Genomic DNA, 275,635 nt, shown 5'->3' with positions numbered 1-275,635 from the left:
CGCTGCGGCTTCTACGTAAGCCGCAGCGGTGCCTCCTTTGACGATGCTTGAGAAGCCAAAGGTTACAGCTGTCAAACCAATGGTTACTCTCCAAAACTGTTTCTGTGACCTGATCTGATACTCGCAGGAGCGTATCTCGTGATTCTGTGCCTCATACCTCAGAGAGGGCGCTAGTTGCCACTGAATGGACAGGCTAAATAACTGTTACGCTCACAAAATGGCTGCTTCCACTGTAGGTGAGTGACTTACTGTATACAATATAAGCATGGAATAGTTTCTCATACATGATTAAATAGTATCCGGCGTTCCGATGAATGAGATTCCGACAGGGGTGAGTATGGGCTATTCTTCTCCTCCCTCCGATACAACCTAACCCTCCCTCCCCGCACCCTAACCTACCTTACCCCCGTGCAGCCTAACCCTAACCCCCCCTCCCCTAAACCTAACCCTCCGGCTATACTTATGGTCAGGATGCCGGCTATCAGGATACTAAAGGGTGTCGGCATTCCGGCGCCAGTATTTCAACTGCCAGGATCCTGACAGTCGGCATTGTGACGGCATCCCGTATCTCCATCTCCTTATCAAATAATAGGACGATGGAACCACAAATATCCATTGTACTTTCACTATGACCAGGAAGAGAATTATGAAACCTTGAAGAGAGATAGAGTGGAGAGAAATAAAGTACCAACTGATAAGCTCCTGTCATTTTTTTTCAAACACAGCCTGTGACATATTAGAAGCTGATTGACTGGCACTTTAGCGCTCTCCATGACTTGATACATCTCCCCCAAGTCTGTGAGAACCACCACAGGCCATAATTAAAGTATTCCTTTAATCTTGCACAGGTGAGTTATAGCGATTTAGGGCTCTATTTACTAAGCCTCTGATGGAGATAAGTCGCTGGGGATAAAGTGCCAGCCAATCAGCTCCTAATTGTCAATTTTCAAACACAGTCTGTGACATGGCAGTTAGGAGCCGATTGGCTGGTACTTTATCTCCAGCGACTTTCTCTCCATCCAAAGCTTAGTAAATAGACGCCTTAGTTTGGTCAGTTATTATCTTGCCAGTTCCCCCGCACACACCTCAAATCATCTTGATGAGCGGTGGGGGTTATCCGAGGATTGGCGTATGTAATGATCGATTCATTAAACCAGGCATGTCCAAACTGCGGCCCTCCAGCTGTTGAGAAACTACAAATCCCAGCAAGCCCTGACACAGTTTTGGCATTCTCTGACAGCAAAACTGTGTCAGGGCATGATGGGATATGTAGTTTCACAACAGCTGGACGGCTGCAGTTTGGACATACCTGCATTAAACTATAAACCTGCATGTAGAATGCCCGTCTTACTCTTCATGTCCATTATTGAGACCCAGAGAACTTTTCTGATCCATCGCCTTTCCATGCACTTACCTGAGCGTGACTAACAGCCCCGGTGCTGTCGCTGGGAGATGCCGGTCAGTCTATTCACAGCGCACGGAAATTCTTTTAAGAATTCTGATGAATGCATCTACGCGCGCCAAGTGTAATCTATTCTCCTTAAACCACATCTGCTGCTGACCGTCCCTGGGGGCCACTAGGGCTTATTGCTACCACAAAAGTTTGTTTGAAGAGGTGATGGATTATGCTGTTGATATTTACTATACCGTTATCCCAACCAATAGGAGCGCAGCAGTGGCAGATGCGGCTTTGCCTACAACAGACATAAGACATTGAAATGTCAATATCTGTTACAATACCCGTACTCAGGGGAGCGCAGCCAATAATGCTAGGGTTGCTGTAAGGCCGCAGATTGACAACACTTTTCCGGAGAGGTCTTATTTTTAGCAGCGCAAACAAAAAAGCCGACTCGCTACCAATTATACCCGAGTAATTGACTTCTATTTTAGCAGGTTCATTTAAAGAATGCCGTTAGCTCAGGCAGGTACAAATACGTCCGCGCAGGTAACGAGTCTTAGTTTAAAACCAATGTAACTTGGCTAATAATGGAATTTTTTTTAAGGAACCATTTTCCTTGCATAGAAATAAGCGTATATGCTGCAATTCCCTGTAGTCAAGAATTTTTTTTTTTTTTAAAAGCATTAAAAACCTTTATTTTTATTTTTTTTAGAATAAAGCATTTTTGTATGCATCAATGTTTAAAATGATGTATGGAATTATTAAAGCGGAGTTTCAATACTGTTTTTGTACTTAGTGGAACTGTAGACCCTAAGAGGAGTATTCAGCAAATCTTGTAGAGAGATAAAATGGTGAGAGATAAAGTACCAACCAATCAGCTCCTAGCTGCCATTTTTCAAACAATAGCGTGGCAGTTAGGAGCTGATTGGCTGGTACTTTAGGGGTTTATTCAGGAAGCCATGAAAAGAGTAGAGAATCAGCTGCTCCCTACAATTGTATAGTATGCAAATTATAAATGTTACTTCAGTGCCGATTGGTTTCTTTGGGTACTTCTCCACTAGCTCACTTCTCCACACTTTTCACTGCTTCATGAATAGACTCCATAATCTCTCACAATTTTCTCTCTCTCCGAGCTTCACTAAATAATAGGATTTTAATACCTATTGGTAAATCCTTTTCTCCTAGTCCGTAGAGGATGCTGGACTCCACTTCAGTACCATGGGGTATAGACGGTTCCGCAGGAGCCATGGGCACTTTAAGACTTTTCAAGGGTGTGAACTGGCTCCTCCCTCTATGCCCCTCCTCCAGACCTCAGTATAGGAACTGTGCCCAGGGAGACTGACATTTCGAGGAAAGGATTTACTTTTAATTTAATGGTGAGATTCATACTAGCTCACACCTTAACCATGCCGCACAACATGGCATTCAACATAACACACGCCAATGGGCATGATCAATTGCAGCAACATGCTGAAATAACCGTAACACAACATTAGTGTAACTACAAAATTAACAACTGCAGGTAAAGTACTCACTGGGTCGGGTGCCCAGCATCCTCTACGGACTAGGAGAAAAGATTTACTGGTAGGTATTAAAAATTAGATTTTAAACCTACCGGTAAATCTATTTCTCCTAGTCCGTAGAGGATGCTGGGGACTCCGTAAGGACCATGGGGTATAGACGGGCTCCGCAGGAGATAGGGCACCTAAAAAGAACTTTGACTATGGGTGTGCACTGGCTCCTCCCTCTATGCCCCTCCTCCAGACCTCAGTTAGAGAACTGTGCCCAGAGGAGATGGACAATACAAGGCAGGATTTAGCAATCCAAGGGCAAGATTCATACCAGCCCACACCAATCATACCATGTAACCTGGAACATACATAACCAATTAACCGTATGAACAACAACAGTAACGGTCCAAGACCGATTTCAACTGTAACATAACCCTTATGTAAGCAACAACTATATACAAGTCTTGCAGAGTTTCCGCACTGGGACGGGCGCCCAGCAACCTCTACGGACTAGGAGAAATAGATTTACCGGTAGGTTTAAAATCTTATTTTCTCTTACGTCCTAGAGGATGCTGGGGACTCCGTAAGGACCATGGGGTTTATACCAAAGCATCCAATCGGGCGGGAGAGTGTGTATGACTCTGCAGCACCGACTGAGCAAACGCTAGGTCCTCATCAGCCAGGGTATCAAACTTGTAGAATTTAGCAAAAGTGTTTGACCCTGACCAAGTCGCCGCTCGGCAAAGTTGTAATGCCGAGACGCCTCGGGCAGCCGCCCAAGAAGAGCCCACCTTCCTAGTGGAATGGGCCTTAACCGAATTTGGTACCGGCAATCCAGCTGTAGAGTGAGCCTGCTGAATCGTATTACAGATCCAGCGAGCAATAGTCTGCTTCGAAGCAGGTGCGCCAATCTTATTGGCCGCATACAGGACAAACAGAGCCTCTGTTTTCCTAAGTCTAGCCGTCCTGGCTACATAAATTTTTAAGGCCCTGACTACGTCCAGGGATCTGGAATCCTCCAGGTCACTTGTAGCCACAGGCACCACAATAGGTTGATTCATATGGAATGAAGAAACCACTTTAGGTAAAAATTGCGGACGTGTCCTCAATTTAGCTCGATCCACATGAAAAATCAAGTAGGGGCTCTTGTGTGACAAAGCCGCCAATTCTGACACTCGCCTTGCTGATGCTAAGGCCAACAACATGACCACCTTCCAGGTAAGAAATTTCAACTCAACCTTGTTAAGCGGTTCAAACCAGTGTGATTTTAGGAACTGCACCACTACGTTCAGGTCCCATGGTGCCACTGGAGGCACAAAAGGGGGCTGGATGTGCAGCACTCCCTTTGCAAACGTCTGGACTTCTGGAAGAGAAGCCAATTCCTTCTGAAAGAAAATCGAGAGGGACGAAATCTGTACCTTAACAGAGCCTAATTTCAGGCCCATATCCACTCCTGTCTGTAGGAAGTGGAGAAAACGACCCAGATGAAAATCTTCCGTAGGTGCATTCTTTGTCTCACACCAAGACACATACTTTCGCCAGATACGGTGATAATGTTTTACCGTCACCTCCTTCCTAGCCTTTATTAAAGTAGGGATGACCTCTCCTGGAATCCCCTTTTTCGCTAGGATTCGGCGTTCAACCGCCATGCCGTCAAACGTAACCGCGGTAAGTCTTGAAATACACAGGGCCCCTGTTGCAACAAGTCTTCCCTCAGAGGAAGAGGCCGGGGTCTCCTGTGAGCATCTCTTGTAGATTCGAGTACCAGGCCCTTCGAGGCCAGTCTGGGACAACGAGTATCGTCTGTACTCTTCTTCGTCTTATGATCCTCAACACTTTTGTGATGAGAGGAAGAGGAAACACGTAGACCGATTTGAACACCCACGGTGTTACCAGAGCGTCTACTGCTACTGCCTGAGGGTCCCGAGACCTGGCACAATACCTCCGAAGCTTTTTGTTGAGGCGTGACGCCATCATGTCTATTTGAGGAGTTCCCCAAAGACGCGTTACGTCTGCAAAGACTTCTTGATGAAGTCCCCACTCTCCTGGATGGAGATCGTGTCTGCTGCGGAAGTCTGCTTCCCAGTTGTGCACTCCCGGAATGAAGACAGCCAACAGAGCGCTTACATGATTTTCCGCCCAGCGAAGGATCCTTGTGGCTTCCGCCATCGCGACTCTGCTTCTTGTCCCGCCTTGGCGGTTCACATGAGCCACTGTTGTGACCTTGTCTGATTGAATCAGAACCGGTAGGTTTAGAAGAAGACTCTCCGCTTGTCGAAGGCCGTTGTAAATGGCCCTGAGTTCCAACACATTGATGTGTAGACAGGACTCCTGGTCTGACCAAAGACCCTGAAAATTCTTTCCCTGCGTGACCGCTCCCCATCCTCGGAGGCTCGCGTCCGTGGTAACCAGGATCCAATCCTGAATTCCGAACCTGCGACCCTCCAGGAGGTGAGCACTTTGCAACCACCACAGCAGGGACACTCTGGCCCCTGGGGACAGAGTTATTTTCCGATGTAAGTGCAGATGGGACCCGGACCACTTGTCCAGAAGATCCCATTGAAAAGTCCTTGCATGGAACCTTCCGAAGGGAATGTCCTCGTAGGCCACCACCATTTTCCCAAGAACTCGAGTGCATTGGTGAACTGACACCCTTTTCGGTTTTAGCAGGTCCCTGACCATGTCCTGGATGTCCTGGGCTTTCTCTATTGGGAGGAAGACCTTCATTTGTTCCGTATCCAGTATCATACCTAGGAACGGTAGTCTAGTTGTCGGAATCAACTGTGACTTCGGTAGATTTAAAATCCAACCGTGTTGCTGGAGCACTCTCAGAGAGAGCGCCACACTGCTCAGCAATTTCTCCCTTGATCTCGCTTTTATAAGGAGATCGTCCAAGTATGGGATAATTGTGACTCCATGCTTGCGCAGGACCACCATCATTTCCGCCATTATCTTGGTGAAAATCCTCGGGGCCGTGGAGAGTCCAAACGGCAACGTCTGAAATTGGTAATGACAATCCTGTACAGCGAATCTCAGGTATTCCTGATTGGGGGCATATATGGGGACATGAAGGTACGCATCCTTTATGTCCAGAGACACCACAAACTCCCCCTCCTCCATGTTGGCTATTATCGCTCTGAGAGATTCCATTTTGAATTTGAATCTTTTTATGTACAGGTTTAGGGATTTCAGATTCAAAATAGGTCTGACCGAACCGTCCGGTTTCGGGACCACAAATAGGGTTGAGTAATAACCTCTTCCCTGCTGGTGCAGGGGAACCTTGATTATCACTTGCTGTATACAGTGTTTGAATTGCAGCTAACACTACATCCCTGTCCGATGTGGAAGCTGGTAGGGCCGATTTGAAAAATCGGTGCGGGGGCACCTCTTTGAATTCCAATTTGTAACCCTGGGAAACTATTTCCAACACCCAGGGATTCAGGTCCGAACTGACCCAGGCCTGACTGAAAAGTCAAAGACGTGCCCCCACCGGTGCGGGCTCCCTCAGGGGAGCCCCAGCGTCATGCTGTGGGTTTTGGAGCAGCCGGGGAGGCCTTTTGTTCCTGGGCACCTGCCGAAGCAGGTGCTCTTTTGCCTCTGCCCTTACCCCAGGCGAGGAAAGAGGATCCCCGACCTCTTCTGGACTTGTGCGACCGAAAGGACTGCATCTGATAGGGTGTCACTTTCTTTTGCTGTTGGGGAATATATGGTAAAAAAATAAGATTTTACTCACCGGTAAATCTATTTCTCGTAGTCCGTAGTGGATGCTGGGAACTCCAAAAGGACCATGGGGAATAGCGGCTCCGCAGGAGTCTGGGCACAACTAAAAGAAAGCTTTTAGACTACCTGGTGTGCACTGGCTCCTCCCACTATGACCCTCCTCCAAGCCTCAGTTAGGATACTGTGCCCGGAAGAGCTGACACAATAAGGAAGGATTTTGAATCCCGGGTAAGACTCATACCAGCCACACCAATCACACCGTATAACACGTGATACCATATCCAGTTAACAGTATGAAACATAACTGAGCCTCTCAACAGACGGCTCATAACAATAACCCGTTAGTGAACAATAACTATGTACAATTATTGCAGACAATCCGCACTTGGGACGGGCGCCCTCATCCACTACGGACTACGAGAAATAGATTTACCGGTGAGTAAAATCTTATTTTCTCTAACGTCCTAGTGGATGCTGGGAACTCCGAAAGGACCATGGGGATTATACCAAAGCTCCCAAACGGGCGGGAGAGTGCGGATGACTCTGCAGCACCGAATGAGAGAACTCAAGGTCCTCCTCAGCCAGGGTATCAAATTTGTAGAATTTTGGAAACGTGTTTGCCCCTGACCAAGTAGCAGCTCGGCAAAGTTGTAAAGCCGAGACCCCTCGGGCAGCCGCCCAAGATGAGCCCACCTTCCTTGTAGAATGGGCTTTAACTGATTTAGGACGCGGCAGTCCAAGCGCAGAATGCGCCAGCTGAATTGTGCTACAAATCCAGCGAGCAATAGTCTGCTTAGAAGCAGGAGCACCCAGTTTGTTGGGTGCATACAGGATAAATAGCGAGTCAGTTTTCCTGACTCCAGCCGTCCTGGAAACATAAATTTTCAAGGCCCTGACTACGTCCAGCAACTTGGAATCCTCCAAGTCGCTAGTAGCCGCAGGTACTACAATAGGTTGGTTCAAGTGAAAAGCTGATACCACCTTAGGGAGAAACTGGGGACGAGTCCTCAATTCTGCCCTATCCATATGGAAAATCAGATAAGGGCTTTTAAATGACAAAGCCGCCAATTCTGATACCCGCCTGGCCGAAGCCAAGGCCAATAACATGACCACTTTCCACGTGAGATATTTTAGATCCACGGTCTTTAGTGGCTCAAACCAATGTGATTTTAGGAAATTCAACACCACGTTGAGATCCCAGGGTGCCACTGGAGGCACAAAAGGGGGCTGAATATGCAGCACCTTTTACAAATGTCTGAACTTCAGGTAGTGAAGCTAGTTCTTTTTGGAAGAAAATCGACAGAGCCGATATCTGCACCTTAATGGAGCCTAATTTTAGGCCCATAGACACTCCTGCCTGTAGGAAGTGCAGAAATCGACCAAGCTGAAATTCCTCTGTTGGGGCCTTATTGGCCTCACACCAAGCAACATATTTCCGCCATATGCGGTGATAATGTTTTACAGTTACATCTTTCCTGGCTTTAATCAGCGTAGGAATGACATCCTCCGGAATGCCCTTGTCCTTTAGGATCCGGTGTTCAACCGCCATGCCGTCAAACGCAGCCGCGGTAAGTCTTGGAACAGACAGGGCCCCTGCTGCAGCAGGTCCTGTCTGAGCGGCAGAGGCCATGGGTCCTCTGAGATCATCTCTTGAAGTTCCGGGTACCACGCTCTTCTTGGCCAATCCGGAACCACGAGTATTGTCCTTACTCCTCGTTTTCTTATTATTCTCAGTACCTTTGGTATGAGAGGCAGAGGAGGGAACACATAAACCGACTGGTACACCCACGGTGTCACTAGAGCGTCCACCGCTACCGCCTGAGGGTCCCTTGACCTGGCGCAATATCTCTCTAGTTTTTTGTTTAGGCGGGACGCCATCATGTCCACCTGTGGCCGTTCCCAACGATTTACAATCAGTGTGAAGACTTCTGGATGAAGTCCCCACTCTCCCGGATGGAGATCGTGCCTGCTGAGGAAGTCTGCTTCCCAGTTGTCCACTCCCGGAATGAACACTGCTGACAGTGCTAGCACGTGATTTTCCGCCCATCGGAGAATCCTTGTGGCTTCTGCCATTGCCGTCCTGCTTCTTGTGCCGCCCTGTCGGTTTACATGGGCGACCGCCGTGATGTTGTCTGACTGGATCAGTACCGGCTGGTGTAGAAGCAGGGGTTTTGCCTGACTTAGGGCATTGTAAATGGCCCTTAGTTCTTAGTTCTAGAATATTTATGTGTAGGGAAGTCTCCTGACTCGACCATAGTCCTTGGAAGTTTCTTCCCTGTGTGACTGCCCCCCAGCCTCGAAGGCTGGCATCCGTGGTCACCAGGACCCAGTCCTGTATGCCGAATCTGCGGCCCTCTAGAAGATGAGCACTCTGCAGCCACCACAGCAGAGACACCCTGGTTCTTGGAGACAGGGTTATTAGCCGATGCATCTGAAGATGCGATCCGGACCATTGGTCCAACAGGTCCCACTGAAAGATTCTGGCATGGAACCTGCCGAAAGGAATTGCTTCGTAAGAAGCCACCATCTTTCCCAGGACTCGCGTGCAGTGATGCACCGACACCTGTTTTGGTTTCAGGAGGTTTCTGACTAGAGATGACAGCTCCTTGGCTTTTTCCTCCGGGAGAAACGCTTTTTTCTGGACTGTGTCCAGAATCATTCCCAGGAACAGTAGACGTGTCGTCGGAACCAGCTGTGACTTTGGAATATTCAGAATCCAACCGTGCTGGTGTAGCACCTCCTGAGATAGTGCTACTCCTACCAACAACTGCTCCCTGGATCTCGCCTTTATTAGGAGATCGTCCAAGTACGGGATAATTAAAACACCCTTTTTTCGAAGGAGTATCATCATTTCCGCCATTACCTTGGTAAACACCCTCGGTGCCGTGGACAGACCAAACGGCAGCGTCTGGAATTGGTAATGGCAATTCTGTACCGCAAATCTGAGGTACTCCTGGTGAGGATGATAAATGGGGACATGCAGGTAAGCATCCTTGATGTCCAGGGATACCATGTAATCCCCCTCGTCTAGACTTGCAATAACCGCCCTGAGCGATTCCATCTTGAACTTGAATTTTTTTATGTATGTGTTCAAGGATTTAAAATTTAAAATGGGTCTCACCGAACCGTCCGGTTTCGGTACCACAAACAGTGTGGAATAGTAACCCCGTCCTTGTTGAAGTAGGGGCACCTTGACTATCACCTGCTGGGAATACAGCTTGTGAATTGCCTCTAGCACAGCCTCCCTGTCCGAGGGAGTTGTTGGCAAGGCAGATTTGAGGAAATGGCGGGGGGGAGACGCCTCGAATTCCAGCTTGTACCCCTGAGATACTACTTGAAAGATCCAGGGATCCACCTGTGAGCGAGCCCACTGATCGCTGAAATTTTTGAGGCGGCCCCCCACCGTACCTGGCTCCGCCTGTGGAGCCCCACCGTCATGCGGCGGACTTGGAAGAAGCGGGGGAGGACTTTTGCTCCTGGGAACCAGCTGTTTGTTGCAGCCTTTTTCCCCTACCTCTGCCTCTGGACAGAAAGGACCCGCCTTTCCCTCGCCTGTTTTTCTGGGTCCGAAAGGACTGTACCTGAGAAAACGGCGCTTTTTTAGGCTGTGAGGGAACATGGGGTAAAAATGCTGACTTCCCAGCTGTTGCTGTGGAAACGAGGTCCGAGAGACCATCCCCGAATAACTCCTCACCCTTATAAGGCAAAACTTCCATGTGCCTTTTGGAATCTGCATCCCCTGTCCACTGCCGAGTCCATAAGCCTCTCCTAGCAGAAATGGACAATGCACTTATTTTAGATGCCAGCCGGCAGATCTCCCTCTGTGCATCTCTCATGTATAAGACTGAGTCTTTTATATGCTCTATGGTTAGCAGAATAGTGTCCCTGTCTAGGGTGTCAATATTTTCTGACAGGGAATCTGACCATGCAGCGGCAGCACTGCACATCCATGCTGACGCAATAGCTGGTCTAAGTATAATGCCTGTGTGTGTATATATAGACTTCAGGATCGCCTCCTGCTTTCTATCCGCAGGCTCCTTCAGGGCGGCCGTATCCGGAGACGGAAGTGCCACCTTTTTAGACAAATGTGTGAGCGCTTTATCCACCCTAGGAGGTGTTTCCCAACGTGCCCTATCCTCTGGCGGGAAAGGGAACGCCATTAGTAATTTTTTTGAGATTATCAATCTTTTATCAGGGAAAGCCCACGCTTCTTCACACACTTCATTTAATTCTTCAGATGGGGGAAAAACTACGGGTAGTTTTTTCTCCCCAAACATAATACCCTTTTTAGTGGTACCTGGGTTTATATCTGAAATGTGTAACACCTCTTTCATTGCCTCAATCATGCAACGAATGGCCTTAGTGGACATTAGATTAGACTCATCGTCGTCGACACTGGTATCAGTATCCGTGTCGACATCTGCGTCTGACATCTGAGGTAGCGGGCGTTTTAGAGCCCCTGATGGCCTTTGAGACACCTGGGCAGGCACGAGCTGAGAAGCTGGCTGTCCCGCATTTGACGTGTCGACAAATTTTTTGTGTAAGGAGTCGACACTTGCACGTAATTCCTTCCATAAAACCATCCACTCAGGTGTCTGCCCCGCAGGGGGTGACATCACTTCTAAAGGCATCTGCTCCGCCTCCACATAATTTTCCTCCTCAAACATGTCGACACAGCCGTACCGACACACCGCACACACACCGGGAATGCTCTAACAGAGGACAGGACCCCACAGAAGCCCTTTGGGGAGACAGAGAGAGAGTATGCCAGCACACACCAGAGCGCTATATAATGCAGGGACTAACTGAATTATGTCCCCTATAGCTGCTATAATATTTACTGCGCCTAAATTTAGTGCCCCCCCTCTCTTTTTTACCCTTTTCTGTAGTGTAGACTGCAGGGGAGAGCCAGGGAGCTTCCTTCCAGCGGAACTGTGAGGGAAAAATGGCGCCAGTGTGCTGAGATAGATAGCTCCGCCCCTTTTTCGCGGACTATTCTCCCGCTTTTTTAAGGATTCTGGCAGGGGTAATTATCACATATATAGCCTCTGGGGCTATATATTGTGATTGTTTTGCCAGCCAAGGTGTTTTTACTGCTGCTCAGGGCGCCCCCCCCCCCCCCCCCAGCGCCCTGCACCCTCAGTGACCGGAGTGTGAAGTGTGTATGAGAAGCAATGGCGCACAGCTGCAGTGCTGTGCGCTACCTTGGTGAAGACAGAAGTCTTCATGCCGCCGATTTTCCGGACCTCTTCTTGCTTCTGGCTCTGTAAGGGGGACGGCGGCGCGGCTCCGGGACCGAACACCAAGGCCAGTTCCATGCGGTCGGTCCCTCTGGAGCTAATGGTGTCCAGTAGCCTAAGAAGCCCAAGCTAGCTGCAAGCAGGTAGGTTCGCTTCTTCTCCCCTTAGTCCCTCGTTGCAGTGAGCCTGTTGCCAGCAGGTCTCACTGTAAAATAAAAAACCTAAAATATACTTTCTTTCTAAGAGCTCAGGAGAGCCCCTAGTGTGCATCCAGCTCGGCCGGGCACAAAAATCTAACTGAGGCTTGGAGGAGGGTCATAGTGGGAGGAGCCAGTGCACACCAGGTAGTCTAAAAGCTTTCTTTTAGTTGTGCCCAGACTCCTGCGGAGCCGCTATTCCCCATGGTCCTTTCGGAGTTCCCAGCATCCACTAGGACGTTAGAGAAAATAAGAATTTACTTACCGATAATTCTATTTCTCGTAGTCCGTAGTGGATGCTGGGAACTCCGTAAGGACCATGGGGAATAGCGGCTCCGCAGGAGACTGGGCACAAAAGTAAAGCTTTAGGACTACCTGGTGTGCACTGGCTCCTCCCCCCATGACCCTCCTCCAAGCCTCAGTTAGGATACTGTGCCCGGACGAGCGTACACAATAAGGAAGGATTTTGAATCCAGGGTAAGACTCAGACCAGCCACACCAATCACACCGTACAACCTGTGATCTGAACCCAGTTAACAGCATGATAACAGAGGAGCCTCTGAAAAGATGGCTCACAACAATAATAACCCAATTTTTGTAACAATAACTATGTACAAGTATTGCAGACAATCCGCACTTGGGATGGGCGCCCAGCATCCACTACGGACTACGAGAAATAGAATTATCGGTAAGTAAATTCTTATTTTCTCTAACGTCCTAAGTGGATGCTGGGGACTCCGTAAGGACCATGGGGATTATACCAAAGCTCCCAAACGGGCGGGAGAGTGCGGATGACTCTGCAGCACCAAATGAGAGAACTCCAGGTCCTCCTCAGCCAGGGTATCAATTTTGTAGAATTTTACAAACGTATTTGCTCCTGACCAAGTAGCTGCTCGGCAAAGTTGTAAAGCCGAGACCCCTCGGGCAGCCGCCCAAGATGGGCCCCCTTCCTTGTGGAGTGGGCATTTACAGATTTTTGGCTGTGGCAGGCCTGCCACAGAATGTGCAAGCTGAATTGTACTACAAATCCAACGAGCAATAGTCTGCTTAGAAGCAGGAGCACCCAGCTTGTTGGGTGCATACAGGATAAACAGCGAGTCAGATTTCCTGACTCCAGCCGTCCTGGAAACATATATTTTCAAGGCCCTGACTACGTCCAACAACTTGGAGTCCTCCAAGTCACTAGTAGCCGCAGGTACCACAATAGGTTGGTTCAGATGAAACACTGAAACCACCTTAGGGAGAAAATGAGGACGAGTCCTCAATTCCGCCCTGTCTGAATGGAAGATCAGATAAGGGCTTTTACAGGATAAAGCCCGCCAATTCCGACACGTGCCTGGCCGAGGCCAGGGCCAACAACATGACCACTTTCCATGTGAGATATTTTAACTCCACAGATTCAAGTGGTTCAAACCAATGTGACTTTAGGAACCCCAAAACTACATTGAGATCCCAAGGTGCCACTGGAGGCACAAAAGGAGGCTGTATATGCAGTACCCCTTTTACAGACGTCTGAACTTCAGGTAGTGAAGCTAGTTCTTTCTGGAAGAAAATTGACAGGGCCGAAATTTGAACCTTAATGGACCCCAATTTTAGGCCCATAGACACTCCTGTTTACAGGAGATGCAGGAATCGACCTAGTTGAAATTCCTCCATCGGGCCTTACTGGCCTCGCACCACGCAACATATTTTCGCCAAATGCGGTGATAATGCTTTGCGGTTACATCCTTCCTGGCTTGACCAGGGTAGGGATGACTTCATCCGGAATGCCTTTTTCCTTCAGGATCCGGCGTTCAACCGCCCTGCCGTCAAACGCAGCCGTGGTAAGTCTTGGAATAGACAGGGTCCTTGCTGGAGCAGGTCCCTTCTTAGAGGTAGAGGCCACGGGTCCTCCGTGAGCATCTCTTGAAGTTCCGGGTACCAAGTCCTTCTTGGCCAATCCGGAGCCACGAGTATAGTTCTTACTCCCCTCCGTCTTATAATTCTCAGTACTTTTGGTATGAGAGGAAGAGGAGGGAACACATACACTGACTGGTACACCCACGGTGTTACCAGAGCGTCCACAGCTATTGCCTGAGGGTCCCTTGACCTGGCGCAATATCTGTCCAATTTTTTGTTTAGGCGGGACGCCATCATGTCCACCTTTGGTTTTTCCCAATGGTTTACAATCATGTGGAAGACTTCTGGGTGAAGTCCCCACTCTCCCGGGTGGAGGTCGTGCCTGCTGAGGAAGTCTGCTTCCCAGTTGTCCACTCCCGGAATGAACACTGCTGACAGTGCTATCACATGATTTTCCGCCCAGCGAAAAATCCTTGCAGCTTCTGCCATTGCCCTCCTGCTTCTTGTGCCGCCCTGTCTGTTTACGTGGGCGACTGCCGTGATGTTGTCCGACTGGATCAGCACCGGCTGACCTTGAAGCAGAGGTCTTGCTTGGCTTAGGGCATTGTAAATGGCCCTTAGCTCCAAAATATTTATGTGAAGTGATGTCTCCAGGCTTGACCACAAGCCCTGGAAATTTCTTCCCTGTGTGACTGCTCCCTAGCCTCGCAGGCTGGCATCCGTGGTCACCAGGACCCAGTCCTGAATGCCGAATCTGCGGCCCTCTAGAAGATGAGCACTCTGCAACCACCACAGGAGAGACACCCTTGTCTTTGGTGACAGGGTTATCCGCTGATGCATCTGAAGATGCGATCCGGACCATTTGTCCAGCAGGTCCCACTGGAAAGTTCTTGCGTGGAATCTGCCGAATGGAATTGCTTCGTAGGAAGCCACCATTTTTCCCAGGACCCTTGTGCACTGATGCACTGACACTTGGCCTGGTTTTAGGAGGTTTCTGACTAGTTCGGATAACTCCCTGGCTTTCTCCTCCGGGAGAAAACACCTTTTTCTGGACTGTGTCCAGGATCATCCCTAGGAATAGAAGGCGTGTCGACGGGATCAGCTGCGATTTTGGAATATTGAGAATCCAACCGTGCTGCCGCAGCACTATCTGAGATAGTGCTACCCCGACTTTCAACTGTTCCCTGGATCTTGCCCTTATCAGGAGATCGTCCAAGTAAGGGATAACTAAAACTCCCTTCTTTCGAAGGAGTATCATCATTTCGGCCATTACCTTGGTAAAGACCCGGGGTGCCGTGGACTATCCAAACGGCAGCGTCTGAAACTGATAGTGACAGTTCTGTACCACAAACCTGAGGTACCCTTGGAGAAGGGTAAATTGGGACATGTAGGTAAGCATCTTTGATGTCCAGAGAGACCATATAGTCCCCTTCTTCCAGGTTTGCAATCACTGCTCTGAGTGACTCCATCTTGAATTTGAACCTTTGTATGTAAGTGTTCAAGGATTTTAGGTTTAAAATTGGTCTCACCGAGCCGTCCGGCTTCGGTACCACAAATAGTGTGGAATAGTACCCCTTTCCCTGTTGCAGGAGGGGTACCTTGATTATCACCTGCTGGGAATACAGCCTGTGAATGGCTTGCAATACTGTCTCCCTGTCTGAGGGAGACGTCGGTAAAGCAGACTTTATGAAACGGCGAGGGGGAGACGTCTCGAATTTCTTGAGACGGGCCCCCACCGCGCCTGAGACCGCTTGTAAAGCCCCAGCGTCATGCTGAGGACTTTGCGGAGGCGGGAGAGGGCTTTTGTTCCTGGGAATTGGCTGTTTGCTGCAGCCTTTTTCCTCTCCCTCTGCCAGGGGGCAGAAATGAGGCGCCTTTTGCCCGCTTGCCCTTATGGGGCCGAAAGGACTGCGCCTGATAATACGGCGTCTTCTTAGGTTGAGAAGCTACCTGGGGTAAAAATGTGGATTTTCCAGCCGTTGCCGTGGCCACCAGGTCTGTTAGACCTACCCCAAATAACTCCTCCCTTTTATAAGGCGATACTTCCATATGCCTTTTGGAATCAGCATCACCTGACCACTGTCTTGTCCATAACCCTCTTCTGGCAGAAATGGACAGCGCACTTACTCTTGATGCCAGTCGGCAAATATCCCTCTGTGCATCACGCATATATAGAAATGCATCTTTCAAATGCTCTATAGTTAGTAATATACTGTCCCTATCTAGGGTATCAATATTGTCAGTCAGGGAATCCGACCAAGCCACCCCAGCACTGCACATCCAGGCTGAGGCGATTGCTGGTCGCAGTATCACACCCGTGTGAGTGTATATACATTTTAGGATATTTTACTGCTTTCTGTCAGCAGGTTCCTTAAGGGCGGCCGTATCCGGGGACGGTAGTGCCACCTGTTTAGACAAGCGTGTGAGCGCTTTATTCACCCTAAGGGGTGTTTCCCAACGTGCCCTATCCTCTGGCGGGAAGGGGTATGATGCTAATAACTTTTTAGGAATTAACAGTTTTTATCGGGGGAAACCCACGCATCATCACACACTTCATTTAATTCCTCAGATGCAGGAAAAACTACAGGCAGTTTTTTCTCACCCAACATAATACCCTTTTTAGTGGTACTGGTATTATCAGAAATGTGTAAAAACATTTTCCATAGCCTCAATCATGTAACGTGTGGCCCTACTGGAAGTCACATTCGTCTCTTAATCGTCGACACTGGAGTCAGTATCCGTGTCGGCGTCTGTATCTGCCATCTGCGGTAACGGGCGTTTTAGAGCCCCAGATGGCTTTTGAGACACCTGGACAGGCACAGGCTGAGTCGCCGGCTGTCTCATGTCATCAATCTTTTGTAAAGAGCTGACACTGTCACATAATTCCTTCCATAAGCTCATCCACTCAGGTGTCGACTCCCTAGGGGGTGACATCTCTGTTACAGGCAATTGCTCCGCCTCCACCTCATTTTCCTCCTCATACATGTCGACACAACGTACCGACACACAGCACACACACAGGGAATGCTCTGATAGAGGACAGGACCCCACTAGCCCTTTGGGGAGACAGAGGGAGAGTATGCCAGCACACACCAGAGCGCTATATATATATATATACAGGGATAACCTTATATAAGTGTTTTTCCCCTTATAGCTGCTGTATTGTTATACTGCGCCTAATTTGTGCCCCCCTCTCTTTTTTAACCCCTTTCTGTAGTGTAGTAACTGCAGGGGAGAGCCAGGGAGCTTCCCTCCAACGGAGCTGTGAGAGAAAATGGCGCCAGTGTGCGGAGGAGATAGGCTCCGCCCCCTTCTCGGCGGCCTTTTCTCCCGTTTTTCTGTGGAATCTGGCAGGGGTTAAAATTCATCCATATAGCCCTGGGGGCTATATGTGATGTATTTTCGCAAGCCAAGCTGTTTTTATTGCTGCTCAGGGCGCCCCCCCCTAGCGCCCTGCACCCTCAGTGACCGAAGTGTGCTGAGGAGCAATGGCGCACAGCTGCAGTGCTGTGCGCTACCTTGGTGAAGACAGGATGTCTTCTGCCGCCGATTTTTCCGGACCTCTTCTTGCTTCTGGCTCTGTAAGGGGGCCGGCGGCGCGGCTCTGGGACCGAGCTCCGAGGCTGGGCCTGTGTTCGGTCCCTCTGGAGCTAATGGTGTCCAGTAGCCTAAGAAGCCCAATCCACTCTGCACGCAGGTGAGTTCGCTTCTTCTCCCCTTAGTCCCTCGATGCAGTGAGCCTGTTGCCAGCAGGTCTCACTGAAAATAAAAAACCTAAAACTAAACTTTCACTAAGAAGCTCAGGAGAGCCCCTAGTGTGCACCCTTCCCGGCCGGGCACAAAAGTCTAACTGAGGCTTGGAGGAGGGTCATGGGGGGAGGAGCCAGTGCACACCAGGTAGTCCTAAAGCTTTACTTTTGTGCCCAGTCTCCTGCGGAGCCGCTATTCCCCATGGTCCTTACGGAGTTCCCAGCATCCACTAGGACGTCAGAGAAATTAGATTTACCTGCTGTAGCTGTGGAAACCAGGTCCATCAGCCCATCCCCAATCAAGACATCACCCTTATAGGGTAGTACTTCCATATGTTTTTTGGAATCCACATCACCCGTCCATTGGCGAGTCAATAAGGATCTTCTCGCTGAGATAGACATGGCATTGGCCCTAGAAGCTTGCAATCCAATGTCCCTTTGAGCATCCCTCATAAATAAGACTGCGTCTTTTATATGGGCTAGAGTTAAGAATATAGTATCTTATCCATATTATCAAATTGATCTGTCAGCTCATCTGTCCAAGCTGCAATTGTGCTACACACCCATGCCGCCGCAATTGTCGGTCTTAGCACAGCACCCGTATGAGAATAAATACACTTTAAGATAGTTTCTTGCCTGCGATCTGCAGGGTCCTTAAGGGCCGCTGTGTCAGGAGACGGTAGCGCCACTTTCTTGGACAAGCGCGTCAGGGCCTTGTCCACAGTGGGGGGTGATTCCCAAATCTCCCTGTCCTGCTTAGGGAAGGGGTATGCCATATAAATTATTTTGGGGATCTGCGGTCTCTTTTCCGGAGTCTCCCAAGCTTTTCCAAAGAAATCATTTAATTCATGAGATGTGGGAAAGTTAATAATCTGTTTCTTTTCCTTAAACATGTGTACCCTTGTGTCGGGGACCGAGGGTTCATCCTCAATATGCAACACATCCCTTATTGCCACAATCATACACTGAATGGTTTTAGTCCCCCTAGGGTGCAATTTTACTTTGTCGTAGTCGACACTGGAATCAGAATCCGTGTCGGTAGTAGTGTCTTGTGTTAAGGGACGCTTTTGAGACCCCGACGGGCCCTGTGAGTCGGTCCAATCCGAGAATTGACCCCCTGATGTCCCCCCTAATTCAGCCTTATCAAGCCTTTTATGTAAAGATGCCACACTTGCATTCAACATATGCCTCATGTCCATCCAATCCGGAGTCGGTACAACCGACGGGGACACACCACTCATTTGCTCCACCTCCTCCTTGGAGAAGCCTTCCGCCTCAGACATGTCGACACACACGTACCGACACCCCACACACACAGAGATTAACCTATAAGGGGACAAAACCCCAACCAGGCCCTAAGGAGGGACAGAGAGAGAGTATGCCAGCACACACAAGCGCTTAAAAACACTGGAAAAATTATGACCAGATAGCGCTTTTCTATATATAATATACCAATTCCCACTCACTGCGTCGCTAATGTGCCCCCCTCTCTTTTTTCCAGCCTGTGAAGTTCAGCAGGGGAGAGACCAGGGAGCCAGCGTTTTCCTCATGCAGCTTCTGTGGAGAAAATGGCGCTGGTTAGTGCTGAGGATCAAGTCCCGCCCACCCGACGGCGGGCTTCGTCCCCAGTGATTTTTCAATGAAAATGGCGGGGGATCTTAGATTTACTGCCTCCGCAGCCTAATCTATCTGCATTTGCCAAATGTGAGGTTTATTGCTGCCCAGGCCCCCCCCCCCCCTTCAGTGCTGATCTGTGTGTGTGTGACTGGGAGCAATGACCTCATGAAGATCTGATGTCTTCTGCCGCCTAAGATGTCTTCTGCCTTCTCATCCGGCTTCTTTCTCCGGCACCTGTGAGGAGGACGGCGGCGCGGCTCCGGGCCGAACCCCAGGTGAGACCTGTGTTCCGACTCCCTCTGGAGCTAATGGTGTCCAGTAGCCTTAGAAGCAATGCCCAACTTGACAAGCCAGCTCTGCTTCTCTCTCCTCAGTCCCACGATGCAGGGAGCCTGTTGCCAACAGGACTCCCTGAAAATAAAAAACCTAACAAAATTCTTCTTCAACAGAAAACTCTGGAGAGCTCTCTGCAGTGCACCCATTCTCCTCTGGGCACAAGATCTAACTGAGGTCTGGAGGAGGGGCATAGAGGGAGGAGCTAGTGCACACCCATAGTCAAAGTTCTTTTTAGGTGCCCTATCTCCTGCGGAGCCCGTCTATACCCCATGGTCCTTACGGAGTCCCCAGCATCCTCTAGGACGTAAGATAAATCCTATTTTCTCATACGTCCTAGAGGATGCTGGGGTCCACTTCAGTACCATGGGGTTATACCAAAGCTCTAGTACGGGCGGGAGAGTGCGGATGACCCTGCAGCACCGATTGACCAAACTGTAGGTCCTCATCGGCCAAAGTGTCAAATTTGTAAAACTTAGCAAACGTGTTTGACCCTGACCAAGTAGCTGCTCGGCAAAGTTGTAAAGCCGAGAGACCCCGGGCAGCCGCCCAGGATGAGCCCACCTTTCTAGTAGAATGGGCATTTATAGACTTCGGTGCCGGCAATCCTGCCGTGGAATGAGCGTGCTGAATCTTTCCACTGATCCAGCACGCAATAGTCTGATTAGAAGCAGGACACCCAATCTTGTTGGGAGCATACAGGACAAACAGAGCTTCCGTTTTCCTTATCCGAGCTGTTCTCGCGACATAAATCTTCAAAGCTCTAGCCACATCAAGAGACTTTGACTCAGTGAAAGTGTCAGTAGCTACTGGCACCACAGTAGGTTGGTTTATTTGGAAAGACGAAACCACCTTTGGAAGAAATTGTTGACGAGTTCTTAACTCTGCCCTATCTTCATGGAAGATCAGGTACGGGCTCTTGTGAGACAAGGCCCCCAACTCAGACACCCGCCTTGCTGATGCCAAGGCCAAAAGCATCACCACTTTCCAAGTGAGAAACTTCAACTCTACTTCCTGTAGAGGCTCAAACCAACTCGATTGAAGGAACTGCAACACCACATTAAGGTCCCATGGTGCCACAGGAGGCACAAATGGAGGCTGGATGTGCAGAACCCCTTTCACGAACGTCTGAACTTCTGGAAGGGAGGCCAATTGTTTTTGAAAGAAAACTGATAAGGCCGAAATCTGGACCTTGATTGATCCGGGTCTAAGGCCTGCATCCACACCAGCCTGCAGAAAATGGAGAAAACGTCCTAACTCAAACTCTTCCGTAGGAGCCTTCTTGGATTCACACCAAGACACATATTTTCTCCAAATACGGTGGTAATGTTTAGACTTTACTCCTTTCCTGGCCTGAATAAGGAGTAGGGATGACTTCCTTGGGAATACCCTTTCAGGCTAGGATCCGGCGCTCAACAGCCATGCCGTCAAACGTAGCCGCGGTAAGTCTTGATACACGCACGGCCCCTGCTGTAGTAGGTCCTCGCGAGGAGGAAGAGGCCGAAGATCTTCTATGAGCAACTCCTGAAGATCTGGATACCAAGCCCTCCTTGGCCAGTCTGGGGCAATGAGGATCGCTCGAACCCTTGTTCTCCGTATCAGTGGAAGAGGAGGGAAGACATATACGGACCGAAACACCCACTGGGTCACCAGTGCATCCACTGCCATTGCTTGAGGGTCTCTCGACCTGGAACAATATCTCTGAAGCTTCTTGTTGAGACAAGATGCCATCATGTCTATTTGAGGAACTCCCCAAAGACTTTTCACCTCTGCGAAGACTTCTTGGTGGAGGCCCCACTCTCCTGGATGGAGATCGTGTCTGCTGAGGAAGTCTGCTTCCCAGTTGTCCACTCCCGGAATGAAAAATGCTGACAGAGCTCTTACATGTCTTTCTGCCCAGAGGAGGATCTTTAACACCTCTGCCATTGCTGCTCTGCTTTTTGTTCCGCATTGACGGTTTATGTACGCGACTGCTGTTACATTGTCCGACTGGATCTGCACGGGTTGATCTTGAAGAAGATGTACCGCTTGTAGAAGGCCGTTGTAAATGGCTCTCAATTCCAGAACATTTATGTGAAGGCAGGTTTCCTGACTTGACCATTTTTCTTGGAAGCTTTTCTCCCTGTGTGACTGCTCCCCAGCCTCGGAGACTTGCATCCGTGGTTACCAGGACCCAGTCCTGAATCCCGAACCTGCGTCCCTCTAATAGGTGAGAACTGTGTAGCCACCACAGGAGCAAAATCCTGGCTTTGGAGGACAGGATTATCTTCCGGTGCATGTGTAGGTGGGATCCGGACCACTTGTCCAACAGGTCCCACTGGGATACTCCGGCATGGAATCGGCCAAACTGTATGGCCTCGTAGGCCGCTACCCTCTTCCCCAACAACCGAATGAATTGATGGATCGACACTCTTGTTGGTTTCAAAATTTGTTTGACCATTCTCTGGATTTCTAGAGCTTTTTCTACTGGAAGAAAAACCCTCTGTACTTCTGTGTCCAGTATCATCCCCAAAAAGGTCAATCTCGTCGTCTGTTCTAACTGCGACTTTCGAAAGTTCATGATCCAACCGTGTTGTTGGAGCACTGACAGCGAGAGAACAATGTTCTGCACCAATCGTTCCCTATATCTCGCTTTTATCAGGAGATCGTCTAGGTAAGGAATTATATTGACTCCTTGTTGTCGAAGGAGGACCATCATATCTGCCATCACCTTGGTGAATACCCTCGGTGCCGTGGAGAGTCCGAACGGAGTCTGGAACTGGTAATGGTAATCCTGTACTGCAAATCTCAGATAAGCTTGGTGAGGAGGATAAATGGGAACATGTAAGTAAGCATCTTTTAGGTCTACTGACACCATGAAGTCCCCTTCCTCCAGACTGGAAATCACTGCCCTCAGAGATTCCATCTTGAACTTGAACCTTTTCAAGTAGAGATTCAGATTTTTCAGGTTTAAAATTGGTCTGATCAAGCCGTCCGGCTTTGGAACTATGAAGAGGCTTGAATAAAAACCTTCTCCTTGCTGTGACAAGGGTACCAGCACAATGACTTGATCCTGACATAATGTTTGAATTACAGCTGTTACGACTTCTCTTTCTGGAAGAGAAGCTGGCAAGGTCGATTTGAAAAATCGGCATGGGGGAACGTCTTGAACTCCAGTTTGTATCCATGGGACACTATTTGTAAGACCCATGGGTCCAGGCCAGATTGAAGCCAGATCTGACTGGAAAGTTTCAGACGTGCTCCCACCCGAGCGGACTCCCACAAGGGAGCCCCAGCGTCATGCTGCAGATTTGTCAGAAGCAGAGGTTGATTTCTGCTCCTGCGATCCTGGAGGCGCTGCGGATTTTTTCCCTTTTCCCCTTCCTATACCTGCAAAGAAGGGGAAACCTTTGGCCTTTTTGTATTTGTTGGGCTGAAAAGGTCTGCATCTGAGAGTGATGTGTCTTTTTTGCCGGTGCAGGAGCATAAGGCAAGAATGTCGACTTACCTGCGGTAGCCGCAGAGACCAACGCATCCAGCCCATCTCCAAATAAGGCCTCACCTTTATACGGGAGAGCCTCCATATTCCTTTTGGAGTCTGTGTCAGCATTCCATTGGCTAATCCACAAGGCCCTCCGTGCTGAGATTGCCATGGTAGTGGTTCTTGATCCCAAGAGACCAATATCTTTCATGGTTTCTAGCACGTACACAGCAGCGTCTATGATATGACCTAACGTTAGGAGTATCTCATCTCCATCTATTGTGTCAATGTCTAATGACAACTTTTCTGACCACTTTTCAATAGCACTACTCACCCACGCACAGACAATGGTAGGCCTGAGTAGTGTCCCATTGGCCACATCAATAGATCACCTCACTAACTTGCGGTCTGTCGGATCCTTAAGTGAAGCCATTCCAGGTGCAGGGAGAAACACCTTTTCTCTTTTATGACAGGGCCCTGTCTAAACTGCGGGGTGACTCCCACCTTTTGGAAAAAGGTAAGCTGCCTGAATTCCTTTTGGGAATCTGAAATTTCTTTTCAGGTTAAATCAGACTCCCTCCAAGAGACTGTTCAACTCCTGAGGAGGAGGGAAAATTACATTACTTCTTTACTAAAGTAAACCCTCTCCTTGTAGTAAAAGAGGGGGCTTCGTAACTTCTAACACTTCCTTTATAGCTAAAACATGTTTTGAATGCTTTTCGCTAACTTAGGATCTATTCTCCTGAAATCACTAGTGTCGACACAGGAATCAGAGTCCATGTCGGTATCAGTTTGTACTACTTGTGCAAATTTGTATGTGACCCAGAGGGGTCCCTGTGGATGAAAGGCAGAACTATTAAAAATCACTTCTTCAACAGATTATTTTCAGTTTTCTGCATGAGATTTAGTCCAACCTCTTACTGATATGATTCACACTATCATGTAACCTTTCACCCAGTCAGGCCCTTGGTGTCATATTACAACTCTGTGTCCCTAACATGGCTCCCTCAGGGGAAGAGCTACCTGCCTCAGACATGTCACACACGTGCACAAAAACATAACAGACACTCCGGGACTTATAGGGGACAGACCCACAGTAAAATCTGTCAGAAGGACACAGATAGGATTTGCCAGTTCACAACCCAGCGCCAGTAACACAATGTCTGTGAACACAAAATGCCCACTGAAATGCAGCACTTTTATAATGTTAATCACACAATTATATAGCACCAAATTCACTTTGGTCCCCCCTGTTTTGCACGCTGATACTTTTTTTAGCAGTGGAGGAGTACCAGCGTTCTTCTCTGCAGCCTGGAAGGAGAGAAAATGTCGCTGAGCTTTGTGCTGGCTGGCTGACTGAGGAGGAAGCTCCGCTCCCTCAATGGCGTGTTTCACCTCAGCTTTTATGAGGTAATTTTTTATACGGGCGGGGGTAGGACTGTGCCTCAGCAACTTATGCCCCTTATTTATGCCAGTTTCAATAAGTTTCATGCTGCCCAGCACCCTGTGTATGTGTGGGCAACATGGCGTGCTGCGCTCCCGACCAGCCACGCGGTACCTTTAGCCGTCACTTTGATTGAAGATCCTTTCTTCCAACACTCACCTGTCTTCTGACTTCTGGCTCTGCAAGGGGGGTGACCGCGTGCTGTGGAAGTGAGTACATAGCCGCAGCCAGCGTTCACTACCCTTCAGGAGCTAATGGTGTCCTGTCAGCCAGAAGCAGAGCCATGAAACTATTCAGGAAGTTGGTTCCTACTTCTGTCCCCTAAGTCCCACGAAGCAGGGAGACTGTTGCCAGCAGTTCTCCCTGAAAATAAAAAACCTAACATAAGTCTTTTCAGAGAAACCCCATGGTACTGAAGTGGACCCCAGCATCCTCTAGGACGTATGAGAAAAGGGACCTACTTATCAAACATTTTCTATCCTTAAATTATGCAGAAGACTTCTTTCTGCAGGTATAAGGCAAAAGTGATGGTGACGGTACTATTCAACAATGCAGCGTACTTGCCTACATTTTGGTTCTCTCCTCTGGGCAAACCGGAATGGAGGCGCAAGTGACCGCTGATGGGGGCGGGGCACTACTCACCACTAGGCCTCATCACACTGCCACAAATCGCTGTTCTATCAAAAGGGAGTGGGGCCAAAATTGTGCAATTGTCATAGAACTAGGTGCTCATCGCGCCCTACGGGCGCTCTTCACACCGTCGCAAGGGGCTACGCCCCCTTAGGCCTTGCACGGCCTTTGGGCATGCAATATGTTGATTATATGGAGTATTACCTCCAAACATAATTGTGTGATTGGTTAAATATTGCGCGGACAAAGGGCATGTGATGATTAAGGGGCCTTAGCCCCTTGCGACTGTGTGAACAGCGTACGCAGGGCATGATGAACACCTAGTAGGTGCTGTGATTGGGGGTGTGGCAGGTGCAGGGGAGATACGGATGGTGGAGGGTGGCCAGGGGTGTTGCGGGTGGGGGAGGGGCGGTTGCGGGAGTGCTTGGAGTGGTGGAGGGGCGGTTGAGGAGGGGGGGACTGTGGATGGAGGAGGGTGTCTGTAGATGCTGCGGGTGAAGGGGGCGGCAGATGGGGGAGGAGACCGGAGAGATGTGGATGGGGGAGTGTCGGGTGCGGGATAGACGTGGATGGGGGAGGGGGTCCTGGGGTGCGGCGAGTGGGGGAGAGTCCTGAGCCACCGTGGTGTGGGGGGCAGCGGGGGTGCCGCAGGCGGGTTTGGGGTGGTTGAGAGGGTGCGGTGGGTGGGGGAGGGCCGAGTACGTGGGTTGCGTGGTTGGGTGTAGGGCGGATGCGGGGTTGCCATGGTGGGGGAGGTGGACCGGAGCCACCACGGGTGGGGGAGGGTGCGATGATGCTGCGGTTGTGGGATTGCATGAGGTGCATCCAGCTGGAGCACCGCAGAGCGCAGAGGTGACAGTATAGGGGACATAGGCACAGCATAGGTGACACCTGGTGCCGCAAGGTCATGACCGCCAGAGCCAGGATACAGCAGCAGAGCTCTCCCGAAGACAGGCACAGCTGAAAAGGGGAGAGCAGCAGCACACTGCCGGCCTCCTGCAGCCCTCCGCTGATGCAGCCGCGCTACTTACTGAAGTCCAGCCGGTAGTCTCCTGTGTGGACACGCCCCCTCTCCTGGGTGCTGTAACGCGGCATGCAGCCGAACCAGCCGTGGTGACAAGCTACGATGCTCCCTCCATGGCTTCCGGCCAGCGGCAGCAGAGGCTAAACGGCGGTCCAGTGCAAAACAGCACGTGCATATTACTCTGGTGGCGGGGGCGCGGGCCCTACACACAGCCGCAGCAGCACTATCCGACATTGCCACTAATACCAAGTTGTGAAGTGACCTCTGACATCACCACGGGGAGGAGCTACCCTGGTGCTAACCCAATGAGAGCTCCTAGCCACGCCCAGCGTTAGCCACACAGTCACTCTGGGCTATTATGTAGGAGATGGAGTATTACCTGCATTCCTAGTTATGTTAGTGGTTAAATATTGCATGGCGAAGAGGGTGTAGCCCCTTGCGACAGGGAGGGGGTGGGGGAGTGGGGGCTGCGGATGCTGGTAGGGGTCTGGGGGCGCTGCGGTTGGTGGAGGGGCGGGTGCGGGGGAGCCGCAGGCGGGGTAGCGGGTCCAGAGGTGGCGTGGGTGGGGGAGGGGTGTGTGTACGGGGGTACCGCGGATGGGGGTGGAGATATAATATATAAAATTGTACATACTATTAAGTAGAGAAAATCGTGGGTGGGGGAAGGGTTGGTGCGGGGGTGCTGCGGGTGGGGTAGGGAGTCCGGAGGTGGCGCGGGTGGGGGAGGTCAAGAGAGTTGTGTTAGTGGTTAAATATTGATGGAAGGGTGGGTGGAGGGGTGCCGCGGGTGGGGTAGGGGGTCCGTAGGTGGTGCGGGTGCGGTAGGGACGTGCGTGCGGCGGATGGGGGAGGAGATCTGGAGACGCTGCGGTTGGTGGAGGGTCCAGAGGTGGCTCAGGTGGGGGAGGGGTGGGTGCGGGGGTACCGCGGATGGGGGTGGAGATATAATATTGTACATACTATTAAGTAGAGAAATTCTAGATTGGACCACACAGAGTACTGCCCTACATACACATATGTAGCTGCAGACACACATGTACACGGCCATGTATGACCTCACATGTCACAATGTCCTCCTAGTTGCAGGATACATATAACGGCCATCCTCATCTAGTGCCAGGGTGTCAGCAGCAGGGAGATTGCAAGTGATTGGGCGATTGCAGTGACCGTGGTGCAGCTGGGACACTTCCCCGGCGCTGACACCAGGCAGAGAGAGAGGAGGCGGCTCATTGTGCGGGGCCGAAGCCAGACACAGGCTTTCCCCTCGCGCAGCTGCAGTGCCGGGAGGCAGGGCAGGGATGGCGATAAGCCGCTGTGTGCTCTGATCTCTGCGGTGGCTGCCGCCTCCTGCTGTACGGCGCCCATCGGACACACAGCAGCAGGCAGGCCAGGAGAGGGGAGGAAGGCCCGCCGCTGATCAACCCGCTCTTACCTGCTCCCGGCACCACGCGCCGCTGATCAACCCGCTCATGTGAGACGGACGGGTAAGGACAACGGGGCAGTGCAGTGGGGTCGGTCTCCTCTGTTGGAGTGAGGGTTTTTGGGGGGCGTTAATTGGAGGCGGGGTGATGGTGTCTCTAACCTATAGATTAGGCCAGATCTGTGACTCCGCCCAGTGTTAGCAAATGAGTCACAAAGTCACAGATCTGGGCTAATATATAGGCGATTGTCATATTAGTCAGGGCCTAGAACAGATTAAACAGGCAGGGCCCTCCCCGCCTCGTCAGTAGTTGAGCACTTATGGACAGCAAGTACAGCCCCCAGGAGGCTAGACAGCATAAGGCGGAGCAGCATCAAGACAACAAGCAGGCCCCTTGACCTGTTAGATTATGCAGCAGCAGGCCTTATTCCACTCCTGGGGCCAGAGTGCAGCACTTTGAATGTAATTAAAAATAAAATATCTGGGGGCGTGGCCACGGCAGCACAGGAGTAGGAAGCAGATCCCGGGAGCTCCCTGGATTAAACATCCTCCTGTAATATCCTGGCCCCTTTGGTGTGCCTGAATACCCTGCTTTTCTTCCCTACGCTGCAGGGCACCGGCAGGCGATTTCCCCGCTCTCCCCGGGGTCTGTACGGCCGAGGAGACATACTTCCGGATTTGCGGCCTATACCTCCTCCGGATCCCCGGCCTCAATTTTGGAGATTCCCGGCCCCACTGCTCTGGACTGCTGCTTCCAGTCATAGAGGGAACACTCTCACTTAAAGGCTGACTGATATGTAACTGGTGAGTGACTTCTACCTCCTGGGATCAAATTACACTTTGACTTCAGTTGCTGTCTTATTTTACATACTAAATAACTGCATCGCTCCTGCTCTCACCTATATTCTGGGACGCTGCCAGTACTTTCTTTTACATTTGCCTACTACTTTGGAGACCAGCTGCGGATGTGTTTCTGCTTATTACAACCCTAAAATTCACTCATTGCTGAAGTCTCCTTCTACGCTTTTGACCTGAGATTATACCGGAGTGTCTGTTACTACTGCCGAATACTGTGACTGAGGTAACCTGTAGATCAGTGGCGGATTTAGCGGGGGGCGATTAGGGCGAACGCCCCCCCTAGATATACCGCCACCGGGATGGAGGCCGGGTCCCGCCGCGGTATTGGGAACTGGTGGAGAGCAGACGAGGAGAGGAGAGAGCGTCCACTCCTCACGCGCGTACAGCAGCTTCTGTTCTGACCACGCCCCCTCCTCCCTGTACGCGCGTTAGGACGCTCTCTCTCTCCTCGTCCCCCGCCGCGCTGCACCGCTCTCCACCAGTTCCCAATAACGCGGCGGGACCCGGCCTCCAGTGTGTGCCATCTATGAGTAGGTGTCTCGTGTGTGTGTCTGTGTGGTGGTGGGGGGGGAAGGTGTCCCCTGTGTCCCATTTCTCCCCCCTCTTCTCCCTGCATTATGTCCCTGCATTATTTTGCCTAATTCAGTGTGCTATATTGTGAATTTTGGCTCATTCTGCTTGCTATATTGTGAATTTTGGCTCATTCAGCGTTCTATAATGTGAATTTTGGCTCATTTTGCTTGCTATATTGTGAATTTTGGCTCATTCAGCGTTCTATAATGTGAATTTTGGCTCATTCTGCTTGCTATATTGTGAATTTTGGCTCATTCAGCGTTCTATAATGTGAATTTTGGCTCATTCTGCTTGCTATAATGTGAATTTCGGCTCATTCAGCGTGCTATAATGTGAATTTTGGCTCATTCTGCTTGCTATATTGTGAATTTTGGCTCATTCAGCGTGCTATAATGTGAATTTTGGCTCATTCTGCGTGCTATGTGAATTTTGGCTCATTCAGTGTGCTATAATGTGAATTTCGGCTCATTCAGCGTGCTATAATGTGAATTTTGGCTCATTCTGCTTGCTATAATGTGAATTTTGGCTCATTCAGTGTGCTACGATGTGAATTTCGGCTCATTCAGTGTGCTACGATGTGAATTTCAGCTCATTCAGTGTGCTACAATGTGAATTTTAGCTCATTCAGTGTGCTACGATGTGAATTTCGGCTCATTCAGTGTGCTATGATGTGAATTTCGGCTCATTCACTGTGCTATAATGTGAATTTCGGCTCATTCACTGTGCTATAATGTGAATTACGGCTCATTCAGTGTGCTATAATGTGAATTACGGCTCATTCAGAGTGCTATAATGTGAATTACGGCTCATTCAGTGTGCTATAATGTGAATTTCGGCTCAATCTGTGTGCTGTTGAAACAGTATTTGTCGGCAGATAAGAACGACTTGGCCCATCTAGTCTGCCCCTTTTTTTTTTTTTTTTTACATTATTTTTATCTCTAACCTTATGTGATCCTTATTTCTTTGTAAGAATATCCTTATGTCTATCCCATGCATATTTAAATTGCCCTAGTGTCTTAGCCTCTACCACCTCTGATGGAAGGAATGGCGATTCGCCAGTCTGTATCACCAGTGCGCAGGGTTCTCTCAACTAACTGGCAACATTTTATTAGTAATGGCAACAATAGGAAATTTTAGAAGCGAACGGGAAGGGTATTACTAAGTGGGATGGGCTATGATTATGGGGAGGAGTTATAATTCTTAAACCGCCCCCCCTAAAAGTTAAGTCTAGATCCGCCACTGCTGTAGATAGAAAAGGTTGATTTAAGGGAATGTGAAAGAATTGTTACAATATACTAACCTAAGGTTTCTAGATGTGCTAGATATAATGAGTTAGGTATATATATAGTAATAATGGTTACATATGATGTTCATTAAAGTTTATGATGTAATATGTATTTTACTAGGAGTAGATTCAAAGGTTAAAAGAAGATATCATACATAACGGGGAATGGTAGTTGTCACCATGTCCTTAGGATATGATATATATAATCGGTAACCTATTAATTCTAAAGATGTTTGTTATTTAAGAAGATTGATTTAGCAATTTTATACAAAAACACATAACTTGAGAAAAGTTTTCTTGCAGGATGAACTATTCCTAAAAAGAGTAATTGACTCAGTAATCAGGAAACATGTTCCTGCCGCCAGAGTATCAATAAAACCTCGAAGTGGTAAAGGTGGCTAATAAGTTCTCCTATGGCTAATGAAGTCGTATGATTAATCAACTGGAAGTTGACGTTTTATTTCAATTAAATTATTGATAACATGATTGATCTTTATGATAGGATATTCCAGAACTGTGGACATTTATGATGATTCCAGGACATTGGACATGAACTATTACGATACCATATTGTTCTACATTTTTTTAATACCACAAATTTGAGGATATTGTTGATGTCCGGAAACAGCACTTTGAGCTCACTGCTGTGCTTATTTGACCAAAGACATTACGGATCCTGATACGTGTAATGCCAAGTATATAAAGGAGGTCCATGATATAAAAGAACTTTAACCAAGGCATTATGATATGGACTGGAAAAGATAAATGTTTAAATCCTAGTATTCAATTTTCAGGATTAGGAAAATGTTTTTTAAGTATATTGTATGTGATTGTATGTGATGATGTATTCTGTGATGGAGGTTTATTCTTTGGCGACCCCGATGTGATTATAACCATTCATCTGATGTTCACCGTCTACAGGTGCGGCCTATGTTGTATTTAGAAGACTACTGTCAGACGCAGAATAGCAATACTACATGAAATGATTATTAGCGAACTATACGTTCCCAGAAATTCTCCTGAGATGACAGGGCACATGGATAATGTCCCTGATCAAAGGGTGGAGCTGTGGAATACTGTGACTGAGGCAACCTGCTGAAGGCCTAACAGTTATGTGTGTGCACTACGGGATAGTACGTATATTATGTATACATCCAATAAGCAAAGGGTTCTCATATTCACTAGTAGAAGCATAACAGAATCCATTTTGATTCTAGCTAGATGATATAGCAAATTCATCTTGAACTTTATACACACCCTGAGAGAAAAACAACTTTGTTGGCTGAGTATTGTTTCCAACTACGCACTTTCTAAAAGCTCATAGAGTACAGATGTAATTCCTAATATGGACACAGTTGAAGCTCACGAGTATCTTTTTAGTATTCTTGACAATTGTCCCAATATTGCATAACTCTATTGCCTAACATTGTATTCCTGAGGTATGAAATCATATGGGAGGAATATACAAAAGGGGCGTAACTGTGTATTATATAAAACTCATTGTTGATACGTGTATGTTGTTGTTAAATGATTTGACACAGGACGAGAGAATGCTACCTCTCCCCTGTATACGGGCGTGGCCCTTTGAATAAATAATAATTGATTTTTATAAATCCATTTTCAATTCATTCTTTTACCTAACAACCCAAACAGCAACAAGATGGTTAATTTAGTTAATCCAAGAGAATTCAACACTACCTATTGTCCGTCATGGTTCGGGACGGCCAGCGCACGGCTGCGGCGAAGCTGGAGAAATTTGCCAGACAACCTAACCCACTAAACCAACGGGCCTCGCAGGCCGCTTCGCAGGGGGCCTCTCCGTCCCACTCCTACTCCCCATCTGCAACAGCTGCTGAATCCCCTAACACACCCGCAGCTCCATCTCTTCAACAAGTGCTGGAGGCAATAGCTGGATCGGAACAGCGTCTTTCAGATAAGATGGAGAAAGTGCAGTGTGATCTCTCACTGCTTCGGCAGGACGTCCAGCGCATACGAGAGAGAGTGGGAGAGGCAGAAACCCGTGTCTCGAATCTGGAGGATATGTGCTGTCCTATGAAACAATCTATTTCCACGGTAACCCAGCAAGTAACATCCCTTCAATCCAAATTACTAGACATGGAGGGTCGGCTGCGTAGAAATAATGTGCGATTTGTGGGCCTGCCGGAGAAGGAGGAGGGCTTCCAGCCTGAGGTCTTCCTGGAGTCATGGCTTAAGGAACTGTACGGCGCTGAATCCTTCACGGCACAGTTTACGGTGGAGCGTGCACACCGGATACCATCTCGTCCTCTACCTCCTGGCGCCCCTCCGCGCACCTTCATCGCCAAATTTCTGCATTATAAGGACCGTGACTCGGTCCTCCGGTTGGGACGCACAAAAGGCCCCCTTACCAGAAACGGGGTTACCGTGTCTGCTTTTCCTGATTTTGCCGCGGAAGTCCAGAAGGATCGAGCCCAGTTTATGCCTATCAAGAGGCGCCTCAGAGACCTGAACGTCTCCTACTCTATGCTATTCCCCTCCCGACTCCGGGTGGTAGCGGACGGGGAAACCAAATTCTTCAATTCCCCTAGAGAGGCGGCCCAATGGCTGGACAGATATGCTCCGGGAGCGCGCCAGATGGCCCCGGATTGAGGCCCTGCACTGTCTAATGATCGGTTGGGACCACCAGAGGCATCTACCCATTGTCCAGGGAGCCCCCCCTTGGCGTTGGTGGCTCAGGACTTTTCTTTTCTTTCTCTTGATCGCTTGACTTTGGTTAAGGGTTTTGTTTAGTATTTAGCCCTTGAGAGATAGAAACGATAGTTTGGGATTTAAGTATGCCGAAGTTAGGGGTGGTATACGGGGAGGGGGGGGAGAGTTCAGCGAACAGCTTGTTGCTGTGCCTTACACAAGTTTTTTTTCTTTCTATAGTTTGTTATTTTTCTCATGCTTAAATTTGTTTTGGAGTACATTCATTTTGATGTGGGAAGTATGTCTGATGCATTGGATACTGTCGATTAAGAATCAGGGATTGAGTAGTATAGCACTGTTATTACCCTCACTAACAATTTCCAGGAATATTCGCTGGACTGTATCTTTAGGTTACTACATAGAATATTACCAGATCTATGGCTAATTTGAAATTTCTGACATGGAATGTTCGAGGTTTAAATAATAAGATAAAGCGTTCCTTAGTATTAACTACACTTCGGAAATATGGCCCGGATGTTGCATGTCTCTGCGAGACTCACTTGGAGGGGAATAGGTTACTGTCACTTAGAAGGCCCTGGGTGGGCTGGGCCTATCACGCTTCTCACTCCTCTTCCTCCAGGGGTGTGTCAATCCTGATAAAGAAATCGGTCCAATTTGAGCTGGTATCGGTCAAGACTGACAAATACGGTCGATTTGTGTTCCTTGAATGTAGACTAAGTTCCCAACCCTACTACATACTGGCGGTTTATATCCCCCCCCATTCTCGTACGATGTACTACAGCAGGCCGCTTCATTCATAGCCTCCTCTCCGGACACCCCGGTAATCTGCTTGGGTGACTTTAACAATGTCATGAATTTAGCTTTAGACAGATGGCGCTCTCCGCAGGCTGCTGGGGTCCGCTCTAATCCTACTAAATTTGCTGATTTTCTGAATAATTTGCAGTGGGTGGATGTGTGGAGAGCTCGGCACCCTACGACTAGACAGTTTTCATGCTTCTCTGGCACGCATGGTTCGTTCTCCAGGATCGATCTGACCCTACTCTCCCCCGTTCTTCTCCCTAGGGTGGTTGACGTCCAATACGAGGCCCGGGGTATATCTGATCACTCCCCTATGGTGTTGACTCTCGCTATGGTGAGCCAGAGGGGTCAATCTTATTGGAAACTGCATCCTTCCTGGCTGCTGCAAATAGGTGACTGCTCTGACCAGGTGACTCAGTGGGAGGGATACTTTACTGACAATGTAGGCTCGGCCCCCGGAACAGTGGTTTGGGATTCATTTAAGGCATTCCTAAGGGGAACGTATATTAGACGTATTTCTGCCCTCAAAATGTCCTCCAGGGAGAGAGAGCGAGCCCTTGAGAGTGACGCCAGGGATTTGGAATCTAGATACTTGGTGGATGGCACCCCTGCGCTGAAGGTACGCTGGCTGGCGGCCCAGTCGGCATGGGTGGCTCATCTGTCTGATAAAAACTCGCGCTCGCTTCTATTTCAGGCTACTAATATTTACATGCAGGGCGATAGGCCAGGTGGCCTGTTGGCTCGATTGGTGCACAGTGACCGCCCAGGTTCTACAATTGCTCAGATGACCGGTAGCGATGGCGCCCTTGTGAACACCACGCCGGAAATTGCGCAGCTATTCCGCTCCTACTATGCTGAGGTCTACAGTTCACAACTGGTAGACTCGACATCAGACCTCTCCGCTTATATAAGTAATATTCCCCTACCCACACTCCCCCCGGAGGCCTCTGAGATGCTGGAGGCACCCTTAACTCTGGAAGAGGTAACGGCGGCTATTGGCTTGTCTCCCAGCGGCAAGGCACCGGGCTATGACGGCATCCCCTCAGAGGTATACAAGACCCACATTGATTTCTTCGGTCCTAGGCTTCACGCCCTGTATTCTGATATTTTTGTTAATGATCAACTTCCCCCCTCTATGGCGGAGGCGATTATTATAGTGATCCCGAAGCCCGGAAAAGACCCTAGATCCCCAGAATCCTATAGACCGATATCATTGATTCCCACTGACGCTAAGATCCTGGCAAAGATTTTAGCAGTTCGACTCAACACCGTAATTACTTCCATTATCCACTCCGACCAGACCTGCTTTATGCCAGGGATGTCCACTTCTATTAACCTACGTAGATTATATACCATTTTACAAATCCCATATGACTTCCCCTCTGACTCAGTAGTGGTCTCACTGGATGCCGCCAAGGCATTTGACAGTATCGAGTGGTCCTATCTATGGGAGGTCATGACAGCTATGGGTTTCGGGCCTAATTTTATAAAATGGATTAAATTGCTTTATCAGCACCCGACTGCCAGGATCTCAGTGAATGGCTATATCTCTCCCTCGTTCCGCCTGTTTCGCGGGACCAGGCAGGGATGTCCTCTGTCCCCAACCTTGTTTGCCCTGGCCATCAAACCCTTGGCCTGTCTAATAAGGTCCCACCCAGGCGTGGTGGGCATTCATACCGGCCCTCGTGAGGATAGGATTGCCCTTTACGCTGACGACATGCTGTTGTTTCTGCAGGATTACACCAGGTCTATGCCTACAGTGTTGCAATTGATTGAGGAGTTCGGTGTATATTCAGGCCTTCATATTAACTGGTCTAAGTCCTCTATTATGCCTGTGATTGCCCCCCCCCCCTGCTGCTCCTAAAATCTCCCTACCGCTATGTTGGACGGCGAAATTTAAATATCTTGGGATTCAGGTAACCAATGACCCCTCTGACTTTACACCTTTGAACCTTGATCCGATCATGCAACAAATTACTCGTAAATCCAAGACTTGGTGTAAGCTTCCATTGACTGTATCTGGCAGGGTCAGCCTCGTAAAAATTATAATACTACCTAAGATTCTATATGTGGTTCTGCAATCCCCTGTATATATTCATCCATCCTTCTTTAGAAAATTGAATAGTGTCCTGTCTTCTTTAATATGGGCTAGCAAACGTCCTAGAATACAACTGAACACTCTCACCAGGCTGCGCAGCGACGGAGGTCTGGCCTTGCCAAACTTTCAGATGTACTACTATGCCGCTCAGCTGTCTCATATTAGTGCATGGGTACAGGATACTGGCGTCTCTTCTCTACACTGGGTATTTGTCCAATGCTACTTCCCCGACTTATCCCCCCTGCAGGTGTTGCTGAGTGGGAGCTTGGCCCGGTTCCTCCCTCCTCTTATATACCAAGCCATGAAGGTGTGGCAGGCACTAAAAATTCTTTTGAAATTTGATGGATTGGACCCGGACACCCCCCTCTGGTATTCTAAATGGCTCCCTGAACTGTATGCGCTCGAGGGGAGGGAAGTTTGGGCCCCTAAATCAGTGATTTCCATAAATCACCTTTATACGGATAATACGCTCAAATCCTTCCAACAACTAAAAGATGAGTTTAATTTGCCTAACTCCTATTTTTTTTAGATACCTCCAGCTCAGACATGCCTTGCAGTCCCAATTCGCCAATTCCCCCCCTAAAATTATACCATTTCCCATTAAGACCTTTGTAAGTATGCTGGGTCGAGTTAAGATGATTTCCCATGCTTATGGTTATCTACTCGCCAAACTCCATATAGATCCTTTGACACGTCTCCGTGTCAAATGGGAGCAGGATCTGGGCCCCATAGATGAAGAGAACTGGGCCCTTGCTTTGGAAACTCCGTGCACGGTTACCAAATCCATCAGGTATCAACAGATACAATACTTCCTTTTGCATAGAATATATATGACCCCGGCCAGACTGGCCAAATTCGGGACGGGTCGTGTGGGTGACTGCCCTAAGTGTGGGATGACTGCAGGTACTTTTTGGCACCTCATTTGGGATTGTCCGGTGCTGCGGGCTTTCTGGGCGGGGGTCGGATCGATTCTGGGGAACACAGGGGTGGACGAGGCCATGCTTACTCCGCAATTTTGCATCCTGGGAATGGGTAGCTCTGACTTTGTGTCTGGTCCAGAGGGCCTATATGCTCGCAACATATGTGCAATGGCGAAGGTGAGCATTGCGAGGCTATGGATGGCCCCTAAGGGCCCTACACTCCCCGCTCTTAAGGCAGTAATAAACGACACTGTTTTTAAGGAACGATACATTTATATGAAACACAATGCCTCCGCTAAATTTGAAAGAATTTGGTCTCCATGGCTGGAATCCATATACTCCGTCCCAGACCCTACAACTTAATGGTGATAGGGTTACTAACAGGTCCTGGATTTGCCAAGTTATGATCTTCTAGGGCCATAGGCTTCCCTCTCACCCAATGGGTTGTGAATGAGAGAGTGGCTCTGTGCCCATCTGGACAGGGTAGGATTTAGAGTGCTAGTATCCCCCAATGCGTCCTCTTCCCCATAATGTTTTTTATCTCTTTGTTTTTTTTTGTTTTTTTATTTCTGGGGTTCTCTGTGTTTGGTTTCTGATTGTTTTCTTCTCTTTTAAAGGGTTTTACTCGGACGGATTGTCCGTAAGAGTTATATTTGAAGGGGGGGGGGGGGGGAAACAAAACAAAGTATAATGTGATTTCATGAATACTAGAGTGTACGGATAATGCAAAATAATGGTATATATAACTGTACATTCCTATGCGCCTATGAGCAAATGACATAGTTTGAAAATAAGTCGAAAGTGAATGCTGTTCCCCGATGAGGACATGTCATTACGTGTTTAATGTGTTCCTGTTATGCAATGTCTGTATGCAAACTACTCTCCTTCGAAATAAAAATACTTTATTTAAAAAAAAATAAAAAATATCTGATTTCGGTGGGCACGCTAAGCAGTCTGGACCCCTCATCGCTGTGCTCCCCTAACTCCCCAGATGGCGGCCCTTAGCATCTTTGAAAATAAAAATGACGGAGCAGATACCTGTACTTTAAGGGAACATAACCCAAGATCCAACTCACGGCTGCCTGGAGAAAAGAAACAGCTCTTGGCAAGGAAATAGAGGAATAAGAAACATTCACCTTACTACACCATGCAATATAATTGTTCAAGTTCCTATGATAATTGTCTGAAGGAGATCAGTATGATATACCAGCTGTTGGGATCCCGGTGGGCAGGAGGTGGGCACCCATCTCCACTGAATGACAGAAGATGGGTACCCACCATTCTAGGTGCATTCCCTTCCCGTCACGCTGACTTATCTTGGAGCCTAGGTACCCGTTTCCTTGACTGCTTCCTACTCATCCCAATTGGTCTTCCTCTACTTGCAAAACCTCCGAACAAGGGTCAGTCCACTCGAGCAAAAACATATGGATGACTGCCCCAGTTTGAAGGGAGAACAACAGGACCAAATCTTAGAAGATTTTCATACAGGTAAAAATTAATTTCTACCTCCCATGGCCTCAAAAATTATCGTATCTGGCTCTTGGCCAAACAGAAACTTTCCCTCAAAAGGTAAGCCCTCTAAAATTATCTTGGTTTCAAAATCCACATCCCATGATTCTGACCACAATAGCTAGACCAGAAATATCTGACTGTAATAAAGATGTATCTAAAGAGGCTTCACCCAGATAATCTGCTCCTATTTTGAGCTGATCTGCAATACATAATAATTGAGACTTAGGACTGTCGGACTGCATTCTCCCCATCAAAAGATCAGTCCAAATCTCCATCACCTTGGCTACCCAGTGACCAGCAATGTCTGCCTACTTCTGCCACCGTCACTGCCAGCTGAGCAGGATCACCGACAGCAGGCAGCATTGGAGCAGGTGCCGGTTCAGAGGCAGCTGCAGCAGTCTAACACTGCTGCCAGGCTGCCCCTGTAACCCCCTGGCTACAGAAGAGGATTTTAATACCTACCGGTAAATCCCTTTCTCGCAGTCCATAAGGGATACTGGGGTTTACTTAATATGAATGGGTATAGGAGGGGTCCAAAGGAGCCAGTGCACTTTAAATTTCTTCAACTGGGTGTGCTGGCTCCTCCCCTCTATGCCCCCTCCCACAGGCAGTTATAAGTAAAATACTGCCTGAAGGAAAAAGGACATACTTGAGAGAAGGAACATACCAACAATGACCCTCATTCCGAGTTGATCGCTAGCTGCCGTTGTTCGCTGCGTAGCGATGATTTAAAAAAAAAAAAAAAAGACAAAACTGAGCATGCGTATGCACCGCAATGTGCACGTGCGGCGTACGGGTACAAAGAGCATTGTTGTTTTGCACAGGTTCTATCGACGCTTTCAGTTGCACTGGCAGTCGCAAGGAGATTGACTGGAAGTGGGAGTTTCTGGGTGGCAACTGACCGTTTTCTGTGAGTGTTTGGTAAAACGCAGGCGTGGCCGGGCATTTGCTGGGTGGGTGTCTGACATCATTACGGTGTCATTCGTTGCAGCAATCATCGCACAGAATAAGTAACTACAGGGCTGGTCTTGTTCTGCACAAAATATGTTTGCAGTCGCTCTGCTGCACAGGGGTTCGCACTCCTGCAAAGCGAAAATACACTTCCCCGTGGGCGGCGACTATGCGTTTGCACGGCTGCTAAAAACAGCTAGCGAGCGATCAACTCGGAATGTAGGCCAATGAGTGGTGAGATTCACACACCAGCACACCATAACATAAAAAAACCAGCAACAGCTGAACAGGTAACTCTTGAAAAAGAAAAAAACCTTCAGAGAAGTCAACGCACTGAGGCGGGCGCCCAGTATCCCTTATGGACTACGAGAAAGGGATTTACCGGTAGGTATTAAAATCCCGTTTTCTCTGGCATCCATAAGGAATACTGAGGTTTACTTAATATGATGGGGACGTTGCAAAGCATCCAGAACGGGCGGGAACGTGCGGAGACGCCTGCAGTACCACCTGCCCAAACTGGGTATCCTCTTTGGCCAGGGTATCAAACTTGTAGAACCTCACAAAGGTGTTCTTCCCCTACCAGGTAGCAGCTTGGCATAGTTGCAAGGCCGAGACTCTACAGGCAGCCGTCCAGGTAGACCCCACTGATCTTGTAGAGTGGGCCTTCAGAGACTGTGGAACAGGTAAGGCTGACGACACATAGGCCTGTTGGATAGTTAACCTAACCCAATGAGCAATGGACTGCTTAGAAGCAGGGCAACCCTTTTTCTGCGCATCATATAGCACGAACAAGGAATCAGTCTTTCTGATCCGAGCCGTTCTCTTGACATATATCTTCAAGGCTCTCACAGCATCTAACGACTCCGGAGGAGTAGATGTACCAAAACTTGACGGGACTACAATCGGTTGATTCAAGTGGAATGCATACACAACCTTTGGCAGGAACTGCTGCCTAGTCCTGAGCTCAGCTCTGTCCTTGTAAAAGACCAAGTAGGGACTTTTACACGATAAGACCTTTAATTCTGAGACACGCCTAGCAGAAGCCAGGGCAAGCAACATCACCATGTTCCACGTGAGGTACAGCACGCGTGCAGTGTCTTGAATGTGTTTGATGAGGGTCAACGTAGTGACCAGGGGCATATCCCCCGCAAGGCCCTCCTGAATTTGAGTCCCCCAGGTAGGGATGGCATGAGACATCTAGCAACCCCCTATCACAGGTCTTTGTGATACGCCAGCCGCTGTGTAAGTAGACTTTAGTGTAGTTTCTATTTTCCTATCCCCAGGGTCCTTGAGCAGTACCACCTTCTTAGAGAGGCGGAAGACATCTACGGCTGGGGGTTCTTCCCAATGTTTCCTACCTTCCGGTGTAAATGGGAAAGAGCGTAAAAACTTCCTTGTAACCTATCTTTTATCAGGATTTTTCCAGGCTTGTTTAAAAACCTCATCTAGTTCCGGAGAATCAGGGAAGGTGATGCAGAGCCTTTTCTGCGCTGAGAAAATAACTGCAGTGCAGCACATCTTCCAAAGGTTTTTTTTTAATACATCCCTGATAGCACGAATGAGGGGCTCAATAACTTGTGTAGAAGTAGAATCTTCTATATTAGGTTCTAATTCCTCACCCTCCTCCTGAATATCTTCATCAGATTCTGAGAGTAGAGCAGGCAGCCCACGTTTAAGTGGCCCTGAACTAGTGAGGAGGGCTGTCTTTCATCAGCCTTAGCAGCCAGGTCTGCAACAGCCTGTTGCAGTTGTTGTGTGGTCCGTTTATTAGCATTGAGCGGAGATGACATGTCTGCAATCATAGTTTTTATGGCACAGAGCCAGGATGGCTCTCCCCAGTCTCCACACTAACTTGGGAAGACTGACTGCATTGGTCACACAATAGGGAACCAGAGGTAGAAGGGGAGACTCTGGTGTGACAAACCTTGCATAATGCGTGTTTGACCATAATTACAGTAACAACACGCACAGACCAGTACAATAACAAGCCTGCCCTTACTGCGTGTGAGATGGAGACAGAGTGAGAGGAGGACGACACACCCCAGCCTGTCAGACTCAGGAAATCAGCAGGCTGAATAGTTCTATCACAGTAAAAAACGGATTACTTGTCCTATTCAGGACACTAGATTGTGTACAATAGTGGCTCTCCCCCTGTTAGACACCCCTGTACCAGTTTCCTGTGTATCACGGAGTGCCTGGAGGAGCTGTGTGTCCTTGCTGCTGCTGTAGGCAGAGGAAGGCGCCAAAATGCTACTGGTGCCGCTCTGAGTAAGCTCCGCCCCCTGTAATGGCGCCGGAGCTAGATAGAATATTTATACTGGCAAAGTCTCCCTATCATGTGCAAACATCACAGAGGCTGTTAGTTTGCACCACCGCTGCCAGTATACACAGGGGGGCTATAGCGGGTCCACCCATGGAGGGTCCCGTTTGCTGCCCTCATGTTATGCCGCACAAAGAACCGGGAGACACTCACAACTGATGTCATCTCAGGCTATGTTAGGAAGGTGCGGCGTGCTGCAATTGCGACCGCAAAGGCGCAGTGCCCCGCGGAACTAACAACCTTTCAGGACGGTGGTCCTGCAGCGGGGAAGGGGCCTTGACACCTTACAGAGGCTTGTAACCATCCCCCCCCCCCTCACTCCCACGGTGCAGGTATGCTGTTGCCCAAACAGCATACCGAAAATAACAAACAGAAAAAATAAATTGAAGAAAACTCTCTGGAGCTCCCAGAGTGTGCATCCTCTCCTGAGGACACTTTTTTCTAAACTGCCTGTGGGAGGGGGCATAGAGGGGAGGAGCCAGCACACCCAGTGAGAATTTTTAAAGTGCACTGGCTCCTTTGGACCCCTTCTATACCCCATCGTATTAAGTAAACCCCAGTATCCCTTATGGATGCCAGAGAAAAGGGGAATGTTTGGTGCTGCTGCTGGAGAACGAGGGTTGCTGGAGAACGAGGGCTGCAGCAGCCCAAGCCTGCTCACCCCCTTCCCCCGCCACCACAAACTCTTCCCCCCATGGACTGTTGGGGCGATCGCCCCCTGCTGACAGTCCATGACTGCTGGGGCTCCACTGTTAGCCTGGGATCGTGGTGGCTGTGGTGGAGTGGGAGCCAGGAGGAGCAGCAGTTTGTGGCAGACCATCACTGCAGAATTTCCCCTCTCTCAGTAATACCCCATTCAGACCGCCGGCTATGAACACGGATTACTGGCACATGAGCGCGCATAACCCGTGTTCATGTGCGGTCTGAAAGGTGCCAGGTAAAAAATAAAGGGTTGACCAACCCGGTATTTCAACCCTGGTAGCGAGCAGGGTTGAACTCGTGTTCAAACCCGGCTCGCTGTGCGGTGTGAACGGGAGCCGGGTCGATGCGACCCGTTTCCTGTTCAGTGTGTGTGTGTACAGGCGGCACTTGGAGATCATGTGATCTCCAAGCGCCATCCACACTGACGTCACCAACCCGGCAATATGCCGGGTTGCAGACAGCGGCGGCGGGGCGCACCCTGGGAGCTTCCGTGTCAGGCTTCCGGGTGCGACCCGCCTCAGGTGGTGTGAAAGGGGTATTGGTGTCTGTCCACGGCTGTTGGGCACTGGGTAGGAGGGGAGATGGGAGCTGGGCATCAAAAGAGGGAGAGGAGCTGGGTGTCGGACGAAGTGAGATGGGAGCTGGGCATCATAAGAGGGAGAGGGGAGCTGGTCATCAGGACAGGGGAGCAGAGTGTTGGAGGAGAGATGGGAGCTGGGCATCAGGACAGGGGAGCTGGGTGTTGGAGGAGAGATGGGAGCTGGGCATCAGGACAGGGGAGCTGGGTGTTGGAGGAGAGAGATGGGAGCTGGGCATCAGGACAGGGGAGCTGGGTGTTGGAGAGATGGGAGCTGGGCATCAGGAGATGGGAGCTGGAGGAAAGAGATGGGAGCTGGGCATCAGGACAGGGGAGCTGGGTGTTGGAGGAGAGAGATGGGAGCTGGGCATCAGGAGATGGGAGCTGGGCATCAGGACAGGGGAGCTGGGTGTTGGAGGAGAGAGATGGGAGCTGGGCATCAGGACAGGAGAGCTGGGGGTTGGAGGAGAGATAGGAGCTGGGCATCAGGACAGGGAGGCTGGGTGTTGGAGGAGATAGGAGCTGGGCATCAGGAGATGGGAGCTGGGCATCAGGACAGGGGAGCTGGGTGTTGGAGGAGAGAGATGGGAGCTGGGCATCAGGACAGGAGAGCTGGGGGTTGGAGGAGAGATAGGAGCTGGGCATCAGGACAGGGAGGCTGGGTGTTGGAGGAGATAGGAGCTGGGCATCAGGAGATGGGAGCTGGGCATCAGGACAGGGGAGCTGGGCATCAAGACAGGGGAGCTGGGCGTTGGAGGAGAGATGGCAGCTGGCCATGAGGAGAGGAGCTGGGTGTCAGAGGGCAGAGATGGGAGCCTGCATCTTCTGTATCCTGTGACCAACACAATTGCGCAAAAATGCTATTCTTTTCTCCGGCTGTTCTGGATTGAGCCCAGTGTCTCCAAGCTCAAGCCCTCTGCTAGCTAGCGGTGGAAACTGGTCCAGAGTAAGGGACCAGTGGGAATTCTGTGAGGTTCAGGTGAGTGTGAGAAACAAGAATTATGTTGCAAAAGTACACGGCGAGTCACATTATTATGACCACCTCCTACATTTGACGTCGGCAGCATGTAGCCTATGAAGTACGTCACGCGTCGTGCGCTGACTTGGTGGGTATATAAGGTGTGCGATATGTACACATATCACTCGTTGCTGTCATGGGTAAAACGGGCGATATATCAGAGTTGCAAAAAGGGATAATTATCAGCTTTGGGGCTGAGGGTGGCAGTATCTCCGACACAGCGCAGTGTGACCTGTCCGCGTGCAGCTGCGGTGAAGGTGTATCGTGACTGGACAAATGGCACCATTGCGAATAACCAAAGTGGAAATTGCGGAGCACCACGTGCCACGGATACGAAGGTGCGTGAGGGCCGACCGACGCGCTACAGTGAAGCAGCTCACCGTCACTATGAACCTGGGGGCTACCAGACGTGTGTCTAACATGACAGATCAGCCCATCTAGCTGCTGTCCTACTGCACACGGCGGTTACTCTGGATATCAGCTGGTGGTCATAATAACGTGACTAGATATAGATATATATCTATATATATCCGATAGTGGTGACACACTCACATTCTCTTGCTCTCACACACACTCTCGCTCTCTCACACACACACACACACACACACTCCCTCTCTCAGGGGCTACCTGATGCAACTTATACGAGGGGCTACCTGGGGCAATGTACAGTATGAAACGGGCTACCTGGGGCAATGTATATGTAAGGGGCTACCTGGGGCAATGTATATGTAAGGGGCTACCTGGGGCAATGTATATGTAAGGGGCTACCTGGGGCAATGTATATGTAAGGGGCTACCTGGGGCAATGTATATGTAAGGGGCTACCTGCCGCCCCTAGCCCAACCATGGCACCACCGCACCCTCGGCGCCCCCCGGAACCCCTCCCTTATTAGCTGCACCCCTACACCAGCCCCTCTCCCCCCCCCCCCCCCTGGACCCCCCTACCCCACACCCCCTTCCACACCCGCAGCGCCACCGGAACCCCTCCCCCACCCACAGCACCCCCCCTCCCCGTACCCGCCCCCTCCACCCGCATCTACAGACAACCTCCCCCATCCGTTGCCCCCCCACACACACACCCCCACTACATTCTGTACATCGTGCCCTGCAGGCGCTGTTCACGCCATTGCAAGGGGCTACGCCCCCTTCACCATCGTACACCCTTTCGTCGTGCAATATTTAACCACTAACAAAACTAGGAATGCAGATAGTACTCCATATAATACGCGATGAAGCACCTAGGGAAATTTTTTATATATATATATATATATATATATATATATATATCTCTATCATACATACAAACACACACACACACACACACACACACACACACACACACACACACACAAATATACAGAAGATGAGAGAATACAACCAGACAGTTACTACAAAAATACCACAGACACATCTTTTCTTCTTTTGGAATGAGCACATTTATTTCAGAGTAAAACCTACAGCCTGACCAACTTCCCAAAAATCAGGAACTGACCAAGCCTATTTACAGCAATGATAGCATCGACCGACGTTTGGATTAATGAGCAGGGCGATGTACATTTAAAAAAACCACAGTGTAAAACCAAGCTGCGGGTCACATGGTACATGGTGGAGTCTCAGATCCGCTAAGCAGAAGAACTCAACTCCAAGAGGGAAGCGGATTGGAAATTAGTTTTGGTCCATTTCTTAAACTTTAAAAAAATAAAATAAATTGGCTTAATAGTTAAAAGAGGAGCAATCCAATAATTGCAGTGGGAGACAGCCGTTTTGTCAGAATTAGTGACATCACGTGGTACCTCATATGTGATGTCACCACTGAATCAATTCATGTAATCTGCAAAGCAGCTGCCTCAGTCTGCGTCAGGAACCCTTTAATTTCACCAAACTAATTTATATGTTGCAGAAGGTACTGAGGAGCAATATGTCTACGGGAAAACCCAGTGGTTAGGCTGGTAATGTCAATCACAGAGCACCATTTTTAAAGTCGTACTGTAAACTGGACCTGAAGTAAGACAAGTGCATAGTTTCATAAGGAAAGGAAGTCTGCGCTTCAAAGGGATGCAGTAAATTTATCTGCACGCTATCAAGTTAATTAATTAATTTAAGCCCGAACGTTCAAAAGAAAAAACAAGATTTATGGTAAGAACTTACCGTTGTTAAATATCTCTTTCTGCGAGGTACACTGGGCTCCACAAGGATTCACATCGGGGTGTAGAGTAGGATCTTGATCCGAGGCACCAACAGGCTCAAAGCTTTTGACTGTTCCCAAGATGCACAGCGCCGCCTCCTCTATAACCCGTCTCTGTTGGTTTCTCGGATCAAGATCCTACTCTGCACCCCGATGTGAATCCTTGTGGAGCCCAGTGGACCCCGCAGCAGAAAATGCTGGTTCTGACAAAATTCTGCCAAGGAGCATTATCTTTTTATACAGTAGATAAGGACGCAGAAAAAAAAAAAATGCTATAAAAAAACAATAATAATTATATACACACAAAAAATACTATACAAATGAATTAAACACAGTAAAAATAAAAAAAATCACCAAACTATGATGCAATCAAAGAAAATACAGTTGTACAATTTCATTTTGTAATTCTGATCTTTTGATTGCATCAGTGAAAGGAGAACCAGTTCCACTATGGCACAAAAGCAATTTTCCAAAAATGTATCATCGGAGCATGTGCACAAAAATGTACAATGGCCCTCATTCCGAGTTGTTCGCTCGCAAGGCGAATGTAGCAGAGTTACACACGCTAAGCCGCCGCCTACTGGGAGTGAATCTTAGCTTCTTAAAATTGCGACCGACGTACGCGCAATATTGCGATTACAAACGAGTTAGCAGTTTCAGAGTAGCTCCAGACTTACTCTGCCTGTGCGATCATTTCAGTGCTTGTCGTTCCTGGTTGACGTCACAAACACACCCAGCGTTCGCCCAGGCACTCCCACCGTTTCCCCGGCCACTCCTGCGTTTTTTCCGGAAACGGTAGCGTTTTCAGCCACACGCCCCTGAAACGCCGTGTATCCGCCCAGTAACACCCATTTCCTGTCAATCACATTACGATCGCCGGAGCGAAGAAAAAGCCGTGAGTAAAAATACTTTCTTCATAGTAAAGTTACTTGGCGCAGTCGCAGTGCGAACATTGCGCATGCGTACTAAGCGGATTTTCACTGCGATGCGATGAAAAATACCGAGCGAACAACTCGGAATGAGGGCCAATGTTAATTTAATGCTGGAATTTAGAAATCTTTGAATGAGGACAATAAGCACGGGAACATTTACTCCAATTTGTAGACACAAACCAAAGCACAGAGATGTACGTGTGAAAAGACAACGGGGAAATGTAATAGGGTGTGAGAATCAGAAAGTGAGAGATTTTGGGAGATTTCCCTTGTTTGTTTAAAAGTGGCAATCATTTGCACCGCAAAATCAACCTGGTTTTACCATGTAAATGATTGCCACTTTAAAAAAAACAGGCGAAATCTCCCATTTTCTGATTCTCACACCCCATTTACGTGTCAATGTTTCAAAAGTACAAAAATAATACAAAAATGCTTACAGAACTTGGAAAAACTTATCTGAAGTGAGAGGTGTAAACTTTTTTTCCCCAGAAGATAAAAGGCAATGTTTTGGCTTTAAATGTGAAACTTATTAAGGCATTATATAATTATGCACCTGTCACTTAATGATTGCAGTGTCCGGAGGAATTCTTCAGTGACTTAGGGGGAGATGAATCAAGGTTTGGAGAAAGATAAAAGTACAATCCAATCAGCTCCTAACTGCCATGTTACAGGCTGTGTTTCGAAAATGGCAGTTAGGAGCTGGTTGGTTGGTAGTTTATCGCTCTCCACGGTTGGATTCCTAGTAAACAGATTGGCTGTTTTCTCCGGAATACTGCTAAGCTGACAAAATGGCTGCTGTGACAGCAATATGTTGCAATAATGCACTACATGACACTAGCCAATTAACGATGCAATAATACATGATAATTTTACAAGAAAAACCGTATCAAAAGAGGATTCTACAAACCAATAAACAGTAAAAGAGGTAAAAAACAGAAAAGCCATTGCCAGCGATTAATGAAAGCAGACTTCCAACAAGTAGACTTTTTCCCTCAGCACCGATTTCCTGGGCTGCATAGACGAAGCATTTGGCAAATAATCCAGAACATCACTAAGCACGTCTAATTCAGCAGGATAATTATAGCTGTCTGTTCCGCTTCAGGGTTAACAATTGGATTTCTGGTGAACTTTCGTCAATATAGACGCTCGGTGACACGGAAATCCCGCTGTCAACTCGTGGTCAGAGGTGGAGTGAGATGTAAACAGATCAGAGAATTGATGGAATACATTTGAGGTGATATTGACCAAAAGACGAACTTGGGATTCACACATCAAGGCGCGTGTGACAGCGACTTCCTAAATATGGGGGGTGGGGGGGGGGATGTTGCCCAAAGACTAACATTCCTGAAGGGGATCCACACAGCTTCTCGGTTGCTGGATATACAAGCTGAGGTGCCCCCGAAACTTCTGACCATATTTATCAGATCACGTAACACCCCCAATTATTCATTTATACTTGTAAGTCTTAAATGCAGTCTGGCTGAGGTTCATTACGAGCTGTTTGTTATACGTGGCACCTTTTGTTTTAAGGCTAATGTATGAAGAGCACTTTTCTGCAAAAACGCAGCTGGAAACTATTCCCGGCACTGGAGAAAAGGGCCGTGCGCAGCAGGGAACCACCTAGTAAGCGGTTTCTTTACTAACCATTTTACTGAAATAATCTCAATCCCCCATAACTAAATCTTTTTTTTGCATGTTTGTGCAAATTTAGGCACATTCAGTTTGCACATTACGAGCACCACTGCAAGAAAGGTTCCCCAACCACACAACGGTGTACCTTTCGCCTTCATGTGCCATCTTGGCCCAAAAATCCATGTCTCCCTGTAAAAATGGAGCATTTTCACAAAAGAATGACACTGATGTCACAAGAGAATCTGCGCTGTGGGCTTGTACTTTTGCAAATTTGTAAATGAAAGGTCTACACTGCCCCCAAAGAATCCAGCTCCCCACAATAACATGTGGGTGTATTAGCCAACCATAACACGCATTCCCAGCTAGCAGAAGACCACATGTTGTGAAGTGCTAGGATTTTAATTCCATTTCCTGTACCAGCTTCCACAGCAGAGCAAATAATTATCAGGGTGTGCTATTTTATTCATACATCTTACCACTTTTTTCTCTCTTTACAATTCAATCATCAGTTTCTTAATTAAGAATTATCACAGGTGGTGGCCCATTCAGATGGTGTGTTTATTAGGAATAGCAGGTACCTCGGTTGTCCAGTTTAGTGGTCCTTAGCAATCCCAACACCACAAAGATGGGGACAGCAAGCCAATTCCATATCTGTCATGACTGGGTACACCAAAAGTTCTCTGCCGTAAGGGCTTGCAGAGCCAATGAAAAACCCCCCAGCAAAGTTAGGAGTTTGGGCAGGTGGTTACTCCCCATTATGGACAAGTTATGTGTTTGGTCGGGTTGGGGCCGGACCCGTCTGGTCAGGTGGTCACCCCTTGCTATGGGCAAGTTGTGTCTGGTCAGGTGGTCACTCTTCGGTATGGACAAGTTATTTACTAGTTATGTGTCTGGACAGGTGGTCACTCATCGCTATGGACCTTTTGTATATGGACATGACTGTGTATTCAGTATCCTCCTTTTACATTATGTTTTGGTGCAGATTAATTTTGGTTACATACCAATACATTTATGGAGCCTAGAAGGAGGAAGCCAACGTATAAGATGATAAACCTCTATATCTGACAAAGTGCCCTTCGTCTTCTAGACCTCCCATAGAGTACTCACCAACCCTGGTACCCCGACAGTTACCTGGTGCCAGCCACATCGCTCTGCGCCACCGATGATGTAATATTACTGCAAGTAATTGATATGGAGCCATGGTGGCAGTTTAGATCTCTTCCACTGCCCTTTCTGGTAGCGCCGGCTGCAATCGGGTAAGTGCCCAGGGTTGGAGTGGGCGACAACTCTCTTAAATAACACTCTGGCATACACACATTAGGAACCCCGGCCACAATTCTGTACATTGGCACTACATTCTTTTTTTTTTTTTTATTGTCATCACCGATACTTTAAGTATAAGACAATTTAGGAAATGAAAAGTAAACATATGAAACAAGCGCCACAAAAAGAAAGAAAAAAAAAAAAAAAACCATTCATGTATAAAAACATTTTGACTGTGGTGGGTAGCAAAAGGATTTCGGTGCCCGCCAACCAAACCGGCCAATATTAGGCTTTATTACGGTCCATGGATCTAGCCATTGCTAATGATATTAGGAATGCCTTTGGCTGGTCGTTCTACACGTGACTGGCGGAAGGTCAAACTAACATCTGACAATTAGCCTGAAGATAATGGATGGCCATAGTTCAGGAATCTGACCAAAGAGGTTGAGTCTGTGACAAAAACATGTTTATCATCTTATCCAGCCAGTCTACACACTGGAATGGCAACCATTTTAAGCGTGGACCCAATGTTTATGTGACCTCTCTCGGCATAGGGCAGCCATTTTGTGGACATAACCAACGTTGGTAAGAAATCTTTAAGAATCCGTGATATACCTAAAGCATGAGGAACTCTGTGCCATGTCACTGTTTCCCAGGCCCCGGAGAGGCTGCTTTCTTATAACCATTAGTTCAGCACACAAAATGGCTGCCTTTGATCAGTTACAGAATCAACACATTTTAATGCAGAGCCATTTTGAGCAGGACTTATGAAGTAGCTGACCAGTCAGAGATAGAAGGTTGGGTATTACTGAGACCTTGGAATGTACAGTAGTAATTAGCACTATGTGATACAGAGCAGCATATTCAGGTTATAAACAACAAACCCCCTACCCGCCCCGGAGACCTACATTGCATTAAAGGCTTGTTTAACCCTTTACCTGCTGTAGAAGAACCCGCCACAAATTTAGGCCTTGCCAGCAGCGCAAACGGCCACAGCCGTGCAGCAATAATTGCAAGACTAAAAGGTTTATGTTATTTCTTAATTATTTTTTTATTTTTAATACAAAAATCTATTATATAATTTCTATTTATATATTTATTTACAGAATTAGAAGTGTTTGGAACGGCAGTAAATGCGATTATATGCTGCTGTGTATCCTATAGATCTTTCTACAACAGTCTCCAAAGGCTTTTCCTAATGGGCAGCAGGTCTATGTGCAGATGGAGAGGATATATATATATATATATATATATATATATATATATATAATATCCAAACATCAAGCTACTGTATTCAAATAATAATGAGAAAAACAAAACCTAAATGGCTATCGGCACTATTCACTTTGCTACATATAAAATGTCCAGCTAATATAAAGCACATTGTACCAATCCTCTAAAACAGTTAAGATATATACACTGATCTAGATATATTAACAAATAGAATATTACAAAATATTAAAGGCCACAGTCGCATCCTCCCCTTGGTTTTATTTGAAGTTGGCATAATCCGAGAATGCGTCAATATATTCCTGCACCACTCTGTAGCAGAATTCGTACTGCTCCTGCGCAGGAGAAAAACAGGGGAAGAGGGGGCGTCAGTATTTGCCGGTTGTTCGGTTTGAGGAGAAGAATTACAGTTGCAGCCTCAATAAATACCATTGGTTTCTTTAGGACACCAGACTAGAATTTTGAGAATAGTGCAATAACAAAACAATGATATTTTCACTTACTTGCCCCCTTCCCTTGTATTTACATAACCATTGTGTTTTCTATTGTGTTTGGTGATCAGCAGACAAGCGACAGAAAGTGACACCCTAGTTTGATAGAAGGGTCTCCCATAATTAATATGCCCCAGTTGATTTTGGAGACCAGCAGTTGGCTGGTGAGCGCAGTTATATCTCCATTCATGTTGCACATGCTTCATGTGAATTGTGTGACTGAGCGGGAGATGGGAAAGCTTCTGGAGAAGTGGAGGAGTTGCCCATAGCAACTAATCAGCTTGCACCCATCATTTTATAGAACGTACTTGATAAAGGATAGCTAGCAGCCAACTGCTTGTCATAGGCACCTTCTCCAATCTAGAAACTGATCCATCTTCCACTTAAATATCTCATGAGGCTGCAGCAGGACACCACAACAACCCACAGATACTCACCCATAGCAGTTACGGAGGTCAATTCAATTACAGTAGTGGTGACTAGGTTGCACCAACGAGTAGCTACAGTATATGTTGCACTTATAGCACTGCCGGACTCATGGATTCTTGTTCGCAGTCCCATAAATGGCTGCGTACAAAATTACATGAATCTGGGAATAGATCAGGCTGTGCAGGGGTGGGGGAGGGGGAGAGTTCCAGGCCATTGCAACTCACCCCCTCTATCCTCACTGAACTCCAGGGTGTTGAACTGAACTCATTACGCAATCACGTTCCCAGGATTAATGGGGACAGACATTATAATTAGTATATAGGAGGTAAATGTGAGGCCGTAGCAATCATGTCACATAAGTGTCCCATATTTCCCGTTACACACTCTGCAAGGCTTAAACCTGAGGAGCAGGATTCCGCACGGGAGGAGGAGGAACGGTGTAAGGCTGAGCTGTAGCATTGTGGGATATGGTACATGATGGGTTTAATAACAGACACATGTGCAATACAGAGAATACAACTGCAAAGTGCCACGGAGAACGCTGGAGCTAGACATGGGGTGTACCTACCAGTGTCTGGACCATATGTGGCCTCTGTAACCTCAAGCTTTTCACTGTTTGAAAAACGTCTAGAATCCCCTCCGCTTTCACTCTCTCCAGCACTGTACTGAGAGCGCAGAACGTCCCCGTCCTCCCGGCGCCGGCACTGGGGGGGCGGAAAGCACAGTATGAGACGACAAATCAATAACCAAGCATCAATCACTGTGGACAGAGTGAATACGGACTCCCTTGGCTAATGGTGGGAGTGGATCTCAGCGGTGCCACCTAAATCAGCAATCGCACGTAGCACCTTCCCCTACATATGTAACGATGCATCTGTGTCTGTAGCGCCTACGGATCTTTATCTTGTTTTCACTGCACATAAAAACCCCACAAAACACTGCTCAACTTTATTTCCTTTAAAATAAAATACAAGGCCCATCTTCTCTCGCACGCACCTGTATATGGTGAGAGAATAGAACACCTACAGCAAACTCTGAAAAAGAACCTAGGTCCCCGTTCTCAGAGCCTGGAGTCCTGTTCATGGGAAGGTTTATGCAAATACAGAAAATGGTTTCACCACCGAACAAACTAGGGGACTAATTCTGCATGGATCGCAAAACCAAAATCTTCCTCTAATGGGTAAAACCATGTGCACTGCAGGGGTGGGCATATGTAACATGTGCAGAGAGAGTTAGATTTGGGTGTGGTGTGTTCAAACAAATCTAAATTGCAGTGTTGAAGTAAAGCAGCCAGTATTTACCCTTCACAGAAACAAAACAACCCACCCAAATCTAACTGTCTCTGCACATGTTACATTTACCCCACCTGCAGTGCACGTGGTTTTGCCCTTTAAAGAAACATTTTGCTTTTGTGATCAGGTCTGAATTAGGCCCTAGATACCATTCATTCGGCTCTGACAGGTTAAGGATACATAACCACACGTCTGATTATTATTAGCAGCTGTGACGTATCACTTGCAGTGTACCTATGGACATCCTCCAGTATACTAGGCGTGGCTGTTACCTGTACAGAGCATGGCTACTCACCTGCAGTGTACGGTGATTGGGTGATTCCCAGATTGTTGCTGCTGTTTCTGCACAGCTGCGATGATATTTATCATTCCCTTCCCATCGGTGGGAATCCCAACCTCCGGCCACCCGTGAAAGTGGAACTGTCTGATCTGACGGGCTTTGTTCTCCTGTTTGAAAGAAGCAGCAGGTTAAAGTGCGTTATAACACAAGACTAACAATGTGGTGACTTAGTGCCCTCTCCACATAGACAAATCAGAGACTTAAAATAATCCCCAAAATACCAGAAACAAGTGAATATTCACTGGGAAGTGGTGTCATACCTATTGAACAGAAAGTCACAGACAACCAGTTATTCCTTGCGGCAGCCACTGAAAGCCAACAACGTTGCTTGCGGCAGCCAATGAAAGTTACAGTCATTGCTTGCGGCAGCCAATGAAAGTTGCAGTCATTGCTTGCGGCAGCCAATGAAAGTTGCAGTCATTGCTTGCGGCAGCCAATGAAAGTTGCAGTCATTGCTTGCGGCAGCCAATGAAAGTTGCAGTCATTGCTTGCGGCAGCCAATGAAAGTTGCAGTCATTGCTTGCGGCAGCCAATGAAAGTTGCAGTCATTGCTTGCGGCAGCCAATGAAAGTTGCAGTCATTGCTTGCGGCAGCCAATGAAAGTTGCAGTCATTGCTTGCGGCAGCCAATGAAAGCCACCCACTCGTGAATGAACACCACCTCCATTGCTTTCAGTAGCCAATGAAAGTTGCAGTCATTGCTTGTGGCAGCCAATGAAAGTTGCAGTCATTGCTTGTGGCAGCCAATGAAAGTTGCAGTCATTGCTTGCGGCAGCCAATGAAAGTTGCAGTCATTGCTTGCGGCAGCCAATGAAAGCCACCCACTCGTGTTGGAAGCTCCCCACAGAACTATTAGAATGTACCCTTGTCCCCTACACACAGCAGGAGCAAATACAGCTGAGGGAACTAGTATCACCATGAAGGCCCTTTACAGCCAAGTGAAGTGCCGGTTCCTAGGGAACAAATTGGCGGCATACGTGCAGGTGACTGGTGTACAGGGATGGAAACAAGCGATTCTCATCTTCCATTACACATAACCAGGAATATTGGCGACATAGCAGGAAAACATGACACGAGGGAGACATCAAGAAGTTCTCACCCTGGTGTTGGTGACCAGAAGATCTCGCACCGTGTAGCTGTCACACTCCTCCTCTTTCTTCAGCTCTATGGTTATGTCGCCAAAGGACATGTTGCCGTCTGACGGCCAATACTGTGCGCACTTCTCCTGCAGGGATTACAGGAAACATTAGTGAAATAATAATAAAAAGAAGCACAGATAGAAGCAGCGTATACGGGTAGGGCACTCAGTCAGCGAAACGGGCAAGTCCGTTACAACGGGCTGCGCCATTTCATAGATGGGAGTCGGCATATTGTGGGGGTAACAGAGGATAGTTGACAACTGCGTAGCCATTTTGTAGGATCAGGCAACCAATTTACTAGGAACAAAGTGCCTCGTACCTCAGCAACGGCGCTAGTGTACCAAGCAGATAGCACGGTCATTAATACCGGCTCAAACGATAAAATGGCTGCCACCGAGGGAGAGAAAACACTTTATGGGCTATGAAGCAGCATGAATAATTATTCCGTCATAAAATATTTGTGAAGTAATTATGCAATTAAACTCGGAGAAATTATTGCGCCAAGATAACATACAATACTGAACCACCATGGAGCTGCTGTATAATTTTTCCATTATTCGGGGCAATTACTACATTTTGGCAGGAATTACTGTACCTGTCCCCTCTCCTCCAGCTCTGTTAACATGACAATAGAACAGGATTTCCACTCCCAAATCATTCTCCAGAAATCCTCTATGGTATGGCGCAATGGACCCTGACTTGCAATATACGAGTCCTTTTGTCTATACCCCTGCAAGACAAAGTAGCAATATATTTATCTGTATGAGAGGAAGGACAGAGCGCACCCTAGTGGCAGGACGGTGACATGGACACAGGCTGCTGTGAAAGCAGAATGTCAGTACATGCCGACATTTCAGGGTCTTACCTTTGGCAGTGGGTGTTTATGATATGCGATTTATTGTATACACACAGACAGTCACTTTATAGACTACTCTGCAGAACACTACTAACACTGCGGTATATAGACGTAGGAGAAACAGCGCAGCTTACCATAAGAACACAGGACGGCGGGGTAAGTCTGACAAGGTAAATGCTACCAGCCGCACTACGTAAATAATCTAGGACATTTAATATGGGACCTGATGTCAGCATGCTATAATTTCCCATGTGGAGTGACAGGAAGGTGCAAATGACATAAAAAGGGAATAAGAGAGAAAATAAGAATTTACTCACCGGTAATTCTATTTCTCGTAGTCCGTAGTGGATGCTGGGAACTCCGTAAGGACCATGGGGAATAGCGGCTCCGCAGGAGACTGGGCACAACTAAGAAAGATTTAGGACTACCTGGTGTGCACTGGCTCCTCCCTCTATGCCCCTCCTCCAGACCTCAGTTAGGAAACTGTGCCCGGAAGAGCTGACACAATAAGGAAAGGATTTGGAATCCCGGGTAAGACTCATACCAGCCACACCAATCACACCGTACAACTCGTGATACTATACCCAGTGAACAGTATGAATAACAACTGAGCCTCTCAAACAGATGGCTCCAAACAATAACCCTTTAGTTAGGCAATAACTATATACAAGTATTGCAGACAATCCGCACTTGGGATGGGCGCCTAGCATCCACTACGGACTACGAGAAATAGAATTACCGGTGAGTAAATTCTTATTTTCTCTGACGTCCTAGTGGATGCTGGGAACTCCGTAAGGACCATGGGGATTATACCAAAGCTCCCAAACGGGCGGGAGAGTGCGGATGACTCTGCAGCACCAAATGAGCAAAAGCAAGGTCCTCCTCAGCCAGGGTATCAAACTTGTAGAACTTAGCAAACGTGTTTGAACCCGACCAAGTAGCAGCTCGGCAAAGTTGTAAAGCCGAGACCCCTCGGGCAGCCGCCCAAGAAGAGCCCACTTTCCTTGTGGAATGGGCCTTTACAGATTTAGGATGCGGCAGTCCAGCCGCAGAATGTGCAAGTTGAATCGTACTACAGATCCAGCGAGCAATAGACTGCTTTGAAGCAGGAGCACTCAGCTTGTTGGGCGCATACAGGATAAATAGCGAGTCAGTTTTCCCGACTCCAGCCGTCCTGGAAACATAGATTTTCAGGGCCCTGACTACGTCCACCAACTTGGAATCCTCCAAGTCCTTAGTAGCCGCAGGCACCACAATAGGTTGGTTCAAATGAAAAGCTGATACCACCTTAGGAAGAAATTGGGGACGAGTCCTCAATTCCGCCCTATCCATATGGAAAATCAGATAAGGGCTTTTACATGACAAAGCCGCCAATTCTGACACACGCCTGGCCGAAGCCAAGGCCAACAGCATGACCACTTTTCACGTGAGATATTTTAGTTCCACGGTTTTAAGTGGCTCAAACCAATGTGACTTAAGGAAATCCAACACCACGTTGAGATCCCAAGGTGCCACTGGAGGCACAAAAGGGGGCTGAATATGCAGCACTCCTTTAACAAACGTCTGAACTTCAGGCAGTGAAGCCAGTTCTTTTTGGAAGAAAATCGACAGAGCCGAAATCTGGAACCTAATTTGAGGCCCATAGTCACCCCTGACTGTAGGAAGTGCAGAAATCGACCCAGCTGAAATTCCTCCGTTGGGGCCCTTCTGGCCTCACACCACGCAACATATTTTCGCCATATGCGGTGATAATGGTTTGCGGTCACCTCCTTCCTAGCTTTAATCAGCGTAGGGATGACTTCCTCCGGAATGCCCTTTTCCTTCAGGATCCGGCGTTCAACCGCCATGCCGTCAAACGCAGTCGTGGTAAGTCTTGGAACAGACAGGGTCCCTGCTGCAGCAGGTCCTGTCTGAGCGGCAGAGGCCATGGGTCCTCTGAGATCATTTCTTGAAGTTCTGGGTACCAAGCTCTTCTTGGCCAATCCGGAACCACAAGTATAGTTCTTACTCCTCTCCTTCTTATTATTCTCAGTACCTTGGGTATGAGAGGCAAAGGAGGGACTGGTACACCCACGGTGTCACTAGAGCGTCCACAGCTATCGCCTGAGGGTCCCTTGACCTGGCGCAATATCTTTTTAGCTTTTTGTTGAGGCGGGACACCATCATGTCCACCTGTGGCCTTTCCCAACGGTGTACAATCATTTGGAAGACTTCTGGATGAAGTCCCCACTCTCCCGGGTGGAGGTCGTGCCTGATGAGGAAGTCTACTTCCCAGTTGCCCACTCCCGGAATGAACATTGCTGACAGTGCTAACACATGATTTTCCGCCCATCGGAGAATCCTTGTGGCTTCTGCCATCGCCATGCTGCTTCTTGTGCCGCCCTGACGGTTTACATGGGCGACCGCCGTGATGTTGTCTGACTGGATCAGCACCGGCTGGTGTTGAAGCAGGGGTCTTGCCTGACTTAGGGCATTGTAAATGGCCCTTAGTTCCAAAATATTTATGTGTAGGGAAGTCTCCTGACTTGTCCATAGTCCTTGGAAGTTTCTTCCCTGTGTGACTGCCCCCCAACCTCGAAGGCTGGCATCCGTGGTCACCAGGATCCAGTCCTGTATCCCGAATCTGCGGCCCTCTAGAAGATGAGCACTCTGCAGCCACCACAGCAGCGACACCCTGGCCCTTGGAGACAGGGTTATCAGCCAATGCATCTGAAGATGCGACCCGGACCACTTGTCCAACAGATCCCACTGAAAGATCCTTGCATGGAACCTTCTGAATGGAATTGCTTCGTAAGAAGCCACCATCTTTCCCAGGACTCGCGTGCAGTGGTGCACCGACACCTGTTTTGGTTTTAGGAGGTCTCTGACCAGAGACGACAACTCCTTGGCCTTCTCCTCCGGGAGAAACACTTTTTTCTGTTCTGTATCCAGAACCATCCCCAGGAACAGTAGACGCGTTGTAGGAACCAGCTGCGACTTTGGAATATTCAGGATCCAGCCGTGCTGTTGTAGCACTTCCCGAGCTAGTGCTACTCCGATGAACAACTATTCCCTGGACCTCGCCTTTATAAGGAGATCGTCCAAGTACGGGATAATTAAAACTCTTTTTTTCCGAAGAAGTATCATCATTTCGGCCATTACCTTGGTAAATACCCTCGGTGCCGCGGACAGACCAAACGGCAACGTCTGGAATTGGTAATGACAGTCCTGTACCACAAATCTGAGGTACTCCTGGAGAGGAGGGTAAATGGGGACATGCAGGTAAGCATCCTTGATGTCCAGTGATTCCATGTAATCCCCCTCGTCCAGGCTTGCAATCACCGCTCTGAGCGATTCCATCTTGAACTTGAACCTTCTTATATAAGTGTTCAAAGATTTTAAATTTAAAATGGGTCTCACCGAACCGTCCGGTTTCGGTACCACAAACATTGTGGAATAGTAACCCCGTCCTTGTTGAAGGAGGGGTACCTTGACTATCACCTGCTGAGAATACAGCTTGTGAATCGCCTCCAGCACTGCCTCCCTGTCCGGGGGAGCTGTCGGCAAGGCAGATTTGAGGAAACGGCGAGTGGGAGACGTCTCGAATTCCAGCTTGTACCCCTGAGATACTACCTGTAGAATCCAGGGATCCACCCGTGAACGAGCCCACTGGTTGCTGAAGTTCTTGAGACGGCCCCCACCGTACCTGGGTCCGCCTGTGGAGCCCCAGCGTCATGCAGTGGACTTAGAGGAAGCGGGGGAGGACTTTTGTTCCTGGGAACTGGCTGTATGTTGCAGCTTTTTCCCTCTACCTCTGCCTCTGGGCAGAAAGGACGCGCCTCTAACCCGCTTGCCTTTCTGGGGCCGAAAGGACTGTACCTGATAATACGGTGCTTTCTTTGGCTGTGAGGGAACATGGGGTAAAAATGCTGACTTCCCAGCTGTCGCTGTGGAAACGAGGTCCGAGAGACCATCCCCAAACAACTCCTCACCCTTGTAAGGCAAAACTTCCATGTGCCTTTTAGAATCTGCATCTCCTGTCCACTGCCGAGTCCACAATCCTCTCCTGGCAGAAATGGACATTGCGTTTATTTTAAATGCCAGCCGGCAAATATCCCTCTGTGCATCTCTCATGTATAAGACTGCGTCTTTAATATGCTCTATGGTTAGCAATATAGTGTCCCTGTCTAAGGTATCAATATTTTCTGACAGGGAATCTGACCACACAGCTGCAGCACTGCACATCCATGCTGAAGCAATAGCTGGTCTCAGTATAATACCCGAGTGTGTATAAACAGACTTCAGGCTAGCCTCCTGCTTCCTATCAGCAGGTTCCTTTAGGGCGGCCGTGTCCGGAGACGGTAGTGCCACCTTCTTTGACAGGCGTGTGAGCGCTTTATCCACCCTAGGGGACGTCTCCCAACGTGACCTATCCTCTGGCGGGAAAGGGTACGCCATTAGTAACTTTTTAGAAATTACCAGTTTCTTATCGGGGGAAGCCCACGCTTCTTCACATACTTCATTTAATTCATCAGAAGGGGGAAAAACCACTGGTAGTTTTTTCTCCCCAAACATAATACCCTTTTTTGTGGTACCTGGGGTAATATCAGAAATGTGCAACACATTTTTCATTGCCGTAATCATGTAACGGGTGGCTCTATTGGAATGTACACTAGTCTCATCATCGTCGACACTGGAGTCAGTATCCGTGTCGACATCTGTGTCTGCCATCTGAGGTAGCGGGCGTTTTAGAGCCCCTGATGGCTTTTGAGACGCCTGGGCAGGCACGAGCTGAGAAGCCGGCTGTCCCACATCTGCTATGTCGTCACACCTTTTATGTAAGGAGTTGACACTGTCACGTAATTCCTTCCACATGTCTATCCATTCAGGTGTCGACCCCGCAGGGGGTGACATCACATTTATCGGCACCTGCTCCGCCTCCACATAAGCCTCCTCATCAAACATGTCGACACAGCCGTACCGACACACCGCACACACACAGGGAATGCTCTGACTGAGGACAGGACCCCACAAAGTCCTTTGGGGAGACAGAGAGAGAGTATGCCAGCACACACCAGAGCGCTATATAATGCAGGGATTCACACTACACACAGTGATTTTTCCCCTATAGCTGCTAATATTACATAGATTGCGCCTAAATTTAGTGCCGCCCTCTCTTTTTTACCCTATGGAGTCTGGAAACTGCAGGGGAGAGCCTGGGGAGCGTCCTTCCAGCGGAGCTGTGAGGGAAAATGGCGCCAGTGTGCTGAGGGAGATAGCTCCGCCCCTTTTTCGGCGGACTTCTCCCGCTTTTTTATGGAAAGTTATGGCAGGGGATTTTACACATATATAGTCTTAATGACTATATTATGTGGTAATTTGCCAAGTAAGGTACTCATTGCAGCCCAGGGCGCCCCCCCCCCCCAGCGCCCTGCACCCATCAGTGACCGGAGTGTGTGGTGTGCATGGGGAGCAATGGCGCACAGCTGCAGTGCTGTGCGCTACCTTAATGAAGACTGAAGTCTTCTGCCGCCGATTTCCAGGAACGTCTTCTTGCTTCTGGCTCTGCAAGGGGGGCGGCGGCGCGGCTCCGGGACCGGACGACCGAGGCTGGGCCTGTGTTCGATCCCTCTGGAGCTAATGGTGTCCAGTAGCCTTAGAAGCACAAGCTAGCTGCAAGCAGGTAGGTTCGCTTCTCTCCCCTCGGTCCCTCGTAGCAGTGAGTCTGTTGCCAGCAGATCTCACTGAAAATAAAAAACCTAATTTATACTTTCTTTTCTAGAAGCTCAGGAGAGCCCCTAGTGTGCATCCAGCTCGGCCGGGCACAAAATTCTAACTGAGGTCTGGAGGAGGGGCATAGAGGGAGGAGCCAGTGCACACCAGGTAGTCCTAAATCTTTCTTAGTTGTGCCCAGTCTCCTGCGGAGCCGCTATTCCCCATGGTCCTTACGGAGTTCCCAGCATCCACTAGGACGTCAGAGAAATAACAAGACCAAGGAACAGTCAGTGGATTACCCAACCACGGGCACGGCTGCTTCATGTTATTTTTTAAATTGACTTATTTCTACGGTGAATTATAAATTAAGCACACACTGCAGAATGAGAGCGGTGCTAAAGCAGGGTTATCCTTAGTGCCTGTCATGTAACGGACCTTTAGTGTGTGCAGTATGAGAGGTCCATACACAACGGCTAAGGAACACTAATTCTTAATAATTTATACAGACAATAACTGTGATAAAGTTACCGGAGCCAGCAAAACAGGGCCAGGAAATCTGCAGGCTGCCTCCTTAGTCTCTGACTACAACATCAGAAATGGCTTTACATACGCGCTGCCCTAAGAAGCAGTTTGTCGTGAAAAGCCGTTAAAAAGGCAAAATATTTAAGAATTCCACAGCTAATAAGTCGCTCTGCAAACAGAAGCGCGGTTACGTGCTGGTAAGTAGAACTCATGCTGCTCAATAAATCACATTTCTTATTTCGGCTTAGCAAACAACTTCCAAATGCCAGACTCCCTGTCCGCACACAACAACTGGCCGCTGCTGAATAAACAAGAGAGCAATTAGATTTTGGGTCCTTTTGGAAGTGGAGATTTTCCCAAATCAAACTGGCTGAATAAATCAGGAGCAGAACAAAGAGCGGAGCAACGCGGGGCCCAGTCATCCTGCTGAATAAAGCAATCAGCCCAGCGAGAGTAACGCAGACGTCTGCCTCCTGAGGGACCTGTGACGGGTAATCCTTTCTATGCAGGCACTTAATTTGATTTTAGATTGATGCTGGAAGAATCCTCTAGAGAAGGCTCTTATTGCCTGTACGCCTGCCATAGTAACAGCACAGACTGTACTCTCATGTGAGGTGCTTGTACCGCCGCACACACAGAAAGTGCTTGCATCAGACACACACACAGAAAGTGCTTGCATCAGACACACACACACAGAAAGTGCTTGCATCAGACACACACACACACACAGAAAGTGCTTGCATCAGACACACACACAGAAAGTGCTTGCATCAGACACACACACACACACACACACACACACACACACACAAAGTGCTTGCATCAGACACACACACACACACACAGAAAGTGCTTGCATCAGACACACACACAGAAAGTGCTTGCATCAGACACACACACACAGAAAGTGCTTGCATCAGACACAGAAAGTGCTTGCATCAGACACAGAAAGTGCTTGCACCACACACACACAGAAAGTGCTTGCACCACACACACACAGAAAGTGCTTGCACCACACACACACAGAAAGTGCTTGCACCACACACACAGAAAGTGCTTGCATCAGACACACACACACACACACACACACACACACAGAAAGTGCTTGCACCACACACACAGAAAGTGCTTGCATCAGACACACACACACACACACACACACACACACACAGAAAGTGCTTGCACCACACACACAGAAAGTGCTTGCATCAGACACACACACACACACAGAAAGTGCTTGCACCACACACACAGAAAGTGCTTGCACCACACACACAGAAAGTGCTTGCATCAGACACACACACACAGAAAGTGCTTGCACCACAAACACACAGAAAGTGCTTGCACCACACACACACAGAAAGTGCTTGCACCACACACACACACACACACAGAAAGTGCTTGCACCACACACACACACAGAAAGTGCTTGCACCACACACACACACACAGAAAGTGCTTGCACCACACACACACACACACACAGAAAGTGCTTGCACCACACACACAGAAAGTGCTTGCACCACACACACACACACACACACACAGAAAGTGCTTGCACCACACACACACAGAAAGTGCTTGCACCACACACACACACACACACACACACACACAGAAAGTGCTTGCATCAGACACACACACACAGAAAGTGCTTGCATCAGACACACACACACACAGAAAGTGCTTGCATCAGACACACACACACACACACAGAGAAAGTGCTTGCATCAGACACACACAGAAAGTGCTTGCACCACACACACACACACACACACACACACACACACACACACAGAAAGTGCTTGCACCACACACACACACACACACAGAAAGTGCTTGCACCACACACACACACACAGAAAGTGCTTGCACCACACACACACACACACACAGAAAGTGCTTGCACCACACACACACACACACGAAGTGCTTGCACCACACACACACACAGGAAGTGCTTGCACCACACACACAGGAAGTGCTTGCACCACACACACAGGAAGTGCTTGCACCACACACACAGGAAGTGCTTGCACCACACACACACACACACAGGAAGTGCTTGCACCACACACACACACAGGAAGTGCTTGCACCACACACAAAAAAAGTGCTTGCACCACACACACACACACACAAAGTGCTTGCACCACACACACACACACACACACACACAGAAAGTGCTTGCACCACACACACACACAGAAAGTGCTTGCACCACACACACACACACACACACACACACAGAAAGTGCTTGCACCACACACACACACACAGAAAGTGCTTGCACCACACACACACACACACACACACACACACACACACACACACAGAAAGTGCTTGCACCACACACACACACACACAGAAAGTGCTTGCACCACACACACACACAGAAAGTGCTTGCACCACACACACACAGGAAGTGCTTGCACCACACACACAGAAAGTGCTTGCACCACACACACAGAAAGTGCTTGCACCACACACACAGAAAGTGCTTGCACCACACACACACACACACAGAAAGTGCTTGCACCACACACACACACACACACACACACACACACACAGAAAGTGCTTGCACCACACACACACACACACACACACACACACACACAGAAAGTGCTTGCACCACACACACACACACACACACACACAGAAAGTGCTTGCACCACACACACACACAGAAAGTGCTTGCACCACACACACACACACACACAGGAAGTGCTTGCACCACACACACAGAAAGTGCTTGCATCAGACACACACACACACACACACACAGAAAGTGCTTGCACCACACACACACACACACACACACACACACACACACAGAAAGTGCTTGCACCACACACACACACACAGAAAGTGCTTGCACCACACACACACAGAAAGTGCTTGCACCACACACACACACACACACACACAGAAAGTGCTTGCACCACACACACACACAGAAAGTGCTTGCACCACACACACACAGAAAGTGCTTGCACCACACACACACACACACAGAAAGTGCTTGCACCACACACACACACACAGAAAGTGCTTGCACCACACACACACACACACACAGAAAGTGCTTGCACCACACACACAGGAAGTGCTTGCACCACACACACAGGAAGTGCTTGCACCACACACACACACACACAGAAAGTGCTTGCATCAGACACACACACAGAAAGTGCTTGCACCACACACACACACACACACAGAAAGTGCTTGCATCAGACACACACACACAGAAAGTGCTTGCATCAGACACACACAGAAAGTGCTTGCATCAGACACACACACACAGAAAGTGCTTGCATCAGACACAGAAAGTGCTTGCACCACACACACACAGAAAGTGCTTGCACCACACACACACAGAAAGTGCTTGCACCACACACAAAGTGCTTGCACCACACACACAGAAAGTGCTTGCACCACACACACAGAAAGTGCTTGCACCACACACACAGAAAGTGCTTGCACCACACACACAGAAAGTGCTTGCACCACACACACAGAAAGTGCTTGCACCACACACACAGAAAGTGCTTGCATCAGACACACAGAAAGTGCTTGCATCAGACACACAGAAAGTGCTTGCATCAGACACACACACACAGAAAGTGCTTGCACCACAAACACACAGAAAGTGCTTGCACCACACACACACAGAAAGTGCTTGCACCACACACACACAGAAAGTGCTTGCACCACACACACACACACACAGAAAGTGCTTGCACCACACACACACACACACACACACAGAAAGTGCTTGCACCACACACACACACACACACACACAGAAAGTGCTTGCACCACACACACACAAAGTGCTTGCACCACACACACACACAGAAAGTGCTTGCACCACACACACACACAGAAAGTGCTTGCACCACACACACACACACACACACACAGAAAGTGCTTGCACCACACACACACACACACACACACACAGAAAGTGCTTGCACCACACACACACACACACACACACAGAAAGTGCTTGCACCACACACACACACACACACACACAAAGTGCTTGCACCACACACACACACAGAAAGTGCTTGCACCACACACACAGAAAGTGCTTGCACCACACACACACACACACACAGAAAGTGCTTGCACCACACACACACACAGGAAGTGCTTGCACCACACACACACACAGGAAGTGCTTGCACCACACACACAGGAAGTGCTTGCACCACACACACAGGAAGTGCTTGCACCACACACACACACACAGAAAGTGCTTGCACCACACACACACACACACACACACACACACACAGAAAGTGCTTGCACCACACACACACACACAGAAAGTGCTTGCACCACACACACACACAGAAAGTGCTTGCACCACACACACACACACAGAAAGTGCTTGCACCACACACACACACAGAAAGTGCTTGCACCACACACACACACACACACACAGAAAGTGCTTGCACCACACACACACACACACAGAAAGTGCTTGCACCACACACACACACACACACACACACACAGGAAGTGCTTGTACCACACACACACAGGAAGTGCTTGTACCACACACACACAGGAAGTGCTTGTACCACACACACACAGGAAGTGCTTGTACCACACACACACACACACACAGGAAGTGCTTGTACCACACACACACACAGGAAGTGCTTGTACCACACACACACACACAGGAAGTGCTTGTACCACACACACACACACACACAGGAAGTGCTTGTACCACACACACACACAGGAAGTGCTTGTACCACACACACACACACAGGAAGTGCTTGTACCACACACACACACACACACACACACACACACACAGGAAGTGCTTGTACCACACACACACAGGAAGTGCTTGTACCACACACACACACACACAGGAAGTGCTTGTACCACACACACACACACACACACAGGAAGTGCTTGTACCACACACACACACAGGAAGTGCTTGTGCCACACACACACACACACACACACACACACACACACACACACACACACGACGTTTCATCCAGGCATCAATGTTTTCCTTCGCAAACACACTGTCGGCTGTACCACTTGCTACTAACAAATAATGGAGTATTTCTTCCATTGACTTATACCCCTTTCAGACATCAGACCTGGGAAATTGCCGGGTCTAGCACGGTGGAAAAGTCCCAGGGCTCAGCTCAGTGACCCTGGTCTGGAGCAGGGTCACGTCTGCATTCAGAACTACCTAAATCACAGGTTGATGCGCGTTCACACACAAAAACCCGGGATTTTTAAGTAGATCTGAAAGGAATATTACACACACACAATCTCTGTAGACTGGAGGCAAAATCTCTGAGTCTCGCTTGTATGAAAGATAGAGGCGCCACCCAGCACCTGTATCTCCACTCGGCCACACACTGTGGTATGAAGCGACCTATTAGGAAAATGCAGCTCAGCCAAACTAATTACAGAGCAGTACAGATGAGTCCTCACACAAAGGCAAGGGTCAGGCTGTTCAGCCACTGGACCTACCTATAGTCCCTCTTGCAGAAGCCTCTGCTGCTCTGAGCTGACAAGAAGGCTCACGCAGCACAGAAGCTACAGAACATCAATGACCGATGCACATGTTATGTCTCCACCTTCCACTGTTGTCACACAACCTGCCCGTCCCACCACTGGCAGCTACACAACAATGCCAGCTATACGATTGGTGGCCGATAACGCATCAGCCTTACAGTAACCGCCTACACTTTCCCACCACCAGCTGCCTTCTGCATATCCTTCCTCCCACACCTGTCTGATTGCAAGCTCACGTGGGCAGGGATGTCTTTACCTTATGTCACTGTACAGTTTGTTGGCATCATCGTCCCATTAATGTACAGCGCTGGGTAATATGCCAGCACTTTAGAAAATAGGATATTAATTACCTACCGGTAAATCCTTTTCTCGTAGTCCGTAGAGCAGGGGTGGGGAACCTCCGGCCCGCGGGCCGTATAAGGCCCGCGAAGCCGTTTGCTCCGGCCCACCCACTTCTTTCAGTGAGACACGCTGCCGCTCAGTCCGGCGGCAGCGTGTCTCAGCTGTCAGGACAGGGAGGAGAGCGGCGGCGGCGGCGTGTAGGACTTCAAACCAGCCGCCGGTTCGTGACCCCATCAGAGCTCGCGGACCGGCAGCCAATCAGGAGCAGCGGCTGCCGGTCCGCAAGCTCTGATTGGCTCTCGAACCGGCGGCTGGTTTGAAGTCCTACATGCCGCCGCCCGACAGCCGCACTCTCCTCACTGTTCTGACACACGAGAAAAGCCGCCGAATGCAGCAGCGGTAAGCAGCACAGGGGGAGGGGAGGATTTGTATACCTGGCACTGTGAGGGGCATTTGTATACCTGGCACTGTGGGGGGCATTTGTATACCTGGCACTGTGGGGGGCATTTATATACCTGGCACTGTGAGGGGCATTTATATACCTGGCACTGAGAGGGGCATTTGTATACCTGGCACTGTGAGGGGCATTTGTATACCTGGCACTGTGAGGGGCATTTGTATACCTGGCACTGTGAGGGGCATTTGTATACCTGGCACTGTGAGGGGCATTTGTATACCTGGCACTGTGAGGGGCATTTGTATACCTGGCACTGTGAGGGGCATTTGTATACCTGGCACTGTGAGGGGCATTTGTATACCTGGCACTGTGGGGGGCATTTGTATACCTGGCACTGTGGGGGGCATTTGTATACCTGGCACTGTGGGGGGCATTTGTATACCTGGCACTGTGGGGGGCATTTGTATACCTGGCACTGTGGGGGGCATTTGTATACCTGGCACTGTGGGGGGCATTTGTATACCTGGCACTGTGAGGGGCATTTGTATACCTGGCACTGTGAGGGGCATTTGTATACCTGGCACGGTGAGGGGCATTTGTATACCTGGCACGGTGAGGGGCATTTGTATACCTGGCACGGTGAGGGGCATTTGTATACCTGGCACTGTGGGGGCAATTGTGGATCTGGCACTGCACTATTTGGGGCATGTGTGTATCACGTCCCATTTTAACTCGCCACACCCATTTTTTTGGCGCAGTACCTCTAAGGGGCAGACCTACTGGGGGGTAGGGTAATTTTTTAAGTTGAGAATTTTTGTATGGCCCCCGAAGGATTTTATAAAAATCCAAATGGCCCTCTGTAAAAAAAAAAAGGTTCCCCACCCCTGCGTAGAGGATACTGGGGATCAATTTAGTACCATTGGGTATAGAGACGGGTCCACTAGGAGCCATGGGCACTTTAAGAATTTGATAGTGTGTGTTGGCTCCTCCCTCTATGACCCTCCTACCAGACTCAGTCTAGGAAACTGTGCCCGAGGAGACGGACATACTTTGAGAGAAGGATAAAAGGATAGTGGTGAGATTCCGAACCAGCACACACAGAACAAGAGGAAAGTCATGCTAACCAAACTTGAAACAGGAACAGCAACAGCTGAACCAACCAGAATACTTAACTATGTAACAGTGCAGGAAGAACGAAGTGCTGGGCGGGCGCCCAGTATCCTCTACGGACTACGAGAAAAGGATTTACCGGTAGGTAATTAAAATCCTATTTTCTCTTACGTCCTAGTGGATACTATGGATCCATTTATTACCATGGCGAAGTCCTGAAGTTCCCCAACCGAGTGGGAGAGTGCTGAGGTTCCTGCAGAACTGATTGACCAAACTGAAGGTCCTCAGAGGACAAAGTATCGAACTTGTAGAACTTTCAAACATGTTTGAACCCAACCAAGTAGCTGCTTGGCAGAGCTGTAAGGCCGTGTCACAGCATCCACCGTCACTGCCTGTGGGTCTCTCGACCTGGAACAATACCGCTTGAGCATCTTGTTGAGACAAGAGGCCATCATGTCGATTTGTGGACATCCCCATCGACGTGTCAAGCACCTGAACACCTCCGGGTAAAGGCCCCACTCCCCCGGGTGCAGGTAGTGTCTGCTGAGGAAATCTTCCCAGTTGTCTACTCCCGGGATGCAGACCGCCGACATCGCCACAGTGGGTTTTTCTGCCCAGAGGAGAATTCTTGATACCGCTGACATTGCTACTCTGCTTTTCATTCCGCCCTGTCGCGTCACTGCTGTCACATTGTCCGACTGAACCTGAATGGCCCGATCTTGAAGAAGATATGACGCCTGCAGAAGGGCATTGTATATAGCCCTGAGTTCCAGAAAGTTGATTGGAAGTACGACTTCCTGACTTGACCATCTTCCTTGAAACTGCACCACCTGGGTGACCACTCCCCAACCTCTGAGGCTTGCATCTGTCGTTAACAGAAACCAATTCTGAATCCCGAATCATCGGCCCTCAATTTCGTTAGAAGTCTGTAGCCACCACAGAAGGGAGATCCTGGCCTTTGGCGATAGACGGATCCTCTGGTGCATGTGAACATGCGATCCGGACCATTTGTCCAACAGATTGAGCTGGAAGGGTCTTGCATGAAACCTGCTGTACTGAATTAGTTCGTAAGACAGGCAAATGCATAGATGCACTAATATCCGGGTTGGTTTCAGGACATCCCAAACCATCGACTGGATTACCAATGCCTTTTCCAATGGAAGAAAAAAAAAAAAATAAGATTTTACTCACCGGTAAATCTATTTCTCGTAGTCCGTAGTGGATGCTGGGACTCCGTAAGGACCATGGGGAATAGCGGCTCCGCAGGAGACTGGGCACAACTAAAGAAAGCTTTAGGACTACCTGGTGTGCACTGGCTCCTCCCACTATGACCCTCCTCCAGACCTCAGTTAGGATACTGTGCCCGGAAGAACTGACACAATAAGGAAGGATTTTGAATCCCGGGTAAGACTCATACCAGCCACACCAATCACACCGTATAACTCGTGATACTATACCCAGTTAACAGTATGAAATATAACTGAGCCTCTCAACAGATGGCTCAACAATAACCCTTTAGTTAAGCAATAACTATAAACAAGTATTGCAGACAATCCGCACTTGGGATAGGCGCCCAGCATCCACTACGGACTACGAGAAATAGATTTACCGGTGAGTAAAATCTTATTTTCTCAAACGTCCTAAGTGGATGCTGGGACTCCGTAAGGACCATGGGGATTATACCAAAGCTCCCAAACGGGCGGGAGAGTGCGGATGACTCTGCAGCACCGAATGAGCAAACTCTAGGTCCTCCTCAGCCAGGGTATCAAACTTGTAGACTGTTGCAAAAATGTTTGAACCCGACCAAGTAACAGCTCGGCAAAGTTGTAAAGCCGAGACCCCTCGGGCAGCCGCCCAAGAAGAGCCCACTTTCCTCGTGGAATGGGCTTTTACAGATTTAGGGTGCGGCAGTCCAGCCGCAGAATGTGCAAGTTGAATCGTGCTACAGATCCAGCGAGCAATAGTCTGCTTAGAAGCAGGAGCACCCAGCTTGTTGGGTGCATACAGGATAAATAGCGAGTCAGTTTTCCTGACTCCAGCCTTCCTGGAGCATATACTTTTCAGGGCCCTGACTACGTCCAGTAACTTGGAATCCTCCAAGTCCCAAGTAGCCGCAGGCACCACAATAGGTTGGTTCACCTGAAAAACTGATACCACCTTAGGAAGGAATTGGGAACGAGTCCTCAATTCTGCCTTATCCATATAAAATACAGATAAGGGCTTTAGTATGACAAAGCCGCCAATTCTGATACACGCCTGGCCGACGCCAAGGCCCACAGCATGACCACTTTCCACGTGAGGTATTGTAGCTCCACGGATTTAAGTGGCTCAACCCAATGCGACTTCAGGAAATCCAACACCAAGTTGAGATCCCATGGTGCCACTTGAGGCACAAACGGGGGCTGACTATGCAGCACTCCCTTAACAAAAGTCTGAAGTTCAGGCAGTGAAGCCAGTTCTATTTTGGAAGAAAATAGATAGAGCCGAAATCTGGACCTTCATGGAACCCAATTTTAGGCCCATAGGCACCTCTGACTGTAGGAAGTGCAGAAATCGACCTAGCTGAAATTTCTCCTTTGGGGCCTTCCTGGCCTCACAGCACGCAACATATTTCCGCCATATGCGGTGATAATGGTTTGCGTTCACTTCTGTCCTAGCTTTAAATAGCGTAGGGATAACTTCCTCCGGAATGCCCATTTCCTTCAGGATCCGGCGTTCAACCGCCATGCCGTCAAACGCAGCCGCGGTACATCTTGGAACAGACAGGCCCCCTGCTGCAGCAGGTCCTGTCTGAGCGGCAGAGGCCATGGGTCCTCTGAGATCATTTCGGAGTTCTGGGTACCAAGCTCTTCTTGGCCAACCCGGAACAATGAGTATAGTTCTTACTCCTCTCCTTCTTATTATTCTCATTACCCTGGGTAAGAGAGGCAGAGAAGGGAACACATACACCGACGGGTGGTCTTCTGTTTGCCGGCGGTCGGGCTCCCGGCGCTCAGTATACCGGCGCCGGGAGCCCGACTGCCAGCATACCGACACTTATTCTCCCTCGTGGGGGTCCACGACCCCCATAGAGGGAGAATAAAATAGTGTGGCGCGCGTAGCGCGCCACCGTGCCCGTAGCGTGGCGAGCGCAGCGAGCCCGCAAGGGGCTCATTTGCACTCGCCAAGCTGTCGGTAAGCCGGCGGTCGGGCTCCCGGCGCCGGGATGCTGGTCGCCGGGAGCCCGACCGCCGGCCAGCCGTAGTGAACCCACACCGACTGGTACACCCACGGTGTTACCAGAGTGTCCACAGCTATCGCCTGAGGGTTCCTTGACCTGGCGCAATATCTTTGTAACTGTTTGTTGAGGCGGGACGCCATCATGTCCACCTGTGGCCTTTCCCAACGGTGTACAATCATTTGGAAGACTTCTGGATGAAGTCCCCACTCTCCCGGGTGGAGGTCGTGTCTTCTGAGAAAGTCTGCTTCTCAGTTGTCCCCGCCGGGAACGAACACTTCTGACAGTGCTAACACATGATTTTCCGCCCATCGGAGAATCCTTGTGACTTCTGCCATCGCCATCCTGCTTCTTGTGCCGCCCTGTCGGTTTACATGAGCGACCGCCGTGATGTTGTCTGACTGGATCAGCACCGGCCGGTGTTGAAGCAGGGTCTAGCCTGACTTAGGGCATTGTAAATGGCCCTTAGTTCCAGAATATTTATGTGTAGGGAAGTCTCCTGACTTTTCCATAGCCTTGGAAGTTTCTTCCCAGTGTGACTGCCCCCCCAGCCTCGAAGGCTGGCATCCGTGGTCACCAGGACCCAGTCCTGTATGCCGAATCTGCGGCCCCCTAGAAGATGAGCACTCTGCAGCCACCACAACAGCGACACCCTGGCCCTTGGAGATAGGGTTATCCGCCGATGCATCTGAAGATGCGACCCGGACCACTTGTCCCACAGATCCCACTGGAAGATTCTTGCATGGGACCTGGCGAATGGAATTTCTTCGTAAGAAGCTACCATCTTTCCCAGGGCTCGCGTGCACTGATGCACCGACACCTGTATTTGTATTAGGAGGTCTCTGTCTAGAGACAACTCCTCCTTGGACTTCTCCCCAGGGAGAAACACATTTTTATCCTGTTCTGTGTCCAGAACCATACCCAGGAACAGTAGACGCGTCGTAGGAACCAGCTGCGACTTAGGAATAATCAGAATCCAGCCGTGCTGGTGTAGCACTTCCCGAGATAGTGCTACTCCGACGAACAACTGCTCCCTGGACCTCGCCTTTATAAGGAGATCGTCCAAGTACGGGATAATTATTTCGGACATTACCTTGGTAAATACCTCGGTGCCGGGGACAGACCAACGGCAACGTCTGGAATTGGTAATGACAATCCTGTACCACAATTTTGAGGTACTCCTAGTTAAGAGGGTAAATAAGGACATGCAGGTAAGCATCCAGTGATACCATGAAATTCTCCAGGCTTGCAATAATCGCCCTGAGCGATTCCATTTTGAACTTGAACCTTCGCATATAAGTGTTCAAGGATTTCAATTTTAGAATGGGTCTCACCGAACCGTCTGGTTTCGGTACCACAACATTTTGGAATATTAACCCCGGCCTTGTTGAAGGAGGGGTACCTTGATTTCACCTGCTGGAAGTACAGCTTGTGAATTGCCGCCAGTACTACCTTTCTCCGAGGGCAGCAGGCAAGGCTGATGTGAGGTAAAGGCGAGGGGGAGTCGCCTCGAACTCCAGCCTGTATCCCTGTGATACTATTTGCAGAACCTAGGGATCCACCTGTGGGCAAGCCCACTGGTCCCTGAGGTTCCCGAGACGCGCCCCCACCGCACCTGTCTCCACCTGTGGAGCCCCAGCGTCATGCGGTGGACTCAGAGGAAGCGGGGGAAGATTTTTGATCCTGGGAACTGGCTGTCTGGTGCAGCATTTTCCTTCTTCCCTTGCCTCTGTGCAGAAAGGAAGCGCCTTTGACCCGCTTGCTTTTCTGAAGCCGAAAGGACTGTACCTGAAAATACGGTACTTTCTTAGGCTGTGAGGAACCTGAGGTAAAAAAATTTCTTCCCAGCTGTTGCTGTGGATACGAGGTCCCAGAGACCATCCCCAAACAATTCCTCACCCTTATAAGGCAGAATCTCCATGTGCCTTTTAAAGGCAGCATCACCTGTCCACTGCCGGCTTTCTAATACCTTCCTGGCAAAATGGACATTGCATTAATTCTGGATGCCAGCCGGCAAGTATCCCTCTGTGCATCCTTCATATATAAGACGATGTCTTTAATATGCTCTATGTTAGCAAAATATTATCCCTGTCTAGGGTATTAATATTATCTGACAGGGTATCAGACCACGCTGCAGTAGCACTATTTATGCTGAGGCAATTGCAGGTCTCAGTATAGAACCTGAGTGTGTATATACAGACTTCAGGATAGCCTCCTGCTTTTTATCAGCAGGCTCCTTCAAGGTGGCCGTATCCTAAGATGGCAGTGCCACCTTTTTTGACAAACGTGTGAGCGTCTTATCCACCCTAGGGGATATCTCCCAACGTGACCTATCCTCTGGCGGGAAAGGGTACGCCATCAGTAACTTTTTAGAAATTACCAGTTTCTTATTGGGGGAACCCACGCTTCTTCACACACTTCATTCACTCATCTGATGGGGGAACAAAACACTGGCTGCTTTTTCTCCCCAAAAATAAAACCCCTTTTATGTGGTACTTGGGTTCATATCAGAAATGTGTAACACATTTTTTATTGCCGAGATCATGTAACGGATGTTCCTAGTGGATTGTGTATATATCTCAACCTCGTCGACACTGGAGCCAGACTCCGTGTCGACATCTGTGTCTGCCATCTGAGGTAACGGGCGTTTTTTTTGAGCCCCTGATGGCCTTTGAGACGCCTGGGCAGGCGCGGGCTGAGAAGCCAGCTGTCCCACAGCTGTTTTACGTCATCCAGCCTTCTATGTAAGGAGTTGACATTGTCGGTTAATACCTTCCACCTATCCATCCACTCTGGTGTCGGCCCCACAGGGGGCGACATCCCATTTTCGGCCTCTGCTCCACCTCCACGTAACCTTCCTCATCCCACATGTCGACACAGTCGTACCGACACACAGCACACACACAGGGAATGCTCTGACTGAGGACAGGACCCCACAAAGTCCTTTGGGGAGACAGAGAGAGAGTATGCCAGCACACACCAGAGCGCTATATAATGCAGGGATTAACACTATAACTGAGTGATTTTTCCCCCAATAGCTGCTTGTATAAACAATATTGCGCCTAAATTTAGTGCCCCCCCCCTCTCTTTTTAACCCTTTGAGCCTGAAAACTACAGGGGAGAGCCTGGGGAGCTGTCTTCCAGCTGCACTGTGAAGAGAAAATGGCGCCAGTGTGCTGAGGGAGATAGCTCCGCCCCTTTTTCGCGGACTTTTCTCCCGCTTTTTAATGAATTCTGGCAGGGGTATTTATCACATATATAGCCTCTGGGGCTATATATTGTGATATTTTTGCCAGCCAAGGTGTTTTTATTGCTGCTCAGGGCACCCCCCCCCAGCGTCCTGCACCCTCAGTGACCGGAGTGTGAAGTGTGTATGAGGAGCAATGGCGCACAGCTGCAGTGCTGTGCGCTACCTTGGTGAAGACTGATGTCTCCTGCCGCCGATTTTCCGGACTCTTCTTGCTTCTGGCTCTGTAAGGGGGCCGGCGGCGCGGCTCCGGGACCGAACATCAATGGCCGGTTTCATGCGGTCGATCCCTCTGGAGCTAATGGTATCCAGTAGCCTAAGAAGCCCAAGCTACCACCAGTTAGGTAGGTTTGCTTCTTCTCCCCCTTAGTCCCTCGCTGCAGTGAGTCTGTTGCCAGCAGATCTCACTGTAAAATAAAAAACCTAAAATATACTTTCTTTCTAGGAGCTCAGGAGAGCCCCTAGTGTGCATCCAGCTCAGCCGGGCACAAGAATCTAACTGAGGTCTGGAGGAGGGTCATAGTGGGAGGAGCCAGTGCACACCAGGTAGTCCTAAAGCTTTCTTTAGTTGTGCCCAGTCTCCTGCGGAGCCGCTATTCCCCATGGTCCTTACGGAGTCCCAGCATCCACTTAGGACGTTAGAGAAAAAACTTTCTGCGACTCTGTGTCCAGTATCATTCCCAGAAAAGGGAGCCTCCGAGTTGGCTTTAAGTGAGATTTCGGAAGATTTAGAATCCACCCGTGATCCAGGAGTAGTTTGGTTGAGAGGCCAATGCTATCCAACAACCTTTCCCTGGACGGTGCCTTTATCAGAAGATCGTCCAGGTACAGAATTATGTTCACTTCCTGCTTGCGAAGGAGAAACATCATCTCTGCCATCACCTTGGTGTACACCCTCGGTGCTGTGGAGAGACCAAATGGCAGGGCCTGGAACTGGTAGTGACAGTCCTGCAGTGTAAATCGTAGATAAGCCTGGTGAGGCGGCAAGATCGGAATGTGAAGGTACGCATCCTTGATATCCAGAGACACTAGGTATTCCCCCTCCTCCAGCCCTGAGATCACCGCTCTTAGAGACTCCATCTTGAATTTGAACACTCGTAAGTATGGGTTCAATGATTTTAGATTTAAAATCAGCCTTACCGAACCGTCCGGTTTCAGTACTACAAACAAGTTGGAATAATATCCCTTGTTTTGGAGATGAGGTGGAACTGGAACAATGACCTGAGTCTGTACCAGTTTGTGAATGGCATCCTGTAAGGTTATTCTTGCTTCCTGTGAAACTGGTAAGCCTGATTTGAAGAATCTGTGAGGTGGGATCTCCTGAAACTCCAGTCTGTAGCCCTGGGAAATAAGATCTATGACCCAGGGATCCTGGCACGAACCTGTCCAGATGTGACTGAAAAACTTTAGTCGGGCTCCCACCTGCCAGTCTTCCAGGCATCGCAGTCCATTGTCATGCTGAAGGCTTTGAGGAAGCAGAGCTAGAGCTCTGTTCCGGAGAACTGGCAGTTGCTGGTTTGCGTGGTTTACCTGTAGCGCCTCTGGTGGCTGTAGAAGAACCTCTGGTTTTGCCCTTAAACTTGGCAGCCCGAAAGGACTGTAGATTAGGTCCTGAGTAAGCCTTCCTGGCTGGGGGAGCTGCAGAAGGAAGATACGTGGACTTACCCGCAGTAGCTTTGGAGATCTGTTTGTCTAGTCCATCTCCAAATAAGGCCTCTCCTGTGAAGGGTAGGCCTTCCACTCCTTTCCTGGAGTCTGTGTCTGCAGTCCACTGGCGTAGCCATAAGCCTCTGCGTGCTGACACTGCCATAGCCGTGGTGCGTGCATTAAGCAAACCTACTTCTTTTATGGCTTCCACCATAAAGTTCGCAGAGTCCTGTATATGTTGCAGGAGTAAAACAATCTCCTCCCTAGATAAGGAACCCAACCCCTCAATTAGGTTACCCAAGCATTTAGCAATGGCTTTAGTAATCAACGCACAAGCTATAGTGGGTCTCAACCCAGCAGCCGTATACAAGGATTTAAGTGTGGTCTCAATTCTACGATCCGACGTGTCTTTCAAGGAGGTGGCACCAGGGACAGGTAACACTATTTTCCGTGAAAGCCTGGATACTGATGCATCCACTATCGGTGGATTTTCCCATTTTTTCCTATCCCCAGGCAGAAAAGGAAAGGATGAGAGTAACCTTTTAGGGATCTGAAATTTCCTATCAGGATTAACCCACAGTACTTCAAACAGGGTAGTCCGTTCCTTTGATACAGGAAACGTGACGGAGGACTTATTTTTTTTACATTAAAAATAAGAATTTACTTACCGATAATTCTATTTCTCGGAGTCCGTAGTGGATGCTGGGGTTCCTGAAAGGACCATGGGGAATAGCGGCTCCGCAGGAGACAGGGCACAAAAAGTAAAGCTTTAGGATCAGGTGGTGTGCACTGGCTCCTCCCCCTATGACCCTCCTCCAAGCCTCAGTTAGGATACTGTGCCCGGACGAGCGTACACAATAAGGAAGGATTTATGAATCCCGGGTAAGACTCATACCAGCCACACCAATCACACCGTACAACCTGTGATCTGAACCCAGTTAACAGTATGATAACAGCGGAGCCTCTGAAAGATGGCTCACAACAATAATAACCCGATTTTTGTAACTATGTACAAGTATTGCAGATAATCCGCACTTGGGATGGGCGCCCAGCATCCACTACGGACTCCGAGAAATAGAATTATCGGTAAGTAAATTCTTATTTTCTCTATCGTCCTAGTGGATGCTGGGGTTCCTGAAAGGACCATGGGGATTATACCAAAGCTCCCAAACGGGCGGGAGAGTGCGGATGACTCTGCAGCACCAAATGAGAGAACTCCAGGTCCTCCTTAGCCAGGTTATCAAATTTGTAGGATTTTACAAACGTGTTTGCCCCTGACTAAATAGCCGCTCGGCAAAGTTGTAAAGCCGAGACCCCTCGGGCAGCCGCCCAAGATGAGCCCACCTTCCTTGTGGAATGGGCATTTACATATTTTGGCTGTGGCAGGCCTGCCACAGAATGTGCAAGCTGAATTGTATTACACATCCAACTAGCAAAAGTCTGCTTAGAAGCAAGAGCACCCAGTTTGTTGGGTGCATACAGGATAACAGCAAGTCAGTTTTCCTGACTCCAGCCGTCCTGGAACCTATATTTTCAGGGCCCTGACCACATCTAGCAACTTGGAGTCCTCCAAGTCCCTAGTAGGCGCAAGACACCACAATAAGCTGGTTCAGGTGAAACACTGACACCACCTTAGGGAGAGAACTGGGGACGAGTCCGCAGCTCTGCCCTGTCCGAATGGACAAACAGATATGGGCTTTTTTGAGAAAAAAACCACCAATTTGACACTCGCCTGGTCCAGGCCAGGTCCAAGAGCATGTTCACTTTTCATGTGAGATGCTTCAAATCCACAGATTTGACTGGTTTTAAACCAATGTGTTTTGAGGAATCCCAGAACTACGTTGAGATCCCACAGTGCCACTGGAGGCACAAAAGGGGGTTGTATATGCAATACTCCCTTGACAAACTTCTGGACTTCAGGAACTGAAGCCAATTCTTTCTGGAAGAAAAATCGACAGGGCCGAAATTTGAACCTTAATGGACCCCAATTTGAGGCCCATAGACACTCCTGTTTGCAGGAAATGCAGGAATCGACCGAGTTGAAATTTCTTCGTGGGGCCTTCCTGGCCTCACACCACGCAACATATTTTCGCCACATGTGGTGATAATGTTGTGCGGTCACCTCCTTTCTGGCTTTGACCAGGGTAGGAATGACCTCTTCCTGAATGCCTTTTCCCTTAGGATCTGGCGTTCCACCGCCATGCCGTCAAACGCAGCTGCGGTAAGTCTTGGAACAGACATGGTACTTGCTGAAACAAGTCCCTTCTTAGCGGCAGAGGCCATAAGTCCTCTGTGAGCATCTCTTGAAGTTCCGGGTACCAAGTCCTTCTTGGCCAATCCGGAGCCATGAGTATAGTTCTTACTCCTCTACGTCTTATAATTCTCAGTACCTTAGGTATGAAAAGCAGAGGATGGAACACATACACCGACTGGTACACCCACGGTGTTACCAGAACGTCCACAGCTATTGCCTGAGGGTCTCTTAACCTGGCGCAATACCTGTTCCGTTTTTTGTTCAGACGGGACGCCATCATGTCCACCTTTGGTAATTCCCAACGGTTTACAATCATGTGGAAAACTTCCCCATGAAGTTCCCACTCTGCCGGGTGGAGGTCGTGCCTACTGAGGAAGTCTGCTTCCCAGTTTCCATTCCCGGAATGAAACACTGCTGACAGTGCTATCACATGATTTTCCACCCAGCGAAAAGTCCTTGCAGTTTTTGCCACTGCCCTCCTGCTTCTTGTGCCGCCCTGTCTATTTACGTGGGCGACTGCCGTGATGTTTTATCCCACTGGATCAATACCGGCTGACCTTGAAGCAGAGGTCTTGCTAAGCTTAGAGCATTATAAATTTACCCTTAGCTATATTTATGTGGAGAAAAGTCTCCAGACTTGATCACACTCCCTGGAAATTTTTTCCTTGTGTGACTGCTCCCCAGCCTCTCGGGCTGGCCTCCGTGGTCACCAACATCCAAAACTGAATGCCGAATCTGCGGCCCTCTAGAAGATGAGCACTCTGTAACCACCACAGGAGAGACACCCTTGTCCTTGGATATAGGGTTATCCGCTGATGCATCTGAAGATGCGATCCGGACCATTTGTCCAGCAGATCCCACTGAAAAGTTCTTGCATGAAATCTGCCGACTGGAATTGCTTCGAAGGAAGTCACCATTTTTTTACCATGGCCCTTGTGCAATGATGCACTGATTTTAGGAGGTTCCTGACTAGCTCGGATAACTCCCTGGCTTTCTCTTCCGGGAGAAACACCTTTTTCTGGACTGTGTCCAGAATCATCCCTAAGCACAGGAGACTTGTTGTCGGGATCAGCTGCAATTTTGGAATATTTAGAATCCACCCCTGCTGTTGTAACAGTATCCGAGATAGTGCTACTCCGACCTCCAACTGTTCCCTGGACTTTGCCCTTATCAGGAGATCGTCCAAGTAAGGGATAATTAAGACGCCTTTTCTTCGAAGAAGAACCATCATTTCGGCCATTACCTTGGTAAAGACCCGGGGTGCCGTGGACAATCCAAACGGCAGCGTCTGAAACTGATAGTGACAGTTCTGTACCACGAACCTGAGGTACCCTTAGTGATAAGGGCAAATTTGGGACATGGAGGTAAGCATCCCTGATGTCTCGGGACACCATATAGTCCCCTTCTTCCCGGTTCGTTATCACTGCTCTGAGTGACTCCATCTTGATTTGAACCTTTGTAAGTGTTCAAATTTTTTTTTTTTTTTAGATTTAGAATAGGTCTCACCTAGCCTTCTGGCTTCAGTACCACAATATAGTGTGGAATAATACCCCTTTTCTTGTTGTAGGAGGGGTAATTTAATTATCACCTGCTGGAAATACAGCTCGTGAATTGTTTCCCATACTGCCTCCTTGTCGGAGGGAGACCTTGGTAAAGCAGACTTCAGGAGCCTGCGCAGGGGAAACGTCTCGACATTCCAAACTGTACCCCTGGGATACTACTTGTAGGATCCAGGGGTCCTGTACGGTCTCAGCGTCATGCTGAGAGCTTGTCAGAAGCGGTGGAACGCTTCTGTTCCTGGGAATGGGCTGCCTGCTGCAGTCTTCTTCCCTTTCCTCTATCCCTGGGCAGATATGACTCTTATAGGGACGAAAGGACTGAAGCTGAAAAGACGGTGTCTTTTTCTGCAGAGATGTGACTTAGGGTAAAAAACGGTGGATTTTCCAGCAGTTGCCGTGGCCACCAGGTCCGATGGACCGACCCCAAACAACTCCTCTTCCTTTATATGGCAATACACCTTTGTGCCGTTTGGAATCTGCATCACCTGACCACTGTCGTGTCCATAAACATCTTCTGGCAGATATGGACATCGCACTTACTCTTGATGCCAGAGTGCAAATATCCCTCTGTGCATCTCGCATATATAGAAATGCATCCTTTAAATGCTCTATAGTCAATAAAATACTGTCCCTGTCAAGGGTATCAATATTTTTAGTCAGGGAATCCGACCAAGCCACCCCAGCTCTGCACATCCAGGCTGAGGCGATCGCTGGTCGCAGTATAACACCAGTATGTGTGTATATACTTTTTATGATATTTTCCAGCCTCCTGTCAGCTGGCTCCTTGAGGACGGCCCTATCTATAGACGGTACCGCCACTTGTTCTGATAAGCGTGTGAGCGCCTTATCCACCCTAAGGGGTGTTTCCCAACGCGCCATAACTTCTGGCGGGAAAGGGTATACCGCCCATATTTTCTATCGGGGGGAACCCACGCATCATCACACACTTCATTTAATTTATCTGATTCAGGAAAAACTACGGTAGTTTTTTCACATCCCACATAATACCCTCTTTTGTGGTACTTGTAGTATCAGAAATATGTAACACCTCCTTCATTGCCCTTAACGTGTGGCCCTAATAAGGAATACGTTTGTTTATTCACCGTCGACACTGGATTTAGTGTCCCTGTCTGTGTCGACCGACTAAAGTAAACGGGCGTTTTAAAACCCCTGACGGTGTTTTTGAGACGTCTGGACCGGTACTAATTGTTTGTCGGCCGTCTCATGTCGTCAACCGACCTTGCCGCGTGTTGACATTATCACGTAATTCCCTAAATAAGCCATCCATTCCGGTGTCGACTCCCTAGAGAGTGACATCACCATTACAGGCAATTGCTCCGCCTCCTCACCAACATCGTCCTCATACATGTCGACACACACGTACCGACACACAGCACACACACAGGGAATGCTCTGATAGAGGACAGGACCTACTAGCCCTTTGGAGAGACAGAGGGAGAGTTTGCCAGCACACACCAAAAACGCTATAATTGTATAGGGACAACCTTATATAAGTGTTTTCCCTTATAGCATCTTTTTTATATATTTCTAACGCCAAATTAGTGCCCCCCCTCTCTGTTTTAACCCTGTTTCTGTAGTGCAGTGCAGGGGAGAGCCTGGGAGCCTTCCCTCCAGCCTTTCTGTGAGGGAAAATGGCGCTGTGTGCTGAGGAGATAGGCCCCGCCCCTTTTTCGGCGGCCTCGTCTCCCGCTCTTAACGGATTCTGGCAGGGGTTAAATATCTCCATATAGCCCCCGGAGGCTATATGTGAGGTATTTTTAGCCAAAAATAGGTTTTCATTGCCTCCCAGGGCGCCCCCCTTCCAGCGCCCTGCACCCTCAGTGACTGCCGTGTGAAGTGTGCTGAGAGGAAATGGCGCACAGCTGCAGTGCTGTGCGCTACCTTAAGAAGACTGAGGAGTCTTCATGCCGCCGATTCTGGACCTTCTTCTTGTTTCAGCATCTGCAAGGGGGCCGGCGGCGAGGCTCCGGTGACCATCCAGGCTGTACCTGTGATCGTCCCTCTGGAGCTAATGTCCAGTAGCCAAAGAAGCCAATCCATCCTGCACGCAGGTGAGTTCACTTCTTCTCCCCTAAGTCCCTCGTTGCAGTGATCCTGTTGCCAGCAGGACTCACTGTAAAATAAAAAACCTAAGCTAAACTTTTCTAAGCAGCTCTTTAGGAGAGCCACCTAGATTGCACCCTTCTCGGCCGGGCACAAAAATCTAACTGAGGCTTGGAGGAGGGTCATAGGGGGAGGAGCCAGTGCACACCACCTGATCCTAAAGCTTTACTTTTTGTGCCCTGTCTCCTGCGGAGCCGCTATTCCCCATGGTCCTTTCAGGAACCCCAGCATCCACTAGGACGATAGAGAAATAAGATTCCTCACACTCCTCTGTCACCTTATCAGGAATTTGCAAGACGTCTCCGATAGCTTCTATAAGAGCCTCTTTTCCCTGTGACAGAGCAGCATCCCACCCTTCTGAGTCCCCCTCTCCCTCCTCCATGTCTGACCCTTGATCATCTGAGTCAGACTGCAGGATATGGGACAGAGTACGTTTTTGCGGACAAATGGTAGGGTTCTGAGACGCTGGTTTGGGGAATGAGTCTCTGTTCATAAACTCATCCACAGAATGTCTTAAGTATTGAGTCTCTTTCTCATTGCGGGACAATTTAGTAGAAATATAGGAAATCATTCCTGTTAATAGAATCCAGTAATGCTGGTTCAGCCCTGCTAGCCTGGGAAGGTGCACCACATTGAGTACACAGTAGTGAGCCCCCTGGGGAAGAGGAACACTCTGTTGTACATGAATCACACTCTTTGCCTGACATATTGTAAATGTGACAACACAAAACACACACAGGAAAAGGTTAAGAGCACAATTAAACTACAAAGAGCCCTTCCAGGGAGACACAGAGATATTATGGAGCCAGCACACCGCGCAATTATCGCTAATGCCAAGCTTAGCCGGGTCGCAGACTAAGTACCCAGATTGGGGACTTAGTACACTAATAATAGCTCCCCCCCTGCTATGACCCCCTGGTACCGCTGAGGTAATCTGGAGTCACTCCGGAAGAGTGTCCACTGCAGAGTGAAAATGGCGCTGGTGAGCTGCTGTATCCGCTCATAGTGAAGTCCCGCCCCCTTAAAGGCGCACGGCCTTACCGCTTTTTTTATACTGGCTGAGGTAATTTAGTGCTTAAAATGAAGTCCTAACCGTTTTAAGTCTTTGTTTGCCAGTGTGGGTACTGTGTACAGTGTACCGAGACTCCGTTCGCACCCTCAGAAGCGCTGTGTCTGCACTGTGTAGTGAGTCTAGAGACGCAGTCCGCCCCGGTTAGAAGCCGTGCGTCTCCGTACCCTCATGCCGCCATAATGGCCGGCGACCTGCTAAACGGGACGCCGGCTTAGTACTCACCACTATTCTGGCTCTGTTAGGGGTGGAGGCGTGCTGCGGGAATGTACGCTCGCCGTGGTGGGGCTTGCGAATAGTTCGCTCAGGAGCTAGTGCCCTGTCAATGGGGAATGGGACCATTAGCCCTTCAAGAGGTTGGGCCGTCCCCCCCACCTAAGTCCCTCGAAGCAGGCAGGCTGGTGCTATCCAGTCCTGCCTGAAAATAACAAACAGAAAAATAAATGCAGAAAACTCTTCAGGAGCTTCCATAAGCGTGACCGGCTCTTCCGAGCACATTTTCTAAACGGAGTCTGGTAGGAAGGGCATAGAGGGAGGAGCCATCCCACACTTTCAAATTCTTAAAGTGCCCATGGCTCCTAGAGGACCCGTCTATACCCCATGGTACTAAATAGATCCCCAGTTTCCTCTAGGACGCAAGAGAAATAAAGGATAATAACAGTAACCATTCCCTTCACTGGGAATAACATTAAGGGCTGTTCTACTGAGAGAAAAACTTCCATTTGTAAGCATCCCTAAAATGTTATATAATATAGAATAGACTTACATCGATAAAGGAGGCATTTACATAGTCTGTGTTCTCTTCCCCTCTCTTCACGGGGATGATGACCCGGTTGAATTCATCTGCTCAACAACAAAAAAAATTGATAAAAAACAAAAAAAGAGAAGTGGTTGCCCACTTTAAAGATGGCCGCTGCCATGGTAATACATAATCACTGAACCTCAGTGAAACACTTACATGGGATTATCTGAAGGACGCGGTTTTTCTTCATGTTTGGCGGTAGATTCCCCGTCCGCATCTTGTCGTTCTGAATCTTAATGGACGTTAATTTCTGTAATTACACAAGGAGCAGATTCCACACAATCAGACTTTGATATAATCTATAATAGGGAACAATTTGAAATGCAAGAGCCTAAAATCCCCCCCCCCCTCCCCCCCATCTCCTCCTCATAAAGACCCTAGAGGGACTATGATGGAGTTTGCTGATTGGAAGTCATAATCTCGAGAATCATGTTTTCCTACAGAGCTGGAGTAACATCTATTAGGCAGCTCAGTAGCGACACCTAGTGGAAAACACTCCCCGCTTCAGCTACGAGAGGACGTTGTGTGCTGGCTGAAAAAATGCAGCAGTCTACAGCACCAGAGTACAGTATGTAGTGCATTTGGTTAACCCCTCCATGAAGCTTGGTATTGTGTAGGCAAATTTTATTTTCTTACTATTTCACCAACTTTTTTTGGTTAGATTTTTTGTTGTTTGTTTTTAAACAAGGGTGTGGTAAGTTCTTCCAAGAGCCCACCACATCCCTGCCCTGTAAAGTCATTCTGCATGTCAGCTACCAGCAGATCACTATTACGAGTACTCTCTCTTTGCTGGGGTGCAGATGAAACCTAGAGCACGTCCCAGCTTTATAGAGAAATTTCTCAGTGATGTCATTATGACATCGAGTTCCCATGGAAACCACAATGCTGAAACACAAATGAGCTGGAGACATTCCAATTCATAGACTCCTGGTCACACTAGCGGTACTGGATGCCGTTGGCCTGCTGGTCACTTGTCCCACTGCTGTCCCCTCCAAGATATCCTCCATGCTGCTGCTCCGCTCGTCTTCCTCTTGAAACATACTACATCTACCTACCTTCTCCTATAGGACCTACGCTGGCTCCCGTTCTTCTGCCTCCCCTCTCCCACAGGTCCTACAATGGTTCCCCTTCATCGCCCTCCCCTGTCCTACAGGTCCAACACTGGTTCCCCTGCATCTGCCTCTCCTACAGGTCCTGCACTGGTTTCCCTTAACCTGCCTCCCTTGTCCTACAGGTCCTTCACTGGATCCCCTTCCCCTGTCCTACACTGGTTCCCCTGCATCTACCTCCCCTCTCCTACAGGTCCTACACTTGTTCCCCTGCCTCCCCTGTCCTTCAGGTCCAACACTGGTTCCGCTTCCCCTGCATCTGCCTCCCCTCTCCTACAAGTCCTGCACTGGTTACCCTTCCCCTGCCTCCCCTGTCCTACAGGTCCTGCACTGGTTCCCCTTCCCCTGCCTCCCCTGTCCTACATTGGTTCCCCTTCCCCTGCCTCCCCTCTTCTACAGGTCCTACACTGGTTCCCCTGCATCTGCCACCGCTGTCCTACAGGTCCTACACTGGTTCCCCTGCATTTGCCTCCCCTCTCCTACAGGTCCTACACTGGTACCGCTTCCCCTGCATCTGCCTCCCCTCTCCTACAGTTCCTGCAATGGTTCCCTTGCATCTGCCTCCCCTCTCCTACAGGCCCTACACTGGTTCCCCTTCCTCTTCATCTGCCTCCCATCTCCCACAGGTCCTACACTGCCTCCCCTTCCCCTTCAGAATCCAATTCAAAACTTCTCAATCTCACTTACAAAGCCATTCCTTTCCCATTCACATCTCTGTTCTTATCTCCCTTCACACTCCCACCCGCCCTCTTTGCTCCACAAATACACGCCACCTCTCCTGCCAACTGATAACTTTCACCTGCTCCCAAGATTTTGCCTGTGCTACTCCCTACCACTGGAACGCTCTCCCTTTCAACACTCTCCACCTCTACAAAGCTTCAAATAGGCTCTAAAGACCCACTTCTTCATTAAACCCAGCCATCTGTCAATCTAACCCCCTGTTCCATGCTCACTGTCTACCCCATCTGTGTCACCCCTGTCTGACTGCCCCTCCCCTTCAGAATGAAAGCTCTCACGAGCAGGGCCCTCAATCCTTATGTGCTTTTCCTTCCTCACATCATCATCTCCTCCCCATTGCCTACAGCGACACCAGGCCTTTGGGCTCAGTCGGCACTGCGTGTGGTTATTACAACCACTGATGCATCCATGTCTTTAAATCTTGACCACGTCTTGCAATGTTCAGTAAGTCACTTTTTTCTTGGTTTGTTCATATTGTTGCTGTACTCTTCAAGGCACCACAGACCCCTTGTGGCACCATATAAGCAGAGGATAATAACAACATACATCTACCCACTGCCGCGGAAGGGAAGGACTGTTGGGTAAAAATCAGCTTCACATGTGCAAATAAAAAAAACCATATAAAACAAATTAAAGATAAATCTGACCTTGAACTCTTCCTCGAGACCATTGCTGCTGGCCCCAAGGATCTTATTGTACAACTTCTGGAGGTGTGTCTCTAGCGAGGTGACTTCCAGCTCCGTGTCCCCGTACAGATAGTGTTCCAGCAGTGCTTGGTAAATGAATACGTACTGCATCTATGGCACACAATCAGGAGGGGCAGTTACATCAGAGAAAGCAATAGTAGGTATTGTCACAATGGCAAACATAAATCCATAAAACATCCAGAACATTCCTATGCTTTGATATAAACTTTCATAACATGCTGCCACTTACCCCCCAACCGACTGATAGGGTTGACATCCCACGTCATTCACACCTCCACCTACCTGTCCCACGTCATTCACACCTCCAGGTGCCTGTCCCACATCATTCACACCTACACCTACCTGTCCCACATCATTCACACCTCCAGGTGCCTGTCCCACATCATTCACACCTACACTTACCTGTCCCACGTCATTCACACCTCCACCTACCTGTCCCACGTCATACATACCTCCACCTACCTGTCCCACATCATTCACACTTCCACCTACCTGTCACACATCATTTACAATCCATATGCCTGTCCCACATCATTTAACTTATTGTTGAGGATTTTAGAGAAAATCACCTGAAAACTGATGTGATTTTATTGTCCAAATTATGCGATTTAAACCCCTCCAAGTGTGTGATTATTCATTGGGAGGGGTGCACTAGAGGTTCTGCACTGTGACCCCACATTTGTACCTTAAAATAAAGATTTCCCCCTGCCTTTTTCCCTGTCCAGGGGAAGCGCACAAAGGAGGGGAATTTTATCTGGAAAAGCAATGTGAATTTGGAATTGGACTACAAATGTAATTCACAGTGAGCAGGACCCAGCTCACACCTAATTGGATTGACCCCCTATGACATTATACTGTGAATGATAGCAAATAATATAACAGGCTATAGACATGGTCCTTGTGCGGATTTTACAGGGGAATAGAACAAAATGACAGCCCAGCTCTACAGTGCTCACCCTCATTACTTACATCTGTCTGTACCATCTGACAGCGCTGAGCCCGGATCCGACTAACAAATCCGTAAACGTCCACCTTTTTCTCTGCATTCATCATATCCAACATGGCGTCTATGACTATGAACGTTCCGGTGCGGCCCACCCCGGCGCTAAGATCAAACACAGACAGGATCAGTAACACGCAGCCGGCGACCACAAACTGTCGCCATCTGATCCACCCTTCAGCAATACTACGGCACAACTTATTACACCAAAGATATAACAATAATGTATCATCGCATGTAAACAGACTACTTAAATGAAAAGAAAACATTGTCCTGGCCACTAGGGGAGGTAAAGAGCTCTTGCTGCGTGTGATCGCATACCGTACACGACTATACGTTCCCTTCCGAATGGCTATAATACAGACAATAGAAGCTACACGGTCGGATTTGATCGCCGGCGCACTCACCTGCAGTGTACTACTATGGCCCCAGCGTACTGCGGGTTGCAGGTCTTCACCTTCTTCAGGAATTTGAGCATCCCTATGGGAGTAAAAGGCACCCCGAAATCAGGCCAGCTGGTAAAGTGGAACTGTGTGACGAGGCGCTGCGGCTTCTTATTTGTGACATCCCCGACCTGAGAGAAGCGGAAAACAGACTCAGACATTTTCTGCCGCCGCTCCCCTCGTAAGCCAACCTTTACCTCAGAGAGGGCCTGCGGCATGATCTCAGGGTAAACCCATGTTCCATCTTGTACCTTTACATGGATGTAAGCGCTATCCCCATTGGCCCCATTTTAGGTTTACCCCTTGTACTGTGCAGGGGGCGGATCCACCATCAAGAAATCAAAAGCTGAATTGATTTATATTAGGAAGCAATTTGCAAATTGATATGATAACTACGCCATGTTGAAGGGATATTGAAAAATACGAAACATAATAACCCATAAAAAATGTAAAGCAGGGTTCCCAGCCGAAGTCCTCAAGGCACATCAACAATACAGGATTTAATCTGGATTTAATCTCCATACTTGAGCACAGGTGACAATTCGTATGGTGGAAAAAAGGGCTTCTTATCACGGATTTGGTTTCGCCTGCTCAGAAAACCCCCGATAAGTGCCGACAGCGGCTAATAGGATAGCCCAGGGCGAGGTAATTAGCCGTGGTAATTTACCACGGCTAATAGGATACCACCAATAGTGTGCTTTGAGGACAGAGGTGGGGAAACACTGCTACATATATAGGACAATTACTTCCTGTCACAATGTTTGCTGTACGTCCTGCCTTGTATCTTTGTACTGCGCAAAGATAGAGAAGCTGTTGCCATGGTAACGAGAACACATCAGATTAAAGGGGTGATCTATCAAACCATCCAAAGAGGACAAGACGAGAGGTTGCACCCAACGTCTGACACATTTAGACATAGGGTGAGACTTATCAAAGCTTGGAGAGAGAGATAAAGTGGAGAGATAAAGTACCAGCCAGTGAATAACTGCCGTGTTACAGGCGGTGTTTGAAAAAGGATAAATGATTGGCTTCATCTCTCTCCACGGCTTCTTTATCTCTCTCCAACATAAAGTTGGACTGGGCTTTCACGCTGTCCTGGTAACTTCTCAATGGGAGTGGAGAGGACGTGGGACTAAACAGACACGAGGGGAAGATGTACCAAGCCTTGGAGAGAGATCAGGCGGAGAACAGCTTCTGTCCTAGATAAATGACAGAAGCGGATTGGTTGCTATGGGCAACCCTTCCACTTCTCTCTCCAAGGCTTGATGCATCTCCCCCTCATCCTGATCACCAAGTGTAGACGAGTCTGTACAAACATTCTATACTGTAACAGCGACTCTTAATTTGCATACAACAGGTTATTTTATGAGTGAATATACGTATCATATTGTTGTAGTGATCTATGCGTGTCTCAGGAGCTAGTCTTGCGACATGACTGGATAATGATGGTGATAATCGGGTACGTTACCTGTTGGATGCAGAACTTGCGCACAGTGTAATCCACCAATACGGTCATATCTTCTACCGACACACGGATATTGCCGTACGTCCAGCACCCCTGGTCTGGCCAGTATTGTGCACATTTACACTGCGGGGACAGCGGTCACACGATGAGAACACAGGGACAGGCTTCATGCATCTGCAACCTAACTCTGCTCACAGGTAAACCCTAACAGACTGACGTAATGTTGCTATGAGCAACATCTCCACACTCCACTGCAGGTGGAGGATACATGACTAGGAAATCATATCCCTGACAGAGCAGAAGCCGCATATGACTGAGAAGGGCCTTAGCTTGATCCTGCAGCAGTGATCCGCAGTACACAGCAATTACCTGCATGTAAGCATTGGGGGAACACTATTAAGTGTGAACAAGTTGCCCGTAGCAACTTCGACTAACATTACAGAATGTACTTGGCAAATGCTAGCTATAAGCGGATTGGGTGATATGGGCAGAAGTCTGGATACCTTTCCCCAAATGTTAGAAATGGACCAATCCCTACAAACATAGGCCCTCATTCCGAGTTGATCGCTAGCTGCTTTCGGTCGCAGCGAATAGCCAAAAAACCAGCAATTCTGCGCATGCGTATGGGGCGCAGTGCGCACGCGCATCGTACTTTCACAAAAGCTATTGCAGTTTCACACAAGGTCTAGTGACGCTTTTCAATCGCACTGCTGGCCGCAGAGTGATTGACAGGTAGTAGGTGTTTCTGGGAGGTAACGGACCGTTTTCGGGGAGTGTGTGTGTAAAAACGCAGGCGTGCCAGATAAAAACGCAGGCGTGCCAGATAAAAACGCAGGTGTGCCTGAGGAAATGTAGGCGTGGCTGGCCGAACGCAGGGCGTGTTTGTGATGTCAAAAACAGGAACTAAACAGTCTGAAGTGATCGCAATCTAGGAGTAGGTCTGGAGCTACTCAGAAACTGCAGGAAAAGATTTTCGAGCAATTCTGCTAATCTTTCGTTCGCTATTCTGCTAAATTAAGATACACTCCCAGTAGGCGGCGGCCTAGGGTGTGCAATGCTGCTAAAAGCAGCTAGCGAGCGAACAACTCGGAATGAGGGCCCTATCCCACAAGTCCACATGTAAAACATGCTAATCCATTCTCAGATAAGCTGGTCTGGAACTACTGTATGACCTGTAGCAAGATGAAATCCTCTTATTTAGCTTTGTGGCCACTATCACAGAAGATAATCAGGAGGAAAACAGACGGCCATTACTGATGAGGTGAGAGGATCCATTATGGGTGTGCGGCAGCCATTGGCACAGGAAGGATTCTTCTAATGCCAGCTTAATAAGGATTTGGGGTAATCGTCACAATGCCAGGCTGATCTGTAAGGAGACGTCTCACCTGCACAGAGTATGGGGCCTGGAGAGTTGTGCAAGGTAAGACTGGAATACTTTCTACAGGAAGTGTGGGGAAGCAGTGATCTAGCCGCAGGGGCACTTATTAATAACTCACACCCCAATTCAGCAGCCATGGCACAGCTTTGCCCGTACCGCAGGTTTACACACACTCTGGCAATGAACTGTGCGACAATCTATGACCAAGCTGTCCCACAAAACCTAATTCCCCAGGCTATCCTATGAAATGCGACGCACCAGGCTGACCCACAAAACCCAACGCTCCAGGCTATCCTATGAAACGCGACACACCAGGCTGACCCACAAAACCCAACGCCCCAGGCTATCCTATGAAACGCGACGCACCAGGCTGACCCACAAAACCCAACGCCCCAGGCTATCCTATGAAACGCGACGCACCAGGCTGACCCACAAAACCCAACGCCCCAGGCTATCCTATGAAATGCGACGCACCAGGCTGACCCACAAAACGCGACGCACCAGGTTGCCCTACAAAACGCGTCACGCTAAGCTGTGCTTAATACTTGCCTCCTTCCTTTCTTTCAAATTTGTGACCATGACAATGGTTGCTGTATTCTGCTCCCAGATCATTCTCCAGAAATCATTTACAGTCTCCTCTTTCGGCCCTTTCAAATACAGACGGAGGTAAAAGAAAAAAATCTGTTGAGAGACCTCAGCCGTGAAACGCGCATTTCCATTTAGGCACAAGACGTAGAACACTGCTGAAAAGCCAATAAGAAACCTGAACGAATGACATCACTGAGGCGCGAGGCACTTTGGGCCTCAGCGATTTCAGCAGCTCCTAGCGAATGGCCAGGCTGCATTCAGGTGATCTTACAGATTGGCCAACACGGTAAAAAAAAATAGGTTGGTGCGATAAACACCACAATGACAACGCAATTCAGTCTTACCTTGTGCAGCTATAAACTTATTCTTCTCTTGGTAGCCCTGAAACACAGCAACGAGTCCGCGTGAAAACTTCCAGTTTAAAAAATTAAAACTAACATTTTGATTTCCAACTCAACAATAGCAATGCCCAAAGTGTCATAGAGGATTATGGGTAAGAGGGTGAAACGCGTGACAGAAACGGAACATATGTAATTGGGACGCACAGTAACCTATTTCCCTACCCATCATAATATACAGAATAACTTACTCCCTACTGTAAAGTACTTACAGCTAGAGGTGGGATATCCCTTATAATACACATGGTTTCCTAATGAACAATAGCAGGATTGAAGTGTCAGCGGTGAATGGTTAAGACAGTGAAACGCGTGACAGAAATGATATGTAATGGGGACTAAAAGTTATCCATTTTATCTAAGCATCATAATACACAGGAAAAATCACTCCCTACTGTAAAGTATGTATAGATAGAGGTGGGATATAACTTATAAGACTCAGGGTTTCCTAATGAACAACTGAAGTTATATCAGAATTCACCATTTATACAGATCTTATTCACAGTAGTCTACATGTATATTAGCACTAAGTGTTCGCAAGGAAATGCCGACACAACGACTGGGTAACACATTTGCAGCTGGCAGTCAAAACTTAGCAGTCAGGAGAGTAAACTTACATTTATAAAAGAGGCGTTAATGTAGTCGGAATCTGGGACGCCTTCAATAGGACTCAAGTGAAGCCTGGAATGGTCATCTACAACGAGCAGAAAGGTCAGAGGTTATAGATTTTAATGCATGGAACCGGTTTCCTACACATCTGTATAGTAGTGACACCGTATGTTTCCAGCACCCAAAATACCGTTTCTCATACTGCCACACAGTCTAACAGTATGTTGTAGGAAGTGCCCCGAGCCACTGAGCTTGCAATCTAAATGTGCATTACAGTCATGGCTTGGCACCAGGATTACGGTTCCCATTATAATGTGAAATAACACAGTAACCAAGGACACTCTGTACAGGGAGCCCAAATGTACAAATTGTTTCTTTTATATTCGAGGACGGAAGAGAATGAAACAGATGATATTTAGAACAAACAGCAGCATTATAAGGAGGAATGACTAATCGCCAGCTACGCAATGGGGGGAACGGAGATGCAGAACACAGCTTTGGATACAAATAGAGAAAAAGCTTTTAAACAAATATTAAAATGAAAATATTTCAGTGCAAAAGTACATTGTATAAGAGACCCATTGTCTCTTCATTAATGTGAATACCCTGATGCCCTATATACTGTAGATCAGGCTTTTTCAACCAGTGTGCCGTGGCACACTAGTGTGCCGCGACCAGTTGCAAGGTGTGCCGTGGAGCCAAAGCAGCTTCCTGCACCTTCAGAGTGAACTGTTGGCCCAGGCTCTTCTTAGAGGATCAGTCGTGCTCCGGCCGTGACCTATAACTTAAAGACGCGTCGGTGTGATATCATAGGTCACGGCCGCCGCGTCTCACCACCCAGAGAGCCCACCCGCCTTCATACACATCTTCTAGTTCCTGCCTGCACCCACAGATTTCCTTGCCCACCCACATCCACACCTGCCCGACCGCCCGCTGCTCAGTATTCGCAACACTCCACTTTGAACAACCCCCGCCACTGAGGGACAGGGAGGAGGACAGCTGACCGGTAGGGGCAAATATTTGTTAATTTGTTTCTCCTGTTGGGAACAATTGGATTTATGTCAGGGAGCAATGTGATTGATTTATGTGGGGAGCAATAGGATTTATGTAGGGAGCAACATGATTTATGTGGGGAGCAATGTGATTGTTTTTTCTGTGTAGGCCAGTGTATGTGTGGATTTTTTTTTTACTGTGAGGGCCAATGTGTTTTTTTTGTTTTTTTTTGTGGGGAACTGATGGTGTGCCTTGGCAATTTTAAAATATTGTTCAGTGTGCCGCGAGTAAAAAAAGGTTGAAAATCACTGCTGTAGATGTACATGTCTGATGAGCGTTTTCTAATAAAATGTCCAACTCAAAACAAAAATGAAAGCAGTAAAGAACAGCTCTTAGAACAGCAGGTTTCATCTGGACATGTGAAACGCGCTGGGATAGAAGCGCACATTCTTTATGTCTCTTTTCATCAGCTTTCTAAAACTAACTGCACACTACACCAACTTTTCTATGGCAATGACAGACGGATGGTTTTTGTTGCCAGTGGAAGATCCCGATATCGCCGCTACACACTGTTCTATCCAAATGACAAAGCTGCCGGTAATTTGCACATGTCCACCCACAATCATGACGAGGTAAACATAAAAGATTGTATTACATATGGCGGGGTTATTGTGAATGCCCCCACACTACAGGATATCTGGACTTAATGGCCGACATATTTTGGAAAGTCTGAACGATTGTATAATCGAAACCACCCATTCATGAGCATTTTATTGGACAAAACACTCAAGCCTACACACTACCACAAAACACAGGGCGATCACCTGATAGCTGGCAGATAGTCCAGAATGTACGGGATGGTGCACACATGTAATATTGACTGCGGCATCCTTGTGCGCCCTGCTAGGTGAGTACTCTAGCCCCTCCTAAGCCTCCCCCTGCAGCCTAACCCTAAGCTACCCCCGCAGCCTAACCCTAAGCCCCCCAGCAGCTTAACCCCAACCCCTCCCCACAGCTTAACCCTCTCCCCCACAGCCTTTCGCGCCCCCCCCCCCCCCCGCAGATTAACCCTAAATCTAACCCCCAGCCTAACCCTAACTCCCTCAACAGCTTAACCCTAAACCTCACCCTCCCCGTTTAATGCCCAACCCTAACCCTCCCCCACAGCCAAACCCTAACCTCCCATATCCTACCAAAACCTAACACCCCCTCCCTTCCACGGCCTAACGTTACCCAGCCCCGGCACACTTGTGTACTTACGTTCGGGATAAATATAGTCGGCACTCCGGCACCTGCATTGTGACAGATGTCGGGATCCAAGAGTCAGTCTTCTGACCACTGCTGGGATTCCGCCATCTGTATATTCCAAACGCTGGTATACTGCTCGGATCTCGTGCGTACCTAGAGTAGCTTTAGTCTTCCAATGTTTACAATAGACCCCGTATCTCCTATACAGTAATTCTCTGCTAGCCAAATTGTCATCCTCATTATACAGTCCAGAGAAGCTGCATATTTCCCCTGGGACAGCAGGAGGTGACTGCGGTGTGATGCCAGTGGTAGACATGTATGCTTTTAGGACTCCTACCTGGAAAGTTGTTGAAAGCTCATTTGTCAAAACTTCCTTCATACGAGTAACTTACTGCATACTGTATTTATACAACACTGTGAAATCCGCACCACGGGATAATTCTTTTTGGACTTTCCCAATGTTGCGTCTTTTCTGCACCGCAGCCACACGCAAACAGGACTGCAGCGCACGGAGGGCTTAGAATTGTACTCTCACACACAATAGTGCAGTACAAATCTGTGCGATGCTGTGTCGGCACACTCGGCGCAGTTCAGTCCTATCAGGCCTTGTCGCAATGCTTTAGCATGCAAATCCATTAAAATGTTACATCGTATAGGTAGCGCAGAATCAGCGAAACACCACGTGTAATGGACAAGTACAAATCCGCAGAATAAGCACTTAAAGGAACCATGCTACCCAGTATAAAACATATACGTTAAATATGACGACTCACAAGGTAATATATTGACGTATCTGTTCTTTTCCTTGTTCTCCTCCTTTGAGGCAGCCTCACATGTTGCTTGGATCGGACAGGCAGGAAGAGCCTTTAAATTCAGACAGACAGCATCAGAGAAAGGGTCAAGTCACTGGCACATTATGCTGTATTCATGGTACATTTGAAAGACAAAAGCTGCTGTTACTCAAGTAGCCACCGGGTGGCAGTTAAAGTCACTGAAACGCAGAACCAGGAAAATCTCACTCTAAATTGGACAGGAAACTAATTAAAGTTAAATGATGCAATGACTGACTAGCAAAAGACCCTGGCTGGTGACATGACCCATTAAGTGAAGTAAGAGGGGGAGTCAGCAGATGAGGAGTGATATTTGTACACGAGGAAGGCACTCTCCAATACCACGGAGATCCATTAAACCTTTCTGGGATACTACACCCATGTTATAAAATAGCACTCTCTAGTCTGTATTAGCGAATACTGCTATAGGATTTCTCAATGGCAACCAGGTCTGCAGCAGCTATGAGATTTCCACCAGGACCAAGAGATAACGTACCTGGGCATTGATCTAGGTTGCCTTGTAGATTGACACAGCTGAGAGAGGCACAGACTGGGCAGGCCTGGCTCACAATATACATCATGCTCACCCATTACTTACTGAAACTGCCCAAATCTCTGCTGGAACTGTACTGGCGCTGCCCAAACCAGTATCCCAGTAACTTGCTGGTACTCTAACCATGTGTGCTGGTCAGTGAAGAAAACTTATATTTGCAAGATGTGTTTTGTCTGCAATGACCGTCTTGCATTTGACGGTGGAACGCTTCTTAAGGAGTTGTCCATTGAAACACACACCGTCGTGGTCTCAGGTTCTGGTAGGTTCTGTCAACACTTAACTCTAAGCCTGAACCTAAGATTTGTAATGTCCACATTTTGACTGTGCCAATGTTTGGTGCCGACATTATAGTGTCGATCTTTAGACTTGGGGTATGTGTGTAAAAAGAGCTTTTTTGGTCACAACGCAGGATAGAAGAGCATGATTATCCAGGTATGGGGGCCAGGCGCAGTAAGCGGCTATTCTCGCCTATCCCAGGCACTCACGTTAAACTCCTCCCGGAACAGCTTATTGTCGTCGGCCATTCTGCGGTTAATCTCTTCCTCCAGCTTATCCACAGGCAGCGGCGGATACTTGCGGTTGGTGCTGGGCGATCTCGCCAGAAGCGGCATGCTCTGAGGTTCTGTAATAATATGAAGCATTTAATAGGCTCGTTTTCATAGTTCCCCGCAATTTAATTCCAACAAAGCTTAATAAATTGTGGTTATGGGTAGATTGGAGCGGCCTAAAATAATTCTAGCCAGAACCCTGATGAAGCTAACGTTCTGACCTGTAGATTCACCGTTGGTTCTAAATCGGATTGGGGTAAGGGACCTTTGATGTCACTAGGGGCTGAGCTACGTCACCAGGGGGAGAAGCCACGCCTGAACAGGGTACCCGAAAAGTTTGTTCGCCACCGGGTTACTAAAGGTAATATTTGGTGCCGTGGATAGTAGAACTATCCCACTGGCCTAGCTCCTCCCCCTGGTGACATGGCTCCTCCCCCTGACATCATAGGTCCCTTAGGACACTTGGATCTAGCATCTACCGTAGATTCACCCCACCTGCTATGGCTGACTTTATTCAGGGTTGTCGGAACCTCTCCAACATGGTCACAGGATAGGATGTTTTTAGGGGAGGAGCTCTGACAACCCAAACAAGACCCACCCAAGAACGACGCATATCAGAGGACCATCATAATTAAGGGGAACCAGTAAGCACAACACTATGGCGGCTTATGAGGTGTGTAAAATGTCCACAGTGGAGTTCTTGTGGTTTCTTTATATGGTGAAATCTGAGTGATTAATACGGAGAGGAGAAAGTGTGATAAAAGGAATACATTGTGGGGATCCTAAGTTGCCTGGTGGCGCTAAGACGCACCTTCACACAACTTAAGGACACGTCATCAAATCCTCTGACTGAATACGGCTTTGTCTAGAACGGGTAGACACTAATGGGAGCTGTAGACATGACACAACCGGCGTACCGTTGGTATGAAAATGAGCCGCGTGCTTTCGCACGAAGCCCATCCATTAAATAAATGCCTTTATTTCTGATCTGCGCATAGTCTTCCCAACCGCGGGTTCCCGTCTCCAACACACCCTAGATATAGCCGGGTATACACCAGCACCTAAGCGGATACTGATGTAAAGACGAAGCACTATTAAAATGCTTCCAGCCCATAAAAATTCTCCAAATCATAGTTTATTATAAAACGGTTAATTTGGTCGTCCCACATAATACGCAGCGCTGTACAGAGTACACTGAATCATTCCCATCAGTCCCGGCCCTAGCGGAACAGTTTATATTCTCTAAACCCCCGTGCTGCCCCAAATGACCCGCCGCACACAAGTTTTACAGCCCACAATGGTCACCTAAAACGTTTGTCACTCACCCATGTCATCAGCGCGGCCGTTCGACAACCTGAAGGAGTTGGAGTGACTCCCGGCCTGCTTATACTTCTTAAACCTACGGGACAAGGTTTAGAAACCAATAAATGAATACTTTTCTATGAAGACCGCTTTACAGTCAGTAACGTTAAGTAAGATGCTCAGAAACATTTCAAAAACATTTTCCGCAATGTACCGTGCGAGGCACGGGGGAGGGTACCGGAGCGCTAACCTTTGACCTTTCACCCAGACAAGTCGCACAGAGGAGGAAAGAACATGCCAGCGACAGCAGTCAGGGTTACTTGCATTGTACTTTTTTGCATTAGCGATGCAAATTTTCCGAAAAGGTCTGTGGCCAGACGTTTGGCGCAATGCGGCGCGCCAGGCGGGGGTTATTTGGCGCAATTTGAGGATAGGGGTATATACATCAGTAGAGAATAAGAATACAGAGTGGGGTAGGGGGCCTTGCTTGTAACCGTTACAATCCAAAAGCTTCTACCAATGCGTGCAGTGCGAGATTAACCGATAGGTTCCCATGCCGGTACACCAGTCAGCGTAAATGTGGCGTCACCGGGGACATAGTAGTTGGAGAGCAAAGCATAAGGCGGTAAGAGCGTACACACAAGAAACATTCGTATGCCGCTCAGATTCCCACGCTGACAGTGTTGACACGGGGACAGCGTTAGATCGAACCTGACGTGCAATCATGTAATGAACGCATTTTAGCAGCGTCGGCTGTACAGCTTCAAACATTTGATGCCTTGAGGAAGACACTGCTTGTGTCGAAACGCGTTGGCAGGAGGACTCTTTTATTGTGAGGGAGACGGTTGGGACATCATCTGTGGAGTGGAGCAGCCAGTTCCGGGGACGCCCGAATGTGAACACCTTTTAAAACCTGCTGTTTTTGTCTACTTTGTAGACCACTTCATATGGTGAGAGACCACCCTTATCCCTGTCTTATATGTTTAGCACAGCAAATAAAAGATATTGCACCATTGGAGGTTTTTTATCTTTCTTTTTTGGGGATACATCTGTGGAGAGGAGGATCAAAGCCACTCGGAATCCATACTGGTAGAACTCCAGCTCCCCCCAAAAAATGCGTGATTGTCTACTCCTAAAAAAGTAGACTCATCTTTAGGTACAAGGCTCATTTAAAGATTTCAATTGAATAGTTCTACACATATGTGTGATACACTATGAATGTTCATTTATGTTTTCTTTGAGCGCCTCTGGATTCTAATGGCATCTCTCTGACCATAACAGCTTCAAACATGACGTTTTACCGCTCGGCTTAAAGATGGAAACAACTACAGAGAGGTTTCATTAGGAGTTAGGGGAAACGGAGTGGTGGGGGAGGAAGACCGTATAAATAATACAGCAGGACTACACGGAACACATCGGGAATCCTGCTTCCCCCAACGCAGAACGGAATCTAGGAAAGTAATTAGTGCAAAGATGAAGTAAACCTGCGGAATTCATCGCCCAACGGAGCTGCTGCTATAAAGAGGATTTCTTCTCATTTGTAACGAGGACAAACACAAGGTTAGAGGAACCAGCCAGCTGGATAATGAATCGTTCTCACAGCCGTGTTTAAAATAATTGATTAATCATTGTTGTTTTCTTTAAAAAAAAAAAAAAAAGCGACGTGCAGACTAGATTTTATTCATAATCCTCTAATGCGGAGAAAGACATTGTCACTTATTACTGTGTAGCCTACCGCTTATAAATGACATTATCAGCAGTCAGCTCGCGCTAGGAGGGTAACGGTGTCGCAAAGTGATGGCTCTATGGCTGCAACAAAGATCTACTGTAGAGAATGGGGACGGGAGGAAGATGTGAGAATCCAGATTATTACATGTTCACATCGGAGTGATACAAGCACGCCGGACACAAAAGGATACTTAATATTTATTGTGGCGGAGGCCAGGGACGATGCTGTGTGCTTGGATGGAGAGAGCGCGTAGGGATAGGTGTGATCTGATCACGTGACACGCTCATCCAATCCTGGGATCCTTCTGCGGCCAAGCAATCACCACTGCCGCAGAGTTTCATCACCTCGACACATACTTTATTTCCACCATAATGCAGCAGAGACGTTGGGCAAAATGAATTTGATCAACGTCTTGTTTTTAACGGTGTGAAAGGAACAAATAAGGAAAAAAAATTACCCAGATTCAATCTTATGAATAAAATCCGCAAATAATAAGAATTTACTCACCGGTAATTCTATTTCTCGTAGTCCGTAGTGGATGCTGGGAACTCCGTAAGGACCATGGGGATAGCGGGCTCCGAAGGAGGCTGGGCACTCTAGAAAGATTTAGGACTACCTGGTGTGCACTGGCTCCTCCCACTATGACCCTCCTCCAAGCCTCAGTTAGGACACTGTGCCCGGACGAGCAGACATAATAAGGAAGGATTTAGAATCCCGGGTAAGACTCATACCAGCCACACCAATCACACCGTACAACTCGTGATACTATATCCAGTTTGACAGTATGAAAACAACTGAGCCTCTCAACAGATGGCTCAACAATAACCCTTTAGTTAACAATAACTATTTACAAGTATTGCAGACAATCCGCACTTGGGATGGGCGCCCAGCATCTACTACGGACTACGAGAAATAGAATTACAGGTGAGTAAATTCTTATTTTCTCTAACGTCCTAGTGGATGCTGGGAACTCCGTAAGGACCATGGGGATTATACCAAAGCTCCCAAACGGGCGGGAGAGTGCGGATGACTCTGTAGCACCGAATGAGAGAACTCCAGGTCCTCCTCAGCCAGGGTATCAAATTTGTAGAATTTTGCAAACGTGTTTGCCCCTGACCAAGTAGCTGCTCGGCAAAGTTGTAAAGCCGAGACCCCTCGGGCAGCCGCCCAAGATGAGCCCACCTTCCTTGTGGAATGGGCATTTACAGATTTTGGCTGTGGTATGCCTGCCACAGAATGTGCAAGCTGAATTGTACTACAAATCCAGCGAACAATAGACTGCTTAGAAGCAGGAGCACCCAGCTTGTTGGGTGCATACAGGATAAACAGCGAGTCAGAGTTTCTGACTCCAGCCGTCCTGGAAACATATATTTTCAGGGCCCTGACGTCTAGCAACTTGGAGTCCTCCAATTCACTAGTAGCCGCCGGCACCACAATAGGCTGGTTCAGGTGAAACGCTGACACCACCTTAGGAAGAAATTGGGGACGAGTCCTCAATTCTGCCCTATCCATATGGAAAATCAGATAAGGGCTTTTACATGATAAAGCCGCCAATTCTGACACTCGCCTGGCTGAAGCCAAGGCCAATAACATGACCACTTTCCACGTGAGATATTTTAGATCCACGGTTTTTAGTGGCTCAAACCAATGTGATTTTAAGAAAAACCAACACCACGTTGAGATCCCAAGGTGCCACAGGGGGCACAAACGGGGGCTGAATATGCAGCACTCCTTTCACAATGCCTGAACTTCAGGTACTGAAGCTAATTCTTTTTGAAAGAAAATCGACAGACCCGAGATCTGTACTTTAATGGAGCCTAGACTTAGGCCCATATTCACTCCTGCTTGCAGGAAATGTAGAAATCGACCTAGTGGAAATTCCTCTGTTGGGGCCTTTTTGGCCTCGCACCATGCAACATATTCCCGCCACATGCGGTGATAATGCTTTGCCGTAACATCTTTCCTGGCTTTAATAAGCGCAGGAATGACTTCTTCCGGAATAACCTTTTCCTTCAGGATCCGGCGCTCAATCGCCATGCCGTCAAACGCAGCCGCGGTAAGTCTTGGAACAGACAGGGCCCCTGCTGAAGCAGGTCCTGTCTGAGCGGCAGAGGCCATGGGTCCTCTGATATCATTTCCTGAAGTTCCGGGTACCAAGCCCTTCTTGGCCAATCCGGAACCACGAGTATCGTTCTTACTCCTCGCCATCTTATTATTCTCAGTACCTTTGGTATGAGAGGCAGAGTAGGGAACACATAAACCGACTGGTACACCCACGGTGTCACTAGAGCGTCCACAGCTATCGCCTGAGGGTCCCTTGACCTGGCGCAATATCTCTTTAGCTTTTTGTTGAGGCGGGACGCCATCATGTCCACCTGTGGCCTTTCCCAACGGTTTACCAACAGCAGGAAGACTTCTGGATGAAGTCCCCACTCTCCCGGGTGTAGGTCGTGTCTGCTGAGGAAGTCTGCTTCCCAGTTGTCCACTCCCGGAATGAACACTGCTGACAGTGCTAGTACGTGATTTTCCGCCCATCGGAGAATCCTTGTGGCTTCTGCCATTGCCATCCTGCTTCTTGTGCCGCCCTGTCGGGTCACATGGGCGACTGCCGTGATGTTGTCTGACTGTATCAGTACTGGCTGGTTTTGAAGCAGGGGTCTTGCCTGACTTAGGGCATTGTAAATGGCCCTCAGTTCCAGAATTTATATGTAGGGAAGTCTCCTGACTTGACCATAGGCCCTGGAAGTTTCTTCCCTGTGTGACTGCTCCCCAGCCTTGAAGGCTGGCATCCGTGGTCACCAGGACCCAGTCCTGTATGCCGAAACTGCGGCCCTCTAGAAGATGAGCACCCTGCATCCACCACAGTAGAGACACCCTGGTCCTTGGAGACAGGGTTATCATTTGATGCATTTGAAGATGCGATCCCGACCACTTATCTAAGAGGTCTCACGGGAAGGTCCTCGCATGGAACCTGCCGAATGGAATTGCTTCGTATGAAGCCACCATTTTTCCCAGGACTCGTGTGCAACGATGCACCGATACCCTTTTTGGTTTTAGGAGGTCTCTGACTAGAGATGACAGCTCCTTGGCTTTCTCCTGCGGGAGAAACACTTTATTCTGTTCTGTGTCCAAAATCATCCCCAGGAACAGTAAGCGAGTGGAAGGAACCAGCTGTGACTTTGGAATGTTCAGAATCCAGCCATGCTGTTATAGCACCTCCTGAGATAGTGCTACTCCGACCAGTAACTGCTCCCTGGACCTTGCCTTTATAAGGAGATCATCCAAGTATGGGATAAATAAAAACTCCCTTTTTTTTTTTTTTTGAAGGAGGATCATCATTTCTGCCATTACCTTGGTAAACACCCTCGGTGCACTGGACAGTCCAAACGGTAGTGTCTGGAATTGGTAATGGCAATCCTGTACCACAATCTGAGGTACTCCTGGTGAGGAAGGTAAATAGGGACATGCAGGTAAGCATCCTTGATGTCCAGGGGTACCATGTACTCCCCCTCGTCCAGGCTTGCAATAACTGCCCTGAGCGATTCCATCTTGAACTTTGTTATGTAAGTGTTCAAGGATTTCCATTTTAAAATGGGTCTCACCGAACCGGCTGGTTTCGGTACCACAAACCGTGTGGAATAGTAACCCCGTCCTTGTTGAAGTAGGGGCACCTTGACTATCACCTGCTGGGAATACAGCTTGTGAATTGCCTCTAGCACAGCCTCCCTGCCTGAGGGAGTTGTCGGCAAGGCAGATTTGAGTAAACGGCGGGGGGGAGACGCCTCGACTTCCAGCTTGTACCCCTGAGATACTACTTGAAGGATCCAGGGATCCACCTGTGAGCGAGCCCACTGATCGCTGAAATTTTTGAGGCGGCCCCCCACCGTACCTGGCTACGCCTGTGGAGCCCCCGCGTCATGCGGTGGACTCAGAGGAAGCAGGGGAAGAATTTTGATTCTGGGGACTGGCTGCTGGTGCAGCTTTTTCCCTCTTCCCTCGTTTGACCCGCCTGCTTTTTTGAAGTCGAAAGGACTGTACCTGATAATACAGTGCGTTTCTTAGGCTGTGAGGAAACCTGAGGTAAAATATTTTCATCCCAGCTGTTGCTGTGGATACGAGGTCCCAGAGACCATCCCCAACCAATTCCTCACCCTTATAAGGCTCTATGTGCCTTTTAAAGTCAGCATCACCTGTCCAGTGTCAGGTCTCCAATACCCTCCTGACAGAATGGACATTGCAATAATTCAGGATGCCAGCCGGCAAAATATTCCTCTGTGCATCCCTCATATATAAGACGACGTCTTATGTTCGCAAAATAGTATCCCTGTTTGAAAGGGGTACAGACCACGCTGCAGCAGTCTGCAGGTCTCAGTCTAGTACCTGAGTGTGTAATTACAGACTTCAGGATAGCCTCCTGCTATTTATCAGCAGGTACCTTCAAAGTGGCCGTATCCTAAGACGGCAGTGCCACCTTGACAAACGTGTGAGCGCCTTATCCACCCTAGGGGATATCTCCCAGCGTAACTTATCCTCTGGCGGGAAAGGGTACGCCATCAGTAACTTGTTAGAAATTACCAGTTTCTTATCGGGGAAACCCACGCTTTTTCACACTTCATTCACTCATTTGATGGGGTAACAAAACACTGCCTGCTTTTTCTCCCCACACATAAAACCCTTTGTTTTTAGTGGTACTTGGGTTAATGTCAGAAATGTGTAACACATTTTATATTGCCGGGATCATGTAACGGATGTTCCTAGTGGATTGTGTATATGTCTCAACCTCGTCGACACTGGAGTCAGACTCCGTGTCGACATCTGTGTCTGCCATCTGAGGGAGCGTTGATGGCCTTTGAGACGTCTGGGCAGGCGCGGGCTGAGAAGCCGGCTGTCCCATAGCTGTTACGTCATCCAGCCTTTTATGTAAGGAGTTGACACTGTCGGTTAATACCTTCCACCTATCCATCCACTCTGGTGTCGGCCCACAGGGGCGACATCTCATTTATCGGCATCTGCTCCGCCTCCACATAAGTCTCCTCATCAAACATGTCGACACAGCCATACCGACACACCGCACACACACAAGGAATGCTCCAATGAGGACAGGACCCACAAAAGCCCTTTGGGTGGACAGAGTGAGAGTATGCCAGCACACACCAGAGCGCTATATAATGCAGGGACTAACTGAGTTATGTCCCCTATAGCTGCTTTTATATAATTTATACTGCGCCTAAATTTAGTGCCCCCCCTCTCTGTTTTAACCCTGTTCTGTTAGACTGCAGGGGAGAGCCAGGAAGCTTCCCTCCAACGGAGCTGTGAGGGAAAAATGGCGCCAGTGTGCTGAGGAGATAGGCTCCGCCCCTTTTTCGCGGACTTTTCTCCCGCATTTTTATGGAATCTGGCAGGGGTTAATATACATCCATATAGCCCTGGGGGTTATATGTGATGTATTTTTGCCAGCCAAGGTGTTAATATTGCTGCTCAGGGCGCCCCCCCCCCAGCGCCCTGCACCCATCAGTGACCGGAGTGTGTGGTGTGCATGAGGAGCAATGGCGCACAGCTGCAGTGCTGTGCGCTACCTTGGTGAAGACTGATGTCTTCTGCCGCCGTTTTTCCGGACCTCTTCTTGCTTCTGGCTCTGTAAGGGGGACGGCGGCGCGGCTCCGGGACCGAACACCAAGGACTGGGCCTGCGGTCGATCCCTCTGGAGCTAATGGTGTCCAGTAGCCTAAGAAGCCCAATCCGGCTGCAAGCAGGCGAGTTCGCTTCTTCTCCCCTTAGTCCCTCGCTGCAGTGAGCCTGTTGCCAGCAGGTCTCACTGAAAATAAAAAACCTAAATCTATACTTTCTTTCTAAGGGCTCAGGAGAGCCCCTAGTGTGCATCCAACCTCGGCCGGGCACAAGATCTAACTGAGGCTTGGGGGAGGGTCATAGCGGGAGGAGCCAATGCACACCAGGTAGTCATAAATCTTTCTAGAGTGCCCAGCCTCCTTCGGAGCCCGCTATCCCCATGGTCCTTACGGAGTTCCCAGCATCCACTAGGACGTTAGAGAAAACAGGATTTCCAGGTATAATATCCTGATATCATATAACCAACAGACATGAAGATACAGCAGTGCAGACATATTCTGTTTAGAGTTCACTGAATAGCTCAAAATGCAGGCATAACAAATCATTACGGAGACAAGGGCAGGCGCAACAAATCGCTACGGAGAAGAGGGCAGGCATATCAGATCGCTACGGAGAAGAGGGCAGGCATAGCAAATCTCTAAAGAGAAGAGGGCAGGCAGAGCAAATCGCTACGGAGAAGAGGGCAGGCATATCAGATCGCTATGGAGAAGAGCGCAGGCATAACAAAACGCTACGCAGAAGAGCACAGGAATAACAACGCTACGGAGAAGAGCGCAGATATAACAAAACGCAACTGAGAATAGCGCAGATATAACAAAAAGCAACTGAGAATAGCGCAGGCATAACAAATCGTTACAGAGAAAAGCACAGGCATAACAAATCGTTACAGAGAAGAGGGCAGGCATAACAAATCGCTATGCAGAAGAGCGCAGGCTTAACAAAACACTATGCAGAAGATCGCAGGCACTTACCTCAGCATGTAAAGCACTATGATGATAAACACAATAATCAGCAGAGAGGAGAGCGCCACCATGACGGCAATAATGGGGGTTTCATCTGCAACAAAACAGGAGTGCAGATAAACGGAACAGTAAACTGCTCAGTCATCTCCAATATACAGAAATTGTATCTACCAGCAGAAGCAGTTGGAGAACCAACTGCTGAGAAGTCCCAAAACAAGGGGTCTATTTACCAAGCCTTGGAGAGTGATAAGTGGCCGGAGAGAAAGTACCAGCCAATCAGCTCCTGTCATGTGACAGGCTGTGTTTGAAAAATGACAGTTATGAGCTGATTGGTCAGTATTTTCTCTCTCTTCAAGGCTTTAGTAAATAGAACCCCTAGTATCTTACAATCAGCACACGTTCTAGACACCAAACTATACTGGCAGCGGGGGGGGTGTGAGGACTTATTACTTCAGACAAACTGCATATTGCCAATTGTTATAGACAGAGGTTTCCCATCAACAATACAACATACTGTAGGTTGTAAATTCAGCAACCAGAAAAGTAATTGATTATGTGTTATAAAGCACATTAGTTGCTAATACACAACTGCAGGACACATTAATAGGGATGTAGGGAAATTATCAGTGATTCCACAATAGTGATATTACGCCATTCACAGTAGGGGTATAATGTTGAGGCTTACCTTGACCTTTTTCTGTTCCCCCTGGAAATAAATATATAAAAAATGTCCGATTAGCAGGTTTGTCGTCCAGTTATGGCACCAACAGAGTCACCACACACAACAAAGCAACACATCGATGCTGTGCAAAACCTATTGCTGTGGCTAGTGTACAATATAGACCTCATAGTGTGATGCTGGTGTGCAATACAGAGCAAACTGCCTGACTGATAGTAATCCAGAGCCCCGCTGGTAAGGAAAACACACCAAGTCCATTGCGTGGTGGCTAGTAGATAATACAGAGCCCACTGCCTGGTAGCTAGTGTACAATTGGAGATATTGGTAGCTAGTATACAAAGTGAAGAGAGATAAAGTACCAGTCAATGAGCTCCTAACTGCCATGTTACAGGCTGGTTGTTGGTAGTTTATCTTTCTCCACTTTATTTCTCTATCACTAATGTGACATATCGGCCGTTCGAGTACACACGGCCGATATATCGCGAGCCTATCAACAGGTGTGTACACCCAATCTATGAATTACATATTTCACAGACATATTGCGTCGGCCGTGCAGTACAGCCAATGGCCAATATATGTACCTAGAGATAAATTGACGCATCTGTCTGTGTGTACTGGCGGTCCACCACCTGCCTTTCCGTACACTTTCTGCGGGGGCCGACATCCCAGCTGGGTTAGATAGGGGGAGAGACACACTGAGCGGCCGATGGGTAAATGTGTATACTTACCTTAATCATCCGCTTTGTTGCGCGATGGCGGGTACACAGACATGTCTGTCTGATGTGGACCCAGTTTTAGTCATCAGATGTCACAGAAGGCTGGGGATGTATCAACGCTTGGCGAGAGATAAAGTGGAGAGAAAATGTATCGACCAATCAGGAGAGGATTTGTTGGTATTTTATCTCCACTTTATCTCTTTCTGAGCTTTAAGAAATCCCTCTTATAGCACAGTGTGAAAATCAACAGCAAGTGTCAGCGATTTGTGAAGAGTTAGAAAGAACAATCGCCACAGAAACCGCCCTGAGCAGAGACACAGCGGAAACTACATGCACTGTGAGTCATCTGACCAGGCCGAACACAAGCCACATTACGCATATAGGGGGTCATTCAGAGTTGTTCGCTCGCTAGCAGTTTTAGCAGCCGTGCAAACGCTATGCCGCCGCCCACTGGGAGTGTATTTTAGCTTAGCAGAAGTGCGAACGTTTTTATCGCAGAGCGCCTGCAAACATATTTTGTGTAGTTTCAGAGTAGCTCAAAACCTACTCAGCGCTTGCGATCACTTCAGACTATTCCGTTCCGGATTTGACGTCACAAACCCGCCCAGCCATGCCTGCGTTTTGCCTGGCACTCCTTGCGTTTTTCCGAACACTCCCTGAAAACGGTCAATTGCCACCCAGAAACACCCCCTTCATGTCAATCACTCTGCGGCAACCAGTGCTACTGAAATGCATCGCTAGACCCTGTGCAAAACTGCATCGTTCGTTGTGCCCGTACGTCACGCGTACGCATTGCGCCGCATACGCAGAAGTGCAGTTTTTTAGCCTGATCGCTGCGCTGCGAACAAATGCAGCTAGTGATCAACTCGGAATGACCACCATAGACTACTGCGTTGCTGCTTAATTAAAGGCTCTACAAAATAATAAAACTATGTATGCGCCATAATTATTTGGTGATCTTACTGGGTGCAATGTTTAAAAAAAAATTGCATTCAAAATGATGTGGACAACACTCTTAGGTTAATTGGTCCCATAATAATTTGTTGATCGAAGCATCAATTCTATTGCAAACGTGTTGCACTACAAGTGCCAGCAAGATTGTACTTCTATCATTAATTAAGGTAGCCTCAGCATAAAAATATTTTCTTCAGAATTAAAAATGTTCTTTTTTTGTAAGATTATTACCTCAATAATAACTGAATAATTACGGGCCATCAAACTATTTATTATTTTTGGGCGGAACAAACAGAAGCAATGTCATACATATGTATAAAGCGGCTGTCCTGTTCTGGCTGGAACAGTGTGTAGACTGAGCGATCTCACCAGCCAGCGGCACCTCTACCATCCTGCGAGTTATTTCTGGCGACTGTCCGGTCAGTTCACGGGTCAAAGGCCATTACATCTGGCGAACGGTATGTGTGACCTCGCGGAAATCAGGACACGACTTGCGCTCAGTGTTTAGCGATACCAGCACGTCAAAAGGACAGAACAAAATAACTAATGTCGGTGCCAGCGGCTGTGCGTGCCCGAACGGAGTAAGAATTGAACTGCTCCGTCGAGCGCCATCTAGTGGTCACCGGCATGCAAAACACCTGAATTCCCACCATAAAGGTGAGGAGCAGCATTAACCTATTAATCTATATTTATTATATAGGATGAGTCCGCTGCAAAGACATAAAAGACTTTCACAGCCCTAGTTCCCGCAAGGGGAGATTTTTTTTATTTAATTTTTATCTTCCTGCTTTTCACTTTTAAGTTCTGAGGTAAAAATGTGTTTCAGTAGGTAAAATAATGGAAGGAGAAGAATACGGTCTTCTTCTGACAGGAAAGCAATGCTGTCAGGTACAAGATAACAGAGGCCAGTAGGAAAACTGAAGTACACAGGAACGCTGAAGAAAATCCACATAATAACGTATATCATTATGGTGTTGCTAGGGGTTTTGTACAGCAACTGAGCAGTTTCCATGTCTCCACAAGAAGAGAAGACAGGTCAAACAGAGAAGTACTTTGCAGACGAGTAATTAAGCCCTAGTATTCTGCGCATGCAGAAGCTGTCAGGCCGCAGCGCAGCGGGGAGGGAGATGCGTCCTTTCTGCAAACCTTTAGAGCCATAATTTATAGGGAAATTATTCAAATCAGCTGTGAACGCACAACGTTTCTGTCAGGATAAGGCGTTTCTATCTGAGTGCAAGCCTTCAGTAAATGCACAGAGACACAGGAAGACTGCGGGCACTCTCTACCATAAGGTGGTAACATTATTTTAAGAGAACAGGAAAACTATTACACCCCCTGATGCTACTAAATGACACCCTGCATTCACCAAACCAATTGTCCAGTGTCTGACAAGGTACTGACCCATCTCTGACCCTTCTCACTCCTTTAGATGATGCAAAATTCACGCTTCCATAACCAGAATGGTGACGGCAACCATCTTGTGGGATGGCCAAGGCTCAGGTGGATGTAGCCCATCAAAACTCTAGGCACTGATTAATCCACATCAGGACCCCAATGTTTCCATTTGCAGGTTAACCTTCAAACACCATAGCATGGATGAAGTTATTCTATTTGGTGCCTCTGTAGACAGACATGTTGGTTTACAGTTGACCTGTCACCAACACACAGCTGAGGCAGCCATTTTGGGAGCTGCACCAATCACCAGAACATAGCCATCAGTACCTCACAAGTATTAGTCTGACTGTATGATTTATAGGTGCGCCAAATGTAAGTTTCCCCTGTGGGTACACAGTAAGTAAACTGTAAGAAGCTAAGTAGTATATAGCATGCCAAGTTGTGCCATGTGGTCCATGTCGGTGTCTAATTACCAATACACGGCATAATTCTCTCCTTACTCCAGCTGCCTCGTCTTACATACATTATTCCCCAACTCTTGTATTCAGCTGTGTTATATCCACACCAGCTTTCTGTGACTGCTTATCTCTCTGCCACCGGCCTATACAGACTGGACCCAACTAGGATCTGGCATCCCTGTCAAATGCCTCTCTCCACTCTAATCTATCGTCAATGCTGCAGTCTGGCTCATTTTCCTCAACAAAACGTACCACATCCACCTCACCTCTCTTACAAGACCTTCACTGGCTCCCCTTCAGAATCCATGTCAAGCTTCTCACACTCACAAAGCACTCACCCATTCCTCTCCCATTTACATCTCTGACCTTATCTCCACTTACACTCCTACACGTGCTGCTCCCTTTCTCTGGAATTCTCTACCTCTTCCCCTTAGACTCTCCACAAAACTTCAAATGGGCTCTCAAGACACACTTCTGCACCAGACCCAGCCGTCTCCCATCCTAAGCACTCTGTGATCCACGCTCACTTTCTACCCCATCTGTGTCGCCCGTCTGTCTTTCCCTCCCCTTTAAAATCACTAGTTTTTTTGCCACCCCATATACTTATTTCGATGACGTCTACTGATGCAGATATGTTTATATACCCCTTACTTATTATATATTGTCTTGAATTGTAAGTCCTTTTTTTTTGTATTGCTTGTTTATGTACTCTGTAATTGGGCGCTGCGGCTCCACTGTGGCGCCATATAAAGGATAATAATAAAATATGGAAGGGCAGGCTGGCAAATACTGTAAAAGCATAGTTAAGAACATCTTTTTGTTATAACGTCATCCATCGCCTGCATGCTGAGAGGCAGCTACGTTCTATGCTGATCCAACACTCTAAGGGGGAGATGTACTAAGCAGTGATAAAAGTGGAGAAGTGAGCCAGTGGAGAAGTTGCCCATGGCAACAAATCAGCTTTGAAGTAACATTTATAATTTGCATACTATAAAAGTATACTGAGCAGCTGATTGGTTGCCATGGGCAACTTCTCCACTTTTATTACTGCTTAGTACATCTCCTCCAATATCCTGATCATGGCTGGCTGGGGAAGCAGAGAGAGTCGCGGAGGGCCCAGCTCCTTTGCCTGTAGAACCGTACATCGCACCCTTACCAACTGCTCCTCTATCCTCCAAGCTACCCCGCAGCCGCTATTAAACGCGGACCCTGTGGGAAACCCCTACTAGTCTCTGGCCGCTACCAGGTTCTCTGGTTATGGCTCAGCCGCCTCTCCCTTCTATGAACCGCAGCAGCGTTAGGTGCAACACAATGAAACTGGCCCAGATTTATCAAGCCTTGGAGAGTGATAAATTGCACGGTGATAAACTACCAACCAATCAGCTCCTAGCCGTCATCTTTCAAACCCAGACTGTAACATGGCAGTTAGGAGCTGGTTGGTTGGTACTTTATCACTGTGCAATTTATCACTCTCCAAGGCTTGATAAATCTGGACCTGAATTCTATAAGCAGTTATGTTACTAGCTAATATTTGTTCATTTCCGGTTGTGCGCTGAACTTCGATTGACTGCCAGGGTCACAGAGGGTGTGGATCATTGGGTCGAATTTTTATTATGTCATTTTGTATGTTAAACTACGTAAAAGCCAAATTAGTGGAAATGCGCACGCTCTCCGTGCTTTGGGCAAGATGTTACTATTCCCAATCGTGGTCTACGTGGATGATAAAGAATGAAACAGCTGAAAAACAACTTGTGTTGACAATTGTCATGGCAACCATTTCAACCCAACGTTTTGAACCTGTCGACCATATCAACCTTTTGTACCTGTCGACCATATGGTTTCGACACATCATTTAGATACCCAACGGAGAAAGGAAAAAGGAAAGGGAAAAGGGGAAAAAGGAAAAAAGAAAAAAGGAAAAAAGGAAAAAAGGAAAAAGGAAAAAAGAAAAAAGAAAAAAAAGGAAAAAGGAAAAAAGAAAAAAAAGGAAAAAGGAAAAAAGAAAAAAAAGGAAAAAGGAAAAAAGAAAAGACAAAAAAAAAAAAGACAAAAAAGAAGACAAAAAAGAAAAGACAAAAAAGAAAAGACAAAAAAAAAAAGACAAAAAAGAAAGGGGAGATACTGTCAGATATTCACTGCAAAGGCGGATGCGGCGCCTACGGATGGAGGAGCACAGTGGGTGGCGATTACATAATAGCCATAAAGGAACGACTGTATGGTTTGTTAGGCACCAGACTGATGGCATCTACAGCTGGCGGGGGCATAAAGGGAGCAGATCACATACTAGCCACACAGGAGTGGACAGGGTAGCTAAGTAAACATTACTAGATGCCAGGCTGATGGCACCTAGGGTGGCGATCAGGGGATGAGGAGTAGATCTGTATTTCTGACCAGGCAGATGGCTCTGTATGGTCAGGGAGTGCCTTATTGCTTCCTAGCAAACTGCGTCGAGGCATCCCATAAATAGTAACTCACAACCACTATACTTTTTCATATTTATGGGACTCCCACAGCCAAAGCATTTGTGGCACAGCCATACAGCAGGTGAGAGCGTACACAAGGAAGCTCAGGGCCGAAGCACTGCCAGACATGACACAACGTGACCCAACGTTCTCTGCGCACCTGTGGGAGTGACCATGTCGTCAGTCGAGACTTTCAAAGTGGTCGTCAGTTCCAGGAAATCGTCAGCTGTTGTCGTTATATCTGTAACGGGCACAACGGAGGCGCTTGTTCCTCCGGCAAAAAGAACGGTGGTTGCAGGTGCGGTGGTGTTGTTGGACAAGGTGTGATTGCTGGCGTCCGTGTCATTGCTGGCGGGGCTGAAGCCGGAGATGCTGTCTGTGACGTTCAGTGTAGGTGCGAGGATGACGGCAGCTGTGGTTGTGAGGGCAGACGTCAAATTCGTGTCTCCGGTGTCAGAGCCGACGTTGATGTCTGTGCTGGGCACTACACGGGGGATCTGGCGCGTGGGGCCGGATGTAATGTTCGGCGCTGCGGGGGCAACTGTGGAAACAGAACACCAAGAGGGAGACATTAAAAGAGGAAAAACTGCTCCAAAGATAAATGACGCAATAGACCAGTGATGGGGTACCTTTGGCATTCCAGCTGTTGTTGAACTACACATCCCAGCATGCCCTGCTAGCATGACCAAACAGCAATACTGTAGAAGGGCATGCTGGGATGTGTAGTTCAACAACAGCTGGAGTGCCAAAGTTTCCCCATCACTGGAATCAACTATACGATAAGGGGGGTAATTCAAAGTTGATCGCAGCAGGAATTTTGTTAGCAGTTGGGCAAAACCATGTGCACTGCAGGGGAGGGCAGAAGTAACATGTGCAGAGAGAGTTAGATTTGGGTGTGGTGTGTTCAATCTGCAATCTAATTTGCAGTGTAAAAATAAAGCAGACAGTATTTACCCTGCACAGAAACAAAATAACCCACCCAAATCTAACTCTCTCTGCACATGTTATATCTGCCTCCCCAACTGCAAACAAAATTCCTGCTGCGATCAACTTGGAATTACCCCCAATGTGCGCTGATCCATTAATGGCGCTGATTAGACGGAATGATTATCGGAAGGGTGCCCACCCGTACACACTGCGCAAACTTAAGCCGTTTTCTAGGAACGTCTTCCATTTTCTGCACTGCCCGAGGAAGCGGACGAGCCGCAACACTACAATAAGTGACTTATTTTGTTTTTATTATGTTATAAGATTTTACTCACCGGTAAATCTATTTCTCGTAGTCCGTAGTGGATGCTGGGGACTCCGTAAGGACCATGGGGAATAGCGGCTCTGCAGGAGACTGGGCACAGCTAAGAAAGAATTAGGACTACCTGGTGTGCACTGGCTCCTCCCACTATGACCCTCCTCCAGACTTCAGTAAGGATACTGTGCCCGGAAGAGCCGACACAATAAGGAAAGGATTTTGAATCCCGGGTAAGACTCACACCAGCCACACCAATCACACCGTATAACTCGTGATATTATACCCAGTTAACAGTATGAACATAACAGAGCCTCTCAACAGATGGCTCAACCATAACCCTTTTAGTTAACAATAACTATATACAAGTATTGCAGACAGTCCGCACTTGGGACGGGCGCCCAGCATCCACTACGGACTACGAGAAATAGATTTACCGGTGAGTAAAATCTTATTTTCTCTAACGTCCTAGTGGATGCTGGGGACTCCGTAAGGACCATGGGGATTATACCAAAGCTCCCAAACGGGCGGGAGAGTGCGGATGACTCTGCAGCACCGAATGAGAGAACTCAAGGTCCTCCTCAGCCAGGGTATCAAATTTGTAGAATTTTGCAAACGTGTTTGCCCCTGACCAAGTAACAGCTCGGCAAAGTTGTAAAGCCGAGACCCCTCGGGCAGCTGCCCAAGAAGAGCCCACTTTCCTCGTGGAATGGGCCTTTTACAGATTTAGGCTGCGGCAGGCCAGCCACAGAATGCGCAAGCTGAATTGTGCTACAAATCCAGCGAGCAATAGTCTGCTTGGAAGCAGGAGCACCCATCTTGTTTGGTGCATACAGGATAAACAGCGAGTCAGTCTTCCTGACTCCAGCCGTCCTGGAAACATAAATTTTCAAGGCCCTGACTACGTCCAGTAACTTGGAGTCCTCCAAGTCCCTAGTAGCCGCAGGCACCACGATAGGTTGGTTCAAGTGAAAAGCTGATACCACCTTAGGAAGAAACTGGGGACTAGTCCTCAATTCTGCCCTATCCATATGGAAAATCCAATAGGGGCTTTTGCATGACAAAGCCGCCAATTTTGCCACCCGCCTTGCCGAAGCCAAGGCCAAAAGCATGACCACTTTCCACGTGAGATATTTTAAATCCACGGTTTTGAGTGGCTCAAACCCATGTGACTTTAGGAAACCCAACACCACGTTGAGGTCCCCCGGTGCCACTGGAGGCACAAAAGGAGGCTGAATATGCAGCACTCCCTTGACAAATGTCTGAACTTCAGGCAGTGAAGCCAGTTCCATTTTGGAAGAAAATCGATAGAGCCGAAATCTGGACCTTAATGGAACCCAATTGATGGCCCATAGTCACCTCTGACTGTAGGAAGTGCAGAAATCGACCTAGCTGAAATTTCTCCTTTGGGGCCTTCCTGGCCTCACAGTACGCAACATATTTCCGCTATATGCGGTGATAATGGTTAGCGTTCACTTCTTTCCTAGCTTTAATAGCGTAGGGATAACTTCCTCCGGAATTCCCTTTTCCTTCAGGATCCGGCGTTCAACCGCCATGCCGTCAACGCAGCCGCGGTACGTCTTGAAACAGACAGGCCCCCTGCTGCAGCAGGTCCTGTCTGAGCGGCAGAGGCCATAGGTCCTCTGAGATCATTTCTTGGAGTTCTGGTTACCAAGCTCTTCTTGGCCAACCCGGAACAATGAGTATAGTTCTTACTCCTCTCCTTCTTATTTTTCTCATTACCCTGGGTAAGAGAGGCAGAGAAGGGAACACATACACCGACTGGTACACCCACGGTGTTACCAGAGCGTCCACAGCTATCGCCTGAGGGTCCTTGACCTGGCGCAATATCTTTGTAACTTTTAGTTGAGGCGGGACGCCATCATGTCCACCTGTGGCCTTTCCCAACGGTGTACAATCATTTGGAAGACTTCTGGATGAAGTCCCCACTCTCCCGGGTGGAGGTCGTGTCTTCTGAGAAAGTCTGCTTCTCAGTTGTCCACTCCGGGAATGAACACTGCTGACAGTGCTAACACATGATTTTCCGCCCATCGGAGAATCCTTGTGGCTTCTGCCATCGCCATCCTGCTTCTTGTGCCGCCCTGTCGTGTACATGAGCGACCGCCGTGATGTTGTCTGACTGGATCAGCACCGGCCGGTGTTGAAGCAGGGGTCTAGCCTGACTTAGGGCATTGTAAATGGCCCTTAGTTCCAGAATATTTATGTGTAGGGAAGTCTCCTGACTTTTCCATAGCCTTGGAAGTTTCTTCCCTGTGTGACTGCCCCCCAGCCTCGAAGGCTGGCATCCGTGGTCACCAGGACCCAGTCCTGTATGCCGAATCTGCGGCCCCCTAGAAGATGAGCACTCTGCAGCCACCACAACAACGACACCCTGGCCCTTGGAGACAGGGTTATCCGCCGATGCATCTGAAGATGCGACCCGGACCACATGTCCAACAGATCCCACCGGAAAATCCCTGAATGGGACCTGGCGAATGGAATTTCTCCGTAAGAAGCTACCATCCTTCCCAGGGCTTGCGTGCATTGATGCACCGACACCTGTATACGTATTAGGAGGTCTCTGTCTAGAGACGACAACTCCTTGGACTTCTCCTCCGGGAGAAACCCTTTTTATCCTGTTCTGTGTCCAGAACCATACTCAGGAACAGTAGACGCGTCGTAGGAACCAGCTGCGACTTAGGAATATTCAGAATTCAGCCGTGCTGTTGTAGCACTTCCCGAGATAGTGCTACTCCACCGAACAACTGCTCCCTGGACCTCGCCTTTATAAGGAGATCGTCCAAGTACGGGATAATTATTTCGGCCATTACCTTGGTAAATACCTCGGTGCCGGGGACAGACCAACGGCAACGTCTGGAATTGGTAATGACAATCCTGTACCACAATTTTGAGGTACTCCTGGTGAAAAGGGTAAATAGGGACATGCAGGTAAGCATCCTTGATGTCCAGTGATACCCTCCAGGCTTGCAATAATTGCCCTGAGCGATTCCATTTCGAACTTGAACCTTCGTATATAAGTGTTCAAGGCTTTCAATTTTAGAATGGGTCTCACCGAACCGTCTGGTTTCGGTACCACAACATTTTGGAATAGTAACCCCGGCCTTGTTGAAGGAGGGGTACCTAGATTTCACCTGCTGGAAGTGCAGCTTGTGAATTGCCGCCAGTACTACCTTTCTCAGAGGGCAGTAGGCAAGGCTGAGGTGAGGTAACGGCGAGGGGGAGTCGCCTCAAACTCCAGCCTGTATCCCTGTGATACTATTTGCAGAACCTAGGGATCCACCTGTGGGCAAACCCACTGGTCCCTGAAGTTCCCGAGACGCGTCCCTACCGCACCTGTCTCCATGTGCCTTTTATAGGCAGCATCACCTGTCCACTGCCAGGTTTCTAATACCCTCCTGGCAGAATGGACATTGCATTAATTCTGGATGCCAGCCGGCAAATATCCCTCTGTGCATCCTTTATATATAAGACAACGTCTTTAATATGCTCTATGTTAGCAAACTATTTTCCCTGTCTTAGAGTAATAATATTATCTGACAGGGTATCAGACCACGCTGCAGCAGCACTATTTATGCTGAGGCGATTGCAGGTCTCAGTATATAACCTGAGTGTGTATATACAGACTTCAGGATAGTCTCCTGCTTTTCATCAGCAGGCTCCTTCAAGGTGGCCGTACCCTAAGACGGCAGTGCCACCTTTTTTAATAAACGTGTGAGCGCCTTATCCACCCTAAGGGATATCTCCCAACGTGACCTATCCTCTGGCGGGAAAGGGTACGCCATCAGTAACTTTTTAGAAATTACCAGTTTCTTATTGGGAGAACCCACGCTACTTTACACACTTCATTCATTCATCTGATGGGGGAACAAAACACTGGCTGCTTTTTCTCCCCAAAAATAAAACCCCTTTTATGTGGTACTTGGGTTCATGTCAGAAATGCGTAACACATTTTTTATTGCCGAGATCATGTAACGGATGTTCCTAGTGGATTGTGTATATGTCTCAATCTCGTCGACCCTGGAGTCAGACTCCGTGTCGACATCTGTGTCTGCCATCTGAGGTAACGGGCGCTTTTTTGAGCCCCTGATGGCCTTTGAGACGCCTGGGCAGGCGCGGGCTGAGAAGCCGGCTGTTCCACAGCTGTTTTACGTCATCCAGCCTTGTAAGGAGTTGATATTGTCGTTTAATACCTTCCACCTATCCATCCACTCTGGTGTCGGCCCCACAGGGGACGACATCCCATTTATCGGCCTCTGCTCCACCTCCACGTAACCTTCCTCATCCCACATGTCGACACAGCCGTACCGACACACAGCACACACACAGGGAATGCTCTGACTGAGGACAGGAGCCCACAAAGTCCTTTGGGGAGACAGAGAGAGAGTACACACCAGAGCGCTATATAATGCAGGGATTAACACTATAACTGAGTGATTTTTCCCCCAATAGCTGCTTGTATAAACAATATTGCACCTAAATTTAGTGCCCCCCCCTCTCTTTTTAACCCTTTGAGCCTAAAAACTACAGGGGAGAGCCTGAGGAGCTGTCTTCCAGCTGCACTGTGAAGAGAAAATGGCGCCAGTGTGTTGAGGGAGATAGCTCCGCCCCTTTTTCGCGGACTTTTCTCCCGCTTTTTTATGGATTCTGGCAGGGGTATTTATCACATATATAGCCTCTGGGGCTATATATTGTGATATATTTGCCAGCCAAGGTGTATTTATTGCTTCTCAGGGCGCCCCCCCCCAGCGCCCTGCACCCTCAGTGACCGGAGTGTGAAGTGTGTATGAGGAGCAATGGCACACAGCTGCAGTGCTGTGCGCTACCTTGGTGAAGACTGATGTCTTCTGCCGCCGACTTTCCGGATTTCTTCTTGCTTCTGGCTCTGTAAGGGGGCCGGCGGCGCGGCTCCGGGACCGAACACCAATGGCCGGTTCCATGCGGTCGATCCCTCTGGAGCTAATGGTGTCCAGTAGCCTAAGAAGCCCAAGCTACCACCAGTTAGGTAGGTTCGCTTCTTCTCCCCTTAGTCCCTCGCTGCAGTGAGTCTGTTGCCAGCAGATCTCACTGTAAAATAAAAAACCTAACATATACTCTCTTTCTAGGAGCTCAGGAGAGCCCCTAGTGTGCATCCAGCTCGGCCGGGCACAGGATTCTAACTGAAGTCTGGAGGAGGGTCATAGTGGGAGGAGCCAGTGCACACCAGGTAGTCCTAATTCTTTCTTAGCTGTGCCCAGTCTCCTGCGGAGCCGCTATTCCCCATGGTCCTTACGGAGTCCCCAGCATCCACTAGGACGTTAGAGAAATTATGTTTATTTTATTCGCATCTTTATGTGTTTGTATTTATTACATAAATATATATTGCCCACAGACTAGTTAAATGTATTCTATTTTGTTTTATTAAATCAGTCACTGTGTACCGATGAGTCCCAGGACCATATTTGTACCTTATGTACTGTATCATTTAAAATACATTTCAGTAGCCTGTCATTCTCTTAGTCTCTGTCTCATAATCCCGTTTATCTCCTGACAATGTAAAATAGTCATCAGGACTCCACGTGTCATCTACGTCCACGGCACCAACACTAGATTGCACGCTCAGTGGGCTGCAAAGAGTACCTAAGATATACTGTGCCCTCCTCTCACCTGTGGTAGTGTTGTCAGCGACCAGGCATGACAAAGAACACACCCACACCAGGAGCACGTGCCAGGAATCCATGTCTCTGAAACACAGAAAAGACAGGAGTTAACATGGGATGTCCAGCACAGAGCGGTCAGGTAGGTTATACGGTTAGTTTCCAGAACCAAGCAGAATAGAACTTCCCAGGTGACGATCCAGAGTCTCAGGACTAAGGAGAGTGAGGGTTCAATAGTTTGAGCGCACAAGTCTAAAGTGAAGGCAGCAGGAAGCCACAGACCGGGAGTTATATAGTGGAAGGAGCAGGGTCCCAGCAACACAGAGTATATCAGGAGATGAGAGATGTGTCAGTGAGGACAGGGCTGCATGTGACAGGGGCAGTGACATGATGTGAGGAGGGGAATGGAGGTAGCAGGAAGCCACAGACAGAGTTATATAGTGGAAGGAGCAGGATCCCCAGCAGCACAGAGTATAACAGGAGATGAGTGATGTGTCAGTGAGGACAGGGATGTATGTGATAGGGGCAGTGACATGATGTGAGCAGGGGAATGGACTCTGCTTCCTTCTCTAAACACAATGCTGATGTTTCATAGGTCGTGCATCAATTGTTTCAGAGAATTTAGCTCCTGTGTAAAGTGGCTGAGAGCTATTCAATTGTTTGGCTCTGCGGCATTCCAACGTGTGAATGCACAGGATTAGGCAAATTAAGCAAATTTCCCCGTGCTAAGTGGCGGGTTGTGCTGCAGCTATGACACACCATTATGGCGACTAGCCCTGAACCCAATTTATCGGAGATGACTGATCACACCACAAGAGGGTACGAGCGGTAATCTGCAATAAGTACATCCTTAGGCTGGTCTCGTAATACAACTGAATAGCTTTAGAGGGCAGTTTAACTCCAGCAACTGAATCGCCACCTATCAAAATGTTTTTTTCACATACTGTAGTTTAGTAATTCCAGACCAAAAATCTAGCACATGGATACAGATAATATGTAATATGATCACAGGGTGGGGGGGATCACCTAAAAAAAAACCTGCATACTTTATACGAACTCGGTGCAAACAGCAATGAGGCAGGTACTTCATATTCGAAAACACGTTTATTTTTATGTAATTATTTGAAAAAATAGTGGAGAATCTGCTTACAAGCATGTCACAGGGGGTATGAAAATAGCTAACAAACTAAATACAAATCCCAAATTCATTCCACTTTCTGACTGTCCTACTTTTATGAAACTGTGACTTAAGGCCTTGAGACACTAGGCGATATAGTAAACTATATCATTCATTTTTACCCTCCTGAGAGTGATATTGCCTACGATAATCGCCCAGTGTGTATGCCGCTTACAACGGCCGATACGCAGCCCCTGCGAGTCGTTTACGACCTTCTGTGTCGGCCGTACATGCAGCTCAATTTGGACTCATCGCCCAAAGCTGCATGCACGGCCACGGCATGACGTTACTGAGCGATATCACACAAGCTGTATGCCCATGTCGGGCGGCCTGGGCCGGGAGGTGACACACTAGGCAATGTCGCTCACAGAACACATCGCCTAGTGTAAATGCACCTTTACTCCCCATGACAGGGAACCTGGATTGGGGGAATAAAAAATAATGAATACATATTTTATTGTTTAAACCACTTTTTTCCCATATTAATACTTTAAAGAAAACATTTTTTTTTAATCCTTCTTATATTAATATTGTGAAACACTGCTATCTATTAGAAGCCTTGATCAACCATGTTTTAATAAGGTTCTAACATCATGGGGTTAATCCAATTAGCCACGATGATCTCTCGGCTGCAATTTACAGCGGCACGAATTCGAACAAAAGTATTCGCCGCCCCATAGGAGGTCCGAGCAATTTTGTGCAAATTGGGTCCGATTTCAGCCCGCGATGGGTGAGAGATCAGGTGCTACTGTCGGCGCTAAAATACTGCGGCGACAGCACATCGCACCCTTTGCGGCTAATTGGATCGACCCCTAACAATCCAACTTTAGCAATATTCATGTAAGAAAGCATTAAACATTGTTGATAAGGTTAATATAAAAAGCAGGGTTCAATTTTACTGATTAAACTGTTTTTCTTTTGGTTTTAAGTTTTTGGTTTTCCCAACTCTGCAGGGACACATGGTATAATCATTGTAAATGGGCCATTTAATACAAAAAGGTTTTAGGCAGCTAGCAACGGGCACTCCAGTAACATGCAACAATGATTTGGGAACCGTTGTTTGTTGGAGTTCAGTATGATTTAGCGGTGGCCGAGATGCCGGGCGTCAACAGACCGCTGCATCCCAGCTGCCAGTACGTCGACAGCAGGGCAAGCGCAATGAGAACCCTTGCAGGCTCGGCGCGCTCCCCACTGAGGGCTCTGTGGCTCGCTGCGCTTGCCACAGGTTCCATTCACAGTCTATGGGTGTCGTGAACACCCCACAAGTGGGAACAGTCCTGCCATGCTATCGCCGCAATACTCCTGCAATCTACTTTCCCGATTGGTCTGTGCAATCCAACATGTTGGACATCCAGATTTAATGATTCCGATTACTTAATTGGTCGGAATGCGCATACACTGGGATTCATATCCATTCCTCAAAAAAATTAAGGGATCCCTGAACCACAAATTTGAAAATTTCATGTTTGAACCATGACGGAAAAATACGCTGTTCAGCGATACCTTGACTTTACATGGCAGCTCGGATTGAGAGTATATTCCCCAATCTACTACTGACAGCTGAAGCTCTGCCGCTTCCCCAGAACAGGAACGGGTCCTAATAGTATCTCAAACAAAACAAAAAGCATAAAACCAAGTTACTGTATAACCGGCATAAACTTTTAAAATCACATCTACGCGTCACTTTGCACATCTTGGTGACCTTTGCACCATAGTGGTCCCGGCGTAAGAGTTAGTGTGGAATACATTGCACATGATTACGCTGTATATATTACGTAGCTACAGAGTGTATACTGGAGAGTACAGCAGAGAAAACACTAGATAGCATGGCCTATGAGGGATGGGAGCAATCAGACACCACAGAAGCTCAGTAACACTATCGCTGGTCACCAACAAGGGAGCGGGATAGCAGAAGGCAGATAACAGCCAACGTACCAGAGAGGAAAAACAAAGTAACAGACAATGTTTTTAAAGGTGGAAAGGGAAGTTGTAAACCACAAAAACAGCAAACAGCCAGCACCACGATGGAAAGAAACGACGTGCATATGTATCCTTAATAAATAGGAAGCCCAATATGAATGTTATGTACATGTAGGTATATATTATATAGAATGCAAATGTAATATGTAAAAAGTGCAGTGGTTGTTATCTTTACAAAACTGAACGTAGGATTAATGCAGGGCGCGACAAATTCTTCTAATACTGTATCTAGCAGCCAGGTTAAAGGTTTAGAAGCCAGATAATCGTCACCAACTAAAATATAGGAAAACTTGTATAGACCACTCTACAAATCTCTTTACTGCCCCTCAGACCTGCCCACGTGCCATTAAACCACCACACATGCCTCTTCAAAGCCCATCAGACGCTGCCTCGTGCCTCTCTCTGGTGCCCAACATAGTTTATTAAACTGTACTGCCCCTAACATGACACACAGCAGGGCCCCCAATCCACGGCATGCCACACAGCAAGGCCCCCCAATCCACGGCATGCCACACAGCTGGGATCCCAAAATCCCCCCCCCCCTCCCAACCCACCAATGGCCTTGCATGATCAATAGAACTGCCCGGTTCATAAACCCAGGATCCCTCACAACGCAAAGGGCAGTTCTTATTGCAAGAGCCACTATGTGTAAACATCCGCAATTATTCATGCATGCAGTGTAAACGCTGCTACTGTATATATGCAGTAAGTGCCAGGATGCATCGTATATAATACAGGTGTATGTCATTTGCACTGTGAATGGTACGTAAGCGTACAGTGGCCTGAGGAAACATTTACAATACCGCAGCCCGGAGGGACATCAACGTTGACCTCTCAACAGTCCGAGTGTTCTGTAATCCTCCAATAAAGTGTCTTTGTGTTCCCTGCCCACAATTTGCTCATCCCTAGGCTTCAGAGAAATGGCCATAGTCTCCCACAGTCACGGTGAATGGAGACATAATTCCCACAATCACAAGCCATTATGGTAATATCCACCTCGTTTCTTCTAAGATGATTACTAAGCGGAGTCCAGAACGAAGAGGGGGAGGGGGGGGGGGGGGGGGTGAAAAACCTCCAACAAATTGCTGCCCTTCTGATAACACACGAGGCTTTTACATATGAATGCGAGATATGATGGCGGGAGGGGGGAACAGATCTTCAGTATGAATAGCGCAAAGCAAAATTATTTAAAGCCGTTTCATTTGCATAAATTAGGGTTTTTGTTTTTAAATCGTCTCACATCCCCCGGTAAAAAAAAAAAACCGCAACAATGTATCACAGTGCCATTACTGCAGAGATTAATTACACTGCTGCCAGGAAGAATATATTGTGATTTAAAGTAATGCAGATTTAAATACACCTCGAAAATGCTAATTCTCCCTTTAAAAACACAAAGTAGTGTAATTTATTCATAGGCGTGAGTGTGTGTAATCTGTAAGGTACACGGATATATAATTTTGCTGTCTTTTCTTTACTATGTGTCAAATTGATGTATATCCTATTAGACCGTGATCAGAGATCAATTGAAAACGTATGGTGCAGCGGATTCCGTGATCAATGGGTCACTATGGGAACGGGGCAGAGGATAGCACTGCTGTACTAGATATATGATAGAAGCTGATGGGGTGCTTTGGACACCTTGTCCACTTTATTTCTGTCCAAGGTTCGATGCATCTGCCCCATATTATGAAAGTCATCATGCACAGAAATTAATTAAAACCAGGGCGCTTTAAATACAGCTCCATGTATCCACAGTAAAAAGGGAAATCTGCACGGGCAAGACCAGTGGTCTCCAACCTGAACTGGGGTGTGAGCTACTTTCGGAAAATAAAACCTCTGAAGGAGCTACCCCCTCCTCCCAATGCGCGTGCATTCCTGCGAAAGTGGGTGTGTCCTCACAACTACAAGTAATGCCACCCCCCCCTCCCCCCGGGTAGTGACAGATACAAATAATGCCCCTCAGCAGTGCCAGATATTCAAATAATGCCCCCAGCAGTGCCAGATACAATGCCCCCCGCAGCGCCAGATAAAATGCCCCCCCCCCCCCCCCTTTCCTAAGTACAATCTGATTAACACGCATCTCTTTCACAAAATGTAAATATAACTCGAATTTCAATTGCAGCTTTCCTTATCTATATATCTAGACTAAAACCAGTTTGGCTTAATCAGAATCTTAACGCCTTAGGAATAACATGAAATTCTGCAACCCAACACACTGTCTTTTCACCTGTGTCTCTCGGTTTAACTTAGACACACAAGAATACTCCCATGGACTATAGCGCAAAGAAATGACTTGTCCTGAGACCCCCTTGCTGGTGCCGGGGTCATAAACTTATCAATTCCTAGATGAGTATGTCCCAAGGGAATTTGTTCCCAAATGTCAAATACCCTATACATTTGTTATAGGTGATGGTCTACACATTTTACACTTGCAATACTGTGCATAGAGCACTACATACATGTTAAAACACATTATTAACATACATTTACAGCACATGGTGCCAAGCGCCAATTGGTCCATTTACATAACGGCGAATGAGCCACAAGTTTATCATGTGCTACGGGTCTCCGGCCAAAATTACCTAGACCTGGTAATCTTCATTCTCCGCAACAAGACAGTTCTCTCAGTAGACCGATCGCTACCGATTTCTGGAAACATCGAATATCACTTATAGACCCGTCTGTTGCGCGAGTCAGACCAACAGGTGGCTACTACTGGCCAGGTGCACTCATGTGTAGTAGCTGGTACCATACGGAACCTCTGTTCACGGATTATCACAACCGTCACGGAGCGCTTTTATTTTTGTTTAGTTTGAATAAAAGAATATTTCCCCGTGCATTATCATATGCACTATTATTCATACGCTCAGTGAGGGTTGAATGATTTCAAAGTGCTTATTTTACACAGATTGGATTTGTTGATGGCTGGAAGCGTGTTAGCAAAAAAACAAACCAAACAGCCGCATATTCTCCAAGCACAGCCAAGATCAAGAGTTCAACTGGGACTACCAGGGCTGACCACTGGACCCCAGTACAACTGGGACAAGTGAAGTCTATCACAGGGACAAGAACAACCAACCACTGGGTCTTCAGGGCCTATATTCAGTTGGGATAAGCGTGGGTGACAATCGGGCCATAGTTCAGCTGGGACAAGGGTGGCTGTCCACTGGGCTGGGATCCGGTCTCTAGGTCGACAGGATTTCTAGATCGACATGTTCTAGGTCGACAGGTCGACATGAGTTTTTCACAATTTTTTTCTTTTTTTGAACCTTTTCATACTTAACGATCCACGTGGGCTACAATTAGGAATGGAAACCTGTGCCGAGCGCAGCAAGGCACCTTGCCTGAAGCATGGCGAGCGCAGCGAGGCACCTTGCCCGACGCATGGCGAGCCATGCAAGGTGCACTAATTGGGCTTCCCGGTCACTCTACGAAGAAACGTCACAAAAAAAAAAAAACTCATGTCAACCTTTTGAACTGTCGACCTAAAGACCCTGTCGACCTAGAGACCCTGTCGACCACTAGTGGTCGACATAGTTACTATCTACCTTCCATACCACACCCCACTGGGCCATAGTTCATCTGGGACAAGGGCATTGTAGCGTCTAGTTTCTCTTCGTGCTAAGGACCTTTCCCATAATCCCCTGGGTCCATGTCACAATCTATTTGGAATAGTAAAGTGTGGCGAGCGAAGCAGAGCAAGACACCGAGCCCGATGCGTGGCGAGCGTCCAATACTGCATAGAAAAAAAAAACCCAAACGAACGGAGAACGAAGCAGACATTTAGGAGCTGTAAGGGCGGAAATTCTCTCCTACCCTCTCGTTTTGTCACGTCCAGGTCCTTAGCACGAAGAGAACATAGACACAACCACAAGGGCAGCTGTCCACCGGGCCAGCCCAAAACTCACATTGGGTACTAGATTTTGTTGGATTTCTGCTCGCACCTCAGGAGGGTGCAAACAGAAACCAGTGGCTAATTGAATAGCTCAGGGCACTCATTCCTGGTGCTATTCAAGAGAGAGTTTCATTGAAATCCCCCCTTTAAGGCTAGCACAATGCATAAACATGGGTCTAAATATAGAGCTCACTGGGGTCAATTCAATTCGGCAACTTATGAATAGCGCCGGGAATTAGCTCCCGACGCTATTCAATTCAGCTCCAGTTAAGTCGGCGATGTCCCGTTCTCGCCGACTAAACAGGTTGAATTGTCGGGAGAACGGGCATTCTCCGACTTAACTCCCCGGCGCGAGGCTGATTCCCGACCGAATCAGCCTCGCGCCAGCCGCGAGGCAGCACTTTTGTCGGTTTCTTCTCTCATCCCCCAGGGATGAGAGAAGAATTCCCGACAATTGCGGGTAACTAGCAGCTGAATTGAATAGCGTCGGGAGCTAATTCCCGGCGCTATTCATAAGTTGCCGAATTGAATTGACCCCATTGTTTTAATGACCCACTTGCATTTTTAATAGAATTCAAGTGCAAAGAGTTTATCCAGAAGCATCTTTCCCGGACCCTTGACACTGCCAGGGAAGCATATGTGACATTTAGGTGTATTTACTAATCCTTGGAGAGAGATAAAGTACCAGCTAACCAGCTCTTAACGGTCATTTTTCAAACACAGCCTGTAACCTTGCAGTTATCTGATCGGAGATAAAGTAGCAGCCCATCAGCTAACTGCAAGGTTACAGGGTGTGTTTGAAAAATGAAAAAGTCCTAAGGGGAAGATGTATCAAAGGAGGAGGACAAATCAAAAAGATTATAGAGGGATAAAGCTGAGAAGTTGCCCATAGCAACCAATAAGCTTTTAACTGATCTATGGACTACACTATACAAATGATAGCTAGAGGCTGATGGGCAGCTTCTCCACTTTCTCAGTCTCCAAGACTTGATACGTCTCCTCTCTAAAGCATTTTAGAACTCTGTCCCCACACCGTAGCAAACAATTTGCGTGCGTTACAATCTCAGACAGACGTAACACGATTATGCTACTGAATCCTAATGAATGGGCCATTTCCACATCAGTGTGCAAAGAAACAGGAGGACGGATCACCACCATGTACGGTACAGGAAGCAGGGCTCTGCAGTGGGCGTCCAATCTCCAGTTACTACGGCAACCCTTCTCATAGGTAGACCAGATAGATATTTTTTTTCCTTAATGAAATATTGTGAGCCGTAATGTTTCTCCCTTTGCTGCGTTTCCACTCAGCCACAGAGGTAGCACTATCCGTGGTGATGGTCTCCCATTGTCCTAACCTACAGCCTGCTAACTCAGCCACAGAGACAGCACTATCCGTGGTGATGGTCTCCCATTCTCCTGGCCTACAGCCTGCTAGCTTAGCCACACAGGCAGCAACTTTCGTGGTGATGCTCTCCCATTCTCCTGGCCTACAGCCTGCTAACTCAGCCACAGAGACAGCACTATCCATGGTGATGGTCTCCCATTGTCCTAACCTACAGCCTGCTAGCTCAGCCACAGAGGCAGCACTATCCGTGGTGATGGTCTTCCATTGTCCTGGCCTACAGCCTGCTAGCTCCGCCACAGAGACTGCACTATCCATGGTGATGGTCTCCCATTGTCCTAACCTGCTAGCTCAACCACAGAGATCGCACTATTCGTGGTGATGGTCTCTTCTGCCCTGGCCTACAGCCTGCTAGCTACGCCACAGTGACAGCACTATCCGTGATGATGGTCTCCCATTGTCCTAACCTACAGCCTGCTAGCTCAGCCACAGAGGCAGCACTATCCGTGGTGATGGCCTCCCATTCTCCTGGCCTACAGCCTGCTAGCTTAGCCACACAGGCAGCAACTTTCGTGGTGATGCTCTCCCATTCTCCTGGCCTACAGCCTGCTAACTCAGCCACAGAGACAGCACTATCCATGGTGATGGTCTCCCATTGTCCTAACCTACAGCCTGCTAGCTCAGCCACAGAGGCAGCACTATCCGTGGTGATGGTCTTCCATTGTCCTGGCCTACAGCCTGCTAGCTCCGCCAGTGACAGCACTATCCGTGATGGTGTCCCATTGTCCTAACCTACAGCCTGCTAGCTACGCCACAGAGACAGCACTATCCATGGTGATGGTCTCCCATAGGGGGTCATTCAGAGTTGATCGCTAGCTGCAGTTGTTCGCTGCATAGCGATCACTGAAAAAAACGGCTACTCTGCGCATGCGTATGCACCGCAATGCACACGCGCGTCGTATGGGTATGAAGTCATTTGTGGTTTTGCACTGGTTCTAGCGACGATTACAATTGCACAGCCGAACGCAAGGAGATTGACAGGAAGTGGGATTTTTCTGGGTGGCAACTGACCGTTTTCTGGGAGTGTTTAGAAAAACGAAGGCGTGGCCGGGTGTTTGCTGGGTGGGTATCTGACGTCATTACCGTGTCACTCGTCGCAGCAATCATCGCACAGAATAAGTAACTACAGGTCTGGTCTTGTTCTGCACAAAATGTGTTTGTTGCCGCGTGGCTGCACAGGCGTTCGCACTTCTGTAAAGCGAAAATACACTCCCCCGTGGGCGGCGACTATGCGTTTGCACGGCTGCTAAAAGTAGCTAGCGAGCGATCAACTCGGAATGAGGGCCATTGTCCTAACCTACAGCCTGCTAGCCCAACCACAGAGGCTGTACTATCCGTGGTGATGTTGTCCCTCCGCCCTGGCCTACAGCCTGCTAGCTCCACCACAGAGACAGCACTATCCGTGGTGATGGTCTCCCATTGTCCTAACCTACAGCCTGCTAGCTCAGCCACAGAGGCAGCACCATCCATGGTGATGGTCTCCCTCTGCCCTGGCCTACAGCCTGCTAACTCCACCACAGAGGTAGCACTATCCGTGGTGATGGTCTCCCCTTTTTCCTGGCCTACAGCCTGCTAGCTCAGCCACAGAAGCGCAGTATCCGTGGTGATGGTCTCCCTCTGCCCTGGCCTACAGCCTGCTAGCCCAGCCACAGAGACTGCACTACCCGTGGTGATGGTCTCCCTCAGCCCTGGCATACAGGCGGCTAGCTCCACCACATGGGCAGCAAGTGACCCGTGAACATCACTGCAAACAGAATGCAAAGGCAGCAGCAAAAAGCATTGAGCGAAACAGAGAGCTGGAGCGGTGGTTGGGGGGGGGGATTCTCATTACCTTAAATGTGTGACTTGGTTGAACGCTCTCAGAATTATTCAACAGCCAGAAACGGTTCTAGTTATCGCCGGTACCGCTGTGTGTGTGGGGAAGAAGGACCTTTATGAAGAGAAGCAATGCCTATAGCACAGTCACAATGTGACAGAACGATAAATAAAACAACTGGAATACGGGTAAAGGACACTAATATAGTGCTATGAGCTATACACTGCATTAGGTACACCGTACCAGAACTGGATAGACGCCCCTGGCCCTTTTGCTGCACTTTGATCTCCGGTTCCACCACATCCCAAAGGAGGCTCAGTATAATATGCATGCAGTCACCATATCAACATCGCACGGTTAGCAACGATACTCGCCGTGCAGAAATAAATGTCACCTTTCAGTTTAAATTGATGTGGGAGCTCTGAGAGCACAAGGGCAGCGTCTATATAGGTCTTGCATGGCAATTACTTTGACCAACGAGCAACCAAATCTGTATCTTACCCTCTGAATTAAATGACCAAGCCAATTTAGCTCCAAATGGATTCTCATCTGACTGCGGATCCACATCTAAATTGTACCGTTCGCCCTCCAGGCTATTTCCCAAATTGGCCACTTACACCTCCCCCCACCACCCCAAGAGTACAAAAAGTGATCACTGGCCAAGTTAATTTATTTCCCCTGTTCAACCAAGTTCACCAGACATTGCCAAAACATCCCAGAGAATCCATCTCTCTATAGTGAAGCATCAGAGATAAGGCCCATACACACTTGCTGATAAAATGAGCGACGTCGCACATTTTCCCCCTTCCTGGGCGACGTGGCTCATTTCATTGGCAAGTGTGTCTGCTGCCAGCGACAAACGATGCGCGGGTCTGCAACCATCGTCGCGGTCGGCAGTGCATGCAAGCTCGATCTGGACTGTCGTCCAGGAGCTGCATGCACGGCCGGCGGTTGCGGCCACCAACCGCCCTGCCCGGGAGGTGAAACACTAGACGTTGATCATAGAGCGACGTCGTCAAGTGTGTATGGGCCCTAAGAAGTCATATGTGCCCTACACACGTGGAGATCCGGTCTCTAGGTCGACAGTAACTAGGTTGACAGTAACTAGGCCGACAGGGTCTATGTAGACATGTTCTTGGTCGACAGGTCAAAGGGTCGACATGAGTTTTTCAGGTTTTTTCTTTTTTTTTTGAACTTTTTCATACTTGACGATCAACGTGAACTACGATTAGGAATAGTAACCTGAAGCATGGCGAGCGGACACGGTGCACTAATTGGGGTTCCCAGTCACTGTACGGAGAAAACACAAAAAACCCTCATGTCGACCTTTTGACCTAGACCATGTTGACCTACAGACCCTGTCAACCTAGTTACCGTCGACCAATAGTAGTCGACCTAGACACAGTCGACCTTCCATACCACACCCCAAACGGGGGGGGGATTAAAGTTTCTTCACTCCCCCCGTCACCCGGCTCCATAGCAGTGCAGGCAAATATGGATGAGATTGTCCATAATAGCCTGCATGTTTAAAGGAGCCGGCACCAATGATGAACGAGCGCGGGGCCGCGCATTGTTCATCGCTGGTGCCTCCACACTGAAAGATATGAACAATATCTCGTTCATTAATGAACAAGACCGTTCATATCTTTCAGTGGTATCGGCCAGTGTGTAGGGCCTATAAGACAGTGGTTCCCAAACTTTCTTGCATCACGGCGCCCTATCACGATGTTTTTCACAGCAACCCCAGGCCAAAAGTCTCAAATTGAGAAACGAATAAAAAAATATAAGAATTTACTCACCGGTAATTCTATTTCTCGTAGTCCGTAGTGGATGCTGGGACTCCGTAAGGACCATGGAGAATAGCGGCTCCGCAGGAGACTGGGCACAACTATAAAGAAAGCTTTAGACTACTGGTGTGCACTGGCTCCTCCCACTATGACCCTCCTCCAGACTTCAGTTAGGATACTGTGCCCGGAAGAGCTGACACAAGAAGGAAGGATTTTGAATCCCAGGTAAGACTCATACCAGCCGCACCAAGGATACTGTGCCCGGAAGAGCTGACACAAGAAGGAAGGATTTTGAATCCCAGGTAAGACTCATACCAGCCGCACCAATCACACCGTATAACTCGTGATACAATACCCAGTTAACAGTATGATAACAACTGAGCCTCTCAACAGATGGCTCAACAATAACCCTGTAGGTAAGCAACAACTATATACAAGTATTGCAGACAATCCGCACTTGGGATGGGCGCCCAGCATCCACTACGGACTACGAGAAATAGAATTACCGGTGAGTAAATTCTTATTTTCTCTGACGTCCTAAATGGATGCTGGGACTCCGTAAGGACCATGGGGATTATACCAAAGCTCCCAAACGGGCGGGAGAGTGCGGATGACTCTGCAGCACCGAATGGGCAAACTCTAGGTCCTCCTCAGCCAGGGTGTCAAACTTGCAGAATTTTGCAAATGTGTTTGACCCCGACCAAGTAGCTGCTCGGCAAAGTTGTATAGCCGAGACCCCTCGGGCAGCCGCCCAAGAAGAGCCCACCTTCCTCGTGGAATGGGCTTTCACTGCTTTAGGATGCGGCAGTCCAGCCGCAGAATCTGCAAGCTGAATCGTACTACAGATCCAGCGAGCAATAGTCTGCTTTGAAGCAGGTGCACCCAACTTGTTGGGCGCATACAGGATAAATAGCGAGTCTGTCTTTCTGACTCCAGCTGTCCTGGAAATATATATTTTCAGGGCCCTGACTACGTCCAACAACTTGGAAGCCTCCAAGTCTTTTGTAGCCGCAGGCACCACGATAGGTTGGTTCAGATGAAACGCTGATACCACTTTAGGGAGAAACTGGGGACGAGTCCTCAATTCTGCCCTATCCATATGGAAAATCAGATAAGGGCTTTTACAGGACAAAGCCGCCAATTCTGATACACGCCTGGCTGAAGCCAAGGCCAACAACATGACCACTTTCCACGTGAGATATTTCAAATCCACGGTTTTAAGTGGGTCAAACCAATGTGACTTTAGGAAATCCAACACCACGTTGAGATCCCAAGGTGCCACTGGAGGCACAAAAGGGGGCTGAATATGCAGCACTCCCTTAACAAAAGTCTGAACTTCAGGTAGTGAAGCCAGTTCTCTCTGGAAGAAAATCAATAGAGCCGAAATCTGGACCTTAATGGAACCCAATTTAAGGCCCATAGTCACCCCTAACAGTAGGAAGTGCAGGAAACGGCCCAGCTGAAATTTCTCCGTTGGGGCCTTCCTAGCCTCACACCACACAACATATTTTCGCCATATGCGGTGATAATGGTTTGCGGTTACTTCTTTCCTAGCCTTAATCAGCGTAGGAATGACTTCCTCCGGAATGCCCTTTTCCTTCAGGATCCGGTGTTCAACCGCCATGCCGTCAAACGCAGCCGCAGTAAGTCTTGGAACAGACAGGGCCCCTGCAGCAGCAGGTCCTGTCTGAGCGGTAAAGGCCATGGGTCCTCTGAGATCATTTCTTGAAGTTCCGGGTACCAAGCCCTTCTTGGCCAATCCGGAACAATGAGTATAGTTCTTACGCCTCTTCTCCGTATTATCCTCAGTACCTTTGGTATGAGAGGAAGAGGAGGGAACACATAAACCGACCTGTACACCCACGGTGTCACTAGAGCGTCCACAGCTATCGCCTGCGGGTCTCTTGACCTGGCGCAATACTTTTCTAGCTTTTTGCTTAGGCGGGACGCCATCATGTCCACCTGTGGCCTTTCCCAACGGTTTACAATCATTTGGAAGACTTCTGGATGAAGTCCCCACTCTCCCGGGTGGAGGTCGTGCCTGCTGAGGAAGTCTGCTTCCCAGTTGTCCACTCCCGGAATGAACACTGCTGACAGTGTGAACACGTGATTTTCCGCCCATCGGAGAATCCTTGTGGCTTCTGCCATCGCCGTCCTGCTTCTCGTGCCGCCCTGTCGGTTTACATGGGCGACCGCCGTGATGTTGTCTGACTGGATCAGTACCGGCTGGTTTTGAAGCAGGGGTTTTGCCTGACTTAGGGCATTGTAAATGGCCCTTAGTTCCAGAAAAATGTATGTGCAGGGAAGTCTCCTGACTTGACCATAGTCCTTGGAAGTTTCTTCCCTGTGTGACTGCCCCCCAGCCTCGAAGGCTGGCATCCGTGGTCACCAGGACCCAGTCCTGTATGCCGAATCTGCGGCCCTCTTGAAGATGAGCACTCTGCAGCCACCACAGCAGAGACGTCCTTGGAGACAGGGTTATCAGACGATGCATCTGAAGATGCGATCCGGACCACTTGTCCAACAGGTCCCACTGAAAGGTTCTTGCATGAAACCTGCCGAATGGAATCGCTTCGTAGGAAGCTACCATTTTTCCCAGGATCCGCGTGCAGTGATGCACCGACACCTGTTTTGGTTTTAGGAGGCCTCTGACTAGAGATGACAGCTCCTTGGCCTTCTCCTCCGGGAGAAACACTTTTCTCTGTTCTGTGTCCAGAACCATCCCCAGGAACAATAGACGTGTCGTAGGGACCAGCTGTGACTTTGGAATGTTTAGAATCCAGCCATGCTGTTGTAGCACTTCCCGAGATAGTGCTACCCCGACCAACAACTGCTCTATGGACCTCGCCTTTATCAGGAAATCGGCCAAGTACGGGATAATTAAAACTCCCTTCTTTCGAAGGATTATCATCATTTCGGCCATTACCTTGGTAAAGACCCTCGGAGCCGTGGATAGACCGAACGGCAACGTCTGGAATTGGTAATGACAATCCTGTACCACAAATCTGATCGGATGGTAAATGGGGACATGCAGGTAAGCATCCTTGATGTCCAGTGATACCATGTAATCCCCCTCGTCCAGGCTTGCAATAACCGCCCTGAGCGATTCCATCTTGAACTTGAATTTTTTTATATATGTGTTCAGGATTTTAAATTTAAAATGGGTCTCACCGAACCGTCCGGTTTCGGTACCACAAACATTGTGGAATAGTAACCCCTTCCTTGTTGAAATAGGGGCACCTTTACTATCACTTGTTGTGAATACAGCTTGTGAATTGCCTGTAACACTGCCTCCCTGCCTGAGGGAGTGGTTGGCAAGGCAGATTTGAGGAAACGGCGGGGATGAGACGTCTCGAATTCCAGCTTGTACCCCTGAGATACTACTTGAAGGATCCAGGGATCCACCCGTGAGCGAGCCCACTGATTGCTGAAATATTTGAGACGGGCCCCCACCGTACCTGGCTCCGCCTGTGAAGCCCCAGCGTCATGCTGTGGACTTAGAGGAAGCGGGGGAGGACTTTTGCTCCTGGGAACTGGCTGTATGCTGCAGCTTCTTTCCCCTACCTCTGCCTCTGGGCAGAAAGGACGCGCCTTTAACCCGCTTGCCCCTATTGGGCCGAAAGGACTGTACCTGATAATACGGTGCTTTCTTTGGTTGTGAGGGAACATGGGGTAAAAATGTAGACTTCCCAGCTGTTGCTGTGGAAACGAGGTCCGAGAGACCATCCCCGAACAACTCCTCACCCTTATAAGGCAGAACTTCCATGTGTCGTTTGGAATCTGCATCTCCTGTCCACTGCCGAGTCCATAACCCTCTCCTGGCAGAAATGGACATTGCACTAATTTTGGATGCCAGCCGGCAAATATCCCTCTGTGCATCCCTCATGTATAAAAGTGCGTCTTTTATATGCTCTACGTTTAGCAATATAGTGTCCCTGTCTAGGGTATCTATATTTTCTGACAGGGAATCTGACCACGCAGCAGCAGCACTGCACATCCAGGCTGAAGCAATAGCCGGTCTCAGTATAACACCTGTGTGTGTGTGTGTGTGTATATATAGATTTCAGGATAGCCTCCTGCTTTCTATCAGCAGATTCCTTCAGGGCGGCCGTATCCGGAGACGGTAGTGCCACCTTCTTTGACAAGCGTGTGAGCGCTTTATCCACCCTAGGGGATGTTTCCCAGCGTGACCTATCCTCTGGCGGGAAAGGGTACGCCATTAGTAACCTCTTAGAAATTACCAGCTTTTTATCAGGAGAAGCGTGGGCACACACTTCATTTAACTCTTCAGATGGAGGAAAAGCTACTGGTAGTTTTTTCTCTCCAAACATAATACCCTTTTTTGTGGTACCGGGGGTAACATCAGAAATGTGCAACACATTTTTCATTGCCTCAATCATGTAACGTGTGGCCCTACTGGAAGTTACATTAGTCTCATCGTCGTCGACACTGGAGTCAGTATCCGTGTCGACATCTGTGTCTGTCATCTGAGGTAGCGGGCGTTTTAGAGCCCCTGATGACTTTTGAGACGCCTGGGCAGGCACAGGCTGAGAAGCCGGCTGTCCCACATTAGGTATGTCGTCAAACCTTTTATGCAAGGAGTCGACAATGTCGCGTAATTCCTTCCACAGCACCATCCACTCAGGTGTCGACCCCGCAGGGGGTGACATCACGTTTACAGGCATTTGCTCCGCCTCCACATAAGCCTCCTCATCAAACATGTCGACGCAGCCGTACCGACACACCGCAAACACACAGGGAATGCTCTGACCGAGGACAGGACCCCACAAAGCCCTTTGGGGAGACAGAGAGAGAGTATGCCAGCACACACCAGAGCGCTATATAACACAGGGATCCCACTATAAATGAGTGTTTTCCCTTATAGCTGCTTTTTTATATATCATATATATATATATATATCTATACTGCGCCTAAATTTAGTGCCCCCCCTCTCTTTTTTACCCTTCTGTAGTGTTCAGACTGCAGGGGAGAGCTTCATTCCAGCGGAGCTGTGAGGGAAAAATGGCGCCAGTGTGCTGAGGGAGATGGCCCCGCCCCTTTTTCGGCTGACTTTCTCCCGCTTTTTCTGGAATACTGGCAGGGGTAATTTTACATCTATATAGCCTCTAGGACTATATATGATGTAGATTTGCCAGCCAAGGTGTCATATATTGCCCTCAGGGCGCCCCCCCCCCCAGCGCCCTGCACCCATCAGTGACCGGAGTGTGAGGTGTACATGAGGAGCAATGGCGCACAGCTGCAGTGCTGTGCGCTACCTTGGTGAAGACCGAAGTCTTCTGCCGCCGATTTTCCGGACTCTTCATGCTTCTGGCTCTGTAAGGGGGACGGCGGCGCGGCTCCGGGAACGAACACCAAGGTTGGGTCCATGCGGTCGATCCCTGTGGAGCTAATGGTGTCCAGTAGCCTAAGAAGCCCAAACTACCACCTGTTAGGTAGGTTCGCTTCTTCTCCCCTTAGTCCCTCGCTGCAGTGAGTCTGTTGCCAGCAGATCTCACTGTAAAATAAAAAACCTAAATATACTTTCTTTCTAGGAGCTCAGGAGAGCCCCTAGTGTGCATCCAGCTCAGCCGGGCACAAGATTCTAACTGAGGTCTGGAGGAGGGTCATAGTGGGAGGAGCCAGTGCACACCAGTTAGACCTAAAGCTTTCTTTATAGTTGTGCCCAGTCTCCTGCGGAGCCGCTATTCCCCATGGTCCTTACGGAGTCCCAGCATCCACTTAGGACGTCAGAGAAAATTAGTTATTATCAGGGTGTGTGCTTCGGTTTGTCCAGATTTTATGCCACCATCATAGTGACCACAAATGACTTTGGGGCAGATGTATAAACCTGGAGAAGGCACAAGGAAGTGATAAACCAGTGATAAATGCAAGGTGATAAACGCACCAACCAATCAGCTCCCATATGTAAATTAACAGTTAGGATCTGATTGGCTGGTGCATTATCACCTTGCACTTAACACTGGTTTATCACTTCCTTATGCCTTCTACAGGTTAATACATCTACCCCATTCTTTGGGCCTGGGATACCAACTCGTGGCACCCAGTATGGGAGCCACCTGTCTAAGGAATTACTAGAGCCAAGATCTACCACTAAACAGAGCCTGACGGCTGTGCAGGATTCCTGGGCAGTATGCTTGCACAGGAAAACTTAGACATGTTGTAACACTGACTCAGAACAATGCACTGCAGTACAAAACATTATTTTTTTTCCACATTGTCCAAACAGCACTTTACCCGGGAACACAATGTAACACTGTCCTTCCTCTGCACAGCCTGTTTCTATTGGCATGAAAGGGGAGACAGTTTATGTGCTGGCACTGGGGAGATACGAGTAACTGCATTACGTCACAACGATTCCCAGTGCAGATTGCAATCGGTAGTGGACAAGTTGCTAATCCACACCCTGTCCACAGTTATCACGCCCTATAAACATCCCATGCAGCGGAGTCTGGGCAGGCTTTGCGGCACAGTCCTTAATTAATCACTAAAGCAACTCCCTTTGCTGTTCAATGCTATAAACCAGGGGTGGATAGAAGTATATAAAACTCAGGCAGTCGTACCTAGGACGCGACCTAAGGAGCATCATATTAGGAGCCGGTGCGGCTACGCATTCGTGGTCATGGGTATAATATTCACTGGCGTTTACTTTAGGGCCTTATATCTTCGTTAAAAATGTAAGCCCGTGGCCCTCATTCCGAGTTGATCGCTCGCTTTTAGCAGCATTGCACATGCTAGGCCGCCGCCCTCTGGAAGTGTATCTTAGCTTAGCAGAATAGCGAACGAAAGGTTAGCAGAACTGCTACTAAATAATTTGCTGCAGTTTCTGAGTAGCTCCAGACCTACTCCTAGACTGCGATCACCTCAATCTGTTTAGTTCCTGGTTTGACGTCCCAAACACGCCCTGCGTTCGGCCAACCACTCCCCCGTTTCTCCAGCCACTCCTGCGTTTTTATCTGGCACGCCTGCGTTTTTCAGCACACTCCCTGAAAACGGCCAGTTTCCGCCCAGAAACACCCACTTCCTGTCAATCACATTACGATCACTCGAGCGATGAAAAAACGTCGCTCGAGCTTGTGTAAAAGTACAAAGTTTTGTGTGAAAGTACTTAGCGCATGCGTGCTGCGTACCATGCGCATTTTTGCCATTTTTTCATCTGATCGCTGCGCTGCGAAAATCGACAGCGAGCGAACAACTCGGAATGACCACCAATATCAAGCTGGGAGCTCCAAAAGCTTTAGCCTCTGACACCACCTACAACCCAATGTATATCCTGTGGACCTACTGTGGACCCTGAAGGAGAAAATTTAGTCCTCGCTTGCAGAGCGAGCCAAGACCATTAGCGATTTGTAAGGGAAACTTCTACTTGAGAATTCTCTTCAAAAGCCAAGTTAAGTGGGGGGTTTTGTATTAAAACCTATGAGAAGGAGCTAGAATTTAACTTGTCAACATATGCTGAAACACATGGAAAGGCCCAAATTCGCATTTGCGCTATATATACAAAAGCTCGCAGTTTACCAAGGACAGATCCTTCAGACTCAGAAACGGCACCCCTACATCTCTATGCGCCATATGGGTTTTCCCTTGTAAATAAAATCAAGTTTAAATGCCAAAAATTACGTTTTCCTGCATTTTGTACCAATTTGTTTTTGGTCCAATGGGAGAAAAAAAAATTTTTGGATTCTCATCTATAACATAGAAATCAAGAACACAAATATCACAAAGAAACCACAGGTGGACCTAGCATTAAACACAAATAACAGCGTGACAAACCAGTCATCTCCAGAGAGAATAATGGGATTTACGCAGCAATTTTCCTTTGAGGCCCTTTAATATCAGGTAAGTCCACTTGCACTAATGCCCCTTGATCCGTCCCGACAAGTAACGAGATATAAGACGCGATTAAGTCTCTGTAGTAATGAGAATTATTCACATGGACACAAAGACCAGAAGATCGTCTCCATAATCGCTCCTCGCGATAACATAAAATTATCTACAGATCAAGGTCGGATTATCATCCATGAATGAGGACTCACCGTAGATTGAGGGGAGGGGATTTTGTAAGTCTCCTAAACAGACATCTGGGAATACATATAGATGTTTGATAAGGTCATCCATAAGCAGAGCTTATAGGCACATCTACGACCATACTTGTCCATTTATGGCTCCTTCCTAGGAACACATCAGCGTAGAACACGTAACACACTAACTTCCAATGTAATAGCATTGCATGGCCCAAGTTTTCGGCAAAACATTTACAAAAACTGAATTTGCAACCAACATCCTAATTTACCTTTTTACAGTATATAAAAAAAAAAAAAATGGCTAATAAATGTTTTTTAAGTACTCTATAAGTCACATTATGGAACCCCTCCATTTGAGCACATAGGCAGCCATTTTAAAGAGACAGACACCACCTCACAATCAACAGGCTCCACGCCAGTTGACTTAAAAAGTACCTCAGCCAATTTCATTTAGCAATCTGGGCCCAACCACAGATATCCTTAAAACCTGGACTGTGATTTGCAGAAAAACCATGTTATGCGCTAATGAATATTGCTCAGTGCCTACACAGCCATAGCAGATCAATACCAGTTACAGGATGACAAAGCCCCCCACTTTCTCTGCAACTGGGAGCACAAGTACCCTGGGACAGTGGCAGCACCGCCCCCCTCAGCCTTGCACCCTGGGTTGTGGCACCAGCCACACAATCTGTGCTACGGCCCTGAGCCCATAAAATGGCTGCCTTCACTGTATGCAGGCAACAAGTGCACAGCAATGAGAAAGCTATGACGACACCTTTTTTTTTTTGTGCTGAAACAAAGGCTTATATTCAACCTCAATGTCCTTGATAAGAGGTGAAACCCCGGGAACTCATCCAGACTAACCTTAATAAACTTCAAGTACAAGAAATTTAGTCTGATGATACATTGTCTCTCTAATTGCCATTATAAATTCTTGCCAGGCAGAAAGAATGAAGAGGTTTTCCAGGAAACCTGCTGCCCTAGTTTTTCTGGGTGTGGTATGGAAGGTAGATAGTAACTAGGTCGACAGTGTCTAGGTTGACCACTATTGGTCAACAGTAACTAGGTCGACAGGGTTTCTAGATCGACAGGTCAAAAGGGCGACATGAGATTTTTATGGGGGGGGGGTTTGTGTAGTTTTATTCGTATAGTGACCGGGAACCCCAATTAGTGCACCGTGTCCCCTCGCATGGCTCACGTTCGGGCAAGGTGCCTCACTCCACTATTGCTGCGCTCGGCACAGGTTACCGTTCCCAATTGTAGTCCACGTGTATCGTTAAGTATGAAAGGTTCAAAAAAAGTAAAAAAATTGTGAAAAACTCATGTCGACCTTTTGACCTGATGACCTAGAACATGTCAACCTAGTTACTGTCGACCAATAGTGGTCGACCTAATTACTGTCGACCAATAGTGGTCAACCTAGTTACTGTCGACCAATAGTGGTCAACCTAGTTACTGTCGACCAATAGTGGTCAACCTAGTTACTGTCGACCAATAGTGGTCAACCTAGTTACTGTCGACCAATAGTGGTCGACCTAGAGACCGGATCCCGTATTTCAGGAGGGCTTATTTTTCCCATGAACGCAAAATGTCCGCCCGGCAGCCATACAGATTTACGTCTGCGTGCGATTTCCGTTCAGTAACCTTCAATGAGTGTTGGCGCATACCGTGACGATGCGAAGGGGATAAAATAATAAAATAAAAATTATAGTGCACTTGACAAATAAATAATTTCCAAGCTTTGCCATATATTGCACGGTTCACGAACTCCTGAGCCTCTGATTAAGAATGACTAGCTAGGATACTTGAGTCAGCAGTATAAGCCTGAGCGCTCCGACCATATCATATTATTGTGCAGATATTTCCATAGAGATCAGCTTTGACAGATCGGCTTAAACTTACATGCTTAAAAAAAATGAAATTAATTTCCACAATCGGATCACAGAATGAGTTGGGTTTATCACAGGCGTTCAGTACATACATTGAAAAATGCTTTTTTTTTTTTTTTTTATTTCTGCAATCTTGAACGAGCTTAATGATTGTTGCAGGTTTTCATGCGAACCAGACAGGTCCATAAACCTATAACACCCTACACGTAATTTAGAATATATTCATTTCATACAGATTTCAGAGCGAGGGGCCCCCACTATACGGTGCCTTTGTTTCTACCCGGGACTGAAGACAAACACAGATCGTTGTCATGTCAGAACCTCTCAGTACTGCGAATGGAGCCAAATTGCTGCGTAGGACCGGTTGCCATGGCGACTCACAAAGCTGGACGCGAAACAAACCTCACAAAGACTCAGAGCTGCGAATTAACCTGCAGGGGAAAAAAAAAACGCAGTAAAACCATTAACCCCTCCACCGCCACACCGCTACATGAGGCACCGCAGGCAAGAGAACAGTTCTGGAATGCCTCAGAAAGTGTGGAAGGGGTGTTTCATGATTCTGTGAGGGAAAAGTGGATCCCTGAATCCGCTCTGTGACATTTCAACAGAGAAATGCCACACTTTGGGGGTGAACGCCAACATTTGTGCGATTGTCTTCAAACTGCGCAAGCGCCAGACGCACTGGGTGCGTGTGGCGACTGATTAGCTGCAGTGGTGCAGAGTGTGTTTATATGCATTTAGTGACAGGTAGTCACAGTTTGTGGGAGTTAATGGACGATGGCTACAAAAACGTAGGCATGTTGCAACCATTTTAGGGGCGAGTCTGAGCCTGCGGCCGCAAATTTATACGCAGTTGTAAGGGCTCAAGTGGCTTACTTGAAGTACTCAGTGGGCGTCTCTGTAAACAACTACATTTTTCACCTTTGTTCAAGCAAATTGGAGGTAAATAACCAGTTACTGAAATGCCATATTTAATAACACAACATTTCCAGACAATGTACATTTACGGAGTAAGGGAGGTTTTATATTCCGGAATTAATTTGTCAGCAACAGGAGGCTTTTAAAAGCTTTCATAAAACCATTGATATGTATTACCTTCTTCGCTGTTAGCAGATTACAGAAAGCTTACACATGGTCCTATAGACTAGCTTTATATTTATTAAATGAGAATAACATTAGAGCCGCTACAGGTAGCAACATTCACACAAATTGATCAAGAATCAAAATATTTGGGGATGCAGAGATCATGCGGGAGGGAGTTTCTCCTATGCACAGCAGACTTGTGTCGGTAACCCAACCAAAGGGACGCTGCTAATTTCCAACAAGTGGCAAACAAATCTGCAGACTGACTAGCCAAATCCATTGGCAGCCATTTTGTTTGACCTGATCACATTACTGAGTGATCGATACAGGCAAACCCCGACTGAAAACCTGATTTTGTGTGGAATATCAGACATTATACTCAGTCGTAGAAGTCTACTTATCAGTATTACTGAGACTTGCCAGCTCACACGACACTTGTGGAAAATATTTTAATACTGGGAATTGATATAAAAAATATTTTTAAAAATCCATTCTACATAAAAGGCGCCATTTGCACAAGGAGTAAATCCTTTCATGAGTTAATATGACCCAATTGTTGAAGAACAACAGAGACCTTGCACAGAATTATTCTAATTAAAAGCACGGGTAAGGATAATTAGTGGAAAGCCACAGAGGCTTAGCGGAATACAGGAAATTGTGAGAAATAAATGTGATTTCTTTTTTTTTGGAGACATTTCAAATAATATGCCAGAATATGCCAAGAAGTCTAGAGTCTCGCCAAAGTGCCTCACACCTCAGTAATATCACCGTCACCCAGATAATTGTCAGCGTGCATTCTAATATGGATTGGTTCAGGCTACAAAATGGCCGCCTCCCCCACAACCATTGCAAGTTTTATTAGCGGCTTTTAGGTAAAAGGGGTATGGGTCGTTGGATACACACAACTTAGGTCGACATGCATTAGGTCGACCACGGAAGGTCGACATGCATTAGGTCGACATGGTCATTAGGTCAACATGTACTATGTCAAAAGGTCGACATGAGGTTTTTGACAGTTTTTGGTGTCGTTTTCTCCGTAAAGTGATGGGGAACCCACATTAGCGCACCATGTCCCCTTCGGGCAAGGATTACCGTTCCAATCGTAGTCCACGTGGATCGTTAAGTATGAATCCAAAAAATTAACTCCCGTTGACTTTTTGACCTGTCGAACTAGTATATGTCGACCTAATGGCATTGTCGACCTTCAGTGGTTGACCTAATGCGTGTCGATCTAACGACCATAACCCGGTAAAAGAGGGATGAGGATGAAGCGTGCGAGTTGTTAACACACACACACACACACAAATAAGAGATACTCAAGTATAAAATAATCGCACAAAAACGAATAATCAAAACCAAGCCAAAATAAGAATTTACTTACCGATAATTCTATTTCTCGGAGTCCGTAGTGGATGCTGGGGTTCCTGAAAGGACCATGGGGAATAGCGGCTCCGCAGGAGACAGGGCACAAAAGTAAAGCTTTCCGATCAGGTGGTGTGCACTGGCTCCTCCCCCTATGACCCTCCTCCAAGCCAGTTAGGTACTGTGCCCGGACGAGCGTACACAATAAGGGAGGAATTTTGAATCCCGGGTAAGACTCATACCAGCCACACCAATCATACCGTACAACTTGTGATCTAAACCCCGTTAACAGTATGATAACAGCGGAGCCTCTGAAAAGATGGCTCACAACAATAATAACCCGATTTTTGTAACTATGTACAAGTATTGCAGATAATCCGCACTTGGGATGGGCGCCCAGCATCCACTACGGACTCCGAGAAATAGAATTATCGGTAAGTAAATTCTTATTTTCTCTATCGTCCTAGTGGATGCTGGGGTTCCTGAAAGGACCATGGGGATTATACCAAAGCTCCCAAACGGGCGGGAGAGTGCGGATGACTCTGCAGCACCGAATGAGAGAACTCCAGGTCCTCCTTAGCCAGGGTATCAAATTTGTAGAATTTAGCAAACGTGTTTGCCCCTGACCAAGTAGCTGCTCGGCAAAGTTGTAAAGCCGAGACCCCTCGGGCAGCCGCCCAAGATGAGCCCACCTTCCTTGTGGAATGGGCATTTACATATTTTGGCTGTGGCAGGCCTGCCACAGAATGTGCAAGCTGAATTGTATTACACATCCAACTAGCAATAGTCTGCTTAGAAGCAAGAGCACCCAGTTTGTTGGGTGCATACAGGATAACAGCAAGTCAGTTTTCCTGACTCCAGCCGTCCTGGAACATATTTTCAGGGCCCTGACAACATCTAGCAACTTGGAGTCCTCCAAGTCCCTAGTAGGTGCAAGGCACCACAATAAGCTGGTTCAGGTGAAACACTGACACCACCTTAGGGAGAGAACTGGGGACGAGTCCGCAGCTCTGCCCTGTCCGAATGGACAAACAGATATGGGCTTTTTTGAGAAAAAACCACCAATTTGACACTCGCCTGGTCCAGGCCAGGGCCAAGAGCATGGTCACTTTTCATGTGAGATGCTTCAAATCCACAGATTTGACTGGTTTTAAACCAATGTGATTTGAGGAATCCCAGAACTACGTTGAGATCCCACAGTGCCACTGGAGGCACAAAAGGGGGTTGTATATGCAATACTCCCTTGACAAAACTTCTGGACTTCAGGAACTGAAGCCAATTCTTTCTGGAAGAAAATCGACAGGGCCGAAATTTGAACCTTAATGGACCCCAATCTGAGGCCCATAGACACTCCTGTTTGCAGGAAATGCAGGAAACGACCGAGTTGAAATTTCTTTGTGGGGCCTTCCTGGCCTCACACCACGCAACATATTTTCGCCACATGTGGTGATAATGTTGTGCGGTCACCTCCTTTCTGGCTTTGACCAGGGTAGGAATGACCTCTTCCGGAATGCCTTTTTCCCTTAGGATCCGGCTTTCCACCGCCATGCCGACCAACGCAGCTGCGGTAAGTCTTGGAACAGACATGGTACTTGCTGAAGCAAGTCCCTTCTTAGCGGCAGAGGCCATAAGACCTCTGTAAGCATCTCTTGAAGTACCGGGTACCAAGTCCTTCTTGGCCAATCCGGAGCCATGAGTATAGTTCTTACTCCTCTACGTCTTATAATTCTCAGCACCTTAGGTATGAGAAGCAGAGGAGGGAACACATACACCGACTGGTACACCCACGGTGTTACCAGAACGTCCACAGCTATTGCCTGAGGGTCTCTTGACCTGGCGCAATACCTGTCCCGTTTTTTGTTCAGACGGGACGCCATCATGTCCACCTTTGGTATTTCCCAACGGTTTACAATCATGTGGAAAAAACTTCCTGATGAAGTTTCCACTCTCCCGGGTGGAGGTCGTGCCTGCTGAGGAAGTCTGCTTCCCAGTTTCCATTCCCGGGATGAAACACTGCTGACAGTGCTATCACATGATTTTCCGCCCAGCGAAAAGTCCTTGCAGTTTTTGCCATTGCCCTCCTGCTTCTTGTGTCGCCCTGTCTGTTTACGTGGGCGACTGCCGTGATGTTTTTCCCACTGGATCAATACCGGCTGACCTTGAAGCAGAGGTCTTGCTAAGCTTAGAGCATTATAAATTTACCCTTAGCTCCAGTATATTTATGTGGAGAAAAGTCTCCAGACTTGATCACACTCCCTGGAAATTTTTTCCTTGTGTGACTGCTCCCCAGCCTCTCGGGCTGGGCTCCGTGGTCACCAGCAACCAATCCTGAATGCCGAATCTGCGGCCCTCTAGAAGATGAGCACTCTATAACCACCACAGGAGAGACACCCTTGTCCTTGGATATAGGGTTATCCGCTGATGCATCTGAAGATGCGATCCGGACCATTTGTCCAGCAGATCCCACTGAAAAGTTCTTGCGTGAAATCTGCCGAATGGAATTGCTTCGTAGGAAGCCACCATTTTTACCAGGACCCTTGTGCAATGATGCACTGTTTTTAGGAGGTTCCTGACTAGCTCGGATAACTCCCTGGCTTTCTCTTCCGGGAGAAACACCTTTTTCTGGACTGTGTCCAGAATCATCCCTAGGCACAGCAGACGTGTCGTCGGGATCAGCTGCGATTTTGGAATATTTAGAATCCACCCGTGCTGTTGTAGCAGTATCCTAGATAGTGCTACTCCGACCTCCAACTGTTCCCTGGACTATGCCCTTATCAGGAGATCGTCCAAGTAAGGGATAATTAAGACGCCTTTTCTTCGAAGAAGAATCATCATTTCGGCCATTACCTTGGTAAAGACCCGGGGTGCCGTGGACAAACCAACGGCAGCGTCTGAAACTGATAGTGACAGTTCTGCACCACGAACCTGAGGTACCCTTAGTGAGAAGGGCAAATTTGGGACATAGAGGTAAGCATCCCTGATGTCCCGGGACACTATATAGTCCCCTTCTTCCTGGTTCGTTATCACTGCTCTGAGTGACTCCATCTTGATTTGAACCTTTGTTAGTGTTCAAAAAATTTTTTAGAATAAGTCTCACCTAGCCTTCTGGCTTCAGTACCACAATATAGTGTGGAATAATACCCCTTTTCTTGTAGTAGGAGGGGTAATTTAATTATCACCTGCTGGGAATACAGCTCGTGAATTTTTTTCCCATACTGCCTCCTTGTCGGAGGGAGACCTTGGTAAAGCAGACTTCAGGAGCCTGCGAAGGGGAAACGTCTCGACATTCCAATCTGTACCCCTGGGATACTACTTGTAGGATCCAGGGGTCCTGTACGGTCTCAGCGCCATGCTGAGAACTTGTCAGAAGCGGTGGAACGCTTCTGTTCCTGGGAATGGGCTGCCTGCTGCAGTCTTCTTCCCTTTCCTCTATCCCTGGGCAGATATGATCTTATAGGGACGAAAAGACTGAGGCTGAAAAGACGGTGTCTTTTTCTGCAGAGATGTGACTTAGGGTAAAAACGGTGGATTTTCCAGCAGTTGCCGTGGCCACCAGGTCCGATGGACCGACCCCAAATAACTCCTCTTCCTTTATACGGCAATACACCTTTGTGCCGTTTGGAATCTGCATCACCTGACCACTGTCGTGTCCATAACATCTTCTGGCAGTTATGGACATCGCATTTACTCTTGATGCCAGAGTGCAAATATCCCTCTGTGCATCTCGCATATATAGAAATGCATCCTTTAAATGCTCTATAGTCAATAAAATACTGTCCCTGTCAAGGGTATCAATATTTTTAGTCAGGGAATTCGACCAAGCCACCCCAGCTCTGCACATCCAGGCTGAGGCGATCGCTGGTCGCAGTATAACACCAGTATGTGTGTATATACTTTTTATGATATTTTCCAGCCTCCTGTCAGCTGGTCCTTGAGGACGGCCCTATCTATAGACGGTACCGCCACTTGTTTTGATAAGCGTGTGAGCGCCTTATCCACCCTAAGGGGTGTTTCCCAACGCGCCCTAACTTCTGGCGGGAAAGGGTATACCGCCCATAATTTTCTATCGGGGGGAACCCACGCATCATCACACACTTTATTTAATTTATCTGATTCAGGAAAAACTATGGTAGTTTTTTCACATCCCACATAATACCCTCTTTTGTGGTACTTGTAGTATCAGAAATATGTAACACCTCCTTCATTGCCTTTAACGTGTGGCCCTAATAAGGAATACGTTTGTTTATTCACCGTCGACACTGGATTCAGTGTCCCTGTCTGTGTCGACCGACTAAAGTAAACGGGCGTTTTAAAACCCCTGACGGTGTTTTTGAGACGTCTGGACCGGTACTAATTGTTTGTCGGCCGTCTCATGTCGTCAACCGACCTCGCAGCGTGTTGACATTATCACGTAATTCCCTAAATAAGCCATCCATTCCGGTGTCGACTCCCTAGAGAGTGACATCACCATTACAGGCAATTGCTCCGCCTCCTCACCAACATCGTCCTCCTACATGTCGACACACACGTACCGACACACAGCACACACACAGGGAATGCTCTGATAGAGGACAGGACCCACTAGCCCTTTGGAGAGACAGAGGGAGAGTTTGCCAGCACACACCAAAAACGCTATAATTATATAGGGACAACCTTATATAAGTGTTTTCCCTTATAGCATCTTTTTTATATATTTCTAACGCCAAATTAGTGCCCCCCCTCTCTGTTTTAACCCTGTTTCTGTAGTGCAGTGCAGGGGAGAGCCTGGGAGCCTTCCCTCCAGCCTTTCTGTGAGGGAAAATGGCGCTGTGTGCTGAGGAGATAGGCCCCGCCCCTTTTTCGGCGGCCTCGTCTCCCGCTCTTAACGGATTCTGGCAGGGGTTAAATATCTCCATATAGCCTCCGGAGGCTATATGTGAGGTATTTTTAGCCAAAATAGGTATTCATTTGCCTCCCAGGGCGCCCCCCTCCCAGCGCCCTGCACCCTCAGTGACTGCCGTGTGAAGTGTGCTGAGAGGAAAATGGCGCACAGCTGCAGTGCTGTGCGCTACCTTTAGAAGACTGCAGGAGTCTTCAGCCGCCGATTCTGGACCTCTTCTGACTTCAGCATCTGCAAGGGGGCCGGCGGCAAGGCTCCGGTGACCATCCAGGCTGTACCTGTGATCGTCCCTCTGGAGCTGATGTCCAGTAGCCAAGAAGCCAATCCATCCTGCACGCAGGTGAGTTCACTTCTTCTCCCCTAAGTCCCTCGTTGCAGTGATCCTGTTGCCAGCAGGACTCACTGTAAAATAAAAAACCTAAGCTAAACTTTTCTAAGCAGCTCTTTAGGAGAGCCACCTAGATTGCACCCTTCTCGGCCGGGCACAAAAATCTAACTGGCTTGGAGGAGGGTCATAGGGGGAGGAGCCAGTGCACACCACCTGATCGGAAAGCTTTACTTTTGTGCCCTGTCTCCTGCGGAGCCGCTATTCCCCATGGTCCTTTCAGGAACCCCAGCATCCACTAGGACGATAGAGAAAACTATTTTATCAGCCCTGCAGCAATACTATATAACTAAACAGATTGTAGAGATACAGTGCCAGGTCCACTTCCGGGTCCCTGACACATGCAATAATCAGAACACAGGATTTTGTCTTTTTAGAGGTCACCGGGAATAACGCTTAACAAGACCGTCTTCAAAAACACGTCTGGTCCCAGGACATCGCTAGAGTAACAGGATAACACAGAATGTAACGCGGTCCCAGGCTAGATGGACCAAACGCTTCAATACCATGATTTAAGGAGCTAGAACTGGAATGAGAGCAAACGAGGACACGCTAGAAGAAAATAATAAAAGGTGACATATACAGAGGTCAGTACAATGATAACTAATTAGAATAAAGTGGCTTGGGCCGAATGTGGCATGAGCCCCAGCAGTTTCAGGACTATAAGTCCCAGCATAGCTGGAGGAGAATTCTGGTACTTGTAGTTCCACATAGAGGATCATGGGGTGTGCAATATGCAGACCTCCAGCTTCTGTAGAACTGCACATCCCAGGAAACCCTGCCACATTTTAATATTTCTACATGATAAAACGGTTGCAGGGCATGCTGGGATGTGTAGTTCAAGGACCACTTATTGCCCACCCCTGCAGGAGTAAGTCTTATACAGAGCGTGCGTATCCATATGGCTCCCTCTAAAAATAGGTCATTATTATAAATGAGGCTGAAATGAGAGTGGGAGAATCGCTGACAAATAATACCAGAACACGTGTATATAGATACATGATGTATATTGTCCCTCAGAGACGAGCTGGTGCCTCACTAGGGCCGACAGTCACTATAGCTACTGGATTTTGTCTGGGCCTAGTCGAAACCACAGACTGCAGACCCAGCACCTTCATACGGGTTCCGTATAATTTGTCAAGCTAGTTGCATCGACATTCACTCAGCTAATGGTGACAATCAGCTCTGCAGTTGTACTGGAGGAAAGAACCCTAAACTTGACCCTACCTAACCCTGAGGCTATAGTTCCAGCGTTTGTGAATTTGGTCGCAGACTGTGTCTAACGACGGCAAACAGCAGTTGTCACAGCAAAGTGGTTTCATATCCCTGATATCGCATTCATGTCAACATTCTGAACATGTCGATATGTTAGCGGTTGAGATTCAAGAACGTCAATATTGTACTGTCGAAGTAATGGGGCGCTAATTAATGGGAGCCAATTTATTTGTTTTGGGCACCAGTTAATTATCGTGCTTGTTGCGACAAAATAGATTTTTAAAAAACCAAAACTGAACTCCCCATATGAATGTCGACATAGCAGCGCCTTCACACACGTCATGGATGTAGTCTTACAACTTTACAGTGTCTTATTCTAATAAAAATACTTGTTCTAATAGCACTACACATACTAGCAAGCCCTGCTACAATTTTGCTATTTGGCCATACTAAAACTGTTGCAGGGCATGCTGGGATGTGTAGTTCAACAACAACTGGGGGGGCAAAGGTTCCCTATCCCTGCACTAGGGGATATATTGGACGTTCGAGATATATCGCTAGAGGATCGCAGAGTGTATACATCCCGCCGAATAAGGTTGTGAATGACGTAGTTTGCAGCCATTTTGCGTTGACCTTGCAGTACAGCCGACGGCCAACACATCTTCAGATATATTGGTGCACCTAGTTGTGTGTACGGGCGGTCCGCCGACCACCCCCACACTTGCTGAAGGGACTGAAGTCAAAGCTGGGCGAGAAAATCCAAATACCCGCCCAGTTGTGACATCAGGACAACACATCGAGCGGTCCGATTGGTAAGTGTATATGCTTACCTTGATCGGCCGCTCTGTCGACGCAATAGTGGGTGCACCAACGTGTGTCCTAATGTGCACCCAGCTTTCGAATGCGGTAGCTCATTACAATATGTTATGTTGCCTCATCCTTAGATAATCACATTTTTGCTCGCCTTCGGGAATTAGAAATAAAATATTCTTACATATTTCAAAAATGAAAAAAAGTGGCATGGTGAAAATAATACTTTCAGGGTTTTTGTATTTTTTTTGTAACATTAAACAGCAAAAATTATAACGATACCGTACAACATAGTTCTCCGAATTATTCTCTATTTTACCAAGTGACTACAAGTTTCTTGCCTGAGTGCAGAACATGACGCTCCCCTAATCATTAAGCTTTCCTGACACTTCCCGAGCTCGGCAGATAAACACAAGTCATGCAACAATTTTAAACACGGATCCACGCCGAGGGAGAAAGGCTGGAAATTTAATCAGAATGAGCCAGGGCGGATCCGGGAACACGTTCCATGAACCAGATGGGGACTAGCAAGGCTCGGACACACTCCAGCAAACACATGAAACCTTAGGGGAGAGAAGAACATTCATCTGTTCCAGTCTTTGCTTATCGGACTGAAACCGCGGAAGAGAGAGATGATCAGCGAACACCGATACAGACGGCGTACAGCTGCAAGGAGAGATCAGCCCATACATTTACCAGATAGTTAACCCTCACGCAGGTGCACCATTTTTAATTATACTTATTAGCGCTGAGCGCCAATTTCGCTAGGAGCCGGGTGTTTAAAGATTAATTTTGCTCCTGTTTGGTGTGCCGCAGCTACGGACCCTCTCCGGCGGCTGCGCCAATTCAGTGTTTTATTTCAATATCTATATTTGCTTACTTATATTTATTATAATCTGCCACAATTGGGAACAAAAACAGTAATAAAATAAGACTGCGTTATAACAGACATATTGGGGTAAAATTACTAAAGGTGGGAGGTTTTTTGTTTTTTTTGAACGAATGTTGCTGCCCATAGCAACCAGATTCTATTATCTTCTAAATGTTAAGTAGAATCTGATTGGTTGCTATGAGCAACATCACCAGTTCTAAAAAAACTCCCACCTTAGTAAATTAACCTCATAAAGTAGTAAGGAGGCCCTGCTCGAAGGCTAACAATCTATAGGGAAGCAGGAATTTGATACATGAGGGTAAGTGCAACATTTGCACATAGGTTCATGGTTGGCTGTACGGTCTCACAATGTTGGCCTGGTGTCAATCATGTGAGTGCAGAAAAAGAACACATGTAAGTTTTGTGTGAGCTGTGTAGAGGGGGGGGGGGATAATGGGGCAAGAAAAGCTTATAGAGGTTACATGAGTAGTTCATACACGCACAGACCATTTACCACTATATGGCTTACATCACTATATACTGAGGTAAAATCTGCTAGCAAGTCTGTTGTTGCAATAAGATATATATGAAAACCCGGAGGGAAATGTCCTGGAGTCACATTTCTCTCTCAAAAACACACATTCCAGTCATGGTTAAAATATGTTGCCTGGAAGAGAGAGTTTGAGCCCTGTATGAAGGGTAAGGCTGTACAATGCTATAAAGCCTGTACTTCCTGGCTGCAGCAAGGGTCGTGTCTCATTAACATGCGCCCTCAGCCGACTACAAGCTGTGGGGCTGCAATAGGCTTATATCAACCCATGTAACGCGCTCACATTGCCCCCTCGTATCTTTTCTGCATTTATTCAATGCTTTTAGCGCTACTAAACTATACAATGCGATATGGTTTATTGACTACTGGGTGTCGTGGACCAGGCCAAACCGCTTTACTAGTATTTTGATGGAAGAAAAAGATAGAGTGTTTCGTGCCCCAGTGATGGTACAGTATCACTATATAACACAAAGATACGAAAATTGGGTGAGCACATAAACATCCACGACCCCTGCCTGTGGAGTCACTAGTACATCTTACTAATGTTTACATAAAACAAAAGCCAACGCGTACGAGACCCAGAATCGCAGTGCAAAGAAAAAATCTCTCAGTCGGTGATAACAAGTTGAAACTTGTATTATCAGAGATCTTCACTGAAATACCATTTATCTTACTTAATACCAGCATAAAATAATAAGATTTTACTTACCGATAAATCTATTTCTCGTAGTCCGTAGTGGATGCTGGGACTCCGTCAGGACCATGGGGAATAGCGGCTCCGCAGGAGACAGGGTACAAAATTTAAAAGTTTGACCACTAGGTGGTGTGTACTGGCTCCTCCCCCTATGACCCTCCTCCAAGCCTCAGTTTGGATACTGTGCCCGGATGAGCGTACACAATAAGGAAGGATTTTGAATCCCGGGTAAGACTCATACCAGCCACACCAATCACACCGTACAACTTGTGATCTGAACCCAGTTAACAGTATGACAAACGTAGGAGCCTCTGAACAGACGGCTCACAACAATAACAACCCGATTTTTTTGTAACAATAACTATGTACAAGTATTGCAGACAATCCGCACTTGGGATGGGCGCCCAGCATCCACTACGGACTACGAGAAATAGATTTATCGGTAAGTAAAATCTTATTTTCTCTGACGTCCTAGTGGATGCTGGGACTCCGTCAGGACCATGGGGATTATACCAAAGCTCCCAAACGGGCGGGAGAGTGCGGATGACTCTGCAGCACCGAATGAGAGAACTCCAGGTCCTCCTTAGCCAGGGTATCAAATTTGTAGAATTTTACAAACGTGTTCTCCCCTGACCATGTAGCTGCTCGGCAGAGTTGTAATGCAGAGACCCCTCGGGCAGCCGCCCAAGATGAGCCCACCTTCCTTGTGGAATGGGCCTCGACAGATTTAGGCTGTGGCAGGCCTGCCACAGAATGTGCAAGTTGAATTGTGCTACAAATCCAACGAGCAATCGTCTGCTTAGAAGCAGGAGCACCCAGCTTGTTGGGTGCATACAGTATAAACAGCGAGTCAGATTTTCTGACTCCAGCCGTCCTTGAAATATATATTTTCAATGCTCTGACAACGTCCAGCAACTTGGAATCCTCCAAATCGCTAGTAGCCGCAGGCACCACAATAGGCTGGTTCAGGTGAAACGCTGAAACCACCTTAGGCAGAAAGTGAGGACGCGTCAGCAGTTCTGCCCTGTCCGAATGGAAAATCAGATATGGGCTTTTATACGATAAAGCCGCCAATTCTGACACTCTCCTGGCTGAAGCCAGGGCCAGTAGCATGGTTACTTTCCATGTAAGATATTTCAAATCCACCGATTTGAGTGGCTCAAACCAATGGGATTTGAGAAAATCCAAAACTACATTAAGATCCCATGGTGCCACTGGGGGCACAACCGGGGGCTGTATATGTAGTACTCCTTTTACAAAAGTCTGGACTTCAGGAACTGAAGCCAATTCTTTCTGGAAGAAAATCGACAGGGCCGAAATTTGAACCTTAATGGACCCTAATTTGAGGCCCATAGACAATCCTGTTTGCAGGAAATGTAGGAATCGACCCAGTTGAAATTCCTCCGTCGGGGCCTTCCTGGCCTCACACCACGCAACATATTTTCTCCAAATGCGGCGATAATGTTGTGCAGTCACCTCCTTCCTGGCTTTTACCAGGGTAGGGATGACCTCTTCCGGAATGCCTTTTTCCCTTAGGATTCGGCGTTCAACCGCCATGCCGTCAAACGCAGCCGCGGTAAGTCTTGGAATAGACAGGGTCCCTGCTGAAGCAGGTCCCGTCTTAGAGGTAGAGGCCACGGATCTTCCGTGAGCATCTCCTGAAGTTCCGGGTACCAAGTCCTTCTTGGCCAATCCGGAGCCACGAGTATCGTTCTTACTCCCCTTTGCCGTATAATTCTCAGTACTTTTGGTATGAGAGGCAGAGGAGGAAACACATACACTGACTGGTACACCCATGGTGTTACCAGAGCGTCTACAGCTATTGCCTGAGGGTCTCTTGACCTGGCGCAATACCTGTCCAGTTTTTTGTTGAGGCGGGACGCCATCATGTCCACCATTGGTCTTTCCCAATGGACCACAATCATGTGGAAGACTTCTGGATGAAGTCCCCACTCTCCCGGGTGCAGATCGTGTCTGCTGAGGAAGTCTGCTTCCCAGTTGTCCACTCCCGGGATGTTTACGTGGGCGACTGCCGTGATGTTGTCCGACTGAATCAACACCGGCTGACCCTGAAGCAGAGGTTTTGCCAGGCTTAGAGCATTGTAGATTGCTCTTAGCTCCAGTATATTTATGTGAAGAGACGTCTCCAGGCTTGACCACACGCCCTGGAAGTTTCTTCCCTGTGTGACCGCTCCCCAGCCTCTCAGGCTGGCATCCGTGGTCACTAGGACCCAGTTCTGTATGCCGAATCTGCGGCCCTCTAACAGATGAGCACTCTGCAACCACCATAGCAGAGACACTCTTGTCCTTGTGGACAATTTTATCCGCTGATGCATCTGCAGATGCGATCCGGACCATTTGTCCAGCAGATCCCACTGAAAAGTTCGTGCATGGAATCTGCCGAATGGAATCGCTTCGTAAGAAGCTACCATTTTTCCCAGGACTCTTGTGCATTGATGCACAGATACTTTTCCTGGTTTTAGGAGGTTCCTGACTAGATCGGATAACTCCCTGGCTTTCTCCTCCGGAAGAAATACCTTTTTCTGAACAGTGTCCAGAATCATCCCTAGGAACAACAGACGTGTCGTCGGGATCAGTTGGGATTTTGGAAAATTCAGAATCCACCCGTGTTGTTGGAGCACTACTTGGGTTAGTGCTACTCCGACCTCCAGCTGTTCTCTGGATCTTGCCCTTATCAGGAGATCGTCCAAGTAAGGGATAATTAAGACGCCTTCTCTTCGAAGAAGGATCATCATTTCGGCCATTACCTTGGTAAAGACCCGGGGTGCCGTGAACAATCCAAACGGCAGCGTCTGAAACTGATAATGACAGTTTTGGACCACGAACCTGAGGTACCCTTGGTGTGAAGGACAAATTGGAACATGAAGGTAAGCATCCTTGATGTCCAAGGACACCATAAAATCCCCTTCTTCCAGATTCGCTATCACTGCTCTGAGTGACTCCATCTTGAACTTGAATTTTTGTATGTACAGGTTCAGAGATTTTAGATTTAGAATCGGTCTTACCGAGCCGTCCGGCTTCGGTACCACAAATAGCGTGGAGTAATACCCCTGTCCCTGTTGTAGGAGGGGTACCTTGACTATCACCTGCTGAGAATACAGCTTGTGAATGGCCTCCAATACCGTCGCCCTGTCGGAGGGAGACGTTGGCAAAGCAGACTTTAGGAAACGGCGAGGAGGGGACTTCTCGAATTCCAACCTGTAACCCTGAGATACTACCTGCAGGATCCAGGGGTCCACCTGCGAGTGAGCCCACTGTGCACTGAAATGTTTGAGGCGACCCCCCACCGCCCCTGAGTCTGCTTGTAAGGTCCCAGCGTCATGCTGACGCCTTTGTAGAAGCCGGGGAGGGCTTCTGCTCCTGGGAAGGAGCTGCTTGTTGCAGTCTCTTACCCTTTCCTTTGCCTCGGGGCAAATAGGAATGTCCTTTTGCTCGTTTGTTCTTATAGGAACGAAAGGACTGCGGCTGAAAAGCCTGCGGCTTTTTCTGCTGGGAGGTGACCTGGGGTAAAAAGGTGGATTTTCCGGCCGTTGCCGTGGCCACCAGATCCGATAGACCGACCCCAAATAATTCCTCCCCCTTATACGGCAATACTTCCATATGTCGTTTGGAATCCGCATCACCTGACCACTGGCGCGTCCATAAACTTCTTCTGGCAGATATGGACATCGCACTTACTCTTGATGCCAGAGTGCAAATATCTCTCTGTGCATCTCGCATATAAAGAAATGCATCCTTTAACTGCTCTATAGTCAGTAAAATACTGTCCCTATCCAGGGTATCAATATTTTCAGACAGTGACTCCGACCAAGCCACGCCAGCACTGCACATCCAGGCTGAGGCGATTGCTGGTCTCAGTATAACACCCGTATGTGTGTATATACTTTTTAATGTATTCTCCAGCCTCCTATCAGCTGGATCCTTGAGGGCGGCCGTATCAGGAGACGGTAACGCCACTTGCTTTGATAAGCGTGTGAGCGCCTTATCCACCCTAGGAGGTGTTTCCCAGCGCGCCCTAACCTCTGGCGGGAAAGGGTATAATGCCAATAACTTCTTTGAAATTAGCAGTTTTCTATCTGGGGTAACCCACGCTTCATCACACACTTCATTCAGTTCCTCTGATTCAGGAAAAACTATCGGTAGTTTTTTCACACCCCACATAATACCCCTTTTTGTGGTACTTGCAGTATCAGAGACATGCAAAGCCTCCTTCATTGCCGTGATCATATAACGTGTGGCCCTACTGGAAAATACGTTTGTTTCTTCACCGTCGACACTGGATTCAGTGTCAGTGTCTGGGTCTGTGTCGACCGACTGAGGTAAAGGGCGTTTTACAGCCCCTGACGGTGTCTGAGACGCCTGGACAGGTACTAACTGGTTTGCCGGCTGTCTCATGTCGTCAACCGACTTTTGTAGCGTGCTGACACTATCCCGTAATTCCATAAACAAAGCCATCCATTCTGGTGTCGACTCCCTAGGAGGTGACATCACCATTACAGGCAATTGCTCCGCCTCCACGCCAACATCGTCCTCATACATGTCGACACACACGTTCCGACACACAGCAGACACACAGGGAATGCTCTGATAGAAGACAGGACCCCACTAGCCCTTTGGGGAGACAGAGGGAGAGTTTGCCAGCACACACCCAAGCGCTATAAATATATATAGGGACAACCTTAATAAGTGTGTTCCCTTTATAGCAGCTCAAATATTATAAATATCGCCAATAAGTGCCCCCTCTCTCTGTTTTTACCCTGTTTCTGTAGTGCAGTGCAGGGGAGAGTCCTGGGAGCCTTCCTCGCAGCGGAGCTGGGCAGGAAAATGGCGCTGTGTGCTGAGAATAGGCCCCGCCCCCTTTTCGGCGGGCTTCTTCTCCCGGTTTTTTTGGAACCTGGCAGGGGTTAAATACATCCATATAGCCCCAGGGGCTATATGTGATATATTTTAGCCAGAATAGGTATATTACATTGCTGCCCAGGGCGCCCCCCCCAGCGCCCTGCACCCTCAGTGACCGCTGGTGTGAAGTGTGCGGAGAGCAATGGCGCACAGCTGCAGTGCTGTGCGCTACCTCATGAAGACTGAGACGTCTTCTGCCGCCGGTTTCTGGACCTCTTCTCTATTCGGCATCTGCAAGGGGGTCGGCGGCGCGGCTCCGGTGACCCATCCAGGCTGTACCTGTGATCGTCCCTCTGGAGCTAGTGTCCAGTAGCCTAAGAAGCAAATCCATCCTGCACGCAGGTGAGTTCACTTCTTCTCCCCTAAGTCCCTCGTTGCAGTGAGCCTGTTGCCAGCAGGACTCACTGAAAATAAAAAACCTAACAAACTTTTTCTAAGCAGCTCTTTAGGAGAGCCACCTAGATTGCACCCTGCTCGGACGGGCACAAAAACCTAACTGAGGCTTGGAGGAGGGTCATAGGGGGAGGAGCCAGTACACACCACCTAGTGGTCAAACTTTTAAATTTTGTGCCCTGTCTCCTGCGGAGCCGCTATTCCCCATGGTCCTGACGGAGTCCCAGCATCCACTAGGACGTCAGAGAAAAAAACAAAATGATGTTCTGCAGGGAACCACATTATTCACCTTACTGTATTTATTACAATGAGTGAGGGGCAGATAAACTAAGCTTTGGAGACAGATGAAGTGGACAGAGATAAAGTACTAGATAAAGAGATAAAGTATATTTTCCTGGGATTGCTAGATATGAGAGAGATGTGGGTGACTAAGAGGAGAAGGAAAAATAAAAAGGGTAATGAAAGAAGTGAACGGTATGGAAAGAAAGGAAGAGGAAAGCGGAAAAGAGAAGGTAAGAAGAAAAAGAAAAAAAGAGTAAAAGAAGGGAAGAGCAAAGTGGAAAAGAGAATGGAAGGAAGGAAGATGAGAGGTAAAAGAAAGAAGGAGCATTCAAGGAAGGGAACAAAGGCAAGAGATGTGAAGGAAAAAGAATGGAAGCGGAAGAAGGAAATAACAGATGGGGAAGGGGCTGAAGGAAAGAGTGAAAAAGTGGGAGAAAAAAAGAAAGGAAAAGAGAAGGAAAGAAAAGGAAAAAGGGAAAGAAAAGGAAAAGGGAAAGGGAAAGAAAAAGGGAAAGAAAAAATAGGGAAGCGGAAGAAGGAAATAATACACGGGAGGGGGCTGAAGGAAAGTGAAATAAAGTGGGAGTAGGTGAGAAGAACGAAAGAGGATAGAGAAGAAAAGCAGAAAGAGAAGGGAAGAGGATAGAGGAAAAGAGAAGGAAGGAAGGGAAAAGTGGAAAGGAAGTAAAAAAGATGAGAGCTAAAGGAAACAGAAGGGCATTAGGAGGAAGGGAACAAAGTCAAGAGACGTGAAAGAAAAATAAGAATTTACTCACCGGTAATTCTATTTCTCGTAGTCCGTAGTGGATGCTGGGGACTCCGTCAGGACCATGGGGAATAGCGGCTCCGCAGGAGACAGGGCACAAAATTTAAAAGTTTGACCACTAGGTGGTGTGTACTGGCTCCTCCCCCTATGACCCTCCTCCAAGCCTCAGTTTGGATACTGTGCCCGGACGAGCGTACACAATAAGGAAGGATTTTGAATCCCGGGTAAGACTCATACCAGCCACACCAATCACACCGTACAACTTGTGATCTGAACCCAGTTAACAGTATGATAACGTAGGAGCCTCTGAAAAGATGGCTCACAACAATAAACAACCCGATTTTTTTGTAACAATAACTATGTACAAGTATTGCAGACAATCCGCACTTGGGATGGGCGCCCAGCATCCACTACGGACTACGAGAAATAGAATTACCGGTGAGTAAATTCTTATTTTCTCTGACGTCCTAGTGGATGCTGGGGACTCCGTCAGGACCATGGGGATTATACCAAAGCTCCCAAACGGGCGGGAGAGTGCGGATGACTCTGCAGCACCGAATGAGAGAACTCCAGGTCCTTCTTAGCCAGGGTATCAAATTTGTAGAATTTTACAAACGTGTTCTCCCCTGACTACGTAGCTGCTCGGCAGAGTTGTAATGCCGAGACCCCTCGGGCAGCCGCCCAAGATGAGCCCACCTTCCTTGTGGAGTGGGCATTGACAGATTTAGGCTGTGGCAGGCCTGCCACAGAATGTGCAAGTTGAATTGTGCTACAAATCCAACGAGCAATCGTCTGCTTAGAAGCAGGAGCACCCAGCTTGTTGGGTGCATACAGTATAAACAGCGAGTCAGATTTTCTGACTCCAGCCGTCCTTGAAATATATATTTTCAATGCTCTGACAACGTCCAGCAACTTGGAATCCTCCAAATCGCTAGTAGCCGCAGGCACCACAATAGGCTGGTTCAGGTGAAACGCTGATACCACCTTAGGCAGAAAATGAGGACGCGTCCTCAATTCTGCCCTGTCCGAATGGAAAATCAGATATGGGCTTTTATACGATAAAGCCGCCAATACCGACACTCTCCTGGCTGAAGCCAGGGCCAGTAGCATGGTTACTTTCCATGTAAGATATTTCAAATCTACCGATTTGAGTGGCTCAAACCAATGGGATTTGAGAAAATCCAAAACTACATTGAGATCCCACGGTGCCACTGGGGGCACAACCGGGGGCTGTATATGTAGTACTCCTTTTACAAAAGTCTGGACTTCAGGAACTGAAGCCAATTCTTTCTGGAAGAAAATCAACAGGGCCGAAATTTGAACCTTAATGGACCCTAATTTGAGGCCCATAGATAATCCTGTTTGCAGGAAATGTAGGAATCGACCCAGTTGAAATTCCTCTGTCGGGGCCTTCCTGGCCTCACACCATGCAACATATTTTCTCCAAATGCGGTGATAATGTTGTGCAGTCACCTCCTTCCTGGCTTTGACCAGGGTAGGGATGACCTCTTCCGGAATGCCTTTTTCCCTTAGGATCCGGCGTTCAACCGCCATGCCGTCAAACGCAGCCGCGGTAAGTCTTGGAATAGACACGGTCTCTGCTGAAGCAGATCCCTTCTTAGAGGTAGAGGCCACGGATCTTCCGTGAGCATCTCCTGAAGTTCCGGGTACCAAGTCCTTCTTGGCCAGTCCGGAGCCACTAGTATCGTTCTTACTCCCCTTTGCCGTATAATTCTCAGTACCTTGGGTATGAGAGGCAGAGGAGGGAACACATACACTGACTGGTACACCCATGGTGTTACCAGAGCGTCCACAGCTATTGCCTGAGGGTCTCTTGACCTGGCGCAATACCTGTCCAGTTTTTTGTTGAGGCGGGACGCCATCATGTCCACCATTGGTCTTTCCCACTGGACTACAATCATGTGGTGAACACTGCTGACAGTGCTATCACATGATTTTCCGCCCAGCGAAGAATCCTTGCAGCTTCTGCCATTGCCCTCCTGCTTCTTGTGCCGCCCTGTCTGTTTACGTGGGCGACTGCCGTGATGTTGTCCGACTGGATCAACACCGGCTGACCCTGAAGCAGAGGTTTTGCCAGGCTTAGAGCATTGTAGATTGCTCTTAGTTCCAGTATATTTATGTGAAGAGACGTTTCCAGGCTTGACCACACGCCCTGGAAGTTTCTTCCTTGTGTGACCGCTCCCCAGCCTCTCAGGCTGGCATCCGTGGTCACTAGGACCCAGTTCTGTATGCCGAATCTGCGGCCCTCTAACCAGATGAGCACTCTGCAACCACCATAGCAGAGAGACCCTTGTCCTTGTCGACAATTTTATCCGCTGATGCATCTGCAGATGCGATCCGGACCATTTGTCTAGCAGATCCCACTGAAAAATTCGTGCATGGAATCTGCCGAATGGAATCGCTTCGTAAGAAGCCACCATTTTTCCCAGGACTCTTGTGCATTGATGCACAGACACTGTCCCTGGTTTTAGGAGGTTCCTGACGAGTTCGGATAACTCCCTGGCTTTCTCCTCCGGAAGAAATACCTTTTTCTGAACAGTGTCCAGAATCATCCCTAGGAACAGCAGACGTGTCGTCGGGATCAGTTGGGATTTTGGAAAATTCAGAATCCACCCGTGCTGTTGGAGCACTAATTGAGTTAGTGCTACTCCGACCTCCAGCTGTTCTCTGGATCTTGCCCTTATCAGGAGATCGTCCAAGTAAGGGATAATTAAGACGCCTTCTCTTCGAAGAAGGATCATCATTTCGGCCATTACCTTAGTAAAGACCCTGGGTGCCGTGGACAATCCAAACGGCAGCGTCTGAAACTGATGACGACAGTTTTGTACCACGAACCTGAGGTACCCTTGGTGTGAAGGGCAAATTGGGACATGAAGGTAAGCATCCTTGATGTCCAAGGACACCATAAAATCCCCTTCTTCCAGATTCGCTATCACTGCTCTGAGTGACTCCATCTTGAACTTGAATCTTTGTATGTACAGGTTCAGAGATTTCAGATTTAGAATAGGTCTTACCGAGCCGTCCGGCTTCGGTACCACAAATAGCGTGGAGTAATACCCCTTTCCCTGTTGTAGAAGGGGTACCTTGATTATCACCTGCTGAGAATACAGCTTGTGAAAGGCTTCCAATACCGTCGCCCTGTCTGAGGGAGACGTTGGCAAAGCAGATTTTAGGAACCGGCGAGGGGGAGACTTCTCGAATTCCAACCTGTAACCCTGAGATACTACCTGCAGGATCCAGGGGTCCACCTGCGAGTGAGCCCACTGTGCGCTGAAATTCTTGAGGCGACCCCCCACCGCCCCTGAGTCCGCTTGTAAGGTCCCAGCGTCATGCTGAGGCCTTTGCAGAAGCCGGGGAGGACTTCTGCTCCTGGGAAGGGGCTGCTTCCTGCAGTCTCTTACCCTTTCCTTTGCCTCGGGGCAAATATGAATGTCCTTTTGCTCGCTTGTTCTTATAGGAACGAAAGGACTGCGGCTGAAAAGACTGCGTCTTTTTCTGCTGGGAGGGGACTTGAGGTAAAAAGGTGGACTTCCCGGCTGTTGCCGTGGCTACCAAATCCGATAGACCGACCCCAAATAATTCCTCCCCTTTATACGGCAATACTTCCATATGCCGTTTGGAATCCGCATCGCCTGACCACTGTCGTGTCCATAGACTTCTTCTGGCAGATATGGACATCGCACTTACTCTTGATGCAAGAGTGCAGATATCCCTCTGTGCATCTCGCATATAAAGGAATGCATCCTTTAATTGCTCTATAGTCAATAAAATACTGTCCCTATCCAGGGTATCAATATTTTCAGTCAGGGAATCCGACCAAGCCACGCCAGCACTGCACATCCAGGCTGAGGCGATTGCTGGTCGCAGTATAACACCAGTATGTGTGTATATACTTTTTAGAGTATTTTCCAGCCTCCTATCAGCTGGATCCTTGAGGGCGGCCGTATCAGGAGACGGTAACGCCACTTGTTTGGATAAACGTGTGAGCGCCTTGTCCACCCTAGGGGGTGTTTCCCAGCGCGCCCTAACCTCTGGCGGGAAAGGGTATAACGCCAATAACTTCTTTGAAATTAGCAGTTTTTTATCAGGGGTAACCCACACTTCATCACACACGTCATTCAATTCCTCTGATTCAGGAAAAACTACAGGTAGTTTTTTCAGACCCCACATAATACCCCTTTTTGTGGTACTTGCAGTATCAGAGATATGCAAAGCCTCCTTCATTGCCGTGATCATATAACGTGTGGCCCTACTGGAAAATACGTTAGTTTCTTCACCGTCGACACTAGATTCGGTGTCCGTGTCTGGGTCTGTGTTGACCGACTGAGGCAAAGGGCGTTTTACAGCCCCTGACGGTGTTTGAGACGCCTGTACAGGTACTAACTGGTTTGCCGGTCGTCTCATGTCGTCAACCGACTTTTGCAGCGTGCTGACATTATCACGTAATTCCATAAACAAAGCCATCCATTCCGGTGTCGACTCCCTAGGGGGTGACATCACCATTACCGGCAATTGCTCCGCCTCCACACCAACATCGTCCTCATACATGTCGACACACACGTACCGACACACAGCAGACACACAGGGAATGCTCTGATAGAAGACAGGACCCCACTAGCCCTTTGGGGAGACAGAGGGAGAGTTTGCCAGCACACACCAAAGCGCTATAATTATATAGGAACAACCTTATATAAGTGTTGTTTCCTTATAGCTGCTTAAATATATATAATATCGCCAAAAAATGCCCCCCCTCTCTGTTTTTTTACCCTGTTTCTGTAGTGCAGTGCAGGGGAGAGCCTGGGAGCCTTCCTAGCAGCGGAGCTGTGTAGGAAAATGGCGCTGTGTGCTGAGGAGATAGGCCCCGCCCCCTATTCCGGCGGGCTCTTCTCCCGGTTTTTCTGAGACCTGGCAGGGGTGAAATACATCCATATAGCCTCATGGACTATATGTGATGTATTCTTTTTAGCCAGAAAGGTATTAACATTGCTGCCCAGGGCGCCCCCCCCAGCGCCCTGCACCCTCAGTGACCGCCGGTGTGAAGTGTGCCTGAGCGCAATGGCGCACAGCTGCAGTGCTGTGCGCTACCTCATGAAGACTGAAAAGCCTTCAGCCGCCGGTTTCTGGACCTCTTCTTACTTCGGCATCTGCAAGGGGGTCGGCGGCGCGGCTCCGGTGACCCATCCAGGCTGTACCTGTGATCGTCCCTCTGGAGCTAGTGTCCAGTAGCCTAAGAAGCAAATCCATCCTGCACGCAGGTGAGTTCACTTCTTCTCCCCTAGGTCCCTCGTTGCAGTGAGCCTGTTGCCAGCAGGACTCACTGAAAATAATAAAACTATCAAAGCTTTTACTCTAAGCAGCTCTTTATGAGAGCCACCTAGATTGCACCCTGCTCGGACGGGCACAAAAACCTAACTGAGGCTTGGAGGAGTGTCATAGGGGGAGGAGCCAGTACACACCACCTAGTGGTCAAACTTTTAAATTTTGTGCCCTGTCTCCTGCGGAGCCGCTATTCCCCATGGTCCTGACGGAGTCCCCAGCATCCACTAGGACGTCAGAGAAAAGAAGGGAAGTGGAAGAAGAAAACAATAGGATTTTAATACCTACCGGTAAATCCTTTTCTCTTACTCCGTAGAGGATGCTGGGGTCACATCAAGAACCAGGGGGTATAGACAAGATCCACAGGAGACGAGAGCACTTTAAGGCTTTCAAAGGGGTGTGAACTGGCTCCTCCCTCTATGCCCCTCCTCCAGACTCCAGTTATAGGAACTGTGCCCAGGGAGACGGACATTTCGAGGAAAAGGATTTATAGTTAAACTAAGGTGAGATACATACCAGCTCACACCTCAAGCACGCCGTACAACATGGCATTTAACACAACGCAAGTCAACGGCATGAACAACATCAGCAACAGGCTGACCATAAACGTAACACAACCTGTGTGTAACCACAACTAATAACTGCAGATACAGTACGCACTGGGACGGGCGCCCAGCAACCACTACGGACTAAGAGAAAGGATTTGCCGGTAGGTATTAAAATCTTATTTTCTCATACGGCCTAGAGGATGCTGGGGTCACATCAAGAACCATGGGGTTTATACCGAAGCTCTAAAACGGGCCGGAGAGTGCGGATGACTCTGCAGCACCATTGACCAAACATGAGGTCCTCATTAGCCAGGGTATCAAACTTGTAGAACTTCGCAAAGGTGTTCGACCCCGACCAAGTAGCTGCTCGGCAAAGTTGTAATGTTGAGACCCCCCGGGCAGCCGCCCAGGACGAGCCCACCTTCCTGGTAGAATGGGCCTTCACCGATTTCGGTAACGGCAATCCAGCCGTAGAATGAGCCTGCTGAATCGTAAGACAGATCCAGGGCGCAACAGTCTGCTTGGAAGTAGGAGCCCCAATTTTATTGTGAGCATACAAGACAAACAGAGCCTCTGTTTTCCTAAGGTGAGCCGTTCTGGCGACATAAATTTTCAAAGCTCTTACTACAATCGAGAAGCTTCGATTCCAGCAAGGCGTCAGTAGCCACTGGCACCACAATAGGATGGTTCAAATGGAACGATGACACCACTTTCGGCAGAAACTGTTGACGAGTCCTTAATTCTGCTCTATCTTCATGGAAGATCAAATAAGGGCTCTTGTGAGACAAGGCCGCCAATTCAGATACCCGCCTTGCGGAAGCCAAGGCCAACAGCATGACCACTTTCCAAGTAAGGAATTTCAACTCTACCTCCTGTAAAGGTTCAAACCAATGAGATTGAAGGAACTGCAACACCACGTTAAGATCCCATGGTGCCACAGGGGGCACAAAAGGAGGTTGGATGTGCAATACGCCTTTAACAAAGGTCTGAACTTCTGGAAGTGAGGCCAATTGTTTTTGGAAGAAAACAGAAAAAGCCAAAATTTTAACTTTAATTGAGCCCAACTTTAGACCCACATCCACACCAGCTTGTAGAAAATGGAGAAAACGTCCTAACTGAAATTCTTCCGTAGGAGCTTTCTTGGATTCACACCAAGACACGTATTTTCTCCAAATACGGTGGTAATGTTTAGACGTTACTCCTTTCCTGGCCTGAATAAGAGGAGACGGCGTTCAACCTCCAAGCCGTCAAACGAAGTTGCGGTAAGTCTTAGAACACACACGACCCCCACTGTAACAGATTCTCCCTCAGAGGAAGAGGCCAGGGATCTCCTATGAGTAATTCCTGAAGATCTGGATAAAAAACCCTCCTTGGCCAATCAGGAACAATGAGGATCGCTTGAACCTTTGTTCTTCTTAGGTTCTCTATTACTTTTGGAATGAGTGGAAGCGGAGGAAACACGCACACCGACTGAAACACCCACGGTGTCACTAGGGTGTCCGCTGCTATTGTTTGAGGGTCTCTCGACCTGGAACAATATCTCTGAAGTTTCTTGTTGAGGCGAGACGCCATCATGTCTATTTGAGGAATTCCCCAAAGACTTGTCACTTCTGCAAAGACCTCTTGATGAACACCCCACTCTCCTGGATGGAGATCGTGTCTGCTGAGGAAGTCTGCCTCCCAGTTGTCTACTCCTGGAATGAAGATCGCTGACAAAGCGCTTGCATGCCTTTCTGACCAATGAAGCACCTTTGTGGCCTCTGCCATTGCCGCTCTGCTCTTCGTTCCACTCAGGCGGTTTACGTACGCTACTGCTATGTTGTCCGACTGAATTAAGACGGGACGATTGCGAAGAACATGTTCCGCTTGCAGAAGGCCATTGTGAATGGCCCGTAACTCCAGCACGTTTATGTGTAGACACATTTCCTGGCTTGAACATTTTCCCTGGAAGCTTTCCCCCTGCGTGACTGCTCCCCAGCCTCGGAGACTCGCATCCGTGGTCCCTACTATCCAGTTCTGGATCCCGAACCGGTGTCCCTCTAGGAGGTGAGAGATGTGTAGCCACTACAGGAGTGAGATTCTGGTCTTGGAGGACAGGGTTATCCTTCAGTGCATGTGCAGATGGGACCCGGACCACTTGTCCAACAAATCCCACTAAAAACACTCTGGCATGGAATCTGCCAAACTGAATGGCCTCGTAGGCCGCTACCATCTTCCCCAGCAACCGAGTGCATTGATGGATCGATACTCTTGCTGGTTTCAGAATTTGTTTGACCAGGTTCTGAATTTCCAGAGCCTTTTCCACTGGAAGAAAAACGCTCTGTAATTCTGTGTCCAGAAACATTCCCAAAAACGACAGCCGTCTTGTCGGAACCAACTGCGATTTTGGCAAGTTTAGGAGCCAACCATGTTGCTGCAGAATTGTCAGGGAGAGCATACTGTTCTGCAGAAATTGGTCCCTGGATCTCACCTTTATCAGGAGATCGTCCAAGTACGGGATAATTGCGACTCCTTGTTTGCACAGGAGAACCATCATTTCGGCCATTACTTTGGTGAAAACCCTCGGAGCCGTGAACAGACCAAATGGCAACGTCTGAAATCGGTAATGACCATCCTGAACTGCAAACCTCAGGTAAGCCTGATGTGGGGGATAAATGGGAACATGTAAGTAGGCATCCTTTATGTCTACCGACACCATAAAATCCCATCCTCCAGACTGGATATCACAGCCCGGAGAGATTCCATCTTGAATTGAATTTTTTTTTTAGGTAGAAATTGAGGGATTAGAGGTTCAGGATTGGTCTGACTGAGCCATCTGGCTTCGGAACCACAAACAGGCTCGGATAAAAGCCTTCTCCCTGTTGTGACGGGGGAACCCTGACAATGACTTGATTGTGACACAATTTTTGTATTGCGGCGCATACCACTTCCCTGTCTGGAAAAGAAGCTGGTAAGGCTGATTTGAAAAATCGGTGATGGGGGACATCTTGAAACTCCAGTTTGCACCCTAGGGACACTATTTCTAAAACCCATGGGTCTAGGCCCGAACGAGCCCAGAACTGACTGAAGAGCCTGAGACGTGCCACCACCGGTGCGGACTCCCGCAGAGGAGCCCCAGCGTCATGCGGTGGACTTGGCAGAAGCTGGGGAGGACTTCTGCTCCTGGGAACCGGCCACGGCCGGTGATAGCTTACCCTTTCCCTTTCCTCTAGTACACAGGTTCTCAAACTCGGTCCTCAGGACCCCACACGGTGCATGTTTTACAGGTCTCCTCACAGAATCACAAGTGAAATAATTAGCTTCACCTATGGACCTTTTAAAATGTGTCAGTGATTAATTAATACACCTGTGCACCTGCTGGGTTACCTGCAAAACATGCACTGTGTGGGGTCCTGAAGACCGAGTTTGAGAACCACTGCTCTAGTAGCAAAGAAGGAAGACCCTCTGCCTTTTCTGTATTTTTAGGGCCAAAAGGACTGCATCGGATACTGGTGTGCTTTCTTTTGTGGTGCAGGCACATAAGGTAAAAATGACTTACCCGCAGAAGCCGTAGATACCAACTCAGAGAGGCCGTCACTAAACAATACACCACCTTTATACGGTAGAGACTCCATAGCTTTTTTGGAGTCAGCATTCCATTGATGAATCCACAATGCTCTCCTAGCCAAGACTGCCATGGCATTGGCCCGTGAACCCAAGAGGCCAATATCTCTCGCAGCTTCCTTTAGGTAGACTGCAGCGTCCCTGATATGACCTAGCATCAGGAGAATGTTATCCCTATCAAGGGTATCCAATTCCGATGACAAGTTATCTGCCCATTTTTCGATAGCACTACTCACCCACGCAGATGCAATGGCTGGTCTGAGTAGTGTACCCGTGGAGATATAAATGGATTTCAATGTATTTTCCTGCCTACGATCCGCAGGATCCTTTAGGGCTGCCGTGTCAGGGGACGGAAGAGCCACCTTTTTGGACAGCCGTGATAAAGCTTTGTCCACAATGGGGGGTAACTCCCATTTATCCCTATCCCCAGAGGGAAACTGATACGCCACTATAATCCTTTTGGGAATCTGAAAATTTGTGTCAGGATTTTCCCAAACCTTTTCGCAAAGAGCGTTCAGTTCATGAGAGGGAGGAAAAGTCACCTCAGGTTTCTTCCCCTTAAACATACAGACCCTAGTATCAGGAACAGCAGAGTCCTCAGTGATATGTAATACATCTTTTATAGCCACAATCATGTACTGAATGCTCTATGCCAGTTTTGGATCTAATCTGGCATCACTATAGTCGACACTTGAGTCAGTGTCCGTGTCTATATCCGTGTCTGCCAGCTGGGCAAATGAACGTTTTTGTGACCCCGAAGGGGTCTGGACTTGAAACAACACATCCTCTACGGATTTCTTCCAAGCCTGGTTCTGAGACTCCGATGTATCCAATCTTTTATTAATCAGAGTCACATTTGCATTCAAAGCACTCAAAACATTCACCCAATCCGGTGTTGGCGGTGCCGACAGGGTCACTCCCACAGCCTTTTGTGTCCCCAACACAGTCACGCACTCCGCCTCAGACATGTCGACACACGTGCACCTACCACACGCAGACACACTGGGCCTATAGGGGACAGACCTACAGCAAAGCCTGTCAGAGAGACACCGAGGGAGATATAGCCAGCCCACACCCCAGCGCCCAAAACCTGGTCTGAACACTACAGACAATGTCCCAGACCTGCAGTGCTTTTATAAACTAGTATAATGCACCAAAATCGCTGTGCCCCCCCCCCCCCCCCCCCGTTTTCCACCCTGTTACTTGTTACAGCAGTGTGAGGAAGGACCAGCGTCTCTGCAGCCATGTGAAGAGAAATGGCGCCGGGCTGTGTTCTGTGAGGGCTAAGCCCCGCCCCCTTACTGGCGCGCTTCAGACCCACTAATTTTTAAGCTTTTTGACACTGGAGGGGGTCCGGACAGTGCCCAGGCACCTTGTCTGCTGTTGCCAGATAAAATAAGATTTTAAACCTACCGGTAAATCTTTCTCTCCTAGTCCGTAGAGGATGCTGGGGACTCCGTAAGGACCATGGGGAATAGACGGCTCCGCAGGAGACATGGGCACTAAAAAGAACTTTAGGTATGAGTGTGCACTGGCTCCTCCCTCTATGCCCCTCCTCCAGACCTGTTAGAGAAACTGTGCCCAGAGGAGACTGACAGTACGAGGAAAGGATTTTTGTTAATCTAAGGGCAAGATTCACACCATCCACACCGTATAACATGGAATATACGAACCAGTTAACAGTATGAAACAAAACAGCATCAGCCCGAGACTGATCAAAACTGTAACATAACCGTTATGTAAGCCAACTATATACAAGTCTTGCAGAATTTAGTCCGCACTGGGACGGGCGGCACAAAAGGAGCCTGGATATGCAACACCCCTTTCACGAAAGTCTGGACTTCTGGAAGAGAAGCCAATTCCTTTTGAAAGAAAATGGATAGGGCCGAAATCTGAACCTTAATGGAGCCTAATTTTAGGCCCAAATTCACTCCAGTTTGTAAGAAGTGGAGAAAACGGCCCAGATGGAATTCTGCCGGAGTAGCAGTCTTGGCTTCGCACCAAGACACATACTTCCTCCAGATACGGTGATAATGTTTCGATGTCACCTCCTTCCTAGCCTTTATCAGAGTAGGAATGACCTCCTCCGGAATGCCCTTCTCCGCTAGGATCCTGCGTTCAACCGCCATGCCATCAAACGCAGTCGCGTTAAGTCCAGGAATAGACAGGGCCCTTGTTGTAACAGGTCTTCCCTGAGAGGAAGAGGCCACGGATCTTCGGTGAGCATCTCCTTCAGATCCGGATACCAGGCCCTTCGAGGCCAATCTGGAACAATGAGAATTGTCCGAATTCCTCTTCGCCTTATGATTCTCAGTATCTTTGAGATGAGAGGAAGAGGGAGGAACACATAGACCGACTGAAACACCCACGGTGTCACCAGTGCGTACACTGCAAACGCCTGAGGGTCCCTTGACCTGGCGCAATATCTCAGAAGTTTTTTGTTGAGGCGTGAAGCCATCATGTCTATTTGAGGCAGTCCCCACTGACTTACAATCTCTGCGAAGACTTCTTGATGAAGTCCCCACTCTCCTAGATGCAGATCGTGTCTGCTTAGGAAGTCTGCTTCCCAGTTGCCAACTCCCGGAATGAAGACTGCTGTCAGAGCGCTTACATGACTCTCTGCCCATCGAAGAATTCTTGAGACTTCTGCCATTGCCACTCTGCTCCTCGTGCCGCCTTGGCGGTTTACATGAGCCACTGCTGTGATGTTGTCTGACTGAATTAGCACCGGTAGACCTTGAAGTAAGGCCTCCGCCTGACGAAGGCCGTTGTATATGGCCCTTAATTCCAGAACGTTGATGTGTAGACAAGCTTCCTGGCTTGACCACAGACCCTGGAAGCTTCTTCCCTGTGTGACTGCTCCCCATCCTCGGAGGCTCGCGTCCGTGGTCATCAGAACCCAGTCCTGGATGCCGAACCTGCGACCCTCTAGAAGGTGAGAACTCTGCAGCCACCACAGGAGAGACACCCTTGCCCTGGGGGACAGGTGGATCATTTGATGAATCTGTAGATGTGACCCCGACCACTTGTCCAGAAGGTCCCACTGAAAAGTCTTTGCATGAAACCTGCCGAATGGAATGGCCTCGTAAGACGCCGCCATTTTTCCCAGCACTCGAGTGCAGTGATGTACCGACACCCTGTCCGGCCTCAACAGGTCCCTGACCAAACTCTGAAGTTCCTGGGCCTTTTCCATCGGGAGAAAGACCCTCATTTGTTCAGTGTCCAGAATCATGCCTAAGAAAGGCAATCGGGTCGTTGGAACTAACTGTGACTTTGGTAGATTTAGAATCCAACCGTGTTGTTTTAACACCCTCAGGAAGAGTGATACGCTGTCTAGCAATCGTTCTCTCGATCTCGCTTTTATCAGGAGATAGTCCAAGTACGGGATAATTGTGACACCCTGCTTGCGCAGGAGCACCATCATCGCTGCCATTAATTTGGTAAAAATCCTCGGGGCCGTGGAAAGCCCAAACGGCAACGTCTGAAATTGGTAATGACAATCCTGCACTACAAATATCAGGAACGCCTGATGAGGTTGATAAATGGGGACATGAAGGTATGCATCCTTTATGTCTAGGGACACCATATAATCTCCCTCTTCCAGACTTGCGATGACCGCCCTGAGCGATTCCATCTTGAACTTGAACCTCTTTAAGTATAGGTTTAAGGATTTTAAATTCAGAATTGGTCTGACCGAACCGTCCGGTTTCGGGACCACAAACAGGGTTGAGTAATAGCCCATCCCCTGCTGCTGCAGGGGAACTTTGACCACCACTTGTTGAAGGCACAACTTTTGAATTGCTGCCAAAACTACCTCCCTCTCTGGGGAAGAAGTCGGCAGTGCCGATTTGAAAAACCGTCGAGGAGGCACCTCTTCGAATTCCAGCTTGTACCCCTGGGAAACCATGTCTATTGCCCAGGGGTCCACCTGAGAATGTACCCAGACCTGGCTGAAAAGACGAAAACGTGCCCCCACAGGAGCGAACTCCACCCACGGAGCCCCAGCGTCATGCGGTGGATTTAGTAGAAGCCAGGGAGGACTTTTGTTCCTGGGAACTGGCTGTAGCTTTTTCCCCTTGCCCTTACCTCCGGCAAGAAAGGAAGATCCCCGAGCTCTCTTGGATTTATGCGGCCTAAAGGACTGCATCTGATAATGTGGCGCTTTCTTAGGCTGTGAGGAAACATAAGGTAAAAAAGTTCATTTACCAGCAGTAGCTGTGGAGACTAGGTCCACGAGACCTTCCCCAAACAACTCCTCACCCTTGTAAGGTAAAACCTCCATATGCCGTTTCGAGTCGGCATCACCCATCCACTGTCGGGTCCACAGTGCTCGCCTGGCAGAAATCGCCATAGCGTTCGCTCTGGACCCCAGTATGCCTATATCCCTCTGAGCCTCTCTCATATAAAGGACCGCATCCTTAATATGGCCCAGGGTCAATAAAATAGTTTCCTTATCCATCGTATCCATATCAGCAGATAAGGTATCGGTCCACGCTAGTACAGCACTACAAACCCAAGCCGACGCTATTGTACCGGTATGTGTGTAAATTGTACCGGTATATGTGTAATGTACCGGTATGTGTGTAAATTGCCTTCAAGGAGGTTTCCTGCTTGCGGTCAGCAGGATCCCTGAGGGCAGCGGTATCCTGAGACGGCAGCGACACATTTTTGGAAAGGCGCGTCAACGCCTTGTCCACCCGTGGGGAGGATTCCCACCGTATCCTGTCCTTGATCGGGAAAGGATACGCCATAAGAATCCTTATGGGAATCTGCAGATTCTTATCTGGAGTTTCCCAAGCACTTTCAAATAACTCATTTAATTCAAAGGAAGGTGGAAAGGTAACCTCAGGCTTCTTTTCTTTAAACATGTGGATCTTAGGATTAGGCACCGCGGGGTCATCTATAATATGCAGCACATCCTTTATAGCAATAATCATATAATGAATACTCTTTGCCAACTTTGGCTGCAACCTCGCATCATCATAATCGACACTAGAGTCAGAATCTGTGTCGGTATCTGTGTCAACTATCTGAGAAAGTGGGTGCGTTTGAGACCCCGAAGGCCCCTGTGACATAGGGAAAGGCAGGGCCTGACCCCCTGTACTGTCCCTGGACTCTGCTTTGTCCAAACGTTTGTGCAATAAATTCACATTTGCATTTAAAATATTCCACATATCCATCCAGTCATGTGTCGGCGTTGCCGACAGCGACACCATACTCATGCGCTCCACCTCATCCCTAGGAGAGTCTTCCGCTTCAGACATGCCGACACGCACGTACTGACACCACACACTCAGGGAAAGCTCTATCTAGAGACAGTTTCCCCACAAGACCCTTTGGAGAGACAGAGAGAGAGTATGCCAGCACACACCCAGCGCCAATAACCCTGGAAAAACAAAAATGTACCCAGATATAGCGCTTTTTATATATATATATATATATATATATATATATATTTTCAGTGCGCCAAATTATGTGCCCCCCTTCTTTAAAACCCTCTGTCACCGGTGATCAGCAGGGGAGAGTCCGGGGAGCCAGCTTCTCACAGCTTCTCAGCGTGTGCTGTGGAGAAAATGGCGCTGGTGAGTGCTGAGGAAGAAGCCCCGCCCCCTCAGTGGCGGGCTTCGGTCCCGCTTTTTTAAAACAAACTGGCGGGGATACTCTGAAATACCACTAAATAGTGTAAATCTAACCATAGCCAGTCCTAAAGGTATACATTGCTGCCCAGGGCGCCCCCCCCCCGTGCCCTGCACCCCACAGTGTGCGCTGTGTGTTCTGTGTGTGAGCAATGGCGCGCAGCGTTACCGCTGCGCATTACCTCATTGAAGATCTGAAGTCTTCTGCCGCCTCTAAAGTCTTCTATCTTCTTATACTCACCCGGCTTCTATCTTCCGGCTCTGCGAGGAGGACGGCGGCGCGGCTCCGGGACGAACCGCTAGGGGAGACCTGCGTTCTGACTCCATCTGGAGCTAATGGTGTCCAGTAGCCTAAGAAGCAGAGCCTATCATTTAAGTAGGTCTGCTTCTCTCTCCTCAGTCCCACGATGCAGGGAGCCTGTTGCCAGCAGTGCTCCCTGAAAATAAAAAACCTAACTTAAAGTCTTTTCAGAGAAACTCAGTAGAGCTCCTCAGCGTGCATCAAGTCTGTCTGGGCACAGATTTTAAACTGGAGTCTGGTGGAGGGGCATAGAGGGAGGAGCTAGTTCACACCCCTTTGAAAGTCTTAAAGTGCCCATGTCTCCTGTGGATCCCATCTATACCCCCTGGATCTTGATGTGACCCCAGCATCCTCTAGAACGTATGAGAAAATAGATGGGAGAGGGGGCTGAAGGAAAGAGTTAAAGAAAGTGGAAGGAGGCCTCAGTTGATGAGATGCAACATAATCAGAAACATATTTTTATGTTGGTCGAGGTATAGCACATTTCTCCATACACATATACATTTGTGAATGCTGCGCCTTTATGCTAAAACTATTTCTTTTTATAGAGCCAACACACTGCACAGTATTTTTAAAATTTATATTTTTAATGAAAAATGATAAACCCGAGTAAAGGCTCCCCATGGTAGGGGGGACTGGGGAACCAGCAATGTGAAGAATACACGGTCGTGTTTGTGGAAGCGAGGTCGCAGGTGCCATCCTGTGCTGTCATAGGAAATACTTAAGCAGCACTGACAGGTGCAGCAGCGTGAAAGGTGAAACAGGGCCGCGGGACTGAGCAGATTGCAGAAGGGCTCTGACATTTACTTGGAGAACAAAATTATTGTATATCATGTATTTGTTTTAATCACCATCATTCAAACAAAGCAGCGACTGCTACACCTAGAAATCAGTCATTTAACAAATGTGTTAGATAAGGAGCAGTTCTAATATCATTTCGGTATACCTAGCCGCAGAAGAGAATTCCTACATTGGCCCTCATTCCGAGTGGTTAGCTCGCTAGCTGCTTTTAGCAGCATTGCAAACGCTAGGCAGCCGCCCTCTGGGAGTGTATCTTAGCTTAGCAGAATAGCGAACGAAAGATTAGCAGAACTGCTACTTAATAATTCTTTGCAGTTTCTGAGTAGCTCCAGACCTACTCCTAGATTGCGATCAGCTCGGTCCGTTTAGTTCCTGCTTTGACGTCACAAACACGCCCTGCGTTCGGCCAGCCACTCCCCCGTTTCTACAGCCACTCCTGCGTTTTTACCTGGCACGCCTGCGTTTTTTAGCACACTCCCATAAAACGGCCAGTTTCCGCCCAGAAACACCCACTTCCTGTCAATCACACTACGATCACTCGAGCGAAGATAAAACGTAGCTCGAGCTTGTGTAAATCTACAAAGTTTTGTGTGAAAGTACTTAGCGCATGCGCGCTGCGTACCATGCGCATTTTTGCAGTATTTTTACTTAATCGCTGCACTGCGAAAATCGGCAGCGAGCGATCAACTCGGAATGACCCCCATTGTTCACTAGTATACAGGTATCTCAGGGAAAAACAAGCCACAGCTTCATATACATTTGACTAACACTGTGCAACTACAAATCCCAGCATATCTTGACCATTAAATTGGTAAGAAGCCTTCTAACGAATAAATGGGCCAATATAATATTTTTACATATTTTATTTTACAATACTACCGCCCCAGCCGTCGGTGTAGATTCACTACCTTAGAGGAAGAACCGCGTCAGCCGCCTGTCCTCAGAGCCACCAGTTTCCATAAAGAACCATCTGTCAGGCCCACGCTCTTCACACCTGTAACAAGCGGGAAAATGAGTGCTGTATGCCGCCATGCTCTGCGTCCGGAGAATATTACATTTGTCACACAGTACAGATTAATAAAAAGGAGAAACAAAAGTGTTAGATGATTTTAGTCCGAGGGGTCAATTCTAATAGCTGTGAGTTTCCTAGCGGCGCATGTAGGCGAGACCACTTACGGTACCTCTAGACCCACAGTGTTGCGTACAAAAATCTGCGAGTCCAGGGGAGATGGGCGAATTGCGCTGCGTTTAGCGCCATTTCTCCGCCAATGCAACTCGCAGCTAGTGGGATTGACCCCACAAAATGAACTCTCACTGCACGGAAAGCCAAATGGCTTCTTTCTACTATTTTCCCCTCAACATTGCAAAACATAAAAACGTGTATATTTACTAAAGCTTCTAAAAACAGACAAGAGGCGTCGTTGCTCATAGCGACCAATCAGATTATAGCTACTAGTGTATTTCTCTTTTGCATTCTATAAAATAGACAGATTACAATAGGCACTTCGACTACGTGTCTATTTTAGAAGCTTAAGGGGGACATGTACTAAGCAGTGAAAAGTGAAGTGAGCCAGTGGAGAAGTTGCCCATGGCAACCAATCAGCTGCTCTGTATACTTTTATAGTATGCAAATTATAAATGTTACGTTAATGCTGATTGGTTGCCATGGGCAACTTCTCCAGTGGCTCACATCTCCACGTTTATCACTGCTTAGTACATCTCCCCCTTAGTACTGTAAAGCTTCTTGAAAACATCAGCATATTGTCTAATAATTGGGATGATGTACAGACTTTCGGTCAGTGCCAAGTAAACTGGGGTTTACATCCCTGATGTACATGTACACCAACGATCCTAGCGGTGTTCTCCTCCAATCTCAAGTGTAAAAGTGGGATACAACAGACAGGGGGCAGCACTGTTCCCAGGGGCCAGCACAGACAGCAGCTTTCAGGTACCTTTTCCAGTGCGTTCTACTTAGAAGCATCCATCTGAACGCCCTTACAAAATATGGCCGCCAATATACACACACAGGTCAGCGATACACCATTTTGTGTGACAGGTACTGATTTCAGTAACGATGCAGTAGCTTGCTATGTGACCTTTCTAGAAGACCGTTATAAATCAGGGTACATAGGGAAAGCGGACTGTAACCAATAGCAACCAAGATTTCTCTCTCTCTCTCTATTTCTGATATATAGATATATATATATTTTTTTTCTTCATTTTTTTTTTTATCTGGGCTATTCATGCTTTCCCAAGCAATATTGCCCAAGGTGATGTCAGCCTGGACCTCCGGGGGGGAAAGAAAGATCAGCCACAATAGCAATAGAGGGCGGAAGAGCTTTGGACTGTGAGACATTTCCATTAATTGGAAACAGATGAGCAACTGCAATTAGATTCCTGAATACTCAATGATCAAGCAGTTCCATCAATCACAGCCTGGAGAGAACGCCAGGGAGCAGCATATTCTGGGTCGGGTTGGAGTCCACAGATCGTAACACCTGACAATGTATGTCTGCGAGGCCAGTGATGCAACGGGCACAGGTCATGAACTATGACAGTGTAGAATGGTCATCAGGGGAGACTGATCATCTTTTACCACATGATGTCAGACTACAGAACTCTACAGCATGGAGTGTTTGTACCCAACAGCGGGGGGTTCTGTAACACTGTGGGACACATTACCTGGGGATTTCCTTACATTTAGAATATAAGGTCACTGCTAAACTGGAGGTTGGATTTGGAGTGTTCTGCACCCCAAACTGCAATAACCGGATCCTGGCGAGAAGGGTAACTTCCAGGAGGACGACTGTCCCCATGCACAGGACGGCTTTTGCAGCCACCAGAATTTAAAACCCGTTATTTATGGGATATTTCACAAGGTGTCAGCTGTGCGACCCTCCATGTGGACGAATGGCACTGCACTCCCTCTTACACAATTCCAATAGCATATATACATACATACATACATACATACATACATACTAGCGACCCACCCCCGGGAGCAATTTTGAATATACGGCAATAGGCTTTTTTTTTTTTACCGAAATCTTAAGCGCTGCGTATATTCTCACACCGGCCGGCCACGCATGCGCCTCAGATCATCCCCTCCCCCACCCTCTGCCGGTTTGGATGTTCATTCCTATTAACTTTGGCTAAAACGGACAGAAAAACGTAAAATGGAGAAACTAGATAATACGTATCAATCTATACATAGCATAAAATAAAGTCCATTGTTGTGATATGGCACTCGGACAGCCATTTTTTTTTTCTTTGACTTGCTTCACTAAAATCGTCACTGCTCGGCTCCCTTTTGTCATAGGTTAATGTTTCATACACCTAAACCACCCTTGACAAATGTTCTATAGAATTGTGAAAACCTCATCAAAATCCATCCAGCGGTTCTCGAGATTAGCCCGAATAGACAGAAAGATGCCAGGGACTTCATTTTACGCTATGTAAAAGATTACATATTATAAAATAGCCCTGACATACATTGCACGCGTGTGCAATAATATACTAAGACGGGTTCAAATTTACGTATAAGGTTACTTTTCCCTTCTTCTCAGCCTCCTCATTATAGATCTTTCTTAGCGATTTGTGTATGCTTTAACTGAAACACCATGTTCAGTGTGTTAATAATATTTCCTGCAGTTTGGGATGATGAGGCGTATAATTCCACCCCTTACCAGGGATTAATTATATGCACACCTATAATCTATTTTTAATACTCAGACCTGGTGTCTTCTAGAGTTACCCAATACCTACACCATACCACAATTAAAAAAAGGACAGTCTGAATTTTAGTTTTGCATCCTGGGGGGGGGGGGGTTAACCGGTACCAGGGCGGCTTACAGTGCGCAGAACCCTAAGGGGTACATTTACTAAGTAGTGATAAGTGCAGAGTAGTGAGCCAGTGGAGAAGTTGCCCATGGCAACCAATCAGCACTGAAGTAACATCTATAATTTGCATATTATAAAATGATACACAGCTGCTGATTGGTTGATGGGGAAACTTCTGCACTGGCTCACTTCTCCGCTCTTATCACTGCTTAGTAAATGTACCCCTTAGTCCGGAGTTATAGATTGCCTACTTGGCTAAAACAATTGCGACCAATGTACTCAGCCAAACCAGGGACGGCAGCAGAAGCAACACACAGTGCCCCATCTCTCATCCCTTTCATGGCTGCATGGTCTACTGACAGTCAGAAGCCAGCCTGTCGTACAGACAATGCTCCATACAGCAGGGTAGGGTGTGACCGGGTTATTTTGCAGGGAAGACGGGAGCACAGATTGGTTGGTCAGGAAGTGGTAGCAAGTTATATATAGCCTGCAGAGTTTCTTCACAAGACAGCGGAATTCCTGCTGGGAAATCCAGGTTTACCCCTGACATGACACAGACCTCCAGCAATATCAGGGCTTCTGCTGGATCATGCACCACAGCTGCGGATTGCGGTGTATGATGGACCATGTAGATGCTATAAGTGGTCCATGGTCTCTGATTCTCTATGCAATGGGGGGGGGGGGGGGAGGGGGTGTTATATATTCCTTAGTGATGGATGGGCTTCCTACTCATGAGAATTTATACACAATATGGCTGGAGTGCAGTTATTGCATTTCAGAAGAGGCATCTGTGGGATTAACATTGTCAATGAGATGCCAGAACTTTACAGATGCCCCTGATACAAATGAGTTGCTCAGTCGTGTTTGCACTGTGGAGATTGCACTGTAGGGCCGCATGGCAGGATATGCCCCGAGTGTGCCGAAGCTTGCACTGTAGGGCCACATGGCAGGCTATGCCCTAAGTGTGCCAGAGCTTGCACTGTAGGGTCACATGGTACGCTATGCCCAGAGGGTGCCAGTCACATGGCAGGCTATGCCCTGAGTGTGCCGGAGCTTGCACTGTAGGGTCACGTGGAAGGCTATGCCCCGAGTATGCCAGAGCTTGCACTGTAGGGTCACATGGTACGCTATGCCCTGAGGGTGCCAGTCACATGGTAGGCTATGCCCTGAGTGTGCCGGAGCTTTCACTGTAGGGTCACATGGTAGGCTATGCCCCGAGAGTGCCAGAGCTTGCACTGTAGGGTCACATGGTAGGCTATGCCCTGAGTGTGTCAGAGTAAATGAAAAAGTAAAAATCGCAGTGATGTCACTGGTCTGCAGTGAACGGATAGCCTACGTTCTGATGAATATTAATACAGTGAAGGTGAAGTCAGACAGGGTGTAAGAGACTGGAGCGATTACACAAAATTATGGCAGTATGTAGGAGAGAACCATTGGTATGGAGGAATAAATGGGTTAAAATGAAAATTAGCAAGAGATTTTTTATTTTTTATTTTTTTTTTAGCTTCATTATTGCTCAATTTCCAAATAAAGCACCTTTTGTGTACAGCAAACCCATGTCCCTGGCAGGGGCGCAGAATATTTCAATGCTGGAAATCGTCCACGGAACAAGACAAGAAGCCGTACAGATTTTACGTCCTATAAATGAGAAATCTCATTCTGGGAGTTTAATTCTAAGAAAGGACCAACGTTTTCCCACTCAGGATTAGAGTCAGAGGAAAAAACAGTCGATGAAAGAATGTGGAGAGATTTGGTTGTAAAAGGAAAGTGTTTGTGTGAGGGGACGATCTTTCTGCAGGATTTACCTCACAACGGATTGATCCATGTCACAATATAATTGCTGGTTTATTGATACACACATTTATAGGGACTGCACAGAAAAATGGCATCTCTCCAAGTGGATTGGTCCCCTACTCGCACTGGGAGCCGCATTTCTGTCCCCCAGCAGAGGATCTGTCGATAAGATGTCCAGCTCAAACCACTTCCAATTTAACACATCCGTCACTGAAGACTCTAGCGACGTCCAGTGAGACGCTCACCATCTTAAAGGGGCAGACTAGATGGGCCAAGTGGTTCTTATCTGCCGTCACATTCTATGTTTCAAAGTCTATCTTCTGCGACACCATGATACACGGAAGCTCAACACGTGGTCCACAAGGTTATTTACCAAAACCCACATTGCACAGTATAGTGCAGGAACTTCAACTTGTACAACTTCATGGAGTAAAGTGTGGTCTGGCAATGCCAGATCCCATACCTCCAGGCAACGGTTCCTCCACCATAAACAGAAAATGGTCCAAACCCTACATAAAGTGACTACTCCCACTACATGACAACATGGCAACTCCTCTGGTGATGCAACACCGTAAAGGGAACCCTTCGGCCCCCATGCCGACTTTGTTAATGAGCAGAACTCCCTCTTTTCCTCTAGTGAGCGCTACTTTTCCATTTTTAACCAAGTTTTATTGTGGCCCCTCTTCATAAGGAGTAAAATATATCATGTGGCCCTCAGACCCTAAAGAGGCTGTCACACCTTTTATTATTCTACTGTGGCAGTGTGAGGGTAAACAGCATTACGGACACGTGGTGAGAGAGAGTGTGGAGGCATCCGCCCATTCAGTGAAGAAAAGCCAGGTGTGACTACACCTAAGGGCTGCAGTGGAAGGTCAGTGTGGAAAACCTCGCCGTGAGGAAAGTCCGAGTGGAAGCCAGTCAGAGCTCAGTGTGTGGGGAAGCTGCTGAAGGTCAGGAGGCCCGTGTCTAACCCTGGAGGAGACATCAAGCTCTGGGACTGAGGGGTCTATTTACTAAGCCTTGGGTGGAATAAAGTGGACGGAGATAAAGTACCAGCCTATCAGCTCCTGACTGCCATGTCACAGGCTGGGTTTGAAAAAATGACAGTTAGGAGCTGATTGGCTGGTGCTTTATCACCGTCCAACTTTATCTCCACCCAAAGCTTAGTAAATAGATGCCTCAATGAGACTCTGTGGGAGAAGCAAAAAGCCAAGACATGCCAGACTAACTAACTCTGAAACACATTGTGTATTTGCTGCGTTATACGCTTATTTACTATCAATCCTATCCGTCTCTGTGACCCGGCATCCTCACTGAGGTAACAGGGGTTGTGCGGCAGCGCGAGGTGCACATGCAATATTTTGGTGCCTGCCACGTTAATAACCTGCTTCTTAGCACATATGTATTACCAAGACAACACACACAAGGATGATCTCTGCACAGCTAGCACAGGCACTCATCCGAGGCAACCACAGCGTCAGACGTATTGATCCTATGCAGGACACGGGGGGGCTGCGGAGGACAGTGACCCGCATCTCTGTAAGCAGTGAGACACAACGTGAAAGCAGGAAATTGCAATTCATGTAATAACGGCGCTATTCCCATTGTTACAGATCTGGCTGCAGCTGGACAGACGCCACATGCGGCCTCGCTCGCCTATTCTGGGAACACGACTTAATAAATAGGTACAAAGACATCTTTCTCCGGAGCTACATACTGTCATTATTCTATTACGCGGCCACTATCCATATACAAAGCAGGTGAGGTGTCAGCACTAAAACGTCACACGGGAAACCATACAGGATCATGTACAATGTGTATAGCGCAAGAGACTGGTCAAAACCGTGCTGCGCTGCAGGTGGGGCAGAAGTAACATGTGCAGAGAGCGTTAGATTTGGGAGGGGTGTGTTCAAACTTAAATCTAAATTGCAGTGTAACAATAAAGCTAACATTTGTGGGCTACATGCAAAAGCAGCCAGTATTTACTCTGCACAGAAACAATATAAATATAATTGTTTCACTTGCACTGCAGTGTGGTTTGTTCCAGAAACAAAACTTGCGTGATTTTCTGCCTTGCTTCCGAATCGGTTACCGATCTATTCTGGCCTTATAAAAGCATTTTCCTAGGTGTAGAAGAGCCTGTAACCAACCACAAGGCCCAACTGGCAACATAGCTTATGGGCCGTTTGGATAAGTTTTTAAAGGTAAGTCCGATTCCATGAATAAAAGTGAATAACGAATCTAGAACTTACTTTCTTTTATCATACATCAGTTTAAGATTAAAAGTTAATTCTAGTAAAATAAAAGTTCTTTAAAAAAGTTAGTAATTGGTGTAAAACATAAATAAAAATGATGATGTACTTGTAACGGAACAGGACTCTGACAAAACACAAAATCCTTCTAAGGTAACATGACATTAAAGTTCTGAGAACATGTGATATTGCGTGCACACACTGTCTAATATCACACACGAACGACCGATATATAGTACTGTTTGGTCGTATACGATTTATCATTACTCTGCACACACTACAACAATCACGGGCTAATTTTAATAATGGCTGTGCTATAAAAAAGGGATGTATCGTCTGATTGGCCGCGCAGCCCAGCCAACCAAAGGATAACACATACGACCCGCGGGAGTGCGCAATTGTGCGTACACACTAGACAATTTGTATAGCAAATCGGACCATTTTTGCTCAGGTGTGTACCCAGCCTAAGCAGACACAATGGTTTAATTCCTCTTACTATTTTTGCATTTAAAAAAAATAACTAAAGTAATTGTTTAGGTGACAGAGTGGGACATCCAGTGTGTCGGAAGGGACTCGCGCAACAGTTATTATTGAAAAAATTTTTTTTATAGTATGTTAATTACTTTACATATATTAGTAGCAAATGCACTAAAGTATGGGTACAACACATTTATTGAGTCATAACAAACCTTTTACACTTCCTCTGCTATTCACGTCCTTTGTTTCCAATAGTAGCTAGCTTCCTTAAGCCGGGCACACACTAGAGCGACGGGAATTCGTTCCAACGTCGAAACGAATCCCCGTCAGCCCAGATCGTGTATACACACTGGGGCAATGTTAATGAAGGACGTGACAAACCTACTACAGTGCCAACGTCTCTCTAGTGTGTACCCCGCTTTAGGATTAGCACTTACAGAAATACTAGTGTTGTCACACCTCTCTTCACCAGTACAGGAAACACGGATTATTTTTTTACACCCAATTAACCTTGTAAAAGTAGAGTTTTTTAAAATGTATTTTTGTCACTTTCTATGGAATGGCCCTTACATGTCCCATGTTTATGCACATCACGTAAAACTCGCTGGCTGGGAGAGAGAGTAGCGGAGCGGTGACAAACACGTAGCGATAGAAAAATCAATGTGTCGCACGCTGGACGGGGTTTTACCAACCCATCGAAATAGGTCACCACAAAGCATTGTGCCGATAACCGCATTGGGCTTTGCCACGCCAATACAATTCATGTTTCTAAAGCTCCTGCGCCTGTGAGTTCTAAGGTAAGGTATACGCCACTGCCAGGGCTCCACCGCAAATGGGTGTGACATGGAAGGTCGACGACACTACGGTCGACAGTGTCTAGGTCAACATGGGTTTCTTGGTGTTGTTTTCGCCGTACAGTGACCGGGAACCCGAATTAGTGCACTGTGTCCCCTCGCTCAACATGCTTCGGGCAAGGTGCCTTGCTGCGCTTGGCACAGGTTACCGTTCCAAATCGTAGTCCACGTGGATCGTAATTTATGAAAAAAAGTGAGAAACCCACGTCGACCTTTTCACCTGTCGACCTAGAACATGTCGACCTAGAGACCCTGTCGACCAATAGTGGTCGACCTAGACACCGTCGACCTAGAGACCGGATACCACCACAAATATGGATCTTGACGAGAACCCACCCCCCCCACCACATAAAAAATTCCCGACTTTACCTATAATTCTCATATTATATATACAGCAACTTGTCTCTTTGCTGTGCCACAAGTCAGAATGTCTTACAGGTTGAGTATCCCTCATCCAAAATGCTTGGGACCAGAAGTATTTTGGATATGGGATTTTTCCGTATTTTGGAATAATTGCATACCATAATGAGATATCATGGTGATGGGACCTAAGTCTAAGTACAGGATGCATTTATGTTTCATATACACCTTATACACACAGCCTGAAGGTCATATAATACAATGGGGCAGATGTATTAACCTGGAGAAGGCATAAGGAAGTGATAAACCAGTGATATGTGCAAGGTGATAAAGGCACCAGCCAATCAGCTCCTAACTGTTAATTTACATATTGGAGTTGATTGGTTGGTGCCTTTGTCACCTTGCTCATATCACTGGTTTATCACTTCCTTATGCCTTCTCCAGGTTAATACATCTGCCCCAATATTTTTAATAACTTTGTGCATTAAACGAAGTTTGTATACATTGAGCCATCAAAAAACAAAAGTTTCACTATCTCACTCTCGCTCAAAAAATTCTGTGCTTCGGAATATTCCGTATTTCGGAATATTTGGATATGGGATACTCAACCTGTATATTCTGCTAACGCTCCATGCCACAGACCGGGACTTATTCACCAGAATAGCGTTCCTCCCATTTCCTCACTTACAACTCCCATAAACAATTCAACATATAAAAGGTAGATCCCAGTCAGAGGGTAAAAGGGGGACGCATCTATTTTCGGGAGCTGTTAATAATACATCTCAAGCAGCCGTTGTAGGAGAAACGGTAACTGACAGGAAATGTGCGGCTGCTGGTTAACACGCCGGAAACAGCCTTTATACTGCTCATTACACGGGACCCAGCAACAACAGGCATTAACCGTTACACTGCAAGGAGCCCGCGTCCACGCTTCCTTCCTAAGAGATGGGTTTATTCACAAATCCAGGCTAGGATCCCAGCTTTAGAGAGAGCGAGTACCTCGTGCCTCAGCGACGCTGCTACTGGCAAAACCGCAGACTCTCTTGCAGGTTAGGATTATGGCCTTTATACAGGGACCCCTTACATACACACGGCTGCAAACACAGCTGAACCAGCCTCCACAGGAATGCAGCCAGTCAGTGACATCACTTGGTGCCTCATACCTCATTAGAGCAGTAGTTAGACTTTAGGGTCATAAATACTGGCTCAATAGGCAAACCGGCTGCAGACACGTGGAAGCCATGTTTTGTTTTAAAGACCCTGCCACACAATGCCTCAAACAGTATTTTATGGAACTACCTATGTCATTCAGATCAAATAATACGAACGAACCCAACACACACAATGTTTTATTGCATAATAATAAAGCACCATCTATAAACATCTACTGAGGACGTGCCTGGCTCCAGCTAAGTATGTAACGCGCTCTACACACAATGCTAGAACGACGAGTGAAGAGTTTTGCAGGCACCCAATACATTCACTGCAAGCTAATGACACGCTGAGGCATAAGGCAATCTGTGAAGTACGGAAGAGGAATAAAATGTAATAAATCCACAATATAACCATAAATAGTACCACATGCAAATACGCTTGGATATGTATTTGAGATGGCTGGCAACACAGAGTGCACTCAGCCCAAATGTCTGTGGTAGGTGAAAGGCACAGAATGACCAACCCCGATGAGAGCGATCACCGCCTCAGAGCCACGCTGTACAGCCCACATGAGAGCGATCACCGCCTCAGAGCCACGCTGTACAGCCCCAATGAGAGCGATCACCGCCTCAGAGCCACGCTGTACAGCCCCAATGAGAGCGATCACCGCCTCAGAGCCACGCTGTACAGCCCCGATGAGAGCGATCACCGCCTCAGAGCCACGCTGTACAGCCCCGATGAGAACGATCACCGCCTCAGAGCCACGCTGTACAGCCCCAATGAGAACGATCACCGCCTCAGAGCCACGCTGTACAGCCCACATAAGAGCGATCACCGCCTCAGAGCCACGCTGTACAGCCCACATAAGAGCGATCACCGCCTCAGAGCCACGCTGTACAGCCCCGATGAGAACGATCACCGCCTCAGAGCCACGCTGTACAGCCCACATAAGAGCGATCACCGCCTCAGAGCCACGCTGTACAGCCCCGATGAGAACGATCACCGCCTCAGAGCCACGCTGTACAGCCCACATAAGAGCGATCACCACCTCAGAGCCACGCTGTACAGCCCACATAAGAGCGATCACCGCCTCAGAGCCACGCTGTACAGCCCACATAAGAGCGATCACCGCCTCAGAGCCACGCTGTACAGCCCACATAAGAGCGATCACCGCCTCAGAGCCACGCTGTACAGCCCCGATGAGAGCGATCACCGCCTCAGAGCCACGCTGTACAGCCCACATAAGAGCGATCACCACCTCAGAGCCACGCTGTACAGCCCACATAAGAGCGATCACCGCCTCAGAGCCACGCTGTACAGCCCCGATGAGAACGATCACCGCCTCAGAGCCACGCTGTACAGCCCACATAAGAGCGATCACCGCCTCAGAGCCACGCTGTACAGCCCACATAAGAGCGATCACCTCCTCAGAGCCACGCTGTACAGCCCACATAAGAGCGATCACCGCCTCAGAGCCACGCTGTACAGCCCCGATGAGAACGATCACCGCCTCAGAGCCACGCTGTACAGCCCCGATGAGAACGATCACCGCCTCAGAGCCACGCTGTACAGCCCCAATGAGAACGATCACCGCCTCAGAGCCACGCTGTACAGCCCACATAAGAGCGATCACCGCCTCAGAGCCACGCTGTACAGCCCACATAAGAGCGATCACCGCCTCAGAGCCACGCTGTACAGCCCCGATGAGAACGATCACCGCCTCAGAGCCACGCTGTACAGCCCACATAAGAGCGATCACCGCCTCAGAGCCACGCTGTACAGCCCCGATGAGAACGATCACCCTCTCAGAGCCACGCTGTACAGCCCACATAAGAGCGATCACCGCCTCAGAGCCACGCTGTACAGCCCACATAAGAGCGATCACCGCCTCAGAGCCACGCTGTACAGCGCCGATGAGAGCGATCACCGCCTCAGAGCCACGCTGTACAGCCCACATAAGAGCGATCACCACCTCAGAGCCACGCTGTACAGCCCCGATGAGAGCGATCACCGCCTCAGAGCCACGCTGTACAGCCCACATAAGAGCGATCACCGCCTCAGAGCCACGCTGTACAGCCCCGATGAGAACGATCACCGCCTCAGAGCCACGCTGTACAGCCCACATAAGAGCGATCACCGCCTCAGAGCCACGCTGTACAGCCCACATAAGAGCGATCACCTCCTCAGAGCCACGCTGTACAGCCCACATAAGAGCGATCACCGCCTCAGAGCCACGCTGTACAGCCCCGATGAGAACGATCACCGCCTCAGAGCCACGCTGTACAGCCCACATAAGAGCGATCACCGCCTCAGAGCCACGCTGTACAGCCCCGATGAGAGCGATCACCACCTCAGAGCCACGCTGTACAGCCCACATGAGAACGATCACCGCCTCAGAGCCACGCTGTACAGCCCACATAAGAGCGATCACCGCCTCATAGCCACGCTGTACAGCCCACATAAGAGCGATCACCTCCTCAGAGCCACGCTGTACAGCCCCGATGAGAGCGATCACCACCTCAGAGCCACGCTGTACAGCCCCGATGAGAACGATCACCACCTCAGAGCCACGCTGTACAGCCCACATAAGAGCGATCACCGCCTCATAGCCACGCTGTACAGCCCACATAAGAGCGATCACCGCCTCAGAGCCACGCTGTACAGCCCACATAAGAACGATCACCACCTCAGAGCCACGCTGTACAGCCCAGATGAGAGCGATCACCACCTCAGAGCCACGCTGTACAGCCCACATAAGAGCGATCACCGCCTCAGAGCCACGCTGTACAGCCCACATAAGAGCGATCACCACCTCAGAGCCACGCTGTACAGCCCAGATGAGAACGATCACCGCCTCAGAGCCACGCTGTACAGCCCACATAAGAGCGATCACCGCCTCAGAGCCACGCTGTACAGCCCACATGAGAACGATCACCGCCTCAGAGCCACGCTGTACAGCCCACATAAGAGCGATCACCGCCTCAGAGCCACGCTGTACAGCCCACATAAGAGCGATCACCGCCTCAGAGCCACGCTGTACAGCCCCGATGAGAACGATCACCGCCTCAGAGCCACGCTGTACAGCCCACATAAGAGCGATCACCTCCTCAGAGCCACGCTGTACAGCCCACATAAGAGCGATCACCGCCTCAGAGCCACGCTGTACAGCCCCGATGAGAACGATCACCGCCTCAGAGCCACGCTGTACAGCCCACATAAGAGCGATCACCGCCTCAGAGCCACGCTGTACAGCCCAGATGAGAGCGATCACCACCTCAGAGCCACGCTGTACAGCCCACATAAGAGCGATCACCGCCTCAGAGCCACGCTGTACAGCCCACATAAGAGCGATCACCACCTCAGAGCCACGCTGTACAGCCCAGATGAGAACGATCACCGCCTCAGAGCCACGCTGTACAGCCCAGATGAGAGCGATCACCACCTCAGAGCCACGCTGTACAGCCCACATAAGAGCGATCACCGCCTCAGAGCCACGCTGTACAGCCCACATAAGAGCGATCACCACCTCAGAGCCACGCTGTACAGCCCAGATGAGAACGATCACCGCCTCAGAGCCACGCTGTACAGCCCACATAAGAGCGATCACCGCCTCAGAGCCACGCTGTACAGCCCACATGAGAACGATCACCGCCTCAGAGCCACGCTGTACATCCCACATAAGAGCGATCACCGCCTCAGAGCCACGCTGTACAGCCCCGATGAGAACGATCACCGCCTCAGAGCCACGCTGTACAGCCCACATAAGAGCGATCACCTCCTCAGAGCCACGCTGTACAGCCCACATAAGAGCGATCACCGCCTCAGAGCCACGCTGTACAGCCCCGATGAGAACGATCACCGCCTCAGAGCCACGCTGTACATCCCACATAAGAGCGATCACCGCCTCAGAGCCACGCTGTACAGCCCACATAAGAGCGATCACCGCCTCAGAGCCACGCTGTACAGCCCCGATGAGAGCGATCACCACCTCAGAGCCACGCTGTACAGCCCACATGAGAACGATCACCGCCTCAGAGCCACGCTGTACAGCCCACATAAGAGCGATCACCGCCTCAGAGCCACGCTGTACAGCCCACATGAGAACGATCACCGCCTCAGAGCCACGCTGTACAGCCCACATAAGAGCGATCACCTCCTCAGAGCCACGCTGTACAGCCCCGATGAGAGCGATCACCACCTCAGAGCCACGCTGTACAGCCCACATAAGAGCGATCACCGCCTCAGAGCCACGCTGTACAGCCCACATAAGAGCGATCACCGCCTCAGAGCCACGCTGTACAGCCCACATAAGAGCGATCACCACCTCAGAGCCACGCTGTACAGCCCAGATGAGAACGATCACCGCCTCAGAGCCACGCTGTACAGCCCACATAAGAGCGATCACCGCCTCAGCCACGCTGTACAGCCCACATAAGAGCGATCACCACCTCAGAGCCACGCTGTACAGCCCAGATGAGAACGATCACCGCCTCAGAGCCACGCTGTACAGCCCACATAAGAGCGATCACCGCCTCAGAGCCACGCTGTACAGCCCACATAAGAGCGATCACCGCCTCAGAGCCACGCTGTACAGCCCACATAAGAACGATCACCACCTCAGAGCCACGCTGTACAGCCCAGATGAGAGCGATCACCACCTCAGAGCCACGCTGTACAGCCCACATAAGAGCGATCACCGCCTCAGAGCCACGCTATACAGCCCACATAAGAGCGATCACCACCTCAGAGCCACGCTGTACAGCCCAGATGAGAGCGATCACCGCCTCAGAGCCACGCTGTACAGCCCACATAAGAGCGATCACCGCCTCAGAGCCACGCTGTACAGCCCACATAAGAGCGATCACCACCTCAGAGCCACGCTGTACAGCCCAGATGAGAACGATCACCGCCTCAGAGCCACGCTGTACAGCCCACATAAGAGCGATCACCGCCTCAGAGCCACGCTGTACAGCCCACATAAGAGCGATCACCGCCTCAGAGCCACGCTGTACAGCCCACATAAGAACGATCACCACCTCAGAGCCACGCTGTACAGCCCAGATGAGAGCGATCACCACCTCAGAGCCACGCTGTACAGCCCACATAAGAGCGATCACCGCCTCAGAGCCACGCTGTACAGCCCACATAAGAGCGATCACCACCTCAGAGCCACGCTGTACAGCCCAGATGAGAGCGATCACCGCCTCAGAGCCACGCTGTACAGCCCACATAAGAGCGATCACCGCCTCAGAGCCACGCTGTACAGCCCACATAAGAGCGATCACCACCTCAGAGCCACGCTGTACAGCCCAGATGAGAGCGATCACCGCCTCAGAGCCACGCTGTACAGCCCACATAAGAGCGATCACCGCCTCAGAGCCACGCTGTACAGCCCACATAAGAACGATCACCACCTCAGAGCCACGCTGTACAGCCCAGATGAGAGCGATCACCACCTCAGAGCCACGCTGTACAGCCCACATAAGAGCGATCACCGCCTCAGAGCCACGCTGTACAGCCCACATAAGAGCGATCACCACCTCAGAGCCACGCTGTACAGCCCAGATGAGAGCGATCACCGCCTCAGAGCCACGCTGTACAGCCCACATAAGAGCGATCACCGCCTCAGAGCCACGCTGTACAGCCCACATAAGAGCGATCACCACCTCAGAGCCACGCTGTACAGCCCAGATGAGAGCGATCACCGCCTCAGAGCCACGCTGTACAGCCCACATAAGAGCGATCACCGCCTCAGAGCCACGCTGTACAGCCCACATAAGAGCGATCACCGCCTCAGAGCCACGCTGTACAGCCCCGATGAGAACGATCACCGCTCTGCACCACAATAATAACAGGTAGTGAAGGAGGGTACAGCGATTATTTGATGCCACATACAGATGGGTCCTCATGTACCTTGCCACAATACAACAAGCGTCTTAAGACTTGGTGCAAGTGAGCCGCACCGTGGGGGTAATTCAGAGTTGATCACAGCAGCAAAATTGTTAGCAGTTGGGCAAAACCATGTGCACTGCAGGGGGGGGGCAGATATAACATTTGCAGAGAGAGTTAGATTTGGGTGGGTTACTTTGTTTCTGTGCAGGGTAAATACTGGCTGCTTTATTATTACACTCCAATTTAGATGTCAGTTTGAACACACCCCACCCAAATCCAACTCTCTCTGCACATGTTACATCTGCCCCACCTGCAGTGCAACATGGTTTTGCCCAACTGCTAACAAATTTCCTGCTGCGATCAACTCTAAATTAGGCCCTGTGTCACATAGCAACTTTTTCTTTAAAAATGCGTCTCATTCGCACCAGACGCGATAAAACACCACCCAATCTGTACCAGGGGCCCGGGCTGCTACTTTAACTGCACAGGAAATACACAGTCCCAGATGAAACCCACAGCTGCTGCATCGTAGCACTTCATATACAGGTTCAGACTTATTGGCACGCAGATGTGCAAGTGTCACAACGCACTAAGACGCATATTCCGGTGAAAAAGACGCTCAGTGCTAGCCACTTTAATGTTCTAAAGAATTATTTTTAAACCTCATCCACTCATAACAGTGCAAAGAATCAGTAATTGTCTCTCAGAGCCTACCCTCTGTAGGAGGAGATGAAGTGGAGAGACAAAGTACTAACCAATCAGCTCCTTACTGCCATGGCTGACAGTTAGGAGCCGATTGGTTGGAGCACCATTTAGCATTTGTAACCAGTGTACACAAAAATATCACTCGTCGTTAAGTCTGCCCCTTTATCTCTCTCCAAGGCTTGATACACCTACCCCTGTGGCCCTAGTGAGAAGACGATACTGGTAAGTGCAGGAGAACTGGAAGAGACCATGGCTGCACCTACATCGCAGATGTGCGCCGGAAAATAGTCAATGCTGCGGTATAATAAGCGCCAATGTCTGCAGCCTTGCACCGCAACCGCACATCACTACTAATTGGATTACACCCAAAAAGAAGGCAGAAATGGAGGAGTCTGGACCAACCCAACATAAAGCAAACTGTTTTCTCTCACAACCAACAACAGAATGCTTGTAAGAGCCACTCTCTCTACTCTGCACATAGGAATCTCTCTCGGGACAAGGACTACAATGCATGCAATAGTCATGCACTCTCCCCTTTACGCATCAAGTTCAAGAGCACTCCAGGCCCACATAACAATCTCCTCATTGTCTCAGCCCAGGGCCCGGCTGCAATACAGAGCAGCTCAGACACAGGAAGGAGAAGTGCGTAGGTGTGGAAACCATAACAGTGTCCAGATCCTCAGCTGTATTCCAAGACTAAAAGGGGCTCGCTTATTAAAATGGTGCAAATACAGGTCATAAACGAAAGTAACCAATCAGATTGATGCTGTCATTTTCTAAACCGTGCTGCTAAAAATAATAGCTCTGATCCGATAGGTCAAGGGACCTGTGTGATCATTGGACCATTTTTTTTATCAAGACCCTCCCCCTTTCCATCAATATTGTGTCCCGTGAATGAATTGTAGGAGCCTCTTATTGTGACGGTTCCTGCTTAGTCACAGATGAGTCAGTAGGAAAGAGATGGGGCACGCAGTGGGCGGACGGGGGAAATCTTCATCGGCATTCACGTAGGAGTAGTCTTCTTTTTACTCAATCAAGTCACGACATCCTCTTCTGTGGCTGGCTACTGCACAGATGCGACATTCATTAGTAATTATATTCACTACTATAAAAAAAAAAAAAAAGTGGGACTAGCTATTCTGGAACTACAAGTCCCAGAGGCAACATCTTGAATTACAAAATAATCTATCATAGTGAAAGCTTGATTAGCCGAGGTGTTTAGCGCCCGGAGCTATTCAATTACCAAGTTATTTTCCCACGCGGCTAACCCGTAGATCCTGGGCACAGGGCCCAGAGCATATGGATTACCTGGCGCGTTAAGACCAAGAGGGTGCATTTAATAGAGACATTTTTAGCAGCTCCTGAGGTAACAAGGAAAAATCTGCGCTAAGTGCACCCTCTAGGGCTTAATGCAGGGGGTGGGACACCTGATTGAATAGCTGAGGGCTTATTGAACCTGCCCTATAATAACGCTTTATTTTAACTTTATTTGTGCTTCTTCTTACAGGGACTTGATCACAAATAAAACAGCTCTACGAAGAGCAGGTCACCGTTCGGGAAAAAACATATTTGTGCATGTTTTTACAGGACATCAGCATGCAAATGAATTAGAAAAAAAAAAAAAAAAGATATTTTCCTATCTGTCCCCTTATAACACTCTGTAAACAGATGGGGACATTAGAGGGAGGTGTATATTCATGGTAAGGGGAAGCTACGCTGTAATCTATGGCTGCACAATGATCTATACGTCCGATATCTCCTCAGACACGTGTAGCAGCCATACACTACATGCTCCGTAGCTAGATTTATCAACAAACTTTTTTTTTTTTTTTTTTTTGGTTTCTGTAGGAACAGAGAAGAAATGTATTCCAGGTATGAAGCGCGTACCGAGACCTGTGCTCAGTCATGTGGCACCTGCTGTATATTTATACATAAAGTAACATACACAACAAAATGGCAGCAAAGTTTTCCAAAATGTAAAACAGAATAAATTCAGCATGTAAGAAACGTCAAGTGGATTGTAACCCGTGAGCCATTACTGCTCATGCCAAAGGGTCACCGTCACAGGCGCCAATAAGATCTCCTGCTTCAAGATTCGTCCAGACATTTCCTGAATGAGGCATTATTTGGCCCAGCTATGGGGCGAAGTGATGCGAGAGGGTGGCCTTATCCTTCTGCCCGTACAGGGAGGTTACTCTTCCTCAACGGGCTTACCTGGCATTCCTATAACCACCTGTTACTGACTGCTCCCACTGCATCATGGGCAGGTAACAAGTTGCCATCGCCAGGCTCCTAGAGTCACCTGCAGCCACTTATTCCACCAGTCTCCGACCACCTGTTACCACTTTCTTCTTAGTATGTGTGTGCGTGGCCACGCTGCTGCTGCAGCACCTCCCAAATGGTGTCTGCTACTTATCCACACGCCACTTCCCATAGGCCAGTGCTGCACTTGGCAGCGGCCTGAAGGGTTGTCTTGGAGACACTGGCCACAGCCAGATAACAACACAGCACTTGACGCCTGAGGTTAACCTACTGAATGCAGCAGTCGCCAGAGTTAGCCCTGGGTCAAAATGTAATCAAATGTATTTAAAAAAATATAAAGTACATGGCGTACAGCTCAAACAATCCTATAGAATGGTGCAGCATCATGGGGAATTAACCCCCTCAGCTCTGCTGCCGCCATCTTGGCCACCTGACCCGAGTCCCCAGGCCGTGGAGGACTAAAAGCAATAAAACCAGCAACAGCGTGCCTCAGTTTTAATCCAATGAACAGCAGCGACGGCCATTTTGTGTGCTGAGAGGCTAGTTACTGGAACTGTATGCCTAGTCCCAAGGGAATTAATATATTGGACATCACCGCAGCTCAATATAGAACTGTACAGATGCCGCCCAGAGAATTTACCCAAATGTAACAATCGCATAAATATCCAACAAAACGGTATCTCATAAATAAAATTTTATATTATATATATATATATATATATTATATATATATTATATATATATATATATATATATATATATATATATATATATATATATAAAATAATAAAAGTTTTTAACTACAACATTAAAAAAAAAAAAAAAAAAGTGGAACCAGAGGCCATGATCGGCACTAGGATGTCACATCGGCAGAGCTCATTCGGCATGCGTCACATTCGAGGCCCCCAGTACCATAGCCCCAAACACCCATCCAGGAGACCAAACAGTTAACAGGAAAACGTTGACTGAAGAATCTGAGAGCAACAGAGAATGAAACGTGTTCCAGGAATATTGGCAGTCGCTGCAGCGCAAGAATCGCATGGAACAGCTGCCGTCCTCCTACAGACCACCTGTATGTAACAGGACCACCAGCACAGAGCGCTGGGGGACGATTAATGCACGGAATATGAGGAGGTCTCCTGAAGTTCTTGCATTCAGAGTACCTGTCGGGGCAGGACAACAACGCACCTCTATCGCCATGACGACACTTTCTGGGATTGCAGAATTAGAGTTAAAACAAACTAAGTAGTTTTTTTTCTTCTTAAACACTCTGAGGTTTCGATTGCTGTTGATGTCCCGCCATGCATCACTGGGATGTCCGGCTAAGCACCTATCAGCCGTTTCACTGCGTATCTCTATGAGGAAAAGCAAAATGCGTGAGGTGTACGGAACAATTGATTTGCCCCTTCTACTGAACAGGCATTGGTGGAAAACAATTTGCAGCGTAATCACATTTGATAACAGTCTTGCTTAGTTATCCCTAATGCTTTCATTAAAGCAATCGTCACTGTTTTGGAGTGTACACCTGTGTACAGTTCCACCTGCAGTGGTAGGAAACCCCTACCCAACACTGATGAGCTTCAGCAAAGGTGGCATCATGTCCAAGCACAGATTCATCGCTCTAGTCCCAACGGGCAATGCAGGGACTCCAAACACCGGCATCAATGAGAAGTAGGGGACCCCCAAAAACACTGGTCACTGAATGTTCTACCGAGAGATGGAAGTAAAATTATTTTAGTGGCTAGTACTTGAAAACCTAGTTATCGGCTGATTTTTCTTTCCCCATAATTTCACAGTTCTAACTTTAATTCTCCTACACCTCAGCTGTCATAACTTCTGTAGGCAATATCTCTCAGCTATGGGAATACGCACATTTTCCTCAGCAGGAATGCCATCCACTCTACATGATTATGACAATAAGTAACGATTCGGTAATATCCTCCCCTTAATAGACGTAGCATGAAACTGGAATCTACAAGCTCATGGATACGGAGATATGAGTCATTATACAGCCCAGCTCCGGCCTCCTACAGGGTGCGGAGAAGGTCAAGGCCAGAGCTAGGCAGCCCACGCAGTGCAGTAAGTGCTCCACTGGGTGAGTAATCCCACGGTCCGGAGTGAGCTGGTCGCTGGGGGGTTAATATCAGATAGTAATCCACATTACAGCATCATAATTCCACTTTCGCATCTATTTTTTTTTTTTTTAATTTGCAGCGCCAACATTTTTTAATTGGGTTATCTAAGCAGAACATACAACACCGTGTCCATATTCCCATAATACCAGGTGCCCAACACTTTGGGTAACATCCATTTATAGCCACCAGAGCTAGGCTGGGGGCATTGATTTAGTCCATACTGGTATCTAATCTAGCTATGCAATAGGACCCTCTCCATGGGTTACATACACCCATCACCACTGAAAGGTGCCATAAATTACATTGATTATCTCATTGCAATGCCACCTGACAATGCTGGGATATATTAGGCAGCAAGTGAACAGTCAGTTCGTGGAATTTTTGTGTTGGAAGCAGGAAAAATGGGCAAGTGTAAGGACCTCAACCTTGACGAGGGCCAAATTGTGAGGACTTGGCCAAAGCATCCCCAATGGCAGGTCTTGGGGAGTGTTCCCGGTATGCAGTGGTTAGTACCTGCAAAAAGTGGTCCAAGGGAAAACAACAGGTGACAGGGTCATGAGCGCCCAGGCTAGCCCGACCAATTCTACCACACAGAAGACCTACTGTACCAAGGTAATGCTGGCTATGACAGAAAATGGTCAGAACACACAGAGTGCTGCGACCCCTGTCCACCGCCGGAAGTGCCTACAACGGGAACATGAGAATCAGAACTGTAAACCATGGAGCAATAGAAGAAAGTGGCCTGGTCTAATGAACCACGTTTTCTGTTAAATCATGCAGACATCCGGGTGAGTGACTTCATTTACCTGGAGATGGCCCCCGAATGCACTATGGGACGTACGTAAGCCGGTGGAGGACTGTGATGTTCTGGACATTGTTCTGTTGGGAAAAACCTTGGAACATGCCATTCATACGGATGTTACTTTGACATTTAACACCTATCCAAACACTGTTGCAAACCCTTCATGGCAACGGTACTCCCTCATGGCAGTGGCCTCTTTCAGCAGGATAATGCACCTGGCCACACTGCAAACATTGTTCAGTAATGATTTGAGGTTCATGACAGAGTCCAAGGTCTCCAAATTCCCTAGATCTCAATACGATCAAGCATCTGTGGGATGTGCTGGGATAGCATGTCTGAGCCATTGAACCTCGCAAACTTACAGGACTTAGAGGATCTGCCAACGTCTTTGTGCCAGAAACCACAGGACACCTTCTGAAGGTCTTGTGGAGTCCATGCTTAGACAGGTCAGAACTGTTTTGATGGCATGAAAAGGGACCTACACCAATGTTAGGCATGTGGTTTTACGGTTATGGCTGGTTTATGGTTTATATACCCGTGCATCACTACTGCGACCTACGTACACATATCAGATGATGCACCAAAGCCACATCCTCAGTACAAAGTAAAAGGTTCACTCCCTGAAGTTAGAGGTTGTGTAGCTAAAAACAATATTACACATTACTAACACCATAGTAAGGTAGCCACCAATTGCCTGGCTGTTTACCAAAACCTTGATGCAATATTCTCTTGACAAAGAGAGGTGAGAATGCGACACCGGAACCGGAGAGCAACAGGGCTGAATGAACAGGTCTATAGTGCCCTCTGTACAGCTGCCTGGCAAGATGACTCCTGCCAATGGTGGCAGCAGAAGCATTTTGCCAAAATGAACCAGTGCCACCAATGAATTACATGCCAAGGTGACCACTGTCCAGCGTAGGAGCCCAGGTTGGTATCATCCCACCAGTCAACTAATTGGTGGCAGTGTAATTTCAAACTCCTGAGACCCAGCAAGAAGATATCAGAGCAGGGTAGGTCGCTACTAACCGTTTTGGACCCAACTTTTTGCAACGGACAAGTACTTTTCCCCCCCTTTTTTCTCACTTATTAGAAGACCACAGTTTTTGCATGTGCTAAAAAAAACACAAATCAAAAACAGAACCTCTCTAGTGCGTTACTCGTGGGATTCCACCTATACAGGATTACATTTCATTTTACCTCACAAAAAAAAAAAAAATTGCATCCTCCCCCTTTATTCTGAAAACATTTTGCATGTCAAATTATGACATCTGCAGCCCCAAACGTTGCTGACAGCCAACTTCTCCTACAGCGAGCTCAATTAAGGTCATTCACCCCGATTACCTCTGGTGAGCCGTGTGCTGTCACTTCCTGCAATCAGCACAAATACAGACTTCGGCCCATCCCACAAACACTAATTACAGCAACGCTGGTTGTCTTTTATCTCAATGAACATTCGCTTTCAAATAAATCTTTTCCTTGGGATGTACGTCTGTCCCTGGCGTCTCTGCGTCTCTACGAAGGTATCCATATATACTGTAAATGGGACTGGAATCATCTGTATTCGTAACGATCGGAGTTGAGGAATGCCCACTCAGCCTGGCAGAGGAGCGGATGGACGGAAGGGAATAATATTGTACAGTGAGTGTACTGCAGAGTCAAATCTCAAAGGGGAAATGATTCATTAATGTAAAGGGTCTAATAGTAACCTGACTGTAATGCACGACGCAAGATACGTCTTCTCAGCCAATTATTCCCTAACCTCCCAGATGGAATGACATTGCGCAACTACTGCAATCTGACAGAGCAGAAATAGATCCACACTAATTATTAAAAAGAACAAAAACATGGTCATACATATATACACACACACATAGTGAGAGAAAGGGCGCAAGCAACCGATACTTTCACATTAATCAGCATCTACTGTGACATCCTGCATTAATGCACTGGAAACCACTGCCTGAATATCATACAACCAAAGTCACTCTGTCACGAGATGAACGTGGCAGCCAATCAGTGGGGAGGGTTGAAAACGAAGACAATAAATCTTATCGATTCATGAGAACTAGCAACCTCACAGCGAAACATCAGGTACTCTTCGCCTCATGCCTCGACGAATGGATAGGATGAATATCCACTCGGGCCCCAATATGGTTGCCTCCACCGTACGTGTCTGCTGGACCACATCTATTGACCGTAATGGTACTCGACGTTGATGAAGGGTTAACGCATCTGGCAGTAAGGGATCCTGCAAACCCTCTGCGGGGAAGCTCACAGGCCGTGCACGCTTATAAATATGAATAGAGCTAATCTAATTTACATGGTAAAGGAATATTGATTGGGAACAGCGAGGCTTCCTGTGTGAGGGCTGAGGGGAAGGGGGGGGCGCCTTCAGGGAACACGTGAAAACCAGTGGATGCAAAATGAGGAAATGGCTTCAGTAAAGACCCAACTGTTCCAGACAGGGGGGCTTATCAGCGCAGACAAAACAGGACCACGTAGCAGCAACGCTGTCCTGCTTAGAATAGAATATAGGTAGGAGGGCAGACGGGTCCCAATGTGGCATGTATTCACCAAAATTAAAAGCACATTCCCTTCAAAGGCTACGCGTGTTCTGCAAGACATATGGACAGTTTACGGCTCTGCGTGAAAAGCCCCATAAAGAGCCTGTCAGGAGTAAAACCACTGTGCGCTGTCCTTCAGGCGGAACTAAAAGGAATAAAATTAAAAAAATAAAAAAACTTTAAAAAAATAAATATAAGATTCACCACTTTCTATCATGTCTGTACCCAACTTACTATTCATATAGATAACAAACTATCGGAATACAGGGAACGTTGTACTTTGTGGACCACCAGCATCCACCGCCTGCAATCTGTGAATCCACAGCCACAAAACACTGGTCCTCGAGGGAATATGATGAGAGACTCATACCACCGGCCCTGGTTCATAACTGTAAATTATATTCCTAATTACAGTCGTTGGGCACCTGTCCCCGCCTCACCCAAAAGACACAATTACATTTTCCTAACTTACAAAATAAGGGATCGCTTCATAAAAATTTACATTTTGCGTTACACCCTAAGGCAAACAAATGTTAAGGCCAATTTCAAAAGCCACATCAAGCTCAAAGCCATTGTTAAAACAGTCTGTATTTCTTAGGGAGTGACCTGCGGGCGCTGGATGCCGCTTTCCCTTTGGTGGCAAATAATGGGGCTCATTCATCAAATGAAGATCAGGGCAAACCGCTTCCAACTGTCACATGACAGGAGCTGACCACATGACAGTGAGGAGCTAATTGGCTGGAGCAACAATTATCATACGCAATGACGTATCACTCGTTGATAAATGAGCCCCATTATTTGCCACCCAAAAGGGCTGCAGCATCCACACACAGATGGATGCTGGGAACTCCGTAAGGACCATGGGGAATAGCGGCTCCGCAGGAGACTGGGCACAAAAAGTAAAAGCTTTAGACTAGCTGGTGTGCACTGGCTCCTCCCCCTATGACCCTCCTCCAAGCCTCAGTTAAGATACTGTGCCCGGACGAGCGTACATAATAAGGAAGGATCTTGAATCCCGGGTAAGACTCATACCAGCCACACCAATCACACCGTACAACTCGTGATCTGAACCCAGTTAACAGTATGATAACCGTAGGAGCCTCTGACAAGATGGCTTCCAACAATAAACAACCCGATTTGTTTGTAACAATAACTATATACAAGTATTGCAGACAATCCGCACTTGGGATGGGCGCCCAGCATCCACTACGGACTATGAGAAATAGAATTATCGGTAAGTAAATTCTTATTTTCTCTGACGTCCTAGTGGATGCTGGGAACTCCGTAAGGACCATGGGGATTATACCAAAGCTCCCAAACGGGCGGGAGAGTGCGGATGACTCTGCAGCACCGAATGAGAGAACTCCAGGTCCTCCTCAGCCAGGGTATCAAATTTGTAGAATTTAGCAAACGTGTTTGCCCCTGACCAAGTAGCTGCTCGGCAAAGTTGTAAAGCCGAGACCCCTCGGGCAGCCGCCAAAGATGAGCCCACCTTCCTTGTGGAATGGGCTTTTACAGATTTTGGCTGTGGCAGGCCTGCCACAGAATGTGCAAGTTGAATTGTACTACAAATCCAACGAGCAATCGTCTGCTTAAAAGCAGGAGCACCAAGCTTGTTGGGTGCATACAGTATAAACAGCGAGTCAGATTTTCTGACTCCAGCCGTCCTGGAAACATATATTTTCAGGGCCCTGACTACGTCCAGCAACTTGGAGTCCTCCAAGTCCCTAGTAGCCACAGGTACCACAATAGGTTGATTCATGTGAAACGCTGAAACCACCTTAGGGAGAAATTGAGGACGAGTCCTCAATTCCGTCCTATCCGAATGAAATATCAGGTAAGGGCTTTTATAGGATAAAGCCGCCAATTCTGATACGCGCCTGGCTGAAGCAAGGGCCAACAGCATTACCACTTTCCATGTGAGATATTTCAAATCCACTGTGGCAAGTGGTTCAAACCAATGTGATTTTAGGAACCCTAAAACTACATTGAGATCCCAAGGTGCCACTGGAGGCACAAAAGGAGGCTGTATATGCAGTACCCCTTTGACAAACATCTGAACTTCAGGCACTGAAGCCAGTTCTTTCTGGAAGAAGATCGACGGGGCCGAAATTTGAACCTTAATGGATCCTAATTTTAGGCCCATAGACAATCCTGCTTGCAGGAAATGTAGGAAACGACCCAGTTGAAATTCCTCCGTAGGGGCCTTCTTGGCCTCACACCACGCAACATATTTTCGCCAAATGCGATGATAATGTTTTGCAGTTACATCCTTCCTGGCCTTGATCAGGGTAGGGATGACTTCATCTGGAATGCCTTTTTCCTTCAGGATCCGGCGTTCAACCGCCATGCCGTCAAACGCAGCCGCGGTAAGTCTTGGAACAGACAAGGTCCCTGCTGGAGCAGGTCCTTCCTTAGAGGTAGAGGCCACGGGTCCTCCGTGAGCATCTCTTGCAGCTCCGGGTACCAAGTTCTTCTTGGCCAATCCGGAGCCACGAGTATCGTTCTTACTCCTCTCCTTCTTATGATTCTCAGTACTTTTGGTATGAGAGGAAGAGGAGGGAACACATATACCGACTGGAACACCCACGGAGTTACCAGAGTGTCCACCGCTATTGCCTGAGGGTCCCTTGACCTGGCGCAATATCTGTCCAGTTTCTTGTTGAGACGGGACGCCATCATGTCCACCTTTGGTTTTTCCCAACGGTTTACAATCACTTGGAAGACTTCTGGATGAAGTCCCCACTCCCCCGGGTGGAGGTCGTGTCTGCTGAGGAAGTCTGCTTCCCAGTTGTCCACTCCCGGAATGAACACTGCTGACAGTGCTATCACATGATTTTCCGCCCATCGGAGAATCCTTGCAGCTTCTGCCATTGCCCTCCTGCTTCTTGTGCCGCCCTGTCTGTTTACGTGGGCGACAGCCGTGATGTTGTCCGACTGGATCAATACCGGTTGACCCTGAAGCAGAGGCCTTGCTTGACTTAGGGCATTGTAAATGGCCCTTAGCTCTAGGATATTTATGTGAAGAGACGTTTCCATGCTTGACCACAAGCCCTGGAAATTTCTTCCCTGTGTGACTGCTCCCCAGCCTCTCAGGCTGGCATCCGTGGTTACCAGCATCCAATCCTGAATGCCGAATCTGCGGCCCTCTAGAAGATGAGCCTTCTGTAACCACCACAGGAGAGATACCCTTGTCCTTGGAGATAGGGTTATCCGCTGATGCATCTGAAGATGCGATCCGGACCATTTGTCCAGCAGATCCCACTGAAAAGTTCTTGCATGGAATCTTCCGAATGGAATCGCTTCGTAAGAAGCCACCATTTTTCCCAGGACTCTCGTGCACTGATGCACTGACACTTGTCCTGGTTTTAGGAGGTTCCTGACTAGCTCGGATAACTCCCTGGCCTTCTCCTCCGGGAGAAACACCTTTTTCTGGACTGTGTCCAGAATCATCCCTAGGAACAGTAGACGTGTTGTTGGAATCAGCTGTGATTTTGGAATATTTAGAATCCACCCGTGCTGACGTAGCACTACCTGAGATAGTGCTACTCCGACCTCTAACTGTTCCCTGGACCTTGCCCTTATCAGGAGATCGTCCAAGTAAGGGATAATTAATACGCCTTTTCTTCGAAGAAGAATCATCATTTCGGCCATTACCTTGGTAAAGACCCGTGGTGCCGTGGACAATCCAAACGGCAGCGTCTGAAACTGATAATGACAGTTTTGTATCACAAACCTGAGGTACCCTTGGTGAGAAGGGTAGATTGGGACATGGAGATAAGCATCCTTGATGTCTAGAGATACCATATAGTCCCCTTTTTCCAGGTTCGCTATCACTGCTCTGAGTGACTCCATCTTGAATTTGAACCTTTTTATGTAAGTGTTCAAAGATTTTAGATTTAAAATTGGTCTCACCGAGCCGTCCGGCTTCGGTACCACAAACAGCGTGGAATAATACCCCTTTCCCTGTTGTAGGAGGGGTACCTTGATTATCACCTGCTGGGAATACAGCTTGTGAATAGCTTCCAATACTGCCTCCCTGTCGGAGGGAGACGTTGGTAGAGCAGACTTCAGGAACCGGCGAGGGGGAGACGTCTCGAATTCCAATTTGTACCCCTGTGATACTACCTGCAGGATCCAGGGGTCCACTTGCGAGTGAGCCCACTGCGCGCTGAAATTCTTGAGACGGCCCCCCACCGTGCCCGAGTCTGCTTGCAGAGCCCCAGCGTCATGCTGAGGACTTGGCAGAAGCGGGGGAGGGCTTCTGCTCCTGGGAAGAGGCTGCATGGTGAAGTCTTTTTCCCCTTCCTCTGCCCCGGGGCAGGAACGAGCGGCCTTTTTCCCTCTTGCCCTTATAGGGACGAAAGGACTGGGTTTGAAAAGACGGTGTCTTTTTCTGCTGAGAGGTGACCTGGGGTAAAAAGGTGGATTTTCCAGCCGTTGCTGTGGCCACCAGGTCCGATAGACCGACCCCAAATAACTCCTCCCCTTTATACGGCAATACTTCCATATGTCGTTTGGAATCCGCATCACCTGACCACTGTCGCGTCCATAACGTTCTTCTGGCAGAAATGGACATCGCACTTACTCTAGATGCCAGGGTGCAAATATCCCTCTGTGCATCTCGCATATATAGTAATGCATCCTTTAAATGCTCTATAGTTAATAATATACTGTCCCTATCCAGGGTATCAATATTTTCAGTCAGGGAATCCGACCAAGCCACTCCAGCGCTGCACATCCAGGCTGAGGCGATCGCTGGTCGCAGTATAACACCGGTATGTGTGTATATACCTTTTAAGATATTTTCCAGCCTTCTATCAGCTGGTTCCTTGAGAGCGGCCGTATCAGGAGACGGTAACGCCACTTGTTTTGATAAGCGTGTGAGCGCCTTATCTACCCTAGGGGGTGTTTCCCAACGTGCCCTAACCTCTGGCGGGAAAGGGTATAGTGCCAATAATTTATTAGAAATCAGCAGTTTTTTATCGGGGGAAACCCACGCTTTATCACACACCTCATTTAATTCATCTGACTCAGGAAAAACCACTGGTAGTTTTTTCACACCCCACATAATACCCTTTTTTGTGGTACTTGTAGTGTCAGAAATGTTCAATGCCTCCTTCATTGCCGTGATCATGTAGCGTGTGGCCCTACTGGACATTACGTTTGTCTCGTCACCGTCGACACTGGATTCAGTATCCGTGTCAGGGTCTGTGTCGACCATCTGAGGTAACGGGCGTTTTAGCGCCCCTGACGGTGTCTGAGACGCCTGAACAGGCACTAATTGATTTGTCGGCTGTCTCATGTCGTCAACAGTTTTTTGCAAAGTGCTGACATTGTCACGTAATTCTTTAATTACTACCATCCAGTCAGGTGTCGACTCCCTAGGGGGTGACATCACTAACACAGGCAATTGCTCTGCTTCCACATCATTTTCCTCCTCATACATGTCGACACAATCGTACCGACACCCAGCACACACACAGGGTATGCTCTGATAGAGGACAGGACCCCACTAGCCCTTTGGGGAGACAGAGGGAGAGTTTGCCAGCACACACCAGAGCGCTATATATATACAGGGATAACCTTATATAAGTGTTACTCCCTGTTATAGCTGCTGTATTTATATATTAGCTGCCAATAGTGCCCCCCTCTCTGTTTTACCCTGTTTCTGTAGTGCAGGACTGCAGGGGAGAGTCAGGGAGCCGTCCTTCCAGCGGAGCTGTGAAAGAAAATGGCGCTTGTGTGCTGAGGAGAAAGGCTCCGCCCCCTTCACGGCGGCCTTTTCTCCCACTTTTTTCAGGAAACTGGCAGGGGATAAATGCATCCATATAGCCCAGGAGCTATATGTGATGCATTTTTTTTAGCCATATAAGGTTTTTATATCGTTTTTATTGCGTCTCAGGGCGCTCCCCCCCAGCGCCCTGCACCCTCAGTGACCGGAGTGTGAAGTGTGCTGAGAGCAATGGCGCACAGCTGCAGTGCTGTGCGCTACCTTATTTGAAGACAGGAACGTCTTCTGCCGCCGCTTTCTCCGGACCTCTTCGCTCTTCTGGCTCTGTAAGGGGGCCGGCGGCGCGGCTCTGGGACCCATCCATGGCTGGGCCTGTGATCGTCCCTCTGGAGCTAATGTCCAGTAGCCTAAGAAGCCCAATCCACTCTGCACGCAGGTGAGTTCGCTTCTTCTCCCCTTAGTCCCTCGGTGCAGTGAACCTGTTGCCAGCAGGATTCACTGAAAATAAAAAAACCTATACTTAAACTTTTTCACTAAGCAGCTCAGGAGAGCCACCTAGTGTGCACCCTTCTCGTTCGGGCACAAAAATCTAACTGAGGCTTGGAGGAGGGTCATAGGGGGAGGAGCCAGTGCACACCAGGTAGTCCTAAAGCTTTTACTTTTGTGCCCAGTCTCCTGCGGAGCCGCTATTCCCCATGGTCCTTTCGGAGTTCCCAGCATCCACTAGGACGTCAGAGAAAAAAAAATATATATATATATATTTTTTACTGTAAAATGAATAAATAAACAAGGTCCACGTGCCATGAGGAGTGTACGGAAACCAGTTCGGGGAGAGCCCGCTGCCAGAAGCCTTTGCAGCAAGCAATGATCACAAACCAGTGAGGAGAACACACAGTCCTCTGTTTCCTCTACAAGTCCTGAGGAAGAACATGTATGCATCTGTGTGTCAGCTGCCCTGCAGACACACACACACACACACACACACACACACACACACACACGGTCCTCACTGACTCAGCCAGGCATCTGCTCCGCTGCGCTGGACAAGTGTTGTGAAATGAAATATTTCCTATCCTGCCTTAAACATTTTTTCCACAGTCGACTTCAGATAAAGTAAGAAAAAGAAAAAAAAAGAAAAAAAAAAAAAAAAGTCCATTAAGCTAAATATAATTACCAAAGGTTTGGCTCCACTTTTGCTGGAGTGGTATTCCGATACTAACACGCACCCGCCCTGATCCCGCTAGGTCACACTGTAATTCATAACACAGGCAAGCACGTGAAGCCGCACACACACACACACACACACACCCACAGATAGTGACCCCATACCGGATTATCTTGGATGCAGAAATGGTAACGCACATCCAGTCCTCCCTGGGATATTTTTGGGGTGCACAAATACCACTCCGGTACCAAAAATAAATCCACTTAATTAAACCGTATACTAGGGGGACTTGTCTTGTAAATTAGTAGTAAAACTTAATTTTTGCAGTATTCTGGAAGGCGACAAGAGGAATCCTAAAGGCAGCAGCGGCCATTTTACTTTTCATACAACTAGATCGCTGTACTCACCCCTCCCCCTCCTGACATGCCATAATATATCATGCACCCCTATATAGGCTGTGCTACGGAAGATCACATGCAGCAAGTATTTTAATTGTAGCTGGATATCAAGCACTTATTTATGCTGGATCCTGGTTGTATTTATTACAATAGTTAAACAAATGCGTTATTTAAAAAAAAAATAATGGGTATGAATAATGTTTTTCATGTTTGTCAGCAGATGCCTCATAAAACCAAAATAGCTAGTAACTCCTGGCACCACAGACCGGAGAGGATTACTATTGTATTACAGAACTTTTGTTTCATGGTAACACGTAAACATGAAAGTGTACTGCAGACAGCTGTGGGTAAGGATTGGGTGGCATAGTATAAACACCACGGCGGAGTATTGTTCATTTAAGCTACCTACAAATCGCAGTGGGCTCCATATCAGTGTTTGGCCAGATTACCGTCAAAGGGGGTGCAAACCGCCATAGCCACTGTGTTTAAACGCCAGCAACCAGTCATGTACAAAAGGGATTCCCTGGCAACTGAAATCCCCCCCTAAGTGCTTCACCCTTCACTCTTACCCAGTTTGCCCATGTGACTACTGTATCTTTTGGGTGCATTATTTCAGCAATGACAGGACCTCTCCAGCGAGTACCACACAGCTCCGCTATGACAAGACTGTCCCTTTCAGCATGTTTCTATGCTTAACAGCAGTGATGGGGTAAAGACAGGATCATCACAGTACAAGCGCCAAGTACATCACCACAGTGCAAATCCCTGGCAGCGGCGGCACGCTGGGTTTGTGTGGTCAGCCGCCTGGCGTGCAGCCCGAGAACATATATTTGGAAAACAGGTAAGGAAGTGAAGAAATTCCGATATGGTCAGAGCACAGCTCGGATGTGAGGTAATTACTGGGTGAAGACATCTTGCAGTAAAAGGTCTGGCCGCTGTCCTCCCGGTAATCAGCCAGAAGTAACACTTTCAGGCCCCGCACGTGGTATAAGCAGCCTGCGGGTCTTCGGCAAGGGTGAAACTACAAGTCCCAGCATGCATTGTCATTCTTACATACACACCACTCGCTCTCATTAAATACACAGAGCTCACAGTATTCTAAACAAGGGGAAGCAAATCGCTTTCTCTACAAAGATTAAAGCTATGTGCACCCCTGGACTCCAGTATAACACTCACGATCCCATCGGATCTGGATGTAGCCATGTATCAGAATTTGTTAAGTAGCAGAATTTGCAATCCTTTGGATTGCACGCCATCAGCCGCCCCCCCCCCCCTTTCCCTTGACCACGTTGAAATTGCGGTGCGACTGCAATTTCAGTGTGATCACTAAAAATGAGGTAGCCTCCTGCCGGCGCAGCCTGGCTGTGCTCGCAGAAGGCCCACCCCCATTTTTCAGATCGCAACCGCTGCGTGTGACATCACGCAGCTGCCAGTGACTAGCCCAGAGGCATTTATTATGGATTTCAGAACACACCCTCCTGAGGTGAAAACAGAAGTCAGTGTTTCGTAAGGGCTGTTCACGAGAGTCCGGCGTACCGTAACTGCATTGTGCAAGGCACTTTGCACGGGAGAAGCGGCTAATCCTGGGTATTCCCGTATAAAATAGTGGCCAGCGCAGGAATTAAACTGAACGGCTCCCAGGCAGTTACTGAGGGAACTAACTTCCCGCGCAAGAACTGAATCGCCCCCAACGAGACTTTACCAAGGTTACAAAAAGCGAGCGACAGCGTTAAACAGGAGCCTACCATAAACCTCCCAGCGTAGTCACTTAAGTGTGACACACTTAAAAAGCCGGATTCATTTAGCCACGAGCTAACCTATTTTCCAGCCAGTGACTGTAGCCCGATTCGGCTCGCACCTCCGTAGGCTGCGAGCAGAATCCTCCTTCTAAGACTTAACGCGCAAGCCACTGAGGTCCGGCCCAAAGAGTCTTTGCAAGCCATTTCAATGAATGAATGATCAATGTTTCTACATATATTGACACGTCTTATGAATTACAGTCATACATAAGGAAATACTAAACCTATAGCAACGTGTCCAATCCACAGAACGCAAGGCAAACTAAACACATAGAAAGACGTATAGATCTGTAGTTCTGGGTGGTGTTTTAGCTGTTGCTACTAGTAACTACAGTATATACAGGTACTGACTCCAGAACCATTTGATGACAGAAGCTTGAGTAGGTGAAGAGTTTGTGGGTTTATTCTGCTTCAATAGAAGTAACACATTTAAAGTATCATTACATAATCCTCACCCATATAAATCGCTGTGCAACTGGAGACAGACTAAGTGAGAGTGCGGCGGACGAGAGTGTCTCCCGGAATGGTCGGCAAACCCATTCTGCAAACCACATAAGCTAATTGTCCCTCACACAACTATGCAGGTAATTGACCAAATGTTTGGCTAATGTAAGACACAAAAGAACATTGCGTATAGTAACGAGAATCAAATCACCCCTAAACGAAAAAAAAAAAGGCTTTACTTATGTAAAATAGAAAATGGTTCCACTAAAGGGGGACATATCCCATAGAGCAGTGGTTCCCAAACTTTTTTGAATCACGGCGCCCTAGAGTATCAGAATTTTTTTCACGGCACCCCTAGGCCAATAATTTCTTATTGAGAAATTTAGAAAGAAATATTAAATTAAGTAGATTGTGTTTATAGGTCATCCTTAGAAGCAAATCTTGTCCCTCACCACAAAATTGAGCCTGTTTGTCCCCATATTTTATGACTGACAGCCACCAGCACTAGTTTTGCCTTTTATATTGACCATAAATAATTTGAATTGGTCCTGGACCACCAACCCAGGGCACCCCTGCAAGTGTCCCGAGGCACCCCAGGGAGCCACGGCACACAGTTTGGGAACCACTGCCATAGAGACAACGGTAGCCTGACATAGTTACATAGTTCCCCCTCGGGGCTCCGCTCACACTAACCAGCAACACATGATGTAAGCCATACGACCCACATGTTACAGCACACAAGCAGGAAGCAGCTATAATATCCCGGGTCCATCTATCCTCCCTGTAGTCATGTTCTCATTCTGTAGGTTCTTCCATTGGCCCTTTAAAAAAGTAATAAATCATTTGTAGGTTTAAAATTCCCTAAAAAAAAAAAAAAAAAAAAAAAGATTTTTCAATTTTTTTTTTCTTTTTAAAGTAAAAAAAAAAGTCAGGATACCAAGTGTTCTCATAAAACCCAACCTCCGTCAACGGAAACCAGGGTGACTGGAGGTTCTAACAATTTTAATTTGGGTAATAAAATGAATTATTGTCCAGTGACTGCTTCAAAATTAGTTGTAGTTAAGACTTTGGGGCCTATGTACGGGTATGGGTCATTAGGTCGACCACTATTGGTCGACATGCATTAGGTCGACGTGGTCACTAGGTCGACATGGAAAAAGGTCGACGTGAGTTTAACTTTTTTTGATGTCGTTTTCTTTGTAAAGTGACCGGGAACCCCTATTAGTGCACCGTGTCCCCTCGCATGGGGCAAGGATTACTATTCCCAATAGTAGTCCACGTGGATCGTAAAGAAAGAAAAAGTCCAAAAAATTCAGAAAAAAAATAAGAATTTACTTACCGATAATTCTATTTCTCGGAGTCCGTAGTGGATGCTGGGGTTCCTGAAAGGACCATGGGGAATAGCGGCTCCGCAGGAGACAGGGCACAAAAGTAAAGCTTTCCGATCAGGTGGTGTGCACTGGCTCCTCCCCCTATGACCCTCCTCCAAGCCAGTTAGGTACTGTGCCCGGACGAGCGTACACAATAAGGGAGGAATTTTGAATCCCGGGTAAGACTCATACCAGCCACACCAATCACACTGTACAACTTGTGATCTAAACCCAGTTAACAGTATGATAACAGCGGAGCCTCTGAAAAGATGGCTCACAACAATAATAACCCGATTTTTGTAACTATGTACAAGTATTGCAGATAATCCGCACTTGGGATGGGCGCCCAGCATCCACTACGGACTCCGAGAAATAGAATTATCGGTAAGTAAATTCTTATTTTCTCTATCGTCCTAGTGGATGCTGGGGTTCCTGAAAGGACCATGGGGATTATACCAAAGCTCCCAAACGGGCGGGAGAGTGCGGATGACTCTGCAGCACCGAATGAGAGAACTCCAGGTCCTCCTTAGCCAGGGTATCAAATTTGTAGAATTTAGCAAACGTGTTTGCCCCTGACCAAGTAGCTGCTCGGCAAAGTTGTAAAGCCGAGACCCCTCGGGCAGCCGCCCAAGATGAGCCCACCTTCCTTGTGGAATGGGCATTTACATATTTTGGCTGTGGCAGGCCTGCCACAGAATGTGCAAGCTGAATTGTATTACACATCCAACTAGCAATAGTCTGCTTAGAAGCAAGAGCACCCAGTTTGTTGGGTGCATACAGGATAACAGCAAGTCAGTTTTCCTGACTCCAGCCGTCCTGGAACATATTTTCAGGGCCCTGACAACATCTAGCAACTTGGAGTCCTCCAAGTCCCTAGTAGGTGCAAGGCACCACAATAAGCTGGTTCAGGTGAAACACTGACACCACCTTAGGGAGAGAACTGGGGACGAGTCCGCAGCTCTGCCCTGTCCGAATGGACAAACAGATATGGGCTTTTTTGAGAAAAAACCACCAATTTGACACTCGCCTGGTCCAGGCCAGGGCCAAGAGCATGGTCACTTTTCATGTGAGATGCTTCAAATCCACAGATTTGACTGGTTTTAAACCAATGTGATTTGAGGAATCCCAGAACTACATTGAGATCCCACAGTGCCACTGGAGGCACAAAAGGGGGTTGTATATGCAATACTCCCTTGACAAACTTCTGGACTTCAGGAACTGAAGCCAATTCTTTCTGGAAGAAAATCGACAGGGCCGAAATTTGAACCTTAATGGACCCCAATTTGAGGCCCATAGACACTCCTGTTTGCAGGAAATGCAGGAAACGACCGAGTTGAAATTTCTTTGTGGGGCCTTCCTGGCCTCACACCACGCAACATATTTTCGCCACATGTGGTGATAATGTTGTGCGGTCACCTCCTTTCTGGCTTTGACCAGGGTAGGAATGACCTCTTCCGGAATGCCTTTTTCCCTTAGGATCCGGCTTTCCACCGCCATGCCGACAAACGCAGCTGCGGTAAGTCTTGGAACAGACATGGTACTTGCTGAAGCAAGTCCCTTCTTAGCGGCAGAGGCCATAAGACCTCTGTAAGTATCTCTTGAAGTTCCGGGTACCAAGTCCTTCTTGGCCAATCCGGAGCCATGAGTATAGTTCTTACTCCTCTACGTCTTATAATTCTCAGCACCTTAGGTATGAGAAGCAGAGGAGGGAACACATACACCGACTGGTACACCCACGGTGTTACCAGAACGTCCACAGCTATTGCCTGAGGGTCTCTTGACCTGGCGCAATACCTGTCCCGTTTTTTGTTCAGACGGGACGCCATCATGTCCACCTTTGGTATTTCCCAACGGTTTACAATCATGTGGAAAAAACTTCCCGATGAAGTTTCCACTCTCCCGGGTGGAGGTCGTGCCTGCTGAGGAAGTCTGCTTCCCAGTTTCCATTCCCGGGATGAAACACTGCTGACAGTGCTATCACATGATTTTCCGCCCAGCGAAAAGTCCTTGCAGTTTTTGCCATTGCCCTCCTGCTTCTTGTGTCGCCCTGTCTGTTTACGTGGGCGACTGCCGTGATGTTTTTCCCACTGGATCAATACCGGCTGACCTTGAAGCAGAGGTCTTGCTAAGCTTAGAGCATTATAAATTTACCCTTAGCTCCAGTATATTTATGTGGAGAAAAGTCTCCAGACTTGATCACACTCCCTGGAAATTTTTTCCTTGTGTGACTGCTCCCCAGCCTCTCGGGCTGGGCTCCGTGGTCACCAGCATCCAATCCTGAATGCCGAATCTGCGGCCCTCTAGAAGATGAGCACTCTATAACCACCACAGGAGCGACACCCTTGTCCTTGGATCTGAAGATGCATCTGAAGATGCGATCCGGACCATTTGTCCAGCAGATCCCACTGAAAAGTTCTTGCGTGAAATCTGCCGAATGGAATTGCTTCGTAGGAAGCCACCATTTTTACCAGGACCCTTGTGCAATGATGCACTGTTTTTAGGAGGTTCCTGACTAGCTCGGATAACTCCCTGGCTTTCTCTTCCGGGAGAAACACCTTTTTCTGGACTGTGTCCAGAATCATCCCTAGGCACAGCAGACGTGTTGTCGGGATCAGCTGCGATTTTGGAATATTTAGAATCCACCCGTGCTGTTGTAGCAGTATCCGAGATAGTGCTACTCCGACCTCCAACTGTTCCCTGGACTATGCCCTTATCAGGAGATCGTCCAAGTAAGGGATAATTAAGACGCCTTTTCTTCGAAGAAGAATCATCATTTCGGCCATTACCTTGGTAAAGACCCGGGGTGCCGTGGACAATCCAAACGGCAGCGTCTGAAACTGATAGTGACAGTTCTGCACCACGAACCTGAGGTACCCTTAGTGAGAAGGGCAAATTTGGGACATAGAGGTAAGCATCCCTGATGTCCCGGGACACTATATAGTCCCCTCCTTCCTGGTTCGTTATCACTGCTCTGAGTGACTCCATCTTGATTTGAACCTTTGTTAAGTGTTCAAAAAAAATTTTAGAATAAGTCTCACCTAGCCTTCTGGCTTCAGTACCACAATATAGTGTGGAATAATACCCCTTTTCTTGTAGTAGGAGGGGTAATTTAATTATCACCTGCTGGGAATACAGCTTGTGAATTTTTTCCCATACTGCCTCCTTGTCGGAGGGAGACCTTGGTAAAGCAGACTTCAGGAGCCTGCGAAGGGGAAACGTCTCGACATTCCAATCTGTACCCCTGGGATACTACTTGTAGGATCCAGGGGTCCTGTACGGTCTCAGCGCCATGCTGAGAACTTGTCAGAAGCGGTGGAACGCTTCTGTTCCTGGGAATGGGCTGCCTGCTGCAGTCTTCTTCCCTTTCCTCTATCCCTGGGCAGATATGATCTTATAGGGACGAAAGGACTGAGGCTGAAAAGACGGTGTCTTTTTCTGCAGAGATGTGACTTAGGGTAAAAACGGCGGATTTTCCAGCAGTTGCCGTGGCCACCAGGTCCGATGGACCGACCCCAAATAACTCCTCTTCCTTTATACGGCAATACACCTTTGTGCCGTTTGGAATCTGCATCACCTGACCACTGTCGTGTCCATAACATCTTCTGGCAGATATGGACATCGCATTTACTCTTGATGCCAGAGTGCAAATATCCCTCTGTGCATCTCGCATATATAGAACTGCATCCTTTAATGCTCTATAGTCAATAAAATACTGTCCCTGTCAAGGGTATCAATATTTTTAGTCAGGGAATCCGACCAAGCCACCCCAGCTCTGCACATCCAGGCTGAGGCGATCGCTGGTCGCAGTATAACACCAGTATGTGTGTATATACTTTTTATGATATTTTCCAGCCTCCTGTCAGCTGGTCCTTGAGGACGGCCCTATCTATAGACGGTACCGCCACTTGTTTTGATAAGCGTGTGAGCGCCTTATCCACCCTAAGGGGTGTTTCCCAACGCGCCCTAACTTCTGGCGGGAAAGGGTATACCGCCCATAATTTTCTATCGGGGGGAACCCACGCATCATCACACACTTTATTTAATTTATCTGATTCAGGAAAAACTATGGTAGTTTTTTCACATCCCACATAATACCCTCTTTTGTGGTACTTGTAGTATCAGAAATATGTAACACCTCCTTCATTGCCTTTAACGTGTGGCCCTAATAAGGAATACGTTTGTTTATTCACCGTCGACACTGGGTTCAGTGTCCCTGTCTGTGTCTGTGTCGACCGACTAAAGTAAACGGGCGTTTTAAAACCCCTGACGGTGTTTTTGAGACGTCTGGACCGGTACTAATTGTTTGTCGGCCGTCTCATGTCGTCAACCGACCTTGCAGCGTGTTGACATTATCACGTAATTCCCTAAATAAGCCATCCATTCCGGTGTCGACTCCCTAGAGAGTGACATCACCATTACAGGCAATTGCTCCGCCTCCTCACCAACATCGTCCTCATACATGTCGACACACACGTACCGACACACAGCACACACACAGGGAATGCTCTGATAGAGGACAGGACCTACTAGCCCTTTGGAGAGACAGAGGGAGAGTTTACCAGCACACACCAAAAACGCTATAATTATATAGGGACAACCTTATATAAGTGTTTTCCCTTATAGCATCTTTTTTATATATTTCTAACGCCAAATTAGTGCCCCCCCTCTCTGTTTTAACCCTGTTTCTGTAGTGCAGTGCAGGGGAGAGCCTGGGAGCCTTCCCTCCAGCCTTTCTGTGAGGGAAAATGGCGCTGTGTGCTGAGGAGATAGGCCCCGCCCCTTTTTCGGCGGCCTCGTCTCCCGCTCTTAACGGATTCTGGCAGGGGTTAAATATCTCCATATAGCCTCCGGAGGCTATATGTGAGGTATTTTTAGCCAAAATAGGTATTCATTTGCCTCCCAGGGCGCCCCCCTCCCAGCGCCCTGCACCCTCAGTGACTGCCGTGTGAAGTGTGCGGAGAGGAAAATGGCGCACAGCTGCAGTGCTGTGCGCTACCTTTAGAAGACTGAGGAGTCTTCTGCCGCCGATTCTGGACCTCTTCTTACTTCAGCATCTGCAAGGGGGCCGGCGGCAAGGCTCCGGTGACCATCCAGGCTGTACCTGTGATCGTCCCTCTGGAGCTGATGTCCAGTAGCCAAGAAGCCAATCCATCCTGCACGCAGGTGAGTTCACTTCTTCTCCCCTAAGTCCCTCGTTGCAGTGATCCTGTTGCCAGCAGGACTCACTGTAAAATAAAAAACCTAAGCTAAACTTTTCTAAGCAGCTCTTTAGGAGAGCCACCTAGATTGCACCCTTCTCGGCCGGGCACAAAAATCTAACTGGCTTGGAGGAGGGTCATAGGGGGAGGAGCCAGTGCACACCACCTGATCGGAAAGCTTTACTTTTGTGCCCTGTCTCCTGCGGAGCCGCTATTCCCCATGGTCCTTTCAGGAACCCCAGCATCCACTAGGACGATAGAGAAATAAAAATAAGATTTTACTTACCGATAAATCTATTTCTCGGAGTCCGTAGTGGATGCTGGGGTTCCTGAAAGGACCATGGGGAATAGCGGCTCCGCAGGAGACAGGGCACAAAAAGTAAAGCTTTTCCAGATCAGGTGGTGTGCACTGGCTCCTCCCCCTATGACCCTCCTCCAGACTCCAGTTAGGTACTGTGCCCGGACGAGCGTACACAATAAGGGAGGATTTTGAATCCCGGGTAAGACTCATACCAGCCACACCAATCACACCGTACAACTTGTGATCTAAACCCAGTTAACAGTATGATAACAGCGGAGCCTCTGAAAGATGGCTTCCTTCAACAATAACCCGAATTTGTTAACAATAACTATGTACAATTATTGCAGATAATCCGCACTTGGGATGGGCGCCCAGCATCCACTACGGACTCCGAGAAATAGATTTATCGGTAAGTAAAATCTTATTTTCTCTATCGTCCTAGTGGATGCTGGGGTTCCTGAAAGGACCATGGGGATTATACCAAAGCTCCCAAACGGGCGGGAGAGTGCGGATGACTCTGCAGCACCGAATGAGAGAACTCCAGGTCCTCCTTAGCCAGAGTATCAAATTTGTAAAATTTTACAAACGTGTTCTCCCCTGACCACGTAGCTGCTCGGCAAAGTTGTAATGCCGAGACCCCTCGGGCAGCCGCCCAAGATGAGCCCACCTTCCTTGTGGAGTGGGCCTTTACAGATTTAGGCTGTGGCAGGCCTGCCACAGAATGTGCAAGTTGGATTGTGCTACAGATCCAACGAGCAATCGTCTGCTTAGACGCAGGAGCACCCATCTTGTTGGGTGCATACAATATAAACAACGAGTCAGATTTTCTGACTCCAGCTGTCCTTGCAATATATATTTTTAACGCTCTGACAACGTCCAGTAACTTGGAGTCCTCCAAGTCACTTGTAGCCGCAGGCACTACAATAGGCTGGTTCAGATGAAATGCTGACACCACCTTAGGGAGAAAATGCGGACGAGTCCGCAGTTCTGCCCTGTCCGAATGGAAAATCAGATATGGGCTTTTGTAAGATAAAGCTGCCAGTTCTGACACTCTCCTGGCCGAAGCCAGGGCTAGAAGCATGGTCACTTTCCATGTGAGATATTTCAAATCCACCTTTTTTAGTGGTTCAAACCAATGAGATTTTAGAAAGTCCAAAACCACATTGAGATCCCACGGTGCCACTGGAGGTACCACAGGAGGCTGTATATGCAGCACTCCCTTAACAAAGGTCTGGACTTCAGGGACTGAAGCCAATTCTTTTTGAAAGAAAATCGACAGGGCCGAAATTTGAACCTTAATAGATCCCAATTTGAGACCCATAGACAATCCTGATTGCAGGAAATGTAGGAATCGACCCAGTTGAAATTCCTCCGTCGGAGCACTCCGATCTTCGCACCACGCAACATATTTTCGCCAAATTCGGTGATAATGTTGCACGGTTACTTCCTTCCTTGCTTTAATCAAAGTAGGAATGACTTCTTCCGGCATGCCTTTTTCCTTTAGGATCCGGCGTTCAACCGCCATGCCGTCAAACGCAGCCGCGGTAAGTCTTGAAACAGACAGGGACCCTGCTGAAGCAAGTCCCTCCTTAGAGGTAGAGGCCACGGATCTTCCGTGATCATCTCTTGAAGTTCCGGGTACCAAGTCCTTCTTGGCCAATCCGGAACCACTAGTATCGTTCTTACGCCTCTTTGCCGTATAATTCTCAATACTCTTGGTATGAGAGGCAGAGGAGGAAACACATACACCGACTGGTACACCCAAGGCGTTACCAGCGCGTCCACAGCTATTGCCTGCGGATCTCTTGACCTGGCGCAATACCTGTCCAGTTTTTTGTTGAGGCGAGATGCCATCATGTCCACCATTGGTCTTTCCCAACGGGTTACCAGCATGTGGAAGACTTCTGGATGAAGTCCCCACTCTCCCGGGTGAAGATCGTGTCTGCTGAGGAAGTCTGCTTCCCAGTTGTCCACTCCCGGGATGAACACTGCTGACAGTGCTATCACATGATTCTCTGCCCAGCGAAGAATCCTTGCAGCTTCTGCCATTGCACTCCTGCTTCTTGTGCCGCCCTGTCTGTTCACATGGGCGACTGCCGTGATGTTGTCCGACTGGATCAACACCGGTTTTCCCTGAAGCAGAGGGTCTGCCTGGCTTAGAGCATTGTAGATTGCTCTTAGTTCCAGAATGTTTATGTGAAGAGACGTTTCCAGGCTCGTCCATACTCCCTGGAAGTTTCTTCCTTGTGTGACTGCTCCCCAGCCTCTCAGGCTGGCGTCCGTGGTCACCAGGATCCAATCCTGTATGCCGAATCTGCGGCCCTCCAATAGATGAGCACTCTGCAACCACCACAGAAGAGACACCCTTGTCCTTGGAGACAGGGTTATCCGCAGGTGCATCTGAAGATGCGACCCTGACCATTTGTCCAACAGATCCCTTTGGAAAATTCTTGCGTGGAATCTGCCGAATGGAATTGCTTCGTAAGAAGCCACCATTTTTCCCAGGACTCTTGTGCATTGATGTACAGACACCTTTCCTGGTTTTAGGAGGTTCCTGACAAGCTCGGATAACTCCTTGGCTTTTTCCTCCGGGAGAAAAACCTTTTTCTGAACCGTGTCCAGAATCATCCCTAGGAACAGCAGACGAGTTGTCGGCATTAACTGGGATTTTGGAATATTCAGAATCCACCCGTGCTGTTTTAGCACTTCTTGAGACAGTGCTAATCCCATCTCTAGCTGTTCTCTGGACCTTGCTCTTATTAGGAGATCGTCCAAGTATGGGATAATTAATATGCCTTTTCTTCGAAGAAGAATCATCATCTCGGCCATTACCTTTGTAAAGACCCGAGGTGCCGTGGACAATCCGAACGGCAGCGTCTGAAACGGATAGTGACAGTTTTGTACAACGAACCTGAGGTACCCCTGGTGTGAGGGGTAAATTGGAACGTGGAGATACGCATCCTTGATGTCCAAGGATACCATAAAATCCCCCTCTTCCAGGTTCGCTATCACTGCTCTGAGTGACTCCATTTTGAACTTGAACTTCTTTATGTACAGGTTCAAGGACTTCAGATTTAGAATAGGCCTTACCGAGCCATCCGGCTTCGGTACCACAAAAAGAGTGGAATAATACCCCTTCCCTTGTTGTAGAAGAGGTACCTTGACTATCACCTGCTGAGAGTACAGCTTGTGAATGGCTTCCAAAACCGTCTCCCTTTCGGAGGGGGACGTTGGTAAAGCAGACTTCAGGAAACGGCGAGGTGGATCTGTCTCTAATTGCAACCTGTACCCCTGAGATACTATCTGCAGGATCCAGGGATCTACTTGCGAGTGAGCCCACTGCGCGCTGTAATTTTTGAGACGACCGCCCACCGTCCCCGAGTCCGCTTGAGAAGCCCCAGCGTCATGCTGAGGCTTTTGTAGAAGCCGGGGAGGGCTTCTGTTCCTGGGAAGGAGCTGCCTGTTGCTGTCTCTTCCCTCGACCTCTGCCTCGTGGCAGATATGAATAGCCCTTTGCTCTCTTATTTTTAAAGGAACGAAAGGGCTGCGGTTGAAAAGTCGGTGCCTTTTTCTGTTGGGGAGTGACTTGAGGTAGAAAGGTGGATTTCCCGGCTGTAGCCGTGGCCACCAAATCTGATAGACCGACTCCAAATAACTCCTCCCCTTTATACGGCAAAACTTCCATATGCCGTTTTGAATCCGCATCGCCTGTCCACTGTCGCGTCCATAAAGCTCTTCTGGCCGAAATGGACATAGCACTTACCCGTGATGCCAGTGTGCAGATATCCCTCTGTGCATCACGCATATAAAGAAATGCATCCTTTATTTGTTCTAACGACAGTAAAATATTGTCCCTTTCCAGGGTATCAATATTTTCAATCAGGGACTCTGACCAAACTACCCCAGCACTGCACATCCAGGCAGTCGCTATAGCTGGTCGTAGTATAACACCTGCATGTGTGTATATACTTTTTTGGATATTTTCCATCCTCCTATCTGATGGATCTTTAAGTGCGGCCGTCTCAGGAGAGGGTAACGCCACTTGTTTAGATAAGCGTGTTAGCGCCTTGTCCACCCTAGGAGATGTTTCCCAGCGCTCCCTAACCTCTGGCGGGAAAGGGTATAATGCCAATAATTTCTTTGAAATTATCAGCTTTTTATCAGGAGCAACCCACGCTTCATTACACACGTCATTTAATTCTTCTGATTCAGGAAAAACTATAGGTAGTTTTTTCACACCCCACATAATACCCTGTTTAGTGGTACCTGTAGTATCAGCTAAATGTAACGCCTCCTTCATTGCCAAAATCATATAACGTGTGGCCCTACTGGAAAATACGGTTGATTCGTCACCGTCACCACTGGAGTCAGTGCCTGTGTCTGGGTCTGTGTCGACCGACTGAGGCAAAGGGCGTTTTACAGCCCCTGACGGTGTTTGAGTCGCCTGGACAGGCACTAATTGATTGTCCGGCCGTCTCATGTCGTCAAACGACTGCTTTAGCGTGTTGACACTATCCCGTAGTTCCATAAATAAAGGCATCCATTCTGGTGTCGACTCCCTAGGGGGTGACATCCTCATATTTGGCAATTGCTCCGCCTCCACACCAATATCGTCCTCATACATGTCGACACACACGTACCGACACACAGCAGACACACAGGGAATGCTCCTAACGAAGACAGGACCCACTAGCCCTTTGGGGAGACAGAGGGAGAGTTTGCCAGCACACACCAAAAGCGCTATATATATATATAACAGGGATAGCCTTATAATAAGTGCTCCCTTATAGCTGCTTTATATATATATATAAAAATATCGCCATAAATTTGCCCCCCCTCTCTGTTTTACCCTGTTTCTGTAGTGCAGTGCAGGGGAGAGACCTGGGAGCCGTCCTGACCAGCGGAGCTGTGAGAGGAAATGGCGCCGTGTGCTGAGGAGATAGGCCCCGCCCCTTTTTTGGCGGGCTCGTCTCCCGCTATTTAGTGAATCCAGGCAGGGGTTAAATATCTCCATATAGCCTCTGGGGGCTATATGTGAGGTATTTTTAGCCTTTATATAGGTTACATTTGCCTCCCAGGGCGCCCCCCCCCCAGCGCCCTGCACCCTCAGTGACTGCGTGTGAAGTGTGCTGAGAGGAAAATGGCGCACAGCTGCAGTGCTGTGCGCTACCTTTAGAAGACTGCAGGAGTCTTCAGCCGCCGATTTTGGACCTCTTCTTACTTCAGCATCTGCAAGGGGGCCGGCGGCGCGGCTCCGGTGACCATCCAGGCTGTACCTGTGATCGTCCCTCTGGAGCTGATGTCCAGTAGCCAAGAAGCCAATCCATCCTGCACGCAGGTGAGTTCACTTCTTCTCCCCTCAGTCCCTCGTTGCAGTGATCCTGTTGCCAGCAGGACTCACTGTAAAATAAAAAACCTAAGCTAAACTTTTTCTAAGCAGCTCTTTAGGAGAGCCACCTAGATTGCACCCTTCTCGGCCGGGCACAAAAATCTAACTGGAGTCTGGAGGAGGGTCATAGGGGGAGGAGCCAGTGCACACCACCTGATCTGGAAAAGCTTTACTTTTTGTGCCCTGTCTCCTGCGGAGCCGCTATTCCCCATGGTCCTTTCAGGAACCCCAGCATCCACTAGGACGATAGAGAAAATTATATATGTGTATGCATGTATGTATGTATGTATGTATGTATGTATGTATGTATGTATGTATGTATGTATGTATGTATGTAGAAAACTCATGTCGGCCTTTTTCCATGTCGACCAACAGTGGTCAACCTAATGACCGTATCCCATACGTACTAAGACGAGAGAGATAAAGTGGCTGGGACTAAAGTACCAAACAATCAGCTCCTAACTGTCATGTTACCAGCAATGTTTGGAAAAGGTCAGTTAGGAGCGGATTGGTTGGTAGTTTCTCTCTCTCTCTCTACGACATAGTGAATAGACCCCTTAGTGTTTTAACTCCTCTACATCTGATCAGGCAAACGTTAGCTTTATCAACTTCCCCAAAGTTCTACTCTAAGCCCACGCCGGTGACACACCATGTAGTTATACATCAGGAGGGAACACGGACTACAAGGCTGAACTCTATATGCCAGGGTTCAACTTCCCAAGACACCCAGGAACGCCACTCCGGCACTGCAGACCACTAGACGCCCCACCACACTGTCACAGATTAGAACCAAACGCCCTTCCGACTACTAACGGACAGGGGCTCAGCACCAATTTCAGGGTCTCAAGTTAAAGTGTTCAGAACACACGAAACCAACAAACCCCAGACAGGAGTTTCAGTAATAGAGCAATTGTCACAATCTCCAACTGAAGGTGGTGCGCTACAGTTGTTGCCGGTGCACACACATGTAGAGCATGCGCTACAGTTGTCTCTGGTACACTATAGAACAGTTATAGGGCTGCGAAACAAAAAAAAAAAACATATTAGGGGGCGTGGCCTGGATGTCCTGGAGAGTGGATGTGAATTCCACAGCTCCTGCTTTCCCGACCCTCATATTGGTCCCCATCCTCTACCGACCACCGCCAGACTGCCCCAGCTCCCTCACGGGGACCCTCTGTACCCACCTGCACCTGCTGTGGGGGACCCGCGGAGTCGGGGAGTGCTTTTAAGCACTCCTGCGGATTGCGGCCTTCCCCCCGGCCTAAAGCCTGGGGCTCGAGTTTGGAGCTGGGCCGGATCGACGAGCCGGGACGGACGTCTCGCAGAAGCTCGTCGCCTCTCTCCCTTCTCCCCCGTGCCCTCCATCAACCCTGAAGTGGATCCGGAGGGCGATCTGACCAGCTGAGGCCTCCTGCGTCCCTGCACGGAAGACGGCGCTAGCTCCGGCGGAGGCGCCCGGAGCTCGGACTGCGGACCCGCTGGCCGGAGGGAGCCGGGATCGAGGTCGGGCGACGGGGTAAGTCGAGAGTATAACTCCCCCTGCGCCCCTTGCCCTGCGACCCGATCCCTGGTGCTGCGGCGAGCTGCGGCCTACTCTGTGAGCCGGAGCCTCAAGTTTGACGCCGGCCCGCCCGCGAGCCTCAGACCCGACCTACCCACGTTGGGATCCCCCACAGGCACCGGAAAGGCCCTTCCCTCCTGCTCTCCACACAACATACCACCCCCAAGCTAGCTCTGCCATTGCTGGTTGCTGGGGACTCTCCAGAGAAGCACTGCAGCTACCCTCCGTCCCCTCTCAGCTACCATCCCCATAGGGGTCAGACGTGCTGCTGGCCTCCGGCCCTGCAAAAGACCCGGCCTACCTCTGCATTGGGGCTCATCACAGCTATTCCGGATCTGGCCGGTGGACTCCCCTTCCGCTACTGGCTGCAGACCTCCCTCCCCGCTGAGTGGTGCTGCCCCGGTCACTGGCTGGTCCGTGCCCGGAGCGCGCCTCCGCGATTCCTGCTCGGTGGAGACCCTACGTGAGTCCCCCTCTCAACCCCGGATATCTACCCTCCGGGCCCTCCACGGGTCACCCCCATGGACCGGACACGGATAACTACAATATAATGCACCCGTAATGCTCTCGGCCTGCCTTCCCCGGTCCTGAGTCTCACCGCTGGAGCGCCGCCCCCAGCATCTCCCCTGCTGTCTATCCCCCCCTCCCTACTCCCACGATGACCAGAGGTAATAAAAAATCCCAGGGGTCCGATCTTACACCATTCCTAACCAAAAAAAACACCCCGGCCATGAACAAGTCTGATACTCCCGGGCCCTCCCAGGCCCCTCCCGAATCGGAAGCCGAGGAAGACGATCTTACGCCCCTTACCCGCAGAGACTTCCTCTCCCTCCTTAAGGAGATGCGGGATATCAAATCCTCAGTCCAAGCTCTACACTCCCTCAAATCAGATATCGCTGACATCGGCTCCAGAACTGACCAACTCGAAAGAAGGGTCGAGGAGGTGGTAACGTTCCAGCAAACGGTTGAAACCGATCTTCACCAAATCCGCCAAGATGTCGCCCACCTTAAGGAGGAGCATGAAGATCAAGACAACAGAGCAAGGAGAAATAATTTGCGGATCCGGGGTATCCCCGAGGAGGTCGAGCCTACTCACCTTGAGCTCTACCTCAAACGCCTCTTTGCACACCTATCGCCTGACACCCCTGAGGAACATCTCCTCCTGGACCGGGCCCACAGGGCCCTGCGGCCCCGCTCCCAGGACTCCTCCCAGCCCAGAGATGTCATCCTCCGACTACATTACTTCACGGCAAAGGAAGCCGTCATGAGGGAGGCCCGACGATTAGGATCTGTGACTTTCCAAAACACCCCGCTTCAAATTTTTCAGGACTTATCCCCGCTCACTCTAGCTAAACGTAGGGACTTTAAACCCATTACCTCCCTACTCTCCCGCCACAACGTGAAGTACCGCTGGGGTTTCCCTTTCCGGATCCTCGTATGGCACCAAGGGAAACTTCTCACAGCCAAAGATCAATCAGAGGCCCAAATGCTCCTCTCCAGGCTGGGCATCTCCACCCCTGACCAAGATGCTCACCCGCCGCGCTTCCCGCCACGGTCACAACGGGACACACCCCAATCTCCTCGCTCAGAATGGATCACGGTCCCATCTTCCGCCACCTCCCAAGCTCCACCTCCAGTTACCTGAGAACTTTTATCCCTCTACACAACCGCTTTTCACACAAAAATGGGGCGACCACCCCTGGTCGCACTCTCCCAATAGAAATGTTACGTTATTTCAGGTTCTCCGTAACCTGATCTCGTTTCCTCAGTTGTTGTTTTACAAATGCTTTATTGTTGCCCCCTGTTGAAACGTTTCAATGTTGCGAATCTTAATGCCTAACTGCCTAAAATTACAAATGTCTCTGTCCTGAAGTGATTCCATCCTATCCTCTGAGTTAAGTCCTTCCATCCTCCCCCCCCCCCCCCCCTCTCCTCTTCTTAGCCCCTTGGGGCTGGCGCTCCAGCTGTCTTCTCTTCCTGTCCTCTCTCTAGCTTTCTCCCTCAGGCTCCCCCCGGGGGAGGCTTGCCTACGATTATTTCCCGAGCGGCTCGTGATCCACGAACTGGGCCCCATGCCGCGCCCCCACAGGGCCACGCGCCCTACCGCTGACCTAGGTGCTCACCCGACGCCTAGTACTCCCTCCCATTGTCAGCTCTACCGGTCCTGGCCCCCAATGCCAGATGACCAACTACCTTCCCACCCCTTCCGGTCTCCTCTCCCCCCCCTCCCTCCGTGGACCACACTCTTTCCCACCTCATATACCTCCAATCTATCTCCCCCTCCCCTTCCTACATCTCTAAACATTTCCGCTCTTTTTAATCTGCCTACTTCGCTGTTGTTTCCCCATGGGTCTCCGGGTACTTTCTCATAATGTGAAGGGTCTGAATAGCCCTCAAAAGAGAGGTAAACTGTTTGCCTCCCTTAAACACCACAGAGGCGACCTGATCTTCCTACAGGAAACTCACTTTCTACACGACTCCCATCCTACCCTCCATTGCAAACCATTCCCTGTCTCCTTTCACGCCTGCGATCACTCAGCCAAAAAACGTGGAGTAGCGATCCTATTTGCCCGTCACCTCACCTTTGAACTCCTAGACTCCCATACCGACAAAGACGGTCGATTCCTTGTCTTGGTGGGGAAACTTAATAATAAATTATGCACCCTGGTCAACGTCTACGCCCCCAACCAACGACAGGAACGATTCTTCACAAGACTGGATACTCTCCTCACGCGAGTCCGACGGGGCGACCTCATACTTGCAGGGGACTTTAACTCCGTCCTCAACCCACAGCTAGATCGTTCTACCGCCTCCGCTGCCCCGTCCCCGTCGGACTCTCTCCGCTCTAGATCCCTCCTCCGTCTCATGCGCTCTCAACTCCTCTATGACTCTTGGAGGATAAAAGATCCCTCTGCCCGCGATTACACCTTCTACTCCGCCCCACATAACTCCTACTCCCGAATTGATATGATCCTGCTCAGCCATGATCTGGCCTTGAATCTCCGGGATGCCCATATTCACCCACTAATTTGGTCCGACCACGCCCCCATATCCTGCGACCTGACAGGCTTGGTTTCTCGTCCTCGCTCTATGACATGGCGTCTCAACGATTCCCTCCTACACAACCCTGAGATAAACTCTCACCTCCAAAACATGATCTCTGATTACTTCGCCTTAAATGACCATCCCGATACCTCTAGGTCCACCCTCTGGCTGGCACACAAGGCTGTCCTTCGGGGGCACCTCATTAGCCTTGCCTCAAAAGCCAAAAAGCAAACCCTCTCCCAATACAATAGACTCTCCATTAAACTCCACGCACTCGAGACCCTACACAAGGCGTCTTCCGACCCGACGGTCTTGTCCGAACTTCGCACCATTAAGGCGGAACTTGATCTCCTTCTCACTACACGGGTGGCCAAGCGTCTTAAGTGGCTTCGCCAGACCTTTTATGAGAAGGGCGACAAGGCGGACAAGATTCTGGCGGCACGACTCCGCTCTACGAGAGCCACAACCAACATTGTCACTATCAGGAACTCTCTCAACCAACTTGTTCAAGACCCCATAGCCATTAGAGCCGCTTTTCAATCCTACTATACTGATTTATACAACCTCCCGCCCCCCCCCCCACCGGGTGCTCCCTCCCAACCCCACGCTGACCTCATTTCCCACTTTCTCTCTGCTTCCAAACTACCCAGACTGCCCCAGGACGCATTGGACTCCCTCAACAGGGAGATCACGGTGGAGGAGATCGCCCAGACTATCCTCATGCAAAAAACTGGCAAATCCCCGGGCCCGGACGGATTTACGGCTCTATACTACAAAAAATTCTCTGCCCTTCTCTCCCCACACCTGCACTCTCTCTTCAATGGGGTTGTCCAGGGCGACCTCTTTCCCCCTGAGATGCTAGAGGCCAGAATCGTGGTGATTCCCAAAGAAGGCAAAGATCCCCTTAACTGCGCCAGCTACCGCCCCATATCCCTCCTGAACCTAGACCTTAAAATTTTTGCCAAGATCCTGGCCACCCGTCTTAACCCATACCTCCCTTCCCTAGTTCACTACGATCAAGTAGGATTTATCCCGGGCCGCCAGGCAAGGGATAACACCAGGCGTGCTATTGACCTCATACATATCTCGAATTCCAGGAGAGCCCCCACTATCATACTCTCCTTAGACGCCGAAAAAGCATTCGACCGAATCTCCTGGGATTTCTTGAGACCCGCCCTAGAGGCCTATGGCCTATCTGGCGGCTTTCTCACAAGCATCCTAGCATTATACTCCACCCCCACCGTCCTTATCAATGGTATCCCATCCGCCCCACTTAGTATTGCCAACGGCACACGTCAGGGCTGCCCTCTCTCCCCTCTAATATTTGCCCTCATTATAGAGCCACTTGCTTCTCAAATTAGAGCACATCCGGACATACACGGTATACAGGTGGGCCCCACAAATCCCAAAATTTCTCTCTTTGCAGACGACATCCTACTCTCCCTGTCCCAGCCCCTCATCTCACTCCCAAATCTATTCTCGCTTCTACAAGCCTACAGTCTTATATCAGGATATAAAATCAACTATTCCAAATCTGAGGCCATGATGCTTCATACCCCCCAGCGTGAGGCCGAGTCCCTCCGTACCAACTTCAATTTTAAATGGCAACCCACGAAGATCAAATACTTAGGGATATACCTAACCCCTCGATACGACTGCCTCTTCCGAGAAAACTTCCCACCCCTTCTTACCAAAACACTAGCTGACTTGACCTCTTGGAACAGTCTTTTCATCTCGTGGCTGGGCAGGATCATAGCGGTTAAAATGACCATTCTCCCCAAATGGCTCTACCTTTTCCAGACCCTTCCCGTGGCAGTCCCGACCACCTTCCTCCGCACTATCCAACGAGCCCTCACACGCTTTATTTGGAACCACAGACCTCCCCGCATAGCCGCCAATACTCTGAAAAGACCAACCTCCGCGGGTGGCAGAGGCCTGCCCGACGTCAAACTATACTACCTTGCTTCCCACCTATCCCACATTGTCACCTCATACGCTCCTCCAGGATCGGTGTCCTGGCTGGACATCGAAGCAGCCTTCATGGGCATGCCAGACCTGTCCCCCCTATGGGGCCTCTCCCCCACCTCTCGATCTTCAGCCTCTAAGCATCTCCCTACCATCAAATTCAATCTCAAAACATGGGATGCTCTCTCTCTGAATTGGGGTCTCACTACCACACCCTCACCCTTGACCCCCATCTGGCAAAACCCCAAGTTTCCCTCCGGACTCTCAGTTACGAGATCCCGAATGTGGATAACACTGGGCCTTAAATTTCCAACGGACTTTGCCGATCGAGGCCAATGGTTGTCCCTGCCCGACCTCCAGCGGAAAACTCCCTCACAACCACTTAACCCCTTCCAATACCTACAAATACGCCACTTTCTGGCCTCCTTCCCCTCTACCGCCTTACTCCGCGCCCTTACTCCCTTTGAATCCCTATGCGTCAACTCCCATTCCTCCAAAGGTATAATCTCCCAACTCTACTCTCTCCTACTAGACTCCTCCCTCCCTTCTTCCCGGCCCCATGAACTCGCATGGGAACAAGACCTCGGGCCTCCTCCAGAAACAGAGGACTGGGAGGACATGAGGCTGGGGATCGCTAAAAGCTCCATTGCCACTGCCTTTAAGGAAACGGCCTACAAAATCTACTACCGCTGGTACTACACCCCCGACCGACTTAACAAAATTTTCCCGTCCTCCTCCCCGTCCTGTTGGAGAAACTGCGGAGCTAGAGGCACTATGCTCCACATATGGTGGACCTGCCCAGTAATTGTGCCCTTCTGGGACTTGGTCTACTCCCTCCTTAACTCACTTATAGACCCTCCTGTCCGGAAAGACCCCTGGACCTCCCTGCTATGTTATCCCCCCCCACTCCTCAATAAATTCTCCCAAAAGCTAACCTCACATATTTTAGCAGCAGCAAAATCATTGATTGCCCTCAGCTGGAAGAACCCCTCCCCACCTTCCCTGCTCTCCCTTAAAGCTAAAATTTGGCACATCGCTTCAATGGAAAAGATCACATACTATCTCCACGACCGGGGCCACGTCTTCGAGCAGGTTTGGGCTCCTTGGCTCGCCGCCGAACGCAGAAACTAGTCTCCCCTCCTTTAGAACATCCCCCTCCCCCCCAGGGACCCATGGGCCCCTACCGCTCCCTCCCTCCGACAATTCTCTCTAACCCACCCCCCGCCCTAACTTCCCTTCCTCTCTGCTGCTCTCTCCGTCCACACCCCCTTTCTGAATTCCCTCCCCCCTCTTAATCTGACTTTACTTGTTCTCATGGTATACATCATGTATAGACACAAATGTGGTCCTCCCCCCTCCCCTCCCAAACCCCATGTTTGAACTTGATTGTCTCTCCCTCACTGATTAATCTTCTTATATGCTTGAAAAATGTGGTCTACCCCGGACACTGGCTATGTTGGCCGCCTGTCCCATGTATTTTCAGTATGCTTTCTGTATCTACCTGACCACGCATAAATAAAGTATTTCAAAAAAAAAAAAAAAAACATATTAATCCAACATATTTAAAGTAATCGAATCACGTATACAGTTGTATGCAACGTCACAGGCACATTCTGGCCAAACAGCAAGTTCTAGATCTGTAAAGGGGAGATGATCTGCAGGGTACTAACTAAGGGCCCAATTCAGACCTGGTCGCTGCAACGGCAGCGATCGCAGGCTGAAGCCCTATATGGTGTGCGCACGCGCAGCTTTCACATCTCACTGGTGCGATCGCCTCTGTCTGATTAACAGGCAGAGGCGGTCGTGGGGCAAGAGGTGGGCGTGCCGGCAGCATTCGAACAGCGTTGGGCTGGGGGGGGGCGGTTTCTGTGTCACTGTTGTTGGGGCGGGTCGCGGTGGCTGCGTTCTGTCACACGCAGCCGCTGCAACCAAAAACATGGCAGGGGTAGGGCCTGGCATGTGGGGCGTACTACCCCTGAGCTGGGTGCCCCCCCCCCCCCTCCCATGTCAGAGTTTTTGATCGCAGATGTGCGGGTTTTACGATCAGGTCTGATTCGGGCCCCAAAGCAGCACAAGATGTGACAAAGTGTGGACAACCATTCCCGTTACTTTACTAAGAACCCACAACATGACAGACTCGTTAGGCCTTAGATGAAGACAGGGGGAAGACTGTTCTAAAGTGGAATTAATAATCGCACCTTCCAACTTTTCAGCTTGTTGTTCTTAGTGTTCACTCTAGGCTGTTTTAGCAGGGCGCCGCGCCCTGCCCGTTTTTTTTAAAAGGCAAAACCCGCCCTGCTAGAACAGCTGCCCGCTTCCTGCCCTCCCAGCGTGTAAAGATGCTGTGCGCATGCGCGCGGTATCCATTCACGCATTGGGAGAGAGCTGGGGGAAGCCCAGCACCGACGGAGGTGCTGGGCACGCCCCCAACAGGGACGTTGACGACCACAGACGCCCTCTATAGCAGCGTCTGTGGGCAGCACCACCCACTAAAATTAGGGGGGGTGGCCACACCCCTAATTTGCATGGTCACACCCCTGTTTCAGGCACACGCGCGGCTTCGCGCCAATGTGCCCCCGAACTCCGGGACCCTTCCCCTTCATCCTTCTAGATGGAACACTAGTTCCTATTCTCGTCCATCATCGGATCCTCTAACCATCTGATGGAAGGCTTGGCTATATAGGGGAGTGTTACAGAGCTGGAGGTTATAGTAGATATTTAATTGCTCACAGCTTGGAACTTTCATGTCTTTTTTTTTTTTTTTAAATAAAGGAGAAAACATTTTTTTTTTTTTTTATACATTAAAGAGAGCTCGCTATCGATGGTACAGCAAAGTGCACACATACATGACCTGCATGTCAGAAGACCAACAACGGCATCCCAACGTTCAAGATCCTGACACTGTAATGGGCCCTACACACTTCCCAATAACGATGATCGATATTAACGTTATCGTTCAAAAACGAACAATAAATCGTTCAAAAATTAACGATAAATCGTTCAAATCACTCATACCCCTTTTCCACTAGCGTAGCACGGGTCGCAGCCGTGTCGCCTGACACGGCTGCGACCCGTGCTACAGCCAGCGCTCACCAACCCAGCAATTGCCGGGTTGGTGACGCGCTAATGACGCGGCAGGGGCGGCACTGGGAGATCACATGATCTCCCAGCGCCGCCCTCCCTATGCACTGTGAACTGGAGCCGTGTCACCTCGACACGGCTCCTGCTCACACTAGACAGCTAGCCGGGTTGAACAAGTGTTCAACCCGGCTAGCTACCAGGGTAGGATTCCTGGATCACTTGATCCGGGAATTTGCCGGGGGACCCGTTTCCACTAGGGAAAAACATGGGTAAATGCGCGCCCCCGCGCATTTACCAGTGTTTAAAGAAGCTAGTGGAAAAGGGGTATCAGTGTGTATGCATCAACGATGAACGATGCACGGCCCCCGTGATCGCTCATCGCTGATCAATCCTCGTTTATACATGCAAGTCAATTTGGTCGATATAGATAGATGTATATACTGTCATATCATCCAAATTAGCCATCGATATCGTCCAGTGTGTAGGCAAAAATCATTGGAGAAAAAAAATCGATAATATCGTTAGTCAATAAAATCGCTAACATCGCCCACTGTGTAGGGTCCATGAGGGTAAGTACTCTAACCGTACCCCTTCCCTCCGCGCAGCCTAACCCCAACCCTCCCTTCCCGCAGTTTGGAATTTAGGAGGAAACGGAGGGGGGGGGGGGGGGGGGGGGTTGGAGAGACAGCTGGACCCCACCGGGGCATGACGGCCAAACCTCTTCATGTTCACACAACTGGACTTCCATCGTGTCTGCAGGGTGGGGAGGACCGAGCTATGTGTGGGAGAGGGGAGACCAGTGATGACCGTCACGGTTCTGAGGTAAAGGAGACGGTCTAAAGTCAAATCATATTGGAATTTCTATGCAAATTCTAGGTTTTAACGGGGATGATGGTTATAGGATGAGGGGAGACCGGTGGCTACATGGGTAACAGACAAAAAAAAAAATACATTTACAGAGGAGCAGGAGCAAATTTTAATTCCTAATCAGGCCTGATAAGTCATTCATATATTTCTAGTAAAATAAGATATAACCCCAAATTTAAGAGACTACGAACTGAGGAAAGTTCCGCAGGCTCCAGGTGAAATCTGTGAATTATACTTTTGTAAGACACACACCACTTCACCGCTGGAGGAAGGAGAGATCAGCTAGCACGCTGCAACGCTGGATGTGTAGGGAGCCCAGGCTGCCATGAATGTGCTGAGGAATGTAAACACACATCAAAGGGAGGATGGTGACATCATGCACGGAGCCCGTCTCCTGCCAACCCATTCACAGGAAGGACACACAGGGACCCCACAGAGCACATGACAAAAGCCTTACTCATACCCTGCAGCCACTGCAGCCCACAGGAGGGGGGAGGGGCTTACCTATACGTCACCTGTACACAATGCAGCCAGCACACGCTATAGCAACCGTGGAACTACAACTCCTAGCATGCCCTGACTGTTCCCACAGAGAATCAAGGGAAATAAATTAATTTGGGATAATTATAAAATCTGGCGCACACCCTACAGAGATAATGCAGTTATGATTATGACACAGTATTTAGGAAGGTCTCAGTGTGCTATGGGTTCTACTGCACAACGGGCGTGGATCATTAGATCGACAGTGTCTAGGTCTACAGTCACTAGGTCGACAGTGTTTGAAGGTAGACAGGGTTTCTAAGTCGACAGGTCAAAAAGTCGACATGAGTTTTTCATGTTTTTTTGGTGTCTTTTTCTCTGTACAGTGACTGGGAAGCCCAATTAGTGCACATTGTCCCCTCGCATGGCTAGCTATGCTTCGGGCAAGGTGCCTCGCTGCACTCAGCACAGGTTACTATTCCCAATTGTAGTCCGCGTGGATCGTTAAGTATGAAAAAGTTAAAAAAAAAAAAAAAAAAAAAGGACAAAAAAAAAAAATAAGAATTTACTCACCGGTAATTCTATTTCTCGTAGTCCGTAGTGGATGCTGGGGACTCCGTAAGGACCATGGGGAATAGACTGCTCCGCAGGAGACTGGGCACATCTAAAGAAAGATTTAGGACTATCTGGTGTGCACTGGCTCCTCCCCCTATGACCCTCCTCCAAGCCTCAGTGAGGAACTGTGCCCAGAAGAGCTGACACAATAAGGAAGGATTTTTGAATCCCGGGTAAGACTCATACCAGCCACACCAATCACACCATATAACACGTGATAGGAACCCCGGTTAACAGTATGATAACAAATGGAGCCTCTGAAGAGATGGCTCACAACAAAACCCGATTTTTGTAACAATAACTATGTACAGGTATTGCAGACAATCCGCACTTGGGATGGGCGCCCAGCATCCACTACGGACTACGAGAAATAGAATTACCGGTGAGTAAATTCTTATTTTCTCTGACGTCCTAGTGGATGCTGGGGACTCCGTAAGGACCATGGGGATTATACCAAAGCTCCCAAACGGGCGGGAGAGTGCGGATGACTCTGCAGCACCGAATGAGAGAATTCCAGGTCCTCCTCAGCCAGGGTATCAAATTTGTAGAATTTTGCAAACGTGTTTGCCCCCGACCAAGTAGCTGCTCGGCAAAGTCGTAAAGCAGAGACCCCTCGGGCAGCCGCCCAAGATGAGCCCACCTTCCGCGTGGAATGGGCTTTTACAGATTTAGGCTGCGGTAAGCCTACCGCAGAATGTGCCAGCTGAATAGTGCTACAAATCCAGCGCGCAATAGACTGCTTAGAAGCAGGAGCACCCAGCTTGGTGGGTGCATACAGGATAAACAGCGAGTCAGTCTTTCTGACTCCAGCCGTCCTGGAAATATAAATTTTTAGGGCCCTGACTACGTCCAGCAACTTGGAATCCTCCAAGTCCCTAGTAGCCGCAGGCACCACAATAGGTTGGTTCAAGTGAAAAGCGGAGACCACCTTTGGGAGAAACGGAGGACGAGTCCTCAATTCTGCCCTATCCATATGGAAAATCAGATAAGGGCTTTTACAAGACAAAGCCGCCAATTCTGAAACCCGCCTGGCCGACGCCAAGGCCAACAGCATGACCACTTTCCACGTGAGATATTTTAAATCCACAGTCTTAAGTGGTTCGAACCAATGTGATTTCAGGAATGCCAAAACCACATTGAGATCCCAAGGTGCCACTGGGGGCACAAAAGGAGGCTGAATATGCAGTACTCCTTAGACAAAAGTCTGAACTTCGGGCAGTGAAGCCAGTTCTTTTTGGAAGAAAATCGACAGAGCCGAAATCTGGACCTTTATGGACCCCAATTTGAGGCCCAACGACACCCCTGCTTGCAGGAAGTGCAGGAATCGACCCAGTTGAAATTCCTCCGTCGGGGCCTTCATGGCCTCACACCAAGCAACATATTTTCGCCAAATGCGGTGATAATGTCTTGCGGTGACATCCTTCCTGGCTTTGATCAGGGTAGGGATGACTTCCTCCGGAATACCCTTTTCCTTCAGGATCCGGTGTTCAACCGCCATGCCGTCAAACGCAGCCGCGGTAAGTCTTGGAACAGACAGGGTCCCTGCTGCAGCAGGTCTTGTCTGAGCGGCAGAGGCCAAGGGTCCTCTGTAAGCATCTCTTGAAGTTCCGGGTACCAAGCCCTTCTTGGCCAATCCGGAACCACGAGTATGGTTTTCACTCCTCGCCTTCTTATTATTCTCAGTACCTTGGGTATGAGAGGTAGAGGAGGAAACACATAAACCGACTGGTACACCCATGGTGTCACTAGAGCGTCCACCGCTATCGCCTGAGGGTCTCTTGACCGGGCGCAATATCTTTTCAACTTCTTGTTGAGGCGGGACGCCATCCTGTCTACCTGTGGTTTTTCCCACCGGTTGACCAGCATTTGGAAGACTTCTGGATGAAGTCCCCATTCTCCCGGGTGGAGGTCGTGCCTGCTGAGGAAGTCTGCTTCCCAGTTGTCCACTCCCGGAATGAACACTGCCGTCAGTGCTAACACATGATTCTCTGCCCCTCTGAGAATCCTTGTGGCTTCTGCCACCGCCATCCTGCTTCTCGTGCCGCCCTGTCTGTTTACATGGGCGACCGCCGTGATGTTGTCTGACTGGATCAGTACCGGCTGGTTTTGAAGCAGGGGTCTTGCCTGGCTTAGGGCATTGTAAATGGCCCTTAGCTCCAGGATATTTATGTGAAGAGAAATCTCCTGATTTGACCACAGTCCTTGGAAATTTCTTTCCTTTGTGACTGCCCCCCAGCCCCGAAGGCTGGCATCTGTGGTCACCAGGACCCAGTCCTGTATTCCGAATCTGCGGCCCTCTAGTAGATGAGCCCTCTGCAGCCACCACAGCAGCGACACCCTGGTTCTGGCCGATAGGGTTATCCGCTGTTGCATCTGGAGATGGGACCCGGACCATTTGTCCAACAGGTCCCACTGGAACATCCTTGCGTGGAACCTTCCGAATGGAATTGCTTCGTACGAAGCTACCATTTTTCCCAGGACTCGTGTGCATTGATGTACCGACACTTTTCCTGGTTTTAGGATGTCTCTGACCAGAGATGACAATTCCTCGGCTTTTTCCAGTGGAAGAAACACTCTTTTCTGGTCTGTGTCCAGAATCATTCCCAGGAACAGAAGACGTGTCGGCGGGACCAGCTGTGACTTTGGAATGTTTAGAATCCAGCCGTGCTGTTGTAGCACTTCCTGAGAAAGTGCCACCCCCACTATCAACTGTTCTTTGGACCTCGCCTTTATCAGGAGATCGTCCAAGTACGGGATAATTAAAACTCCCTTCTTGCGAAGGAGTATCATCATTTCGGCCATTACCTTGGTAAAGACCCTCGGTGCTTTGGATAACCCAAACGGCAGCGTCTGGAACCGATAGTGACAGTCCTGTACCACAAATCTGAGGTACTCCTGGTGCGGAGGGTAAATGGGGACATGCAGGTACGCATCCTTGATGTCCAGGGATACTATGTAATCCCCCTCCTCCAGGCTCGCAATACCCGCCCTGAGCGATTCCATCTTGAACTTGAACCTTTTGATATAAGTGTTCAAGGCTTTTAAATTTAAGATGGGTCTCACCGAACCGTCCGGTTTCGGTACCACAAACATTGTGGAGTAGTAACCCTTTCCTTGCTGAAGGAGGAGTACCTTGACGATCACTTTCTGTGAATACAGTTTTTGAATAGCCACCAACACTGCCTCCCTGGCAGAGGGAGTTGCCGGCAAGGCAGATTTTAGGAAACGGCGGGGGGGAGACGTCTCTAATTCCAGCCTGTACCCCTGAGACACTACTTGAAGGACCCAGGGATCCACCTGTGAGAGAGCCCACTGTGTGCTGAAAAACCTGAGACGTGCCCCCACCGTTCCCGATTCCGCCTGAGCAGGCCCAGCGTCATGCTGTGGACTTACCGGACGCAGGGGAGGACTTCTGCTCCTGGGAACTAGCTGTGTGCTGCAGCTTTTTCCCCCTTCCTCTGCCCCTCGGCAGAAAGGATGAGCCTCTAGCCCGCTTATTTTTCTGGGGCCGAAAGGACTGTACCTGATAATACGGTGCTTTCTTTTGCTGTGGGGTAGCCTGTGGCAAAAAGGTCGATTTCCCAGCAGTAGCTGTGGAAACGAGGTCTGAAAGACCTTCCCCAAAAAGTTCCACCCCTTTATAGGGTAAAACTTCCATGTGCCGCTTGGAGTCGGCATCACCTGACCATTGCCTAGTCCATAACCCCCGTCTGGCGGCAATGGACATAGCGCTTATTTTTGATGCCAGCCGGCAAATATCCCTCTGTGCATCACGCATGTATAAGACCGCGTCTTTTATATGGTCAATCGTTAGCAAAATATTGTCCCTATCCATGGTATCAATGTTTTCCGACAGGGAGTCGGACCACGCCGCAGCAGCACTGCACATCCAAGCTGATGCAATAGCGGGTCTCAATATAATGCCAGTGTGTGTGTATATAGCTTTTAGGGTACTTTCCAGCTTTCTATCAGCAGGTTCTTTTAGGGCGGCCGTATCCGGAGACGGTAGTGCCACCTTCTTTGATAAGCGTGTCAGCGCTTTATCTACCCTAGGGGGTGTTTCCCAGCGTGACCTATCCTCTGGCGGGAAAGGGTACGCAGCCATTAACCGTTTAGAAATGATCAATTTCTTATCTGGGGAAGTCCACGCTTCCTCACACACCTCATTTAATTCGTCAGATGCAGGAAAAACTACTGGTAGTTTCTCACCAAACATAATACCCTTTTTTGTGGTACCTGGGGTATCATCAGAAATGTGTAATACATTTTTCATAGCCTCAATCATATAAAGGGTGGATCTATTGGAGGGTACACTCGTCTCATCATCGTCGACACTGGAGTCGGTATCCGTGTCGACATCTGTATCTGTCATCTGAGGTAGCGGGCGTTTTATAGCCCCTGATGACATTTGAGACGCTTGGACAGGCACAAGCTGAGTAGCCGGCTGTCCTATGTCGTCAAACCTTTTATGTAAGGAGCTGACACTGTCACGTAATTCCTTCCATAAGTCCATCCACACTGGTGTCGACCCCGCAGGGGGTGACATCACATTCACAGGCATTTGCTCCGCCTCCACATCATTATCCTCATCATACATGTCGACACAGCAGTACCGACACACAGCAGACACACAGGGAATGCTCTTACAGAGGACAGGACCCCACAAAGCCCTTTGGGGAGACAGAGGGAGAGTATGCCAGCACACACCAGGGCGCTATATAACACAGGGATATCACTATACAGAGTGTTTTCCCCTATAGCTGCCTATAATATATATATATATTGCGCCTAAATTGTGCCCCCCCTCTCTTTTTTACCCTTTCTGTAGTGCAGGACTGCAGGGGAGAGCCAGGGAGCTTCCTTCCAGCGAAGCTGTGAGGGAATAATGGCGCCAGTGTGCTGAGGGAGTTGGCTCCGCCCCTTTTTCGGCGGGCTTTCTCCCGCTATTTTATCGTTTCTGGCAGGGGTTAATATACACCTATATAGCCTCTGGGGCTATATATGGTGTTAGTTTTGCCAGCCAAGGTGTTATTATTGCTGCTCAGGGCGCCCCCCCCCCCCCCCCCCCAGCGCCCTGCACCCATCAGTGACCGCAGTGTGTGGTGTGCATGAGGAGCAATGGCGCACAGCTGCAGTGCGGTGCGCTACCTTGGAGAAGACAGAAGTCTTCAGCCGCCGATTTTCCGGACCACCTTCTAGTTTCTGGCTCTGTAAGGGGGACGGCGGCGCGGCTCCGGGAACGGACGACGAGGTCGGGTCCTGTGTTCGATCCCTCTGGAGCTAATGGTGTCCAGTAGCCTAAGAAGCCCAAGCTACCACCACTTAGGTAGGTTCGCTTCTTCTCCCCTTAGTCCCTCGTTGCAGTGAGCCTGTTGCCAGCAGGTCTCCCTGAAAATAAAAAACCTAAACTATACTTTCTTCTAGGAGCTCAGGAGAGCCCCTAGTGTGCATCCAGCTCAGCCGGGCACAGAAATCTAACTGAGGCTTGGAGGAGGGTCATAGGGGGAGGAGCCAGTGCACACCAGATAGTCCTAAATCTTTCTTTAGATGTGCCCAGTCTCCTGCGGAGCCGTCTATTCCCCATGGTCCTTACGGAGTCCCCAGCATCCACTAGGACGTCAGAGAAAAAGTGACACTCGTGTCGGCATTTTGGCCTGTCGACCTAGAACATGTCGACCTGGAAACCGTCTGCATAAACATTGTCGATTGAGACACTGTCGATTTTCAGACCGGATCCCCTGCACAACAGTCCCCCTCACTCAATAAACAGGCAGCCAGGAGATGTAATAGCAGACATTATACAGGCTTTTTCTTTGATTTTTCTGTGCATAAATGAAGCAGTTTTAGGTAAACAGGAAATAAAGCCTTGTACTAATGGGATTTATTATTGCTATGTCCCCATGCCAGGCCACGATACATTACACAGTGGCAGCCACTGCATCACAGGTCTGAGGTAAACTTGATGTGCCAAGCGGCAGCCATCTTTGATTTTCTACACAGATGAACATTGTCCTAGTAAAGGATGCAAAAGTCTACAGTTATTTCTGTATAAGGGTTGGAGGACCCTGTTGAGGCTCAAGGTATGGTAGGCCACAATACAGTGACATAACTGCTGTAAATAACAGCCAGCCATTTTGTATTCTCTCAGCTCAGCCTGGACAAATGAAAAGTCACTGAGGACACCGTAAACGGGACCCTGATACACCCCACACACAACCAGATTGCTGGGAGCGCTTCTGGGGGAAGTGCCAGACTGAAGCAATGTTATATGGGAGCGTTACAGCACAAGACGCAGATACAGACGCCAGTCCGTGGTCTTATCTAGCTAGTGTGTGCCAGAGATCAAGATGGCATGGGCAAGGACATTAAAGTACCAACCAATCAGCCGGTGTTTGAAAAATGGCCGTTAGGAGCCGATTGGTTGGTAATTCATCTCTCTGTGGTTTAGTCTATCTATGCTATGCTCATATTTATGTCAAGTTTTCATGGCCTGCTATAAGCTCCTGATCACTGGGCTATGCCTCTATAAATAAGCATTTACTATAATCCACATATCATGTATTTTAGTTACATATATAGTACATATAAAGTAGCACTTTACAGAGCATACGTCAGATATTCACCTCAGTCCCTGCCCCAGTGGAGCTATCAATAGGCCCGGTTCAGATTTGGAAGTAAAGCAAAGAAAAGCAAGTAAACTACACACCTACAAATACCATGCTGGACTGCAGATGGGGCAGAGGTAACATGTGCAGAGTTAGATTTTGGAGGGGTGTCTCCAAACAGAAATCTAAACATCAGTGTAAAAACAAAGCAGTCTAACATTTCTGGGCTATATAGATAGAAAAAACACCAGAAAAGCAGTTGCGCACACACAATTACAATGCAGCCTGAGTGACTCAAATGGCTCACCCAAAAAACCATGAAACATAGACAAAAGTACAAAAAGAGAGAAACCCAGTGGCGCAAATGTAAATCAAACAGAAAAACAAAGGTCTTTCCTGTATAAAGTCCTCGTTGAAGTTCTTCAAAGTTCTGTAGTTTTCTATTATAAAGATCCACTCCGATGAAGTTGTACCTCAGATAAAAGTAATAATATCCTTAGTGCAACAATGTTTTTACATCCAGAGATGGCACACCTTTATGTGTATGATAATGCACTCACATTTAATAATTGATATATTAGCCCATCATTCTTCTGTGGTTTTCTATTATAAAGATCCACTGTGATGGAATTGTACCTCAGAGTCAGACAAAGAAGTAATAATATCCTTAGTGCAACAATGTTTCATATCCAAAATTGGCACACCTTTAAGTGTATGATAATGCACTCACATATAATATATGATATGTTAAAGTCGAAAAATATTGTAATGCATATGCCTTGTACTAACCCCATGCACATGCCCGCTGCTCGTGCACTCAGTCCTCCGTGCGTGCACATATCCGCAATTTGCGTAGGATCGCTCCGGCGATCATGCGCGTGATATGGGTATTTACGGCGGAGTTTGTGAGCGCGTAGAGGGTTATTAGAACATTACATATTTAACCCAAATAGTGTACATTTTAGATATAACTCCCCTACACCACATCAGCGAGTATTAATAGTTTAAACAGTTTCTGGACTAAGAGATTCGCCTTTGCATGATAGGAAGGGTCAGATAAAGGTTAGAAGGTGATGTCTAGTATCCAGCTGTAGGGTATTTTGAGGGTAACATTCCGGTGTTGGTTAGAGAAAGATTGCATGTTCCTGCGTATAGTTATGTGCAAAAGTAGAATATGAACATTAACTGTATTTACTTATGTATTTATTTATGTATGCGGCGGGAATCCAGAGGATACCACCCACAAGAGCAGTTGGGGAAAGACATCGCCCATCTATTCAAATCCACCTATGACCTCTTCTGTAATGTAAAGACACATCCCTGTGTCCAATGGACAATGAGATTACAGTGACCATTGTATTGTGTATGCATGTTGTGTATAAAAAGCCAATTGTTGCCTGGCCGGTCAGAAGACTCTGAACGCTTTCTATCTGACTAGCGGAGGACCGGCCGGGTTGCGGTTGCGAACATTCTCACGTATGTACATTCTCTGTAGCCATTATTCTGTTTAGATTTATCTTGTTAGCCTGTAGTGTATGATTTGTATTGTTTTACCTTTTGGAATAATCCACTGTGGCCTTAGAACCCTGTGGTTGCAACTACAAATCGGTGTTGTGTCTTCACTTTCCTGCAAGGGTTTTAAAGTGTATTTATCTGTATAAGGTGTATAAGTCTTGATAAGGTGTACGCACTGCGGGTACTTAATACCGTCTGCGCTACTTAAGGTTTAAGGTATAACATCGTTGCAGTACTTTGCTGCTAAGGGTTTAAAGTGTAATCATATCATTGCATTGTATCATTAACAAGGTTTAAAGGTTATCAATTGTGTGTGCGTGCGCTGTGTGTACTTTGTACACTCAGCGCGGCGTGTGTACGCCAAGTACGTACCACGTGCAGGACTCTGTATGCAAATAGCGTACAAAGTGCGTAGCACGTGTATTAAGTCTAGCGGCCATAGCGGCTCCACGGTAATAGTGTATCTAGAGGTATAGCTTTTCGGTCTAAGGTAATATCGACATTATCAGATATGATAGCTCACCATTCTTCTGTGGCTTTCTATTATGATCCACTCCAATGGAGTTGTACCTCAAATAAAGAAGTAGAAATATCCTTAGTGCAACACTAATTTTACATCCAAAAATGGCACACCTTTAAGCGCATGATAATGCACTCACATGAATTCAATTATATAAAAGCTCATCATCCTCTCGTTACCCTAAGGTCGCCTTCTCCCGAAGAAAATGGATTCCGCCTTCGTTTTACCATCAGAACGAAGGGAGTTGCTATATGCTTTTGTGGATTTTTAACATTGTGAGTGTAACGATTAAATAAATCTTTTGTTTTTAAAAAACGGTGTTGCACTAAATCCCTTTCCCTCCTTGTCTTTTGAGTCACACTTTGGATGGAGGAAGCTTAAAAGGAATATTATCTATTTGTGGAGGATGACGAGCTTTTATACCCCTTTTCCACTAGCTCAAAAAACACGGGTAAATGGACGGGGGCGCGCATTTACCCGTGTTTTTTGCAAGTGGAAAAGGGTAAACCCGGATCAAGTGACCCGTGAATCCTACCCGGCTATTTACCGGGGTAGGACACGGGACTGATCCGGGTAGGGTTGTAGTGTAAACGGGAGCCGTGTCGATGCGACACGGCTCCCATTTACACTGTATGTAGTGTTCACTCTAGGTGTCTTTCACAGGGCGCTGCGCCCTGCCCCTTTTTTAGACACCTGAATGCCGCCCTGCCCGTTTGTGTGCGCCCTCCCGCCCCGCACTTTGCTGCCCGCCGACACATTAAGCACATTGCAGTGATCGCAAAGAGGGACTCGGATTTTAAAAGTGAGCGGGTCCCGCAGGACGCGCTGTTTTTTGCTGACCGCCGCCTCACAGCCAATAGAAATCCCCAAGCCCTGCCTCACCAGCCAATAGCCGCCGGCAGCTTCTCAACATCCAATCGCTGCCGGCAGCGTCTCCCAATCCAAGCGCCACCTGAGACGTCGGTCCCTCCTCCCTGCGCTGATCTCCAACCCACTGAATGTGCTGGTGGCAACCGGGTGCGGACATCACGATGAGAGGAGAATGGAAGATGCAGGAGGGAGCCGAGGAGAAGGAGAGGAGCGTCTTCACTACGGGCAGCCCAGTGGGTCTGCTGCAGAGAACATGAGCTGGGGCCGAGCGGGACATGTCAGTGCGGTCAGGCACCACGACCGCAAGTACCAAGAGGTCAGAGCGCTGCGACCTGGGGGAATGGTGATAAATCTTTAGTTTCACAAACATGCGGGTGGGCCTTTCCTATATTTATTAAATAACATGGCCATACCTGCACATTATACCTGTGAGGGCGCTTCCTGTTACGCTGCATCTTATTCCCCCAGCGTCCCAACTACTAGTGCACACATCCTGCCCTCTGCTACCACTACTGCACCCATCCTGCCCCCTGCTATCACCACTACTGCACCCATCCTGCCTCCTACCACTGCTGCACCTATCTTACCCCCTGCTACCACTGCTGCACCTATCTTACCCCCTGCTACCACTGCTGCACCTATCCTACCCCCTACCACTACTGCACCCATCCTGCCTCCTACCACTGCTGCACCTATCTTACCCCCTGCTACCACTGCTGCACCTATCCTACCCCCTACCACTACTGCACCCATCCTGCCTCCTACCACTGCTGCACCTATCTTACCCCCTGCTACCACTGCTGCACCTATCCTACCCCCTACCACTACTGCACCCATCCTGCCTCCTACCACTGCTGCACCTATCTTACCCCCTGCTACCACTGCTGCACCTATCCTACCCCCTACCACTACTGCACCCATCCTGCCTCCTACCACTGCTGCACCTATCTTACCCCCTGCTACCACTGCTGCACCTATCCTACCCCCTACCACTACTGCACCCATCCTGCCTCCTACCACTGCTGCACCTATCTTACATCCTGCTACCACTACTGCACCTATCCTACCCCCTACCACTACTGCACCTATCCTACCCCCTGCTACCACTACTGCTCCCATCCTGCCTCCTACCACTCCTGTACCTATCCTACCCCCTACCACTACTGCACCCATCCTGCCTCCTACCACTACTGCACCTATCTTACCCCCTGCTACCACTACTGCACCTATCCTACTCCCTACCACTACTGCACCTATCCTACCCCCTACCACTGCTGCACCTATCTTACCCCCTGCTACCACTACTGCACCTATCCTACCCCCTACCACTACAGCACCCATCCTGCCTCCTACCACTGCTGCACCTATATTACCCCCTGCTACCACTACTGCACCTATCCTACCCCCTACCACTACTGCACCCATCCTGCCTCCTACCACTGCTGCACCTATCTTACCCCCTGCTACCACTACTGCACCTATCCTACCCCCTACCACTACTGCACCCATCCTGCCTCCTACCACTGCTGCACCTATATTACCCCCTGCTACCACTACTGCACCTATCCTACCCCCTACCACTACTGCACCTATCCTACCCCCTGCTACCACTACTGCTCCCATCCTGCCTCCTACCACTGCTGCACCTATATTACCCCCTGCTACCACTACTGCACCTATCCTACCCCCTACCACTACTGCACCTATCCTGCCCCCTGATACCACCACTACTACACCCATCCTGCCCCCTGATACCACCACTACTGCACCTATCCTGTCCCCTGCTACCACCACTGCACCCATTACACCCCACATACCCACACAGTGCCCATTATAAACACCCCCATACCCACACAGTGCTCAGTATTCACACCCCCACAGTGCCCATCATACACACACCCCATGCCCACACAGTGCTCATTATACACCCGCCAGAGCTCATAAAACCCTCTAAAGTCTAAACCCACACAATGTCCTGTATGCACACCCCCATAGTGACAATCATACGCACACCCATACCACACAGCGCCCATCATATGCACACCCCTATACCACACAGTGCCCATTATACACCCCCCACAGCTCTCATAATGCTCTATACCCACACAGTGCTCATTATACACACTTACAATGCTCATAGTACCCTCTATGCCCACACACCCGCACAGTGGCCATCATAAGCACAACCCATAACCACACATTGCTCATTTCCCCCCCCCCCCCCCTTCCCAAAGCGCCTAGCATACGGGTACTCCATACCCACAGTGCCCAGGATACATCCCCCTATACACAGTGACCAGCATACATAAACTCCCATATCCACACACAGTGCTCAGCATAGACACAACTGCCACACCCACACATTGCTCAGCATACACACAAACAATCCCCAAACCAAAGCAGTGCCCAGCATACGCACACACCTCGTCTTATAGCGGTAGGGCTTCAATAAGGACACAGAGAAGCTGATCTTAAAAGTTGACGGGGAGCAGGAAGCACCGAATCCTGGGTACTGATGCCTCCCTACCCCTAACACTGCCTACAGCACTACCTGCACCTAAACCTCTATTTGCCCCCCAATACTGCCATAACTGCCATCTACCATGTGGGGTGGTCTAATGCTATGTGGGGAGGCATAAGGGGAGCTCAAAAGCATATGTTGCTATGGACCTAGAAACTGAAGTAGGACCCACATTTTTAAAACTGAGGGGTCCCTGGGACCCACTTTTTTTTTGGCTCAGCGCGATCACTGTGTCTCCCTGCCTGAGAGACAGAGATCTCCGCGTCCCGCCCGTCCTTAGCTGTCAGCCGTCGCAGCTCCCCTCCTCTGTGAGCAGACTATAGGTCTGCTCATGATCTGATGAGACAGGGGGGCTGGGTTTGCCTCTCCCGCCGAGACAAACCCAGCCCTCCCTCCTCTGTGTACATGGATCAGTGTGGTGGCCATTTTCAACCAGCTCCGCGGTGTGTGAGGGGGGACCCGCAGCATCAGCCCCCAGTATGTAAGATTGGCACACAAAAAGCGGAGATCAAAAATGTGCTCTACCTGGTGCAGTGTGTCTCAGTGCTCTCTACCTGGTGCAGTGTGTCTCAGTGCTCTCTACCTGGTGCAGTGTGTCTCAGTCCTCTCTACCTGGTGCAGTGTGTCTCAGTCCTCTCTACCTGGTGCAATGTGTCTCAGTGCTCTCTACCTGGTGCAATGTGTCTCAGTGCTCTCTACCTGGTGCAATGTGTCTCAGTGCTCTCTACCTGGTGCAATGTGTCTCAGTGCTCTCTACCTGGTGCAATGTGTCTCAGTGCTCTCTACCTGGTGCAATGTGTCTCAGTGCTCTCTACCTGGTGCAATGTGTCTCAGTGCTCTCTACCTGGTGCAATGTGTCTCAGTGCTCTCTACCTGGTGCAATGTGTCTCAGTGCTCTCTACCTGGTGCAATGTGTCTCAGTGCTCTCTACCTGGTGCAATGTGTCTCAGTGCTCTCTACCTGGTGCAATGTGTCTCAGTGCTCTCTACCTGGTGCAATGTGTCTCAGTGCTCTCTACCTGGTGCAATGTGTCTCAGTGCTCTCTACCTGGTGCAATGTGTCTCAGTGCTCTCTACCTGGTGCAATGTGTCTCAGTGCTCTCTACCTGGTGCAATGTGTCTCAGTGCTCTCTACCTGGTGCAATGTGTCTCAGTGCTCTCTACCTGGTGCAATGCGTCTCAGTGCTCTCTACCTGGTGCAATGCGTCTCAGTGCTCTCTACCTGGTGCAATGCGTCTCAGTGCTCTCTACCTGGTGCAATGCGTCTCAGTGCTCTCTACCTGGTGCAATGCGTCTCAGTGCTCTCTACCTGGTGCAATGCGTCTCAGTGCTCTCTACCTGGTGCAATGCGTCTCAGTGCTCTCTACCTGGTGCAGTGCTTCTCAGTGCTCTCTACCTGGTGCAGTGCTTCTCAGTGCTCTCTACCTGGTGCAGTGTTTCTCAGTGCTCTCTACCTGGTGCAGTGTTTCTCAGTGCTCTCTACCTGGTGCAGTGTTTCTCAGTGCTCTCTACCTGGTGCAGTGTTTCTCAGTGCTCTCTACCTGGTGCAATGTGTCTCAGTGCTCTCTACCTGGTGCAATGTGTCTCAGTGCTCTCTACCTGGTGCAATGTGTCTCAGTGCTCTCTACCTGGTGCAATGTGTCTCAGTGCTCTCTACCTGGTGCAATGTGTCTCAGTGCTCTCTCCCTGGTGCAGTGTTTCTCAGTGCTTTCTACCTGGTGCAATGTGTCTCAGTGCTCTCTACCTGGTGCAATGTGTATAACGTGCTCTCTACCTGGTGCATTGTTTCTCAGTGCTCTCTACCTGGTGCAATGTGTCTCAGTGCTCTCTACCTGGTGCAATGTGTATAACGTGCTCTCTACCTGGTGCAATGTTTCTCGGTGCGCTCTACCTGGTGCAATGTTTCTCAGTGCTCTCTACCTGGTGCAGTGTTTCTCAGTGCTTTCTACCTGGTGCAATGTGTCTCAGTGCTCTCTACCTGGTGCAATGTGTATAACGTGCTCTCTACCTGGTGCATTGTTTCTCAGTGCTCTCTACCTGGTGCAATGTGTCTCAGTGCTCTCTACCTGGTGCAATGTGTATAACGTGCTCTCTACCTGGTGCAAGGTGTATAACGTGCTCTCTACCTGGTGCATTGTTTCTCAGTGCTCTCTACCTGGTGCAATGTTTCTCAGTGCTCTCTACCTGGTGCAATGTTTCTCAGTGCTCTCTACCTGGTGCAATGTTTCTCAGTGCTCTCTACCTGGTGCAATGTTTCTCAGTGCTCTCTACCTGGTGCAATGTTTCTTAGTGCTCTCTACCTGGTGCAATGTTTCTCGGTGCTCTCTACCTGGTGCAATGTTTCTCGGTGCTCTCTACCTGGTGCAATATTTCTCAGTGCTCTCTACCTGGTGCAATGTGTCTCAGTGCTCTCTACCTGGTGCAATGTGTCTCAGTGCTCTCTACCTGGTGCAATGTTTCTCGGTGCTCTCTACCTGGTGCAATGTGTCTCAGTGCTCTCTACCTGGTGCAATGTGTCTCAGTGCTCTCTACCTGGTGCAATGTTTCTCGGTGCTCTCTAACTGGTGCAATGTTTCTCAGTGCTCTCTACCTGGTGCAATGTTTCTTAGTGCTCTCTACCTGGTGCAATGTTTCTTAGTGCTCTCTACCTGGTGCAATGTTTCTCAGTGCTCTCTACCTGGTGCAATATTTCTCAGTGCTCTCTACCTGGTGCAATGCGTCTCAGTGCTCTCTACCTGGTGCAGTGTGTCTCAGTGCTCTCTACCTGGTGCAGTGTGTCTCAGTGCTCTCTACCTGGTGCAGTGTGTCTCAGTGCTCTCTACCTGGTGCAGTGTGTCTCAGTGCTCTCTACCTGGTGCAATGTGTATAACGTGCTCTGCCTGGCGCAAAGTGTAGAATGTGCTCTGCCTGGCGCAATATGTATAACGTGCTCTACCTGTCGCAGTGTGTATAGGAGGTTCTACCTGGTGCAGTGTGTATTAGCTGCACTACTGTGTGGTGTAATGTGAATTGCCACTTTTATGTGGCCACGCCTCTTCCCCACGAAAAACAACGCCCCTAAATTTTTGCTGCGCGCCTTTGCCGCGCACTGCCCATTCTTTATCATGTGGGAATGGGAGGACCAAGCATTATAGTATGTACCTAATTTTGCCCTTCTAACTGAAAAATGTGCCCTCCCGAATGAAAAATGTGCCCTACCCGTGATCAGCACCCTGCCCTAAAAAAATCCTAGAGTGAACACTACTGTATGGAAGGGCGGCGCTGGGAGATCATGTGATCTCCCTGCGCCGCCCCTGCCGCGTCACTAGAAGCGTCACCAACCCGGCATATGCCGGGTTGTGACTGCTGATGGGAAAGGGGCCGAGCACGGGTCGCAGCAGGGGGCAGCTCCCGTGTCAGGCTCCCGGCTGCGACCCGTGCTCGTAAGTGGAAAAGGGGTATTAATGTGAGTGCATTATCATACACTTAAAAGGTGTGCCAATTTTGGATGTAAAAACAGTGTTGCACTAAGGATATTACTGCTTCTTTATTTGAGGTACAACTCCATTGGAGTGGATCATAATAGAAAACCACAGAAGGATGATGGGCTAATATATCAATTATTAAATGTGAGTGCATTATCATACACATAAAGGTGTGCCATCTCTGGATGTAAAAACATTGTTGCACTAAGGATATTATTACTTTTTTGTCTGAGGCACAACTCCATCGGAGTGGATCTTTATAATAGAAAACTACAGAACTTTGAAGAACTTCAACGAGGACTTTATACAGGAAAGACCTTTGTTTTTCTGTTTGTGATTTACATTTGCGCCACTGGATTTGTGGGCTATATGCAAAAGCCGCCAGTATTTACCTTGCTCAGAAAACGTGTAGATGCATTTGCTCCCCTTGCATTGCAGAATGGTTTGTTCCAGATAAAGTTACTTGCTCGTTTTGCTTTACTTCCAAAACAAGAATCAGGCCCTATATTTCTTAACCCATGTAACACTAACACTCACATGAACAGAAAAACTCTACACCTTAGCGGGTATCGAACACAAGGCCTCAGTGCTATGAGGCAGCAATGCTAACCACTACAGCAACCATGCTGCGAAGATGCAGACTATTTAGTTAATAAAAGGCATAACCAGGCATTATACACACATGAGCACAACAGCTCCTGTAGAAGCACATGTAGAACAGCAGCCAGCAGGAAGCCGAGCTGTGGGGATGGCACGGAGAGAGGTCATTGTGGTGTGTGCATTTTGCTGGATTAACCGCACAGTAACCAGAAAATTACAGGCTGCCGTCATCAAACGGGATCCCAACAAATGTTTTCATGGCGCTCCCTCTCACGGGCCATTGCCCCCTCATTACACGGTGACCTAATAGCCGGTGTCATCCGTTAGAGACTAAATCGGTTCCAGATAAAAGTTCTTCCCTGGCTGGGCCGCGCAGCGCTGTGTACAAGACAGAAAAACCTCCCTTCCTTCCTACTGCAATTTCCATTCTTCAGAACATCACAAACAGCTTATGTCTGCGCCCCGGCAATGGCGAATCAGTCCCCCAGCAGCGCAGGAGCCATCAACAGAGAGGAGCTGCCATTAGGGGCGCTGTTCCTGTATGACCTCTGCCACAGGCAGGGCATGCTGGAGCTTGTAGTGCAGCGAGTTGAAGGTGTAATACACTCTCTTTACTTGCAGGGTTGCTTCGCTCCAGCCCTACATAGAAAAGTCATTGTGTCAGGGGGAGAACTCTAAACGCAGCCTTTTTGGGGAATTCAGAGAATGTCACCAAAACGCTACATTACATTTAAACTTGTGTTTTATTCAAACATTTAAAATAAAGTTGAGATTTTCAGCAGAGCCAATGACGCTGCCAAATAAAAACCGGGTCAGAGTTGCTCTGTTCAAAGTTATTACACTGAAAATAAATTATAGTTTTTAATAATAATTTGGCCACTAGGGGGTGCTGGTCTATTCTAGAAAAAACTGGGGAGACTAAGTAGGCAGTGAAAAATGAATCCACTATTCCGTCTGCAATTCTGTTCAACAGACAAATATATATTGTTTCTAAGAGGGGTATTCATCAAAGCATTGGTGAGAGATAACGTGGAGAAATATAAAGCACTAACCATTCAGCTTCTTACTCTCATTTTACAGGCTCGGTTTGCAAAATGACAGGAGCTGACTGGTTGGTACTTCCTCTCTCTCCATGCTTTGATAAATACCCCCAAAAGTGGTAGGTGGCAGTAGGGTAAGTGAGAGGGGGCAGTAGTGTGGGTAGGTATGAGGGGGCAGTAGTGTGGGCAGTATAACTAGAAGTAGGGTAGGTGTGAGGGGGCAGTAGTGTGGGTAGTGTAGGTGGCAGTAGGGTAGGTGTGAGGGGGCCATAGTGTGGGTAGTGTGAGTGGAAGTAGGGTAGGTGTGAAGGGGCAGTAGTGTAGGTAGTATAGGTGGCAGTAGGGAAGGTGTGAGGGGGCATTAGTGTGGCAGTGTAGAGGGCAGTAGAGTAGGTAGTATAGGTGGCAGTAGTTTAGGTGTGAAAGGGCAGTATTGTAGGTAGTATAGGTGGCAGTAGGGTAGGTGTGAGGGGGCATTAGTGTGGGAAGTGTAGGGGGCAGTAGAGTGGGCAGTATAACTGGCAGTAGGGTAGGTGTGAGGGGGCCGTAGTGTGGATAGTGTAAGTGGAAGTAGGGTAGGGGGCAGTAGTGTAGGTAGTATAGATGGCAGTAGGGTAGGTGTGAGGGGGCATTAGTGTGGGTAGTATAGGTGGCAGTAGGGTAGGTGTGAAGGAGCAGTAGGGTAGGTGTGAAGGAGCAGTAGGGTAGGTAGTATAGGTGTCAGTAGGGTAGGTGTGAGGGGGCAGTAGTGTGGGTAGTGTAGGTGGCAGTAGGTTAGGAGTGAGGGGGCATCAGTCTGGGCAGTATAAGTGGCAGTAGGTTAGGCGAGAGGGGGCAGTAGTGTAGGTAGTATAGGTGGCAGTAGGGTAGGTGTGAGGGGGCCATAGTGTGGGTAGTGTGAGTGGAAGTAGGGTAGGTGTGAAGGGGCAGTAGTGTAGGTAGTATAGGTGGCAGTAGGGAAGGTGTGAGGGGGCATTAGTGTGGCAGTGTAGAGGGCAGTAGAGTAGGTAGTATAGGTGGCAGTAGTTTAGGTGTGAAAGGGCAGTATTGTAGGTAGTATAGGTGGCAGTAGGGTAGGTGTGAGGGGGCATTAGTGTGGGAAGTGTAGGGGGCAGTAGAGTGGGCAGTATAACTGGCAGTAGGGTAGGTGTGAGGGGGCCGTAGTGTGGATAGTGTAAGTGGAAGTAGGGTAGGGGGCAGTAGTGTAGGTAGTATAGATGGCAGTAGGGTAGGTGTGAGGGGGCATTAGTGTGGGTAGTATAGGTGGCAGTAGGGTAGGTGTGAAGGAGCAGTAGGGTAGGTGTGAAGGAGCAGTAGGGTAGGTAGTATAGGTGTCAGTAGGGTAGGTGTGAGGGGGCAGTAGTGTGGGTAGTGTAGGTGGCAGTAGGTTAGGAGTGAGGGGGCATCAGTCTGGGCAGTATAAGTGGCAGTAGGTTAGGCGAGAGGGGGCAGTAGTGTAGGTAGTATAGGTGGCAGTAGGGTAGGTGTGATGGGGCCGTAGTGTGGGTAGAGTAAGTGGCAGTAGGGTAGGTGTGAGGGGGCAGTATAGGTGGCAGTAGGGTAGGTGTGAGGGGACAGTAGTTTAGGTAGTATAGGTGGCAGTAGGGTAGGTGTGAGGGGACAGTAGTTTGGGTAGTGTAGGTGGTAGTAGGGTAGGTGTGAGTGGGCATTAGTCTGGGCAGTGTAAGTGGCAGTAGGGTAGGTGGGAGTAGTGTGGGTAGTATAGAGTTGGATCAGATATCGGGTGGTGACATAGGAAGATATATAGGAGGAGGCTGCAGTAGCTGAGAGATAAGGAGATGATAAGTTTTGGTCCTGAAATGATCAGTATAAATTCTTCATGAATACAGAGATGCTGAACAGCTCATTCCGAGGCTAGAGAGGCGGTTACTCCATTTCCGTTATGCATTAGTCATTCTTGCTGCAATGTGTATGACAATCTAATTAAAGCAATAGTGTGTTAGTGATTGCTATGCAGCACACCCTGCTGTGACAATCTGCCTGCAATGTGCGAGCTGTACCAGTGAATAGGAGCTGTAAGCGCTGTTACACACTTTCCTTGTAGTAGAACATGGCGCTATTACACAAACGCCAAGCCTGCGCTGCACTACCACAACACCCCTCCCGGCCTGAGCGATATTTATCGGAACCAAAGTAGCGGGCGGGCGTAGACAGAACAGTGACGGTAACTCTGCACATGTAGGAGCATTCCTAGAAGCTAGGTCAAGGGTCTTCAACCTGCGGCCCTCCAGCTGCTGTGGAACTACACATCCCAGCATGCCATGCCCCAGTTTTGCTATTAAGGCAAGCTAAAACGGAGTGAGGGCATCCTGGGATGTGTAGTTCCACAACAGCTGGAGGGCCACAGGTTGAAGACCCCATGAGCTAGGTAATTCCCCCTGACACCAATGGAAAGACTCACCCCCAAAAAAGTTATTAACAGTTTAGTTGCCATATACAATAGAAAATAGGATTTATTAAGTACTGATAAACCTACATATGTCTTTATTAAACCAATATTACAGGGAAATAAACCGGCTCATGTGCTGAGGGACAGGGCCCTGCTGGGCCGAGGCTAGCTGCAAGTACATGGGAGTAGTCCGTTCCCCTCCCTGCATTCTCCAGCTATGGAATAATCCTATCATACCGACTTCAAACACTGGATAAATCCTGTAGGCTGCTCTCTGATCGGTCCAGCGCACTGAGCTCCCCGGGGACCAATATATCAGCGCTGTATACATCTCCTGCAGAATCACTGCCTACACCAGTACCACAGCCTGCTAGGACATTATTATTATCCTTTATTTATATGGCGCCACAAGGGTTCCGCAGCGCCCAGTTACAGAGTACATATGCACATAATCAAAACAGGAAAACAGCGACTTACAGTTGAAGACAATATAGGACAAGTACAGGGTAACTAAGCATAACTACACCAGTACCACAGCCCGCTAGGACACAGCCTAACATAGCCTTACAATCAGAACTGAAACTAATAAAGTACATGGCCCGTTTGCAAACAGCAGACACGGTTTTCCCCCGGCCTAAGAACGATTTAGATCTGTGCGTCCTCCCCTCAGCAGCAAGCCGCCATTTATAACGCACGCCGCGCTCCGTGAATTTTATCTACCAGCGATTAATAGCTCATCTCCGTGTCATGAGCCGCTAGCACAGACCACTAGCCCGGCTGTCAGCCGCCGGTGGCTGGGTAAAACAGATGTGTTGTGTGTGCAAATAGCACAATGCATGAAAATAAACACACTAGAAAAAAAAGGGGAGAGAGAAAACAAAAAACACACAACACAAATTTACAAGCAGAACACTCCCGTGCGATAGTCACCCCCCCCCCCAGGCACTGCCTCGCATGACTGCTGACTGTCAGCTTACATTCAGGGCTGCCCTTCCAGAATCCAGTACAAAATAAATCTGCATTGTCTCCGTGTGTCTGCATGAATCAGGTCACAGAGAAAACCCTCCGACGTAGCGGCAGCAGGTCAACGCATGGACTATATCCAAGCTAGTTACCGCCGAATCAGCCAGCCGAGAGGCGTCTGCGGTGCGAGCCGACATCTGAACCCAGCTTATATTTTACGCTACCGCTATACAAGTCTGCTAATGAACATTGGTGTAACCAACGGTAAAGTTAGTAAGAGCCCTATTAGTAACCTTTATTAATATAGCGCCTACTGTACGTATTGCGCAGTGCTTTACCGTAAGCATCTATTGATGTCACTTGGGCCCTATTCAGAAGTACGTCAGGCCCAATCTTGGGGACTGCATTTAGTCAGAAGCCAATGAAGCTACCAGTAGGTATTTGGAGTATGTGATAAAACCAGAGAAAAACCCAGGTAAAGTGGGGAGAACATACAAACTCCAAACAGATCGGGCCCTGGTTAGATTCAAACCCAGGACCCCCCCGCCCCCATCATATAGGCCAGCCATTCCCAACCGTGGTCCTCACGGTACACCAACAGTGCATGTTTTAGTGATATCCAGGCTTGAACACAGGTCACTTAATTAGTAGCTCAGTTATTTTGATTTAACCATCTGTGCTGAAGCCTGGATACCACTAAAACCTGCACTGTTAGTGTGCCTTGAGGACCGTGGTTGGGAATGCCTGATATAGGCAATAAACAAGTTCCACCTGAAACTGAAGAAGGCCTGAAAATACTGTATTTACCACTGTTTTGTCACAGACAACGAATGCACAGACCTTTCAGGGGATTCCAAACACCCACAGCCGCCTGTATGTCAGACTGAGCAATAGCTGGGTACAAACAAAAACCGGCAGCACAATCTATGAAGTCTCGATTTTTATTCTTGCGTTGCTTATCTGAAAAGGATCCTGAATTGCAAACATCAGCAAGAGGCAGAGATCACAGTCCGTTAATTAGCACTGGCGTAACGTGAAACCATACAATTACATACCACCACCCTTTCTACTCCAGGTCCGCATGGAGAACGCTCTGGCTGTAGGTTACAACAAAGGAGGATCATAAAACCGCCGCATACAGTACAGACCAAAGTCAAAATGAACCTTACAGCGTCGGTTTTTAAATGTACGCCAAGAGATTTGTGTGCAGTGTATTTTATATATTTATCCTATAACTTATGTTGCTTTAACATATTAGGTTATGTCACTTTTTATAGAATAATGTGTCATTCACATCAGTTAGTGCCACAGTGGAGCTTACACTCTATGGAGCAGATTGAATTCAGTGTGATGTGTCGGTAATTTGGCCGCGCAAAACGAAGCAGAGGGTAAAAGTCGTCTCCGTGATTTTTTGCAATTCAGTTACCGACTCTCGACAAGTATCAGAACTGAATGGCGGGTATTTTTTTCTTCGCACCCCCTGCACAGGGAAAAAAAGGTGGGGGGAAAGTCATTATTTTAAAGGTAAATGTCAGGACACTGTATAGAACCTCTGGTGCACCACTCGCAGCGATTAATCACGTACTTGGGACCTTTTTAAATAGTATAATTCGGCCAATAAAAACGCCAGTTTTCAGGTGATTTCTCTCAAAAACAAACTCATAAATTGGCCAAGTGATGAGGGACACAAAGCCGAGGTGTAAAAGGACGCGGCACACGTAAGCCGAGGTGTAAAAGGACGCGGCACACGTAAGCCGAGGCGTAAAAGGACGCGGCACACGTAAGCCGAGGTGTAAAAGGACACGGCACACGCAAGCCGAGGTGTAAAAGGACGCGGCACACGCAAGCCGAGGTGTAAAAGGACGCGGCACACGCAAGCCGAGGTGTAAAGGATGCAGGACATATAAGCTGAGGTGTAAAGGAAGCTGGACACGTAAAATGAGATGCTGGATTGGTGGGAGCTAAGCGCTTGTTTTTGTATTTTATCATTTTACAAACTTGTATGAAAATCACGCTGTTTGGGCCAGTGAAGCCGCCACTGGCAGTGACACAAATCTCGTAATCCAGCATTTAATTTGCTGAAAAACATTCTTCTAACTTTTTAAAAATTTGTAAAAATAATTTAAAAAAATAATCAATCACGCGACACCTTTCCGTCCAATACTTTGCTTCTAGCCACTAATAGCCCTGCGATACTGTTCTGCCATCGTACTGCAATGTTTGGGGGTTTCAGAATGATTTCCCCCACTTTCATGCACCTCTTCCAGGTTGTGCACTGTGGAATTGGCACACTACATCACCACAATCGTGGCGATTTGGAGTATGTAATTAAATTACAAGAATCGTGGGAGAGCGCTTCATAAAAACTAGTCAGAATGGTGGTCATTCAGAGTTGTTCACTCGTTGCCGATTTTCGCTATGCTGCAATTTGTTGCTAAATGCGCAAGGCACGCAGGGTGCATGCGCTTAGTTATTTAACTAAAAACTTGATAGATCTGCTGTGGATACTGCGACGCTTTTCAGTCGCACTGCTGATCGGTGAGTGATTGACAGGAAAGGGGCGTTTCTGGGTGGTAACTGAGCGTTTTCCGGGAGTGTGCTAAAAAACGCAGGCGTGTCAGGGAAAAACGCAGGAGTGTCTGGAGAAACGGGGGAGTGGCTGGCCGAACGCAGGGCGTGTTTGCGACGTCAAACCAGGAACTAAACGGACTGAGGTGATCGCAATCTAGGAGTAGGTCTGGAGCTACTCAGAAACTGCAAAGAATTATTTCGTAGCAGTTCTGCTAATCTTTCGTTCGCAATTCTGCTAAGCTAAGATACACTCCCAGAGGGCGGCGGCCTAGCATGTGCAATGCTGCTAAAAGCAGCTAGCGAGCGAACTCGGAATGAGGGCCAATGTGCGTAATTTTTAAGTTGCAAATTCCACATTCCTGCAGAATCTAATAGAAACTTATATTCCTTATCATAAAACCACACACGCACTAGAGTTAATTTCTGTCAGAAGCACGGTATCCTATTAGTACTGTATGTGGGTTTCTTCCTCTGTGGAGAGAACATAAAAACTACACACCGTTAAAGCCTTGACAGCAACCCAAACACGTTTTGACTTTTGGCAGCACAGATGGCATAGTGATTAGCATTACTGGCTCACAGTGCTGGGGTTATGAGTTTGTATGTTCTCCCCTTGCTGGCATGGGTTTCCTGCAGATGCTTAGATTTCCTCCCCCAATCCAAAAAACACACTTTAAGAAACATGCAATTTGACCACAACACCTGAAAACAAAAATACATGTATTGCAATGCTAAAGTTAAGGGGCCCATACATCTGCAATGAATTTACCGGTGATTGGGTCGGGTCATGGGTAACATCCAACATGTTGGAAACTCTCGATTTCGCCGTTTCTGCCCCAAAAAAAATTATCGGAAACAGCACGTCTGGGATTTTTAACACACAGGGCCAGATGTAATGACTTGCGAGACGGCCGGAGCTCCGAGACTGGCCAAACTCTTATGTTTTTTTTTAAAGCAGCAAACGTTTACAAAGCAAAACCAAAAAGGTTTTGCCTTGCCAACGTTTGCTGCTTTAAAAAAAACAAAAAAAAACAAACACACACACAATGAGGTCGGCCAATCTCGGAGCTCCGGCCGTTTCGCAAGCCATTATATTCGGCTCATAGGGTTTTGCAGATCCTCTGCAGAATCACACATTATCGGAAACCTCCCAATGGATAAGCCTTGAGGAATCGGAGGGGATTACACCAAGGCCCGCATTCCAGTTAAAACACTTTGGCTGAACACCCCAGATTAATAGTATACGTTGACACTATTCACAACAGGAATTAACCACTTATTTAGAAACTATTTTAGGTACGGGGGGCACATAATTGTCAAAGTGGAAATGTATTACCAAATCATGGAAATGTTTGAGAAATGTATAAGGATTCACAAGCCCGGACAAGAATAATTGTGGGTAAAACCACAATTTTCTTATTTTTTTTTTGCAAAAGCCATGATAAGGTCTCAAGAACATAGCGACCTATTATAAATATTTCCATTTTCTAATTTTAATCACATCTAATGTATTGTGGTTATATGACACTTGACTTGCAGGCCAAGCACAAGACTCACGGGTCTGGAACAATCAGAAGCTCGGGGACTGTTTCGGCTGTCACTCAACATAGGGCCGGAAGTAACGGCTTGCGAGACGGCCGGAGCGCCGGGATTCCGGCTGAACTTGTGCGTTTTTTTAAAGCAGCAAACGGTTACCAGGGAAAACCTGGTTGGTTTTGCCTTGTAAACGTTTGCTGCTTAAAAAAATAAAAAATAAAAAGTACAAGTTCGGACGGAGTCTCGGAGTTCCGGCCATCTCGCAAGCCATTACATCCGGCCGATAATGTCCAATAAAAATGGAAAAAGTGTTCCAATTTCCTGTAACAACCATCTGCTCACATCAGAAGAGCACGACGGCTGCATTTGGGGTTCCTGCGGGAATTTAACCTTTATTTAAATTCATTGAACGAGAAAGGTGGATGGACGATGTTCTTGGCCCTTTCCGACGCATTTCGCTCTGCAGGGCACTAAGGGGGTCTCTCCGACCTGATCGCACGCTGACATTTTTCGCAGCGCAGCGATCAGGTCATTACTGCGCAAGTGTATACACCGCAATGCGCAGGTGCGTCGTACAGGTACAAAGCGGATCGTTGCTAGGCGATGGATTTAACGAAGAATCCATTCGCACAGCTGATCACAAGGAGATTGACAGGAAGAAGGCGTTTGTGGGTGTCAACTGACCGTTTTCTGGGAGTGGTTGGAAAAACGCAGACGTGTACAAGCATTTGCAGGGCGGTTGTCTGACGTCAATTCCAGGACCGGACAGGCTGAAGTGATCGCAGCGGCTGAGTAAGTTCAGACCTACTCAGAAACTGCACAAACTGTTTTTGTACCGCTCGGCTGCGCATGCGATCGCACACTTGCACAGCTAAAATACACTCCCCAGTGGGCGGCGACTATGCGTTTTCACGGCTGCAAAAAGTAGCTAGCGAGCGATCAACTCGGAATGACCTCCTAAGTCACTGTATACAGAACATGCTCACTCCCTCAGTGTGTAACTGCCCACCTCATTTTCAGTACCAGCGGTTACTCTGTATGAATGGGGAAATACACAGTACCACTTCTCATGTTCTGGCGTGCTGGATTTAATCTGCATGTATGGAAAAACTGCACATCACCACTCCGAAGGTTTCATTGTCAGAATCTTCTTATTTGGCCTCAACAACTTCTATTAACAGCAATGGAAGGATGTTTCAATTCAGATTACAAAAGAAATCTGACCAGGACCCCAGGCCTTTATACAGCCCAGTAACGCCCCTGTACAACACCATAGGCGATTCAATACCTAACAACCCATACATTGGCAGTCAATTCCCAGCACTTGGAGACATCTCCAGGGGCACGTCCTGCGCATATTAATACCCACTAGGGCGGTCATATATTGTCGGAGGCAGATTGTCTCACTCTGTAGCTGTATAACAAGGTTCCGTGGCCTCTAGCACTTCTCCGCCAGTCTCACGTAACCGTCTTCACATCTGGTACCACGTCCTGTGGATTTAAGTAGTTACTCAGCTAGAACTCGCAGAATAAGACAATTGGTTAATTGTTACAGAACTACAGTGGAGTTTCCAAGTTGTGCAAGCCTGTAGCAGCCAATGTCCCGAACATGCAGCACATTTTCTATAGGTCTACAATTTCATACGGGTAGCACAGTGGTTAGCATAGCTGCCTGGCAGCTCAGTGGCAATGGGCTCGATTCTGACCAGGGCCAGAAGAGAAAGAAATGCCCACATATAATGCACCCCTCCCATCCAGGTATTCGGACAGCAGAACGCCCCAGCGCCTATCGAGAGGCCTCAAGCAGTTCTCTTGCCGCCACAAGCATGAACCAATCATTGTCGTGGACATCCTGGGGTCTCCTGCTAGTCTGATAAATGGAAAATGTGTGTTTGGGCTGATATCTCTGAATAAAAAACACTAAGGGGGAGATTTACAAAACCTTCTAAAAAGTCCAAGTAGAGATGTTGCCCTAGCAACCAATCAGAACCTAGCTATCATTTCATAGAATGTACAAGATAAATGATAGCTAGAATACCATTGGTTGCTCTGGGCAACAGCTACAATTGTCCATTTTAGAAGGCTTGATAAATCTCCCCCTTAAATATCATTTCAATAACAACAGGTAACAGGTATCGGACCTTACAAAGGACATGCAGGTGCAGTAATACCGTAGCCTCTCCCGTTGTAGAACTGCAATGCCCAGAATGTCCAGGCTACCAACTAACAATTCATTACAAGAAGCGTAACCAACCTATTTACAACACCGTAATCGTGAACTTCATAAAAAAAAAAAAATGTAAAAAAAAAAAGAGAACAAGTCAACGCCGAAACTCACCATAAATCTCAGGAACAGAAAACAAGCGAGAAAACCACTAGAAAAATCACTACTTAGCAAAAGGTTACAGCGAGGTCACTGCTAAATAATATTAATTGCCAGGAGTTAAGAGGGGGGATTTCTGAACCTTAGAAGAAACACTGCGCTGTTCATTATTTCTGGTTCCTATTTCATGGAGAGCTTAAGGCAGTTCCTCAGCTTGAGGAGCGATTCTTGCACGCTTCCCACAGAAGGGCTCAAATATCCTCAATGAAAACACAAACGTCAGATTAACTGAAGGTGCTCGCAGACTAGCGGAAGGTTTCTTGCGCTCGTTAGCCTCTCCTTCCACTAAGCATTCCTGCAGCGTGACAACATCCGAAGATGAGGGTCACTTCACCAGGCTGCATAATTCCGGCGGGGATCTCCAAGGCTCCTCTACAACCTCAGGATGGTCAGAGGACTTCCACAGCCTAACCACGAGTCGCCTAATGGGGTCCATTTCTAACAACTGTTGTACAGAAAACTGCGTAGGAGCGGTAGTATTGTCCGTAGCAACCTGTAAATCGTTTCCTTTAATATTAGAAGCTATACACACACAAAACTTATAGGGAGGAATGTGATTGTTTATTCACGCCCTATCTAAAGTGACGGGGGATATTAAATTATTTGTCCCGACAGGTGCAAATTTCTGCGCGCCCATTACTGTATTGCGCCCAAATGCACCGGTTAGACATGTAAAGTGGCTAAACCCATGCATAGTATTGGCCGTCTGGCATTTGCTTGCCCAAAAGCCCAACTTTTTCACAGATCCGTTTACCGCCTCAGGAGGGCACGAGCAGAAATAATGGGTGCCCGCATCTCTCGCACCCATCGGCATAAACATATTAATTGTTCCCGTCACTTTAGATGGGAGCTCTGGGCAGCGCAAAAAAAATGAATTTCCACCCCAGATAGCAACCAATCAGATTCAACACGGGAGACAATGTGCGGCCGAGCATCCCCGCATGGAAGGCTGGCGCATATAATTCGGTAACAGCTAGTTTTCCTGCACACCTCTAAAGGGAAGCACACGATGTGGAAGGACGTGATGCGCCGTTCCGGATCCACTGCGTTGAATTCAATGGCCCCACTAATATCCCACACAGTTATCTGTGCAGCAGGTTTCACTGAAGGCTTCACAGCACGAATGTATCTCTATGTCGTCAGAAGCCCGTGAACATGCCTGTATGTTAATGTGCCGTATGAGGAAACCAAGAAAAACAAATGGAGAACATACAAACTCCACACAGACAAGTCAATCAAGCCAATGGTCCCAACCTGGTGAGGTAGCAACGTTAAGCCCTGTGCCATCAGATCTCAGGAACGACTGTAAAATCTTACATGTGAATGGGCGGCCAATGACAACACAAAACTGGCCTCGTACACAGCGATTATCCGAACAGGATCACCTGAAATTGTGGGTGCACAATGTGACTGGATGAGACCCCTAGCCCCAAGGTTCTGAACAATTAAGATAATAACCAGTACGGTGGGTTAAAGAAACATAGCTAGAAAGCTTCCCTGCTACACGTTTAGATGACACCACGCTCCGGCTCTTCTCCAGGTTACCGAAGGGGATGGAAAACAAATGGCATGGAAGAACAAACAAAAAATGCTTTAGGAATTAACCGATATTACCTATCTCACCATAAGAAATTACTGAATGGAATAAGGAGGAGATGTACCAAACCTTGGAGAGAGGTTGTTTGAAAAATGGCAGAAGCAGATAGGGTGGCACATTATCTCTCTCCAAGGTTTGGCACATAATCCCCTCACTGAGAACAAGACTGATGCAAGCAGAGTCAAAGTACGGCAGGGCTTGTAGACTGGGGTAAGAGATCCCGGGCCAGGAGTCATACAGGAGATACATGAGATTACAGCGTTCCCACGCAGATCCACAAGTGGGTCCTTCCTGCAGACCCACACTAGCAGCGCGTAAAGGCCAGAGTAATGGCCGCCCGCACAGGTATGCAGCATGCGATAGTCCAATAAGTATGCCTATAAATGGACAGATTGCTATGCCATAGGTAGGCAACGGGTGTGGAAGTACGTATCCCATCATGCCCTGCCATGGTTTTGCCGATATTGCACGCTGGGATGTGTAGTTCTACAGCAGCCGGATATACATACACATATAGAAATACAAAGAAAAAGTACACCCCCTTCCAAATCTGCATTCTCACAGACCAGGACACAATTAAACGTCCATCAAGTCCTAATATCTGATGACTACTCTCATGAAATATCCCATGGCCATTAATTACTGGACAGAAGATAAGATGAGGAGGCCTGCTGGCAGGAAACGAGGCCTCCATAATAAACAAGGTTAGCCAGGTACTCCGCATTATTACATGCCTAGGACGTGCCGCCGTCCCTGTATACAAGCAGACCCCTTGGCAGCTCAGTCTGGAGCACTGGGTGTACGCAAGCCCCATCACCAGGAGAAGAGCCATCTCCCTGGATTTCACAGGAGAAGTCTCCGCTGCTCCTCAGTCTTGAGAGGGTTCCGAGGCCTATCCCAATGTTCTACAGGGCGGCATGTTATATAAATGGAGAACACGGGCGGTCACTGCCAAATACTCCCAGGAACCAGCGGTCCCAGCAAACAGTACGAGGCACCCAGGAGCCTCAGAGAATAAAGTCTACATCCAGAGGGGGCTACAGGCCTCTGTCACAACGGCAGATGTTGAGGATTCATTACTCCACCAAATGTAATGGACTTTTGACCTATGTATCACCACACCCTCCACTGCACTGGATCTAAGTCACTGCCAGCAGGTTCCAGGATTTAAAGGGACCTGCACCAACACAAAAGGGGAAGCCATACTCCGTCGTACATTTAAATGGCAGCAACTTTGGCGCGGCTGCCCAAATTTACGGTAGCCCAACACTGCACATTTTACTACGGGTGAGACGATGTGGTCCCAATGTGCCGTCATAACAAACGTCCCCACGTCGCGCCAAAATGCACACCGCCAGCATCGCCATGTGGACACATTGCAGACGAAAGGACATACAGGAAAGCAATGTTATACATTACCGGATAACCCGGTTATACACATTGGGGCTCATTTATCAACGAGTAATAAAACTCATTGTGAATGATAAAACTTGTTGCATAGGATATATGGTGCTCCAGCCAATCAGCTCCTGTCATGTGTTTGAAAAATGACAGTTGGAAGCGGATTGCCTGGAGCACCAGTGATAATACGCAACAAGTTTTATCAGTAACAACAAAAGTTTTTATCACTCACTGATAAATGGGTTACTTAGTTCGGGTATGCATTCTTATAAGGCATAACGTACACTATTATCTGACGTCGCTTGCCGTCTTCTTTTGTGATGTCACAAGAAATGGATAATACTCCAACGGACGACAAATATATATAGTATTAGACTAAGCCTGATCATTATCACCTACCCCTGATACACACTAGATAAGCACCTTATATCTACACTTACGCCAGACGGCACCTGTAACTTTCCTAACACTACAGAATAATTAATTTCTGTATACCGGTCATCTAGAACCTGCTATCACCAGTACGGACGACGGAGCTCCCTATAGAACACCAATGCTACTGCCAGCACAAGTAACCAATATACTATGGACCAGATGTACTAAGCCTTGAAAAGCAGTATACTTCACGGTGGTAAAATTACCAACCAATCAGCTCCTAACTGTCACATATCAAACACAGCCTGTAATGGCAGTTAGGAGCTGATTGGCTGGTACTTATCACCGTGAAATGTATCACTTTCCAAGGTTTGGTACACCTCCCCCTATGTGTGGTGCACTGCTTATTTACGGGGGGACACATAACAGTAAGTAGTATACAGAGCCCTCATACAACACCCCCCAACAATACAGAGCGGCACTGTCACATATACTCCAGCCTTGGAAGCGGAAGCTGCAGGTGAGTTTATCAATGAAGCTCGCACAGCCGATGTGGCCTGCACCAGTGTTCCCGCACATCAGTCTTTGCTGAACTCTATGACATCACCGGCCATACACCGAAGGTATAACAAACAACCAGTGTCATTCTGATGAAGTGTCAGCGGGAGAATGACATCACACCAAGGGGACGGCTGCCTTGCAGACAGAGGCTGCTGAAATAGTGTCTCAGGACCAGAGAGAGCATCAGCCATTGCTGCTGTATCCATCCCAGCCGAGCAGGCCCCCGCAGCCTCCTAGGGTCTGATGAGGCTTCTGCTTAGAGGAACAGCACTCTCCTTCCCCACCAGCCACTGCCGTATATACAGTGTCATGAGGCCACCACGCTTCTCTGAGTGCAAGCTCTGCAGGCCAGGGCCATCTTCACTATTTAATTCACATTAACTGTATTAGGTTTGTGTTATGATCCCGTCAATGTAGAGTGCTGTACAATAGGCTGGTGTTTTACTAACAGAGAATAATAATTATTCTATTAATCAAAAACAATCTGTTTACGGACCACATTATCCGGCCATGGAAATAGTTGTGCATTCCCAGATCGGCAGCAATTACAAGAAGGGGAAACAAAGTTTGCATGGCATTTCATGCATACCGTGCACCCATAGCTGCAGGTAAATCCTGTGCGGTGCGGAACACAGAGAACCGGCGTAATACTCCCGGGTCACACTACACTGGAATACAAGCTCTGGCGCTCAGGTACGGGAACATCTGCACTAAAGCAGCATCAGTCCTATATATCAGGAAGATCCCAGTTTGTGTCTCCTAGATGCGACATGTCGGCGACATTAAGGGGCAGAAGCTTTGTGCGTTACCGATTCTGCTCGCAGTCTACTCGAGTGCAACCAGAACCAGAGTAACGGGACCAGCCAAAAACTTGCAACGCGTCAGCAGATAGCATGTCACTGGATCTTCCCCTTAAGGCCATCACATCATCAAGGACTGGCACTGCCACCTCTGGGTACTCTGATGAATGGACCACAGACTGGCAGCCAAGACCCTCTTTGGCCATCTGTGTGGCCTGTTCTAAGCTTGTCTCCGCCACCTAATGTCGCTACTCATTCCAACCGTGCCGCTAGTCTCAAACAGCAATGGCAGCTTTATTATTGGGGGGCTGATAATGCTTCTGTCTTACAGCTTAGATTGCAAGCTCATGGGGCCACGTTTACTGTCTCATGTCATTGGGAGTCATTACTATTCCGATCCCTCAAGTTAATAGCGCTGCACAGTAGGACAGGTCTTTACAGAGGAACAACAGATGAGGAAATACATACATATATATATATATATATATATATATATATATACACATACACACACATGTGCCCAGGCAATAGAAGCATGTATTAGCTGTAGGGTCTGTGGCACTCATCAATATAATATGTAATTCAATAGATAGTAACAACACACACACATATACAGAGATATATACACCCATTTTGCAGGCATGGCTCAGGGGTATGCATACTTTTGCATCCTCATACCATGCAATACCTGTGCAGGAATCTGTTGTGCTCACACCCTGGCACCCTGTAATACACCCCCCCCCCCCCCCCCCGGGGTGTGCCGCCCCCCAATACTGGCAGCAGTTAAAAGCAGGGGCCCCACAGACCCGGGGATGGGCAGCTAGCAACACAGGAAAGCCTGATGCTTACCCTCAGCCCCTGGGCGGGATCCGGTGCAGCGGGGATCCAGCGATCTGGAGGGATCCGGTGCAGAAGAAGGGGGGTTATCCAGTGATCCGGTTCAGCAGGGGGTGATCCGATGCTACAGGGGAGCCAGTGGTCCGGCGGGGAAGGGATGGTGTCTCTCTCCCTCCAGGCTGCTGCTGCCGTGCGATCTCCTCCCAGGGAAGTTGCAGAGCAGCCAGATGGGTGCTGCCAGGCAGATCCCGGGCTGCAGCTCCTCACTGCCGCCTCATGGCTGCCCTCTGCCCCGGGGAGGTAGGCTGGGAAGGTGGGGTCTCTCCGGCTAGAGCCCTGTGCTGCTGTCCGCCATGTTGCTGCTGCCTGGGCACGGAGGACTGGGAGGGCTGCAGATCCCGGGGGCTGGGAGAGCTCTGCCTGTTCCTGAGGGGGGCGGGGCGCGGCTGCCAATCACCGGCCGGACACGCCCCCAGGCGGGAGACAGATTGAGGAGGATCCCTGAGACAGAGCCGGCCATAGGCATAGGCAAACTAGGCAATTGCCTAGGGCATTTGATATGCCTAGGGGCATCAGCAGCTTCTGCTGATTAAAATGATATGTGGCATGCCTATATTCTATGTGTATCATTTCATATGCAGATACAGCCACAGTCTCACACAGTATATAGGCATGATGCATATCATTTTAATCAACAGAAGCTGCTTGTGCATCCTAGCCACATAGCAATGCAAATAAGATGCATTATCAATAAAAAAAAATGTGCCCAACGTTAGCATTGAGGCAAGATTTATGAGGACACATCTGTATCCCAGCAGAGGCAGAGGTCACAGTGTTAGTGGCAGTGTGAGTGTTGTGTGTAAGAAGCATTATGTGTGTCATGTAAAAATGCATTAATAATGTACAACATATGTGTAAGGGGCACTATGTGTGTCATTATGTGTATAAAGGCATTAATAATGTGCAGAATATGTGTAACGGTACTATTGTATCACACATATTATGTGTATAGGGGCACTAATAATGTGCAGCAAATGTGTAGGGGGCACGACAGTATGTGTGTCATTATGTGTATAAGTGCATTAATAATGTAGAGCAATAGGGTATGGTCTGATGTGAATAAGGAGCAATTCAGTGTGATGTAATGTGAATAAGGGGTTCTACTGTGGGATGTATTATGAATTATGGACACTATCGCATGATCAAATGTGAATAAAGTTGCAGTACTGTGTGGCGTAATTGGAATTGGGGTTACTATTGTGTTGCCATGCCCCTTGCCAGCAAAAACACTTTTTGGGATGTGCGCCAAATGTGCGAACTGTTCTTATTTAAAATATAAGGTGTACAAACCCCAAAATAAGGACTGCTATGGATGAGGGGTGATGATGCTGGGAAAGAGGTGCAAGGTCAGAGGCGGAACTAGCGGTGGTGCTAGGGGGCACCAGCCAAAATCTTGCCTAGGGCATCATATTGGTTAGGGCCGGCTCTGCCCTGAGAGATAGTACACAAGTGTCTCAGCTGCATAGAGACATAGGGAAGCGTCTAAACATGAAAAGTGGTGATGTTGCCCATAGCAACCAATCAGATTCTGTCTATCATTTCTGTATTGCATCCTAGATAATGATAGAATCCGATAGGTTGCTACGGGCAACGTCACCGCTTTTCATTTTTAGAAGCTTTAGTAAATTTATTCCTTAGAAACAGAGGGGTCAATCCAATTAGCTGCGAATGGTGCGTCGCGAAGTGCTGTTGCAACGCCGTTTAACTTTAAACACCGGCAAAGACAATCTCGCACCGTTCACGGGCTCGAATCAGGCCCAATTCGCACAAAATTGCTCAGACCTCTATGGGGTGACAACTAGTTTTGTGCGAATTCGGGCCGCTATAAAGTGCGGCCTCTGCCGCGATGATTCGCAGCTGTGACAATATGGCAGCTAATTGGATTGACCCCATAGAATGTGACGACAGATATGAACCACTTGACCCATCTAGTCTGCCCCTTTTTTTAACCCTATTGTTACCTCAAACCCTATTTGATCCAACAGCAGTCACAGTGTGTGTGTGTGTGTGTGTGTGTGTGTGTGTGTGTGTGTGTGTGTGCGCAGCTGCACTTTCGTATGCAGTGGACTTGCGGAAATATGCTAATGACTCATCCGCAGTCTTGTGCGCAGACACACCCACTGCCAGTGTCTCACGTCCGTCGCTCACGTACAAAATCAGGAACATCGGTAGCACCATTCGGGCTCTCAGCAACCGTGTGCTGTCTCAGGCAGAGCGTCTCAGCTGAGGCACCGGGGCCTTCACAGCTGCTGACTAGGGAACGCTCAGAAAATGGTGCCGATGCGCCTGTCTGTACTTTTCTATCCATCCACCCATTACGCAGCAACCACCCCACCCTCCCCTCCCTCCTTTACCTCCTCCATTGTTGACTTCCTGTCTCCCACTTTGCGGAACAGGGACATGTACTAAGCAGTGATAAAAGTGGTGAAGTGAGCCAGAGGAGAAGTTGCTCATGGCAACCAATCAGCTGATCTGTATACTTTTATAGTATGCAAATTATAAATGTTACTTACGTCAATGCTGACTGGTTGCCATGGGCAACTTCTCCACTGGCTCACTTCTCCACTTTTATCACTGCATAGTACATCTCCCCCTAATCCTCCGTGCACACGCCGTCGCTATTCTATTGCCGCGGGCTTATTAATCAGTATGCAGTAGTAGCCAGTATCACACCAGTCACACCAGTATCACACCAGTCACCAGTCACTCCAGTATCACACCTCTGCATCACTCAATGCAGGGAAATAAATGATATATACAGTAAACATAACACATAAGCAGTACTGTATTTTAGGTTTAATGTAAAGCTCCTAGCAGATCACCTGAACCTACACTGCCACAAAATGCCATATATTTAGTAACTATAATATTCATTTATTATCAGCTACTTATATAGCATGCACAAACTCCGCAGCGCCTTACAGAGAGTCAAGGTGTGTACACACGGTGAGATCCTTGCTATGTCCTATTTTTTCTTGAGATTTCCCTTGAACTCCCCGGAGCCCAGATAGGACAGATTTTGACTAACTTTTCTTGAGATCTGTGTTTGTGTGCTTAAGATTTTGGCTTATGTGAGATTTTGGCTTATGTGAGATTTCGGCTTATGTGAGATTTTGACTATCTCATTATAATAGTGGGATGGCATTACAGGGTTGGGGGGAGTGTCTTTTTCGACTGTCAGCCATTTTTAAAACAGTGCATTTCTGCTCTGTGGCTGATTTTTGTTTAAATTTTTTTCCAGTTAACCTATGGATTCTACATGGACAAGAGGACCGAGGGGCTGCGTGGGACACTAGGTAAGTATGTGCGAGTGTGTTGGTGTGTGTGTGTCAATAAACTTTTACCTTCACGGTGTGTGTGTTTTGTCTTTCTTGGGGTATTTCTTTTGTTGTGGAACTATAGGTACCAGCAGGCCTTTTAATTCTCTGCATGCTGGTACTTGTGGTTCTCCAAGTACCAGCATGTGGGGAGGCTTGCTGGGACTTGTAGTTCCACAGCAAAAGACAATATTCTTTTTTGACACAATTTTGACTATCAGCCCGGCACCCACCACCCAGGGGTGCTGGGGACAGCCTCGGGCTTCACCTCTAGCCCTTGGGTGCCTGGAGGTGGGGGGGGCCTTTATTTAATAGGTCCCCAACCCCCCAGGGAACCCTGGCCAGGGGTGACTAGTTGGGGTGTGTGATGCTGCGGCCACAGGGACCTGTATAAAAGTGTCCCCCGGCTGCGGCATCACCTCCCTGGCTAGTGGAGCCCGGTGCTGGTTTTAAAAATACGGGGGACCCCTACATCTTTTGTCCCCCATATTTTTGGAACCAGGACCGGACCAAGAGCCCGCTGCTGGTTGCTTAAATATGGGGGACCCCTACTCTATTTTTCCCTCATATTTTTGAAACCAGGACCGGCTCAAAGAGCCCGAGGCTGGTTCTGTTTTTTGGGGGGACCTGCACATAATTTTTTTTAAATTTTTAACACAACATTTTTAAACAGAAGCATGCACAGATCTTACTGGTCTGTGTATGCTTCTGAGTAAGGGGGTCATTCTGACCTGATTGCTTGCTGCAGTTCATCTCAGCGATCAGGTCAGAAGTACGCAGAATGGCCGACAGCTGTCGTGGCCTTGAGATCACCTCTGCCTGATTGACAGGCTGAGGCGGGAGGGGGCGGCACGGCGGCGTTTGGCTGCCGTTTTGTGGGCGCGGTCCGGCCAACGCAGGCGTGGCCAGACTGTGCGGGGGGGCAGGCCACATTATGGCAGGCAATAGTCCGCATTTTACACATTATGGCAGGCAAGAGTCCACATTTTATACATTACTGCAGGCAAGTGTCCCCCTTTTTACACATTATGGCAGGCACGTGTCCCCATTTTATACATCAGGGCAGAATGCCCATTTTATACATTACTGCAGGCAATTGTCCCCATTTTATACATCACGGCAGGCAAGAGTCCACTTTTTACCAGTGGCGTGCGGTGAGGTCAGTGGCTAGTGAGGCACTACAGCCATAATGTTCACTGAATCCTGCCGAAGACCCCTACCGCTGCCGAGCCAATGCCCACTACTGCCTATGAGCCGATGTGCGCCCACCATCAACTCACCCAGCCCTCCGCCACGAATTTGCATCTCCAGGCCTGCCTGCTCATCATACTAGTAATATATTGTACATTTTTATAGAAAAAATAATAATTACTGATTGGGAAGGGAGTGGGAGGAGGACATGAATGCAATGTTGTTGTCCAGGGCTTCCATTAACTTAATGGAGAAGGGTCTGAATGTGTTAAAAAAGTTAAAAAAAAAATGCGTGGGGTCCCCCCTCCTAAGTATAACCAGCCTCGGGCTCTTTGAGCCAGTCCTGGTTGTTTAAATACTGGGGAAAAATTGGACAGAGGTTCCCCGTATTTTGACAACCAGCGCCGGGCTCTTAGTCCGGTCCTGGTTCCAAAAATATGGGGGACAAAAGATGTAGGGGTCCCCCGTATTTTTAAAACCAGCACCGGGCTCCACTAGCCAGGGACATAATGCCACAGCCGGGGGACACATTTATGGAGGTCCCTGCGGCCGTGGCATTACCCCCCCAACTAGTCACCCCTGGCCGGGGTTCCCTGGAGGAGTGGGGACCCCTTAAATCAAGGGGTCACCCCCCCTCCAGGCACCCAAGGACCAGGGGTGAAGCCCGAGGCTGTCCCCCCCATCCGTGGGCGGTGGATGGGAGGCTGAAAGTCATGTGTGTAGAGAAGAGAATATTGTCTTTTGTTGTGGAACTACTTGGCCCAGCAAGCCTCCCCCGCTTGCTGGTACTTGGAGAACCTCAAGTACCAGCATACAGGGAAATAACGGGGTCGCTGGTACCTGTAGTTCTACAACAACAAAAATACCCAAATAAAAACACAACTCGCACACCGTGACAGTAAAAATTTATTAAAACACACTTGCACACTCACACATACTTACCTACATCCCACGCCGGTCACGTCCACTTGTCCAGTAGAATCCAATAGGGGTACCTGTAAAAATGAGAGAGCGATTACTTACCTACATCCCACGCCGATCACGTCCACTTGTCCAGTAGAATCCAATAGGGTAGGGGTACCTGTAAAAATGAAAATTAAACTTAACACATCCACAGGAGAGAGAGAGAGAGACTAACCTGCTGCTGCTGGGGAGAGCCGCATACACTGCAGGCCCATGCCGCTGCTCCTGTCAGTGGGAGGACAGAGCCGGTGGAGGAGGGGGGAGAGCCGCATGTGGGAGAGCCCCCCAGTGCCAGATACATTGCCCCACAGTGCCAGATACAAATTGCCCCACAGTCCCAGATACATTGCTCCCCTAGTGTCACATACATTGCCCCCCAGTGCCATATACGGTGCCCCCCAGTGCCATATACAGTGCCCCACAGTGCCAGATAAATTGCCCCACAGTGCCAGATACGGTGCCCCCCCTAGTGTCAGATACATTGCCCCCCAGTGCCATATACGGTGCCTCCCAGTGCCATATACAGTGCCCCACAGTGCCAGATAAATTGCCCCACAGTGCCAGATACGGTGCCCCCCCTAGTGTCAGATACATTGCCCCCCAGTGCCATATACGGTGCCCCCCAGTGCCATATACAGTGCCCCACAGTGCCAGATAAATTGCCCCACAGTGCCAGATACGGTGCCCCCCCTAGTGTCAGATACATTGCCCCCCAGTGCCATATACGGTGCCCCTCAGTGCCATATACAGTGCCCCACAGTGCCAGATAAATTGCCCCACAGTGCCAGATACGGTGCCCCCCCTAGTGTCAGATACATTGCCCCCCAGTGCCATATACGGTGCCCCCCAGTGCCATATACAGTGCCCCACAGTGCCAGATAAATTGCCCCACAGTGCCAGATACGGTGCCCCACAGTGCCAGATATGCCCTCCCAGTGCCAGTATACATTGCCCCACAGTGCCAGATATGCCCCCCCCCCAGTGCCAGGTTACATTGCCCCACAGTGCCAGATATGCCCCCCCAGTGCCAGTATACATTGCCCCACAGTGCCAGATATGCCCCCCCAGTGCCAGTATACATTGCCCCACAGTGCCAGATATGCCCCCCCAGTGCCAGTATACATTGCCCCACAGTGCCAGATATGCCCCCCCAGTGCCAGTATACATTGCCCCACAGTGCCAGATATGCCCCCGCAGTGCCAGTATACATTGCCCCACAGTGCCAGAAATGGCCCCCCCAGTGCCAGTATACATTGCCCCACAGTGCCAGATATGCCCCCCCAGTGCCAGTATACATTGCCCCACAGTGCCAGATATGCCCCCCCAGTGCCAGTATACATTGCCCCACAGTGCCAGACATGGCCCCCCAGTGCCAGTATACATTGCCCCACAGTGCCAGACATGGCCCCCCAGTGCCAGTATACATTGCCCCACAGTGCCAGATATGCCCCCCCCTCCCCCAGTCCCAGGTTACATTGCCCCACAGTGCCAGATATGCCCCCCCCAGTGCCAGTATACATTGCCCCACGGTGCCAGATATGCCCCCCCAGTGCCAGTATACATTGCCCCACGGTGCCAGATATGTCCCCCTACG

At 48.4% G+C, this 275,635-nt stretch overlaps 1 protein-coding gene and 1 long non-coding RNA gene across 3 annotated transcripts; one reads left to right on the top strand and one right to left on the bottom strand.

Moving 5' to 3' along the window:
• The first annotated feature begins 28,348 nt into the window (after window positions 1-28,348).
• Window positions 28,349-31,912, top strand: LOC135019277 (uncharacterized). Its single transcript, XR_010216916.1, has 2 exons — window positions 28,349-28,664; window positions 30,603-31,912. It is a non-coding gene; the product is annotated as an uncharacterized LOC135019277 (long non-coding RNA).
• A 13,382-nt stretch (window positions 31,913-45,294) lies between these two features.
• On the bottom strand, window positions 45,295-268,920 carry PTPRA (protein tyrosine phosphatase receptor type A). 2 transcript variants are annotated; one of them, XM_063925332.1, is made up of 23 exons: window positions 268,523-268,920; window positions 178,347-178,432; window positions 121,025-121,101; window positions 114,278-114,658; window positions 108,139-108,159; window positions 107,463-107,547; window positions 99,158-99,231; window positions 97,770-97,906; window positions 96,675-96,765; window positions 93,669-93,745; window positions 93,001-93,037; window positions 92,618-92,715; window positions 90,694-90,813; window positions 89,190-89,356; window positions 88,752-88,887; window positions 87,723-87,872; window positions 85,385-85,478; window positions 85,193-85,269; window positions 55,410-55,544; window positions 54,775-54,900; window positions 53,632-53,783; window positions 52,613-52,748; window positions 45,295-51,459 (listed from the first exon to the last, which is right to left on the bottom strand). In XM_063925332.1, exons 3-23 carry the CDS (start codon window positions 121,095-121,097, stop codon window positions 51,385-51,387), a joined length of 2,442 nt encoding a protein of 813 aa, XP_063781402.1. In that variant the 5' UTR covers window positions 121,098-121,101; window positions 178,347-178,432; window positions 268,523-268,920; the 3' UTR covers window positions 45,295-51,384. The 2 variants fall into 2 exon arrangements, with proteins under 2 accessions (XP_063781402.1, XP_063781403.1); XM_063925333.1 differs by lacking the exon at window positions 178,347-178,432.
• Window positions 268,921-275,635: the final 6,715 nt, after the last annotated feature.

The sequence above is a fragment of the Pseudophryne corroboree genome, chromosome 1, assembly GCF_028390025.1.
Source record: "Pseudophryne corroboree isolate aPseCor3 chromosome 1, aPseCor3.hap2, whole genome shotgun sequence".
NCBI lineage: Eukaryota > Metazoa > Chordata > Amphibia > Anura > Myobatrachidae > Pseudophryne > Pseudophryne corroboree.
Note: the sequence above shows the minus strand (reverse complement) of the source record. Positions and strands in the feature narration are given on the sequence as shown.

Bases quoted from the DNA above. Each gene is read 5' to 3' on its own strand.
- PTPRA (XM_063925332.1), bottom strand. From the start codon at position 121,097: ATGGATTCCTGGCACGTGCTCCTGGTGTGGGTGTGTTCTTTGTCATGC. The intron at 92,716-93,000 runs GTAAGACTGAAT...TGTATTTGAAAG, and splicing joins TAAGTTTATAGCTGCACAAG to GGCCGAAAGAGGAGACTGTA. The intron at 51,460-52,612 runs GTAGGTACACCC...TCTCCTGCGCAG, and splicing joins CACATATGGTCCAGACACTG to GAGCAGTACGAATTCTGCTA.